The following is a 258,689-nucleotide window of genomic DNA, read 5'->3' as shown; positions in this document are numbered from 1 at the left end:
CTGGGGAGTCGGCTGGTGCAGTCTCCCAGTGTGAAGGCAGCCTTTGTAGCCTTCAATTTAAGTCACTGTTTTTTGACCTTTTTATTTTGTGCAGTACTGACCTCCATGTCAGTCTCTGTATTATAGTGGCATCTAAATAAATCTATGGTGTTGGCCAGTCTCTTTCACCTCTCATTTACTCTCCCTACTCTTCTAAAGGGAGGCTTTTTCTCTCTTTAGAGGGTTGTTATAAAGATTACTTTGTGTTTAAAAGTACTTCACTAATGTTAAGTGCTGTATTGTATAGACTTTAAATGGTTTTGAATATGGTAACAGCTAGCACTAAGTGTATATTGCTGAATAATTGCATTTAGCGGATTGCCATGTAATTATCATGCTCTGACTGACATAGAGGATAAGTGATGGGTCCTAGAAAGACTGATTATTTTGCCACTCTAATTATGATGTCGTTAATAAGTAAGAGTAATTACATATCACTTTTGCTTGCACTATCCTATGAAGTGCTGTCTTGATACATTTTCAGATAGCTGAGTATCTGACAGCTAGCGGTAAGGAGTATTTCACAATTAGAATGGTTATATTTGCTTAATGTTAATTAAGCATATTTGCTTGATTTTGCTTAATGTTAGTGAGCTGAAGATACAAAGAACAACAATACTTATACTTGAATTCTTCAGAAAGTTTTAAAGGGAAAGTGTTAGTGTTTTCCAGGAATTATTTTATGCCAATATTTTGCCATAATTAAGATGCACACAAGTTACAAAAGTGGAGACGACATGACCAAGTTTTCTCACATGTGAGTTAACAGAAGTAAAATAGTTTTCTCAACCTGACACTCATGGTAAGCAGGGGAAAGAAAATAACAAGAATAGTATAAGCCTTTTTTTAACCTTTAAAATAATCAATTGTAAATAAAGCTTCATCTAGTCTTCAGCTTATTTTTCTCTACTTGCTTCTGACTAATTGGGCAATAGAAGGGGATACTGAAACACCTAAGGGTTGCCTATAAATTTCACTACTGTGTGGTCATCTAGTCATCTAGTCTAGTTGCTGTTTAGAAATGCACTAAAATGTTTGTGCTCTATTCTTCCTCCTCCTCACTCTGAATCCTCTAGCACTCTTAGAGTTCACTTAGACCTGGAAAGACTTTAGTGATGAACTGATCTATGCACAAGGAAGCAAACAGAAAAGCATTGTTAGAGCTATGTATAAGGAAATGGAGAGAGGAAAAAAAAAAAAGCCATTGAAGTATGCCAAGTATAGCTTAACCACACAGGAACAGGAGTGGGCAGTGAAAGAAATCTCATTTTCAAGCTGCTAACAGGTAGGTAAGCAATGGAAATAAATCTAAAAACAAACTGTAAAGTGTAGTTGGGTATTCCTTCAAATATGTTTTTAAATTTAAAATTAGGAGGTAAACAGTGCAAGTCAAAATGTTTTAACTTGAAATAAGGTAAGGTCTAATTTCACTGTGTCCCAGTGGAAAAGATGAAGTTGTGCCTGTGACTTATAGACAAGAAGGCTAATGTATTAGTTTTGTAATTAAGTCCTGTAAATTGTGCATAACAGAGCAATTAACTACTTTAACTAAGCTTTGGAGGGGGAAGAAGAAAAACCTGTGTGCACTGGGAATGAGGGCATGGAACATATTCCCTAACTCAAACCTGAAAAACCTGGTGTTAGTCTTGGGTTATTTCCAGTGACCCCTTGACTCCCATCTTCCTGCCCCCTGCACAGATTTGGAACTGGTCAGCCATTTTTGTTTTTGGAAGGGAGAGGAGACAGATATAATGAATGGCTTTTATTGTGCAATATTTCAAAACCTTTTTGACTGCATTCGGATGGGATGGAAAATGTTCTACCCTGCGCTGCAGCCAAAATAAACAAAACATATTCCCTAAACCTGGATGTGTGTTTCACTCAAACTGGCAGTAGTTAGAGCTCTACTCTTGAACAAGAATTTAGTTTGACAATTTTTAGGCCTTGTTCAGCTGAATATAACAGCCAAAGAAAATACTTGGGAAAAAATTAAATAATACACATATTTACAGCTTGCAGGTGGCATTAATTTTTGTGGTTCATAGTGTTTAGTTTTAAGAATCCCTGTTAGTTGGGCTATATTGTAGATTAAAAAAAATATTCTTAATTGTCTTTTTTTTTTTTAAAATTAGGGTTTTTATGAGAATAGTCATTCTGAAGGAAAATACATTTTATGTAGCTCCCTGATGGGTGATAAATAGTTGTGATTCAAGGCTTTAAAAGTTTAGGGTCTACCAAGAAACTGAAAATTCTACAAACAAGACCCAGCTAACTAGCAGTAAAACCTCTTGACAGAAGCCTGCTATGGACTGGCTTCCAACTCCACTAAAGTTTAGTTTAAATACCCTCTTTATGGTGCAGGCTTACTGCTGTTTTTTAGCATTGCCAATCAGTTCAGTGAAGACCTTGCAGTGTGTAACTGAGATATTTCATGTTGTGCAACATGTTTTATACTCTGAACAACCATATTTAATAATAATAATAACAACTTTAAATTAAGTCACCTATGCCCAGAGGCCTCTGAGTATTGTAACAATGAAGGACCAAACCTAAATTATCAAAACAGACACCATGCCTGGACAACCCCCACCCTGCAAACAAATCTTTTATTCCTCACAATCCCACCCTACAAGCAAAAATCCCTTTGAACAAATAACATGCAAAACTCTTAAATGTTTTAAGTAGATAAATGAGCCTCAATTTTTAAATCATTATGATTAAATCATTAAAGATTACGAACAAGGTATCTCAAAAGTCTGAAGAGAAGTTGCGAGAACAAATAGTGATCATTCCTCAAAAGCCCTAATGATGTAGTGAACTAAACAAGCTAGGAATCAGAAAACTGGGCTTTTTGTTCCCTCTGTGGTCTGGGTTTGGTTTTGTGCTGTTCTTGAATTAAGTTGTTACTCAGTTTCCTTGTTCTTTGTCTTTCATTTGTTTGCCAGCACTTGTAACATCAGGGTGAAAAATACGGATCTAATATCACCATCCATTAAATCAACTGAGTTATACTGAAGATACTTTTGAAGCCACGCTTCACTCTGTCATAAATAACCTGCCTATGTCATGCAAATGTTTGGACAAACAAATGCACTTAGTTCCATGGTTAGAAGGTCAGTAATGCTGAGTTTTGGTAGTAAATAATATTCACTAATGCAAACCTATTAAGGTTGTAAGGGAATTCATGTTTGAACTGTGACTTGGATATGTCGAGTATCCTCGTGTGTGCAATTGAGGAAAAAGTAATTGTGTGGGTACAAATATTAATGATGAATAAAAAGGTCATTTTACTCTCCCCTCAAGAAGAAAATCTAAGTACCCATAGTATGTTTTGCAAGGAAAGCTTTGTAAGGTTTATATAAGGAGTAGGTAATGTACATGTAGCTTATCTTAATGCTGAGCATTACATAATACAAGCTATGGAATATAAGCCTCAAATGTTCACTTTACATTTGTTTTTTGCATCTCTCCCACTGCTTGCTTCTCTCAGTAGATAGAGGTCTATCGTACCTTGCTGAGTTTTCCTGCATTGCTGTGTTCCACTGCCTCGGGTTTGGAGTGTGCTGCCTTCTGGTCTGCCTCGCTTATCTTGCTTCTGTCTTCCCAATGCTTCCTGCTGTTGCTTAATACACTGATGTCTGGCTCTTGCCAGTCACAAAAATGACAAGTAGGTTCACAGAGTGATGATCCAAAAAGGGAAGCAAAGCAGTTGGTAGCACAGAGAATGTATGCATATGCAAGATATTGGGAGTTAAGCAAATTAAAGCATTGCTGCCAGGAACTCTTTCTAATGCTTGGCATAGTGCCTCTTAATAGAGCCACAAAAAGCCTTAGTCACAGCCAGATCTGTGGTGTTAAGTGCCTTGGAACTGCACCTTTATGTAAGAGTTAAAGAGAATGATAAGGCTATAGGCAGAATTAAATATGTGGTTTCATACTGACACGCGGAATAGCCAAAGCCTTAAATTGTTCCTCTTTTATTAGCAAAGAAAATCTCTGCTTCTGAAAATTTCTTTTTTCTCATTCCACTAAGGATCAGCAAGGGCTAGGGACTTGGGGTGGTAGTTGAGGAGAAGTCTTAAACTAAATCCTAAAACTTTCCGTTTCCATATTTCTAGCCTGCCTTTCTTCTGCTTTCAGTATTGAACGCAGCGCAACGAGTATGACCGTGCCAAAAGCTGTTTAAACAATATTAAGATGTTTTCTTCAAACTTCTCCCTAGGAAGATACTCTTTTTCGAGAGGAATGTTTTCCCTGGAGCATTACATCATGAATTGGTTCAGTTCTTGGAGTAAGAAATTGGACCAAATGGTGGAGAAGGTCTCCAGGGGAAACATACTTATGCTGTTAAGTATTCCCACCAGAAAGCTTAGAAACCGCTTACATATTACCATTCTGTCCACATTTAGCCTTTCACCTTACTGCAGCTGAACAGAGGGAAGGGGGGTGGTTAGACTTTTTTAAGGAAACTTGAACCTTCTTTGTTTTTGTCATTACATTTTTCCCCGCTCTTATTTTATCTTGTGAACTGAACTCTGGTAATGGAATGTCTCATTTTTGACAGTAATGCTGCATAAAGATGCATTTGTTTTGTATGCAAACTGTTAATGAAATCTTAATTATGAAAGCTTCCTTGGAAACTCTGAATTTAGAGGTTTTTTGAGGATTAAAATGAGAGGAACCTCTGAGAAGACCAGAGGATGGAGGGATTTGGGTGGATTAATGGGACAGCAGCCATATGAACAATGTCTGAGCTCTAACAGTATTGTGTTTCCTCTTGTGTACGGACTGGTTCCCCGTCAAAGATGGAGGCACTTGATATGGTTTCCTATATCAAATGAAAATCTCAGAACAAGGAGAAGTATACTCCTGTAAATTTAGTAGTGCAGATAAACAGATTTTTTTTTTTTAATATAGCAGTTCCACTCTGTAGAATTAATCTTTGAAAGCTGATAAACTTGCAATTTCACAAAGGTCTGCATTTTGTTTTGCAGACAGTTAAGTACCTAAAAGCATATTCCAGGTGCAAGTTGGATTTGGAAAGTTTTGAATTGTTCATCTTCAGTTCACATAATTACCTTACAGGATATAAAATGAAAATACATACCAGTGTAATAAAACTTGGAAGAATAACTTCCTGGACAAACATGTCCCAGGGCAGCACGGTTAGTGGTTCACGAGTGGCTTGAATTGGACCATGGAGCTGAAGTAGAAAGGAGCCTCCTGTGGTACTTCTGAGTCACGTTCCTATCGGTATTTTGGGCAAACCGTGTTCTACTGCCCCAGATTTGGTTGATGGGCAAAGAGAGGATTTTTGTATCCCAAATCTTTTGTTTGGCACCTTCAATCACTCCTTAGAAAAACAAAAACAAGCAAAAGCTTAATTGAATTTGTTTTTCTCACTCAAAGGGTATGATACTCTACAATCGTGAGAGGCTGAAGAGAAGGTCAAGCCCTACAGATGCTTTCTCTATTCCTATTTGATATCTAATCTTTCTAAAAAGTGGGTTTGTTTTGTTTTGTTTTTAAAGAGAAAAATCACAGGCAGGCTTTAAGTGTTCATAACAAGAAGGACCAGCTTAATGGGAGGTCCTTAATGGGAGACCAGCTGCTGAGGGACTGGCACTAAAATTGGTGACTGGAAATTGGCACAGGATTGTAAAAGACTTCTGCCAAAACATATTTAAATTATGTAATCATATTAAATACACACCAGTTACACTATGCATATTATTGCTACATTCAGGTTATGAAATCATTCAATAACAAAGTGTATAGTAGATAATGCAAGATTGTAAGAAGAGAGACTGTTCTGAAGCATGCTGAAATCAGTGGAAATACTCGTGTTGGCTGCAGTGGGTTCTAGATGAGAGCATGTAAGTGGTACTATATTATTCCAGTAGGGGGAAAAGGCATGATTGTAAGATCAGCACTTGGACCTGTTGTCCAGAACCCTGATGCAACCAGCTCTTTAGATGTTTCATTTCTGCCATAGAACAAATGCAGCAAAGTCGGTAATGGTACAGACTTCTGACATTGGCAATTCCCAGTGCTTCTGAAGCCCCGAATGCAGCAGATGGGCTGTTTGGTCTGCAATACTTATGCCATCTCCAGAGCAAGTGGCAAGTCATGTTAGTGTTCTTTATCATTGGTGCTTCGCTGAAAATAAAGCTCAGTCACCTGCACAGCATAATCAGCTATGAGGTGGGACCAGAACTTCTCCTGGAGTTCCCTGTATACTCCATGCAAAATAGTAGTCCTGCAAAGGTTTCCACTTGGAAATTACCTGGGTTTGGAGAATTTGTGTTCTTAGGAGTTTGAGAGACATTATCACCAGCAATTAAATTTAGATTCTACCGACACTTTAATTCACAAACTTGTTCCAATTCAAAAATTGTCTTTTGCAGCAGCCCTTTTTTTTCCCCCCATGCCTCCCAGAATATGTGGCTCATAATACACTTCTGCTTAAAAATTCTGAACTCTTATGAATATTTAGTAGAATGGCCACTTAATCTTCCTGCTGCTGTTAACAAAATGTAAAGAGATATATTTACTTTTGCCTCCTTTCTCAGCCATTTTTTCACTGCAGAACAAACTTTTAAAACTGATTACACGAGATGATTTAGCGGTATGGCCAAATAGTCCCTGCTTGATTAAGATGGATGGTAGCAGTATTTGGAGCAATAGTAATTAAGACTCCCATGGCAAGCAAGGAAAAATAACAAATTAATCTAATAAGAGCTTATGGGGAAACTCTTAAATTGAAAAGTGTTCTTAAAATCCAAAATTCCGTAACACTAGTAAAATCTTAGTTTATTAAAGCTCTCAGAATTATTAAAATCAAAATTATTTTTATTGTATTTGTTTTAATATTTTGGTATTTGTATACTTCTAATTTTAAAAATTATTTCAAATGTAGCAGAAACTTAGGACCTGAATTTTTCAACACAGAATAGACACTTCCAGTTAAATCACAAGATTTCTTTAAAATGAAATGAACTATGGTCATAGTCTATTTTTAATAGTCTTTTTAGCTGATACATGCAGATGACAAAACGTCTTTCTATCACAAGAACATTTCATTTCTAGATTGCATCATCTATCTTGGTCAGGAATACCTTCTCAAAATGCACTGGAAATAAAGACTGCACGGTCTAATAAAGGTTGCGAGGACTCCTAGTCCTGAGCTTGTTTTGCTCATGACATCCTAGGGCTTTCTTGATGTTGCACAAATCCTTTCATAGTTTGGTGCCTCAGTTTCTACATGTGTGAAATGAGATGTCCACCTCCAGAAGGCAGTGGAAAGTATATTTACAGTGTGCAAAACCTTTGACACAATCACTGAGCTATTACAGTTTTTAACTATTTCTATGCCAATTCTATCTCAGTGTATGGAGGTGAAGCATTTAATGTCTGCTGATCAACAGCATTGATGTTATTGCTGTTCAGGTGCAACTGACAGAAAAAGCCCAAATGATTTAAGGGTGGTACTACTTTTAGAACTAAGAGAGGTGGTTTGTTCAGCTTTTTAAAGTCCTTAAGATAATGTCTTTTATATCTATGATTGATTTATTTGATATTTATGCAGTTGGCAGTGGGATTTGAAATATAACATAAGCACTTCCTGAGATGTCAGTACTCCGATGTTAGTGGTCTGAACAAGGATGTAATTCATATCTGCAGGTGCTTACTCTGGTATCAAACACTTCAATAACATCATGCTTGTGGAATCCGGCACTCCCCAGTGTCCCATTTGTATCCTGATATGCCCACGTCTTTCCTATGTGTGTTTTTCTTTCTTAAGGAGCTCTCATTTCCTTCAATAGGATATGTTTTATTTCATCCTTTTTCCTGCATTTACTCATATTAATGTCACCGCATTCACTGGTAATAGCTCGGCTTGGAAATAACCCGTATATCCCTGAAAACACTGGGCCTGAAATTCAATGCCTGGGATACTTTATTAAGAAAGAATAGATGTTTAAGTGAAGGGAGGTAATAATTTCTTTTTGGATTCTTAATTTGATCTAACTCGTTTAAAGGCGCATCAAGCATGCTCAACCACAGCCTGATGGCCCTCTGCATTGTTCTGTTAGGCAGCACTTGAGAGTCCTGGGATGAAAGTTTTCTGGGGCTTTTCTGCTAAATGGCCATACAATTTGAAACGGGATGCTGTCAGAGGAATTTACACCTTTTCTAAGATAAAGAGACTGTAGACACCTTTCAGGCTTCTCTTACGAGAATTTCTTCAGAATGAAAAGGACCGAAGTCAGGTGATGGGTTCTTGATCGTGACCAAGTTCTGGGAAGGGACTCCATCATGGTGGTTGGATCAGCTGACACTCTTGGGATGGTATTTTCAGCTACACAGCTGATAGGGAGTTTTGCTTGCACTTTTTGTGCCATGAAACATTATCTTTTTGTCACTCCGTTCCTTCGTCCCTTTCTCCCATTTTGCTCTATTTATGAGAAGTGTGAGTTTAGCTTACAATCTGTTTAAGTGATAGTAGTCTCTTCACTTGCTTTGCAAAGCACATTTGCACATTTTATGGGATCTAAGGATAAAGTCTTGTGAAAAGAAGTGATAGGTTGCACTTCTCTGAAACTGCATTGTCCCTTTTCCAATTGCTTTGTAGACATGAGTCTTAATAAGCCTCCTGTAGACCTGGAAAAAGTATCTGACGTGGAAGGACTTCACACTTATGTAGGTGATAGGGTTGATTACCAAATAGGACAGTGACAGGAGGGATCTCAGAAGCTCCAAAATGCCAGAGCAAGTTTTTAGTTAGGAGGCCACTTTGGAGAAGCATTTTGATTAAATATACTAGAGTGCTCAGTGCATGAAATCTTTTTATTTCCTGTCATTATCTTGGTACAATCACGAGTGCCTTTTTTATTATTTTTATGGATGTGCTCATCAGCTGTAGCTTTTCCTGTCCCTGTGAGAATTTCCCTGCCCTGAAAAGCTGAACTTCACAGTATCTAGTAGAAACTAAATTTTTTTCCCAGCTGGTAAGTAGTGCAGCACCGGAGTCTCTAGTTAACAGTGCTCTACTTGGGGAAATTTTACAAGCCGTAATCTGTTTGAACAACTCACTTGGGTAAGTTAGTGCTTTGTTGCAAGCTCTCATAGGTGACTCATCTGGGAAATTGCAATGAGCAGAAATGCTACAGAATAAAGAGTCTTGCTTGCAACTTGAGCTACCCCCTTTACAAGGTATAGGATCTGTATGTATACATTTTACTGTAATGCCAGCCTAAGTTTAATGTTTGTTTGCAGCATGAAGTGATATGTGTTACTAATCTTTAGCTGGTGGAGTAACCCCATATTTACAGTGGAAGAAGACCCATTCATGTTTATTGCCGCAACATTTACATTGCAGTGTCACATAGATTTTCTTTCTGAGACGTGTGCATTAGGCTACATACAAACTGGATTGATTTAGAGAGAATCCTTGGCGTGTTAGGCTGACTTTGCCTGAGACTGTATGCTTTGTTCTTATGTTGTGTTTTTGATATACATGAAGGTACAAAGCGTAAGTCCAGGAGAAAATAAGCCCTGTAAACAAGTTTGTAGCCCTCTTGGGATTTTATGACTGTCGTTCAACGAGCCATGTGGTAGCAAAGTCAATGCAGATAAAGCAGCCATCTTGTTCTGAAAGCAGTGGCTCCTACTACTTGAATTAAAGAGAACCACTTTAGCTTGAGCTGTACAGGAGCTGTGACCCAAAAGGTAATTTCTCCAACTTAATATAATGGAAGACAATGGTGCAATTACGCTGAACCATGTTATGGGTCGGTATGATGAGAATGCCCTTATAAGATCTGAGAAGCACAACCTATTGGGGCTTATAAGATACTTAAAACCCCACAGGTGGGGATCAGGAGAGGCATACAGTATTCATGTTATTTCACTCTCACAGTTTATAAATAGCGAAAATGCAATTTCCTGCTTTCATTCAGGGCAGCTGCAAGTCACACTGGCCTGTGGAAAATGGCCCGTTTGACTCACGATTAAGCCCAAGTGCCACATGCATCTTACCTGCTTCAGCCAAAGCTGTACTTCAGCAAAGTGCTTAATATCTCTGTCTTTCTCAAATGTCTTCCTTCTTCCCATCTCCATACAACTTGGTTTTTCATTTTAAGCATTTTCTTCTATGATCCAGCCTAGAAAATAGGTAATTCTCTGCTACCAGCAGGTGGGGACAGGGAATACAAGACATTAGCTCTACTATAAAGGAGGAATTAATTTCATTTCCTCTCTTCAGCAGGTGGAACAAGTCTGCCTGCCTGAATAAAGTGTATGTTCCTATCCTCCCCTCCGTGTAGCCTCTTCTTACTCCTTAGGTTTTTTTCTTTTAGCTGGCAGGACTTCAGTTAATCTCTCCAGAGGAGTAAGCAAATGCGATTTTTTGTTTTGTCTTTATAGTGTTTCAAATATCCTAGAGCTTCTAATTTCTGGGAGAGGACAAGTTTTCCCTTCACAATTAGTTACTGACTGTGCTGAAGGGAAGCAAAGAAATAAACAAGTACAGAAATCAAACTTTCATGATTGCCAAGGGTGTGCACTTCCTCTGTGATGTGCTGCATGAAAGCCACACCTCAAAACAGTAAATCTCTGCAGACAAAAGCTTCTTAAAGATTTAGCAGTTACTATGCATAGAGAAAAAGAACGTTGGGACATCTTTGACTTCGTCCCTTTCAGACAGATTTAACCAAGTAAGAGAGTAATGCATGCAGAGAGATGTATACACGTGCATATAAATCAATAATGTAATGATCAAATGACTGTGAGGAACCCAAAACAAATTCAAAAAATTCATAAGTTTTTAACTCCCCCTTTCACAACAGAGGTGGCTGTAACTCCAGATACACTAAAATTCAGAAAGCAAACTACTGTATTCTCATTTTCTCCTTTTTTCTGCTTGAATTTTGGGGCTATATGGCCTTGCGGATGCTTTTCGTGGCCAAAGCCCACCCTTTTCACAAAGGAGGGGAATGGCTAGGCCAGAAGGGACTGCAAGAGGCGGCAGTTGTGCCGTGACCTGATGAGTCACCTGTGGAGCAGGCTGGGCTCAGGTGCCTTTGGTTAGCCCTAACGGCAGTCTCCTCCTCAGCACGGGGTCTGGTGACACTGGGCTTTGCAGAGGGTAAGTTCTGAGAGGATTTTCCCCTCAAATTACTTTTTATATTTACCTTTCCCCATTTCTGTGACTTAATGAACGTAGTTTTGATACCTGAAAGCAGGAGGGGAGAAGCTGTAAGCTTCCTGTTGTTGGGGGTGCTGTATGGGGGACAAATTGTCACCCCACAGCTGGCTCAGAGCAAATCCTGCTTTGCGCTTGGTGAATGGGATATGGTGTTGCTTTGTGTGTGAAGAAAGCTGTAGTTTTAGATAATAGTGATAATGCTTGTCTTCTTCCCCACAATGGTTCTGCTCTGTGGGTGCTGCAAGTTGTCTGAATGGCGTGGTTCTTTGGCTTTTCATGAAATCTGTTCCTTGAAGTGATTTTCCTGACTAAATAATGCCCGAAATGAAAACAGACCCCAGCTCTGATAGCAGGGTTACCCTTATCCTGCTTTGAGTTTCATTTGGTTTTACTAGGCTGCCTAGGCTTATTTCCTTCTTGGAAGGTTGTAGAGGAACTATGAAGTTTTGCTGGTCGTGCAGTGGAAAAACTCCAATGCGAAATGCTCTTAGCTACTACCCACAGCCACGATAAGCTATGGGGTGTCTCTCAGTAGTACCTTGACTCATCTCCAGTGATTTTGCTTCAGTTGTAGTTCTGGTTTAATTTCCCTTGGGTTCACAGTCTCTTCTGCTGGAAGCTTCCAGAGCAAGCCATGAAGTCCACTTTCAGATTCTCCCCAAATTTCAGTCTGAGGCCTCATTTCAGTCTGCTTGCAATTAGGACAGCAGGGTATTGGGGTGTATGGGCAGTGAAGATACAAGCCAAACATGACATTGGACTTTGAATGAAGTCCAAACATGAATTTGAGCTTTGAAGGCCTTAGAGGGCATATTTTTGCTTCTGTGGTGCATGTTGTCTGTAGAAGAGCAAAAGGAGAGGCCTGATTTTGGTTTGGGTTTTAGCATAAGACCTAGGAAAATTAGGTAATGTTACTTTCTCTGTACACTGCTGGGTTTGAGGTAAGCTAAATTCAGGCAACCATCTTGTTTTTCCATCCCCTTCTCCACCTTTTGTGCTGTAAATCACCAGCTGCAAAAGGGGTGTATTACTTCAGATTTAAGACACCTGGGTACTTGGTATTTTGAGGGGGAGGGAAGCAAGCAGATACACATCTTATGAAGAACAACTTTTCACAAAAAAATTGCCATAACTAAGCAATTATATATATCTGGGAAGTCTAATGAAATAGAAGGTTAAGCACTAAGCTGATCCAATGTTACGCAATTGTTAACTCCAAATATAGCCTGTAAACAGTTGGTAGCGTGTACCTGTCCTTAATCCTCTGCGTATGCAGGAGCTAGATACTAATAAACAGGAACTGCCTTTTGTGGAAAGAGGATGATTTAACTATGTCACTGTACAATATTGATGAAACTGCTAAAAGCCTATAGATATCAAAGGAGAGACAGCAGGGAAGGCTTTATTTCCCATGTTGATTTGTTATGAAATGGAGACTCAGAAGTATCTAATGGATCAACTTCGAAGGCCTCAGTGTTGCTCCCAGATCTGTAGGGAAGGACTTCTGTGGGTATTTTGGCTCTTCTACATGGGCCTAGAGAACTCATGAGGACACATTTTCTTGTCTTGTTTGCAGCACCACACCCTGACTAAGGTGCGAAGTTGTGTTGCATTTTCTTACAGTTGTCCACTTCTTACCTTTGTTTCTCTCTACATCAAAATGTTTTGAATAAAGTTGGTAGGTACTTCCCTTTGGTTCATTTTCTTGCAATGCACTAAGGTACAGACACACTCCTGCAGTGGATTTCAGCAGAATGGCTTCCCCCCCAGTTGTACTGATGTAGCAAAATAGCCAAAAAATAAAACACTAAGTAGTAGTGCTGAAGGTATAGTTCTGTCCCTACTGTCTTTCTCTGGGAACTCTTAAAAAACATAATGTGATGCTGTTCAGTGGTAAGTGTTTTAGCTTAGCTTCTAAAAGCTGAAGAGCTGTATTGGCATGATGCTTTGCTCAGACTAATTAGCCCTTCTGCCTAGCAGGTATATTAGCCTGAGCAGAGTGGCTTGCTGGTGGGACTAAACTGCTTCCTGTAACAGCAAGGTTTTTAGAACTAGTTCAGGTATCTCTGGACAGTTGTTGCATTGTGCCGTGTGGACGTGACTACCATGACGTAGGGCAAGTTAATTCACCTTTCTGTCCATCTATTTTCCCTTTCACCCTTTGCATGTTTTGTTCCTAGTCTCATAATGACTTAAACACGTGCTTAACTTTATGTACTGTGCGTAACCCTATTGATGTGCATAAATCTTGTGAGAATAGGGCTTACACATGTGCTTCAGTAAATTTATTCAGTGTATAAACTCAAGCACATGGGTACGTTTTCACAGGATCAGGGCCTCGGATGCAGGGCAGGATGGTCTTTTACTGTGTGCCTGGACAGTGCAATTTATCATAGCAGGGAACAAAACACATACATAAATGAGTGCAAGGTGTCTGCCAGCACAAATCCAGTTGCCTTAAATTGCAAAGGTGGAAGTAATCTTTGAGGATGGGGAGGGGTGGAGGGGAATGAAAAGTTATTAAAAGCAGAAGAGATCTCAAGGAGCCCAACTTCGTTTCATTCTTATGAAGAAGCTTTGAATACAATAGGGAAAAAGCATTGGGAGTAATTATCCAAAATGGGTGGCATAAATCCGAGCAGAAAGTAATACATCAGTTTTAAAGCTACTCATTTCAAACTGTGAGTTAGATTTATTTGACCTGCATTTGGGAGCAAATATTAATGAAAGGGCGAAGGCAGCTTATGGCTCTTTCAGTTCTTTCATTTCCCACTAGATGTCTCCGGTGTAAAAACTAATTATGAATGTTCTTGATTTAATTTGGAAAAAAAATTGGATGAAGCTTTTTTTTATTATTTCTTTTAAAGTCTTGTTCTATTGTGCAGTGTGCAGCTTAACCCTTGATCTTTCTTCAGTAACTACTTCAGCCTCAAGTATGACAAGAGGCCACTTAGAAATGATGTAGTTAATGGAATAGTTTGTTGTTTGTTTTTTTTTAAAATAAAGAGTTGTCCAAGTATTATGAGAATCAAATCTTTATTCCCACTAAGTCTTTGGCTGTTATCTGTAACATGTAACTTATTTTCCAGCTCTGATGACACATGTTCAATAGTCTGTGAAACTTCCCTGGTTTTTTATTTATCACTATGTTGGCATGCTGTATTTGAACTTGGACCTCCTTTTGGAGTTATTCTTTTCAGGAGCAGCTTTATAAGAAAAAAGTTCTGGGTGAATCTACAGAAGAGGTTTCTTTTGTCTCACTGTTTGTTAAAATTAATGGGGCTCTAAATAGATACAAGGATCCGCCCATGTGGATCTCGCTGCGGAGTTGAGGCTTTATCCTAGAAAAAAGCAGAATTCCTGTTGGCGTTTTTCTGTTGCCTGCAGATGAGAAGCCATTAGAAATGCACAAAGTGGGGTAGCACTTTGCGTAACAGTGGTTTGGTACTGTAGCGTCATTTACCTGTTCACACTTCATTTAAAACAAGTTTGGTTGATTTTTCTTTCTTTTTTTTTTTTTTTTAAAGCATGGATCTTGGTACTATCTGCATGATATTTTTAGCCCACTGCTATCTGCTGAATATCTAGCTACAGAGGACTGGACAGTTTATGTTTGGAACAAGCAAAAAATCCATCTCCACACTGTTTTGAGGTAAGGAACAAAATCAAAACGTCAAGCTTGGACTAAAGCGTAGTTAGTTCCATTGTTGTAGACCTGCAGTTATGTATTTGCTTTACCGTTGTGCATGTCTTTTCCTAGTCCAAGTTGACAGATTGTCAGAGTCTGCGATCAGGTGTGAAATTTGTCCATTGAGTTTGGCCTGTACTGATGATTTGCATTTTTAGGGAAGATCTTCAAGGTGTGTTTTGGAAACTCATTGTTGAAACGTTTCCATTAGCACTGATGGTGCTATTATTACTGGAGTTTCATTGTCCTCATGTCCATTATTATCTTCAGCAGAAGAAAAATTAGGCCAGTACAAGACACTTCTGAAAAACTTTCTATTTGTTTCTTTCCTGCACTTCTCAGCGTTTAGCTACAAGCCTGCTTGATAGTTACAGGTTTGAGCAAGACCACTGCGGCTAACTGTTAGTGTCAGAACCATGGCTGAAGCTCAGATATTACCAAGGCCCTTGCCAGGCCCTACCAGGTTGGTGACAGCTCCTCAAATGGAATGTAGGGATGTACAAATTCAACAGCTGTTTTACTGTCCTTTCCAGTCCCCTCTTATACTTGGCTATGCTCTCTCAGGATAGACATGCCATTAAACACAGTGTAATCACTGGCACAGCAGGTGTATTGAGATACAGACATCTAGCAATGTTTTAAATAAAAGGCATGAGTAATAATAATAATAATATAAAAAAGCAAACAAAAAACCCACTGCCAGTCACCATAAGAAAAGGTATCCACTGGGAAATTAATAATTGCCCTCTGTGGACTACATAGCATATGCTGGCTGCATCCTGCTGCCATTTTCATTTAAAAACATTGAAGTTAAGTTATAGCATTATAAAGAAACACACTTCAAAACCTATGCTTAAAGGTACAAAGGCAACAACAATCCAAACTGAAATGTCTTCATAGCTATTACATAAATATAAGACTTATGATGGATAGCAGGAAAAAAGTGAACAAATGATTCTTCTCTCCAAAGAACCACAAATATTTTTTTCCAATTAATGACAATTGGAAAATTGTCCACAAACAAACATTTCAAAAGAGCTGGTGACATTTTTCTGATCGCTTTATTTTACTCTGCTCTTCATATTACTGGGTGCTGGGATGCAATTTGTAGCGAATGAATGTTCTGTGGTCAGATCTGTGTTAAACATCTCAAAGATAATTTCCCAAAATGGTCAGGAAGAAGACTTGCTGTCCCATCTAATTCCATGCTCCTAAATTTCATCTCTCTGAATTTAAGCCGTGTAATATTTGTGAGCAGTTGACTTCATTGAATATGCTAGAAAAGATATTTCAAACTTCTTACGCATTTTTCCATTTGTTTGCTTGGGTTTTAAAATCTGGCTGCTTAAATGGGAATGGAGTTCCTAAACAGTCTAGTCTTTCCCCTTCAATGGCTTCACTACTGTTTGCTTGTGCAAATACGTAATGAGGAAAGGTGATTCCTTCCAATCCACCTCCCCTTCACTCCAGAAATCAAAGGCTTCATAATTCAGTGAAGCACCTAGGCATATAGTTACGTTCACATGGTGTTAAGACAAATGTGATATATCCTGCCTCTTGGCAACACTTCCTAGCTTGAACTCGGAACTGTATTAACGGTGCTTGGCATATGGTCTGTTTGAAGCATAGGCAAAGCAAGCTCCTATCTGCTTGTAAAAGGCATAGTCTCAGCTATATGAAGTGTGTGGAGTACAGATTACACCATGCAATTACAGCTGAATCAAAAGCAGTGTATCTGTGATTTATAGCCAGCATGGATACTCCACTTACAGGACGGACCTGTTACATGATGAAACTTTGGGCGGCTCTTCCAGCATGCGTGGTGCTAGCTGGGACATTCCTGTACAGTGCTTTGTTTAACAGTATCGATGTACACTAAGCAGCTTTGTTTTCAGCTACTGCGGGGGGTGGTACTGATTAAATAGCACACAGTCAGCCTAAAACACCTCCATCAGGGACCTGTCCTTCTTTTGCTTTCTTTCTTAAGCTTACATATTTCTTTCACTTCTCTTTCTTATACTAATTCACTGTATTGTAGTTCAAAATGAACCCTGTTCTTCAGTCTGGCCTTTCAGAGTCATGGCGAGGTAGTCACAGGTCTCAACACTTGCACAGTATGCTGCTGGGAAACCAGAGGACTGCGTATGCATCTGTTCTCCCTATAGCACCTCACAGAATCCCTAAGCTTGACAGGAATCTGTGGGCACTATTATAATTAGATAATAGAATAATTTCATATGCAATTGAAAGTGCTGCAGGGAAAGAAGAGGGGTGTTTGGGAAAGTGGATTGTAATTACTGGAGCTGGAATTTGGCCAGGATACAGAGGTTAGTCTTGCGAAAAGTACCGAGGGACCTTCAATGAACACAACTAGTTAGGATCTCAGTTAGACTCCTGATTTAAAAGATGCAGCCATCACAGCCTGGTGCCCCCACAGTGTACTCGTTCAGGACTGAACAGAGCTACCAGAAAAAGTCACAAGCAATTTTCCATGATAAAGGTAAAAAGGAAATAGAGGGAGGTGACTGGGAATGATTTTTATTCTGCCCCAAATTGTCCTTGGCATTTTCTCCAACACTTTCCACATGAAACAAAAAATTTGATTCAATGTAAAATGATGTGGGGAGGGAAGCACGTCTCTGCTGAAGGGAGCTGAAATTTTAAGTCTAGTGGCTAAAGTGATTTTATGTTCACGTGAGAGACCTCAAAAAATTGGGAATTTGACACCATTTTCAGTGGAAGATGAGCACAAACCCTGTGTGACCTAATAGAAAATCCCAGCATAAAATTTGAGCCTTAATCAGACTGAGCAGTCCAGTAATGAATGGTTCAGTTTTCAATCATGGAAAAGATGCTGGTGTCATTAAGGGAGACTCTGACTTTTACTCTCTGAAAAGGACCCTTCGTATTTTCATCTTTACTGCTAGTCAGAAAGATATATACTCTCCAAATAATAGCAGTTTCCTTGTGCTGGAGTTATAGTGGCTTTGTGATACAATAAACAGCACCCTGTCATAAGTCTTGTATAAAAAATGGCCTGACATTTCTTTAAAAGTAAAGAGAAACACTACTGCAGTGATGACCTCTGTGCAAGGTCACAGATGTTTTGCATGGTAGGGGAAACTATGGTTACATACTTATACACTAGGATATATTGCTTACTTTTCACAAAGCGTTTTCCTGAGAAATTACAGTACATTAAAAAAACGTCGGGTGAGCTCCACTCAGCCTTTTAGTGCTCATTTTTTTAAATGATACAAAACAGAATAAATATGGTGGGGTGGGTTGCTAAGTTTTTGTTCCCCCTTCCTTTCACTCACTTTGCACTTTTAAAAAAAGTCTTAAACGCCTAACCGTAGAATAGAATCATAGAATCGTTTAGGTTGGAAAAGACCTCGAAGATCATCAAGTCCAACCGTTAACCTAGCACTGCCAAGTCCACCACTAAACCATGGCCCTAAGCACCACATCTACACGTCTTTCAAATACCTCCAGGGATGGGGACTCCACCACTTCCCTGGGCAGCCTGTTCCAATGCTTGACAACCCTTTTGGTGAAGAAATTTTTCCCAATACCCAATCTAAACCTCCCCTGGTGCAACTTGAGGCCATTTCCTCTTGTCCTATCGCTTGTTACTTGGGAGAAGAGACCGACCCCCACCTCGCTACAATCTCCTTTCAGGTAGTTGTGGAGAGCGATCAGGTCTCCCCTGAGCCTCCTTTTCTCCAGGCTAAACAACCCCAGTTCCCTCAGCCGCTCCTCATAGGACTTGTGCTCTAGACCCTTCACCAGCTTCGTTGCCCTTCTCTGGACACGCTCCAGCACCTCAACATCCTTCTTGTAGTGAGGGGCCCAAAACTGAACACAGTATTTGAGGTGCGGCCTCACCAGTGCCGAGTACAGGGGGACGATCGCTTCCCTACTCCTGCTGGCCACACTATTTCTGATACAAGCCAGGATGCCATTGGCCTTCTTGGCCACCTGGGCACACTGCCGGCTCATGTTCATCTGGCTGTCGACCAACACCCCCAGGTCCTTTTCTGCTGGGCAGCTTTCCAGCCCCTCTTCCCCAAGCCTGTAGCGTTGCATGGGGTTGTTGTGACCCAAGCGCAGGACCCAGCACTTGGCCTTGTTGAACCTCATACAACTGGTCTTGGCCCATCGATCCAGCCTGGCCAGATCCCTCTGTAGAGCCTTCCCACTCTCAAGCAGATCAACACTCCCGCCCAGCTTGGTGTCATCTGCATACTTACTGAGGGTGCACTCGATCCCCTCGTCCAGATCATTGATAAAGATATTAAACAGAACTGGCCGTAATACTGAGCCCTGGGGAACATCACTTGTTGCCGGCCACCAACTGGATTTAACTCTATTCACCACAACTCTTTGGGCCTGGCCATCCAGCCAGTTTTTTACCCAGCGAAGAGTACGCCCGTCCAAGCCATGGGCAGCCAGTTTCTCCAGGAGAATGCTGTGGGAAACGGTATCAAAGGCCTGTCCAAATTGCATGGAATTTTGAAGAATAACAGTGGAGCAGGTCTTGAGAAGGTTTGTAATTCAGCATAACTTTGGAGAACTGCCTAAATGTTTGGATATTTATCAGGACATCTGCAGAAATTGAATTGGAGATCTTGCCATAGTAGTTCACTTATTAAATTTCTTGTACTTCCGAGCATGTAGGCAGTCAGTTGGTGGAACTCACTGCCACCATCCACTGCTGAAGTGCTGTGTTTGGTGTGTGCAAATCCTGGTTATACCCTGCAGTGGTGTAAATGGAGCTACCTGATTAGAGAGGGCTGTTTCATTTGATGCTGATGGATCCAGTTGTGCATTTGACCCCTGTATATACATCTATTGAATGCATCATCAACGAAGAACTCGCTAGGGTCACCAAAAAACATTTCCCTTAGGACGTTTTACTTTACTGATCCATTCCCTTGAGATGCTGTGCAGCTGGGTTCCTACTCCTGTGTCAGCTTAGGCTGAGGGTAACAGAACTCCCTGAGCTCTGGGGGAATAGTGAAAACCTTGCTGATTTACCAACTGAAAATGTTCCTGGACACTTAAATCACATGGAAATAAGTGTGCCAGGAACTCCGTCCATTCTGGCAAAGTAAGGATTCTGACTGATGAATTTAAATTGAAATAGCTGTGACAATTCCCTTTTCAAACTGTCTAATCTTAGGTATTAGGGTAATCCAAAATCAGTGCCGGTTTATCTTAATACGGTGAGTTGAAAACTACATCGGTTCAACAGCTGCTCCGTGAATATTTGGAGATCCCTACAGTAAAACCAAGAACTAGATCTGAGGTCAGGAGCCCTCTTCAGAAGTTAGAGCCTAGGTTGCCACACAAATAGTACCAGCTGAAAGACAAATGGGCATGAATGAAGATTTTAGTTATTTATCCAGGTTATCGCAGCAAGTTCATCTGAGCTATTAGCCCAAGTTTCTCCATGGAACACATTAACTGTCATACAGCAAGGCCATTTTTCCATTTCCAGTTCTACAGTTGGCTTCTTCAGGGTAGTTCACTGCCTCTAAATGAGTCTGCATTGGAAGAAGTGTTGGTTTGTACGTACCATAAGAAGCATTTCTTCCCCAAACAGCGTAGCATCTTAAGAAATGTTATGAAGGACACAGGAAACACATAGAATGTTGTATTTCTTTTTTTCCTAAGATCATACAGCAAAACCAAGAAAAGAACACAGTTCCATAGACTTTTGCTCTGGTGTTTTATCTGTTGGATGAGGCTTTTTCAGATGCTTTCAGCTAGTTGAAAGGCCAGGTAGCAAAGGAAGGTGAATAAAAACCAGATTCTGCTGAATAGCATGTTCTTTGGCAAGTACTCCCTTTGAACTTGATGGCATATTTGCAGTGTAAGGCACCAAGGTAAGCAAGGATGTTCTTGTGTAAGCCATTTTGAGGCTTGATTCTGGTCCAGCAATGAGCAAGGAGTAATCACCGTTCTCTGAGTCTGTCCCACTGTATACTCGGAACCGTTTCTGATTTGTTTTGCAGTCAGATAATGTAGAAGTTTTAGGTACCTTGTGGGACTAGTAAAGCACATAACCCAAAACTAAATTTGTCACAATTTAATGGTATGATGCTCTTCCTAGTAGGGTAGAAAATTATCATCTCCATTGCCTGAGGACATAATATAATGAGGAAACATTTTCCCTGCTCCTTAAATACTGTCCATTGGACATTAATTTACTTAACTGACATTCTGTTTAAAGGACAAGCAGTGTTAAACATCAATACGCTTATTCTCGGAGATCTGTGGGTGTTCGATATTTGGCTAATAGGTAGTGGTGGTGATCTGGTCATTTCAAATGAAGATTTTTCTTTAAATGATATTGTATTGTGTGTTCCCAGCATGTCAACTGAGGGTAGCGATGCCCTTAGGAAGGACTTCCCCTGGTTTTGTGCCAGAAGTGCTTTAGAAGTACCAAATAAACCATTATGAGCAAGCCCTAGTTAGTACTGCCAGGTAAGATGTAGGAGTTCTGTGCGTTTGTATTCTGAGCATGGGTATGTGGACAGATATTCCCAGCCAGTGAAGATCCCACTAACTTTAGTATATTATTACATCTATATGGTAATGTTCCAGACTTGGGCATGGAACTGTGTTAGCCCCCCTGGTTTTTAGAGTGTTAAATTTCTGCTTAGAGCTATGCCATGTATGGATACCAGCTTGATTTGACATTAACTTGGATAATCCCCTTGTTCTCCCTTGCATGCACTTTAAAGCATACCCGTTGCAGCTGGGTTTCTGTGTGATTGACCCAAGTGGTCAAAAATGGCCTATGGCTTTGGGGGGGGATCCCTTCTTTGACTGCCTAAGTATGAACGAGTCTCTGTTGGATTTTTATCAGTGCCTGACTTGTGGCATATTCCTTATATCTTTCTCTTTCCTTATTTTTCTAATTTGGATACTATCATTGATATTATCATCATCTTGACCTCATGTTGGCACCAAAGTTTAGAGGGTCTTTACAAAAGAGAGCATGTTAATAATAGTTAACTTTTAGTAGGACTCTGCACTTACAAAGTTCAAAGGGTTTAATAAGTCAAGGTATCAGTTGCAATTTCTTCTGTGGGGAAACTGAGGCAGTTTTATTTTCTGGATTATATGGCAAGTGATGTAAATGTATTAGCTGTTTTTATTGGCAGACTGCTGAGACAGTCTGATCTTCTGATGATGCATAATATGCATAAATCTCAAAGGGTGGGATTAGGAATAACAACTCTTACAAGCAGAGTTCGCTCTTGTGAACTGGTGACTTGAAAAGGGCTGCCAGGCATAAAAAGCTCCTATTTTACAGAATTAGTCAACATAGTCCCATGGCTTGGCATTGCATAAATTACACTAAACACTTACATCCCTGGGTAAACTGTAACAGGAGAGGAAGAGCCAGGAGGTAACTTGAATCACAACTGTTAATGACAAAAGAAAACTTTTAGCCGGCTTTCCAGTGTATGTTAATTTAGTGCCATTTAAAATTTTTCAGTTAGGGTTTTCACCCCTTGACCACTGCTTGATCCGTGAAATTGCAAAGCAAACCCTTTGTTTGCCATTTGGTGCAAGAGTTTCATCCGCTTTTCCTTTCTCTTTCATCCCTCCCCCTTCTTCCTCTCAGCCTGTCTTTCAAACTAATTAAAGGAACTCTAGAGTTGATCCAAGCTGTTCTTTCACTGGATTTTTCAGTCAACAAGAAAAAATTCTCTTTATCTGAAAAGTAAACAACAAGCAGCTGATAACATAGTGGAACAGGAGTTCAGAGATAATCCAGAAGGAAAGATACTGAATTTTCTTGAGAAGGGGACTCCGGACCCTTACTTACTGCTCTGATTTTGGCATATATTTTTTTGTCCACTAGATGGCAACAGACAGCTACCTACAGAGCCCTCTCTCATCACAACTGGCAGTCTCTAGTTTAGGTTTCTCCCCTTTATCTCGGTTACTTTATTTAAAGGTATAGTATACAGTGACCTTTGCTGCCTTGGACTCTATGGAGAAATGTCTGAGACATGTACAATGTGCTTCCTTTGTTTAAATAGACACTGTCAGGGTGTCGTACGCTCTGTCATTCAAAACCCCCTGGGAAGCTCACCAGTAGAACAAATTTTCTTATAGGTATTTTATCCCCTTTGCACATGTAGAATTGTTTGGAAAGGACTGTCATTTCATGTGTTGAGGGAAAGGATGCATTTCCAACTCATCAGTAATTTAAGATATGACCTTGGGGGATGTCTCTTTGTTCATGTGTCTCTTTGCCCAGCCTCAATCTCCCACCTGTAAAATGGGGATGCTCATGACTCATTTTCGTGAAAATGTGTAGAAAACCTGGACCGTAATGTTGCTATATGAGTAAGATGACTGAGCATATCCTGGGGGGTTGGTTTGTTTGTTTGCTTGGTTTTTTAGAAGGTCGTGTGTGAAGGGAGTTTAAAAGCATGGCTTGCTGAAAGATGCTGTGGAATGGCAAAATACCATAGTGTATATTTGAGAATCAAAAGCATGAACAATATGAGAAATACCTTTCCTGCAACTACCCTGGAAGGAATATCTCTACTGAGGCACATACATTTTCCAAGCTGTTCTATCACGAGAGCCAACAGGGTATACCCAATTTTGTCTTCAGGTGGACTTCAGCACTGTCCGCTAGAGAGCAAAAGCTGTCTGTGTGATACATCTTCTGTGTAGGCCTGAGGCCATTATCTCTTATCCCCTGATCTACAGAAGTGCAGGCTAGAAATGGAAAATTCTGCCTATTTCCGCAATTATTTGCAACTGAGATAATCTTGTGATTTTTCTTTATTTAGATTGAGCTGTATGCTATCACTTTAAAAACAATAGGCTCTTGGGTGGGGAGGGGGGGATGTATAGCCTTCAATAATTAGACTAGAAAGTGCCAAGGGACATGGCAAATGAATCTTCACTGAAAGATTGGCTGAATATTTAAACTGAATGCACACAGCTGGTGATCTTGTTCTTCACCATGAGGCCAAAACCTGCTCACCTTGTTCAGAAGAGTCCTACTGACTGGCAGATGAGCAAGCTGTAGAGGGTTTGGCCCACATAGTGGTCTTAACCGTATATCTGCTTACATATGAATCATCTTGATATCAGAATGTCAGTTACTTGATTAAATCTGTCCAGTTTGGGGGACTGTAGCAGAGATTTTGTGAGGGACTCTCAAGTCTTTTAGTAGCAATAGTTATAGTCTAGCCAGAGACCATAGGCCAAGCTTTTCAACAGTAACCTTGATTACCGGTACTGAATCTGAGACCCTTAAAAAGGCTTGATATCCAAAACAAGGAAAGAAGGCAGCCTTAAAATCAGGCAGATCTGTTTATGTCAGGCCACTGATGTATGAGGCACTGAGAATCTTTAGCTGTGTTTTCAATCTCTAAACATAGTGTGCAGAGGTTGCTGTGCTTGTGTAGGAGATGCTTTGGTAGGGCTCAGTCCAGACCTATGTGGATGGCACATCTGCTTCAGTGTTAATCTCTACAGAGCTCCTGCTGGAGATCTGGGAATGGATGGACATGGTTTCTTTGGCTTTTCTGCCTTAGATACAATGCCTTCAGAAAAAAATAAGAGTTCTGTTCACAGGCTGAGTAAGGGAAGCTACCTCCTCTGTGCCTAAAGAGAAATACTGTGCCTTCAGGGCTCTTAACAGATGGTTTCCACCATTACAATTATGCTGTCCATGCAGTGTTTGTACATATGCTGAAATGAGTGGAGGTTCATGGTAACTATACACTCTGAAACTGTATAGTTACACTAACTTGATGAGTGAGCGTGATCTTAACATAAATATACGTGTCCTTTTGTTGGGGTTCTCATAACGTGTGTTAGGTGTGAGATCAAGGGTATAATAGTATCTTGTTTTCTAATATAGTTTACCTTCCAGTTATATGAACTAGTGGTAATTATTGAATAAGAAATCTAGCTGCCATGTAATTGCACAGTTTTTCATTGAGATGCTATTCACTATTAACCACTATACCCCAATGTGTTCTGTGAAATCAATAAAATAAAATTTCTATCTTGTTTGAAGCCAGTTAGATTTCTTTACTATGTAAGCATTGACAGTGTGCTCCTGGGCAAATAGCAGAGCTAGGCAAATGATTTGCCAGGGTGTATTATTTCACTCTCCAAATTCTGCAGTGTGTTTACTTGTCAAAGTTTGAGGGTTGTTTTTTGTTTGGTTTTTTTTAAGAAAAAATTTTGGTTCTCAGGCTCTTCTTGCTGCATTCAGTGTGTGTTTGTAATCTGTGCCCTCCATAAGTACCACAGGCATTACGCTCCAAGAGAGGAGCAACTCCTTTCGTGGTTGATAAATGCAGTGATAGTACCAGTGCAGTACAAATGATGCAATATTGACTTCATAATTGAAGTGTTCTGTTTCACTATTATGATGAAACTGCGCCCAGTGCAAAGAACTGCCCTGAGAGCTATGCACTAATTAAATTCCATTTAAGGGTTTCTTTCTGTAAAGTATATTTTATATCTAATATCTGACAAGCTGACCATCAGGCACAAGAATTTCTGCCAGAAAAATGTGAATATCATAAAAATCCACAAAAAATATGATAAGCTTTAGTTACGTTTTGTTTCTTTTACTCCAAATGCATACACTTCCATTGAATAAAAGAAAAAGAAAAAAAAAAGGACATTTCCTCATTAGGACCTGATTTTTCTGTCCTATTAATATGAGAAGAAATTCAGTATTTTTTCAGTTTTTGGCTTTTGAATCTAACGTGCTTTGATTTTCCTTTTTGGTTGTATTCTGGTCTGTTGCCTTCTGCCGCAACTGCCATTGCACTGACTCCGAGAGTAAGTCAGCATAAATGAGCACAACCGTGCACGCTACTTTAGTGTAGTTCCAGGTGTTGTTGGTATTTTAAACAATTGTTGGAGAGACCTCAAAGCTGAAGACAGGGCTTCACAGAGGGGACGCATGTTCAAACCACTTTTAAATAATTAAAAAGTACAAAGCAAGTGAGCAAAGGTATCAAAAGCAAACCCTTTCAATGTGGTGAACTCTCCGTAGCACTTGGTGTGAATGTGAGAACCTTAACTTGGCCCCCTGCACTGCCACACATATGGTCTCACACATAATAATGTGACATGCTGCACACTGAGAAAATATTTTGTTGAAAATATGAGTAAAGCAGCATCTTTCCTTGTCCTGGATAATTAGTGGTGGAATATGTTTGCTTTTCTTGGAGAGGTTTTGCATAAAAACTACCTCTGTTTAATATGGCGAATACAGATGTAATCTGGTCATTTGCTTTATCTTGTCCATGCAATTACCGCATTCTTTGGGACATGGATTGTCGTCTTCATATTTAAACAGCTTGGTTACTTGACTAGTAGTTGTCCTTTATATTTATATTCACCACTAGGCTTTGTATTACCACTAGGCATCAGCAAGCTTGCCTAGTGGTAATGCCTATTTCTAGGAAAAGAAAAAGAATAATAAAAACTAAGAAACATACAGTTGAATTCTATGGTCCTTTCTTATGTTTGACATCATGTTTTTTTCCTTTGGGCCTCAGATTCTTGTCTTGAAAAACTGGGATTATTTTCTTTTCCCTCCCCTTTTAAAGTTCTCTGGGATTTGCAGGTGAAGTGTCATAAGTTTATCTCTGATGATCTCAGATCTGAATGTTCCTTTTGAGAAGGAGGAAGAAATTGACATCTGGCCTGGATACCTATTGCGCTGTAAAGATGTTTGGACTCTGAATTAAAAAATGTCAGGCTCTTGGAAATGTGCGTTAGAATCTGGATTTTGCAGCTGGAGTCTGGGGGGGGGGGTTTGGAATCATGGGAAAGGTCTGGATTGAATATTTGGTCTTGGTCTTTAACTGGTAGAGGTTAAGGATGGTGTTTTAAGGTTCAGTAGCTCAGGGAATGCTTTAGTTGCTCAGTAGTGTAGCAGTGCAGTGTTCTGACAGCATTTTCATTTGAATATTCTGATGCTAAAATGTGGCCGTGACTGGAGGCCTGAAACAGTGTTTTGGGGTAGCGAGCAAGAGAGAAACTTACAGTGGATAAGGTGTCTTCACCTATGCAAAACACCTTAAGATATGGAAAGTAAACTCTGTCAATTGGGTCCAGATTTATCACCCACATGCTGCATTGTCTACATGCACAGAAGGGGATTTGTTAGCATTATCATTTACCTAGGTAGTGCTGAGAAGTGTGATATTGTGGAACATATGGGCTGCAATATCATGGCAGAGTAGCCTGTGTGAATGATGCAGCAGCTCAGAAAATATTCTTGGTTTTGTCTGTTTAAATACATGCTGTTTAAAACTGAATTGAAGCAAAACATTTGGAGTACTATGGTTTGAAGAAAATGCTTTACAGTGCCTGTCTTGAATAGATTCCTCCCTCCTTCCTAACTCGTTACATTTCAGTGGCTACAGTTAAGAACGAAAAATCCAAGGCAAACCCAGAAAAGTTTGTTACTCTAAAAAACATTGTTCTAGTGCAAGAAAGTAACAATGGTGATGAAGATCTTAGCAAAGTGAAGTCGATGAGAGTCTTCGTTGCCTGACATGAATGAACTCCAAAGAACAAACAAAGGGTCTGGTTCTGAAAGATGATGAGCCCTGTCTTTACTGTCAGTAACACTCGAACGAGTGCAAGTGTACCTTGCATGTAGAGGTTTGGATTCAAAACCTGTTATTTGGAGGATATTCCATTTATGTCAGTATGGGTTAAATTGTTGCTTTCTGAGTAACTAGCAAGAAATTTTATGATTTTAAGAGATGTTGTGTTTTCAACTGTTTAAGGGTCTGATCCTGTGTCACTGAAATCAGTGGGAAGCATGTAGTTCCAGTACTCTTCTGCCACTTGTTCTCTGTGCATTAGCAAAGCCACGATGTAGCTGAACCAAACTCTAGCTATTGTCACTTCTTTGGAGAATTTGTCTTCACATGCCTTTTGCATTATTGTAACCGACAAGTCTAAGACACTGTCTAATGTTAATTCTGCTCATTGCTGCCAATTATAATCAGAGCTAGTCAAAATAAACAAATTAAACAAATAAACATGTCAAAACATCTCAGCCGTAGAGAAAATAAGCCAAGTCTGAACTCTATCAGTGCTGCAGTATAACCGATGTGCTGCATATTGTAAAATGTTCTATCACATTTTTCACCTTTTGCCGAGGAAAGGAAAGAAAAGGTGGGTCAGTTTAGAATTACAGTTTAGTTCTACCCTGCTAAGGAGTCTGCAACTGAAACCAAATGAAACCCAAATGTTCCTTTAGCTCCTTCACCCAACCTAATGATCATCTGCTGTATGTTTTAAATGTTTTTTTAGGGTTTGGGGTTGGGTTTTTTTGAGTTGATTCTTTGCTGTCGGAGTGCCAAGATGCTAAATCATTGTAGGATTCGGACAAGATGCAGGTGAAAATATACCAAATGCAGATATACACTTCAATATAAAACATGCTGCTGCTGTGACATAACACCGTCCAAAATTGTAAAATACTATGCAATTTAAATTAGAAAGTACCCCAGGTTTAAAAGAGAAATACATAAAACATGCTTTTACTACATGGAGGGGACATCATAGCCTGGATTTGCTAAGAATCAGTGGTAATGGGAGGAGGGGGCAATTTTTTTTTTTTTTTTTAGTGGTATGTTAACCTTAAAAATATGTTCTGAGGTTAAAGGAAAAAGCTGTCGCTTTAGACAGGTGGTTCTTGTAAAGAGGTGATCTTTTAAAGTGCAGTCTTACAATGTCAAAAACAACGTCTCGGCAGAGATAAAGCTATAATGCAGGTGATTGCTGGGACTCTTCTGTTGTCTGTCACATAGCTTCAAAATCTGTTTCAAAACTTGCATTTGGAAAGGGACTTGCTTTTTTAATATAAGACACATGCACCAAATACCTGTTTCAAATAGTTAGCGAGTTAGAAATGGATCCTTGAAATGTAATGCATAGAAACTATGGCCTTGCTTTTACAAATCTTAGAATATCCCTTGTTATTGTGTGTAATCAAAAGACTAACTCCATGCTGGTAACTGCTCGTGGGATTGTGCCTGAATTTCTTGGGTATAAACAATTGTCTGTTGTAAATTGGTGTGATCCCACTGAGCTCAGGTATGCCAAGTTCTCCAAGGGTATGGGAGGCATGAGATGGAAAGAGAGACATCCTTAACATAAAATTAAGGGGAATGCCTCAACAAATGACCACAGAGATTGACAGAGCTGTTTAACAAATAGTTGCTTGCTCATCCTGAAATAATTTTGGAAAAAATGTAGCAGTATTTTGCTCAGCCCTGAAGGAAAATCCAAGCAACTTCCTTGAGGTGCGTTGGATTTTGCAAGGCAGTTTGAAGAGAGTGTGAACTCACCACAAAAATACACAGGACTCTTAACTGCCGAGGTTCTTCCTTCTCTCCCTCCCTTCCTTTTTCTCCCCCCACAATGTTTTTAATGTACATAGGGTCTGGGGAGAAAAGGAACACTGTGCCTTTGAAATGTTGTTTGCTGAAGACAGTATATAGAATCTTGGTTATTAACAGCCTCTCACAAGACAGTTATTTTTGGAGTGGCCTCTGAGGAGGCAACCTCTTGGAATCGAACTCATTTATTCTGCGTTTCACTGTCCTGCCATTTCCTGCAGAGAGAGGGGAAAAGTGAAACCACATGTTTTGAGGAGCGAGCGTAGGAAACCCCACTGAAGACAAATGACTGCTCCTCTCCCCTGGCAATTAGTCAAACCCGGGCTGCGTGCCAGCCCAGGTGTTCCCGACTGTGTATAAATTTGCCAAAGAACAATGAAAATAGCAGCTGATTGTGCTGACAGATTCTTCTGGTAATTTCCTGTTGTTTGGCATCTTCAGGTTACTTTCCCACAATTATGGATCCTGATGAAGTCCGGGGCCTTCAAATCCACTTTTTAACTGGAAACAAAGTAATTGTGTGTGTGTGTGTGTGTGTATGCACATGCATAGCCCTGTTCTCCTCTCAAGCCCCTAGCCTTTTCCCCTAGTTCCCAGATGTTTTAATTTAATTCGTTTTGCAAAATACATATTTTAATGAGTCTGAATTTAAAAAACTATTTGCACCTGCATCATATAGAATTTCTTGGCAGTCCCACCATGGCTTTTGCCAGGATTCATGCTTATTCTATCACTGAAACCTACCACTTGGAAGGCTTTCCTCTTGTGCCTTCCATTATCTTCTAAATCAGGGCTGCTCAAGAAACACTTGCTAATGGAACGGAGCCTTGAGCTGGCCACGGGAGGGGGAGAGAGTGATTTGACAGCTTGAGATGCTGACAACAAGGTGGTGTTAAAAGTGAGGGGTGTCTTCAGATGCCAGGCATTGATTCTGGATCTGGGGGAGAAACGGCTGTCCCTGAAGAGTTACAAGTTTTATCGTCTAGAAGGAGAGAGGGAGAGAAAGGAGGGAAGGCAGACTTTACAGTGATCTTAAAGCTTCATGCAATCCAGTCTGTCAGGAAGTTATAAATACTCGTTTGGGTTTCTTGAGCAACTCAAATTCTTTGAGTTGGAACAGAGCTGGATGGGCACCAAGGGACATTAGCCCCAGGTCCGTTGTCTCGTTTCTTCTCGGTGTGCATTCCAAACAGAGGGAGAACGGAGCACATGGGAGTGTGTGTTGCTGCAGTATGTATAAAAGGGAGGGGGAGAATTCTGTCCAGCCTTTCCTCTGTGCATTTCCTGCTAGTTTAGTTATTCCTAGAAGATCAATTCTAAGAGTAACTCTGAGTTTTGAAATATTTTGCAAACCTTCAGTGATTTCTTTTTGGGTTGGGTTTTTTTTTTGGTAGTTTAAATCTGCATTCCAGAGAGGTCTGACGTTTGTGATTTAAAATGAATAAACGTCCTGCCTTGGCTAGATAATTTTCTACCTTTTTGTTTTCCTTGAAGGGAGGAAATTTCTCATTATTTGTGGGGCAGGTGAATTAGAACTAAGGTTGATCAAATCCACCCTGCTTTTTAACTCTCTTTCACAGAAAATTGCATTTTTGACTAAGTGAAAATTTCTGCCAAGTATCTGCCTTCCATTAAAAAAATCAAACCAAACAAAACAAAACCCCAGCCAGAAATCTCAGGTAGATTCTCTTAGTCTTGTTCCTTTGGAGGAGAGGAAGGATACATATTTCAGCAGGTTGAGGACCTTTTCTTTTTGCCTCAGGTTAAGGCAACAGCAACTCCCAGCTGCACTGTGCTGGGCTACTCACAGATATGAAGGGAATTGTTGAGGTGCTAAGGTTGTGTTCAGTATCCCAAAGAGTCCCCTTCTTTGAGGCTACCATGTTGATCCACTCATGTAAACAACTCTCAAAGTGTCTTCTGTCTCACTGTACCGTCTAGCCCACTAGATTCCTTTTAAACTCCCTGGTAGAGATCTCTATTTGTTCCAGAAGGTCTCTGGTTCAGATTCTGCTGACAGCCTTTGCAGGAACCATCACAGTTCCCTCAGTGATAATGGCTGTTACCAATGAGTGTCCCATGTGTATTTCACTGAGCAGGTTAGGAAAAGGAGGGAAATAATGTTGTGAAATTCCCCCCTCACCCTCTGGTTTTCATCAAAAAATTCTTTTTGGTGGAAATCTTCTCCCAGCTGGAGTGTCGCCTTCTGTTCAAATCCCTAAAATTAGACTGAGAATCTTCTCTCACTTAAACAAATCCATGCTGTCTGCTTTACGGTAATTATCCTTCTGTAGCAGTGGCAGAGATGCAGGTTTGCAAAATTCTTTGAAGATGAAAAGCCCTGTGCGGCTCGTCTTGGTCCTCACGCACATTGGTAAACAGGTAGACCACATGGGAAATGCAGGAGGGTTTGAAATGCTTCTCCCCGTAAGCAGAAATGTACTACCCATGCTGTGAATCCACCTTACAGTGACTATTTCGGATTTTTGGCTCTGGGGAACTGCCAGCTATCTACCCACTCAGCCTGATTCAAAGCCTACTAAAGGCAATTAGAACTTTGTCGCTAATTACCAATGAGATCTAAAGTGTCTTGTGTTACCCAAGTATTCCTGTCTGCAGGTCCCACCTTGGTGTGCATCTCTTCCATGTGTCCCATCCCCCTATTCAGGAGTTGTGACTCCATTGCACGGGGGGCTTCTTGTCCCTGGGAAGGCTGATCCCAATTAATGGTCTCTCTGCGTGCTTGTGTGAGATCAGGCAATAAATATTGCATGAATATGACATCTCTCTAATAGGACCTCGCTGTCTCCTAATCGATTTACAGTGAGTGAGTGACATGGAATCATCCAGCCTCCATAAATCAAGGCTTGTGTTCTAATTTCATACTGTTAATGGCATGTCGGGGGGCTTACTCCTGTCGGGCTAAGCATTGCTGGCATCATGATTTGCAGTCTCTTGATAGCCTTGTGGAGCATTTGTAAGCTCTGCAACACATCAGGTGTGGGAGGTCTACCCTGTTGCTGGGACAGATACACTGTTCACACCATCCCTAGTGAGGGCTCTTGTTTAGAGGGTTTTTTGATGGGTTTTTTTGAGCTGTCTATCGTTTCAGAGAGTTTTGTGGGGTTTTTTTTCTTTTTTTCTTTCTTTTTTGACTTACCCTTAGTGAGTCAGACAGGCCTCAGACTGGATTGCTTCCATTTTGATGAAGCAGTGAATAGAGGAGGTTCATTTCTGTTCCGTATCTCCTGTTGACCAATTCTCCCTCCCCGCCCTCCCCATTTTATCTGCCTCTGTTTTCCTCTTTCCTCTCTGTTTGTTTGGAGCCTTGCTTTCCAGGACAAGGACACTCTCCCAGTGCTTGTTCAGTTCTTAATGCAATGAGATCACCATTTCATTTGTGTATTTATGATATTCCAAAGACTTCAAACACTGTTGGATTCTGCCTGAGCTGGTGGAGAGAACTGGAATGTGGATCTGTCAGGATCTACTTTTGCTTCTTTTACAAACTTCCTATATGGCTTTGGACAGGTCATTGTGCAGCTCGCTGCCTCCATTTCCCTCTCTATGACACAGAGACAGGACCTCTGTCCTACACACTGCTTTAAAAGCTACAGAAGAAAGAGATTTTTGCCAGAGCTGAGCATTGTTTTATTCAAATCGAATGAAAACATAAATGTTTAGGACTTTATCCTAGTCTGTCTTGTGGTTCAATTCTTTGACTATTATCTTTAACCTTAAAAAAAGAAACTTGATGAACAGTGGTGCATAATGAAGGCCCTGGGTCATAAATTTGCCCCTAGACTAACAAACCTAACAATCAGAGAGTTCTTGTGAAACGAAACCACTCTAGCAGGTGGTTGGCAGAAGTCGAACCATAGACTTCAGCACCAACACAGACTTCTGTGAATCGTGTGCTGAAGGTGTCGTTTTGTTAACTGCTGTGGAAGCAAGCTTTTAAAGACTATTTCAACCAACCACTGCAGCTGAGGAGGTGACATGTTCTTTACAAGTATTTTACTTTCACCAACTGGGATTTTTATTCTCGTTATAATTCAGTGAAAATGTTGCTTTCAGAATGTCCCACGCTGCCCAAGGAATTTGATCACCCAGTTCCTAATAAAATGAATGCAACTGGAAGTCTAAACCCTGGTGGTTGCAGTAAAAATTAGTATTGGTGTTTTGTTCTTTTTAGGTAACAGCCCTGCTTAACTGGGAGATAGGGCTAAAGGAGCTAAGTGGGGCCCTTTGTCCAAATAAACTTGCTGTTTCTGAGCAGTTTTCTGGTTTTAAATCATGCTTACCGTGTAATTCTGAAAAACACACAGGACTTCCCCAACAAACAGCAGGCTGGGTAGCTAAAGAGAGTTTCTCTTCAGAAAAATATCTTAAAATAACCTTCATATTAAAAAAAGAAAAAAAACCTCTTTTTATTAGACTTTGTATAAAATGCAGCATTCTGGCAGATAGTTAACTTTTGTTTCTAGAAAGAAAAGGGAAAGATGCGCATACTTTCTATTATCTAAGTAGGACAATACAGCAGATTCTACAACATACTTCCTGTTTATGACTATGAAAAAAAAGAGGGGATGATCTCTACTCTTTCTTTTCCATATAGAATCATAGAATCATAGAATCATTGAGGTTGGAAAAGACCTCTAAGATCATCGAGTCCAACCGTCAACCCAACACCACCAGGCCCACTAAACCATGTCCCTAAGCGCCTCATCTACACGTCTTTTAAATACCTCCAGGGATGGGGACTCCACCACTTCCCTGGGCAGCCTGTTCCAATGTTTCACCACTCTTTCAGTAAAGAAATTTTTCCTTACATCCAATCTAAACCTCCCCTGCCGCAACTTGAGGCCATTTCCTCTCGTCCTATCGCTTGTTACTTCGGAGAAAAGACCAACACCCACCTCGCTACAACCTCCTCTCAGGTAGTTGTAGAGAGCGATGAGGTCTCCCCTCAGCCTCCTTTTCTCCAGGCTGAACAGTCCCAGTTCCCTCAGCCGCTCCTCATAAGACTTGTGCTCCAGACCCCTCACCAGCCTCGTTGCCCTTCTCTGGACACGCTCCAGCACCTCAACGTCCTTCTTGTAGTGAGGGGCCCAAAACTGAACACAGTATTCGAGGTGCGGCCTCACCAGGGCCGAGTACAGGGGCACAATCACTTCCCTACTCCTACTGGCCACACTATTTCTGATACAGGCCAGGATGCCATTGGCCTTCTTGGCCGCCTGGGCACACTGCCGGCTCATGTTCAGCCGGCTGTCGACCAACACCCCCAGGTCCTTTTCCGCCAGGCAGCTTTCCAGCCACTCTTCCCCAAGCCTGTAGCGCTGCATGGGGTTGTTGTGGCCGAAGTGCAGGACCCGGCACTTGGCCTTGTTGAACCTCATACAGTTGGCCTGGGCCCATCCATCCAGCCTGTCCAGGTCCCTCTGCAGAGCCTTCCTACCCTCGAGCAGATCAACACTCCCACCCAACTTGGTGTCGTCTGCAAACTTACTGAGGGTGCACTCAATCCCCTCATATAATATACTATATATATAATATATATATATATACTATATATATATATATACTATATATAATATATATATATATACTATATATATAATATACTATTATCTTTGGATCAAGCAAAGAATGTTGGAATACCTGGGAAAGCATTATCCTGGCAAAAGCAGAGTTGGCATAGGCAGGGGAAGGAAGATCACTGGGGCACTGTGTAATGCCAGACATAAAATGATACTCCATAAGTCTGTCGTTTCATCTGGCTGTTCAAGATTGTGGAAAAGCTGCCCAGCTTTTTTGTATGGGTACATCAGGCTATCCCCAGCCATTGACCTCGCTTAAGTATCTGTCTTCCCTTGAATTACTGCCTTTGCTCTAAGAATGCATTGACGGGATTTGATTTTTTTCTTGCTGTTGCTGAGCATTCTCACCGTGGATCTTGTGAATGGGAATAGTGGGGATGGGAGAACTAACTGGAAAGTTACATTCCTGTATAGAAAAGCTGACTGCGATAAAATGTAAAATCTTAAATGATGTCTAGGTTCCGCTTTTTTGTAGGCATTTGCAAATAAGCTGCTGGACTCCTTGTAGTCTAATCCACTTCTATGGACGTTCCAGGTTTATGTTAACAATCTCCTTTAAAAGAGGACGTGGTAGTATGTTATTGATGTACTTTTCCCATACTTACCCTCTCCACACAAGAGTGAATTTATAGGATTTGATTTAATTAAACTTTTCTGCTAGAAAGTTTTTACCACTACAACTAGACAAGTGCAATTTCTTCGCATGTACACTCCTAGAAGATCCATAAAAGAGTCATACTGGAAGAATAGATTCCATGGGGAAATTTATATTAGTGTAATTATTAAGAGTCATCCATTGGCTTATGCTAGCACAGCTTTTCCATGTAAAAAAGTTACTAATGATTAGGCTTGTAAAATAGGTAGGAATGCTAATAAAGATTTTAAAGAAGTGCTGATTTTGGTGTCATTTTGAAAACTGTAGTCTACTGAAAATCAGTGTTATTTAGGTCCTGAAGTAACTGCAATTTTGAAGCACAGATTTTCAAAACAAATGAACTTGTTAAGAAAAAAGGGAAACTTGTAAGTGAAACTGAGTTATTTAGTAGAAGGTAATCTCTCACAGTAACGGGGCACGTGTCTAATAGGAGGTGCCATATGCTGCTACTGCTGTAGCATAAAAGGCTCGGAGGTGCAGACTACACTGCAAGTTGATTGTGCTTAGGTGACGTAGTCGATTTTTGGTGGAATTGTTTTCTGTTTAGAAGAAGCAATTCTGTTGAAATCTAAACTTCTGTTGCGGACAGGTCAGGTACTAAAAATTTTTAAAGGAAGACTTCAATGCAAAAACAATTGCAGAAACTCAGGTTCATTTTGGATTTGATACTAGCCTATTAATGTCTTTCAACCTTAATAAGACAGACTCTTTTCTCTACTGCAAATGAAACATCCTTAAAAAATTACGAAAACGATCATTTTCCCCTCTCAAACTAGTAGGAATTTCCATTCCAGATCTGCTTCTTTCAGCTGTAGAATTGGCTGCATAATTTTCACTGGTGTCTTGGAGGGGGGGAATTCCAGTGTCCTGTGAACGAGATGTATTCAAGGTGTGGTTGTCAGAGATCCTAGCTGAGGCCTGCAACTTTGAATTTTTTGAAACAACTTTCATAAACAGATCCATGTGCAATATATTACTTACTGCTAAATTATCAGAGGAATCATTCTAGCTTTATATCGCTGTAAGAAAGATCAGAATCTTTCCCTCCCTGTCTGCGTGTGTTAATGTTCTTCCACTACCTTTCAACCTCAGGCTTATGACCTCTGAACACAAGCTCAGAAATTAATGATTTTTTTTATTATTTTTTTTTTAGCCAGTGCCTGCATTTCTTCAAGTCTGTTATCATGTGTTGCATGACAAATGAGCTTCTAGAGCACTGAAACTTCTAATAATATTATTTTTCTTTTTTACTCTATGCTGTCTGAAAAACAACTTGCTGCCTCTTAGTCTTGGACAGAAACCTCATGTACAGAAAATCCTTCAGGCTGTAGCTCAGTGAATTTCTTTAACTGTGCTTTTAGGTGTGTTCTCCAGATTTTGTCGTTTCTCGCCTCTGATAGATGTATTTAGCTCCTGGTTAAGAAGGTGAATATTCCTGTAAACCTGAATGGAAAAAAAATGCTTAGGTTTGGTTTGATCTTCTTGTACTGCCTGCGCTGATTTCCTCAAATATAGCTGTAGTCAGCCTTTCATTAGCAGGGCAGCTGATAATAGTTTTATATCATGTGTTGAAGAGCTCAGTACAGGGGTAAAAGATGGTAGGCAAGCAGCAGTTGGAGTGCAGGAGGTTCATTTCAGTGCTTGTGTCTACTGACAGAAGCTAGCTCTTGCAGATCACTGAAGCGTGGGTCTCCCAGTAGCGTTTGCAGCATGTACCGTGTCAATGCATCTCTAGAAAGTCTGTTGAACTGGTGCTGGCTACTCAAGTGTGGCTATGGGTGGGAGGCTTAGGCAGGCGTTACTTTAATTGAGGAAAGCGTGAACCATGTGGTCATTGAAAAACTTATAAACCTTTTCATGGGTGTGGATACTGGACCTGTCACGCTGGTGAAACTTTATGCTAGTTAACGGTATTCTACGTTCTTAGTTTTTCTCTGCACTTCCACTTGGCTGAAATACTCTGATCTGCTAAATGGGCTGAGCAGCATTGCTGTGTGTTGTTTAACAGCTGCTGCTTGTCACCCAAGTGGCAGCTGGACTTCACTTGAGCATAGAGGTTCCCTTGTGCACTGGTTCTGAAACACTTTATGGCTCCGTTAGGGATAAAAAAGATTGATGTTATTTTAATGGAAAATCTGGGAGCTAAGATTTTTTTCAAAGTGAAAAATTTCACTGTAGGTGAATCTGTTCCAGGCAGTCCAGTTTGACATATCTTAAAGGGAATCAGTTATTAGTAAGGCAGGTGTTTTTCAGTGTATTTCAGTCTGGGTCCCTGAAAATCATTACTCATGGCTGGAAATCTTGTTCCTGTGTTTTAAATTTTCCTTTTTCCTTCCCCCCCCCCCTCAATTTTTGAAGCTAAGCAGCCAAATGTTGGGAATTACTAGTCTCTTGGAGACACAGAAGATTTTCAAATGGTTTTCATGTTTTTTGGAACAGTTTAAATTTGGCTGATCTCTTTTAGTAGGAATTCCTGGATTCCCCCCCCCCCCCCCTTTCTCTTTGCAGTTATGAAAAACAGGTTTGCTGCCTTGGGGGAAGGGAGCGGGATGAGGAAAGTGAGGCTGGGAAGCAGAAGATGAATTTATTCTGACTTTATCTTTATTTCATTCTCCCAAGTTAAATTCTATGCTGTTTCACTGAGGCCAGCTGGTTTTAATCATTTCAAGAGAACACTATTTATTAAGTGTCTGTTTCAGGCAGTGTCAAATCCTTCAGCTCCTTCTCTATTCTCCATTGTAAGCAAGAACATCAGTAGCCCAGGTGGGCTTTGAATAGCTTCAGAAAGTAGGTAGGTGAGAATCTATTTATTACTTACTGTAGATCTCAGTAGACAGAGACTCCAATTAAGGCAGGAAACTGACATACTTAGCCAACTCTTTCCAAGCAGAGGATGCAAAATGAGTGAATAAAAAATTAAATAAAATAACCCAAACTTCTCTGCATTTTCTTATACAGTCTGGAACCGTAATTCCTCTGTGCTTTTCTTTTCATTCTTTCTTTTCTGCACGTATGAATGCAGAAAGCAGTGAGGAAGCATGTTTTGTTAAGCTTCACCAAAGCACAGGTGATACTAACTAGTGTAGAAGCCCATGATCCAGTGGATAACCTTCAAATTCATTTGCTATAGGACTTTGTCCCCCTTTGTCCTTGTGCCTGAAGTAAATGAATTTATACTACTGAAACTGCTACAATTGACACCATTGTAACTTAAGATCTAAACCAGGTTTACAGTATCTCAATTTTAGAACCTAAAATAACATTTTGTATTCTTATTTGGTCAATATCTGCATTCAAATCCACAAAAGAAGCCTAAAATATTGAAAGACAGATCATTTATTGTAGTAACAAATGTGCAGATCGTAAATATACTGAATAGCATAAATAAAAAAAAAAAATTGTGGGTCGAATTTACATCCCTCCCCTAACATCTAATCCAGAGACGACAGAACCTGCTGCAGCTCTGATAACTCCTGCTTTCATTCTGAAGAACTCTAATTCAGTAATAGGAGTATCAGCCCAAGGTAGTTACTGTAATCTCATTTAAAACAACTTGACTGGTAGAAGTAAGCTTTTGTTAAAATATATTATTGTTTTGTGTAACAGCAGATATAATTGGAATTTCAACATTTAGCATATCTGCTTTCAAGCTAAGACTGGTTAAATATAGGAGAATTTTTTTTTCATGCTCATTTCTATTGAAACTTTGATTTTCTGTAGCATTTCAACCTCTTTTAAATTGCTTTGAAAACAAAGCAGAAACAAACAGGGGAAAAAAAAACAGAGGAAAAAAACCCACCCATCATCAAAATTTCAAACTCTGGATGCTTTCCAGCAAACTGTTCTTGAATGAAAACAGTATTCTGTCTTCAGTTTAACATTGGCTCTAACACAGATAAATCAGTGCATTCAGTTACACTGCAAAAATCTTTAACTGTAAGGGAGAGGGGAAAAACCAAAGAAAAGAATGAATATAATCATTAGGATTTATATAGTAGCTCAGTAGGAATTTGTGTTTGTTAAAGCATAAAATGCAGCTGCTGGTACTTGAGGAGGAAGCAAACGCTAAAGGTACTTTCTGATTCTCTTTTTCTGGAAAACTTGCAGGACTAAATTACTTGCATTAAGCCCTAATCTTGGCCAATAGTGCAATACAAGATGGTCTATATGTCTTCCTCCTTCCTCCCTCCAGCTCCTCCAAAAGGCTATTTTTTCAGTTAAAAATAAATCTAAAGATATTGCATTAAAAGATTTCTTGAAGTGCTTTCCCAGACCTACATTTTGGTGGTTTCTTTCTGCATGTGTTGTTCAAACATAAATTCCCTGTTTTGAAGATAAGTCCTTGACTCAGGATTTGAATGCTTTCCCAAGCTTTGAAATGCTTAAAATTCAGCTCCAAATTTTCTGCCATTAGCACTCTGCTTCAATCTGTGAAATAAATACATAAAAATAGGGAAAGCTGTAGAAAAAGCAGCATAAAATAAGAGAATAATTTTCAAACAAATTCACAGAAAGACTATTTCAAGGACTGAGGAAAACATGCTCATTTTTTTTGAGGCATTTAAGTAACATTTGATTCTTCAAATTGGTGTTGATAATATTGGGGATAACTATCTTTAAAAACACATTGGAGACAATTTTTTAATTGTAGAGGTGAACTGCGTTGAAGTCATTTGAGCTACAGCCACTGGGTTTATACTCCAGCCACTTTGCTTTCCAGAGTCAGGTGTAACCTGATTTTCAGGAATTTAAAGTACTCAGAATGCCCAGCAACTTCTGCAAGAGTTGAAAATGAGCCCAACAATTCTTGCTGGAAAGTCTCCCTCTGACAGATCCCCAGCTGGTATCCGTTTGAGCATCGTCTACCAGCTGAGAATCTCCTGGAGCCCCTGTGTTAGGGCCTGACGTTTTTATGCAACTTACTTTGTTTTGTTTTGTTTTGTTTTTTTTGTTAAGGGAGAGCTGGTGTGGTCCAGAAACACAACAATATATAAATTATTGAAACACATCAGCAAGTTGAGAGGACTTCATTGTTCACACACATCTCCTCCGCTTGACATTTCTGCAACCTTGTGTCATTCTGTAGCATATCCTCTTCATATTAATAGCAATTTATCATTAATCCATTTGAATAATACGTTTTTTTTTTCCCAACGGAAAGAGACAGAAAACATCTGCATATTGAGTAATATTAGCTACAGTTTGTGTCTCAAGTGAGACTAACTGACAACCCTCATTTATTATGACTGTGTAGGCTTAATTGGGTTGACGTAGGATTTGGACTTTGTGAAAGGAGAAGCAGTTTGAAGATCTTTTCAGAAAAAAAAGGACACTTTTAGAGAGGCAGAGGGTAGGGAGAGGAGTGGGGGAGGAGGGTATAAAAGAATAAATATGTAAAATAATGATGCTGAGATGTTCTGTTAAGGCCCAAACATTTAGGAGGTGTTTTAATAACGATGCTTAAATGAGAGATTAGTTATTAAGCCATATGGTTTGTATTACAGCTCTCATCTTTTGTTTCCTGCTTATGCTGTCAAGCATTAATGTGATTGTTTTGATTCTTAATGTCTTAATGCATCATTCCTCCCGATGCATTAGGCTAATAACTTTGGTCCTCTTAAGGGCAGTGTCGCCATTCATTACTCTTCCTGTTTTGGCTGACCATAGAAGTTGAAATGAGGGACTTAAAAATATCTACATGTTCCAACATTTCTGAAGCCAGCACATTGAGATCATTGAGGAAATCTGAAGTGCATTAAAGGCTGCTGACTTCCGCTATGCTGATGACATGCATGTAATGCCTAAGTTAGTCTTCCCCCAAGGCAGTTTACAAGCTCTTCTGTTATAAGTGAATGTGATTTGAGTTTGTCGTCTTAACTCTGGACTAGGTTTCAGGTAGTTCTTTGTAAAACTTCAGGAAAATAGCATATTAAATTAATTGTAATTTCTTACTGTTTGGGCAAGTGACTGCATCTGTGTATACGTAGTGCATGATTTTATATTAAAAGATGCATTTTATACATTGATACAGGTCACCTTTTGGGTGAAGCATAGTAGTGACAACCCAACATTAGAAGATGATTCTGGTCTGCTTTTCCAGTGCTGCCATTGTTGAGAAGCTCTGAAGTCAATGTGCTTGATTAAGCTTGATTTTAAAGAGCATGTACAAAGCTTTGTGTTCAAACGTTTTCCCCAGATGACAGCTGGGATTTCCAGTAGAATGGTCATCTCTGAGGCTGGTAATAGTCCACGTTGCTTACCCTTCACAGCATAAGAATTTCAGTGTATCCAAGCAGAGTAAATTGGGAGCTTTGGTGGAGCCGATTTCTTGAGGAAGAGTTTATTTTTTTTATATTCTAATAAATTAGAACAGTAGTGAAACAGGTAGCTTTATTTTGCAGGGTCTGCTGTGAAGGCTTGACCTTGAAATGATAAAGTTTTGATAAATGATAAAAGTTTTGATTAAATTATTAAGTTTGAATGCCTGTGTATATGTATACATAGACAGAATATATAGACAAAACAGACACACACAAAATATTTTGGCTGTTTGTATATACATTTCATTATCTGCCTCTACCTCTTGACAGCTCAAATGCTTTGTCCTCCTTGTCTGATGCCCAGAGCATGGTTTGCTTGAGCATGAATCATAAACTGTCCTTAGCAGTTGGGATTTTAAAAAAAACCCATGCATTTTCTTCAGGGGCATTTTGACTGGCTTATTTTTCTGATGGGGTTATTCACATTCTTTCTTTCTGAAACCTATCTTGCAATTTCAAATGGTGATAGCTTCACCTAATATGAGCATTGGTTCAGCCTATGTTCTGTCACAGAAATGATGCAGTGAATCATATGTGAAATCTGTAAATCACTTAGGAATCCAGTGGGATGAAAAGTGGTGCATCAATGTGAGATTATTGTCATTCTATGGTCACCCCAATTTATACAGTAGAAATAGCAAATGCAGCAAGGTGGAAGGAGGATGAAAGGTGTGACGAGCTGTTCACAACATTAAAATGACCAGTGTCCGCTAGGGAGTCTGTTATATATTCAACATGTCACTGAAGCACTTGTGTGATGGGATTGCATTTGAGAAAGTGTCAATATGAAAGACAAGTAAATGATTTAAGTACAGGATATACCCAGTAGTATTGTCACAGAGACTGAAATTTAAATATACAACAGTTCACACAATAGGAAGAGTCAGGATAGAAGCTTTAGGGAGGTGTAGCAAGTGCGTGGGATAAATGTTTTGCCAGGAGAATTATCCAGATGGTTGGGTGCTGGGTTTGGGTGTTTTGGGGGTGGGGGTGGTTTGGTTGTGGGGTTTCTTTTCTTTTCTTTTTTTTTTTGTGTTTTTTTTTCTCTCCAGGGAAAGTTTCTAGTGTATCCATAAACAAATTGGGTGTGTTAGATGCAGGAATGCAACAGACTTACATATAGAGACTTTAAGGAACTGAAGCTGAAGTATTCAACCTGTTGAACAGAAGATGAACCTCAGACAGATAATACAACATGTTGTTGGGCCCAACAGTTGTGTGTGCTCAGTTCAAAGAAAAGTGGGTTCCTGTACTTTGATTTTGTTGTATCAGTGTTGACATTTCCTGTTGCTTGGCAGAACAATACAGGGGCAGTGGAGGTGAAAATGCTTGTAAGATGGAGAAATATAGAACGCAGTGAGTACAATCAGCACTGCCTCTCTCCCCTTGAGCCTGACTTACAACCCAGCATTCCTTTCCCAGTGAATGATGTTTCTGTTGATCAGGTCCTAGGTGTAGTTATTAAAAATCTGTGATGTGTGAGGGGGAAGAAAAAAAAAAGGTTTCACCATAAGTGAAAAAGTCTCTCCTTTCTATTTTTTTTCCCCTAATGGAAATAATTCTGCGAATTCTAATGCAATACAAAAGTGGCCCCCTGTTATTGCCAAAGGAGAGAAAGGTAGATCGGAAAGTATCTATCAGGCAGGATTCACCTGAAATCTCTTCAGGCCGCTCAGTATTGCGGGAGGAGGAGGGGAGGATCAGATTCGAGAGAGGAGAGGGTTAAGACAGCCCCAGAAGCACAAGCTGAAGTGATAGTTTTCCAGTTGGGGATAAGGGCTTGATCTTCTCACCAGCCATCTTCACACAGTTCATCAGTTCTGCAGAGCGTGTCATTTCCCTAAAGCTCTGCACTCCTTTTCACCCACAAAATTGAATCTTGCACAGGTGTGGGCAGCATGTAGAGGATTAAAGGCTTGTTTCCCCTAAAATCTAGACCTGTCTGTTTAAATGAGCGCCTTCATCCTGTGAGTCCTTGCTGTGTGTGAGAGTTTGAGATAGTTTGCTCAAGACAATAGCATTAAGTCATCTCCCACACTGACTCTACATGGCTGAGACCCTGGAGAGAAATGCTTCAGACTCTAGTGGCTGACGAATTAAACATTGAGGAATATATGCCAGCTCTTTCCATTTGCTTATTAATAGGTTCTGCGTCTCACGCTCCAAGGGGATTGTCCTTTCTTTTGAATTGCTAGCGGGGAAGCATTCAAGCATTCAGTCACTGTAAATGGAGAAAAATGGAGAAGGAAGGAAGAATGTTTCAGGAAAGATCGGCGCATGTCTTCAAACATGTAAGACTACGGACCTGACTTTGCAGAAATGCCGATACTCTTGTTTCCAGTAACTTGGTTCAAGTACTCGGGGTCTTCGAATATCAAGCACTGCAAATTCTGTAATTTCCTGATACCCCAGTACGGTAGCAATTGCTTGAGCTAGAAGATGATTCCAAATCTGTGTATTCATGGGATGCTACACTGAAATCCCTGCAATGTAATAGTGCTTGCTTAGGTGAGCAAGTTGAGTAGGACATATTGTATGAAGACAGGACTGTAGAGCTCCGAAATATTTTATCCTCTTCCTGAATTTTCAGTGATTTGTGAATATGGTTAATATTCTTTGTGGCTGATACTTGTGGATACGTACACGAGTTTTGAGCTCCTTACTCACTTTAAATCCTTGGTTTTCAGTAAATCCTTTAGGTAGTTTTGAAGATCTGGGCTTTGTGGTGTTTGTTCCCCCGAAATTCCTAGTGATTTAACAAACAATTGTGTGTTCATGTTGAGATCACTCCAATTTCAGTGTTTAAAAGGCTTATTTCTGGCTATCTTAACCCTTTTCTAATAGAGTTATAGGATAATTTAGGTTGGAAAGGATGTCTGAAGGTCATCTGCTCCAATCCCCCACTCAAAGCAGGGCCACTTTAAAGTTAGATCATGTTGTTCACAGCCTATAAACAGATTTATACCAAATGAAAATAAAGCAGGCATAATCCTAAATAAACACAGGATAAAAATTTGAAGTGCTTATGTGTTCCTTTTTCAATAGACATTTCAGAGATTAAATTCCATTGGCTCTCAATTTCTTTTTTTACCCTGATTTTAAATAACATTGTTAACACAACCATTTTGGAACCCAAAAATTCATTTTCTCTGGGAAATGGAACACAGGCTCACAGTCTACACACAGACTTTAGCTCTACATTAATGAGGTCATTTCCTTAAGTTAAATTGTTGGAATTCTTCACAATGGCCACAAGTCTCTAGATGATTGTTCTAAATTATTAGATAAATAGATAAACTTTCAGGTGATGTTAGTTTTAGGTGCAAAACAGTGTTTTTAAATCTTGAATGAAAATTGGTAAGAGGTGACGTGGCAAGTCCAGGGCTAGCTTCATAGTTTTCCAATGTGTTCTTGCGCAATATGCTTTTGACAAAATGTGTATAAGAAACCCTATGCAGATCTAGCAGTAATTTCATTTACTCTGGTCTTGTGTAAATGACAGCAGGGTCATGCATGGAATTGAGCTCAGAATATTGGAAGTGAAGTTTTTATGAATGGGTGGTGTGATTTACGCTGGGCACTCAAACATCGCTGTAGCTTTACTGTACTCTCTGCTCTCTTTGTACCGCTTGGTACCAGGGGGTTGTTCGCATCTACTTTTATTTGCTGTGTTGGGCATCCATGGGCTAAGAGAACACAAACTGGACAAACCATGCATATTGTTCTTGATATTCCATTGGTGAAATAGTGACATCTAACAAAGCAGGAAATCCAGTGAGTTAATTAAGGAAGAATTGTCTATGATTTCATCTTACCTTTTATTTCCACCCCCACCTCGTGAAAGTCTATGCAGTGGAGCTGCCTCTTGCCCCTTGTGCCAGAATGATTAATGGTGGGACCACAATGAGGTCAATTAGCTGGGGTCGGCTTGAAGCTGAAAGGTGGAGTGTGTTTCTTTATTGAACGCTGCATTCACACTCCAAACCGTGACCTGGACTACAGTGATTTATTACAGGGGCAGTGTTTTGATCACTTACCTTCAGTACCTTACCGTGGCTTCAGAAATCAGGTTTTCACTGTCAATTAAAATCCAGAAAGAGAGATCCATTCAAAATCTGAAGTGTGAACCCCAAGAAAAGGATGGGGAGCCTGATGATGGTTTTCAAAACTGTCTTTTAAGTGACAAAGAAATTAGATTACGTTCTTTCTCAGAGAGGAAAAATTTCATCACTAGCTGAACTTTTACAGCCTTTTTCCTAACTGAGTTGAAACAGAGGAACCAAATCTGTCCTAACAAATTTTGAAGAGGTGCTAGGGAAAAAACTCTGCACCTAATATCTACATGGGTGTGTGGTGGAAGAAGCAGGAAAACAACCTCCTATTATTTTTGAAGGGTTAAAAAATTCTTGTGTATATATAAGGTATTTATTAATGAATAATGTTTAGCAGTTATGAGGCATCTTTCAACAGAGGATGTTGAACTGTGCTACATATGTTAATGAAGCCTCTTGATGATGAAACAAATCACTGCTTGTGCTTGTTGTAGTGGTCCAACTAAGATATAGAAAGACTACATGGTAGGCTGGGTTGTTTTGGATCCTGAAAGTTGCTGAGCCCCCAGGTTGCCTTGGATAGAGGCTGTTTGTGACTTAATCCAAGGACTTGCAGGACTAGTCCAAAAGTATGAATTGTTTGGAATTCGTTCATCGTGATAATGAATTGTATCTTCCACTTGGTACTTTTAATCTTGTTGGCTGCAAAGCACTTCACAAAGGAGGTCAGGAATATCACTTATTTTGAGAAAGGAGGAATTGAGGCACTAGGCGCAGTGTTTGGTTTTTTGTTTGGGTTTTTTGGGGGGGTTGGTTTGTTTTTTGGGTTGTGGGTTTTGGGATTTTTTTGTAGCCTCAGTTTCCACTTCCGTTTGCTTATGATTGTCCAAACACTTGTTCTCTTAAAGCTTAAATATATTATCTTTCAAAATGTCCTTAATGCAAACACTGTAGGAATCACTAAGTAGCAAATTGTCAGAGAGGACTAGCAAGAGGAAAAACATTGTTAGCTGTATCTGGGGGGAGGAATTGGGGAAGAGGTCATTTTGTTTGCCTGAAAATGCTGCATTTTCCACTGTTTATTCTCCCCCCTCCTTTCCCCTTGGTTTGAAGAACATTTCAGTCACGTTAATTTCATCCCATCTATTAAAAATAATTGTGAACAAAAAATCTACTGGCAGATGTTTTGAAAGAGTTTATTTGACAGCATGACTATGGCTTAAATTATTTCTAAAATCAAGATTCTGTTATGTTAGCCCCTGTATGCAAAAGAAGAGAGTCCCGTACCCAAATGGCTTTCAGTCAGAGGATGGAATTTTGTAGTGTGTAGAAAGGAGATACCCAGTTATTTTTGCCTTTGAAAGTCCAAGGTTATCTTGACAGAGGCTGTGAGAGGTAAAACCATGCAGTGAGGGAAGTGTGGCTAGCCTAAAATTTCCAAGTGACTGACAGTAGATGTGGGGGTTCAGTCAGGGTCCCCTTTGCTGGACCACGGAACATCTTGGAATCATGGGCAGGCGGAAAGCACAGTATTTAATGCTGGTCTAGACAGAAACCTGCTTTGTAAAGATCAAGAAAGTCTTGTGTAATAGTATAGAAAAATGCTTTGATAGTATCTTCCAAAATGTTTTTGGTTTGTTCCTGTGTTCCTCTCATCCCCTCCTATCCCCTGCCCAAGCCTAATGATTAGAGACAGAAAATGCCTATTAGATAATTGGGTCCATCCCTCCCTCTGATGCAGCATTACTCCCAGCAGATTACTTTTCCAGTGCATCATCCAGAGAGTTTTTAAATGACTCTTGTGATAGACAACTAGCTCTCATGGGGTGCGTATTCCATATAATACTGCTGTCTATTTGCATGGCACGGCAGCTTTCTTACAATACACCATATTCTTTTTTTTTAAACTTCTAGTAGAAAAGGATGTGGGCATCTATTGCCGTGCATTAGTTTTATTTTATTGTCAATATCTGTGTTACCCTTATGGGAACAGAATACCTTCAGTGAAAACAAAGCAGGAGTTATCGATATGTGGTGTCGTACCCAGGCATATATTTGATCTACATCTATTCTAATATTCACTATCCTTTCGGGCAATTGTCACACCTTGTCTGCTTTATGTTACAAAACGGGTTCATATGAGACAGGCTGCATAGCTTTGCAGTGCATTAATCTATCCTGTCTCATGGTGGTGGGGTGGGGGTGTTTGTTTACCTACATCTCTTTACTGTTTGAAAAATTGTGGCAAGCATCTGATTTGCCATAGAGGACAGGCTGTTGATCCAGGAGGCCCATTGCCTCTGGCAATGTTCAATACCATATCTTCCAGAGGAAGATGAAATACCCACAGTGCACCTGGAGGGCTGCGTAATACTGTGTGTTGTTACACGAGGCTGGACTTGGCGTTTGGAGACTTTAGTGTATCAATATAGAACAGGTAACGTTATTGACAAAGCAGCATAAATGCACATAGTGCTGTACAGGTTATAAAAGATAGCATAGCAGCATTTCTGTCTTCAAATAGCTTGGGCCTTGTTTCAGTGGGACTGCGGATAGATATAATACTGGTTTTCAGATCAAGTTCTAAATATCAACTGTCCAGTGGTAATCAGGTTATGCCCTGAAATTTAAGGTTTAACTTTATTTTAGCTTGAAGAGATGTAAGTATTGCTTGCTTATGAATCAGTTTAATTTATGCAGCAGATTCTGTTTTCTTGCAGAATTTAATCTCTGTCTATGGTCATGTGTAAACCAAATGACTCGCAGTGTTTGCTGTGTTTATCTTCACAACGCCTCTGTAATACAGTGATATGAATCATGGCAGGGTGTGGCCTTGAACTAAGGCTTCCTATCATCCCGGTAAGCATCTTGGCCATTTGTCTCACAGTCTCATTCCCTAACTTATGAAGCATTAGCTTTTTCTTGGGTCTGAGGTACCTATTGTTAAATGTGTGCAGAACCTCTTCTGTATCACAGAACAAAATAAAGAAGATAACGCTAATAGATTAAAGATGCCATTTAAGTGATTTTCTTCTAGGGTTTATCAAGAACAGTAGGATACCATTCAGATTCATCTGAGATGTAACTCAGGAGTAAAATTCTACTAGCTATGGGCAAGTAATTTTTTTTCAAGGCAAGTACAATAGCGTTTTCCCCCCTGTATCTTAATGAGATTTAATTGTAAATTATTTCCTCTTCTAGACTTCTCTTAGGCTTTTATTTCTATTGCAGAATTTAGAATACGAGCATTTAAAAAAAGAAAACATATTTAAAACTTCACCTATCCTTGTAGATTTTGGAGTAATTTCTGTGGCACCCTGTTTTATTCTTATAGACTGCTATTGACTCAGTGCCTATTAATTTTTATAAGACTTTCTCCGTGAGGCTTTGTAAGGGAGAGACATATATTTAGTCCCTGGCCTGGTAAATTTTAATGACAATTTTGCATGCTTGACTTAATTCCTATTTTTCATGTCCCAGTCGTTCGTGTCCCTCACCTTGTTCTTTTAGGGCTTGATTCTTGTCTTTTGAGTCTGATCCAATAACACACATAAGCATCAAACTAGTCCCACAGATGTTAACAGAGAGGATTTTTCCAAGGCAAGTTAGTCCCCAAATCTCACTGACTTCCAGTGGGAGTTTCCAAGCTGCCCTCTTTGCCTTACATGTCAGTAGTATTCTGACACAATGACTAAAAGAGCTATAAAACTGAGGATGAGAGAGAGATCTCTTAGTGCTAGTCGAAACCTTCTGGAGTCCTGTATTAAATCCTACAGAATGGATGTGAAATAGTGTAAAAGGAAATAATTTTCCACTACTTTCTGTACAGACAAAAATATAATGAAAAGACAATTTTTTTTCACCTGCTCACTGAAAACAGTCCTACCTCACTGAGGTTACTGATGCTTAAATGCAAGTTGCTGTTCTGCAATGGGGCCACCATACTTGGCATCTTTCAAGATCTTGCTGTCAATGGCAGTCTGATTGCCAAAGGGGTTTCAACTGTCTTGAAGAGATGCGCCAGCTCAGTCTGTCTCCTATCTATCCATTAATCATACATAACAAAACCTTTGCAGTGTGAGTATATTTGAACTTATGGGAAAACCTCCCATATAGAGATATTAGAATGGCATCACTTCCAGTGCTGAATTAAAATAAGCCGAGCACAGCCATATATTTTAGCAGCAGAATTATTTTTTCTTTTGTCTGTGAGATGATATCTTTGTCTTAAAAAATACTATCGCACATGTGAAGAATGATTTTTCATGAGTTGCAATCTCTCTTTGAAAGACAATCTTTTAATAAGCTGATTTATTAGGCAGAAACTTCACTTCTGGGGAGAACAAGTTGTGAAGGAAGTTAGTTATGCCCTAACTGGCGTTCAGATCTTCCCATGTACAAACCAGTAGGTATGTTACCCGCAATGTCTAGTTCTTGATATGCACTGTAATAACAGTTAAACATGCCTCATCAATGCCTTATGGCAATGTGATTCAGCTCTTCCCCTAGAGTATGGCTGGGAAGTTTTATATTGATAATATGCTTGGTATGCTTAGTTAATCCAGTCAATAGGCCACTTGGCTGAGAGCCGGGAATCTTGAATTCCAGGTTTGGTTCTGTAACTAATTTCCTTATGACTCTGAGAAAGTTATTTTCCCCCTCTGTATTTCATTCATCTTTCTTGCCATTTGTTTGTTTCACGTGGCCTGACGTGATGTTACCTAATCAGAGCCTCAGAATACTACTGCAGTGGAAGAATTAATTCCTAGTAGGACGTTAGGGATGGAGTTGAAGTAAAGCCCAAGTTGTTTTCATCTCTCTAGTGTTATTTACTGCTTGAGTATTAAAACACAGACCTGGGGTTCCAGATAGTCTCCTGTAATTGTTCTGCAAAGAATACTACCAGTTTCCATTTCCAAAGAGTGTTCCGCAGCTTGCAAGCCAAAATTTCAAATTATTAACCCATTGTTTTCCACTGTAGCAAAGACTAGCTTGATAGAATGCTACTGAAACACCTGTATGCTTTTAGGACCTGACCCTACGTGTTTTCCTCATGTGAATATTTACTTGGAAATGGTACTGTAAATATCAACAGTTCATGTGGTTATATGTCATTACATCTTGTGATATTGGGAATTAAAACAGCATCCTGCTGTTGGAAGTAAACAAAAAGAAGCCCGAATAGTAAATAATACCGTAATGAATTTTCCAGTTTGTGACATTCTGATAGAATTTCATTGAGGATTGTATCCAAACCATTAAATTCCATAGGATAGCCTGCAAGCCCCATACTTGAAATAACCCATGGAAATGATCTAATTCAAATCCTGTAGGTTTTGGAGGTATATTTATGTAGGTCCCTTTAGGGTTTCTCCCCAGTAATCACTATAAAACTTTCCCTAAAGGAGACATGAATGTATGTAAACCTTAGTAGGAGCAGAAAAATAAAAATAGAGTTATGAACCAAATTTTGAGCAAATATAAACTGTTTTAAATCTCTTGAAGACAAATAAACCTGCTGAAGATCTGCTTCTCAGTTCATGAAAAAAAGGGTTCTCCCTCTTGCACAGATAAATGTTGCTTTTGCATTGCTGCAAATGAATTTTGGTTTTATTCCTTGTTTTCTGAACAGGCTCGGTGTGCCGATGAACGTGTCTTCTGCCTTTGTGTGGGCATAGAAGCATACTTAGGATAGCTTCTAGCAATCTCTGCACATATATAGTGGTCTTGTTTTAATATTTAATCGCTAATTGGTGTGATGATCAAGGGACAGACGAGGGAGCACTCTGACATCTGATCTCTTGAACTGATTACACGCACTTTGCACTACATGTTGTTTATCATGGTCAGGCTAATTTCCTTCACTGAGTGCCGATTTCGTTCTGTGGAGAAATCTCAATTTGGGGCTTGTGAAGAGACACTTTCCATTTTTGGGAAAGGATTCCAGTGTGCATTGGGCTCCTGTTACTGACCAGACTTCCCAGTAAAAGCAGGGCAAATTCTGTTGGATGAATGGAATCAAATATTCCATGCCTGCGTGCGCTCTCTCTGTGTTAAGGCTTCTTCTGTATTCACTCTCTCTGTGCTTTTATTCATTCCCTTTCTCCCTCTATTAGCTTTCATCTTCTATTTTTCAGCAGAAATTTTAGATTTCAAAGCTCCTTTCAGTCTTAAAGAAAAAATAATTCCACAACCAAATGCAAACTGCTAATCCTAACATGAAAAGAAGGTTTTCTTTCTTTCATTATGATGTTGATGATGATTATTATTATTATTTGGAAGAAGGTGGTGAAAAAAAGAGAATTTGTCATTACTGTATAATTTAAAATTGCACAGCCTACAGCCCACAAAACAGAGCATGTAATTACACACTTACTAGAGGTAACAGCAGTGCTGATAATTATTCTTTACACAGGAGAATCTCGCTGATATCCCAGAGTCGGAAAGTGGGAACTACAATATCTTTAATACCATCCTTAGAGACCCTCATAAGCAGAGGAGAAGTATGAGGAGGCACACAGGGTCCAGAGCAATATCTTCATCGCGCCAGAATGTCAGGGGCTTTAGTACAGCAGAAATCAATAGATTCAAGTACATTTTTTTTTTTTTTTAAGGTACAATATTTTTTTTATGACCCTACCTAGAGAAAGTACAGCAAAGCCAGAGGAACAGCAGTGGTATGAAACAAACATTTTGAATGGAAGCCATGTCGGTTTAGAAGAATAGTGAACTAGGATTTATTCATTTATTTATTTATTTTTAAGACATGTTCTGCTGCAAGAACGTGTTAACCGTTTCTGGGCTGTAACCCTAAAATTTCTTTGGCATGAAATACTCAATTACTTCTCTACCCATTTTTTTGTTTATATTGCGCTCTCTAGCTGTTCTCTCTCAGCCTTTTTTTTAGCATGTTGTCCCCTTGATTTAAATAATTACAATAATTCAGATTTCATCTTACCTTTGGCATTTCTCTTGCTGATTCTTAGTCTGAGCTAGAAAACAATCTGATGGAGAATTTTCCCCATCCCTAATTTTTTTTAGTAGTTCATTTAAATCAGAGTGTGATTTATGGGCCAAATATCGTTCCCTCTATTTATGCTAAGTGGTATTTTATTTTGCAAGTAATTAATTTGATTTTTAAGGAATAAAATGCTATTTACTATGGAAGCAAACAGAGCAAGGCTTTCCCATGTTTTACCATTTTACTTCGCCCAGATGGCGCAAAGTGATGGGACTTGACCTGTCAATGGCAATTATTCATGGAGGGAGGTTCTAAATTAATGTGTTCTTATACAGGTGTACATTATAGAACAGACAGAAGATCTGGTGGCACCTAATTTTCATGTGCTGTTGGGTCCAATCAGACTGAGTGTCTTATTGTGCATGTTAGAGTATTCTCTGGGTTACTCTAACTTAAGCCATCAAGTTAGGTCTGGTGTGGCTGCCCGATGTGAATCAGGGAGTCTTACCCTGCTTCTTGATGGTCTCAGTTCTGCCTGATCAAATCTCTGTGTTGGTGAGAATCTGGGTCATGGTCACAGGGAGGCAACGTGAATAATAATGTACAAGAAGCAGTTGGGGAGGAGTCAGGGGACATAAAGTTAATTAAAAAAAAAATCTGTTCTTAATATCCCTAATAACAAACTTAAAATGGCATAAAGATCTCAGCAGTTGGTTTAAAAGGGAAATCAAACTGTTCACTCTCCACCTTTAGCATAGACTGCTAGCTATTGTCACCTGAGTGTGTGAGAGCAGGGCTGATTTTTTGTAAGGAACTTTCTATTATCCTATGTATTTCTCTTATAGTCTGTCTGTATAGGGGGGAGAGAGAATTCAGGTGAAAAACCATGCATGCCACCCTTGTACAGTGTTGTTTCTGTTCCAACTGTGTCCTCTGCTTTGGGATTCTGAGTGAGCAGCAGAAGGAGGTAGTGGAAAGGTCTCAATTGCTGGCATTCAGGCGCTCTCGGTTCGAGTCCTGGTTCCGGCTCAGGATGCTCATGTGCCAATGCTAAGTCACTTCGCTGCTTGTGTCTCAGCTTCTCCTGTGTGAAGGTCAGTAACTTAGGCGGTGTTCAGCATGAAGGGGTTAGATTTTTTTCTTTTAAGAAAAGCAAAATATATCAGATGCAAAGTGTCTTGAACCAGATCTGAATTAGTAAATGATTTAAAAGAGCAAAACAACAGAGGAAGCCCAGCCTTGTAGCAATCAAGACACAAATGACACTAATTTTTACTTGTTCCAAATCCTTGATGTGGATAAAAAATAGTTGAAAATTCGATAAAGTAGTTGAAAACTTCGACTCTTTACACTTAACAAAGTAGGATAAATGGTCCTCTGGTAACTGTAAAAGAGCAACTAATGTCTTGCAAGTTTTTAGGACTCTTCTTGAGGTTTATTAATAGTGACAGATCTGAAATGAATAAGAGTCTTGGAAGCTGGAGCAATATATATATATTTTATATATGAGTTAAAAATCCACTGGAGTCACTCAGAAATCTTATGTTTACTTGGTAGTTGCTTATGTTCCTTCATTTTGTGATTTGCAGGATAGGTCATAGATGAAAAGGTATTGAATATGAGAGGTCTGGATTCAGCTTGTGACTTTGCTGGAGATTCCCAGGGTGACCTTGAGTAAATCACAAAACCTCTTTGTGCCTAAATTCTCCATTTTCAGAACTTAGTAATTGTATTTGCTTTGATTTTTTTAATGTAAGTTTTTTAAAATATTTTTGGGCTGTGTACGTGTTTAATTTAACCTATGCCTGTGTAGTGCCTAGCACAAAGGGAGAATAATTAGTAGCAGCTCACAGGTAATAATAATGGATTATTTCTCCCTCATCCTTCTGTAGTCTTCTAAAAACAACAGCTGAATTTTCATGCGTCTATTTGTTAGGCAGGGGCCAAACTATTATTAGGGAAATAAAGTATCATGGAATAACATGGGATTGGGTTATGTAGTGTGTAGGTCTGTGCAAGTGCCTTCATTTCCATTTGCTTAAAATACAAATGCAACTTCTAGTAACTTTTGAATTGTTGTGGTTTGGTTTTGATTGGCGAAATACTAGAGAACCCTCCCAGGAGGAGGTCTGCATGGGAAAGAGTAGCAAGTATTTTTCATTAAAATGTTCCTCAGAAGTCATCTTGGGATTTTTGCAAAAAATCAAGGGATCCGCAGTTCTGCTCTCAACTTTCTGTTCAGCTGATACTAAGGCGTCTGGTGGCATATGAGAAGGTTGATGTCCAGTTGTTTGATGGTATGCTCAGGATCAGGTGGTGGGCACGTGCCTGTGAACAGGTTACGTGAAAGGTATGTTCAGTCATGTGATGGGAAGCACCATTCTCGTTACTGCGGTGTGGAACTGCTACCTTGCTCCTATTTTGCATCTCCTGGTGCTGGAGCAAGAGATAAAGGCCAAAAGAGTAAGTATCGTGCTGAGGGCAGGAGCTGTGACAGGTCTTTTGTCTTCACTTCTTTGCATTTCAGAGTCAGATAAGCAGTTCCACTTTTGGTCTGTCCCTTGATATTTATACCCTCGTCATCTTGGACTATGTGAAATCCCCCTGCAGTTCCATGGCTAAAGCTGATCCTTTTTTCTGAGACTTCCATTGAAGTCTGGTGCCAAAAGTAAGGTGCTATTAACATATTAATGCATGCATACATCAATTGTGATAGTTGCTCTGATATCTGTCTTTGCTTTTTCAGCTGGATTATATCTTTGTGTTTTGTGATTCCCATGTTATATTCCTAATTATTATTATTTCACACTTCATAACATTTTGGTAACTAAAATGCTCTAGGGTTCAAAACTTGTCTATTACATTTTAGCCCAGAGGAAACTTTGCATCCAGTTCCAACTTCTATCCCCAAATATGAATTTATATTGGAAATTCTGATGGATCCTGCCTGGGATTGGTGCAGCTCTGATAGAATATTGTAAAACACTGACTTTGTTACACATTGAGATGGGGTATTTTCTCCCCCCCCCCCCCCCCCTTCCTTTCTTTTGTGTAAATCTGTTTTCACCACAGGAGCACATGCTGTCTCTTCTGGCTACAACACTACTTACTAATTCATCGATTCATCTTTAATGAGGCCCCCTGCCAATGTTTAAATAGCATTCGGAACAAAGAAAAAGGCAACATTTCCAAAACAGCTGCTTCTCTCCAATCTTGACATATCAACCTTTCTGAATTTTAAGTAAATTTTTTCCCCCTAAAGTTGGTAATTTATAATTTAGGTGTAGCTTTATAATTAATTGTTTGCAGGATGGAGGAAAAATAGGAAGAGATAGGAATGAAATAAAAAAAGAGTAAAGTTTCCCTCAGGCTGTTACGGTTTCTGTGGATTGCACTAGCATTGCAGATACAACGGTGGGAGAATTCTCCTTTGCAGCCAAATCATTTGTTGTACATTGCAAGTTGGTACAAGGACATGACAGAGCAAAGTTTCTCTGCCCCTGTTACATACAGCTTTACTATGTTGAATAGCTTAACCCTTGTCATATTTGAGTTGGCTTCATAAACTACTCTTATCAGGAACGTGTGTTACCTTGGTCACTACTATCGTTATGCTGGTTTCTATTTTCTCAGAGGACCGGCTGAAAATGCTGCGTAATTGTTTAAGATCAGGAGTCTGCTATCATGACCACTTGTATCACACTGAATTTTGAAATTCTGCTAAATCCATGTGCTAAGGCCCGTTTTTAGAATTAACTTGGAATTTCTGGATGATGCCTGTAACAGGAGCACTTCTTACATTCAGGTGCTGCACGTTCTTGGAGAATTACATTCAGCATGTACCCCACAGAGTTAACTTTAAATAGGTGGAAAGGTGAACAGTAGAAGACAGGAGAGGATTATTACTCATGTCATGCATGAGATATATGGAGGATGAATGCCCCGGCCTTCACAAAGAGTCTCTTGCAGAGTTATCCCAATGCCTTGAGTCAGTTTGGTGTAATCGCCACCAGAATACTGCCTTTCGCTACAATGCTCCCTGTTAACTATCACCTTTTTAAGGGCTTCTTATGGTTGTCATTTACTAGAGACTGAAGTACTGGCAGTAGCTCAGACTTCCTCTACTGCTCTGTCTTCCTTCCTAAAAGGAGAAGCCTGAATAGTGGGTTTGGTCCCCTGAATCGATACGTAAACTCTCTGAAAATCACCACTGTGGCTATCAAGTGTACATTGTGTTTTTCGTGCACCCAGTGGGATAAAAGCACACTGGCCTGCTTAAAGCGACCCTGTAAGCAGCCATCACCTGGTGGCAGCTTTTTCTTTTACCTGCTGGGCTGCATTCAGATCTCTGACCCAGAGGTTAAGGGCTCCTACTTTAATTCTTCAGCCCCTTCAAACCAGTTTATTTTCCTGCACCTTAGTGGTAAATGAAAAGGTTTTATTCTTGTTTCCTCTCTCATGTTGAATAGCAGAGGAAAATTGAGCCAAAGCACTTGAATTATAGTTGGTTGTTATGACTTGGTCCCGGCTAAAAGTTTTTGAATAAATTATCTTTTAGGGAGAAAGCGAAGGATGCCAATGGACTGGCTAAATGTAAAACTAAAGAAAAAGACCTCTTGACTTTGAGTGGAGGCTTCATTTTCTGAAAAAGCAAAAAAAATTGGCAATTTTTATTTTAAGCTATTTGGCTAAAATGAAATAGTTTTCATTTTGCATTTTACATGTATTAGAAGTTAAACTGAAGTAAATATGGTAGCAAAATATAATTTCAATATGAAAACTGAAAATATATTCACTTCTAAGGAATATTTTTAAATATTTTGTCTGAAACTAAATTTTGGAAATTTATGACAAGTTTTAGTTGAACCTGCATTTTTCACGTACAAAAAATTGTCAGTTATAGTAATAACAATGGGTATACAGCAAAATATGCATATATTTCTCCCTTGTTCAGAGTAAATCATGAGAGAACCAGTAGAGAATAGATGAGGCAGAATTTAAGATGACCATATACAAGCAGTAGTGCTATGTGGTGTTCCACTTATTCTGCAATGAACTCCTGAGGAGCAGAGTTCAAGATTTCCGTAGTCCCGTACTCTATTTCTGGTTGCTGTCCTGTAAACCCGGTACGTAAATCATGGCTCAGAGCTGGCAGCTTTGCATAGTGGTATGGATGGAGAGAAACCTGTATTGGATGGGTTAAGCTGATCGTTATCTCTGCAACAGTGTGACTCGATATGCTCTGCAGTCTTTTCTATGGACTTCTTTCCTCTTAAATTTCTCCTCAGGTATAAGAGGACCTGCCTGGCTGTAAATCACTGTCAGTGTGCATTATATTGCCTCTTCTGGGCTTGATTCAGTATGTGATGCTGATCTTTCCCAACTTCAAGCGCTAGGATCTGGCTTGGCAGCCCAGGCTGTAGACTGTCAAGTCTTCTGTTCCAGTCCAATCCCCAGCATTGACCAAGGTGGTGGAAAGCGCGTGCCATGTTAATGTGAGAGTTTAGAGGGAACTGCATAGTTGTAACCGGACCTGGTGTGGTAGAGATGCCCCTTCTCTTTCATTGCAACAGAACTGTCTTTCCTTGACCACGACAGATGCAGATAAATCGGTGAATATTTTAATACCCACATGCCATCCAAACTGCAAGACCAATGTTGGCAAAGAAGTCCCAGGCAGAAGAAGGGAAATCCTTTGAAAAAAGAGAGAATATTTTACATTTGTGTTGCACCTAATTTGGTTTCCAAAAGGTTGTTTCTACGTTAAATAGCAGCAAAAGTCCTACAGCCTTAGCATGTACTTGCGCACACAGACTTGCCTAGAAACAACAACAAAATGAAATGAAGGCAGTTTGGAGGCATTTCCTGGGAAAAAGATTCATGATTCTGTTTCCATGGAAGCGACAGCACATCCCAAGTGGCAGTGAGAGCTGACAGAGCGCAGCTAGGAGAGTTAAAGTGCCATCTACTTCTTCCTAGCAGAGTAGGGGGGCAGAGGTGGGGGGAATCGCTTTTAAAAAGAATACAGAAAAATTTAAAAGGACAGATGGACATATGGTTAAATGGAAAGTCTGGAGATCTGGGTTGGTTCTCAGCTCTGCCATAAACTTCCTGTGTCCCTTTGGGCAACTCGCATAAGACATCTTCTAACTCCTGCTGAAATCAATAATTGATTTCATTGGGCACTAAATCAGAGCCTTAAGCATTCTGGACAGTGTTCCGACTGTCTCCTCTGGCACCCAAGCGGTCTATGATGTTTCAAGTTCAAGTCCAACTTAGTTTGCCTGTTGATCTTTTACTCTCTCCTTAGGAATAAAATACCCTCTTCATTTTGTATGGTTTCTGAGCTCCTCAAGACTAGGGCTTTTAATATGCCTGTTCAGATCTTTATACAAAATATGTTTGTTAAATCCAGTACTAGCAACTTCACAGAACTAAAGATACGGCACCTTCAGAGAAGTCTTTCATTGTCTTTGGATCAGATACTTAAATTTGTCACTGCGTATTTTTTTAATTTTAGATATGACATGATGAGTAGAAGTGTTAAGGAATGAGAAAGGGGTGAGAAGGGGTAAGGATTTTGGGAAGAAAATCACTCTAGAGTGTGTGCAAATATTAGTGATTGCATTGAAAATTCCTTCTCGGTGCCTGTGACAAGCCGCATCCAGACACAGAAGAACAAACTGAATGGACTGCTGTTCTCACGTGATAGGATCTGAGGTTAATTGACTTTAGAAATAAAAGGACAGGAGAATATCAAACTACAGCTTATTACAAATATCATGTATGTTTTTGTTGCGATCTCCCATGTTCTGCTTTCTAATTGTTCACTTCTTTCAACCTGAAAAAGCACAGTTGGCTCAGAAAAGCTTTTCTTTGTAATGTTTTAGGGGCACAGAGAGCAGATTGCAACAAAATTCTTTCTTTTACAAAATTACTTTGTTATCATTTTGGCTGAAGCTTAGTTTGTCTGCTGTTTAAAGTTAGCCTTTGACCACTGGGACAAAGTGTATGATCGAATCTCCACCTTTCCTCTTCTCCACAGTTTGACTGAGTGCCTTTTTAGAAGATGTACTTTGATGGAGCAGGAGTAGGTGAGCTGAGTGCAAGGGCAGTTGGTGAAATTCTCTAGTCTGTGCTGTACAGGAGATTGGGCTAAATGATCTAATGGTACTTGCTGACCTTAAAATCCACGAAATAATTCTACAGGCTCCTGGGCCCATGCAAGGACTTTTGCAGATCCCCACTAATAACAGTGGGCTTGCACAATGTCTGGCTACAAGGACTTCCTTACGTAATAAGAATCAAACCCAGTCTGTTGGCAGTGCACATACTATTGAATGCATTAATACGACTGTTGAATGTCAGTCCTCTTTCAAAGAGGTTTAACTACTGCTACAAAGACATAACTGGAGTGCAGGGCCATATGCAGCAGGCAGGGCAAATAGTTGTAGTGCTCTGGGTTGCTGGTTGTTTTGGGGTTTTTTTAAATGGTTTCTGGCAATGCATTACACTGAGGTAAGTGCTTTGTTCCTCCCTCAAGTGGCACTCGGCTCCCTAGGGTTTCCTTATGAATGCTTGAGGAGAATGTCCACTCGGGTTTATTTTTGTTAAGTACGTACTATACAAGCGTTTGGCTGTCTTTGCCAAAGGAAAAGACAGGTTACTGCTACTTAAAAGAAATATTTTTAATTGCATAGTATTGATTTTATTTTTTCTTGGTGGAGCGTATGTTCTGTTGTTGATGGATGTAGTAGGATACGGGGCTGGTTTATGTGGATAGATAGCACTGAAATAACAATACAATTGAATGGGCTTTAAACCCGTTCAGTTATTTTGGTGCAAGTCTCTGTATGTCAGCCACCTAGAATTTGGCTTTCTTTTTGATTGATTTAATGAAATACACGTAAGTGAGCATTTTCCTCTTTCTCTAGCATACTTTCTGCATTAAAGTAACACCATAGCCAGGTAACACAGCCATTAGTATCTGTGAACTGATACGATGTCTACATTTGTGGCCACTGTAGTTTACGTGTTAGATTCCTCCTCCTGTTGCGCTCTGTGACTTTGGAGGGAGGGCAGGGCTAGGGACATGGTCCTAGATTTTTACATTGCTATGCCTTGCAAAATAAAACAAGCTGTAGAGCCCTCAGCATCCCCATATGCACCTCCAGGGAAAAAGAGTAGTTTTGCAAATGCTTGGATATAAACAGGTTAACATAGAACTGTGGAGTATAACCCTTTCCTTTATCATTGCTTGTATGTGTTATGATAATGTGTAGTTCAGAGCTGGTAAAAGACATATGCATGTTGATACAGGACCAGGGAGTTCTAAAATTGTTTTCACATTTATATGTAAAGCAATTACTGATTATTTTTTTTCTCTGCCTCATAACCTGAGAAGTGGAGCAGACATACAGGAAGTCTTACTTTTTATTTCACTCTGGTAGACTTGTAAAGCATGCAGCTCTGCTGTACAGTGCAACAAGAGTCAAATGAAACTTGAAATTTTTTTTTATTGCATTACTTGTAGCCCCATAATGCAGGCAGATACCTTTAGAGTAGGGAAGGGGGTAAGTGGAAGAACAGCATGTTCTGACAGCTGACTGTACAATCATTTCAAATAGACGTGCGTTCATGATGATCAGTGTATCAGCCCTAACACATGTATGTTTCTCTCTACCCTGGCTGTTATAATCTGTCATATTTAGGGCACAGGGGAATGCAATTTAATTTTTTTCACCAATTGTTACTTTGGAAACTGCTCGGTAAGACACTCCTCCAAGCCTACGTGTTCTTTCATGGAGTCTAATTAATTCATTTGCAGAGTGTGTGTTCCTCTTCGTGCTCATTCTGCAAAGGTGCTAAGTCTTGCAATCAGAGGGAAAGAACCAGAACAGGTTTGTTTTCACATTCTACATTTCAAAGCTGATTAAATGAGACCCAGCAGCTCTGTGCTGGAAAAAGAGATGTTCTTGTAGACTCACCACAGTGCTTAGGTCAGAACTATACAGAGTCAAGCCTCGTGCCTCGCTTTTCCACCCAGCCCCTGCAACATGTGCTCCGTAGTGTCAGCATAGGTGGGCAGTACTTAACAAGTAAAATCTGGATCTGTTTGTGCTCAGCTTTGTCTGTAGCAAAAGGCAGGCCGTGCCACAGCCACTTGGTTTGCTCAAGGAAAGTGTGCAGTTTGCCACCCAGAAGTGGAAACTGAGGGAAAGCCACTGAGTACATCTATCACCAGTAATTAATAATCCACTACCTGATGCCAGTCTGTGGCTCATATTTATGCACAGGCATTTGGCAAATGAATGTGATAGTTTATAGCTTCCATAAAGGGAAGGGACAGAGGTGAAGGTGAGCAGTGATGTCTGGCTGCATCTCCCATCTATCTTTGGGCTTTATACTTCGGGTTCTACAGCCTGTCGTAGCAATTTTGCATGAGAAAGAGAATCCTAGATGGCTGTATGGAATCTCTGGAGCATCTGCTTTTATTGGATCTGAACTCTATTTCTGTAGGGGTGACTGCCCAAAGATTTTCAGGGGTGGATGGGACTGAGGATGGGTTGTTTGACCATCATTTTTAAGGGCTAGGAGGACTCTATGAAGATTTCATCTTCTGAAAGATATTGGTTTGACATGGTATCTCTGAGATGTAGTTTCATAGCTGGATCCACATCCTTTAGCATTCCTTCATTTGGGGACAGCAGTTATTTTTAAGATTTTAAAGTCATAAATGCTGCTATACTGAAGAAATAAAGCTGCTGGTGAGGGGTTTATTCTAGGGTCAAGGCCGAAGATATTTGTTTATTTTCTGCAGAAGCTGAATGTGCTGTACCCTAAAGCACTTTGTTAGTCTCTGTAAGCTGTATGATATCCTAAATAAATGTATTTAAGTGTGCTGAAAGGCACCTAATGAAACAAATTAGATGGCAAAATACCTCTGAGTATTTCAACTTTTCAGGCACCTTCTGACATATGGACATGACTAGTTCAAGTTTGACTGTGTATGCTTATTTATACTCTAACACATATAAAGGCATTGCTACAAAAGTACATAATCTGGGGTGCCTTTCTGGGGGAGGAGGAGGCAGGGAGAGGAAATGGCGGGGAAGCGTGAGGCTGTACAGTAGCTCTAGAAAGAGAGTCCACATTGTCAGGGTTATGGGTTTTAGAGATCTTCCTGACCAAGCAATTTTTAATTTTTAAAGCTCAAGGCTTTAAAAAAATAAGGGAAAAGGCTGTTACTAACAATAATTTATTGTGGAAAAATATTTACATAGATAAAAACATTTCACTCGGCATGTTAGGACCAGGAATAAAACCCATCTCTTGTCCTGTAGCTCTCATATATTATTCATGCTTGCTGTTTGGCTCTTTTCATGTAGAGATCTCAAAGCATTTTGCAAATGAAGATTTAAATTGTTATTCTTATTTTATCTAGGAATGGCTTAGAGAGAGAAATGACTGCGCTGTAGGACCACCAGAGACCTGGAACTAAAGCCTGGGTCCCTGCTGTCCCAGTCCAGTGCCTTATTGACTGGATTCTGTAGATGCCATTTTTGTCAGGGGTGAAAAACATGATAGGATTAATTAGCTCAGAGGAAAAAGCAAGGTGGAGAGGTTACTGGCAGGGAAAGAAAAGAGAAACACAATACCAAACTTTGAGGGGGTTTAGAAGAGACAGAGAAAGCAGATGTTGGGTAAGGAGCGAGGAGATTTTTCTCCATGGTTGGAGTGGACTAAAATGATAGAAGCTGACAGTAACAGCAATATAAGATGCGTGTGCTCTGATTCTCAGTACTGTCAGGTAGTGTTCAGGGAGCTGGACAGAAGTTCCAGAAGCAACTGTGTCCATTGCTTTTTCGAAAACATTGTAGAAATTTAACCTGCAGCCCTTTAATATGCCAAGGGGCAGAGGCACCTAACTTGTTTTTGTACTTTTGTAATTAACAACAAATATCTAACTAACTTTGCAAGTGGGAGAATTCACACTTCAATGCCTTAAGAGTCTGCTGTTAAAATATGATCCCTTGTCCTTGTGCTCATTTGCAAATCGCCTGACATATACCCTAATGATGCTAATGGTTCTGCTTCTGAGTATTCATAATATGCCCATCCAGGTGACAACATATCTTAAGTTTCTGAGACTAAAAATGTCACTCTGGGCCTGGAAGAATGTTTGATTTCATTCCAGGCATAAAGTAACAAATTGCCTTTAATGGCAGCATCACCAGAAATAGGCCTCCATCGCTTTTTCATGTCACTTTCAAGTGCCTCGTTGATATTTTTATGGATTTTTATTATACAGCTTGTTATGCAGCAAGAACAACGATGCCAGGTTCTTGGGGATCAGCATGCAGGGAGGGCTAAGCTATAATAAGAACTCGTACACTCATGCTTTTAATACCTTTTACTTCAAAGCAAGGAATTGATGTGATCTTTCATCATCTCAGCTGTTGTTTACCAGCTTCCTACAGATGCTGTTTGAACTAACAAACCCCACATTTCCTGGTTGGAGTGAGTAATTCCCTCGGTAGTTGCAATCCGTTCACTTGGAGGCTTAGTAGTCCTGATTGAATGATGCCACTAACAAGATGGGGATAAACCATTTAAACGTTCGGTATCACCTTTCAGTCAAATAATAACTGGCCAAATTAGTTTGGCTTAGCTTCTCAGCCCTGCTCCTTATTTACTGCTTCGAGGGAAAACGACCAACAAGTCCAGGGCTGTATTTGGGGTCAATTTACTCCATGTATCAGAAACAGACGGACGTGTTCCTGATACAAGGGCTTCTCTTTGGCACTGATCTATGAACAGTGTTTTGTTTCCTAGCAGTCTTTTAAATCAGCTGAAATCTAGAAATTACAGATGAGGAAAGAGCTGCGAGGTCATCTGTTCTGAGATCAGAGCAAGTTCTTTAGCGCCCGTGATTATAGTGTGTGAGTGTCTGTAATGGAGAAACTAGCAGCAGTCGCAGACAGGTTCCCTTTTTTTCCCCCTCTACCGCCTCCTTTTTTTTTTCCCCTTTTCCTCAGCCCATCAGCAGAGTGGTCCTGCTGCAGAAGTTGATGAAACTTTCAAATATACTGAAATAAGTATATTGTAATAAAAATGGGCTGAGGCATTTGTGTGCCAGATTGGCTCTTCAAACAGATGCTTTTCCTTTCAGTGAACAGGATAGTAGCCAACCAGGACTTCTTTCCCTGTTATTTATGTCTGAAGGCCCATTCCAATCTCTTTGTGTGCTTGTATGTATGTTTATGGTAACAATATATTATTTAGCTGCGGAGACATCAGAGCGTTAAGCCTGTGTCTCTCTCACATACAGTGTCCCTGTCCCAAGTAGCTGATGGTCTGAGCAAGGAAGTGTTGGGAAGAAAAGCGGATTTGGGAAGTGACTTGCTCAAGGTTATTTGGCAAGCCAGTGGCAGCGATGGGAAACAGAACGTGATTCTATGGGCCACTTTTTGTTCTATTGTGCTCTAACACATGCTGTTTGATGGAGTTTTATTGGTGAAGAAATGCTCCTTAAAGTTGAGATTTGTGATAGACCTAGACAGTATGCTGCAGGAATCAATGCTGCATTGAAAATTGTCTGCTCCTGTAAAGGATGATCTTGCTGTGATGAGTTCCACAGTGCTAAAGAGTAGTGGTGGACAGTAATCATCGTTTTAGAATTATAGGCATTTTTTTATATATATATATGTATATATATCTGAGTTTAGATAACATGAATCCCATGAAGATGTGATTCAGGAACTGTGTGATAGTCTATGGAGGGTAACTGTGCTGAAGGGCCGTAATTCCCTTTGGTTGTTCTGAGCATACTTCTGGAGCCTCTGCAGGCTCCCCTCCTTTTCCGAGCATTTATGTGGAAAATTGTAGGCTCAGAAACCACTTAGGCACAGCCAGCTGAAAATGCCCCTTTTTGGGTGCTAGCAGGTTACAATCAATACCTCATGTTCTTAGACTCTTGTCTCCAGTGCGATTTTGCTGAACAAAAGTTTAATTGACCTAAAAGAGAAACTTAACTGATTTTCAAAGCCATCAGTGCACCTAGCAAAATAAACATTCTGTAAGGCAACTTCCATGTTATTTCTATGTTGACTTTCTGTTTTTTTCCCCTGCCAAACAGCCACCTCTTAGAGCAGAAGGCAAAACCACCGTGTTGGAGTCTACTCTGCTCTTAATATTTCCTAATAAAACAGCATTCTAAAATTAAAAGGAATTTTTCTAAGAAGTGTGTGTGGGTAAATGATGGAGAGTCTTGTTTCGTGCAGATCCAAGAATAATTTTTCCACTGTTCAGGATGCTTGGCTATTTAGTCTGCATCATAGGCATGGGACCTTTATCAATCAAAGAGCCACTTTGTCATTAAATGGAATCTGTGAGTCGCAGTGAGATTAAACTCCATGTAGAATCTGTGGAATAAGGGTCTGATTCTCAGTTACACTAAGGCTCCTTTGTGCACCTACAGTGGCATAAGGCCCCCAAGACTTTATTTTGTATCAGATCTTTCATAAAATCTATTCACCCAAAGTGCTTTAGGGTTAAAATTAATTCAGTTAATGAGTTAAATAACTGCCAAGGGAGAGAGAAATTAAGAGTCATGGGCAAGGGGGAAAAGAGATGCTTCCAGCTGAGTTTAGAAGAGAGTGTGAATGAGTTGAAGGGGAAAAGAGATGCAAAGAAGATGCACTGATGGGCAAGAGCTGCAGAGGAGAAAGCTCTTATGCCCTGGGGGTCAAATTATATGAAGGAAGGAGGAAGGGCCCTCTTTCTGCAGGAGAATTGCTACCAATGGAAGTTGATTTAACACACATTACAGAAGTAGCAATATAACCTAAGGTTTTCACTTACTGTAGCTAGTTGCTATAAAGTCTGCACAGGCTGTACAAACATTCATCTTTTATCGTTTGTTTATAATGCAATAGAAATTACTCATGGAGTAGATTCCTATTGCATCAGGCATTTTAGGAAAAAAAGGCAGCCTCTGGCTAGGTCTTTTGACTCCCGGGATCATTTGGGCCAGACAGAACTGTAGCTGTTCAGCTCCAGTAAAGAGAGTATCCTATCATTAAGTTCTCCCCTGATCTCATCAAAGCAAGGCCTGTGGTAGGGCTGTGTGGATAATCTGCCTCTGGCACGCTATTGCAAACAGCTGAGGAGAGGCTCTTTTCTGAACCCCTGGATTACTTGCCTACCACCTTCAGGATTGGATAGAGCTCTAGTCTCTCTCCAGGTATGATCTGCAAGTATTCTTTCCTGTTCAGCTGGATCTACAGGTAGGGGCGAGGACCATTGTGCTAAAAGGTGCTTCCCTTTATCGGTAGCAATGTACAGCTTGAAATTATGCTTATAAGACAGATTTTGTAGCCAATCTAAACCAAATGGTAACCGGTGTTTGTGTTCTCTCCACATCCACAGACTGGCTCGCATCTGTAAAACCTGGAAGAGCGTAGGGTAGTGCACTTTCAGAGCTTGCTATCTTGTATTACTTGACATAAGTGCAGATATTTATTTTCTTCTATTTAAATGTTCTTTTTCTCCTCTCTTTTATCTTCTGACAGTGATTTCTGCAGATAAACTACTTCTTGCAAACTAGAAAGAATCAAATTGAGCATATGTATGTTTTCCATTCCTCTTAATTTTTAAGAAAGAAAATTTCACAATCCCCACGGTAGCAATAGTTTTATTTATAGTTCTTATTAACCAGAACCAGAAGAACAAAGCTTAGTTGGGCCCAGAAATATGTGGACAGGCACCTAGAAGAAGCTACAAGATATTTTAATCATGCTTAGCACCACACCTTAAAATTCTACTGGAGGCGGCGGAGTTTATGTATCTCTCTAATCTTACTAATTCGTTGAAACCTTGGAAGTAACTGCTAGGTAGTGTGGCACTGGAAGCGCTGTACCAATGGCAACCCAGAACTTGGAATGGACTTATTTAGCTTTTTTCAGAGAGGTGGATAAATTAACTTCTCCTGCATCTACATTCCTCTCTGTCTTTAACAAGCCTGTAATTAATGGTTGTTGGACTCCTCTGGATCTGAATCTATCAATGGCCTAGGCGACAAAGAATATTTCAGCAGATGTTTTTCAAGTGAGCCATTCTTTCCCAATTTTAATAGAACGTCTAACTGCATGCGAGGCAGGACTTTATCTTAAGTGGCTCTGAACCTAAAAGAAACTGTGCTAAACCAAGCTTTAAACAACTCACAGTTCCTAGCATGGTTAGATTGATGACATTCCTTACACTTTAAGAAGCCTCTGAGGCTCACAAACAGAAGTTTTACATTTAATAGTTTGGATACTAACAGCCTTGATTCATTTCCCTCAATTTTATATCATTGCTCTATCACGGTGCAATTATAGCGCAAGAAGGTGCCGTGGAAGCTTGGAGAATAGTAAATGCAGACCTGGCTTTGCTCAGTAGAACTTGTTCAGGGCTTTACAAGAAATTTTCAGACAAACTCATCTGACAAAAGTTGGTTTAAAAAAAAAAAAAACACAAAACCCCAAAACCCCAAGTGCCTTATTTGAGGAATGTAAATAAAACACGTCCTGGATATTCTCTTAACTGGGATATAGTCAGCCTTTGGGTGATGTAAGAGGGAATTTGCCCTCACTTAATGTTCACCCTGTGTGAAGTTTGCTCTTATGTCCCAAGTTATTGGGAGCTCTTTAAATCAAGGCAGTGAGAATGGATAGTGAGAGAGTGAACTGTGAGCTTTATTGATTGTATCTACACAGCATAGAGCTGAAAAAGACCTCCCTTTACATGTGGGTGGGTTCAGTGTAAAAGACGAGGAAGATTCTCCTGAGACACATTTCTTCCAAAGTCCCGCTTAGAAATTTGGGGGAAGGACTCCCAGGACATCGTGTGTTGCAAGTTCTGCTTGAGAAGGTCCTATAAAACAGCTCTGGCTAAGAGAGACATCCACAAGGGTTTTCCTGCAGGCCCTGGAGCTCGAAAAGGCTCATATTTCCATAAATCCTGTTGTGAACCCAGAGGCAGGATTTTGGATTCAACGTGTTGAGTTTGTGCCAGTTTGCCAGGTCTAAAACTAGAACTGGGTGCCTGTTTTGAGGGGAAAGAACAATTAAGATAATTTTTCTAGACTTTATATATTCAGTGCTGATGCACTCCTCTCTCCCATATGCTCGTTTCTTCTCATGCGTGCAAGTCTGGTCTCTGTAGCACGGGGATGAAAATATAAAAGTCTTTAAAACAGGGTCTGCCTCTGGTCTGTTGTTTTTGGATTCTTGTGCATCCCCCTGTTTGATTTGGACATACCTAGAATCACAAAGTGTAAGTCTATGTGAGTTTCTCTGCAAGCCTCATTTTCTTCTCATCTGTGAAACAGGATAGATAATTTCTGCCTTACAGGCATGTAAATTTTAATAGTTTAGTCCCCAGTTCAGCAAAGCACTTGAGCACATTCAGTTGGAGTAAATGGGATTTTAATTCTGTGATTACATTGTTTGGTGAACTAGGGCCACAATAAAATACTTTGAGATCATTGGAATGAGAGATGTGACAGAAATGTAAGGTGTCATTATCAGTATTTTGCAGTAAAATAAACCACGGTGATATTTTTTCCCTACCTCCAACAAGTAATAGATGGGGTTTGGCTCATCTTAAACCTCTATTTTAGATTTGACAAATAGCCTGAGATGCTAGGGAATAATGGTTTGGCTGGTTTGTTTGTTTTGTTTTTTTTTTTAATGCAGTAACTTGGTGGCCTGATGTGCTTTTCTGGACTTTGGGAATGCAGTTTCAGTTCCTTTCTCTAAGTGGTTGAATCCACAGTTCTTCGATACGTGTGTCTGTCAGAGAGTGGCTGTTAGTTTAGGATTAGGAGTTCTTAATCTGTCCTGTTACTGATGCTGTATTTGGCATAAATAATGTTATAATATAAATAATATCTGTAAATGGCCAAACCCTAAGCATAGAGAATTACACTAGTCTAGCTCTTTGTCTCAGTGGCTAAAGTATTTTCTGTGTTCTCCAACTGTAATGTCCACAGCTGGCATGTTTCTAACACCAGAGCCGCCAGATGCAGAGAAGGAGAGTTGTAGGGAGCGGCACACACAGAGGAAGAATACAAGAGATCCCCAGAAAAGGGAAGGAGGAGGCTGAAAAGGAAAACGCAGTGGCTAGGCAGCTTGTTTATATCACCTCAGAGAGTTGATTGCATGCTTATCACACACAGCACAAGGCTCAGTTGTCTAGACAATCGTCTAATTGTCTTTACTCAGTAAGTAGCAGCCCTGGTGACATTCCAGACCTTGACCTCTGCCCTGTCCAGCGCCAAAAAAGTGCCGTTAGGAATCATGTAACACTGGGTATTAAAGATTGTTGGAAAAGGCCATGAGGTCAACCTACTGAGGAGTTTTAGCAACAATGCTGAATATCGCCGACTCTCTCTCCTTCCTCTCTTCCTCTTGAGACCTGGGCTTATTGTATGAGAGTGTTAGTATCGTTCCTGTGCTTAAACTAAGAGACAAGGCTGTGCTAGAACCACTGGGGGCTGTGCTGGGAAGGAAGAACGTACAAAGTCTAAGACTGCTGAGGCATACCATCCTTCTTCTTTATAAAGAGCTTGGGCAATCCTTGGTCAAGAAATGTGCTTCTAAATATTCTAATTGGACACTGTGGCTTGGGATGTCAGAGACTAAGTCTGCCAAGAGGCTGCTAGCTAGAGCAACGGGGTTATATGCATTATAGCACTATAAATAACAACAATGGTTCAGGGATTTAGGAGGCAGGAATCAGAGTGCCAGCCACTGCTGAAAATCTGTACAAACCTGCTCAGGGGATGGTGAGGCAAAAGGCTAAAAAAGTTTGTGATTGCACTAGGAAATGTCTGGGCTTTCAGAACATTCTCTGTATTCAAATCCCTTGTCTCCAAAAGGCACCCTGTGTATAACCTATCCTATATGAGAATCCCTTCTGCACACCCTAGTCCACGTAGCTGCCATTGGAAATGCAGTTTCTTGGCACGTTGGAAGATGAGGCCCTGAGCTTATAAATTGAGGGTCCAGTTCAGGGAGATAATTAAGCATATTGACAGTTTCAACTAGACCTCACATTAGAGATGTCCTGAAATACATTCTCAAGTTAGACTGAAAATCTGTTGTTTAATAACAGCTATTCTTATCTTGATTTTCTATGAAGTATTCAAGTTAAGTCTTTTTTTTTTTTTTTAAATAATGAGAAATGAGTTTGTTTGGGCTTTTAAAGGAAGTAAATGTATAGAAATTCTTAGTGAACTCTTCAACTGGTGTAAACTGAGGTAACTATTAAAATCAGTGGAGCTATGCCAGTTTACATCAGTTAAAGATCTGACTTTCTATTCCCAGGCATGTTAAAGGTGTTACTGCGCAAATGACTGCAAAAATTATTGCTGAAAGGTTTTACGCTCAAAGGCAGATCAGGTATCTGGTCCAGGGAGGGTACATCCATTGCTGCAGAAGGAAATAAAGGAGAGAAAATTGTGAAGTGTTAACTGATATTTTTAGAAGCTTTATAATGACAGGTCACATTCCCAAGGACTATAAAGTGGCAAATCTAACACCAATTATTCAAGAGGGGCAAAAAGATACAGCAAGCAATTACGGTTTAACACCGGTTGTGGGAAAAATATTAGAAACCATTTTATGGGGTTTGGGGAGTGAACAGCTTGAAAAGTGTAATTTGATTAGAGATGGCCAACGTGGGTTTTTGATGTGGGTTTTAACTAACTTAGGATTCTTCAAAGGTATTGCTGCCATGGGAGGTAATGGATCTTGATTGGATGGTGTGTACTTGCGCTACGTTTTTGAAGTGGCAAACTGGGATGCAACTACAGAGCTCCTCTTAATTTCATTGAGCTGTGCTGCTGAACCTATTTGAAATGTGTTTAAATGAGGGGAATGATGAATCCTCTTAGCCAGGCAGGGGGGTGAAAGCCAGATTTTGTTTGAAGAAGCAAAATGAAGTGCATTTCTTTTTGCCTTCTCCTTCCTGAAAGTCTTAAAAGACCATCACACGGGAAAAAAATGGAAATCGGACCAGCTGGACTCCCATGCCAAGCTCTGTCACCTCGGGGAAGCTACTCCAGGGAAGGTTCTCTCAAATGGACTTTTCTAGGTGCCTGACTGCAATTCAGATGCTTTCTTGAGGTCATACATAGATCAGAGCAGTATAGCTGTATCAGTGGGGCTTTGCCTGGGCACACAAATCCTCTGTGTGAATCCGTTTGAAAATAAAATGCTGATGTTCCTTGTGTTGCCTTTTTAAATTGCAGGCTGCAGCTCAGGGAATGTCTCGTGTGGATTCCACTCTTGCCTTGGCCACTGAGCCTGTGAATCTGGCCAGGTCTCTTTCCTCTGCACTCTTGTTCCCTCTCAAACCTTCTCTGTAATAAACAGGGGGTTGGAACAGCCTCCTGCCACGTGATGTACAGGAGCTAGCACAAGGTGTCCCTGGTCTCAAAGTCCCCAAGGCTTCTTGATGCTATTGGATAAACCCCCTAATATTAATGATAAAAATAGCTTTCAACAAAGAAACAGAGATAGGATTATACTCCTGAACTACCAAAAAGCAACTTCGGATCTGGTACAAGATTTATTTGCCTTTTTTTAAAAAAAATATATATTTCAGAAGAGATTTGCTGATAATTACAGGGATAAGGCCAGAAGTTAGGTTACTAAACTGTGTCTTGGGCTAAATAATTAACTGGAATTTTTTTTCTTTTCCCAAAGTATCAAACATCGTAACTACCATTTGTTTAGCACTTCTGAATTCAGGCTTTTTGGGCACGATGCTTCAAAAGTACTTGCAGGATTTTAAGTTTTGTAGGTGCTCTTGAGAATTTCTCTTTCCAGTATTGTCTTGTGTATTTATGGGAATTGTCTATATTTTAGCTTATTTTTTCTGAAAGCAGAGGATGTACTGAGCAAGGAGGTAGCAGTGCCACCCCCTTTAGAAGGGCTTGAGTCTGTTTGAGGCCAGTAAATGGGGAATATACTTTTAATGCAGACAAATATAAAATGCTAAGCCTTGGGGGCAATGCACCAAATGTGAGAGAACACGTTAAATGGATGAGCCATGCAGCATACTATCAGGAAGGGGATTTAGGGGCTGTGGTAGAACAGTCCTTCAAGCCACCATGCCGTCGTATTGCTGCAGACGAAAAAGAAGTAGCATAGTGTAAAGCATCAATAGGAAGGAGAAAAATTAAATGGACGATCATTTCATTGTTCCATTTCTTTGGTGAGGCTTCAAAAATATGCTTGCTTCCTCCTAGGGAGCAAAGCATTTGCTCTATTTGGGGGACTCGGATAGGCAACAGAGTGCTGATTCCTTGGCTTTTCCTGGTATTTGTAACCGAGGACAGCCTGGTGCAGGTGACGTTATTTCCCCTCAGGAAACAGAGGCCAGAGGCCTTCTGTAGACAAATGGAAGTGTTCAGAATTACTAAAGGGCCTGAAATGGTGGAAGTAATAAGAAAAGTGGAACTGAATGCTTGAGGGTCGGGCTTCAGCTGGAGTCAGCTGGCACGGTGCCACCGCCGGCACTGACCGAGAGCCAGGACCCGAACCGACAGTCAGAAACGGCCTTTGGTCCTTTGCTCCCAGCCCCCATACCACAGTAACACCTTGGTGTGCAAAGACTTTCAACTGCTGTAAAATGGGTTATGGACGAAGTAACACGGCTCCTGTGTCTACTAGCCAGTAATTAACATACTGTTAACATCTCTTAACATGCGACTCTGCAATTTCGCTTAGGGACATGGTTTAGTGGGCATGGTGGTGTGGGGTTGACGGTTGGACTCGATGATCTTAGAGGTCTTTTCCAACCTTAATGATTCTATGATTCAGATTTCCCATTGAAATGTAATGAATGTATTTCCTGCAACGCCAGAAAGCGCCCTGCCTATTGTGCATGGTAGACATCCAATACGTGTCCTAAGAAAGGGATGGCACTAGTGTGTAATGAGAGTCTGTAGGACTTGTCCCACTTAATGAGGTTATTCCAAGATAAAGGTCTTTAAATTTCAAGTGATGAAAGAGGAATCCTAATTCCTGAAAACAAAAGAGCTAACACAAAATGGAGGGAAAGCTGGAGAAAGCAATGGGGAATCAATACAACTGCTATGGACTTGATCGCTTCTGTGGGTCAAGTCAGTTAACCTTGGTTTTTTTCTTTATGCTGCTATCTGTTCACAAGGAATAATAAGTAGTCATCTTTTTACAAAAATGCCTTGTGGTGCTTCAGTGATAGATGCCACGTTAGGTATGGAACTATTAATGAGGTTCAGAACAAATAGGGAAACGGAATTAAGCCTTGGCTCTCCTCTCTGTGCATGCAAACTGATTTTTGCCTCCACGGCTAATCAGCCTGCCCTTAAGTATCTCCAATGATAGGTGGTGCTTTCGAGTTCAAAAATTGAATTCTAGTATTTGAAATGTGTTTATTATTTCTAAAATAGGTTAATGTTGTCTGGGTGGATTCTAATGTAAGATTTGTTGCTTGTATATATTCTACTCTCCTTAAGGTAAGGTCTTTGCCTGGACGTGATTTAGCCAATCCCTACACCAAGGAATTTGTAATGGAACAGATGGGATGGTTACAAGGGGACAAAGGGAAACTGAGGCACGCAGAGCAGGGAGCGTTATTAACCTGTCACATGGAACAGGTCTTTTGGCGGGGGCCAGCAAACAGTCTTGATCCCACACTGACAGTGTGTTAGGCTGTATGCTATCTGCTGGATCAAAAATTTAATTCTTTGTTATGCAGAGATACCCATTTTGGGAGGGAATAACTGGAATATTGGAACCAGAATCCACAGATTCCATCTTCTAACTCAAGAGGCTTCTTCAGCTCAGTTGTAAACTCTTTGGGGCCAGTGACTGCCTTCTGATTTTTGTGATTGTAAACGCCTTAACACAATGGAGTCATGGTCCGTGACTGGCTTCCCTAGGTGCTGCTTCAGTACAAATAATAATAATTACACTAAATTGCCCTGTCCTGCAAGGAAATGGTTGGGAAATGTTGAGCGACCGTGTGCTTATGTTATTGTAAAAACAGAAATGTTTACTCATTATATTTAAATAGGTTTGGATCATTGTGGATGAAAGTGAAACAAGATACAAGCCTGCAATGACATGCATAAATACATAGTTAAGTATATTTCCTTTCCATATGGAGAGGATTAGCTTCCTTGCCTCAGCAGGGAGTTGCTTTATTTGGTGTCTGCTTTGGTGTCCCTTTCTTTTTGACAGCTTACAGAGGTACACTGAAAGGGAATTTCACTCACTGGCTAATGAATGTTGGAATAAGGACTTTGAGGGCATGTGGAAAAGAATAAGTGATTACCTCAGAAAACAGAAGTTTCGGAACCTTAAGGGCTGTCCTATTATCCTGACTTCTCTTTTTGACCTTAAGTGGGCCCTATGGGATGATATTGCCCACCTTACCAAGACTTATTGCTTAGTCATAAAAGGAGACAGAGGGAGAGAGAGAGATGTGTCTAGTAAATGCTGAAGTGTCAGCAAAAGCTCCTTAACTCGGGTTTCATAACTTGAGAAATATTTTATCACCCTTGTGAGCCAAACCTCTGAAAAATCAATAGAACTGGAGAGTTGCCTGTATTGATCTGAAAGGCTGAGTTGTATTGAAATATTCATGGCAGTATGTGTGTGTGTTTGTCTGTGTGGTTCGGGGACTAAGACGTAGGTAGCTTTCAGAGAGGGAAACATTCTCATTTTTCATTTAAACTAGATTAAGACTATTAGGTGACTTGCAAAGCATATACTTAAAAGGGAATGAATTTGTTTGTCTTACAACAAGGCTTCTGACAGTTAGAGAGAAATGCATTCTCATTATTATTATTTTTCTTAAATGACAAACTGTTGGGAGGAAGAAGTCAAGGAGATCTGATAAAATTAGCACCACATCCTCTTGGGGATCTCTGGGCCTGCTTTGTTTGCAAAGCCAATTTGGACACTGCGTCTTTGATCTTCACTCTCAGTATTTGAGCAGGCATGTTTAGTATCACTCATTTCACAGGAGATTTGGGATTCAAGTTTCTTCAACAATCTAAAAAGCAGTACATTAGAAGGGGAATTGTCTGCCAGTCATCTTAGAATCTCAATACCCTTGATGCTAATTTGATGTGATGAATTTCACCAGATGTGTCTACCTGAACGATGTTTTATGCCCAAGAGGTTTGTGCTACTGTAGAGTATTAAACTTGGCTCTTCCCCCGTCCCTCCCCTCCCTTTTTCTTCCAAGAGCAATTGAATGAAAAGCATCCATAATTTTGATCTGCATATAGGTGTGACACGTTACAAATATTTGGAAGGAAGAGAGTGTGTCAGGCAGGATTCATGCAAAGAGTAGAACGGAACCGTGAAGAAAAGCACTGCCAATAATGCTTCAAAAATATTTTAAGAAGCTGATGCTTCTATATAGGCTAATAGATGAATATATTCACTCAAATTCTAAGACCTGCCTTTTTACTTTTTACTGCTTTCCTACAGTACCTTTGTCACTTCTAGGGCATAGGTTCAAGACTCTGCTCATCCCACAGACTGGGATCTACTGGGCTTTAGGCGAATCACTTAGGGGCATCATACTTCAAGGCATTCAGGTGTTCAAATGTCATCGATTTTTGTGTGTGTCTTAGTGCATCAGAGCCATTTCTGTAAAACCACAGCAAGCAAACACCACCACGCTGCCCTGCCTTGCTGAACCTGAACGCTTGTGAGGATTCAACAACTGGGAGATATTCAGTGGCTCTGGTCATGTAAGTTCTTCAGACAGATCCATAATTATGGATGTAAAGGGAAAGGCTGAGTAAAGAAAGAAGAAATGGAGAAAAGGTAACAATTATTCTTTAAGAAAAAGTACTGGCCATATAGGCTGCCAGTGGGCTGAAAATACTATTATGGGAATAGGCACCTCCATAATCTTTACAACAAGAGACATGTAATGCAGACTATCGAGGGTTTGTGCTGTGTGGTTATGGACTCCAGATCTTACACGACAGGGAAAATAAGGGCAATTAGGACTGACTTCTCTCGCAACTCTCCGTCATGTGTAAATTCACCCACGGTTAAAAATAGGTATATGAAATAAACACAACCACCCTTGAGAGGCATTACTTCAATCAGCGGCTCAAACTGAGCAGAAAACCAGGCTTTGTGCATCTGAGATTTGCTATTATTGCTGAAGAGAAAGGGAGCGGCCCGTTCCCTCAGTCCATGGAAGTTGCATGTCCCCAGGGAATGGACTGTGAAGCTACCTGGTGTTGGGTTAGGATCTATATTACCAGCATTTGCTTCCCTCACCCCCTTTAAAAAATAATAATTAAAAAAAAATAAATCAGAAATGTTGCTGCTGAATGGAGCTTACTAGGAAAGGGAACCTCTAAACTGTATGGCCAAATATCTCGGAGGCAACGATTGCAGAACTTGGCATATGGTTACAAACGGCACAGCGCCTTGTGTGCCAGTTGTATGTAAATACCAACTGCTGTTTGAACCATAGTCAGCGACGCTGCGTGCGTGCAGGCACGCTGGCGTTCTTGAGAACTGGCCCATGTGACACAAGGTTCCATTTAGTTAGCCTGGGAGGGCATCATTGTGTTGCATGAATCTCGTTTTTACCCATGTTACTTTTATAAAGCTTTCCTGTAGTAAGTAAAATGAAAGGAGGAAAACCCCATCCTTGCCATCCTTTATTTATTTGCATTCCTCAGTGGCAAAGTAAACTGAATGTTTAAGCAACTGACATCAAAGATTTGGTTTCTCTGAAGCTAAAAAGCCTATTAATCACAATTTTAAAGTGTTCTTTAATTACCCTGTAATAAAATGACACGCGCAGAGCGGGAGGAAAAATTGTATACTTTTAGAGTTCCTCATGCTTGTTTGTGTTTCAAATCTCACCGGAAATCCTTGTTGATCCCTCTTGCTTCTGCTGCTTAATTCTATTCTACCGCAGCTATTGTTTATCGTTTAGCTATGTTAACGGCATACGGTGCAATTCTGAGGCAGGGAAAAAGTGTGCAGGGAGAGCAGGCCTGGTTTCTAAGCTGGTTTCTGGGGGATATCATAGCAATGGAAACTTCCTCGTCTGAGAGGATTAGGAGGCTCTGAAGTGCAGAGGTTATTTGGGGGTTGAAGGCAGTGGTGGTGCTGAACCCTTTGCTCAGCAAGTGTTGTGTTTAAGCGACGGGAACCATTCCCATGTTGTAAGTTTGGTGTGGGCCTTGGTGCATCAGGACTTTGAGTCTGTGTTGTGTCCTGGGAGAAGAGGACCTTGAATCCCTCTCCAAATAGCAAACTGGGAGAGGAGGAACCAGTAGATGGTGCTCACGATTACACAGCACCGGCCTGAGTTGGGGAGGACCAAGGCAGCTCCTTCCAGTCTTCACATGTCTGGGTTTCACCCTTGAAAATGGCCTCTTGATATAAGCATTGAAACAAGGAAATAAGCAAGAGACACAAAAGTGGTTTTGGTTAACACTTCAAGGGATGTGAGCTGTCAAAACAAGAGAGCTATAAGGAAAAAGACAAGGTAGCTCCTTGTTAAAAACCTCTTTGTAAAACTATCGCTTTTGTAAAGGAAGGAGAATGAAAAATAAAATCAGGGTGGACACCCAGCTCCTCCTTTTACATTACGAGATGGGTGTTCGGGGCCGTGGTGGTAGAGAAAAGCTTGGAAACAGGAAGCAAATCCAAAGGACAACAAAATCATAGGCCTTACCAAAAATAAAAGTCCCACAATGTTTAATAAAACTTTCCAGGTCCTTGAAACCCTCTGCGAGTTGTTAATACTGGGGATTATTCATAAAACTGGGACCATCAATTGCCAGCATGGAAGAAGACTACACAGATGTGAACCCTGTCTCTTTGAGCAGTATTAATGACGACTCCTCTCACTGGAAGGAGAAATGACTGGTAGCTGTAGGTGGAGGATGCCACAACCCCATCTTCTGCACACAGCTGATCTAGGCTGGTACGTTTTGGGTCTGAATTCGCTGCTATTGCGAAACTCAGCCAAGTGGGTAACGTTGGGAGTTGATCTGTTTTCAGACCCAGACAGTTGTTAATGAAACAGTTGCTGTTTTGTTGACAGAACATTAATTACTTGATCTTAGGACTTGGTAATTGCACGGGCCCCCTCTGTATACATCACTAATTACATTAGCAATTATATGGCATTTTAAAGACAAAGAAATGACTACAGCAATTGCAGTGTCAGAGGGACCCTGCTGGTAAATTTCAATCAAGTTCCTGCAATCTCAGTGAAGTGTTGAGAAAGTCCTTCTCCATCTGAATCCTCCAGAAATGTCAGTCTGTTACCGTATATTGCTGCAGCCGCTTAAAGCAAACAGTCTTGAGAAAAGTAGGGGTGCTTGAATTTCTCATCAAGGTCAGTTACAGTCTCAAAATTGATTTGAAGCATTCTCAAAAGCCTACTTGCTACTGGAAATATTTCTTTATACTGTCAGCTCTATTAATCCTAGAAATAATTGAGTCCTATCTTAGAAAACCATGACTTAGATTAAAAATAATCACAATTGTAAACATCCTCGTCAATGCCTCTCTGAAAAGCTGCATTGTATTTTTAAGGATCTTCCTTTGCAAATTAATAGGCCAGAAAGCTACTTAAGAAGCTAAAATTCCTCCAGAAGTTTGGAGATTTGCAAGAGACCTTCAAAATCGGAGTAACTGCAGGCATGAGAACTGGCAATAAAGCGCGTTTGTAAAGTCACCGTTATTTTGAAATATGACAGAATGTCTAGAGGGTCTTTTGTTCCGACAAAAAGCTGTAAAACCCCTTAATTTAAGTAAGCAGCACCCTTACAGTAGGCAAATAATGTACAGAAGGACATACTTCAGTTACCGCTGCCGCTTCCTTTTCCTGTCCCACCTCCCTGTGCTTTCTGTCTTCTAATACAACTAGAGCGCCTTAACTTGGAAAGCGACTGTAACTTCTTTGGGTCAGCTGTCTCCACTACTTGTTTATACGTCGCCCTCCGTGGTGGGTACAGATTTTGAAGCCCTCACGCCATTGTAGTGTAAGTGAAGTGATCTGTGCACGTCTGGGTGCTGTGCTAGGATGAACGTGAGCGTAAAAGAAATCCAATGCTTGTATTTTTTTTTTTCATTTATTTTGTAGCTGTGCTTCTGGTTTGCAGGCCAGAGGGCAAAGTAATCTTATGGCCAGATCTATAGATGGCATAAATTGGTACACCTCCACTGACTCAGGTTTACAATAGCTGAGGATCTGGCCCATGTCTTGCCAAGTTTAGAGCTTGTGAACAGGCAGAGATGGTAGCATTACCAACAGACAATCACTTGCGCTTGTGCTAGCTAGTTATTCCCCCGTCGCACTCTCCCCTCCCTTTTCACTGTTCCTCAAGTGCTGTTGCTATATGCAGTTTCTGACCAATTCTACCCAGAATCACACTCATTAAAACCTTGATCCGGTATTAAGTAAGGTAGGTTTGAAGCTGCCACTGATTTTAGTGGTGCCAAGATCGCAGCTAACGCCTTGTTGCAGAGACGGTTACTAACTTGCATTCAAAACTGGGTAGCGACAGCCTCTACGTCCACACTGGATGGAGTTTGAGAATAGAGACGAAAATGAACCAGGGTGAGCTTCCCCAGGTACACGTGCTATAAATCTTGCAGAAAACTAACAAGAAAAGAGCGTGTTCCATCCACGGCCCCCCCCAGGAAAAGGAACTGGCAATGGACAGGCTTGTGTTTTGTCATTCCCGTGTCTTTTTCTGTTATTGTTGTAACCACGCAAACACAAAGGAAGCAGGACAGCAGATCTGATTTCCCCTGCCCCCCTTCCCTCGTAGTGCTTCCCCCAGCCACCTTCTGTTGCCTCCATGGGACAGTATTTTGGTGCCTTCCACTTCGGGAGGGAGAAGTGTTGGGTTTCCTACTTCCCCTTATCTACACCGATTTTGCTCAACGCTGTCTCTGTCATGGCTGCTCTGTCTGCACCCTCTGCTACGGCCACCAGCTGTCTGTTTAATCCAGTCCTGCAAGCCGAGTTAATGAGACATTCCTCCTTAAATAACCTGGTACGATTAAAGCCTCAGATCTTTGCACCTCAACAGCTGTGTGTTGTCACCGAGATAAATATTTTAACTGGTCTGGCAATTCCCTAGCTGCCCTGTGTAAGTGGTTGAATGAGTGGCTATTGTTTCACCATCTATTAAAGTGAAATTCAAGTTCTTGCAAAACAGCCATCTAGAAAAGACCTGTAAAGTAAAGAAGGATGCTGGGAGAGAATCTGCTTTTCTAGAAGGCCTTTCTTAACCAGGGCATCGTGCAGATGGCAACGTGGCCGTGCCCGACTGTAATTGTCTGCTCCCTAGGCGAAGACTAACGGGGCTTTCACTGAACACTCATAGGAGATGTTCCGTTTATCGCTACTATTAAGAGAAATGTTCCTTCGGTGTTCTTGATCCTGTACGAGTTAACGGCTATGCGAATACCCTGCATCTGGAAAAGGACCGCTTTCTATGTTTGATGTGACAAATGTCATTAAATTCTTCCCAGAGCATGGCAGCAATCTTACAAAGGAAGGCTGAACAATTTGATCTTCGTGTAAAACTTGGCAAATTAAGGATTTAAGAAGGTCGTAGATTTCTAGCCTTTATTGGTCTTAACGTGGGCCAAGAAAAATCTTTTCACACTGGCTTTTAAGAATTGGGCAAGACTGAGAATAAAATAGGTTCAGCATGACAATGTAACTGACCCTAGAGATTTTTCTGTTTTTTAATAGCGATTCCCTTTCAGTACAGATAGTCTTTGATGATACCATCTAAGCTACTTGGGGTTGGAGGGAGCTGTTTGCATGCTTTTTTTGAATTTAGGAGTTAATGTTTTTTCTGAAACTCTCTTGCTGGGGTACTTCATGCATCTCCTTCCCTCAGCATTTTATTTGGAATTTGCTCAGACTACAGGACAGCGCTGAAGGTGAGGGTGATAACGTATCACAGGCACGTGCTGTATTTGTACATCGTCAAGTCCTTAACAGAGGTAACAAATCAGTAGTGGAACACACTACTAGATCTCCCTCCAGGCTTTCATCTGCACAATAAACTTCCTCGTTGAATATAACAGTAGGTCACTGTTAAAGACTAAGAATCTCTTTCAAAGTAACTGTTAGTTTTATCACTAAAATTGTCACTTAATACACTGCTGGGATTTCTTAAGGGGAAAAAAAAGCTGAATCAGGTTTTAAGTAGAATGGGCCTCTGTTCAAGATGAGACGAAGGGTATTTCATTAGGACAGTGGACAACTTTGGTTTCACTGTTGGGAAGAAGGTCATCTACTAATTGTGTGTTATCCCTGAATGAGTCATTTTAGCAGATTACCAAAAAAACCTGTTTTCTTCTCAGCTTTTGGTTGCTAGTGCCTGTGTTTTCAGATGGTTTCACTGACATCTGGCAGCAGGTTAAACGCTGACTCATATTCTGTCTTCTGTTAGTCAAAAAATGTCAGTAAAAATGGCTTTCATCATCAAAGAAAAGTTTCATTTGTTTGAACCTTTCCAGTGATTTTCACACAAGAAAACGGAATATTCCTGGCTTAGATAGTCAGTTACCATTTTCCGAGACACTTTTCAGCACTCCGGTTTATTTTTTTCTGATAAAATAAAACTAATTTCCCTTTGTGATCAATGCTCTTACAAAGAGAACAGAAATTCCCCATCTTACATATGCTTGACCTGGGCTTTGGCAGCCAGCGTATCTTACTCTTCCTGAAGAACAGGCAGAATGGAGTGCGGGTGGAGCAAGGTCTCCGCCACTCAGACTCGTTTACTGGTCAGAGCACTGGAGCTGCGAAGAAGCCTATTTATGCATCCCAGTGACTAAAACGTGCTCTCTGCTGCAAGAGGGACTAGACATACTTCAGACTTTTTTCTTTAGGAGCCAATGTGACTCATCTCTGCAGCGTAAGCGCCGTCATGTGCTCAGAGTTGTGCACAAAGACAGTGCCTAAGACAGGAGCAAGGAACAACCCCAAATTTAGTTCAGCAGTCAGAGTCCAAGAACAGGCCAGTGTCAGTCAGTCCGAGTTTTGGTTTTTGATTTTGTGCTTTGACCAATTGTACACTACTAACAAAAAGGGGAGGTTTCCAAAACGGAAGCTACAGCTACCCTACCTTTTGACTCCTTTCCTCCCCCAAAAAGGACAAAATTCTCACAAAGGTGTTGTCCACTTTGTTAATTGGCCATAATAAAGGAACGGTCGGTCAGAAGAGACCGTTACTGTCCTATTCTGTGACCCGCATAACCTCCGTCTGGCTCTACCAAATTGTGGATGGACATCTTACAGACAAACGTGAAGGCTTGATTTGAAAAACTGTCACATAGCATATAATTACCCCTTTTTGAAAGTGTTATTGCTGTAACAGTACCTTGAGTGACCCATAAAGATGATGAAAAATAAAGCAAATTGAATACTCTGAAATTAAGATAATTCCCCCCCTTGTTTACAGTACAAAAATTTTATTTTTTTGTTAGGATAATTTAAAGTTTAAAACTGAAGTAGACATATTCATTTTACAAACAAGATATTCTTCCATAAGTAGGACCATTAAAAACAGTAAACAAAAAAAGCTATCTTTACAAAAGCTCTGTGCATAGCAACTTCATACCGTATATAACTGACAAAGCAAAAACCCAAAAAAACAACCAGCCAACCCCAAACCAACCCCAAAACTATACAGTAGAGAGAAATGAGGCCTTAATTTACAGAAGGGAGAAAACGGTCTTCAAAAACCATGCATATTGGAAGTGTGCAAAGAAATAGGGAGAGTAAGATGCTATACCGAGATAAATAATGAAATAAAACATACTCTTTCAAAGTTATGATAAAATTTGTAGTTACCTATCGCAACACTTTCATCTTTCTAGTGGCAAAAAGGAAAGCTGTTGGGGAATATTGAACAGCATAACTAAAAGAGGACAGATTTGCTTATTACATTGAAAAAATCCTCACACATAAATTTTTACATGACTTCTTTTCCTTTTTGTTGGGTGTTTTGCCACTGCCAAAGTCCTTCTTTCATGTTCAAGGATTTCTGGTTATATTTATTTACACACATTTTTCTTTGTCAAGCTACCAGTAAGTTCTACACTCATCTTGAGTATGATGATTTCCATGCATGAGCAAAATCCATGTTCTAAATCATTCCCATGTTTAATTTTTTTTCATTTGTTTGGCTCAAATCAAACGAGAAAAAATCGTTTTCCATTTTTACATCAACATAGGCAGCTACGTTTGTTTCTCCTCCTATAAGTACTTGAAGGAGCTTTCTAGGGAGGTTTTCTTTTTCATTTGGACTCATGGCTTTCCCACTTGAGCAACTGGATGGAGCTAATAAAAATAACTGAAGCGTGAAAGGAATGTCGAGCATTTTGGAACCTTTTCTCTTTTTAGCCAGTCATTTTTTTCCCTGCATCTTCCCGAGACTTTGGTTGTCCTTTTTATGTGCCTCTGCTGACTAAGCAGTAATAAAAAAGAAGGGTGGACAAGTAACAGACTATTTTTTTCCATGAAATGTCTCAATTTTTTAAATTGGAAACCTTTCTGACTGAGATTTTGTAATGAAAATCTTACTTGTTGAAGAATGTGAGAGGAGTTAAGGTAGCAAGCTGCTGCTCTTCTGCACGTGGTCTAGAAATTCCTATCTATCTGGAATATTTGCTGGGCATAGAATTTTGAGTCTAAGCAGAGATGATAAAATTTAAAAAGTAAGCCTGTACAGAGAAGGGTGGGGGGGTGTGGGGAAATCCACCGTCTTTATGCTTTGGAGCTGTTTGGGGTTTTTTAGCAGTTCAAAATGGGGGAAAGGAGATAATAATATATCAGAAATGAGCCTGGTCCATCAAGATTTTTTTTTTTTTTTAATCTAGGACTCAACATAGTATTCACTGAAATTTATGGAAGTCTCAATCCCAACTCTAATAACCCTCAATCTACTTTTTTTCCTGTACGCGTGCAGAATTCCGAACGTGAATTTGTACCTCCCGCTCTTAGCCTTGCTGGGATATCGGTACCCATGACTGCATGAAATGCTTTTTTGTTGTTTTTTTGTTCTGAGTAACAACGACCAGGTTAGACGGTGCGCCCTGTTGTGTTCTCAAAGGTGAGTGTACAGCAGTACACGGTTACAACTCCAGACTTCTCAACACCTGTGATTCTTTCCTGTTTCAGAGATCACTCGGCTTCAAGGTTGGCTGCCTCGCTGACCTCCAGTGATTGCTACTTCCTTGACGGCACGAAGGGCACGCAAAGACCCTGCGGTGTCAATGAACTCACAACCATAATTAATGGTGAGTTATTTTATTTCATCTTTTCTGGAATGTAGACACAGTCAGTAACCTGACTGTAAGACGCTGATTAACTATATTCATGCTTCTTAAAAACACATTATTCCCATCAAATCTCTCTTTAAAGCTGCTTCTAATTGCCATTTTTCCTGATGTGATAAGTTGGGCCTTGAGTTTTAGAAGATGGTAAACCCCCTCCACCTTTTAAAAAATGAATTCAATAGCATTGAAAAGTCACCTAATGAAGCCCCTACCAAAACCTCACAGCACAGTCAGGAGTACACAGCTGCTTCCCACCACGTGTATCGCCTGTAGGAATGACAGGAGTAGCCCAGTGTCTTTGTCTTTCCAGTCCCCTGGCCTCTCTGCTGTGCTGCGTTCTGGTTACGAAACACATCCTGTAAATCTTCATGTATATTAAATACATTTCTCTCATAAGCCGAACGGTACGCTACACTATGAAAATGGAGCGTCAAGGAGGACCTACTCTCATGCAGCCTGCGCCAGAAGCAGGCGCGCAGGCAGGCGCAGCTTTCCTGCACTGGGCTGTTTAAAGGAATGATTCTACGTGTTTGCAAAATGCAGTCCTGTGCCAAAAGCCTGTTCATTAGGTGAGGGTCTATCGAGTCACGTACCACACACACCACCGAGCCTCTTAGGCACCGATCATTGCAGCTGGGTTTGACCCATGGATCTAGATAGAGGCTTTCTAGTCTATTACTAATCCAGATTAGCTCCACAATAGCTCCAATTAAGCTCCAAATTGCCTCAGCCATGCAAGCCGTCACAGTTGTTCACCATCCTGAGTCTAGTGCTGAACTGAACGTCTTCTACCATATATAAGGATCACCAAGAACACTATTTTACTTACCCATCGATAAAACTACTGGGCAAATGGACAAGTACAGTTTCAGGGGCTGTATATTAAGGGTTTATTTATTAACATAAAGATGTTGTCATAGGAACAACTGTTCGTGCAGCTATGAATCGTGTGTATTTTAGTGGGGTGTAAGTAGTGTAGCTGATTTTTTTTCTCTAAAAATGGCTTTCCAACAATCACGTTCTTTTGAGTGCTCTCTGGTGTAGTCAGATAACTAGTGATTTTTTTTATCAGACTTGTTCTCACCTTCCAATTTCAGGAGAGGAGATGCAAAGGAGAACTAAACTTTTTTTTATGCTAAAATGCAGAAAAATTCAAAGCAATTGATTACTTCTATGAACTTCAATATATAAATGGAAAATACTTACCATTTTTAATGACTCAGGATAAAAGTGCATAAATTATTCAAATACATATTTACCCTTTATAAATGCACCCTTAATATGAAGTATAACTGAACTTAAGGTGGTCTAACTACATGGAAAAACAGTATGTTAGAGAACCCTTTCCCTCCGAATTCATACATTGAATCTAGAAAATAAACTCAGTACCTTATGAAAAATCTGATTTGTTCAAATCCCTAAGTGCCGCTCATTTGCCAGCAGGGTCTTTGAAACTTACCAGTTCATCTTAGTACCTGAATAGTTTAACTGAAACAAAAGATGGAAGGGGGAAAGATGAGGAGGATGAAAATTCCTACATGAATTAGTCACCTGTATACCACAACGTATGTAAAAGTTTCTGATGATTTCGTTAATCAGAAAGAATCCTATACATCCTTGCACATGAATTGAGTAAGAGGGAAGAAGTGAGGAGCAATTGCAGCAGTAATAATATATCTCAAACTTATCACTACATTTTTGCATCATTTTTCTTCATTGTACAACTGGAGGAAAAAATCCAAAAAAGGGTTTAATTTCTACTTCTACATACAATAAGTTACAAGTTTATTTATTTAAATAATTGTAAAACATCTTACATTTTTTAAAGAGGTTAAACTATAAGCAAATACACACATACACCAAAGTTCCATCATTCATGTCAGTTTGTCCTAGAAATTCTTTCATGCTGGTACCCTGTTTTGTTGAATTTTTTTTCTGCATAAACTAAATCGATATCTGAAAGGCTCCATAGAAAATAGAAACTTCAACTTTTTTCCCCTACAAAGTAAAACAAATTGTATCCAAAATATCAAGCTTGAATCATTTTGCCAATTTCTTTCTCCTTTTAATATTTTACAAATCTTAGGAAGATTTCATGTCTTTCAAGAAAGACTTTGCATTTCTGGTTCCGTTCTGCCAACCGTTGTTCATCCTGGCTCTTGGCTGATTCTTCATTCACAATGTTTTAGGAGTTGACGTGGTTGTGTCAGAAATATGAAACAGGTAAAAGATGCAGACTTCTATCTCGTCCAATCCATAAAAAATGTTCCTTTTTTTTCCTGGGCCTGGCTTTCCCCCAAAAAAGAGCTTGTAGTGCTATTTTTTTCTTTTTAGTGGTCCATCACAATAAGTAGTTTTGTGCTGTAAAAGAAAAATGAAAAAAAAAAGAGGAAAAAAGGGAAGAGGGAGAGGAGCAAAGCTGCCTCTCCCTTACATCGGGGGAACGACAAGACCAGTCATGGCTGAAAAAGAAAATTGACAAAGATGAAGTTCTGGCAAATTCTTACGGAACAAAATACATTTGAGCCCTTCACCCTTCTGTCTGCAGTCGTGTATTGCAGCAATGGCCTTATTTGCAGGTTAAACTAGACCTTCAGTTTCTTTTAATGATTTATGCTTTAGTGAGAACTAAGACGGTGAGACTGACAATGACCACAGACAATGGACAATGTCCTATTTCATAGTAAATTCACCAAAAGCCAAGGCCCATTGTGGTTCTTAAATGGATAAAGGAGATAGAGGATTAATTCAAGTCTCAGTAAGTGAATTTTCAGAACTGCCTGACCATTTTTGGGTGCTTGTCTCCCGAGAGATGTCCTTGGAGATGGACATTGCTCAGAACTGTCCCAAAAAATTCAGACTTCTCATGCTTTCTCAGGTTGAACACTCAAAATCATTCTTGAAAACCAGAATGGAGCAGGGTCTTCGCTTCCCACTCAGCCTGCTCGTTTGCTTGCAGAAAGGGTTATGTTGTGAGGGAGGAAAGATGTGAAAGCAAACGGGAATTCGCCCGTGCACTGCTTACGGGACCTAGCCAGAGAATTACAAGTCCCGATTCATTGGACAATGACCAGAGAGCTAGAGTTTGCTAATTTAGTTTCGGTGGAAATAATGGACCAGCCTCTCTTTCTCGCTTGGTTTACCCCATATGTCTGAATCACTGTAGTCTTACCTGGCACATTCCCAGAACACTGGGCTTATGTAAATTATTTATTAGTCACTCTCACTGCCTTTAATTGCAGCTATATTCTTCATAACTGACAACAGCAACATTTGAAGCTGCCTGGAACTGGTGCTGTTCCCAAAGGTTTTGAGGGGTAAGTTAAGTTTATACGTATTTATATAACAAATGAGTGAGTCATATTTTCAAAGGGGCCTCAGTGCAGTGCACGGTCCTAATCCTGCAAAGATTTATGTTCACTGAAGTTTGTGGGATTATTCATGTGTTTAAAGCCCTGTCCTCTGAGAATTAATTTCACCCTTATGTTCATAGTGTTTAAAAAAATGCTTAGGGCAAGATCCTCAGCTAACATGACTCTTTTATTGGAGCTGTGTTGACTTTAAACAACTGCGGATATGGTCTATGATTTAATACATAGGAAAATAAATATTTTCATATTTTGTAACTGACTAGGCCTGGAAGTCCCTGCCAATTTTGGCAGATAGCTGAAAGAGAAAGTGAAACCGAACAGTCTGAAGTCAAATATCTACTTTTTTTAATTGCTTGGGAATTTGCTATTATTTTTCAAACAGATTTTCAAACAGGCAATTTACCTAACCCTATATAAAGTAGGTAAATATTTGTATGCCTGTTTCTTGGGGGGGCGGGGCAGGGCACGGCGCATTAGAAGAGAGATTTTCTGATAACACTAAGGAGGCTGCTCCTTTCCTTCTCCTCACCCCCAAACGCAAAAAATGATCCTAACGGTAGTGTCCCAGCCTGACACCGGAGAGCCTTCTCCCTGTGTATTAACCACACGCCTGCCTTTCTGTCCTCTAGAAAAGAAAACTGGATTTGTGTCTTGGATTGATGCCCTGCTCTAGACGCTGCTGGGCTGGCAGAAGAGGTAAAAGCGTGTGCCCTCAGCTGCTCACCGCCATCCCACAGGTATCCCAATGGAGCAGTCTGTGTGAGCGCTTCCTAATCTGCTTCAGGCAAAATCATCCAGGTTAGCTCAAAGAATTTAAACTGTTTGTCTAAGGTAACCCAGCTGGGTCTTTTGCCCGAAGCAAATAAAGGAGCGTTTACGCAGACTGCACCCGGCCGGGCCGTACCTGCGGTGCTCTTTTCTCCTGGCATAGCCAGAGCCAGACTCTCTCTGTGGCTGTTTAGATTGTCTGTGCAGAGAGGCAGCAGACCCTGGTATAGCTAGCGTGGTTTAATTTGAGACATGCAGGCTCTGTTGCCAGTGTAGTTTGCACGCTGTTCCCAAGGGGGATAGGCCATATTGGCATAAATGCTTTTTTCTGGTACTATTGTTATCAACGTTATTTTCATTTTTTTTAATCAAGGAAAACTTCTTCCAGCAGACCAAAGCAAAGACAAGCCGGAGTTTCTGCCATGTCTCTTCAAAAATATTTTAAGAATACTTGTAGATGCAGCATTTTGGAAAGTTCCTTAAATTGAAGAGAAAGTACATTTTTACTGTATAATTGAAGATAGATATTATGTTATCAAGCAGTCCTGGACTCAAACTAGTGATGGCAAGAGCAAAACTGCCATCTGCAATCAGGAGGAGTATGTTGTTACCCCTGGGGTTCTGGTGATCCCTCCTGTGCCTCCTTTCCTTTCCTCCTGAGCAAGTAGCAAGTCCCTGCTTTCCTCTCCTTCCTTTTGCCCCCCCCCCCGCCCAAGTCTGTTTTGTCATTCCAGGCTGTAAGTGCTCCAGAGCAGAGATACTCCTCAGAAGTTGTTAGGATGGAGCCTGCCAGTGGACAAATTCAGGTAAAACTAGAACATAACATAGGAAGGGCGAGCAAAGCCTAATTAATTGTTTCACTGGCATTTCATCCTAATGTTGCAACTTCACCTCCTTCTGCTACAAAGAACAAGTAGGCTGAGGAATATTGGCTGGCATCCTCTCCTCCTGGTTTTCCACAGCGCATCTAAATGGCTTTGCTCTGTGGTTCTCTCTCTCTTTTTACATACCCTCATCTGTCCATTTCCACCCCACCTCCACTCCCCTTTGGGGCTGCACTGTCAAAAGCCTATTCCCAGCCTGTATCGCTTTTTATTGAATGTTTGTGAGGTTTGGATTAAGGTCTTACACTGCTAGCAAAGCTGTAATTATTTTTGCCTGTATTACTATATATTGAATCGATGTAACTTTTCAATAAAGGTGGTTCAATGCAGGACACTCCCTGATGAGCTGGGAATATAGAAACCACAGTCATTATCCCAGAGGGTCTTTGTTTTTTTCTTGGAGGGAAATGGAAAAAGAATTAGAGATGAGCCTTATTGTATTAACCTTGACAGCTTGCAATTATCAACTGAAACACTTGATTAAAATTGTCACAAGGTTGGAGAATTTTTTTGTAAATAAATAATCAAACATGGATAGTACCCAGATGCTATGGTGATAGGCACCTTTAATGGGTGTAATTAATAATGATCATAAGCCCAGTGTATACAAGTGGCCCCTGAAAACGCTGCCTTGCTTTGTAGGGGAAAAGAACTCCCTGCAATTCAAACAGCCATTTGGTAAGAACCGGAAAGGGGCTCGGTGCTGTATGAATGTACGCATGTGTGCACACACACTGATCTAGTTCTTCAGATACCACAGGTGCTTTGTTGGTGTCTCAGTCATGACCTGGTTTAAAAACTGTGCTTTCTAGAGAAGATGGGTGTGGAGCACTTTCAGTTGCTGTTGTGTAAAACGTCTTGCGCTCTCATTTGTTTTTCCTCTTTTGCCACTAAGTTCCCAGCAAACTCCAATCTTACGGTTCTGCAGCTCTCTGAAGAGGCAAGCGAAGTGCTCCAGTGGTGCTACTCTGAGCATCTTAAGTGAATGTTCCTACCCTGCAATGCCGGAAACATCTCTCTGCGTGAGCTGTCCTGTATATAAAGGTAGGTTTGCACATTGCAAGCCACCGAGCTGTTGGTAGCAGAGCTAGCTTCTGTGTAATTTGGCCTAATAAAGGTGCAACTTATACCTGCAGGCTTCATCTCATTGATATCTCTGACTCCCATCATGGCTACCACTAGAAAATGTGCAGTTTTACTTTCAATATTAAGACCATGGAGACATTTGTAAAACAATGCACCCGTTTATTACCTATCATTTATTATGTAACTCGTAACTGAAAATGATAGAGAAAAGAAAGGGTTTTCAGAGGAAAACACAGCTGGCTTTCATTTAGCAGAAAACATCAGTGGCTTGGATGAAGGGCACCATCATCCTTTATACTAGAATGTGAGAGTGACCTAAATTACAGCTTCTGCAAAGAACCTGTGAAGGATGGTTCCAACTAACATACTAAAACATAGCGAAAAGCTTCAAGTTTTTCCTAAAGAATTTCTTGTTACTTTTTCCTCCATAGGAAATTAACACTTTTTTTTTTTTTTTTTTTAGAAATCCTTCTGTATTTGGATGGAAGATTTTCATTTATCCATTCATGATCATCTAACCACAGACAGGTGAGATATTTATAACTAAGTGTCTTTGTCTCTTTTAGATGATAAGCAGGTCAAACCATATTTTATGTAACATGTTTTTAAAAAAATCTAGACAAAACCATTGATAGCTAAGAGACAGAGAAGTTATTTTGGCCTCATCTATTGAGTTGCGTTGATGTAGTTACTATCTCACCGTGGTGCTAAGCTGTATATGCCCAAAAGGCTGCTTGAACAATTATTCTGATTTAGTTCAAATTAATTAGGAACACCCTTAAAATCAAAATATGTGTTTGCAAAGTCACATATGCATTAGTTTAATTATTAAAGAGCACAGGAATGTATAGCCACTCTGCAGTTATATATTTTTCCAGTTATACTAGAAAGTGGCTAAGTTTTCACCTGCAAAGGAGAAGACAATATTGAACCTTACCCAATATCTTCTTTTTTGCGTGTGACACCTAACAGTCTTGAATATTTTCTTCCATTAAAAAAGGCAGATTTTTGTTTTCTCCCATTAAAAGTGGAGCTCTTGTCTAGCCTGAATAAGTCTGTGATATATGATGAGCTACTAAAATTAACATCCCATCAAATGAAAGATAAGTAATTCATAGTAACAGGAGATATTTTTGTTTAGTAGTTAGCAAGAAGGTTTAAACCTCTCTCAAGGTTTTCTTTATTTTGAAGCAGTCTGTGCCGCTTACATCTCTGCCAATAAACCGGGGAGAAAAATGTACTTGATCTTTCCAATATATCAAATTTAATCAGATGACAGATACATATTTTTCGTATACATTGACATCATGTAGATATCATTTGCGGCCTTTGGCATACTTAAATCACTGTCTAGGCTCTGGAATCATTCTGATTCAGGCAGAAGCATATTGCTGATCATTCCTAGCATGGAAAGGGCCCAGTTATTTTTACCTGGTTAGAATCTCTGTTAAGAGTTATTTTAAAATGCTGTGTCTTAAGTGTTGACTGGAGCTAGGCTTCAACATGGAACAGCAGGTCAGGCACTGGACTGGTAACAATCAGGAACCGTTGCTTTGTAAATGTGAGCCAGCCATTTCATCTGAATCCCACCCCTTACAAACTTTTCAGAGCAACTATTTTTCTCGTTACCTGTTTGCACAGCCTTTTAATGCAAGGGGACTGGAATCTCCAGAGCTGTTGACACCCCTAAGTTTGTCAAGACAAGATACTAATAATTAGGGCCTTCAACTCAAATACCTGTATTTCTTTAGGGAATAGTGCAGATGTCCCCTTTGCTAAATTGAGGCTGTTCCTAAGGGTGTCAGACTTCGATACCTTTTAGATTGGCTAGGATCCTGATGGTTAATGGAACATCTGACCTTCTGGGGCTTGCCTGCTATTCCTTGTAACTGAGCTTGCATTTTTATGTTGAGATGTGCTGAGCTGGCCAAAGGTAATCTGGGCAGTCAGCGGTCCATGCTGTTCCAGCAGTTTCCAATTTGCTTGCTTTTCCCATCAGCTGCCTTCCATCTGAGATGAGTTGATTAGGCATTTGTGTACTTATCACGCCGTGTTGCGTCACGTCACATTGTATCTTCCCGGTGCCTTTTTTAAACTGCCTTGACATATGACATGAATGGAGCACACAATTGTTCTGATCAGGATCACCTGCTCTCAATTTGGAGAGCATATAGAAGTGAGTGGTGTCCAGTATGGATTGCTGCTTGTTCTCTACCTATCATGTCCTGTTACACTGTAAGAATGTATAGCAGATGGCAGGTGAAAGAGGTAAGCAAGAACACATGGCATGGGGGGTTATCTGAGGGTATTCCGCATGTCTTGGCTGTGTTGTGCAGCCCAAAGCTGAAAGCCAGTAGATATGCAAGTTTCATGCTTAGCTAATACTTTTCAGTTACAATATATTTTCTAGCAGCTGTCCTCCTGTCTCCAGCAGCTTTTAAGCATCACCAAGACTTTCTTCCCAAAATACATTTTTGGAAAAAAATTTCCAGCGGTACTGTAAACTGCCTGGAATAATGGGAATGCTGATCTGAGGATGAAGCTTGTACAGCTCCTTCTGTTTAGACTAGTTTTAATCCAGGCTTAAACACTGCTGTGGTTAACGTACGCGGAAGCTATATTCTAGATTTTCATCGCTGCTTGTAAGCAGAGTGGCATGCCCTGAGGCGCTGGTAGTATTTCTAATATTCTCATTGCAACAGGAGGCAGTAAGTAGGATGGAGACTGTATCACCAGGAAACTTTTGCCTTCGAACAAAAGATGTAGCCAAAGTACATTGCAAGCATTACATTAAAGCTCAAAAAATCCCCGTTGGGGAGATGTTTTCCCCATATTATGGGTGGGGAAATTGAGAGGTAATGTCAAAACACTTGCCTGATGTGCTTTGGGAAGGAGCCTGCCTATACTTACTGCTTGCTCTGTGCTTTTGCTATTCTACCTCCATCAGTATTTACTGATGCCTAAGTTTGGTAAGTAAATAAATAAATAAATTGCATTACCAGCACGTCTAATTCTTAGTTTATAGTACAGGGCGATGGCATAGCAGAGGAGATTAACAATCTCCCATTGCTGCAGCACAGTAAGTCCATTCAAGAAGCCTCTTTGGGACCCTCCTGTTGACTTTCTGGCCACATCTGTCTGTCAGCACTGTGGGAACGTTAATTTGGATATCAGGCTGTGTGTATCTGGATCCTTTCCAAAGCATGTGCTCCCCAGCTTGCATCAATTTAAATATTTCAGTTGGAAAGAATTTGCATCTACAGCTGAAATAGTTAAATAGTTACAAAGACCTGGCCTAACAAACCTTGGGCAGACATGTTCATCTCTGCGAAGCACCTACTACCTTTGCTGGGAGTCACATCTGTTGTTGCTTGTTGTTGCAGTCTGACTGACAAGTCCCGTTGTACTAGGTACTGTATCTGCTGAAAACTTACTTACTTAAATAACACTTGTAGCGTATTACTATATTTATGTATCAGGGTGTTGATGTACAAAGGAGCTATCCCACAAAGAAATGGATATAGTTAATAACTTTTGTATCGGTTTACCCATGCCCAAGTCTCTGTATCTCTATATGCATAAGCTATTTCAGTAAGTAAATCATAACCTTAATTGATAGATTAATCCTGAACGCCTCAGGGGTGGACTTCTGTCAGTAAAAATGCATGGATGTGAGGACTGGGTTTTTAGCTTTGAGATTTTATGTTATACTTAATATTAAAGTTCCATTTTTAGAATCTGTTCTTGATTACTAATTTATGGGTTGGATAAAATATGTTGTAAACACTAAATGGCACCAAATTGTCACTAGGACTTTACCTGTTTACGAAAGGGTTAAAAAAGAGATAAACTCTTGCTAAGCAGAGTCTTGAGCAGACAGGACAGACATGGTAGGTTAAGGAAAAGTATTAACTTAAATAAAAAGTAAGTGTTTTTTCCAAACTGTCCTTTTTCTGTCTCCCAGAAACAATCCGAGTCATTTTCTCACTGAACTGATTTGTGGTTAGCACTACCTTAGGTAACTTCTTAACAATTAGGCCTTCTCAACACAGCAGTTAGACAAGTTTAACTTTAAAGCAGACTTAAATCTATTCTGAACGCACTGATTTGTCTCTAGATTATAGCACTGTCCAACCAGCTTATGCTAAACAAGCAAACTGTTCTTAAGTTGATAGGCCTTCCTCGTTAAATGTTTAACTAAATCAGTTTAAAATTACATTACCTTGGAACAGTTCCTTAAAACAGCTAAACCCTCTCATTTTTTATAAAAAGGCAGTGAAATCAATACATCCCTTCATTAGCTGATACAAAGAACACACCCTTCCCCCCAGCCAAAAAAAAAAAAAGAAGGAAAGAAGTTAACTGCAGACCAGGTAGTGATGATGACTCTTTAGACACCATAAGCATACAACAGTTAACAAAGATAAACCCATTTCTAAACAGTTTGGGTAAATAGCTACAATTTTTGGGCCAACAAAACCTTCTATACCTAGAGTTTAAAAAATTGCTTCAAATCCTTCTTTTCATCTTCTTTAAACAGAGCGGAAGAGAAATTATATTCCCTGCCAACGTGATACCTGTGCATTTACATGGGTAGATTCAATGTCTTTCATTAACGGGGAGAAGATGATCTTAGAGAAGCACAGAGTTTCGTTTAATTGGGGCAGGGGAAGAAGCTGTTTCAGATATATAGCAGAATTCTGTAAGTTAGCTTTTAAAAATGTAATTGCTTTTGTTCAACACGCTTAGAATTTCCTTATTGTATAAAATAATCGCAGTTTATGTAAGTCCCTGTGGCCTAGCTAAGGATTTATAATGCACCCAAATCAACAGGTGCGGTTTGTAGGGCTCATTTCAGAATTACCACTGGCTCTTGGCATGGCTGAATTCCCAGAGTTGTGTTTTCTATGGTATCTCTAGTGAAGTCTGAAGGAGCCAGATGACTTCTCAGGCCCTATAAAGGTGTTTTTTATGGAGACTTGGAGCGTATTTATGTGCCGCATGCACCCCCCCAGCCTGTTAAAAGAAAGAATTTAGTACAGGTTTCCATTCTTATCTTAATACTCACATTTGTTTTGCAGATCACCTTTAAAAAGGCTGTAAATGTACTATAGGGCTCAATTCCCGGTATGAGCCTAAACCTTGCAGCAGGTTTCAAGACACTGGCTGTTATGTACAGAGCTGTGTGTTAACTCTGCAGGGCAGACGTTTGTTTTACAAGTCCCTGAAGCCTAAGGAGAAGTCATTCCTCACAAAAGAGCTGGTACTGAAATGCAGCCTGGGTCAAATCCTTCTTGGTATAAATGAGTGTCTGTCCCCTGTTGTTTTAGAACCAAATAGACAAAGCTTGGAGCATTGCTTTAATCCAGTTGGATTGGGTCAGATTTTCACTGCTGAGTCCTGTAATATCGGTGTAATGGTATTCAGATGATTACTGTATTTACCTAGACTAACACAGTGTTCTTTACATGTCCAGGCTGAATATTAATTGTACGTTTCTTACCTCTAAATCCATTTCCATTGCCACTAGAGCAGGCAGGAGAAGGAGACCCTTGGGGTCTGATGACAGGAGCAAAGGCACTCTTCTGTTTGACAGCAGGAAAGACGGAAGAGGAGAATGGAAGGATGGAAGAAGTGCTGGAGGAGCCAACTGTTGGACTTGAAGACATTACTGCAAAAGAAAAAAGTGACTCCTCATCAGAAATGCAACTATAGAAGTTTGGTAAAACTGCTTAAAACGTCTACCTTCTGATTACTCATTTTACGTCTTAAGATCTCATTCTCACATTGACTTGGCTGTTTACAATACATCTAAAGTAGAGGTAGTTATATTGAATAGTTCAAAAAAGAGTGCTTAATTCTTTTAAAATGAAGGGTGAGGATGTCAGAAAATGGTAAGTCATCAGGGGAGAGAGAGTCAATATGAACAAACAGTAGACAGTAATGGCCTCTCCACTTACAGTTGGTGCTTTGGAAATTGGGAAGGCCGGTAATTCCTGTGCCCTCCCCAGCTGTTTAAAAATGAAGATTTCCTTGGTTGGAGTTGAGGGGGGATGTTTTAAGCTGTTGCTTAGATTTGAATCTAAACTGGCTTCTTTTTAAAGAAGTATCTTGCAAGAAAAAGTCCCATTGTATGTCCAGTAGCTTGTTAAGCAACTGTTTGCTCGCTTTCCAGAAAAATATCAGCTATTTCTCAGCAAAACAAGGAACAAATAACCATATTTCATGTGGGTTCAAGTGAATCCCCGAGTCTCATGGAAGCATTAGTTTGAAATCAGAATAACAATATGCTGCAAGACCCGGTCCTTCCCTTATTGAAGTCAATGGCAAAGCTCCAGAATAGGGGAAGTATCAAAAGTACCCAAACATCCTTTGAGTTGCACCTTAGCCTTAAGTTACAGCTCAAACTGTGAGGATGTTGTTTAGCGGGTTTCAGACCAGCAAGGAGCCTTCATCATCACTGCAAAGTGGGTCAGTCCTTATGCAGGTGATGTGAATGTAAATAAAATAAAATAATATTTTGCGGGATACCAGGTGTCTTCTGGAAAGGCATGGTCCTGACGTTATTGGGAGCTATACCCTCTGTAACCTACAGTGTAGGTAAACAATTAAATAATAAGTCAATAAGTAAGTAGCTGTTTAACTGTTCATCCTCTTTTATATATATATATATATATAAAAAAAAATATATATATATATTCTACACACACACTCTCTTGCCAGAGGGAAATCAAGCCATGAAAGGAAGAGTGACTTGCTCACGGTAAAACTAGTAACTAGAAACGCAGTCATACTAACTTCCAGAACTTAACTCCATCGTTGTTGTATTTCTGATTAACAAGGGAATATAGTTTCACAGGAAATTAATCCACGATTCAGCTCTCAGTTATTGTTCATGCAGGTCAAAAACATAAAAATTATTTTAGGGTGGCTTTTAGATAGGATTCGGAGTAGTCTCTAGGCTAAAAGTGATGGCTGCTTGCTTAATCATCTAAAGTTGTAAATTGTACCTCATTTCTCATTGTGGCCTTTGCCACTTAGGAATAATAAGGATAAAAAATGAAGGAAACACAAGTAGGATTCAATATTCCTCTATTCTTGTTGAAAAACGGGAACATTTTTCTAGTTCCTACTAAAAAATACCAGAACACAAATCAGAACCTTTTACAAAAATCTTCACTAAATCTTGAGAACTTCTCTTGAAACATCACTTGCTGCATTTTTTTGATGTGGTAAATTAAATTAAGCAGGAGCAAGAATCAAATATAAAAGAAGCAAAGCACATACATCCATAGGGGGATCCTGTTGGAGAGCCGTTAATGAATCCAGGTGAGCCTGGAACGCCCAGGTTTGACATGGGGACGTTGCTGTAGCCATTCATACTATTGCTGGAAGTGCTGTAATTGGACTGTTGAGGTGTGGAACTGGATGAGTAACCTCGGGGTGAGATGCTGCTTGTATTACGAATGTAACCTTAAAAAACCACATTTCAAAGCATGTCAATGGATTTGGCTTAAAACTTTCTCCTGTATATTCCCTGCTTAAATAAATTACTTATTTACATCCAGATTGATTAAAACATTTAGGCAAGTACCATTACATTCAGTGGGTTTTATGCACATGCTTTCAAGTTAAGCAATATTAAGTTTTAAAACAGTGTGGTAAACTAACTTTTTGAAGTGAACTGATGTATATTTTTCTAATCAGATTTGATTTGTTAAAAGTTGAAGTTTGTTCTAAGACCTGGAAAAAAATGTGTATTCTCATCTTCTTCTGAGGTAGAATTTATAATATATGTGGGATTTTCTACAATCTTAGGGGGGAGGCTATACTTTTCAAATTATTGATGAATTACAAATAAAGCAAGTGCATTACTAAGGGAAAATTATAACCCATATATAGTTTGCAGGTTGACTTTGAAGATACTCTACTTGGGGGAAAGAGTAAACCATTTTTTGTCTTAAAAAACAACCCCACAAATATTTGAGAACCAAAATTTAGCCTCTTTTTTCTCCAAAAAGAGACTGGAAGAACACTATAGCTATCAGCATTAAAGTACAAGGCTATTATCACAACTGCAAAAGGATTTTCCACAGAAAAGCTTTCATTAGAAAGATGTGATCCAATAGCTACTTTAAAAGTGGTTACCATTTAGATATCAAGTCAGGTTATTTCTGCCCATTTATATGATGAAGTTTTAATTGAGGGCTGGTAAGACCTTATGAAAAAAAACTAGCAAAATTATCTACATGATGACTTTTGACATGGCATATGTAATATTAACTTCATATGACATGGTTTTACTGCCTTAGAGTGTTAAACACAGCTATTCATGCAGTCAACCACAGACTGTACGTTACTGGAATCGAGTGCTAAAAATCAAAATATTCAAGAGCCAGAAAAGGCCCAAAGTTGATATTGCTCCCATGATGTATTACTGTTGGTATGTCATTTTATGGCACGTTTTCCTAAACAATCAATAATATATCTGGAGTAAATGTAATACATACAACATATGCAAGTTGGTAAAATTAACACTGAAGAAGCCGCCTTAAAAAAAAAAAGAAGAAAATTCCCCACCTCTCTAACTGTGAGAGGTTTTGTTCAGTTGCTGTCCTTGTCTTTTATAAAAACAGATACACAACAACAACAAAAAAAAGATACTGAGGGGAGCAGGGAGAGAATTCAGGGTTAAGCTGGCATCAAAAAATACTCAAAAATTATTTCAGCCATAGCTAATCTGGTGACTGGAACCTGGTGCAGATACAGTATCATCCAAAACGGCAGCGCACATCCATTTCGAATGCTGACAGTTTAAAGCCATCTTTCTGTTCATAAGCTGAGCAGGTAGAGAAGTTGAGAAACTACTATGGAAGCAACTGTGACTCAATTTTCCGTTGTTTAAATTAACACTATACTACGCGCAATGTTTACCTTGGTTGTTCCCCTGTGTTGACTCTGAAATGCTGACTCCTAACTGGCTACCATAGGAATTAATTCCCATCATACTGCTGTGAGCAGGAGAGCTAGACAGCGCGGGGATCTGTGCGGGATTCCTTGGTACACTGTAGAGAGCTTCTGCGATGTCTGCGGCTCGTTTCAGAATGATGTCCTGCAGAATGAAAGGGACAAGTTCAGAAACGTGCTTGGAGAAATTTTCTAGTGTTTATTACTAAACCTGAATGTATACCACTCCCCTGTTGAGAGTAGTCATTCTGACCTGGTTGTTATGTGGCGTTCCGTACAGTGCTTCAACTAGGTCAGCAGCTCGTTTCAACAGCATTTCCTGGAGGATGAGCAGATGCATAAAATTGACTTTTTAACAGAAAAGGATTTCAGTGCAAATAAAACCATGGGCTAGTATTTTCTGAAGTGACTAGTGTTTGTGTGTGGTCATTCCGAAAACTGGGTTCCTTAAAGAGCTGTTATTTGCCACTTATCTGAAAAATTGAACCCCTTACAGTATCTCAAACTAGACATGCAAAATCATCAGTCACTTTGGAAAGCGTTGACGTGCGTGCGAGCGAAACATCAACCGGCAGCGACTGTGTTGCGTGCCCAGTGCTCCATCTTGATCTTGGAGCTCTCCATAGTCCTGAAGCTGCTTTAAGCACACGAGCTTCAAAAATGGAGACAATCTTCACACATACCCAATTTAAATAGGAACTCCGTTCCCTACTGAATTTCAATATATTCTTTTGCATAGACACATAAAAATCTGATTAATCTCTGTGTCCGTTTATTTTTTTCTCAATAATGGTAACCAAACAAATAAAACACTTTAGCTATCTTATGTTACCTCTGGTTGTAGGAAAAAAATTACAGAGTATACTATCTGAATACAATAGTCTTTCATCATGCAAAGATGATATTAGGTACTTTTGGTACTGCACTAAAATCTAGGAATATAGTCATCAATGCCACTCTCATTGTGCTAGGCGCCACATCAACACAGTGTGCAGTGTTACGTATACCTAAAATCCTGAGTTGTTTCAACACATTCATACTGCAGTTGTTGCTACAGAAAAAGCTGAGCTTTAAATGTTTTTTACTAAAAGATTCCCTTAAGGTTAGACCTCTGTGACAAATCCTTTACGTCCATCATGTATCATTTAGGTTCAGAGATTTGCCAATACAGACAAACACAGAGGACCATGAATATGAGCTGGGAAGATATCTGCACTGGACTCTCATTTCGGCAGCAAAAGAAGTTCACAGTGTTTGAGCTTTAACAGATAAAAATTACTGGTGGCTGTGGGTTCTACAAGACCAAATTCTTGTTTGGACCTACAATTAATTGGTGAACTTATGTTCAGATGTAGTTGTCATTTAAGATACAATTTTGTCTCTTTTGTGAGTTAGAACATATTTAGTGGGCTCAGTGAAATGCTGAAAAATATTTTACCTTAGCTAGTCTTTCAGGGTCACCAGGATGTCTTGGGATGACCTTTTGCAGTCTTTGGAAACCATAATCTATGGTAGGTTCATTTAAAGCTGAAAGGAAAACAGAAAAAAACCCCCACATATTCTATGAGTATATATCTTTGTATGACTCTCAAGTTTCATTACCTAAGAAAGATGGATTTCACAGCTTTGCCACAGAAAACCTCTCCTTGCCTGGGTTCCTAGAAGGTGTACATTGCCCACTGCTCAGGCGAGCTCTGATCACTGTGTATAAGACAGGCTGAGTAGTAAGCTAAGCTTTACAAGAACTTCTGCATGAGGATCCCTAATCTCTTTTCAGAGGTAATACTTACTCGACAGCTCAGAAAGCTGGGACACACAAGCTATTAATGTTGGACCGTGTTATACAGACCAGGTCCCCTGACTCCTGGTACCCCGACTCCACCCATTTAATTGTACAGATGTTTCTGCCATTAGCTGTATAATGGCATATAATGGCATGTCCAGGAGCATGGTGCTCCTGGACAATCCCTCAGTGTGTCTCTAATTTGTTAAATAAAGAATTAGTGGTATCTTTCTGCTTACAGCTATGCCTTGAAAGAATTCTGTGCATTCATGCGTATACACACGTGTGCACACGCACCCTATGCCTGCTCATTCTGGTGGGCACAAGCTGAACTGAATGTACATGCTCATTTTATGCCAGTGTTCCAGAAAATGCATTCAGAGGCAGGTATGTTGAAGCAAATGACAAAATCTATGTGAATGCTGCATGGTATTTGCAAAACCTCTAACTGAAAGTATTCCAGAGGGTTACCCTAGTGAGTCTGGCTTACGCAATAAGGGAGAAAAAACAGCATGACTTCTGCACTTAAAACTGCTCCAGTTTCCAATGCTGACTTCTCACCGTCTATCAAAGGCTGAGTGAATAATTTGACAGATACAGCAGGGAAGCATTGTCACAAAATACTCCTTTTAAGGATGAATGTATTTAACTCTGGACAAAACTGACAATGGCAGTAATATAGCAAGTTATGGTACAAATGCAAATTAGAACAGGTCTTCTATGTTTGTTATACAGTCGGAAATCAAGAGTACCGTATTTGCTCATCTAACACACACATGACACACACACCCCCAACATTTTGCCGTCACAAACTAGGGCACAGCTATTCATTAGACACATTAACTTCTTCAACTGTGTGTGGCTATTATGCATACATAGCCACTTCACTGTAATGATGTTAATCTCTAGTGGATAAGCCAAGATATTTTGTCCCAGATCCTCAGTTAGTAATAGCTGGTAGAGCCCTACTGGCATCGCTGATGATTTCATAAAACTTCAGACACTTTAATACTCTCTACTATGAAATCGTGGCAATAATAATCTAATTTCTGATTATTCAAAATTAAACTCCAAATCAATACAGAAACCAAAAGTCAGTTCTGTAGCATTCTGCATACTCATAGGCTTTGACTGCCTCTAATACTTTAGGATTACCAGTGTTTACTAATACAGTTACAGGTATGGTTTTTTAGAATTTCCTTATACTTCAGAATGTGCATTATAATTCAAACGACACATTCATGCTGAGAATCTTGCTAAGAATTCCATGACGCATTTAGTAAGTAACGTATGTAAGTCCTTTAGCACTGTCCTCATTCAGTGCTAGCTTCTTCTAGCCTCTTGTACCATTTGTGGTTCTTTTGAAAAAAAAAATTTTTTTAAATAACTGGTGACATCAGCACAGCTGAAAACACCTGATTGCAAGAGACACTGATGGCACTTACCAAATCTTCCAAAATATACTTAGCACCTTACAGGATAACCACCTCCAACACCAGAAGAATGAAATTTTCAAGTGAGACAGACTTTTATACTGATCCAGATTCTCTGGTTATCTGTGTCCGTCTTTGGTATAACAACACGAAGGTAAAAGGTCATATTCCCCACTGAGATACATTTTATATTTACTTTTTATTAAATAATTATGACATGGCATGAAGTTTAAATATTACAGGAGATAATCAAGTGGGAATTGAGTAGAGAAAACCCAGACCTGAGAATTTAGTCTTGGCTATACTTAGAATGTCTGTGCTCTCCACTGGGAGCCATTCTGGCTTGCTTAAGGAGTTTAATAATACACATTTCAACTGCCACAGAATCTACATCCCATTTGGGAAGAGGGGTTTTTTTTGGGGGGTGGGTTTTTTTGCCAATAATCCTGAGAATTATAGGCCAATTCTCTCAAGGGCCTATACATCATTATGTGCCATTTCTCTTCTTGATTACAAGTCTAATCAGTTAAGTTATATATCTTAAGCTAAGCAAAAGCAATGTAAAATATATAGGAATTTAAATATACATGTATACATAGTTCACTAAAAATAGCTAATGGGAATATACAAAATGCTAATTCAGGAAGAAGAAATTGGCTATTATTCAACAAACATTTTTCCAATGGATTGACATGGACATTTTCATTCTGATAGATAAATAGCAGCAAATAATTTCTCAACAATGTTGACTTGTTCCAAGAACTCAGCCATTTTGAATCAATGTACATATTATGTCTTTCAGCACAAAAGGTTTTCTGTACAGCTTGCAACAAAATTGCCTACTACTAGTTTTACTCATTAATGAAACAAAAATATCTCTGTCATGAAATCCTGTTAAAAACCAACATCCAACATTTGTAGAAGAAAATGGGACCTTTTCAACTGAAGGGCAAGACGTAGAATCCACCAGCCAGTTTAAACAGCTTCACCACAATACCACTTCCACTGAGAAAAGAGCTACTGGATCAGTAGTGATTTATCTATGTGTTCCATAGAAATATGCCAAAATTATATCCAAATGCTTTTCGGTTCATGGATTCAGAGACCATACAGGGGTCTGACACAGAAGCAGGCCGCTCATCATTTCCTACAAATCTGACATCTGAAATGAAACCCCCAAGAAAACCAATTCAGGTACGGAAAAAGCCCTTTGGCAACTCTCAAATCCAGTGTTTCAGGCACAAGAAATTTCCCAGAGCATAGTTTAAAAAATTGTGCATGACATGATATAATGTATACAAAAAAAGAGCAACCATCTAGTGAATAGACTAAATTGTCGGTTAGTCTATAAACTTCACTCTAGCGTAACTGGTTTAACAACAGAATTGTTAGTCAGCAGTAGGGAGAGGTCTAAATGCCCCACAGCCTGCCTGACTTTATTTACGAGAAGGCTCAAATAGAGTACAGTGCAGTGCTGCTGCTTTTATGTTGTTCCTTACCCTCCAAAATCCATGCTTTCATTTTAAATACAAGTCTCCAGCTATTATGACTCACTGGAATAGGAGAAAAAAAAATTCTCACACTTGAGCAACTGATGCCACGACATCTGTCTGCATTTGCAAAACCTGAAACAACGGCTCAGTCCCATTCATCTCAACGGGGACTAACTCAGATATCGAATGATAACAGTGCTGACATTTAAAGTATTAATTATTTCACCACACATCAAAGCACGTAAGACTGTTGAAGGAAGATGATGTTATGAAGATCTGCACAATTTACCATGAGTGACAACTCATTCTGATATTGCCAGTGTACGCCTTGGGAGATGCGCACTCTCCCTCTCCGCCAATCAAAAAAGGGCCACATTCAAGGACCTTAGCAAAGTTCTGCAGCTCATCTTTGCTTTACTCCATGAAGCAGACCAAAGGGCAGCAAGTCCTCTGTTTGCAAAGTATGAATGAGAAGAAACAAAGTAGGCATACCTCTAGAAATATTCTGAACCCAGAAAACTGAGCCAGAGGGAGCGTAGTATTTGCAGCGTGATGCCTAACCTTCTTAAGGATGTTAACATAGAGAAAAAGGCACCAGCGGCCTTAAAGGCTTGAATTCCAACTTTGCGCTAGCAACTACCTTCACTCAAGCCAACAGCAGAGAGATGCTTGGTATTCATCCTACAGAATAAAACATTTCCATGTGGCTGGTTACAGAAGCTCGCTTGCTATAATCATGCTAATCCTGGGTTTGGGAGGTACGTACATACTGGTCAGCCTACTCTGAGGGGTACACTGTGGTCCAGAGATGGAAGAATGCTGCTAGAAGTGTACTGCCAGTGGTCCTGTGTTATATTTGCTGTGTTGGTAACAGCTGTTCCAAACACCCTACTCCCAACACAGCGTTGCCTCCTATTGCATGTGTCTTTCATAGGCTAAAGCAGCGTTAGGAGCTGTTCTCTGCAAATGCTTTCTGTCACATCAGTTGTGTTCTGGCCAAGTGACCTCGCTCTTCCCATTTGTAGAGCTCACTGCATCCTTGTAAGTGTTGTTTCCCACAAACAGATAACAAGACCTTCTCAAATCTACTTACAAGCTTTGGCAAACCAGTACGCTCCTCCTATCCTTGGTACCTGGCATAGAGACTGATACAGTACAACCCAGGAGGCCAACATACCCTACAGATTATTTTATATTGCATTGCTCTGACAAGTTAACCTAAGGATTTCTGCTCAGCAAGGAAAATTATGTTCAAAATCTCCCTGATATACACATTTCCAGGTTAGCATCTCTATGACAAAGTAAATGCAGAGCTGTGATCAAACTTAAGATATGGAAGCCTACGAGACACATCCTCAGCTGGCGTAAACTGATGTAAGCGTTATTAAAGTCAAGGGAACTATAATAGAACTACTTACAGCAGCAGAGAATTTGAATTCGTGTAGTATTAAAAGCAGAATATGAGGCTACCGCTAGATTAGCGGCAGAGAACAAATGTCTTATTATTCTAGGAACAGCTAATGAAAGAAAAGTAATTCAGAACACGGAGATGTATGTGTAACCTGTATTCTCACCAGATTAAGGTATACACGGGGACTAAATGTTTAGTTGTGGTGATTTAAAAATAGACATTTTATCTCTCGCTTTAAGTATATACTTAACTACTAAAGTATGTAAGTTGGCTCAGCAACTGCCATTAACATATAACAAGCCATTTCTCTAGATTTTTGCTGTACTCTGTAGCACACCGTTAGATGTCCATAGAATCCTGTTGGCTTCACTCTTATAAAAGTTTTCCATCTGGGAACCTTATGGAAAAGTCCACACATCACATTTTGGCGATGAGAGGAATTTGATGGCTGAGTTGCAGCACCCTGAATGATAGCACTTAAGAGTGGAAACGCTGACAGAACCATAACTACAGCAATGCTAGCACAGCACACTTCGCAAGGAGCCTATTATAAATACACATTACAGGACGCATATGAGCTCCCATAACAGCTCCACTGTGGCATTTAGATTTACCCTTGAAATTTATATCTAATTTTTATATTCATCTTTTCAACAGTTCATCATGTTCTTCTTCAAACAACCTGTCTTGTTGTGACTCTTTAAAAAAAATGAAAAAAGCTCAAGTATAATCAGGTCAAACATTAATATTTGATTGAATACTACATATTGAGGGCATAGGCAGATACACACAATACTAACCAAGATCACTGCTTTTCTGTTTCCGTGTTTTAGAAGAGCATTGGTGTTCCGGTGATTGAAAGATATGACTAGAACCTGAGAGATCCATTTCCTTGTCTATCTTCAGCTTTCCTGTATAACCACAGGCAAGTGGTTAATCTTTCTTCGTCCTTCTGTGGCAACGTCTCGTGTAAAATGGAAGCACGTGTCTTTCTGTAAAACTGGTTGCCCATGTCTGATGCAGTGCGGCCCCGATGAACCCTCTGAGGTCTGGTTTTATAGGAATAACTATTTTCGTTATACCTGTGAAGTACCTATAGCCAGCTACTCAGTATTTTTCATATGACTTGACCCTTTGTCCTTTTCATCTGAGGTTGTATCTCAGCACTTAATAATTACGAAGGACTTAATACAACATGACCCTGATAGTACTGGGGCTGCTAGTTGTTGCTGCTGTTACTAGTTCTGACAGAACTACATCTTCCCATGCTTTTAGTTTGCAGAATTTCACACTTTTTGGTCTCCTGGGCTTGATGTTAATGTCTCTGCATTTCTTAGGTTTTTGCCAAGCGCAAGCTGAATGTAAAGGGAAGGTATTTAGGGGAGCAATTCTCATTTACAGAAGCAACTACAATTCAAGAGGGAAGTGGTCTTATTTGTGTCTCCAAGCCTACTGCATTCTCTGGTATGTTCTCTATAAACTTTGTGACAGCGCGGAGGAATATGTTGCAATAGAAAGTACTAAAAGTATCAAGAAAATAATAAACTTCAATTATCACGAAAAAAAACCCAGATTTTCGTTATGATGCACAGGGCTACCTTACCAATAATTATAAAATCTATTGAACTTTCCTCTTCAGTATTTTATATGATATTTGTCTGCTACACTCTACCCAACAAATAGCTACTTCTGTGCTGCTACTGAGTATATTTGACAGAGTGCTATGGATACACACATGCATCGTGGGCAGTGGCATTTAAACAACCTGGTTTCCTGAGGCTGGTAGCTTCTCTGCTGCCTAATAATGTGGTTGAGCTCTTCACCCTTTCTTTCAGTGGAGGATTAATTCAGATCTCTCTTACCATTTTCCATTTTCACAAAAATGTGCTGGAACTGTGCATCTTTGATGCTCCTACCTTTCTGACAAAATCTGATAGAAATTGGTCAAGAGGTTCAAAAGTTGTTGTGGAAGTTCTGAAGGCAACTTACAGGCAGAAGGACCTTGACTGCCTGAATATGGCTTGCCTAGGTTAAAAATCAATGCGTTTGTTCACAGCAGGATCACAGCAGTTTTCTGATAGCACAGCCACAGAAAGAAAAAAAAAATGCCACCATGTTATTTTCATAGCTTAGAAGTTGTTTTTACTGCTATTAGCAGCAACAACCGGGGGGAATTGATTACACAGGTGAGCCTCTACCTAATAGCTGTGTTTATCATTTTGCCTGCCATGGTGGGAGAACTGCAGGTTCTTGAATAGACAGATTGAAAAGTTGTCTGTTCTACCCTCGCTCTAACAGCTCGGCATCTTCTGTGAAATGCTGTTTTGTAACATATGGCAGTAAGCACCCACTCACTCCTCAGAGAATGCTAACAGATATCCCTGTGCCAGTAACAGCAGTAAAACAGGGATAGTATTTTTAACTTTCTTCTCTTCTGCTGGCTCCTGCATACATCTTCATGTCCTTTTTTGTGGAAGCACTCTAATTAACATGTCAAAGAACTGCACTGCAGTCTGACTCAAGTCCCCCCTAGATGGTACAAGTAAGTCTTGCACTTAAAACAGCTTTACAATAATAAGACGACTTTTCTTCATAGAGGAATGCACATTTCTATTACTCATCTCTTATCACTCCATTCCTAAACCTCTTTCAGCACAGGTACCAACAGCACACAGATGGTGACCCTCAGTAATGCTTGTGTTGAAGACACTGTGAGAGCAAGGCCTCAAGAAGCAGAAAATGGCATAGAAGAACTTTACATTTAAATCTGTAATAATAACTCAAGAATTAACAGTCTCTCTTTCTCTGAGGGTAAAAGCATCGGGCCTAGCGCAACCCCCACAAGCCCTATACCGCACGTGAATCAATGACACTGTCCCTTTGCTTAAGGAGTGCCAGACTCCGGTAAGTTAACCTGTCCCACCTCTTTAGAAACATGGTTGTATTTGCATGCAGATTTGAATCTGTAACCTGTTTGACGGTTTTGCTGGTTATCTCTCAGGAAAAGGAGATAGGTTTAACCTGCTCAGACATCAGATTCATCTTTTCCCAGAGACCAGTGAATCAATGCACTGCCTTAGAATAAAATGTATTTCAAAAGCTTTTGGCCAGATCCTGATCTCACAAGCCCAGGAATAATTCCAGAACGACTTTGCACTGCACTGGAGTTATTCTGGTGCAAAATCAGAAAAAAGTCCTAATCTCTTTCAGCTTGATTCAAGGTCAGTTTCAGTCAATGGATATCATTTCAGTATCTTCAATTAACTGTGGATCAGACCTCTATCATAACAAAAATAATCCTTTGTCAGTTAAGCTTTTATTTCATTAGAGTACCTAGTATAATTGAAGACTTAATACTTGCTGCAGGTTTCTAGGTGTGGCAGTTGTATGAATAAATACGTTTCCACATACATAACTAAACACTAATTTAGCATGTGTGCTAATAAAGGGTATATAGAATGGCATAAGACAGTGACAGGATCTCCACAAATCATCGGTTCTTTCTCAAGTCCTGAAGTGTCAGATTTTCATTCAGATTTTTCCACTTCTGGAAAAATTCTAACTAATTCACTCAACAGGTGGTTAAATTATTACCTTAAATTTTTTAATAAAAAATTTCTTGGACCTTCATTATTATTTTTGAGTTAAATTATGATTTAAAATTTGACAATTATAATACACAAAGATTACTTAATGAGGATTGTTAGTAGTAAAAGGCTTTAAAAAATCAAATAAATCCTTCCATTTTGAGAAATCTGAATATGATTTGGTGGGAGCAAGCCATTCAACTTTAATATAAATCCACCCTTTAGAGCTTGGTGCACCATTACGCTCCAGCCATGCTTAACAGGGTATACATTGTATGCCATCATTGTTACTACTGGGACTGACAGTTCAATGAGATGGTCATCTTGTCCCATCTGTTTTTTTTTCTTTCAGATCTATAGATAATGTTCTCCTGCTAGCAGAGGTGAATATAGGGCACTAAATAAGTTGATAATCCATTTAAGAATAAAAACACCCCAACAGATTTATTTTCCACTCAGCTTATTGGCTTCTCTCAATACAAGATGTTCTCCTTGTCCTCTGGGATTATCTTGAAAACGAAAGGTTACCCCCAGCCAGAGGGAAATGTAAAATAAATACTGTTATAAATAAAACATCTTCCAGTATGTAGAACAATGCTATCATGTTCCTAAACACTCAGTGTATCTATAGGCAGACCCATAAAATAACAGCATGAGCTCTAATTTGGAAAAAATATTAACATGTATAGTAACAGTGCCTTAACACCTCTGCACAACAATGAAGCTATCTCCTTACGTGTCCAAATGTCACAACTAGCAGAGTGGCCTTCAGACAGCAAGAGGATAAAGAAAGAAAGTAAAGCAAGCAGAGAGTTGTCAATACTGATTACCAAAACAAAGAGGCTCTGAGCTCGAGCTCCTCTAGCATAAATGACAATCACCTACCTGTGTAAATAAACCTGCCTGGTGCGCCTTTGCAAAACTGTTTGGATTTGTATGATAATGTCACTTCAACCACTCCGGGAATGTGACGTGGAGGTGTCTGAACTCGAATGGCATGAGGCGTGATAAGCTAGGAAATAACAAAAGGAGAGGCACGATTATGACATGCCTGTGTTATTCCCCCCGCTTTCACTTTTCACCCTCCAAACATGCTTTATGAGTAAATGCATTGGTTATTCCTATATAGGAGACACTATAGATCAGGCAAGTGATATATCTGGTCTAGTTTCTTGCCTCCAGGAGAGGAAGACACATTTTAGGATAAATTGTCATCAGGAAAATTGTACTGCTTATGCCCATTGGTTAATTGCTGGCTTATTTCTGGACCCAGCGGGAATGCTTTCTCCTTCCCAAACTCTAACCTTTTCTTTACTTCTTTACGTTTACCTGTCTCCAGACGCCTAGGAATTATTCAATTCCATTCTGGATATTACTGAGCATTTGGCCTCAATAATATCACATAGCAAGGAGTTCCACAGAGAAAACATGTTCCATGAATTTCCTTCACACAGGTTTATATGGCCCGCCTTACATGCCACTGTTTTTGTACCATTATTGGAATAGGAATTAACACTGTTCCCCCTCCACTTTCCTCAGAAAAGGAGAATTTCTTTGGTTTAGCAATAGGGAGGTGCCTCTACCTACCTCACTCCATACAAGCATGGTTCCAAATACAACTTGCAGCCCATCAAAGAAGTTGTCTCCAATAATGATCACCATTGCTCCCCCTGTAGTCCAACCTTCACTTGGGCTGATTGCTTTGATGCATGGTGTGGCTAAACAAAGCAAAAAGGACATCAGAGCATCAGGTTATGGGGTTTTTTTTCCCCACGCAGCTTTAAGACTATTTGCAACACTGGGTATAAACCCTTGCAGCAAATGGGTGCAAACAACTTCTGTGCACATTAAACAGTCCTAAGTCATATTGATGCAAACTGTAGCTTAGAGCAGCTTCACCTGTCCACTCCCGGGAGTTTCTCCACTGCCGCAGCTTCATGGCTGGCATGAATTCCCTAGTGCCGACAAAGGCCTAGGACAAGTCCCCTCCAGCCATTCACCCATGAAGGCTGCTTTACCATTCCACGAAGCCCAATAAATAAATAAATAAATAAATAAATAAATAAATGCATGTTTTCTGCCTTGCTAGTGTTAATTACTTGCCTATTCATTACTGGCACTTAACATCATATCATTAAAGCCTAACAGGCCAACTGTAGTGGGTGTAAAAATGAAACGCTTAAATGATTGTGCAGAGGCTGTTTAAAAAAAACCCCACTCATTTAGCATACGATCACACAAATGCTAAACCCTGTGGAAAGAGAGGTAGATTAAGATGTGTTAAGTTTATCAATGGGTAAAAAAGATACAGCAATATCAAATGTTTCCTCCAATTCCTATCAGGAGACAATTTCTAACAATTTTCTTGATTTTATAGAGTAGATTTTTTTTCTCCTCTCTTCCATATGTTCAAGGCCTCTGGACTATACATCCCATCAGGAACCCAATATGGTTTCCAGGCCATAACCAAAGTCAATCCATCACTCCATTCCCAATGTTGACAGGGTCAGAGGTGGAGGGGAACTTTGGCAGTGCTCCAAAAACATGAGACTCCTTTGAACAGCCAGTCAATCACATCCAATCAGTCAAGGAAAAACTGGATGGCTTCCTAGGCTAGGAATCCTGGGATTTTCCTTCTACCATTTCACTGCCCGCTGGGGGAGAATTAACACCACTCTGAATTCTTTACTGATTCAATCATTTTCTTCCAGTTCATTAATTCTTCTTTTAGGTTGATATAGGGCACAGTTAAGAAGTGGGGCAGCAAAACATTATAATGAAATAATATCCTTGCTTGTCTTTTCTACTAACATCACTAGCTCTTCTCACTTTCACTAGCTGCAGGGGAGGGAAAAGTACGCACAGATAGCATTTTCTAGTAATTTTGAGTACTGTCTGCACGAGAGAGGTGGAATGCGTTGGTAATGAATGTATGGGAAGAGGGAGAGGAGGGGCCAGCATTTTGAAGCTTAACAGATACAAGTATTTGTAATTGCTTTAATATAGTCCAAAACCCATCCTGTAGACGGCCATGAGCCTTGCTTAGCCAAACAAACTAAAATCAATTAGTGTCAGTTTCCTTCTGTGCATTGTTATGCTTTGCGCACAGTTTGTTTAAGGGAACTAGTGACACTTTTTCATACACATCTTGTGCTGTAACAGTTCTGTTTAACTAAGATGTCATGTTGCCTAATTTGCCTGAAATCAAATCTATCCCAGCTGAATGAGAAGTCTGAAATTTAGATAATACTTAGTGTTTCTATGTTTTTCATCTTTGCAGTACAAACTAATTAATAAATTGGGGGGGGAGGGGGAGCAGTCTCTTAGATGTAAAGAGGATCATATTTTGCATGCAGTAGACACTGTTTTTCTGCCTCTTCCTTCTCTAAACCCCCTGAGGTTCTATAGTTCCCCCTTAGCTCTCCTTCCCTCCTGAAAACAAATAGAAATTGAAGAATGGGTAATATGCTTTTGCATTCATTTGCATACCGTTCTTCACACAAATATCCCACCTTCTGAAGGGTCAAGTCTCCTTGCTCTCCGTCCATGCTTGGAGTTGTTGTGAACAAACATGTTGTCAGACACTGCCAGTACGTGCCCATCAACGTTCACTGTTGTTGATAGCACAACCTAGATATTTAGAAATGGAAGAAAAAGGAGTCAGGTAAACAATTTATTTTGAAATTTAACTTGTTAAGTATTAATTATTCAGTTTAGTTAAAACCCTGTTCTGTTTGTAAAATGGGGTCATGTCCTGCAAGGTTTACTCCCTAACAAGAAGGGAAGAAAATATTTTCAGCCTTCATTCTATGCATTAATTCCATTTAACATAGCATCCTAAGGGCTGTATAAAGTCCTTACTGTATAATGAAGCAGCTACTGCAGATGGCCCTAAATTTAGTTTCCTATGACGCAGCGTAGCAAAGATGGCAAAGAGGTCTATATATACCAACCAGGAGGGCAGGCTGCAGAGCACCACAGCAATTTGCCCTCTGATACATACATGCAGATTCAGAGCCATCTGCTGTACTGCGCACACATGCAAATGTATCTGCATCTGCTCCAAAAATACAGGCCTCCATTGACTGAGCAAAATGGAAACTCCTACTGTGTGAAAACAGTACCTAATATCATGTCTGGTTTTTGACCTGTGCATGCTCAGTGCCTCTTGAAAACCATCTGAGCCTGAGGACCCCGGAATCAAGCAGCAGTTTTTAAACCTTAGCCTCCATGACACATGTTGCTGGGCTCCAATAGCATATGAATTCTTAAAGGAAGTAACTGTACATGTTAATTAATCCCACTTAGTTTTCCCTTTACGATACAATATCCAAAGCTGTAAGTCCTATAAATGCAGAAATATATGTGCCTTTAAACCACAAGCTTTTAGGAAAAAATGAACAAACTGCGTTTTAACTACTGAGAGAAGATGCAGCTTACTGAAACTTTTGGGTTTCAACCATCAGTTGGTGTAAATCAGCTTAACTCCATTCAGCTGCTCCACAGCTACAGTAATTCACAGCTATTGAGAATCTGACCCTGGATGCATTCATGAATTTTCACAGATATAACTGCCATAGTCTAGGTAAGAGAATGTTGAGCTCTAATTGTTGATAAAACTATATTTGGCATATAGCAGGAGAAACCTTGCCCTCCTACAGGATTATGCTAGCTTAAAGAATACTTTCTTTCTTGAGACAAGTTTAATTCATTCCAAAAGGCTCTTGTCATACTGTACTCTTATACTTCTCAAGCATTCTTGTCACAAAATGTGTTGCTTTTGTATGCCAACTGATTTCATCATTGCACATTTGGGTGGAGTGAGACTCCTATCCAAAGTGAACATTTCCCGCATGACATAGCTGAACCCACTCAGATGCACTTCATTATTTTCCATTAAACAATGGAAATAAATTTTAATCTCTCACTGGCCAGCACAGAGCACACTATGGTAACAGGGGAATAGACCTGAATTATTCCAGTGTCTGAAATATTTACGACAAGTGTTTAAATTGTAACCAAATGTAAATAAAAAGTATATCATATATACAGTTACACTATATAATATATACATATCTGACCTCACATACACAAGGTATGTATGCGATAAACACACACCCACATGCTCTCAGTATGAGATCTTTATAATACATGCAGACTTCAAGTATACACACGTTCCCTGTTTGAATAACCATTTGGGTGTAAATGTTGCGCACAATACAAGAGCTTATTTCAGTAAGAGTTGTAAAGATGCTGTAGCATGAGTAATAGCAAGAAACAGTCCACTGTTGAGAAGATAAGTGCTGAGCATCCTCTATTCCCTGAGCCAGCAGGAATGGAAGATACACTTTTAGACCTCTCTCCATGAGGGGTTTCATTTTTATTCACCTCTCCCATTCATCACAGGAGGGTCAAAGCCACTTGGCATTTCACAGTCTGGGACCTAGGGTAAATAAATACAGCAATCTCAGGGACAGGACAAAATGCAAAGCTCAGATCTGGACCAGAACCTTCTCACAGTTTTGGACCTTATTTGCAGTAATCTCTAAGGTACTGTTGAAACGCAGCAGAGACCTTTGTCATCTTTGCTACGACACTGCTAGCCAACTCATTATCAATGACATGGAGTAAGAACATGTGAGATTACGAACATAAAAATTACTGAACTTCTTCACTTTCCTGCAGTCATACACTCTTGCCTGACGAAGATGACAATCCAATTGTTTTATACTGAAGATTAAAAAACAATGTTTTACGGATAAAAGGAAGAAGAATGTGCATTCCACTATGGTCTCTAACTCCCAGGCCCTTCCCTTTCACAAGCCAACTGCTTTCCCCCAGTGAGTATTTCCTGGGTCATGAAGGGTGACCCTTTCCATCTGGAATCAATCAGTCAACTCCTGACAACTTCCTGAAACACCTCACTCCATTTCCTGTTCTCTCCCCCTTCTCTCTTTCCCCCTGGTTTGCTTCACTCTTCAAAACTGCAGGCCACAGCAGCTTAATGTTAGAGGGTCAGACACAGTTAGACTCCAAAACACTACACAAGAACACCTTTGACCTTCAAAAATCTTTACATCTTAGCTAAACAAATCAAGGTCAACATTTCTTACCATTACCTTGTTAACCATTTCTATGCATTTTTGCCAATACCCTTCTGAGCATGTATTTATCAATAACACTTGTTCTCCTAACATCGTAAAACATTCCAGGCCTTTTTTTTTTTTTTTTTTTTTAAACCTGTATTTAGTGCCGATGAAAGGTGATGTGCAAATTTCCCTGGAGATTTAAATTCTCAGATTTGTCCACAGCACTGGCAAATTACTGGCAAATGGTTTTGGTGCATTTTTATTTTCCTGATCTGATGGCACTGCTTCTTGTGCATGATAAATTGGCTTCTATGCCTATTCAGTTGATGGTCTTTTACCTAAAATCAGTAGTTAATGCAAAATGTAATCTTAAGGGAATGATCCGAGAACATCAAAATATATCAGGTAGGCCATGGATTCTGGTAATTGTAGTTGAGGGCCAAATTTGACACAGACAGCATAAAGACTAAAGGTTTTGTGCCGCCCAACGGCTGGATCAACCCGTCATCACTGTTGGAGTTTCAGAGGACAACCGATCAAGCAAGAAATAGACACAGCAACGTGTTACTCCTTCACCCATCCAAATGTAGGTTCCATCTCTAAGAACAGCGAGGGAGTTACAGGCTTCTACATGGTGTTTTCAGCAGTTCTTAAGATTCTCTCTGCAAATCTGCAAGGGTCTTGTTGTTAGCTATGAAGCCACAGACATAAAACAACGATTCCCCAGCAGTACTGAAGAAATGCATGTGCTGTATCTCCACATTATTTTTGTTTCCCGGGTGCATTTCTGTAATGTAATCCCTGCTCAAAAACCACAATGAGGGTTCACCTACCATGACATTCAGTCAAACCGTCTTTAGCATGTTAAACTCAGGTTCTCTGAGCTGCACTGCCCCTCTTTCACTTCCATGCGCAGTTCAAAGTGTTATATTTCTTTACAAACCTTTACCTGGGTACTACAATCTTTCCTCCCCCATCTATCCATTATATCAGTATTTCTATATTCTAAAGTATGCTCCTCTTCAAATCACATATATGCAAGTAAATACACATCATCATATATATAAAAGCTGTATCACTCACAGACACCTATTTAGACATATGGTACAAACATTCCAGGCATACAGGCATTTACTTACATGTAACATATCTGATCGCTGTGTAAATGATCTCTCTCAAAAAATTCCTGTTACCATTCCAAGTGTGGAAAAAATTCTTTATGACATTGTACATCTGGAAACAATATTACATTCCTGATGCACTTTCCCTTATAACTCTCTAGTCACAGCACCATGTTATTTTAACTTTTCAAAAGAATAACTACTATGAGGATTTAAAAAATTATCATCATTATTATTATTTTCCAGCTGGGTGGAAGAAAAGATGTCAGGCCTCATCCTGCTGTCTTCACTTGGACAGGGCTCCCATTGATGTCAATAGGCGTTTTGGTTAAGCGAGTAATACAGGAGTAGATGCTAGAATATAATGTGTTTGCTTCATAGTTGGATTAGGAATAAGATAAACAATGTGAAAAATGCCAGCAGCCTCTCTCTGCTCAAAACTTCCATTGAATTCTTTGGGAAATCCTCCCTGAGACCCCGAGCCTGCTGCAAACTCTAGGCTAACAGAAAAAACTATGCACATGGCCTTCATTTCAGGAATGGGGCCTCCTAAGATTATAGGGGCACAGGGGTAGGAGATAACGCCTGGGTCACTGACATCTAGTCTCCTGCTATTACAGACAACCAAACCATGTAGCTACTTTTATAAAATTCTCTTCAACCTTTTCAAGCTTTTGCCTTTGGAACTCCTCTTGTTTTAAAGCCTACTTGTCCTGATGGTTAGGGAATTTATGGTTTAATGCCTAAATTTATTCCCAGTCAGTTTATACTTAACTCTAGCTTTAAAATTATTATTTCCCATTCTGATCTACCTTAGGATATTTTTAGACAGCAGTTACATCCCTTCTCAGTGCATGTCACTAAGTATTTGAGCCGATCTCTTGTCCACTCCCCAGTCACCTTAATGACCCATTCCTGCACCTGTTCCAATTTCATTTTCATTCTCCTTTGAAGATGGTTAAACCAGTATATTGTATTCCAAACAAGAAATCAGTAGGGTACAATCATACAAATGCATCCTTCTTTCTGCTGGCAAAGCTCACCTGAGACATAGCAGAATCTCATCTGTGGTTTGTTTTTAATAGACGATACACAACTCTGGCAACTCACTGTCACAATGGTTATTTGGTCTTCAGATCTGAGCACATTAAGCTCCTTGAGTGTTTTTTTCTTTTGCGGTTGCAGTCAGTCCCTCCCTTACTCATACAGAATCTAAAATAACATCACCTTTTGTTGGGTCAGTCACTATCTGATGAAGAAATCTGCCACCAGTAATAGCTCTAGGACTCTGCTGATACTAGTTGCATTTGTTTCACAATTTATACCTGGGAAATTAGTCTCCCATAACGACATTAGTCTGTGTAGCATTCATCTCTCTAACAACAGTTCAGCAATCTCTATCCATATCCAAATCTGACCATGAGGGTCTCTGGCACATTCTTTCACCATCAGTCTGAAAAGGATTTTGATTTAGAGCAGTTATGTTTTATTCTTGCTATCTCTTTTTGTTTCTTTACAGTCTACAACATTCCTAACTCACAATATTATCCCACCACTCTTACCCATTTTTCTTTTTCCTGAATGACACAGATCCTTCAGTGCTTCGTATTAGAAGCTAGCTGGGTGAATTCTCAAACACAGCCAGCTTTGCTCACATGCCTGATGATGAACTGATCCAACCACTCTGAGGTCAGGAAAGAAATCTCCCCTGGGATACACCTTGTTATTTTTCCTTTCTCTTTCTCCCTAGAGCACCTAGAGGGGGATACCTGCCAGGAAACATTCCATGTCATGATTTCTGCTGAAAACAGGGGGCAATTGCTGACCTTTCTCTTTCTGTTTCTAAAAAAGCATGTTGGTTCAAAGATGACCATTGTTAGTACTGATGTTCTGTTGCCTTGTACCATTCTCTCGACCATGGCACTGTAGGATCTGTTTAATCAGTATGTTACTGGATGAAGCAGAATTCCCAATCAACAGGAGTCTAATGCGTTAGCACCAGGTCTCAGCTGAAGCATTTTAGCTGAAGTGCCTCATCTTAATTCCACAGAATTGTTTTTCCCAATTACACACCGGTTGTTACCATTAAGTATCACTGGGCTTCAATCAAGTTCTCTAGGAGAAGTCCTCATTAAATGGAGGGCATCTTTTTTTTTTTTGTATTCTGTTCCTGGGAGAATCACTCACTGAGAATACAGCAATGACAGTAATGACAATACCTATGTAAACTTAGATTTGCAGATTAGCTGAACTCAAATAGTCAGCACTATGGTTTGAATAGGCGATTTTAGCATGCTTTTTGTTTCAGTTTTCCACTGACAATCTTCATTCAGAAATATTTTCATTGATAAATAATCAATATTTGCTTCAGTTAAATTCACAACGACATACTATTCGATCTGCATACGTATTTGGGCAGCCATCAAGTAACCATGAAAATATGCATTAGTTCTAGAAAGATTCTCTTTCCCTGCTTTAGCCACTGACAGCCATTGAAGTAGTGAGTGATTCAGAATAAAACTATGTTACTACTGGGGGAAAAAAACTCACTAAAATAATGATCACACAGCCTTTAACTTCTGAGGTATAACATTTTTTTTCAACAATAGAAAACCTTTGTATTTGAGTAAAAAAAAAGGAAGTTAAGAGATTTTCATTGTATCTTTGAAGCTCTACTTAATATCAAAGCAAATTTCAAATAGTTAATGTGATCACAAAGCAGCTGGTGTTGCTCTCCAAACTAAAGAATTATACTTAAAAAAAAAACCTCTTCAGGCATCTGGAGCTGTATTAAATTCACAATGCAGTGTTAATGTAACCTTTCCACACCTTTTTCTCCCCACCCCCCTTTTTTTAAATGAGTGATATAAGTGAAATCTAACATTTAATTTAGTTTAATATATCGTAACTATACTATAAAATATCTAAATCTTATAACATATCTAGAAGTGAGGCTGAGGCCAGGCTCAGAGACTGGATCCCAACGCCCTGGAACTTTGGTTATCAGCCAAACCAAGCCCAAACTGTGTAGCTTCACACCCATCTCTAATCAGAAGCATTAACTTGACACTTTTCCAGACATGAGTAACCATTCTTCCATGCTGGAAGAACTCAATAAGATGCATTGTACAGCACTATTTCCATGTCTCTTATTTATTTTTGTGTCTTAACAACAAAGCCTGAGTTTTGGGCTTTCATTCAATTTCCATTAAAGAGCAAATATGTTTTTTGATGAGACCCTTTCAGTTCCAGGTTTCAGTAGTAATTTAAATGAGAACTTTGATATAGGGACTGTCTCTTCTGGGTTTTTTTATAAGCATAAAAAAGAGTATCTTAATGTCTCCTGGAGATCTGACAAGCACTACTCCATTGAAAATGAATATATTTGGTTCTGCAGAAAAACATAGGTACAAATTAAAAGATACTCAACTGAGCATCGCTGCAGAAGTCTATTTGCATAAGGAAAGTTAAATGCGTGGAAATGTTTGAAAGAGGAGGGCCTTAATAACAACAGCTGTACAAATAATTTATTAGGAAAAAACAATAAAGGTTTTAGATGTGGCCCAAGAATAAAACATAATGAATTAAATCATAAAATGAATAAAGTATCCTACTGCACTGTGCTTTTTGACCCTGCTTTTACTCTGCTCACATGTTCCTGTACTGGTAGGACCAACAACTGTCCTTTCAAACCTAATAAACAATTCTGCACATTAATTACTTTGTCTGATGTAAATCTTAACAATTGAAATGAAAATGAACATGTTCACAGTGTGCAAGCACACCACTAATATCTGAAGTTATCTTTTTTCCCCACTTCTGACTTTAAGGGTAGCTGACAGACCATGTTCAATAAGCAGCAGGCAAAGTAGTGTTTGCCCAAATTTAAAAACAAAAAACAAAACACAAAACAAAACAAAAAACCCCAAAAATCAACAAAAAAAAAGGAGGATCCAGAAGACAGAAACAGTGGAGCATTCAAGAACTCTTAACTTTCGTTATATTCAGGGAAGTCATGCTCCTATCCTTAGAAACACAAGGCAGACAGAAAACAAGCTGTCTTTGCTTATTGTCTTTACAGTTCATCATGGCTAATTTCCTTTGGAGCACAGAGCTCTTTTACTCCCAGTGTGTAAAATTTTAGCAACTGAACTACTTTTTGTGTCGTTTTTTTATACATACTGACCTCTGTAGCCCAGACTAAAGCTCATCAACCGATGCGTCCAGTTTTGAACAAGCCTGAAAGAAGATCCTGCCTTCACTCAAAACCTCAAGCATTTTGCAATTTGTCTCAAAGGGTTCACTTTTGTAACTCTGAAACAAAGTCTTGTCAACATTTTTGGTTTCGACAAAAAGTAAGCTAAACCTAGTGGTTTTGCCTGATCTTGATTAATTTGAGGGTTTGAACTTAAATCTCACAATGAAGCTCAAAGGGTATGAACTCACATGGACTGAAAGTGCAAAAGGAGTTTAAGTAAAGCCCTGCAAAACAGAACCAGAGAGTTTCACTTGGCTCTATTTTTCCGGCTTGGCATGTTGTAAGGCTGAAAACCCAGATGAAGAGTCTATCCCAGCTCATTTTCTTCTCCAATAAACTGCTGATCTTGGTACAAAGATCAAAAGCGAGGCCATACTTTCTTATATACAAGAGGCATGCCAGGTGGATGGGCTGAAGGAATGAAGGCATTCCATCAGTAACCATGTGTGTGCTGTAAGACTCATTTCAGTTTCCCTGTTCAATGTTTCACTGGAAATTTGAAGCTGTTTAGGCTCTATAACATCACCATTTTGGGTGTGGAGATACAGAGGTGAAACAAAGAATAAGGCTGATACTAGAAATAGATTTCTGCCAAAAAAACCCAGATCCAAAATCCTCCTGCAGTTCAGCACCTGATCGAAATCTAGGATTTTAGTTTCACTCGCCGTAGCAAAGGGGCAGCTAGCATGAGATTGAAATCAGATCTGAATTTCTTCAGTGTTCAGGTGTGTTTGGATCCAGAGTTTATCTTTTCGCTGTTGCAACCAATAGTATTTCTAATATGGCAGTGCCTAGAATCCCCAGGTGCTAATCAGGATACTCTTGTGCAAGATTTTTTACAAACTCATAACAAAACAAAAAAAAGAGACTCTGTATTTATGTTTCATTACATTCCACAATCAGCTATTCTAGCTGGCTCTAAGAGCTAACAAGATCTGTTTACATGCTATCAATTGAGTTTTCCTTTACTTTCAGATTTTTTTTGCATTCTTGGCAGATGATATCTAATTGGTGGGGTTTTTTTATGGAAATTGCCACTTGAAAAACAAAAATCAGTATAAATTTCCTAATAATGCACACCTCTTTTTTCTCATGTCTTATCATCTCTAAAAATACAGAATGAAGAAGTCACTGCAGTCTCTTTAAACCACTAGCGAAAAAAATTAAGTTGGTCATGAATTTTTCTTTAAATTTATTTCCACTCAAGACAAAAAATTAGTAACTTTTGTATTTTTTGCCTGCATGTCTTTAAAATTTTTGGAGCTTTCAGAAGCTTTCATTTTGCAGTATTTCTCTTAAAAGTTAAACTTTTTTTTTTTTTTGATAAAAATATACCTCCTGTGAATTTTTCATTGCTAGTAAAAAAAAAAAAAAAAAATCATTTGTTTGTGAAAACATGTTTGGGTGGAAAGTTTTAAACAACTCTCTAAACTCCTGTGTATAAATGAGGAAACTGATGCAAGTGCCCAAGCAATGGAACATGAATTGCCAAACCTAAGGATGTCACCTTCCCTCTACAAGTCTTGTGGGTCTACAAGAAAATCACACGTTCCCCAGTAAGCTAAAATCCTTTGTATCACAGATGTGACACAGTGAAGGTACAATAATAATGGTAACAAGCAGTAACAGCATTTGCAAGTATAGTCCTTTCCAGGAGCAGATTTCAAAGGCTCTGGCTGGCAAAGCATGCATGCACTTTCTCAAACGCTCTCCTGAATCAAGACAACAAAGTTTTACCAAGGTGAGCAACCCCATTTGGAGAGGTGGAAATACATACTAAAAGAAATGAAAAATGTCTCATCAAAGGTCACCCAGCAAATTAGCGATACGGTCCAACCATCTGACTTGCAATCCTGTATCCCTTTCGCTAGAGCATGCTGCCTCACTCTCAGTCGCACGAGTTAGTTCTAGCACCACTTTTCTACAGCGTTCTCTGCCGTGCCACCTTTCACACCGCAGAGACGTGACAGTGCATCCAGGACGTAAAAGGCCTGAGCATTCCGTTTACATTTTTGTGAGGGCTAAGTTACAGGTAAAATACTTATTTGTTAAACGTAGTCGCTTAGAAGGTTAGGGTATGAAAGACAGGAGACTGTGTCTGCCTTTCTCGTCACCAGTGACACACTTCACCTCCTTCTGTGTTTTTATTAGCTGGTATTCACAATACATCAGCGACAGCTATGATGAAACCAGTGGCAGATTTCACTGCAAAGCAGCTGGGTCATTGTCCCATGGGTCTTGTTGCTTTGCTGCGTGAGATCTTAAAGTGACCATCACTATTTTGGCTTCTTTTTTTAAAGAAGCTGAAAGGGAGGGCATGAGAGAGTTAAAAGGCAAAAGAGATAGAAGGAGATAGGGAGTGGAGGGAAATGAGGAGACTGCTTGTGTACTATGTACAGAGCTACTTTGAAAAATTCTGAGGCATCTAAGTATCACAAACATGATCCCTGCTGTGGGCAGCTGTATGTGCGAGTGCTTTGCCTGAGGGTGTCAAATCAAATATCCACTGCTGGTTGGTACAGTACATCACTTCCCCTTGGGGATTCAGAGTGGAAAAAGAGGAAAAAAGGGGAAAAAAAGGTTTAAACACAACAAATGGAGAAAAACTTTAACAATATCTGATACAGCTTATCATATACTGTCATCATATTTATTATGAACAATGTAGGAGAGACGAGAAAGGAGAGGGAAAAGGAAAAGGAGAAAAAAAGCAGACAGGCTAATGCCGAGGCTTGTAAGACTTACCTGGAACCGTCTCATATCTCTTGGGTTTCCTGCTGTTTTCAAACAATTCTGATTGCACTTGAGAAAAAATTTTAAGAAGAATCTGGAAAGATAAAGAACCATGTCACTTCTATTAACCATAATAAAACATGTGTTGTTATATTCTGTTTTAAAGTATACATCGTAGTGATTTACATGATGGTGTATCAGTAGACCAGGACTGTAAGAACTTACCAAAACAGAAACAAAACAAAAACAAACCATTACAAACAGAAGTTTAAAAAAAAAAAATATATATATATATATATATCAGGTAAACTACAACCAATGTGACTGTAATCCGCTTGGAGCTGGGCTGCTAGCTGGTATAAGTCAACATATCGACTCTGATTTATGCCAGTTTCCTCACTGCATGTTTGACCACACGATTTTAGTCTCTTTCTTTATCTCTCCCTTGCATACAAGGTCTTTATTTTGCTGTCTGAAGGGATTTTCCGTGAAACAATATAGAAGGATAATGTTATTGTAAAAACTACAAAAACCAACAGGGCAACTCTGAGGCAGATAAGCCTTGAAACTACTTAGAATGTATTAAAAAACATAGAAACAAATACAGGTCCCAGAAGAAGCTGATGAGATTTCATCATGATGATGTTTTTGGTTATTAAGATTTCAGTAACTAAAGCAGAGAAGCAGAACTGCCAAGAGTCCAGATTATAATCTTACATAGATTTTGAGAGAGGATAACAAAAACACAACCTGAAGTAATACATGACAGCTCACGCTGTCCAAGCAGATAAACCTATTAACATTGTACAAAGTTCTCGTGCCAATTATTTTTGCCCTGCCACATATGCCTGTCTTTATATGTTATTATTCTGTAGAGTTTAGCTTGTCATGTACAAGTTGAATCTTCAGCATGCTTGATTGGCTTACCCAACACTATGCACTACAGCATATAGATTTTACAGTTTAGAAATACTAGGCAGGTGTTTTTCTATAAGCTTTTCCACAAAATTTTCTGTCAAATCCAGGGAGGAGAGGATTAATCCCTTTGTTATCCGATTCATCTGTTTAAATTTGTTCATTTCAGAGGTAAAGATACTATATGAAAAATCATAGCTGTTGGATTAAAAACAAAACAAGCATGTATTTAAAATTCAGACATAATAGGCAAGAAATTTTTTTGGCATTCCCTATCGCAAGTGAAAATATTTTCTGTGATTCTTTTAATTTCCATTTGTCAGACAAAACAGGTTTAACTGCAACAATTAAAATAAAATAAAAAAATCAGAGACTTTAAGATAGATTTAGAAGGAAAAAGACTTGGATATAAGAAAAAATAAATAGTTGAAGAATTGATTTAGAATACAAAGAACAATTTATTTATTTATTTCTCTTGCTGAGTGCTTTCCTTAAAAAAAAAAAATCCGCTTTTGCAGTAAGTTAAAGTCCCAGGTGAGCCAGGCCTATTTCCCTTTCTGTTACTATGACAACGATTTTTTACCGCAGTCCCTAAGTCCCTTCAGAACTCACACATTCATGCCTTGAATTAGAACTTTAAAGGAGAAAGATGTATATTTCCTAGGGTTTACCAACAACAACAACCAAAATAGTCCTAACACAAGACAATAAAGCAGAAATCCACTCTCCCTTGTTATTGCTACTTTCTTTGCACCACTTACATTGCGGTATTTCTCTTCCATCTGCCCCAAACATACAAAGAAATATCGAAGGATCTGATCCATTTATATGTTGCTTGAACAAACAAAACCCTTCGAAAACCTCATGACAATTGAACCCACAAAAAAGACCCAGATAACGTCATATAAAATTACTGTCACAAAATACATCCTTCCAGTGAGCTTTTTAAATTAAAATGTTCCTTTTTCCTTAAATCTCTCAGAAACATTTAAAAAATATCTAAAGTACTTATTTTCTCTGTGTGTGCATTTTGCAGACTGTTATTTTTATCTCCATCGTTCCTTCTCATTTACGACTTAAAGAGCTCACTGGTTCTTCCTGTGGCACAGATTAGGGTAAAAGTACAGCGTCCTGCTGCAGTCTCTCTTCACATTGGCATTCAGGTTCAGCGGGAGTGATCGGTCGGTGCTCGGCTGTCAGAGGGCAACTTCTGTGTACAGAGCCCTGGTCACCTCCTTGTATTCGGAACTAAAAATCCTACAGAACTTCACACCTCAGGAGCAGCACTGAGTGAATATATGCTATCAAATAAGTCTTATTGACTCCTCATGCTAAAACCTGTGACCTCTTTTATTTGAATGATTCGGTAAGCAAGATTTCATCTCTAAGAATGTTTTCAGAAGGAAAAATGCTATGCATGCCGGCACACTCAAAGATTCACAGGAGAATTTGAGCCAGAAATGTTACTCACAAACACTCTTTTTTATCCTGCCTTCTTCTTACAGATAGAAAAAAATATTTGCAGATACATAAACTGCTTATGTTACTGAGACCTATCTATGGAAGGAAAAACTGCAGAACGTAACCAAACTATATAATGAAAGCAAGGCAAGTAACTTTTACATGAAAATCAATGAGCCGGTGGCTAACTGATTGTTTTGGAGGATAACTGCAAACAAAAATCCACAAGAAGTTGTTAGTTTCAAGGAAAAATAAAAGATCAAATTTATCAGGAAAATGTCCAGTTTCCTTTATAAATTTTTTAAATGCTTGCATCCCTATTCATCTAGATGAGAAAAAGGCTCAACACGAACTAAAGAACGAAGAAAATCAGAGCAAAGAAAGGTGTCTGTAAGAGAACTCGCTGTGTCAGCTGGTCTGACTTTGGGAAGAGATAAGATACTGCGGTACTGTATGTTACACAAATCCCTAAAAGGCAGATGCTAAAAGGTAAAAATTCTAAATGTATGTTTGACAGTATCCGTGACTGAACCCTGCAACATTGCATGGCAATGAACTAAATTTATATTTTCTGCTAAACGTGTCCAGAAAATTGGGGTTCAGATCCCCAGCAAACATAAATCAGCAGCGTATGTGAAAATTAACTTGGATTTCAATTAGATCTGTGCCAAGTCATACCAAGATGTATTGTCCATTAAAAATACACAGAAAACAAAACTCTCCTTTCTCTCCGAGCCGTCCACCTCCTACAAGATGCAGAGCATTCTCATCCCTTACCAACTGCTTTGCAATAAACAGTACTCAGCATGCAAACACACTGAGCTTTAGGATATTTAGCCAGGATATTTAACCAACAGCAATTTTGGGAGTCCACTTGAGACAACTTAAAGATACCTGACTTTCTGGAATTGCTGAGCACCAGAGCTGCTGAAAATTGTGCACCTTTAAGTAGTGAAAGTGCTGGCTTTGGGTTTTAGTACTTAAGCATTGTGGCAGTATTCATCTATATTGCCTGTGCTAAGACGTTTGTAGTTTCTTTGGAGCTCACTGGATATGCTGCATTAAGACACTGTTCCCTCCCATCAGCCCAAATTTATATTCAGTTTTATTTAGATGCACACACAAGAATTTTTTATCTTTCCTCTAGTTGAACCACGTCTCTCTTTTTCTCCTTTCAGAGTTTCTCCAGTCAAATTTTAGCTGCAACCGGGCATCTGCATGAAGTATTTGGTAGGTTGTTATATATACATATATATTTTAAGTGGTTGCATCTGGGAAAGGCATTAATATTTATTGCAGCATTAGAATAAAAATGACTCGGGGGGAGCAAAGAGGAGGGAAGGTTTAGCACTAAATGAAGCTGATTTAGGGGTAACAGGAGAATTGCAGAAAGGCTTTATTAATTTTTTTAAATGAGAACCTTTAGCCAGTTTTTGGCCTTAACCTATCCATACGTCAAAAAATAAAAAAACAGAATTTAAAAAAATAGCTCATTTTCATGTTTCTTAGCTGGCCTTTGTTCCTTCCTAAGGATGGCATTAGCTATGAGTTTAGCAGATAACTCTGATTCCAGCCAAGCAGAGAGAGCATAGCCCAGTCATCTCATAGATCAACATCTAAGGGCGCTGGGGGAAAACCTAAATACTTTTGAGTGACTACCACTAAAAATTCTGGCATTGCTATAAAAAACCTGACTAACAATGCAGAGACATAAAATTAATTAAGATCTAACTATAGACTTATCCTTTTTTTCCTATTGTCTCTCTCATATAGTCAAGCTTTCTATCTACAGACTGATACACTTGCAGAGGTCTCCAAAATGCCACCTTAAATATAACTCCCTCTTTTAGGATTTAGAGGGAGCTATTTTGAAAGTTACTGCTCCTCCTACTGGGAGTTACCATCATGCTGAGGAGTTAGGTTGATGAATCATTTAAGGGCCCCTTTTTCACTTCAGTACAAAGACAGCTGTGTTATCTCAACTATTTTTCAGCAATACTATGAGCAGTCCTATCCGACTTTGTGGGAAAGCAGACCGGGAGCACTCATACAATCCATAATGCAGTTGAGAGGCGGCAGGACAAATTCCCCTGCAGAGGGCTGTCAACAGACAGGGAGAAAGTGTAAGGGCAAAGTAGGTAAGGTCTTGCATCTCTCAAGCTCTTTCCAAAGCAACTGTTGATCCACGCTCCCACCTTGTCTATGTATGCCTATATTATTAGGGTCTGTACCTACCTGAGGCAACTTAAAAACGTGGCTAGAACTAGAAAGCATGTTCCACACGTTTGAGAATGTTTATCTTCCATCTCGGATGATTGAGAAGGACCTTAATCAAATCCTGTTGGAGTCAAAAAAAAAAAAAAAAAAAAAATCTTTCTTGTGACTTCAACAGGACTAGACAGAAGCCCTAAAGAGCAGTCCCACATGCAACAGAAGGTGTAGGTTTTTTTAAAAAAAAAATCCATTAATGTTTTTTTAAAACCCTGCCACAAGACCTGGGACTGATTAGTCTCACCACATGGAACGACAGAAATAGATAATATGCTTTGCGCTTTTATAGCGCCATTCTATGGGACTTAAACTTCAATTAATTCTGCCTCACAAAACCCCTCTGCAGCAGGTGGTGTAACTCACCATTTTACAGGCAAAGATGCCAGGGCCTGGAAACTGGGAGGGAATTGCTCCCCATCACATCACAGGTCTGCCGCAGAGCTGGGACTAGGAATCAGATCTCCTGACTCCTGGTTCTACATCTTAACTAACCTTCCTATCCACCTTTAGTGCTTTCTTAAAATACAGGTACAGAATCAAGAGAGATAGCTTTTTTATTATCTTGTGAGCAGCCTCTGGATACACTTCAAAAATATCCCTTGTAAAGCAGATACTGAGATAATCCTGTCTTGTTTGGGTTACTGTAGAATTTGAATTCCTGGCCTCAGCCATTTTTTGGCATGAGAACATGCCTACCATCTAGTACGATTATGTTTATCAGCAAATCCTATGATGCTACAATCTAGTAAGAATATAAAGATATGGTGGCATTCTGCTTAAATAATTAAAGTGCTTCCAAAAAGTCACAAAGTGAACAAAGAAAAAACTAGAAGCTATTATGAATATCTTTGCCTTAGTTAAACAATATTAAGATTAAATATACTATGAACTGAAAACCTATCATTACAGTGAGGGCCTGACTCCAACTCCATCAAAGCTAGGAAATTCTGAGATCAGGGTCTCCCATCCTCCTCCCTCAACTCACTCATGTGTGTCTTGGCATTGCAAACTCTGAGATAAGTGTGACAAGTAACCCTACCCGATGCCACAATAGGACAAAGTAGAAGGCTTTACTTGAAATTTCTTCCTTTCAAAGGGACTAGGTCAGATTTTGCACATACATTTGAAGGTCAGTATTTAAAATCATTTAATTGCATTTATTTGATATCATCATCTTGATTTTAATGAATATCACAGTAAAAGACTTCTTTATAATCTGAATATTTATCTCTAGAGTAATTGCGTTCTATTATGTCAATGTGTATTATTAGGGAGCTGATGAGAAAAATTCCTACTCTTTTCCAGCAGTTATAGTCAATGTGGGATCAGGCATCGCACAAAGGCATTCTAAATGAATATACACCTTATACTGTGTGAGAAATGAGTGAGGTTATTACAATAATCCAGAGTATTTATATGATACTCCACAAACAGCAGCTAATTAATCTTCACAAAACTCCTGTGCATAAAGTGTGAACCCAGTTTAACAAATGCGAAAACCAACATATGTAGGTCAAAAGACTTTTCTGAGTTTGTCAGAGATTGACTGTGAGAGAAGGGAGCAGGAGTCAGATGATATGAGGTCCCAAGCCTGGGCCAGGAGGAGTTGGCTGTTCATTTGTCACTTGTTTTTTAATAGAAAGACTCCAGTTGCACCAAAAACTGCCCATGAACATTACACCTGCTACTCCTGTCCCCAAAAATGTCCTCATTTCCTGATGGGAAAAATGAGAAACACTTCTCTACCTTCTTGCCTTAATTCAAAGTAATTTCTTCAGTTATGGGACCACCAATCTAGTTAGACTGTTCTCCAGCTCCACACTTGTGTGTGCAGAGGACAACCAGACTATGCAAGAGAATTCCTCAGCCTTGTGTGAGAGATGATAGGTGTATGCAAACCTAAGGGAGATGGGAGTACGCAATCCTTTGAGGTTCCTTCCTCATAAATTTCTATGATTCTTATTTTTACATTTCCATCTATACTTTCTGCCACATACAGCCCCTTACATTGCCATTACATCTTTCTCCTCACCTCACCTCTCAGATTGTCTCTCAGCTTCTAGGCGCTGATCCTGACCCCTTTCTACAGCAACTTTTTCCTGTGCTCTACACTTCTTTTCCAGCTTTGAAATAGATGCTTGCCAAGGTCAAGTCCGCTTCTGCAGAGGTCTAAAGAGTGTGGTTCAAGAGTAACTGCACTGATGTTAGCAAAATTGTAATGGCAAGAGTGAAGGCTGGCTTCAAGATGTGAGGCTTTTGTGTATTTGTACTTGCATTATTAAATCAAGGTGGTTTGGACCAAAATCTACATGACACAAAGACCCTTTGCACCGAGGAAAGTCTAGATCAGAAGTTTTCTGTTTAGGCCCATCTTCATTATTGAATTAATATTTAATCAATCAATAACAGCATGCTCATTCCAAGACGCTCGCAATGCAAAGCATATGAAGACACGCAGATCAGATAAGTGTAATAGGGAACAGGTGGAATTAGTGCTTTTATTTTAAAAAAGGAGAAAAGCTCAAAAAGGACTTTAAAATGCCACAAGGCATTGTATCCCTCAAATAAATTGGAAACATCAGATAATTTTAAGTATCAAAACAATTGAGTTTTCCAAGGCTGACAGTCCAATGTCATTTACCAACGTCTACTGTTTAACATACTGCTTTCTTTCTCCCACATTTAGTCAATCACTCCAATTTAGATTTTAAGTTTAAAGTTTATGTTTTGATGTACGACCATTATTTAGGGCCTCTTTTTCTGTGTCTAGTATTCAGACCTGGAAACACCATGGGAAGGCAGAAGACTATTACTAGTAAGCACCTGATTTGTACAGTCTCTGGCCCCTTGTAACACTGAGCTCAGAAAAGCTAACACTAGAGACGGATGTGAAAATGGAACAAAAAAAGGTTAGCGATTCAGCTAAGGTAGGCCTACAGATCAGACTACCTTAAAAGTCAACCTTAAAATTACAGGATGGCGGTACCCATCTTAAAACTGCTTCTAATTATGATTTGTTTGTTATGCCAAGAGGTCCTAATCACACTTGGGTAAGTAATACTCTATGCAATGTATTAAAGAAGATTCAGGATGAAAGTGCTGGTATCCTGTATTTCAGATGGATCAAGAAAGGACATTGCACCTTGAGTCCATAGCAACGGTTGGACTTGAATTCATGTCCAACTCCCAGTCTCGTGCCTTAACCAAACAACAATTCCTTCTCAAATATCCCGTCTCTCTGCAGCCTAGAACATCGTATTTCTCTCTGCCCTCTATCTAGTGGCTTTTTTTTTTAAGAGCTTCATTTCCAAACTAATAGTAACTGAATGTAAACCTGCAATATGTCATCCAAACCCAAAACATGTCAGTAAACTTGATATTTATATTCTGTACATTTTCCACCTTCTGCACAATTTTCATCTCTAAAGTAGATCCTGTTCCACACTTTCCGAGCAGCAGCAGGCACACACATCCACAACTGCAATTCACACTCATTTGGTAAATGCTTATTCTGTCTTGCAAAGTGATCCCATTTTCAAGAAACAAGGGTTGGGGTAGAGTGCACTGCCGGTTATACAGACAGTCATTTCTCGGTGCTGAATGTAGTTATTTGGCATGGCCACATTTGCTAGGAAAAAAATCTCCAAGGAAAACCTCCTTGTTTGTGCACTCTGATGAAAACCTGACACCATTAATGAAAATAATAATTGAACTCTATGGGTTCGAATTGAAAATGAAACACAACACTAACAGCGTGTTTGTAATTGCAATTGTTCTCCAAAAAGTCTTTGGAGGACTCTTTGCAATCTGAGCAGTTTCCCTTTTCCTTCGGGCTTTCCTCCTTCCTCCCACACCAAAACTTTCCAGTAACTTACAAGACAATGGCTAAAAGCTTATTTATACTGTAAGATCCGTATCATTCATGCCATTTGGCACACGACCAAATGCCATAGCATAATCAAAAGTCAATAGGCAGGGAGGTAATAGAGTAGAGGATTGGGCTGACGGGCTGTTGAAAGGGACATTCAGATAATATTCCCTGGTTTATTACAGTATCTATGGGCTCCAACTGTGCTAAGCATTGCACAGTCACGTTGTGAAATTGTTATTGGAGAAAAGATACACAAAGGACAGGAGAAAAGAAAGGCTTTTAAACTCATTTCACTGATGGGGAAGTCAAGGCACCTAGAAATTAAGTGACTTACCCTATAGCATAGATCAAGTTGCTTTTCCACCCAAGAACCACATACCATTCCTGCAAGCCCATGCTTGTGATTTTACTGGTTCTTTTTAACAGTGACAAAAATTTCATAAAGCTCACTGCCTCAGAACATAACACCCAGCAGGATTTTGAAAACACGTCCAAATTCTTCATTAGACTTATGTCAGCCTCAGCAGCACACACATGGTTTGGTGCTGGACTGTATGTATCACGCAAACATAGGCCTGATGATGCTCTGCAGTACTGGTTATATCTATTCATTCTTTGGTATCTCTTTGTCCTTCTAGCTCTACACAGGTGCAAATTTAACTCAAGTTCTACTTTGCAAACCCCATGGACCCCAGAAAAGGCTTACACACACATTAAATGAGCACAGAATCTGGTCCCCACTCATTTTTTTCCATACCCAGAGAAACCTATGATTCCTTTATCTTTTGACTCTTCTATCCTCTTACCCCATTGCTCTCAAAAAATGTCTGTCTATTGAGCCATGCTAGGCTGAACAGTGATCACCAATTACACCGATAGCCTTTTGCTGCTGATGGGTCTGCTGGTTTTTACTATTTCTGCCAGATGGCAGAGGCCAGCACATAAAAACTCTCTACCCTGCAGTTAATGCAGAACTTGGTAATAACTTTCCAGTGACTCCAAGAGATCAGAAAGTTGCACTGATGTGAATGTTAGAGATGGAACCAAGGTTAGGCACCTATTTTACACCTGCCAGAGTGGATATCGCTCAGCCGAAAGCTCTCACTCATTTATGAAGGCAAGAGTATTGCCTGTCCCTAAACTGCTTTTTGTATAGAATAAACATGCATTCATTTGCTAAAGAGGCAAATTTACATCCCAGCAACTTGGGTCCATACACATTTTGCCTCCTCCCTCTTCTGAGGTCTATTCAGTTGGTAGATTTGCACCTATTGTACTTCTGGGTCTAGCCACAGATGACCTTGAATCTGAACATTGGTGTAACATTATATTCCTATGACAGATTTATAGATTGGCAGATAGGGGTGCATTCAGTGCATTCCTTCCCTAAGACAGGACAGCATCCAATGTTTGTTAGCATCATTAAACTAAAACTGACTTTTCACCTGCTCCCATACCATATGCAGCTGCAAATTTTTAAATTAAACTATGAAGCCATGCATAAATTTACATATATTACAGACTAGCCTCTCCATTTAACATGCAAATGTACTCCAATGTTTCAGAACACCTTCTGTCGCTAATTAATTTGCTGAATTATAATTAGACTAATCCTGCATAATTAATAAGCACAGATTTTTTTTTAATTTCTAAGCAGCTTGATGAGATCATTCACTTCCTTCTATAAACTGCTAAGTAACTGTTAAAAAAAATCTGGAAAGAACATATGTGAAAAAGTATGTTTGATGTCGCATACAAATTTAAACTAGCGGGCAAGCTTCAAGAAAGTCAAGATTAATATAGGTATATGGTTGAAGCAAAGAGACCGTCGGCGCATTATTTTCAGGGGCAAGGACCAAGGTTTTCTGTGTCTATTTTATTGCTTTTGCTTTTACCCATCGGACCTTCCAAGATCATAGACTGAGACAGAAAAGGATTACAGAACCGTATGTAGTGTTAGGAGATGTTATGATATTAACACACCATTGTATATCAAAATACTCTCCCTGTACATGCTGTGTATGGATAAGCTCCTTTGATGGTATTTGGAATTGTTTTCATTTCAGCTGCCAAAACCAACGGAGATCATTCTAGTGAAACAATTAAGTGCTATTAGCACTAGATTCATTCTCTAATGATTAAAATGAAGGGTCTTGCTTTAATGTTGAAGAGCTTGGATTCAGAGAAATATGCATGCCAATATGTTTTTTAAAATGTGCAATGTTACAGGGAGTCTACTCCTGATGCACAAAGCAACGCTTGTGCATAAAACAGCCAAGTCCTAAGATCTCATCCAGCAATTTAATAGTGCAGAGAAAGACGGAAAGAGCATCCAAAATATCATAGGATATTTTGCAAACAAGAATGTAAACAATAATACAAGTGTATTATATTTATAAACATATACACACATTGTCTGTAATCTTATTTGCTAATTACTGTATTTATATACTTTTTGATGTATATTTCAGCTCTATTGCTAACATCCTTGTTTAGTCTTCACTTCAATCTTTCTCAAATGCAGCACTCACCAAGATCACCAGGTGTTTGCTTCAATTGTGAGTAAGAAAAATCTGAAACAAGACCTCAGGATTCAACCCAAACAAAGGAAGCAAGAAGAATAAAATGAATTCCTGTACTAGGAGATTGCTGAACCACTTAAAGCCTTCAAGTGTGGCTTGTCTACTACAAATGATATACATAAAATACTTATCAGACACTTATGTCTGAAGTCTCTGTTGTTGGTTTTTTATTAATTTGGACAAGTACCCTTCTTCAGATAAGTATCTTTTAAATTGACTTGGGTTCTGCAAATCCATGCATAAATAGAAAACGTAAAAGGGACCCAGCTTACACAGGACAAGTTCTTGGCATTGTGTGCCAACCAAGCCGCTTTCTAGTATTTCCTACTGGACAGTCAATGGGAAATCACTTTTTTTTAAAAAAACCAAAACCAACAACTTTTTTGCCCAAGGAAAATCAGAAATTATCCTGCTGTGTTTTAACTCATGGTAGACCTCCTCAGAAAAGACAGGTGCTTGTGAATGGCACGTGTTTAACAAAGACCTCTCTTTAGGAGAAGAAACACCATCTCAAAATTAAAAATATAGAAGAATTGCATACTTGGAATCCCAACAACTCACGAAGCATAGCAATACCACGAGACCTATTCATTGTGGCAAACTACCATGGGACTAAAGGACTCCAAACATGGAATAGCCTCTCTAACAATTCTGTGTTATATATTTATAGACAGCCCCAATATACACTATTTTCCTAGTAGCCACTGAACACATCACCAGATGACAAGGGAAGCTGAAGAGGAATGAAATGAGTAATATAAACAGAAAACATCTTTCTGTCCCATACATCTCCACTTCTTATCTTCCCATACCCCAGCTCAGCAGACAGAAAAGATGCAATGAGTTAAAAAAAAAAAAACAAACCAGGATTAGGTCTGTATTTTTCACTCCTCATTTCTGCCTGCACCTCATTTTAAACCATGGATGAATTGGCCCAAAGATATATAGGTCACATGGCTGAGGCAAAAATAGAATCCGTATCTCCAGAGCCACAGTGCCGGGTACATGAGCAAGTCACTGAAATTCTTTAAAGCTATTCTTGTTTTGTCAGAGTAAGATATTTTACAGCCACAGCATATGGCCAAAACCAAACGTCAGCATCCACATCTTTCAGAAGTTTTCTGATATCCAGGGTTTCCTACCATTTTCCAATTCTTTGACCATGGAATTTGCCACAGCTGATATGCTTTTGCAGTTTGTTATTGTTTCAACTCCTGAAAAAACATTGTGTGGGTGTGTGTGCATATACCTACATAGAGATAATTTTGCTTTAAAGAGAAAAATTCTGAACTCTGAAGCCCACCTTTTTCATGTTTTAGCATATTTCCTCAGAAATCGACTAATTTTCCAATGGAAAAGAGTTAATATTTTAGACATATATGCACCGTCTTGTATTTATGAGGAATATGAAAATTTCTAGCGTGCAGTAAATAAATTAATACATTAAAGTGATTCCACCTTTTACTACAAACATTTAATTCATCTTTGCTTACTAGCCTCCAAATTTAATTAACCTTTTCAGTACCCTTTGATGTAGCACGTACGTGCCAGAGGCCAAAAATGCAGCAGCATTTTGGGGTAGGAACTCATATCAGATGAGAGAACACCAGTGTGAACTCTTAATTAGCAATGGGTGAGCCTTGAATGAGACAGCAGTTTAATTTGAAGAAACACCCCACAGTTAATATGCCTTTTCAGAACCTTAATACGGGGCTGCAGTGAAAGGGCAGGGGTGGGTGGTGGGCAGAACAAGGGCAAATCTACTTCCCTTCACTTGAGTATCTGCTGGTGTTGGCACTCAGGAAGACTTGACTTTGCCTGTTTTGACTCCTCAGTTATTTCAGGGCAACTGTCCTCCCCTAAGAAGTTATGAAGATTATGAAGGTACACAGCAAGATAAGCTATGTTTTCAGTGGGCTCAGTACGAGGCCCTTTAGAAATAACACTGTACTAAGTCACGTTCCCAGAAGACGCACATCTCCAGAATCCAATGGGTCCAAACACCGGCATGCAATTTCTCTGGGCTCACGATTCAAAACCGTCAATCCACACCCGACACACAAGCTCAAAGCACAGGCTTCATGCAAGAAGAGACACTTGGTGCAACTACACACAGCATCAAGTCTCAGTGCCCAAAAGCAGCCTGGATTTTCATGAAATATATCACGAAAGTCATGCTCCTTTAAAGCGTGTTAGATTGGGCACCCAGAAATCAAGACGAGGTAAAATTCAAACACTTGGGCAATCAGTTTGCTATAAGCTCATGGCTGCAGCAAGTTATTTTGCCTCTGGCAAATACTTCATGCTACAGGAGAAATTGCTTCTCTTCACTCCATCCCTCCCTCTCTCACATGTGCACACACACACGCACCCCAAGTTGACTGTGCAGTGATGTTAACAGGAGAGGAAAATTGCTTCCTGACCTTTCCAGTGATCAATTTACACCCTGAAGCATGAGATTGGTTTCATTTTAGTGTGTATATGTAATACCTATTCCCACATCACTTTAGACAATGCAAAATTTGCCATTCACTTGAATGGGTGCACATGTTCAGATCTGTTTTTAGCAGTGGCCTCCTTCAAGACATCTATCTGGTAAGTGTAGCACAGCAATCGGTACCCGTGCTTTTGTGGTGAAGGTCATAGTTTTGATTTCCCCCTTGATCACTACAGCATATCTATGCGTATATTCATAAAGTTGTTACAGAGCTTTGTGTTTGGCTACAGCGCCTTACCCTCTGGCTAGAGCAAAACACATTCCTGGGGCTTCTGTGAGAGATCCTAAGTTAACACTTCGTAATTTCAGCTCCTGACCTTCCACCTACTGAAAGCAAATGAGGCCTGAGAAACGTACCAAATGCAAAAAGCAAATATCTGATTACTGGGCCTCTTTACGTGGCAGATACAGGCCTGGCTTTGGACTACATGCCCTTGAGGGGAATTGCAGGAGGCTGCAGAACGTGGACAGTCTGGGAACAGGTCTTGATTGACCAAACTTTCTATCCGCCCCCCTCAGATTCTGATCACACAACTGAAGCCAATAATTAATACCCTGTGTAACCAATAGCTTCCTATGCCAGACTGGAGCGGTCATTCACGCGCTGGGTTGTTTGTACTTGTTTTTAGTCTCAGTAAAGTAAGACTTCTGCAATGCTCTGCTTTCTGACTAGACTAATGAGCCTGTGAGAGGGCTCCAGATGTTTCCAAATGCAGCAACTAAGATCTGTATTCTTCATTCACTTGAAATTCCAATATTCTTCCCTCATTTGTGGAGATCGTAGGGACAGATTCAACTTGATGCTTAAGTAGATATTGCAAAAGCCAGAGATGAGGCTCTTTCAAGAGTTTGGCAGTGTTAAAGCTAGATAGAAACCCCATACTTAACTGACTTTGAAAGACTTCTCAGGGAGAATATCCAATCCACTTTATCTCTTGAAGATGTACAACATATTTTTATGCGTACGTATTACGTTTTATATACTCCAACTGCAGGCATACACACATTCATGCAGAGCATAGATTTTAAGCCGACAGTTGGCTCATTGAATGGAAAATATTCATGTTTTGATGCTTTAAATAACAAGGTATTGTTCCAGATGCATCATCATAATATGCTCTCTACTGAAAAAGGTCTCTTGGCAGTTCCCAACTTTAGGACTTCCTGCCCATGTCCCTGGTGCACCAAGAGGCTAATGCGTGCAGTGAATTTTGATTTTTTTCCTTCTCAAGTTCTACTGCAGTCATAATTTCTGGAGAAAAGTTTTAGAGTGCATGCAACATTTGCTGAATGTTTTCTTCATTTATTTAATCCAGATGTTTGCATTTTAAATAATTGAAAAACTGCTATGGTAAATAGACATCAAGGGAGGCTAATGGGAGTAGTACTGTCATTAGAAAGAACTTGTACAAGGAGACATTAGACTAAGGAGTCAGTCCCTACAATGTCAGGACAGGTTACAGGAATGAAGGCATGTCGCTTGTTGAAAAACGTTACACATCAATGAAAGAGCATCCATGACACTTAAAGAGACCGCTGAGCAAGTCTTAACACAAATTGCCCAGAACTTGTAATGAAAAGTATATTGTGAGCTTTTCCGTTATAAAAGCTTGTATTTCTTAATATGGTTTGATTTAGTTGCACACAAAAATTTAAAAAAAAAAAAAAGGAATTATTTCCATTTCTCCACTTTGTAGACCCGTTCACTAAGCTCATTTAACAGAAAGGGTGGTTTCTGAAGCTCCCAAATGAAATACCGGAGTTGCTGCATAACCTTATCATAAGTAGGGTTGTTTTGATTTAAGATTTTGAGACCGACAGTGCAATTTTCAGTCTGAGGGTACCTGGGTTCTACTCAAAGCACTGTGAATTTGCAGCTTGACTCTTCAGCTGTCCTAATTTTTGTCTCCTTTGTTAAACTCTTGTTCCATTTTAATTTGAACCTCCTAAAAATCACTCTTAACCTCAATGAAGTCAAGTCACCTTAAATGGAAGTAAGATGCAGGTTTGCAGTAGTTTTGTTAAATTGATTTTTAAAAATCAGTTCTTAAATTACACCGCTGTAACTGAGGATGGTGACCAGCCTTGTGATCGCTGAACTTCCTAGGATTTCTTAGTTATTTTCCCTGAATTTTTTTTAAATAATTGCAGCCATATCTCAGCTATGTAAACTGACACAGAAGTTGTTACAGTTGTAATGATTTGAACCAGGTAAAGACTTGCTCCCTGGAAGTCAGCTACTGTATATTCCCTCCCCCCTCCATGACACAACTGTGTTTTCCCCCCAATATGCAAAAAGGTCTTAATTGCTCCACATCATGATGTAATTCCTTGTAAAGGCTCCTTTGGAGCTGTTAAGAAGTATCTACTCAAATATCTACAGAACAGCTATTTTACAGGGGTTATGGTCCACTGGGCCCAAAATCCATCTTTCATAAGAAGCCAGCAGGAGAGAATAAAGTGCTCCATAAAAGACCAGAAGATTTCCAAATATATTTTTCTCTACCAAGAAAATTAACTCTGCGAAGTTTCTTCATGCATAAATGTATAATTACATCTCTGATGAATGCTGTGAAGTTGAATAGCATCCGATAATCCGTTCTGACTTGGGTTTCCACTGTGACTGCCAGCATATGCTTCTTAAAGGGCCTGTATATGAAACTGTGCATCATTTCAGTAAGACAATTACAGTAACATTTGCTGTGTGAATTCTTACAGCCAAAAATTAAGTTTAATATAGGATTTTAAGGTTAAGTGGCTTTACATAGTTCACAGACACTAATTTCAGCAAAATGTGTTTTCCTGGGGACCCAGAAGAAAAATGTTGCATCTCTTTCTAGAAGATCTGCATTTACTATAGAGATCAGCTAGAAGACTTGCACATCTTAATATACATGCTAAAAAGATGTGCCATAGGTTTTAAGCTCTTGGGGTTTAAATCTACTAATCACACTCATAAGGAATCATCAAACCAATGAATGTCAAGGCAGAAGCTCTGATCTCTGCCAGGACACTTAGAGATTTTTAGAAGATTAATCAGTTGCTCTAATAATAGATCCCTCCCTTCTCTAGTCCTCCTTTCCCTCTCCACCTTCAAAAAAAAAAAAAAGAATTAGTCAACAGTTTCAGTCTAAATTCTGTTTTTGCAATAATTCAGTGAATGCCAACATAATTTTTTGTTGCTTAATTAGACTACCAATTTGGAGGACAGCTTAGGAAAACATTCACTATAATTCTCAAAGTGAGGCATTCAAAACCATTTAATCTGTCCTATGTAATTACTTTGTACTTATCTATTAGCAAGTAAAATATTAGGGGGAAAGTGTCTTTTACACACAACAGAGGGTTTCTTTCTAATAAAAAAAAGCCTGCTCATTTTTTTTACTTGTTGAGTAAGCTCATATTCCTGAGCACCTGAACAAAAACAATAGTGCGGCTATTATGTTTGGCAATGTTTTTACTTTAGCTTAGAAAATGACAAAACTTTGAAAAAAGTGAAATTGTTTTTTCTAAAGGGCTCTTCCTCTACCATTCACTGCCACGGTTTGGTTTGGCTCACCATGACTATGAATACCACTGTGGGAGGCTAGACTGGCAAAAGCTGAGCTGGCTAACAGTTGGGCACTTGTGAACATCTTTCCCTCTTAATGACAGAAGTTATTTTTACTAAGAGACTATCCAAAACGTTTAAAGAGGGATCAGGGCCTCACTGTCCCGGCAGTTATAAAAGAGCAGGAGACAGAACAGTCCCTTTCCCAAGCCTCTACGGATCTAACAATAAGGGGAATTGGTTCCAATACCTTGCTTAGATCCAACAAAAGCTTTTCTTTTACAAATAAACGTTTCCATCTCAGAGCATTTGCAGCTCTGTCATTACAGCCTTCAGCTGAAATCATAAGTAGAAAGCAAAGCTGACTGTAAGTTGTTATTCAAAAACATAACTCTCCTGTTTAATAAACTCTCCTGGTTTCTTAGAACCAATCCTCTCACCACGAGCATTTTGTCCCTTTTTGGGGTCGGAGGGTGGTTTTCGTTTTCCTACATCATCCTGTAGGGAACTCCGTTTGGTCTAAACTTTGGGCTAAATGTTGCAAACTCTGCCTGTCACAGCCTTAATGTGAATCTACCCATTTAATTAGCATCCCCAGTGGTAGTTAATATTGTTTTTGTAATAGCTGTTTACAAGAACAAATCCAACTCTGACAAACACTACCACTCCAGCTTAATTTCAAGCAGTCTTACTTAAAGTTGGTAAGAATTCTTTGATGATTAAAGTAAGACTTAATATTCTACTGTAGCTAGGGTTGCGTGAGTTCTTGTATCTGTGAGCTCCAGTGCATACGTCCTGCAAACATAACGATCACCCCAAACTTTGCTCTGCATTAGGTTATCCCCTATTAATAACAGGAAAATAATAGATCTGACCATAAAACAGTAGCGCTCAGAAGCAAACAGAATGGCATTTACGATTCAGAGATTTTGTAATACGAATTTGTTTGATAATGCTGGAGATCAAGGATTTGTAAACATCCTAAAAATCATCACAGCACAGTTCAACACTATGTGCACTCCCCAGACTTACACGGTCCAGCAATCCTCAGTACTTCCTTGGGGACAGTCAAGAGCACGTCCAGTCATTTATCCTTTCATATGCATTCTTATGGTCAAACAGATACTACCCACTGATATGCACCAAGCCTTGCCTTCTTTGGCCTAGTTAAACTTCTCAACAAACAGAAAATGGTCATACAATGGGGGAAGCCTGAGACAAAACTCAGGCAAAAGGTACTTGAAAAGAGACAAGTAACAACAATTGCATTCACTAGAGACTGAGAATTGCTATCTAAAGGGTGAAACGTTCCAGTCTGCAGAATACTCTTGATTATATAACACCAATATATGCATGTGAGAGTGTATTTTTTTTTTTAGGTCATATGACAGAAGACTACACACGCACGGGAGCAAGAAAGTGGTAACCGCTCATACAAGCGCTGAACCACACTCCGCTTGCAACTGTTTATCGTGAGTGTAATGAGCTCAGAACTTCCCTTTAACTTACAGTTCAAGCTCAAGACTTGAGGAAGTTAGGCTTCCAGGAGAGCTCAGCGTACCTGAAATCTCACAACTAAGTAATAGTAAGGATTTCTTCAAAAAAATACTCCCACTGCCATTAACACACACAAAAAAAGCTGCTGTAGTACTTAGCATCCACCAACATTTCACATGTACCTCAGAGCTAAGCTCTGGCTAGCCAAGGTTTGCAGAAGTGCCCAGTTCGAGACATCTTTCAGATGAGCCTAATTTTTTCCAAGTGCTGATCACCAGCCTCTTCAGTGTCTTAAATTTAAGATCCAACATTTCCAGACACTTTTACCCCATAGTTTTGTGTCTGTTACCAGAAGATTTCATTTTATTACTCAAAGACACTGAATTTTTGTGTGTGTGCCTGCATATGTGTGTCTATGCAAAGAGAGAGGCTTAGAGGGGTAAGAGGCATAAATCACTTCAAATTGCTACCGTAATAAATGTGGACAAAAGAATAAAATTTGTCACCAACCTAATATTACCATCAATGTTTTGTCTAGCTACATTCCTTCCAATTTAAAAACAGTTCAATACCCCTTTTACCTTCAAGTAGCAGCACTTAATAAACAGTGATGGATGCTTTTTATTCCCTTTCCCCCCTTCCTCCTATTCCAGGCTTTCCTATGTCTGTTACAAGGGGATTGTTTAGCTTGGGGGAAATGTAGATCCTCCATCTTTCTTGCATTGACATGCATCCCTCAAGGAATGACGACCATATTTAATTCATAACCCCCGTTGGCTACACAAACATACAACTTCCCATCAATTAGGCAACACAGAGATGCTGTTAAAAATCAATGAGCTTATTATTAAATATATTTTCTTTTCATGTAACAATAATAGTTATTGCTGCTCCATTGTTATAGCTGTAATATCAACTGGTTAAGCAGCTCTAAAAAAAAGGGGGCTGATTGCTTTTTGATCAGTCGGTGTAATATCAGAGAGTATCAGAACAACATTGTCCTTGCTGTACTGCTTGACACAGACACTGAAGGATAAAGGTGATAAAAAGTGACCAAATGGATGCTTCTTGAATAAAATCATCTATTGTGACTGGAACACAGCAGTTACTGAGTATTTTATACCTGATTTTCATAGCCATACACAGAGATTCATAGAAGTACAAAGCACTGAACATCCATCGCACACCAGACCCATCCAAACACAGATAGGCTCATATTTGTGTTTTCACTGTGGTGTGTTTATTAGAAATTATTTGGATATTTTGACACATGCCACTACTGAGGGAGCTCCCTGCCTACAACAGAGATGTAAAGTCTGTGCCAGCTCATGCAAAGGTTAAAAAAAATTCCACACACACACACAAAAACCCACAGTGCACAGATTTTGGCAAGTACATCATATGCTGTCTGGCCACAGCTGATCTGAAGCGAGTCCCCTGTAATTATGGGAGAAGGTGGAACAGGTTTCCTGCTAATTGGAAAATTCTGCAAATGGCACCACTGAAGTAAATTGACAGTCGTTAGAATATTAGCAAAATGAGGGAACTGATTAGGAAAAAGCTCAGATGTGGACTCTTTTTTTTTTTTTAAATAGAGCCTGAATCTACCAACAAATTGATAATAAAAGCTGAACTTAATAATAACAGCTGTTATTTGACCTGGATGCAAATATATTTGTGCACATATGCACACACAGATACTATATATGTATTCCCACACACATGCATATAAATGTATTAAGTGCATAAACACATCCATACACATATTATTCCTGTCACTCTTCTCACATTAAGACAAATACACGGAATGTTTGCTAACTTTTCAGAAAATATGTATTTTCCCAAAACATATACACACAGTAGGGGAGAAAAGCTGCACTTACGAACGCCATCAAGAGGCATGTTCTAATGAAACTGTACTCACTTTATGCTTCAAACAAATCTTGCAAGATATTTGTTTACCTCCTTAAAGCTTTAAGTGATTTGTTCCTAGGGGAAGCTGGATTTCTATTGTAAATTTGTTCTTGATTGACTGCTGTCGAGACTTCTAGTAGCAACTTCTCTTTGTGTTTTAGTTTAAACTGCACAGGAAGCACAAAGTGGGATTTGGCCACGACTTTGGCCATCCATCAACACTTTGGTATTTGTATTCATTATTTTTCAGCTACTAGGAGCAAGGGAAAAGCAGATGTGAGGGGAAAAATAAGACATTCTAATTAGAGACACTCCTACAAATACCATCCAATCCACCTCTCCATAACTTCATTATGAGTCTCTCATTTCTTTTCCTGCAATCCTCTGTTTAGTCTCAAAATAATCTCTGAGGGTCTGATCCTACCGAATTGTCTTTATTGGGAGCTCTAACTCTCATAATGCTAACAACTTGTTTCGACACAGAAAGATCTCTCTCTGGTCGCTGAGGCCTCTCATTCCCTATCAGCTTCACTAGTACAAAAAGATGTTCAGTTGGCCATTGGCTTTGAGGGGGTCAATGTTGCTTGATTTTTTTTTTTTTTTCTTTTAAACAAGCTTGGGTATTTACTCCCCTTCTCAGAGAGAAGTCCAAAAGATGCTGATATAATTTAGCCAAAAGAAATTCCTTCAAAATCCTGTAAAATTTATTAAAAAATGAGATGCTATCAGTAGATTAGCGGCTTTTTTAAGCAATCCAATGGAATTATAGAATAAATATACAACTGACTATGAAATCCTATAGACAGTCCAATAAAACTTTAAGTTATCGTTTCAATAAGACCTTTCCTTGTAACAGCTACCACAGAAATTTTTATTACGTCTAAACCAATGCAGACTATGGCATGTTCACTATGATTTTGAGATTACTTTATTCATCCCAGTGATACCATAAACCTAATAAAAACTCTAGCCTGGATGATTATATCACACTAAGAACCAAAATAACTACATAGTATTCTCCATGCCTAACACAGTCTAACCCCAAATTGATTTTAAGTATAACATTTTCAGACTTAAGAGATTTCTCTGTAATGTAGCACTTGTTCCTCTTACTTATACATTTATAACATTTTATTTCCTTCTGTGTAATTTTTATTGTAGGTTTGGTGTCTCTTTTATTGTACTTTACTATTTGGGGGGACATTCTTATACCTATATCTTATCCAATAACAGAAAAATTTATACCTAACAATTTTACTTAGAAGAATAAAGAACACAGACAGAACTTTAACAAAGAATGAGGGCTTATATGCCGGATCCTTAGTTAATTTAAATAAGCATGTGTTTGTGGGCATGGGAGAACCTCAGCTGTACCTCCAGCATCAGACACAATGTCTTTATAGAGCAATTTCAACAGAATAATAATAGCTTATATCCTGTTAAAATTCTATGGGACTTTTGTAGCATGATTTTTTCTGTATATTTTTGGTTGATCTGATTAGCAGACAGCCTACTGTTTGCATTTCAAGTATCCACGTTTATTTTCACATATTTATTTAAACAAATCAGGGAGTCAAAATAATGCCAGATCTAGTCTCTTCATACACAGCAATTCCCAGTCCTCATGCTATTTTGGCCACTTCAGCATCTAATATCCTGCCCCAAAGCCAATTCAAATCAATGGACTGATTCTCATCAGCTGCTATGGATTTTGGATCAGGTCTTTTGGTGCCAAAACTCAGCTAAATATTTTCTACAGGAGCAGATCTGCATGCTCATGGAGGTAGCTTGAAAACCCACACAGAGCAGCATGCGGAATGCAAGCAGATAGGATTCCTTTTTTAAAAAATACTAAGAGAGAAAGGACACGAATAAAAAGGCATTATGGTTCAGTACGTTATTTTCCTTCCCATTGCTGTGGATGTTAAACATACTGTCCCAGTTTTCAGCCCCCTCAGAAGGAATTCTCCCTAGGTTCAAGAGATACAAAGATCTTCAAGACATTTCCTGTCAGTCCTAAGAGAAGGTAGGCTTTGACAGCTTTTGCAGGAGTAACTAGACTCCACTACACACAAACCAGCTTTTTCTCTCCACCTTTCCCGGGTTTTTTCAAGTTTTTGCTTCATTTTCCATTTTTGGTGTGCTCCATTTCCTAGTTTTCATTCATCCTGACAATTCCGCTTCATGAAAACAAAAGAAGGGAGGAGGGGGAGAAAGGAAGAGGAGGAGGAGAAATCCTACCTAAAATTAAAAAAAAAAAAAAAATCATCCAACCCAGACAGTTTGTGCCAAATACAGTTAAGGGTGGTTGGGGGGGGGGGGGGAAGAGAGAATCAAGTCACTTTCAATCAAGTGTCACACCTTTAAATAGTGGTTAAATCTTTGCATTATGCAGCTCATCCCTTTTACAACATGGGGTTCCCGTAGAGAATTCCCTGTTTACACTGGGAATTCCTCCAGGAGAGCATCAATAAAGCTGAACAGATGTCAGGGTGGAATGCCAGCGGCAGTGGCTGTTGTCAGGGGTGGTGGGGAGAGAGTCAGGAAACAATAAGAGGCGGCATCTGCTGCACAAAGCCCTTGCGTGTGGGTCAGGTTTTGCCAGTGTGTTGAGATTCCACCCTCTCCTTTGTCTGGGCACATTGCCTCTCTTGTTCCTGGATGACAGGGGTTGACACATGTCACCCAACCCTATCAGAAAGGCTATTTGTTTGGCTCTTGCATATGCACCAGTGTTTTTAACCTCCTCTGCTTGGAATACATTGAACGACCCTGGAAGGGGGAGGCGGGGGAACCTGGAGGCTGGAAAAAAAACCACAACACAGCAAAAAACCCAACCTCACAGGTCCTCCCTGATACACAGTTTCATTATGCACTTTGTGGCCAAAGTGAGGATGGAGATGCCCTTCTTTTAATTAAAAGCGTGATTGATGAAACTTAACTAACAGGAAAACCCAGGGTCTGAAATACTTCTCAAATAGATGTCCACACCAATACTTGAATCAAATTTTGTTTTGTAATGAATGTATAAAAAAAATGAAAGTTATCAGCCTATAAAGAAAAAAAAAATGAAGCTAAGCTTCAGGAGCAAATGACAATATTCAGCTGAAGGAGCTGAGTTCCAGTTTGACTGCAAATTTCATCACGACCTTAAAGGCTTGCAATAATACAGACTTTTGAAAGTCCATGCCAAAGCTTATACAGGATTTGAACCTCAGCATGACTTAGTATTCAGATCTTCTGGTGGCTTATATGATAAAAAAAATTAAAGAATTAAACTAGTGTAAAAGCAAAAAATCTTAGGTAAATAAGGAGAGCTCATACTAGTACTACATAAGAAAACAGGAGGTTGTTGTATGGTAGACAAGCAGTTTGCATACTGAGGTGTCTTCCCCCAAAACTGGTTAATTGTGTATATTTAAAGATCCATAATGGAATTCTGACAAAGTCTATGTACTTACTCTTCAGAAATAACAAGAAGAAAACAAGGACAATTTGGTTAACTTTTCCCCTTTATGAAGAACTTCTTGTTACTGTACTATCCTTCCCCCCAATTAACCTTTAAAAGATTTACTCTAAAATAATCTCTACTAAAAATTAAAAGCTGCCCAAAACAATGTTTCACATTTTGATTGCCTCTAAAACTGCAACTTCCCTCAAAATAATAAAATACAATTCGTAAGTAAAAATTGATTTGTTTTAAGAAGTGCAGTAAGTCTTCGCTGAAAAGCAACCCCTAAGTAGTAATACTTGGTTTTAATTTTAAATTGTCAGGTTAGGAGCTGCAAACAAAGCCCGAAGGCCAGCTTCTCAGCTGACAGAATTCACTCCATTACTGCTATGAAGATCTGCCACTTATGGTCCAAATGGGAACACTGCAGGCCGTGAAACTAGTTGCAATAAGGTATAGCGCGATAACGAATGTCGGCTAGTCGAGGTTTTTAGCTAAAATGAAATGGTTTGAGCTGAGATTTTCACATCATCTTTTGTTTCCTACTAATATCCTAGCTGTGAAAGGGAGATTTTTTAGAAAACAGAATCTCGAGTTACAGGGAAGGAAAGCCCGATCTTTCATCTGAAGGGATTTAGAGATACGTTACAGGCTGGCACTCTGCAACTGTGCAGAGTCAAACCTTTGAACTTTCTTCTCTCCAAATTTCTTCATTACTTTCAGAAGTCCAACAAAGAAATGCACACATGCAGAGTTTAGAATTTCTCTCTGATTAAATGCTTGCAAAACAAAAAAGAAATCCCACTTTTTATCTTTATATGCTTCAGAGGTTCAGTGTTTGGGGTGGGGTTTTTTTTCCCTATTTGACAATTAGAAATTATTTTTGGCTGCTATGTAGCTAGCAAAGGTTAATTGGTCTTGCTGCTGTAAAATACTGAATTCTGATCACTTGATTAATGAGGTGTCAGAAGCCACAAGTAACCAACACTTTCTTGAAGGAAAAACACTGAAATAAAATGTACTTTTAAGGATTTAATGTTTCTCCAACTCCTCTTCCCACCATAGAAAAGGCAGCTGTTTCAAAGGCAGTTTTAGTTTTCAGCATGGTCACAAAAAAATTAAAAAAAAACCAAAACAAACAAAAAAAACCCCCCAACACTACTCCAAATCAACTAAGCTTAGAGAGAGAACCCAGAAATTTTTTCTGTGGGGTGTAACCCCTTTAATCTCAGAGAGCATGAAATGCGAAATTCTTGGGGCCAGGTGTCCGGCTGGCACAAGAGAGTAAAGCAATGCAGTCTTACACGAGCTGGGAGTCAGACCAATCAAGCATGCAGTGCACACTTCCTAAATTCCCTACCTGCTTCCTTCACTTCTATTTCTATCATCAATAACACCACAGAATACATATAATGGGATGAATCCTCAGCTAAAAAAAAAAAAAAATTTTGTTTGGGGAATTTAAATAGACTCCATGCAATTTTAAGGACCATAAGTTTCATGTATATTTGTCTTATGTCTGCAATGAAAAAAAAATGTGGTAAATAGTATTATGCTCCCATTTGACTCCACTCAAGAGCAAACGGATCTTTCTCTATTCGTGGTATAGATGCACTTTGTCACAATAAACCACTGTATATTATGTTTATATATGTCCTTCAGGCATGTCACAACAGTTTGGCATTCTGAGTTGCTCTACCACTGTGTACATTAAATAGTCATGTAGTTACATTAAACAGTGGGGAGTTCACACTTCACAACCACTCAGTGTTTTAAAACAGATGTGGGCTGTCTGCTGTCAGATTGTAATAGAAAGACTTAGGAGGATCTTGGTGGGAATGTAATCTCCAGATGATTGAACGCTCCCCAGTCTCTTTCCACTAGAGCTCCCCTCCTCCTGGAACCCCAATTTTGAAGGAGGAGGATGTAAATAAATAAATAACTGGGACCTACAACTTTGGTACCACCGAGAGCAGAGCTGGGAAGGGAGGGGGGAGAGGGGGCGATTCAGAATTCGGAGTACTTTGTGGCTCAGAATATTTTTGAGTGGGGTGGGCAAGAAAGAGTACCCAGGGATTTACTGACAGGAGAATTTTTGACAGTTGATGGACAGATGAATTCCGTCATGGAAGCGTTAGTCGAAAGCGGCAAGGCCAGATGGAAACTCACAGCTTGTCTTTAATATTAATTTTCTCCCCCCCTCCTCTTTTTTTTTTTTTCTTTTGCAGGAGATCAGAATTCCCTAATTCCCTAAAATGTTTCAATGCATCTTGAGGTATTATTTTTCCAATGCCTTTACCCACCTACTCTTAATAAGAAGTGCTCCTTTGTGTTAATGTTATTTTTTTCTCTTTCCTCTCTGCTTATTCCCCTGCCCCCCCAAGAGTCAAAAGAAATCAAGAAGAAAGAAAAAAAATAAATCAGTATAGCTACACAGCTGTTAAAAAGTCTGCCTGGGTTAAAATACACATAGATGAGTAATATCTTAACCTTGTACAATATTTTAAAGATACAGATGAATGTGGTATACTTAGTGAGTTTTAGCTGAAAAGAAAGAGAACCAAATAAACACCCGAAAGAAAGGAAAAATCAGGAAGGAAGCCCTAATGACATCATCTATTTTTTAATACAGGAAAAAGCCACAGAAGTGGGAATGCAACTATGTCGCCTACCAGAGAAGATTCTTCAGCAGTTGCGCAGGGAGGTCTCTTTTGATTAAAACAATTTAATATGACAGAGAATCAACTATCAGCTAAGAAAAAATTCACAAATTTCTAGATTTTTCTTCATACTTGTTCACAAGCTTGACTGTCAGAACATCTTTCTTAAAATCAAAATCGACTCCCAACATCCCACAGTGGCCCTTCAAAAAAAAAAAAAAGAAAAAAGAAAAAACAATCTTTTAACAGTTTCATTTCCCTAATATATACTTGTGAAACTGATGTAAATAGACAATGATGGTTATACTGAAAAAATTAATGCCACCATCCTCCTTTTCAAAAGTCCTATATTCAGCTGGGAATAAACCATATGGTTCTATCATAATTTAGCATGTAGGATCCTATGGATATTTACTCAGCAAAATTCCAAGAGGGAAGCAATAAGTATTTTTTCCAGCTACCCTAGTGAATTAAATCACGTAGATACAAAATCAAGAGATATGTATACAGAAGTGTCAAAATACTTGTAGAAAGGATCTCCTTCTCCAGCAACCTCACTGGACTAATCTTAAATGTTCCTAACAAAAGGACACTCATTCTAGCTTTGCAATCTCAGTGAGCAAGTTCAGAGAGATTCTCTGGTAACAGCGTTGCTCCACTCTAGCTGCATATTAACAGGCTTGAAGATTATTATTTCACATTGAAAGTAGAACATATGCACATCTTGTATATTTGTTTTCTTCTCAATCTTGGTTATGTGCAAACATTTGCAACGTATGATGATTGATGTGCAGTATGATGCCCTTTTGTAATTGCAGTAATTAAACATTTGGCCAAACTGCTAAAATCAGGGGTATATGATGGAACTGTAGTTTGGGGGAAGAACAAAATACCACTTTACTGCTGCAGGCACACTCATTTCCAGAGATCTGTTTGAAGCACTACTCAAACAGAAGTAATTGCTTGCACAGAACTTCAACTTCAGCAGAGGTTCCCTGTAACCGGAATTGCAATTTGCGCATTACAATCCAAAATTTGGGAAACGTGCAAGGATCACGCATAGATGATGCAAGAAACAATTATTCAAATTTAATGTAAGCACCATGCCTAGTTAAAGCATTCTTGCACATATGACCTATGATTGTTTCAACATGGATGCAATATCTTTGCATTTTTGCTAGTGAGACCCCTCCTCATAAGAACAGTTACATTTACTTGCTGCTTCACTCCAGCGTGATTCTGCCCTCACTGAAAACAGATTCCAAATCCAAGAGTTTTGCAAACCTTCACGAACTTATGCTGTGAATTTGAGTTTAAGGGAACAAAACAAGCTAGAAAAGAAAACACAACAATCTAAACTGGATCTGAACCAAGGAGCAGCTCAGACTGTAATATCACATCCCAACGCCCATGACCGTGAATCTGGAAATGAATCCAAACCTTGTGGCTCAGACACATCCTTATTCACAGCTGCAGTTTTCACATAGTTTCAACACAAAAACAGCAACATTAGCCACCCACGCAGGTCAGGAAGTCCTCTCAACCTTATTAGCAAATCTGGTCCTATTTTTGAGTCTGGAAGTGTACCATCTTCCTTCCCCAGTCATCACCCTATCAGTCTCCCCGATTTATACAAACTTAAAGATTAAAAGATTTTTGCATGTACCTTCATGCGAAGGTTGTGAATTTTGACCTTCCTCCATTGTTAATAGAATGCAACTGCCAAGAACCTTAATTAGAGATGAGTCCCACCGTGTTACAACACTTATCCTGTGGGCTACAATCTCACAGATACATTTAAATCAGTAAACTGGGATATCCCCAGAAACAAGGTACCCACCAAACCAATGAATGATCCACAGTTAAATGGGAATCACATCACATACTGTCTTTCAACAAGAGACATCTCAGAGTGACAACTGCCCAAACTCAATCAGTTCATTTTAAGCACACATGCAAAGTTCTGCAATTTTAAAACTGAGACCAGTTTTGTCACAGTCAGAATTGCACATGTCTTGGATGACAGAGCAAGGATCTCAGCTGTGGAAACATTTCTGATTCCAGTCAACGATATAACCTTTCAGTCGCTGATCTAGATACCATTCAGCATTAATAGATCATCCTAAATTAAGAGACCGCTTCTTGACAAACCACTGCTTCTTTGTCAACGGAGGATTTTTTAATCATAAAATGGGTGATTAAGAAAAGGTGTCTGACCCATCTTCGGCAAGGGATACAGTCTGTGAAAGAGAGAATGAATCAGGAATTATTCCCCTAGAGCATGGCTATTAGACGGGTAACATAACCAAACCTTCATCACCCCTGGTGCAGTGGGCATAACAAGGCAGAACAGAATCGTCAAGCACTGGGAGATGGCCAAGGGGGGGATTCACAGAAGAGGTGCACAAAGAATCTTCCCCTAAATAGGCCATCTGATCACATAAGGATCAGCAACAAAGTCAGCACTTTGTTCAGATTTCAGCTTAAACTGCTGGGTAAGCCACGTAGACATAGACAGCTTCATGGAGTCTCTATGTAGCTAAACCTCTCATCTTGTGAATCACAGCAATAACTCCTTGCATAGCAAAGACAAATTAAGCAGAATACAATCAGTGTACACGGGGCTCTGAGGTAAAACCCTCACAGTTGCAAAAGTTTTCATGGACAGGAGGCACATACCATCTCTTAGGGGAAGTGACTCAGTCCTTTTATGCTGCCTTTTTGAATTCTTTCTGTGGGTGCAAAGGACAATGCATCCAATTCCTGTGCTTCATCACAGAGATCGCTGCATTTCAGTACTGCTATACATGCAGGAATTGAAAGATGACTTTGCAATTAAAAGGTGTTATATGCAGCAACAAACATCATTAATGTACATCTCTTCCCTTGAAGGATCCCAAATTGTTTTTAAACTTCAATAATTTGAAGTTTAGATCAACCCTCCTCATAAAAAGGTAGCAAAATAATTTATTTGCATGGAAGAAAAAAAAAATCCCTATTATCTTTTTCAGTGACAACACCTAAACTGAACTTTCAGGTCTTAGGCTTTAAGGACCAGTAAAAGAATCTGGACAGAGAGCTAGTGACAGACAGGAGGAGGACAGACAAAAAACCCAAACCATTAATTCTCACCCTCACATTATGTAAATTCCAAAGCAAGACATCCAAACAAGTACAAATCTTCTGCATTTAATCCTTCCAGAGCACAAGGTATGCAGCTGCACGGATCTTTCCCTAATTCCACCACTGGTCACAGCCACACGGCAGTGGCTACACCCTTGCTGAACCTCTTTTTCTCCCAGGCATGTGACTGAGCTTAGCCCCAGGCTGGTCATTGCCTTCCTGCTCCCAAAAGCATGAGCAACAGCAAGACAGTCGGAAATGTCCAAAAGGCAAGACACAGCCAGCAGTTTCCTTGTGGACCAAGAAAACAGCCCAGTCCTAGTCTCACATCAGTGTTTCCTCTCACCTTTCTCCATCATCATAGCTCAGTTCCCACAGCTTCCCCAATCGCTGCCCACTCTCCAAAATTATCCCTTTGCACACTGCAGCATGACTCGGAAGGTACATCTTTTCCAAGCCTATTCTATTTTCAAAGACTATTTCTATTTCCTTTTTATTTTATTTTTAAATAAATTGCTGCTTCTCTTCATTCTCAATCCCCTTTCTTTAACCTGTACTCATGTGCTCTATACAGGGTGTGGACATTGCAAGCAGAGATTGAAAGGCAGTTTTCCGTCTGCCCAGCGTTAACATTGGTATTCATCGGGTGATTTTTTGGTGGAGGTGGGAAGGGTTTGGTGCTCTCCTGAGGACTTATTTTTGCCCTCACATTAACACCACGTGACAGCTCTTGCCTGCCTGATTGCTGTCCTCCACCCTAGAGCTGGATGCATTTCAACAGGCTCGTGTCTCTCTTGCAAAACACTTTTGGGATGACATGCCAAATACTATAAAGCTATACATTATTATTAGATGTGGTTATATATTATTAGCAACAGGAACATGTCTTCAGAGGCAGTCTTTCAAAGCATTTGATAAACAGCCACTAAATATCAACCCTCTACACCTCTGCAAGGTAAACAAGAACATTTCCTTCCAGACCCTGATGTGGTTGTTAGTGGAAAGCAGAATTGCGGCACTGATTTTCTTCTCCATTTTGCTGGTTACCTTAGCGAAAACCAGGTCTCTCAAGTCCTGCTCTCCGACTGTCACCACCCCCGTAGTAAGGAAAAGGTCCTGTGAAGCAGTAAGAGCTTAAAGCTCCTTCAGGAGCTCCTTGACTCCTGAAGTCAAGGTCACTGCTCATTGCTGCACTGAGCAAGCAGGGATGAAAAAAAAAAAAAAAAGAAAAAAAATCAGTGTTACAAGTTCAGGCATAAGCTGAAGCAAACAAACACAAGGTGATTGACCATCACCAAATTACTGACAGAAGCATCATTAGAAACAGATATTTACTTGAGAAAGGAGAGAGTAGGAACAACAAGAAAGCAATTGACTTTGGGTCACAAAAAAATTCTCTTAATTGTGCTGTAACATACTCTGCTTTTGGTTTCAGGCCCTGTAGCATTATCTTACTTTTTTTTTTTTTAATAACCGTGAAGCGATATCTTAATGTATCTACCTGCAAAGCCTTGATGAAAATGTGCTCTTTATAAAGGTGGTATTTACAGCGCTCTCGCTGGCAACACAGTCAGTCAGCTACTCTATTAAAAGCTTCAGTTTGCCCACTAAATCCCGCCCTAGTCAAGAGCAGATCAGCAACCGCTGTTTACAAACTTCTCATCAGCTAACTTGTCTTTTTTTGTTCAATTCTGCAAATCAAAAAATCTAGTCCTATTTTCCACCTGTTTATGTTCTGCTTTGTTGGGCTTTTTTTTTTTTTTAAATGATGTTTCTATACTGCAAGACCATCTCATCAAGCCCAGTCTCAGGGTTTGAGGGGGTTTAAGCATTTATTTTACATGTTCTGACATCTCTGCCTTGCGTTTACACAGAGTTTGTCATTCATAATCCTCTAAGACTGCTTTCTCCTATGTTACTTTTGTCTGGTCCAAAGTTTTAATCCAGGATGTAGGACCAGACCTGTTCTCTAACACCACCTTAAACCCTCAGGCCTGGGTCATTGATAAATATTTGGCCATATTGTCCTTTCCAACTCCGGGGACAGGACCATTCTGGACACCCAAAGACTGTGAACATAAGTTAGTGGGAGAATATCCTGAATCCCAAGTTATTAATGCAGAAAACGATGTATACAAAGGCACTGACCAAGTTAGTCCTGTTGAAGTGCTGTAAGAAGAACTTCTCCCTTTTTGGTCTCACTTCTAACTTCACACAAGCCAGCAATCAATCTCTTTGATGCCAATGCTCCCAGATATTTGGGAGAGCTCAGATCAAAATCTCAGTCTCTATTTTTTTTTTTTTAAACTGAAGTAAATAAACAAATTATGTTAAATAATTGTATAAACATTCCTTAGCTATGATAAGGAGGTTATGGAAAAGGGTGGGGGTGAGTAAAGAAGAGAAACTTGAGAGTTCACCTGAGAAAGGAGAAGTGAGAGGCTAGCTTCAAAATTAGAAGTCCTGTGCCAAATGCATTACAAAGAATCCACAGATGCATGCATTACAGAAAGCTGAAATCCAGAGTCCGATAAGCCAGATGTCTGGGCATGCAGTAAGTAGTAAGGAATTAACATTACCCACAGTTATGGCTAACCATCCGCAGTTCCTAGGTATGTGAAAGATGCTTACTGTTAAATATCAACAGGTTGTACTTCCCAGCCTGTGATAGAAGATTCCACACGCAAACCTCTGATCTAACTGTCAGAAATTCCCCACTCCTACCTCCTACTGTAATCCTCTCTGCTTCCAGCGCGGACAGGGCAGCAAAGTTTCACAAAACCCCTTTGCTAGAGAAACACATCTTATTTGTCTAAATGAAAACAGTTCATGGACAAGACACAACAGGATGATCATCAAAACTATCCAGCACGCTGCTTGCTTTTTGCAGTATTTGTTGCTGCACATCCTGTTGGTTTCATAAAGCCACTGTGCTGCAGTGAGGCATTCCCAGTCCTGCCATGCAGGCTGGCAACCTCCAAGATGCATGATGCCAGCAGAACTCCCAATGTGACAGGCTGCTCATTGAGGACCCCTGACTCCGAGATGTACGTTCTACCTTTTTAAAGAAGGGAGGCAAGATTTACACCACTGCCACTCCCCCCAGTGACAATGGGACACTTATGTAAGGCAACAAATAATGGAGAAGGGCAAGTTAAAGGATTTGGTGAAAGGACTGTGAAAGCCCTGTGTTTGTGAAACCGAGCCTGCATCCTCAGTGTAGGGTGAAAGCTAGACTTGGAAGGAACGTCAGAATGTGACCCAGTTTGTCATCTTGCGCCACCACAGTATTTGTAAGTTTCTCTATTATTCTCTTTAAAGAAAACAAAACAAATCCAAACTCAAAATGAGGAAGACTATACTCCCTTCCCAGGAGTCAAAGGCTTCAGCATTACCTTTCCTGCTCTAACAAAAGGAGCTAAACATTGCTGCAGAGTTCTCCTTTATACTGCCCTCTCAGTAAGAGAAGAAGGTGAAGAGTCCAGGCTTCCAATGTGGTGACAGTGCTGTCCATATGCACATCTCACCACTGTGCATCTGTTCGGCATTTACAGGGGGTTTGCACTGGTAGTTTTACAGCTGTTTAGGCATGTAAGTAGCATCTGTACTTAAAAGACTCCATAAAGGGAAGGGTGGGGGGAGAGGGGAAGAGATATGAAACAGAAATGGAGAAGTAGAAAAAGGAAGGTGGCCAGATGCTGCTTTAAAAGCAGGGATAACAACCCTTTTAATGACCAGGGTTTGTGTCCCTTAAAAACGCATTTGATTTTGCGAGTTTATTTCCTTATTTATTAACATCATCCAGGAACTGACATAGGAAAAGGCAAGTGTTCTCAGCTAATATTTAGTCCACTTAATGATTTCACAAAGGAGTTTAACAGAGTTCAACTCTGAAATCCTTAGCACTGACATCCACTTTTGCTTGTATTTGTGCAGCACCTTTCTCAGCTGGCCAGCTTTGGGGACTCTAGCTCTTCAGAGCTGCTCAAGTACCAGTGATGGGTGTCCAGCTCCCACACGAACATGACCTGTGTATCATTCTTTTAGGAAATCCCTTAAAATCTGGGAGTAAGGGCAGAGAATACACAGTATTTCACAGGACTGGCTGTATGCAAAGGAATCTAATTAATATAACTTCTTGTTCTAAATTCAGGGAATTCAGAGTGTAGTATTTTGCAGGATACAGCCTTTAGTTAAAATTATTACATACAAGAATGTGTAGAAGAGATTTTTGAATGTGCTAACACTAAGAAGTTCATTTTAGCTGATCAGAGACTGATCCTGCAAACTTAAATTAGGCAGCACTTCCAAGGAGGGCAGTCGGAATAATGGCTGAAATATTACATCTGTGCATCCAGATCCTGGAGATGTGCCAAGGACCTTCAAATTTACACAGGAGTTAGGCATACAAAAGTCGCTGGGTACCCCCATGATAAATTCCATAACATCCATTAATTGATCAAAATATCAATATCAAAACTATCTAAACGTTAAGGGTTGAGAAGCGGTTGTTACTGCAGGATGGAGAAGCCTTCCCCACCTGCCAGTTCTTAGTTTTAGGGTTTGCGAATGATGGTTCTGGCAGAGCAGAGTGGCAAAATTCATAATAGATAACAATGTAAGACAAATATTTTGATTAATTTTTTTAACAATACCCTGAATATAAAGGTTGTGCCACAACCACTCATAGTTAAGAGCAAAACAACAGCTGTGAAAAAACACTACAAATTCCTGCTAGAGCTCAAAGGACAATAAAGACTCTCTGGAGTCAAGACATTTTATACTTGAGCAAAATATTAAATGATGCTTAGACACCAAAATATCCCTTATTTTCTGTCTTAATGGAAAAAAATCCAGAGTCAGATGGTCAAGTCCTAAACTGCAGCAATTGGAAATAAAATAGCAAACCAACCTACAATGATTTAGTTAATAGCTAATATTTCATTTCTTATAAGTAATATGAAGGTTTGAGCTGTTATTGTTGCTTTAGTTTGCCTAAGGTGTCACTTCCTTTAAAAACAGCCTGCTTAACTGCCATGATTACATGAGATCTAAGCTCTCTTGAAGTCTCAGCTAAAAATATCTATTAGAATAGTTTGCACAAACTGATACCACAAAGCATAAAGGTCTAGTAAAGAGCTCAGAGACAATCAAATTGTCCATACTTTGGCTTCAGTTCACCTGATCCAAGCTTTTGAGGCTAACAGCAGCTGCCACAGTTTTCATTAGTATCATTAGTACAATCTAGCCACAGATACTCAACTGTCTGTCCAAAAAAATCTAGGAAGGCTGGACTGCTTTCACTGAATACCAACAAAATACCAGATATACCCAGGTTTTTTTAATCAGCAAATTGTCTAGTGGTTACATAAAAACACAGATAACTAGAAAGCACAAGGATTGGCACACCAAATCAAATTTTACGTTGTTCCATATTCTAAAATAGTTGGTTCCAAGTGCCTCCAGAAGGAAGTATAAAGACAGACAACTATTGCAAAATCTGCTCAAAGAGAATTTCTGCTTATTCTGAAGGCTATTAGCAGTCAGTTTGGGCACTAAAACACATGGATTTCTTTCTCTTAAAAACTACATGTCTAACATAGCACTGACTAGCCCCATCGTCCACATCAGTGCCACAGTGCTGTAGTAGAAAGTTGCCAGCTTTTATCGTAGCATTGGGCCATTTAACCTAGTACCTGGTCTCTGACCTGAGCCAGCATCAGGCACCATTACAGCCAGATGCAAGAAAGTCAGCAGCAGTTAGTCACAAGATAGCGCATCGTAAAGCCATATAGAAGTTGGTTTTAGCCCTGAAATGGGAGCTTTAATGTCTCTTCATAGTTTTTCTTTTAATAATCAGTATAACGTTGATGAATTTCATCTTGAAGGTTGTTGGTGGAAGGGCTGGGGGGAGGGAACAGATTAAAATCCATATAAGTATTTCTCTTACTAAATCCCTGTTTTGTCCATTAAACTCACTGTCATCTTTGTCGAGATGGTTGTTCAACCTCTCCATGTCTTGTTTTCCTCATCTGTGTTGCAAGTGTCACAAGAATACATGGAGTTCTGTTTGTGAGCTTTAAACTGAACTTAAAAGTCAAATAACAAGTCCTTTGCAGGCAAAAAGGGTTACCCACCTTTACATGTGTGAACGCCTAACACATCAGTAAGTATGGTTCTTTGCAACTGCCTTGGGTTAGGTCCCAGTGTAGTGAAACAATTTTCCTGGACAGGCTCTTAAAAAAGTCAACAGGGCACAGTACAGATTAAGTTACAAGATGAGGGCCTAACACCATGAATCCATAAACCACAGTATAATTCGGTCAAACACAACTCAAAGACTGCCATTCATTTTTGCTGCTGCTTTCGGAGAGCTGCGGTCTTGCGCAGCACTGCACTTCATTTATTAGTATCAACTGTCAAGTAGACAGAAAATGCTAACTTTCCTGCTGAGTAAATGACACACAAGACAGGGGTCAATAGAGAATCAGGCCCTTCAGAAACCTACCGTGACATTTATAACACACATATTTAAATACATAAGCTAAAGACAAGATGTCAATTAAAAGTAATTAAGTCTGTAGGATCTCTAGGGTGAATGCAGTTACACTGCTAGGAGGACACTGCTTAATCTCTGGACTGTTGATTCCCTAAGCTACAGCTCTATAAGCACAACATTGAAGGAGTGTGGTTCAATAGTTGAAGTCCTAGCCTAGATTTAGAAGGCCCAGATACTACTCTGAGCTCTGCTACAGGCTACGTGATTATTTGGCAAGTCACTGAGGCCGTATTTCTTATGTGTTCAAATCAACAGAAGACAAATGGCTAAATGCCTTCAAAGCTCACAGCATTTAGGTCTACCAAGTGCACAGCAGTACAACAGGAGTGACAGGACTTCCCTCTGTCACTGGGGAAATCTGAAGCCAGATATACAGAGAAGTACTCAGAAGCAACTATAATGTGGGCCATAAAAGGACTTTAGGGAAAGAATACAACAGCGTTACTCATCAGATGAACTGCAGAAACGGAAACAAAACTGTAATTAGTCTGCCCAACTGCAGGGAAAAATGGGTTCATATTCACAACAGTTTAAGCAAATAAGCCTACTTTGTAATTAGGAAGAACATACCCACTGTCAATTGCAACAATGTGGGCTTATTTAAGTAATACATGATAAATTTTGATTGTGCAACCATATGCCTAGACTTAGGCATAAATACCCTCTCTACACTGTAGAGAGGTAGAAAGGAACAAAAACAATTGAGAAAACGATAATAACAAGAAAAACCTGTAAACAAGACTTTTACATCCTAGCCTCTTTATAAGGAGTCCAGAAACATAAACCCTGTAGTCCCTGAAATGACATCACCTCCTCTTCCTGAAGAGATATTGTCAGATGATAAATGAGCAAATCCCTAACCCCACCTCACACCTAGATGTTGAATACAGCGTGATCCAAAAGAACCTGGGGCCGAAACACACGAGGGGCAAGATCAAGCTATACGCAAAAATATGCTCCCTGTAGAATGCAACAATCTGAACTAAGCCTAGACCTGTCGTTCTCTACAGACTTACAGAGAAAAATTGTTTCAAAAAAACCATTAAACATGAATGCACCTACTTTCAGCGTTACTTCCCCTTATTTTTCTCTTTTTTCTTTTTTCTCCTTTTCTTTATTCCTCTCTCCCCCTGTCAGCCCCCCCCCTTCCACTTTCTACATCTGTACTTTATTCAATGAATACATCTGCATTCTTTCTTTCTGTTTTTGGCCAGAAACTCTATCCAACCTTTATCACTGACACCTCTCTGCAGTTTCAAATTCCAACCTTGTGCCAAATCCCCATTTCCTGCTGCTTAATTTCCATTCATTTACTCTTGTTTTTGCTTCTTCTGCCATTCCCAGCATGGACCAGCTCCAACCCAGCTTCTTCTAATTTTTTAAGGAAGGCTCCCTATTGAGTGCTATTGGAACTTGATCCTCTGCTCCAAGCCAATGGCTGGCTATTGTTTATACTACCTAACAACAGTTGCCAATATTACTGCTTTTTTCCTTTTCTTTATTTCACTCTTTAAGTGTATATCCTAAGACCCAAGAGAACTCCTCTCCACATATGGTGACCCATTAGGTCTGGTTTTATTATTACTTCTGCAGAATCTGAAGTAGCCTCTTTATATATACAAAAAAAGTTTAAAAAAAAAAATCAAGAAGAAAGTCTGTGGCGTCTTGTTTACACAGGTCTGTTGATCTGGCTCTGTTCCTACCTGTGGAATAAACTGGTATTAGGATTGTGGTCTTTAAAGAAAAATCATCCTCTTAGTGGTTCAATAAAAGATATGTTTCATGCAGGTGAAACCCAAAAGCTGAGCTGCAGCAGAACTTAAGTCCTCACTGTAACTGTCAAGAGTGCAGGAACTTTCCAAGTTCTAAATTACACAGAACTATTCTGGTGGGTTTGCAAAATGTCTCTCCCCTTTTCACACATAAAGGAAATACTTTTAATAAATAGGAACCAGAGCCTCAGTGCTCTCACTCACCCTAAGCAGATGTCATCTACCAATAGATAATCAGAGGATCGGGTAAAGGACTAAGATACTAAGGCCGAAGTAGCCCTAAACAAATACTAGGGTTACACGTGAAATGATGTTTCCCTAAGTTGCAAACGGAAAGGGATGCATCTCTCCTTCATGACTACTGGGTTTGGCGCCTTTTGGCTCTTCTTCTAAATCAACTTCTCCTTAAGACCTCCTTCCTCTAGGTCAGCTTATTCCAGTAATCCCTATACAATTTTCTTGGACTTCCACTTCAAAGTAGTCTGTCTCATCTGCTGGGAAAGCTCACAAACTTCTCCAGCTCTCCCTAAGCATTCTTTTCTACTCTTGTAGGAGCTGACCACTTCATAAACATTTTTATTCAAGGACTTTTTAAACTCAAATAAATATTCCTGGCATCACTGTTTGTAGCACCCATGTCTTCTTCCCCTCTCCAAAATAAGTCCTGCAAACAATGAGTAATAGTAGCATTAAGGCCTTCTGCTCTTTCCTCTCTGGTATAATTCACAGCTTCAACTTCTCTCTTCTTGCAGCTTTCAGCGCCTTCACCCTTCTTAGATTTGGGCCTTTCTCCTTTAACCTAAGGACTGTAGATCTCAAATTTGGTGTCAGCTAATCGTTATTATTCAAACACCTCTGCTTCATTTCAGACACTAGAGAACCTAATTCTGAGGACACTCAGGGTGGAATACCATGTATTACACTTTGGTGAGAGCTGACTGTTTTGCAGCTGGCAAAACTAGATCCCACTGTCTCCCTTAAGCTTCTCACTTGACCTCACTGTGAGAGAGTAAGCAAAAGCTATGATAAAAACATGTCCAGACACAGATGAAAATGTCAGGCCCACAGAGTGCAAGGGGAGCTGAAATGTGCTCCAACACATTTTCCTGTCCCTGGCTTGCGTAGCACTGGTGTCGTATCTCAGACTTCCAAAGGGAGTTTGCCTCCCTGTAAGGTTTTATGACACAGATGTGTCATAATGCTGAGCTACATTCTCTTTTTATTTATTTATTCTATTTGATATAATAATAGTAAATTTTAAAAGCAACATGCTTCCTTCACAGTTTTGGTCCTGTTTCCACATTTGCTAGCAGCATTGTGGGCTAACATACTGCATCTCACAGCTCTTTCACATGCTCTACCCAAAAGCAATAATCGTCTGTCCAAGTCCACCTGCCAGAGTCAAGATCTAACAATGAGGAAAACAAAGTGAAGTTTCAACTTCTAGACAGGGAGTAACACAGCCTAGCAGGTAAGGGCTGAGGTTACAATTTGGAAAAACTGTTTTCTAGATGTAGTTCTGAACAAGACAGTTAAGTAAGATATCAAGGGCAATGTGCCTTTGATGAAGTCGGAGTAATGCTACAGGACTGTGTTCAGTTCTTCTGTTGATCTATCCTGCCACTCTTTCTCCCAGGTCAATAGGTGTTTGTCTCTTATTTGGACTAGGAGCTCATCATAGCAAGTACTGTCTTTTCCTAAATTCCTAAAAACAGGATTCTTCATCCTTATTGGTGTGTCAAAGACATTACAACCTAGTGCTTCAAACTCTACATTCCAGACAAACTCAGCCAAGATCAGTGAAAGGCTTCCACTGACATCAATGGCCTTTGGACTGTATCTTTTGAAACAGATGTTAAGTGGCATACTTTGGAATCAAATGCTACATGGTCACAATAAACCAATGCTAAGCAGTTGACAAAGTGGAAATGATACCTCAAGATTTCATCGTCTTTCAGCCCTGATCATCTGAAGAATGTCACATTAGAGAAAGAAAAATTGCCCACTCAAAATGGAGTGGCAATAATGGAACATGCTCTGAGGCCCCAGGTTTTGACTGGCTCAGATTAAACCACTCCTTCTCCTGAAGATGATGGGAGTTTAGCTTTCTTTTTGGAGAAGTAACAAAAACAGCTAAGTGCATTCTGACCCCATATTAATTAAGACCAGGACAGACACAGGCAGCTATCAAAAGTTAAGATCCTAGTAAAGACAACGCAGTTTTACTATGAATGAGTTTTAGCAAGTCTAAGTAAAGCTTTGTCTTCTCTAGTGTTACCTTGACCTGCTAACATGTGTGAATATTAAAAACAAGCTTTCTCTTAACTCAGAATTTATCCTGCCACTTGAAATTCATGCATCTGTCTCCCATTTATTGTTCTGAAGATATTCTCCTCAGTTTAGAACATTCCACTAACATGAGGGATTTTCTCTAAATCCATGCTTAATATTTCTTTACGCATGCTTCATCTGTTACATAGTATGGCCTGATTCTGGCTGAACCCCACCCCGGAAGCAGATGCATTTCCCTGGTGCAGAGCATGCACACTCTTTTGAGATGTGGGGTGCAAACAAAAATATTCTTTTACTGCCTTCTTTCACTGACTGCCAACATTTTAATGGCACAGAAAGCAGGCGGAGCTAATGACTGCCGTCAAACTATAACAGCAGCAAGACAGTGGTAACAAAAATGTGTATACACATCCACATGACTGAAGCTAAAATGATCTACTGGTGATCAATATCATATGTAAACTGGTGCCTACTACAACAACCAGCAACCTTAAAAAAAAAAAAAAAAAAAGGTGGGGGTTATTAGTCTGAACCAGGGCGTTATACCAGTTTTTCCTCATCAGAGGATTCTACCTGACCCAGAAGTAGGGATCACAAAAGTGATACATATTTATTCTCAAATATTTTGTAGTTCTAACCTTTGTTATGGTCCAAATGGCTTATAAAAAAATTAAAAAGTCATCATAATGATTAATAGCATTTTAACAAATACAGAAACATATATGAAGCTTTAATGTGCAAAACAAAAGAAAAAGCAAAAACGTAGCTAGGCTAAAGATATTTACAATTTGTTACATTTTTCCTAGCAGGCAGAGGTATCAAAAATACAAAAGTATTTTATTATCACTTTTTTTTTTAAATAAGGGCTTTGATTTTAAAACAAATTTGTTTTGAAACTCAAAACCAAACAAAAATTCTAGTCTAAATCAACTTGAAATTTCCTAATTTTAGTATTCCATTTTGTTGAAAATTTTTCATTTTGGATCTCTCAAATATTTTAACTGATAAACTGAAAAGTCAATTAACAACATAGCTCTATTCAAAACACTTAAGTTCTGCTTAATGTAATACCCGTACACCAAAGTCAGAAAACTTTGTTGTCAGATAGGAAACAGACTGAGAAGGACGAGACTTGCACAAGAGAATCTGTAGCAGATTTAACAAATGACTCAGACCTTCCACACCCTTTTGTTGAGAACCTTTACCCACAAAACCAGCCATTCCCTGTAAACCTTGTACAGGATGACATATGAAGACCAAAACAGCAGGTATCAAGATTCTGGCAAAGATTCTGCAAGTTTAATGCTAGCCAGTTCTAGAAACCGTCATTGTTGGCTATAAAGCTTTGTAATTACAAATGTAAGATTATTCACTTGGAGACAGATAGCTGATACATCCTGAAGTTAACACTGAACCCAAATACAAGCTGAGGGACTGGTTTTTGTCCTCAACACAGAGCTGCTTCAAAAAAGCCAGCTGACTACTTCATACCTTAGTTTCCCCACCAAAAAAAAAAAAAAAAAAAAAATCCATGGAGTAATGCTATCATAACTGAGACTGGGATTTAGGGAATATGCTCTAATCCTAGCGCTGCCACTACCCTGCTGTGAAATCCTAAGGAAGTTGTTTCACATGCCTATGTGGTTTCTGTGCTCAACACCCTGTGTTTATACAATCTGTTTTGAATGCAAGTTCTCTTTGGCAGGAACTGTCTTCTGATGATGGTGAACAGTACCTAACACAGACAGACCTGATCCCAACTTAGTCTCTGAGCACTATTGTAACACAAACAACAGAAGTTCTGTAAATTTTGATGTAAAATTTGTAAATTACTGTGGATCATAAGGGGGGGGGGGGGGGAGAAGGTACAATCCAAATACTAAGTGTAATAACATTAATAAACCCAGACAAATAGATGTCACATATTTTGTTGATGACTTGTGTGTCAGTACAAATTCCATTTTGTAAGAACCCTCTAACTTATGACATCATTTAAAAAGTATTTTTGTGTTTCTTTCCCCTCCCAGATCCTACGGCAGGCCTGCTACTCTCTTGGTAGCTTTGCACCCCTGGTGGCCTGTAAATCTTGCTAAGGATAAAAAATAGGGGTATCAGTACAAGGCACATATTCCCCCCTGTGCATTTAAGCCCTTCTTAAACCTCCAAAAGGAAACAGCTTTCAGCTCACTACAGCGCACAACTGCAACACAGGATATTTTTCCAGCTCACTGATATTTCATAAATACCATTTGTTGTCATGTGGTTAAATTAAAAACTCAGGATATCAAACATCAAACAGTATGTTAATGTCAAGTATGCTTGAATAAATACTAAAGAGTTCAACTGACTGAAATATGTGGACTACTAGCTAATTAAGAAAGAAGCAGGTGTGAAAAAAAACTAATTTAAGCAATTTTTTTTTTATAATTAATAATGTTTACTTGTAGTTCCCCTTATAATAAGGCTCCAGTTTAACCTCCAGAGAATTCATAGCTGTAATCCAGCATTTTAAAAATAATAATTGAACACAGCATTTTTAAAAGGAGATCAGTTTTCAAACCTGGATAATCTGCCTGGCATATATTCAGGGAAGATTTTTATTTTAAGTAATGATGAAGCTTTGTATCAATTGGATCAGTTACCAAATTATTCCAGCAAATTTAAAAAACAACCCAGTCCAATGTCCATCATGCTAATACCTGCAGGGATTACAGAAGTAACAAGGAGAAAAATGTTTGGTGTGATTGCTGCAAAAGCCATCCACTTAACAAACCAAACAAAAGAAGGCAGGTAATTTGGAGCCTGAGTTTTCTGGTGGGTCTGAAACTTCTCAGAGGAACAGTGTCTCTATGACATTATAGTCTAGTTTTACATAGGCAAAAAATAAAAAACAACATTAAGATTTTTATTTGAACTGTTTTGGCAGCATACACACAGCCAATCAACTAATCCAAGACTGTATTTAATGTAGAATTTCTTTCCAAGAAGGCAAATGGAAGTAGAGGAGAAAATGGCTACAGATGTAAAAACAGACCTGGAATATTTCATTGACATGACATATCTACTGCATTTAATTAAAAGAAGAATGTATGGGAACAATGCATCCTACTCAATCTGGGTCGGGAGAACAAAATAGGACTGGATTAGATAGGACAACTCTAATCCCCAGAGAGATTCCCATATTTAATGGGAGCGCCACATGTTTGATATGTAGGGAAGCAAGTGGGTGTTCCTGGACTTGATCCACTATTCATCATAATACCACAGCCTTGTTCATCCCCAGTGAGGAGGCTTAAAACCATGAAACCATATGTAGAATATTAAAAATCATTTAAAGTTAAAACGAACATTATGAAACCATGCACTCCGGTTGAGGCTTCAGTCCAACAGCCCTCCGAGTGCTCCCTGTTCCTGTTGATATTGGTTAAGGGAGTAAACGAAATCACACACACACACGCGCATGCACACACACACCCCTTCATAGCTGCAATGTTTCAGTGCAGATGATGGTTCCTTACTAATACTGTAGCGAGCTCATTATCAATAATTGATGCGACTTTAATACCTACAGCATCAATGGTTTAATTTATAATTGAAGATCAGAAACTCCAGTTCTATTTTTCCACTCCTACTATCTAGTGTTTAAACTTTTTTCTTTTTTTCTGACATTAAATTGTTTCTCAGACACAGTCAATAACTTCACTATATTCTCATTGCCGTTGAATTAATCATAGCTCTGCCCTAACCACATGGAATTTAATTTCCCATAAGAGAAATGTTTACTTTGGTTTACTTTGTTGGAACTCAACGTACTTATACAGTCTATAAAGATTTACTGTAACATATTTTGTTAAGCAACATTAAAGCCTGTGCTGACAGATCTTGTCTTACATTACTTCACTTACATTCAGATCCTTAATGCTCTTGCTATACACCGTTGCACCAATAAGGCATCAGGACTAGCTTAGATACGCATGTTTCAAAAGTACACGAAATGCAGGAATCTTGGGGCCATATTCTGTCTCAAGTTTATTCATAGCCAACTGCTCCTTACTTTGCATGAATTTTTATTACAGTCATTATAGCCATCGGGATGAATGAACAGAAGACAAGAACTTTGCTATCTAATTCCTTGTTACACATTAATTTGATCTCAGTTGGTTGCATCTGAAAAGCTAAAGGAAGTTTAAACTAAAGATAAGGTAACGCCAAACAAAATAGTCCAGGGACGGGACTCGGAAGATTTGAGAATTGTAGCCTAATGGTGCGGCAAGTCAGTTCATTCCTCCAAGCATCTCTTTCCCTATTCTCCCCTTTTATCAATTTAGCCCATTTATACTAAACCATCTCGATGTGCAGCTCTTGCACTTTGCATGTGTGGATGGCCTCAGCAGGAGTTTTAACATGGAGCTGACAGCACTACCACCAGCACCAAAAAGCACAGGCATCGCTAGATGGAAGAGCCAGCATTGTGGCTAGTATCACACAAGCACGGCCTACCGCAGAACATAAATCCCTGCCCTCTAATGCACAAGTTAAGTATTCAGAGATTCTGTGTCGTAAGTGCCACTGAAGTCCATGGGAATCGTGATAGATCAGTGCCAATGAAAATTGAATTTCAGATCTCAGCAGCAGAAAATTCCCATAAATATCCAAGCACTGGAAAGCAGAGCTACACATACACATTAGGCAATCCCATTACACAAACTGCATTCAAACATCAAGCTTTTGAATGTTAAGCAACAAGAACTAAAATATTTACTGTAGCACTGAGAAAACATAGTTAGAGAATTCTATTTGGTGCCGACAGGCTTTGTCAAAAGCTTCAGCATACTATCTGGTGGTAACTGTGACCTGGTTATTCTGATCTTGCCTTTCTCAGCTCATGGACTGTCTCTACGGTACATATTTCGTTCATATTCTCGCTGTGAGATGGACTTTTACCCCAGGATCCAAAAAGGACATAGGCAGTGGGAGAATTAAAAAAAAAAAAAGGAACTAGGGGAAAAAAAAGTCATGATTGTATTAAATTCTGGTGAAATCAGACCCATCATTGACAGCGGATGTGAATTCAGTTCACATGCATGCATGTGCATACGCACATTATGGGGGTGGGAGTTGGCAGCTGGGTGGAAGAGAAAGGAAAAAGTGATTTTTAAATATATTTATTAAATCACTGCTGAGAACAGAGGGGAAAAGAGGAGCCTGGGAATCTGCAGCTGAGGCTCAGCTGGTGAGAAGACAAAGAGAGACCACAGTGTTTGCACTATAGCAAAGTCATTTAAAAAAAGAAAAAGAAAGAAATCCCCCCAAATTTTCACACACACCCCCCAAGAAACAGCAACATTTGCCTTAAAGAGACAGTACAGGAATCAGCTATACAATTTCATATTAGGACACCTGCCTTGCAAATAGTTTGCATAAAGCCAGCTTTTGGTATGTCCCCACCAGTTTTAAATGGAACTACTCATGTTAATAAGCTTTTATAGTAATTAAATGTTTATTGCAGGGCATGCTAATGCAACCACTTGCTACAGATAAGGGGACTTCATCAAAGTCAATGCAGCTGCTCCCCGGGCACTGGTATGGCAGATTACCAACCCTCTCACTTAAGGAACTATGCCCAGTGTGATTGAACTATGCCTCCAAGACTGTCCCAAACGAGTTTCTCCTCACCTGCAGGTCCTCTGGGAAACCAGGCAGTTCTAATCCTTTTCCTGACACAACCTTTTTCCTTTCTGGTGTCAACCAGGACCCTGGGGAGCGAAACCAAAACTTTATTCCTTGTCCCACCCATCTACCCACACAAGCAAGGAATGGGAAGAGCAGACCAACAGCAGTCCTTTCCTCGAGCCCTCAAATAGCATTTCAGCTGAAAAAGCATGTTTTCCTGATGGTCACCTGGGTGCTAACGATTAGGATCACATCAGTGCAATACCTCAGCATCACACCAGGTGGCTTCAATAATCTACTCCAAATACTCACTAGACCAGATCACACTGTTTTGTGCCTTCTTTCAGTTTTAGCTTCTATCTGAAGAGTGTGCAAATGCTCATAAACCAGAAGAGTACTGGTTCTCGCTACCTGGAGCGCTTGCGAGACGTGTACAGTAAGGGGAAGCTGAGTGTTAAACCCCCTGCCTCTTCAGCTGGCTTGTACATAAAGTTGAACAGAAACAAGAATCCTACAGAAAACCCTGTTTAATCAAAACTGCAGTGTTTCATGGACAGCAACTAATTTTAAGGGCAATATTTCAACATTCCAATTTTCTCATTTAATTTCATTCATTTGTCATTATATTAATTTTATTACAGGTGGAATGTAAACATAACATACAGTCATGCATAGTATACAATTTACTTATTATTCAGTGCTTATTATGTTGCAACACAACAGTGAAATTCAGCCAGAAGATTGGGCTGGACAAGGAACACCTTCTTGAAAAATCAGAGCTGATGAAAAAAATTTTAAACGTACTTGCTTAAATAAAGAATACCCATGATGAAACTTTTCATTAAGAGTGCTTTCTCTCCCAAATTTTTCCCATGTTTGGACAAGAGTGAGAAAGACAGTATTTTGTTCCTTTTTTATTACTTGTCCTGTCTTCTTCTCTAACCTCAATTTTCTATCTAAAAATTCCAGAATAGGAAAAATAGGAAGCAAAAAGTATTCTTTAAAGACTATTTTAAAAAGCTGTGAATAACCAAATTATAAACATTGTATTTTGAAAATTTCTAAAGTTTTTTTTGACGAAAAAATTAATTTTTTTAAGCATATGCAGAATTTGCCACTATTTGGGAATTCTCCCCCATGAAAGTCACCTAAATTCCTTTTTTCTTTCCACCATGCATACATTTAAATCCAAACGTACAAGCCCAATATTCACAAGCCTGGATGAAAAAAACAATTGCAATATGACTCTCCTCTCGTTTCCCCCCATCTGCCCCGGCCTTCTGGGAACAGGAGCCTCTCAAAGCACCACAGAAGCAGGTGTAGGCATATTTTAAGTAACAGAAAAATCAGTTTAATTAAGCTCTCCTCAGGCTTGCAAACTGAGAGAGTTGCTTTTCTTTCCCTAATAAAATAGCCCACAACAAACAGAACTGCTCATGGGTCAGTTCTCCCCAGTTTCACACCTCTGGTAGGAAGGACACAGTGCTCAAATAGGGAATGCTTTTGAAGCACTTCTATGGTCATTAAAGGTTGTGGGGGAAATTTTTTTGGCCCATCTGAGTTTGTGGCTTGAAAAATCCGAAGACCCATCATCACAGGCCAGGATCCCGATGTGCCGTGCATCCTGAAAACTCAGGAGAAAACAGTCCCCACTGACACAACCCTGCCAACCAGAATTGAGCATTGAAAGTGCTGCAGGGGAAAGAATACCATTAATTCTTTCAAAAAAGAAAAAGAGTCATTTGTCCATTTCTCTTCAGTATTTAACTGCAGCAAACTTTTAATTTCTCCATTATAAGTAGAGAAGTGCTATTACTCTTATCTGTATGTGGGAAACTGAGGTGCAGCAAGGCAAAGGCTTGGCTTTTCTAACCCAGCTTATTTAATTGTTTTTAAAAAACTTTCTAGACTCTACATGCATTCTTAGATATTGCTGATATCCACAGTCACAAATATAGCCTACGACAAAACACAACTGAACCCAGAACTGTTTCCTTATTTCATGTTGTTCTAATGGCTGGCCTTCCCTTTCTTTATTCAGAGAGCTGCTAACAGTTGCAGTACACATATAATTAAGCATTCTGTTTCACGAACAGATACTGGCCCTCATCAGCAAAAGCAAGCTCTAATGGTATAAAAGCCGCTCCATGGCCACAACAGATTCAACTTACGGTATTTCTGAGGGCTAACCATCTCTACAGCTTTAACGATATATTTGAAAGCTGATAGGAAGCTCTCCCCAAATACTTCAGCTAAACTGTACTCATAATGATGATCTATAAAGGTTTAGAACCACTGACTTGCTGGTTGCATCCATTTGGGGTGTTTGTAAGGCAGGAAGGGGGGGGGGGGAACAACCCTCACTCGCATACACACAATGAATGGGTTCTCAACAGAAAAGCTCTAGGAACATCCAGGGGCAAGATGCAAGCAACACACTAGTGGTTCTGGATATTGATTTATGAACCCTGAATGATATTGTAGGAAAGTCCAGAAGGAGCAGTTTACAAGAAAAATTATTGCAGGCAAATGGTAGTTGGCATTTTAAATCACTCACGAAAATTGGTAAGTTAATGTATGTCACACTTGCTGAAGGTTCATGAACCAAAAAACCCCTCATCTTCTATTTGTTACTACCTCTAAGCCAACAGATATATACACTTCATGCTGGTGAAATCTGCTGTAATATTTACAGTTTTCTGAGTCGCTGACTTTAATTATACATCTGGATTTTAGAATTATGTTTGCAAAGTCATTAACAGAGACAAGCCATTTTCCTTTCCCAACCTCCCCTTTTTCTCTGGGGGAGTAGTGGTAAAAATTCAGCATTTTTCAACTTCGCTTTGTTTCAAGAAACTGAAAAATAACTTTGGTCTTCAATATTGTTTGAGCCAAGTCTTTTTTTCAATTTTTCATAACATTTCTGCCTCAACAAAACCTGAAAAAAAGTTAAATAAAGAAAAACGTTTTTGAATAAGGTTAAGTGTCTGGCTTAAGCTGACAAAACCCAGGAAATTGAAAGTTAAGGCTGATACTAACAAATTCTGGCTCTTATGAAAAATAAAAGGCAAAGACAAAAATGGTATGAGCTATAAATAATGCCTGCCAGAACTTTTCACCTTTAGGATCAAGCCCACTTGTACACAGATGGACGTGCAAGTACACACACATAACCCTACTTATATTATTTAAATGTTGGTTTGTGTACTTAATTCTTACCAGCTTCATGAAACATAATTTACGCCAGGGACCAATACTGTATCTAGGGTAAGCATGTTAACTACGCAGTTCTGTAAAAGGTTCATTATTTACCTGAAAGACCAGAAAACCACCGATGGAGATGTTTGGTCTCTCAGGTAAATAAGGATTTAGTCTGCAGGAATGAAGAATTCTAATACCTTTTTTAAGACTCCTTTGATAAAATACCGAATATATACGATGTTATTTTTATAATGGAGCACAATAAGCCACATTTTTCTTTATGTTAGGGCCTCATTACATTGTTTTGATGATACTGAAGTGGCTGAAAAACAGAAGCAGTTGTGATTTAAACTTTCAGAATGGTATAAAGTGACCACGGTAAAGAGAGAAGCCCTTTGCCTTTCCTGTGTACCTTAAAGGTGTTACTCCTTTGGCATCCTTCTAATATTTTTATTTTCAAGTAGCAGACTTTACATAGTAAGAATCGTTCCTGTATCAAGAGTAAAAGAACAGGATCTTGTGTATACAGTGCATATATTTGTTTAACTGTATTAATTACGTCTGTTGATTTCTTCAGTTAATTAAGAATTTTTTGGCATGTCTAAATGATTACACCTCATTAAGAATAGCATCTTAAAAAAAACAAAAAAACCCCATCATCCATGTCAAAATTATTCAAATTAAAAAACTATTGTACCTCCTCTATAAGATGCTCCGAGATCCACTAATGAAATCACATCAAGAACTAGGGAATGTTAATAATAGTTTAGCAAATACACTACAATGACTAGACTACGCTGCTATCTCAGCATCTATGCTGAGATAAGGTTCTCCTTTGCAACAGCAAATCATTTAGACTCCTTAAGAATCCAGTGTCAGTTCCTCTTAAAAGTCTGGGTTTTTTTCCTTCATGATACAGAAACCAAGGCATACGCAATGAAAAAATAATTTATTCAGCCAGCCTAAGATGAACTTTTATTACTTTTATTCTCAACTCCTAAGTCCATACACAGCATTACACATCACGTTTGAAAACAGGAGAGAATACACGTGCAGTGCACGCAGAGAAAGGGCAGGTGTGTTGGGCGTATGAAGGGCTATCAGGAAAAAAACCCAAACCCCGAAGAGGCGCACTGTATAAACTTTAAATCGAATACACCCTTCTGTCCTCAAAAGAGGAGGAAGAAGAAGAAAAAAAAAAAATCTTGGCTCACTAACTGAAATCTTAAACTGTTGACTAAACTTTCTGCAAGCTGTATGCTCACCATACACATTTCTGGATATTGGCAAAAAATCTGGAAATACTTATAAATCCTAAATTGCAACATCAGTCACAAACAGCTAGTCTGCAATCAGATTTGTTATTATACAGTCTCAGGCTGTGCTCTACTACACTGAACAATACTTGGGAATTCAGAGAAGCAAGTGTATGATCCATAACCTTATATGCGTCCAAATGAAAAAACTGTTGCCAAGGAAACACCCAAATATCAAAATTGAAATATAGCTTGGCCCTTAATGAGTCCAAAAGGAGCTGTAGGAAGTTTACTCAAGTTCAGCAGAGATTTTGGCTAAATGTGGGGAAGACATTATTAAAAGAGATCCCAGCTCCATGGCGGAGGCAGAAGAAGAAACAGAATACAATTTTGCAATGTAACTGTGTTTAAAATCCTCTATTACATTTTTCTTCTCTTGGGACAATTGCGAACACACTAAACGCAATAAAAATGTGAACATTACTGAAGGGATGACAAAAAGGAAAACATGCATTTGGGGACATAACAAAACAAAAAGAAGGAAAAACTTGTAATGTTAGCACAACAATGCAACCTTAAAAAAAGGCACAGTTTTCCAAGAACTGCATTTTTCTGACATCTTGCGCATATTGAGGTCCATGGAGATTTCACATTTTCCACACTCAGCACTTTGAGGGTCAGAGAGGTCAAGGTACCAGTATTCCCTATGGATCGCTGATAGTTCATCCAGAACAATCAAGCTACTGGCTGTGCCTCCCCCCTCGTTACCAAGCTGACACTGAGGTAGAGAAATAGCCACTGCCACTAGGAACGGGAAATCCAGAGGCAAAAGATTAATTTGAGAGAGTCTGTTTCTTTTAGATTTTAGTAGTTTAATTCTTTTAAGTCATGACCCACATCTACCCCAAAAAAATACAAATAAAAGATGCTACCAATCTCCAGCTGAAAGTAACTCCATCCCAAACCGCTCCGTGGCACCTATGAAAGCTGAGTATGGGAAGAATTTCTGAATTTCTTATAGCCTTATATCATGTAAAATTAGAAAGTCTTGTAAGTACTTTGGGACAGGAACTGCCTTTTTTCAGGACCATTCAGAAAGCACCTAGAACAAAGAAGCTAATGTTTTGAAAATTCGGCAATAGCTAAATTAGTCTATGATTCTATGAAAAATACATACCACCAAAACCAACATTATTATTCATGTTGAGTCTCTTATTTCCAGCTAAAAACTAACAGTGTTTGCTTGACAAATTAGGCAGGAAAATTATTTGCTGCAAAAGAAATAATGATTCAAGCAAATAGCTAGAAAAGCGATCTTTCCTCCTTTTTTCACAAGAAATTGTTTGCATACCTTAACTAAGAATCTATATTAGAATCACTGTTTCCATTCTCTAACACGTGTATTTGTGTGTTCATTCAATATGTTCACTTACTAATTAAATCACACATTTTAAATATTCCATCCAACCTATCTCTATCTGAAAGAACTTTAAACTTTTTATGCCAAATAACTAAGAGGCACCCAATGCACGTGCATGTTTTTATATTTACCTAAATAGTAATTTTCAGAATATGTTGCTAGTTTTGTTCCAAAATAATTTCCAAAGAATTAAAAAGAACCCAAAGCATTTGCTAACTACCTTACATCAATGTTATTTTTCAAAACAAAAAAAATAGGCACCATACAAAAATATATGTATATTTTTTAAAAATACCAGCAAGCCATGGATTTGTATTTAAATAATAATGGTTTCTCATAAATGTTTTTCAGAGTTTACATAGCTACCAATGAAAGTAAAAATTTAAATCAAAAAAATGAATTGATGCTTCTGGCTTAAATCTTTACAAGATTCTTAAATAATATTTGAACCAATATCCAATTTAAAAAATAGACAACCATGCACACATATATAAATAATATGTATTATGAGTCAGTTCTGACTTGTTCTTTGATTTTAATGAATAAACTCCTCATAAGATAAATCACATTGCATCACGTGTTTCATAAAAATAAATTAATTTTTTAAATCGGATGTGGTTAAAAATTGTTAAATCATTATTGACTATAGTTCTTAAAAACCACATGCAGCTTTTCCATGTTATTCCCCCACTTCAGAAGCAAAATCAGCATAATTTAGCCAATTTGGCAATCTCCCATCATAGACTGCTATTAAACACTATTCAAGTGCTAAGCTTTCTGACTTCCATAAAGGTTTGTAGGCCCCAATAGATGCTGAATGGCTATTTGACATCTTTAGAAGCACTCATAATATTCTGGGCAAGAGACTTAGGAAAATGACATAAAGTGGGAGTTAGCTGCAAAAATATACAGTCTACTTCAGCTGAACACGGCTATTATTTGGGTATGATTCCCCACGTTTTTCTTCCATTTATTAGTTATTCTTATATAGTTTCCAGTGCTTGAAATTCCCAGGCTTTGTATATTTTAAAAAAAAAAAAAAGAAAAAAAGAAAAAAAAGAAGAGAGAGAAGTTTACAGGAGGGGAAAAAAAAAATTTCTCCTTGGAAGTGTCTTTGCTAAAAACGTAAAGCCTGATTTTTATTCTTACAATTCTACAGTAATAAGAATCATGGTTCTAAGAAGAGAGAAGAAAAAGAAAGGAACAAAAAACCAAAAATGGTTGTTGCATTCTCTGCAGCTACTGTAAATATTTTATGAATGGATACCTCAGAGCAAAGTATCAAGATAAAAATTCTTTATAATTATTTGTCTAACATACTGAGTAAGGATTTGGACTTTGCCGTAAGTCCTTAATGCAAAGAACTTGTCAACATCAGCTTGTTGAGACATTAAGAGGATTTCTTTGGGTGCCACCTTTTAAACTACAGTATTAAGCCACAGCTTCTAGTAAATTTACCCTGTGGTAAGCAATTCCAGATGAGTTCTAGTGACAGGCTTCAGTCTCAAGGTACTTATTCATTGCACATTAAAATCTCATGTTCCCAAGACTGGGTTGTTTTCTGACTGATATCCAATTAGGGAATAGAGAAGAGAGGCATTTACAAAGCTGCAGTTGAACAAAATAACCCAGAGCAGTAACTCACTGATAACCACCATCAGCAGTTGGTACTTTCTGTTTACTAACAATAAGGTAAGCTGGAAAAAGCTCAGATTGAAAACAGTAATAGCTCCTCAGAAATAATTGCCCAATAGAGCAGGATCAGCATTTCAGCCACATAACCATCTTCAAAACAAACTATGGAAAATATTTGTACATACTAAACAATCAACTTTCAGTCCATTTAAGATCTTTCTTGCCAACCCATACATGAAACACTATCAGCACTGAATCTCAGCAACCCACACATTTACTAGTTGTAAGAAAAGTACAGTAATAACCATTTCATAGACAGGAAAACTAAGGCTCGTGGAAGTGAACTGAGTAACCCCAAGTCACTGAGGAAGCTTATGACACAGTACAAAATTGAAAGCAGGCCACTTAAGCATTAAATTTTAACCTCAGATGATCACTCTTCTTTTCCTCTTCCACATCAGATAAAAGTATCGGTCCCACTAGAACAAGTATTAGCCTCTAACAAAACACTAGATTCCAATGCCTTTCTGCAATGAATTAATACAATACATAGATACTAGTATAACAATACGTGGGGGCACTTTCCTGTCTTCCTACCAGCATTTTTAACAACAAAGAGCTTATCAACTTAAGCAAATATAGTAGGTTATTATTCATATAGAACAAAAGGCTGTACATGCTACACAAATCCTCTATCAATGGCTAGAGAATCAGGCTTGGCTTTGCTGCAGTAACACACACATCATGCCTCCTTGCCACTAAATCAAATGGGAGCTATAGCTGGGTAGCAAGGATCAGAGCCTGGCATCAAAAACACAAAAATTAGCTGTCTTCCTGCTGAATTTGATGAGTACTTTGCTATCAGCTTTGCTAAGAATACAAAGGGTTTTCTAAGTGCCAGGACAGGAATAAGAAATTTTAGTTCACATCTTGCTTTGGAAACTGAGTATCATGTCCATTTGGGAGTTGTCAAGGCCTAGCCTCAGTGAGCATCTCTGCATGAGAAACACTTGTGGCACTTCACCCGCAGGAGCTCCATGAATAGGTTAAGGAGAAAGCAATACTGGTATAATGACCAGAAGAGAAGAACCAGGAGTTAATCTGCCTCTCTCCTCTCATCCCCATTTACTTGTCCTTTTCCTAGTCACTTCAGAAAAATGACTTTGACCCATTGTCACTTTGAAGTAGTAGGTAAAGCACCACAAACCCCATCCAGCAGAAAAGTCAGTCGTCACAGGCTAGTGGGCAGGTCAGCCTCAGCCCCAGAGTCATGAGAAGTGTCTGTCACTGAACTCTTTGTCACACCGTGGAAACCAGAGTGAAGAGTTACACATGCACGAATCTTATCTCTCTCTATGAAGGGAACATTCGACAGAGAGACAGACAGACGTGCCAGAAAAACTGAGACACGTTTGCCTGAAGCTAAACAAGAGTCAGGTCTGCAGGCCTGCTGCAGAAGCATTGAAATAAAACGTACAAAGCAGCAATCCTTTCAAGCAGCAGCAGCAGGCAGCCTTTCCTTTTATGACTGCTAAATGCCTGGCTTTTTCCCTAAGCAATTTACAGTGCAGCCGCATGTCAAGGTGGCTAGTGGGAACCAAGATGCTCCAAGTTACTCAAAATAGATCAGGGATTCTACTGACAGATGCCTGTGGTATTTGCCTGGCTAATTTGCTTTTATTATGGTGAACAAGGCTTCTGTTAAATGTTTGCTGTCTACTTCATGTTTATTATGATGGGGAGGTTTATATAGGTGTTTGTAGAACTGTGTCTACTTTTGTAATGGTGTGGGGTTTATCAATGTTTGTATTAGCCTACTTTCATCATGATGGGAATGTATGTTTTTAATAGCCTACTTCACTTTAATTATATTGGATGCTTTATTTAAGAGGTCCTAACAGCCTCCTTTTAACACATTTGTGTGAAGCCTTTTATATTCAGCTGTTTTTATTAGGTAGGAAAGTTGTTGTCCCTATCTCTGCTAATACTAAAAGCTTTCTACATCCATAGACTGTTCCCAACAAGATTTCAATGTAAAGCAACGCTTTGCAAATATTTGCAAAGCACTGGTAGAAATTTAAGCATGCTTGGCAATATACTGCACAAACACTGATGGTCCGTAGGGTTTACTATGCAAACTCATAAACTAACATACTAAAGAAGAAAAAAGGAAGACGAAGTCAACCAATACAGTATCAAGATGGCAAGGTGGCTCATCACGAAAGTTATCGTGTTAAAGGTTATTTTGATAGAAAAGACTGGGAGATCTTTTCTGTGTTCCCAAAGGTGTTTAACAAGTTGGGAACAGGAAACAAGGAAAAAAAAAAAACTCATGAAGACTGCTGGAATCGACAACAACAGTGAAGAGAAATAGGTCTCAGTGCAGCAAAAGGGCATGATGAAATGGAAGAGGAACTGCACAAGAGTCATATGAAACCAGGAACAGTTTTCAAACCCAGAGGGATGCAGAGTAAAGGTCTAATGATGTGAATGGTTTTTACTTAATTGGGGAGGACAGGAAGTTGTAGTAACCCATGTACGAAATGACCAAGTCTCAAACTGGAGAAGAAAGAGGTCTGCTTTAAAGAGGGATCTACAAAGACAGTGAGACAGCAGCAGGAAAAGGCAAAACAAAAACAAAGACAAATGAAAAGAGAAAAGCTGAAGCTGGTATCAAGGGCTTGGGCACAAACTACCAGGTGAAGGATGCTGCCCACAATTATTAAGAAACAAGAAATTAAGATTGACCTTGAGCCTGTGATTCTTAAAGGTAATGGAGCACTAAAACTTCTTGGAAAACAATCTGACATCATCATCAGAAAGAGAGTTAGACAGTCAAATTTACCTTGCAAGGCTATTGCTATAGGCGTACAAAGCTACGATAGTAAGTGTTGACCATGCAGGGAAACAGTGAGCATAAGTAAGAGACAGGACAAAGGAGGAATATTTGAGGATTGGGTAATGTTGGAACAAAGTCAAATTCTGGAAGACCAGTCTGAGAAGAGAAAACAAACTCAAAAAAAGTTTGACTGACTTTGCAAAAAGCAATGAGGATAAAGATTATACAGAAAGGAGCTGCTGGAGAACATAGCATCTAACAAGCTTAGTAATATAGCACCTAACAGGTGGAATCAAAAAGCAGCCAATCTAATCCATTAAGTCTTACACCCTGACGGGAGGCAGAGAAAGTATCTTAATCCTTATTGAACAGATGGGAAAATGTAAGGCAAAGATCCAGACCTCTTTTTTTTTTTCTCCTCCTCTCAAGTCACAAACAGAGCAGACCTCATCTATTCCCTGATGTCCTTTCCTTCATCTCACTACTAGACAATACACACCCCTCAGAGCAATGCAAAACACCGAGAGTCCTGATTTCCAGTTTCCTGATCTACCAGTTCAGCAGCAAGACCCCAAAGCTACAGGCACTGGCTTACTTCCCAGGACTACTCACGAGAGCAAAGTTAAGCATGTGTTTTAAGTGTCTCCAGGATCAAGGCTAAGTAAGTAATTGCCTCTGTTTTCACAAATATTGTTTTACGAGTCAATCGATAGGAAAAGCACAACGCATTACAGATGTTAGATTTATTACCTCCCCCATCCAAAGTAAAAAGCCCTTAATAGTCTCAAAATCTCAATCCCCTACTGGCATTTGAAGTTATTCGACCACTCATAGCAATGCCTGCATCACCTTGCACTGAAAAGGAGGCTCAACTCACCATACGCAAAGCTTTTGACAGAGGGCTTTGCAACATCATTTTACATCATCTTAGAGGCTTCACGGCTCATAGAGAGCAAGTCTTATTCTCATTAAAGGAGGAAACAAGTGGATAAGGTTTCTGGGGACAGATCCAGATGAGCATATTCAAATAGGACTTTAAAGCAAGCACAAAACCCTACCTAAAGGTAGGAAGAGGCGGAACATGAGTGAAAGCAGAACACTAATCAAATCAGAATGACCAGCCAGCTACATCAGTAGCCCTGTCCAAAGAGATAGGCGAGGGTTTATTTTTTCCTTTTATTTGATCTAACATCTGAATTCTGCCATGAAGAGCAGAATTTTGTTTTGTGTAATACAAAGTACTTAGCCCCAATAAAACCACATAGCAATGAGCTTCACAGGTTAACTATGTTGTTCAGCTAAGAAAACAGGTCTACCTACCAACATGCTGCATCCAAAAAGCATCATACAAACTGCCCTCTCTGACACCCTCCCCTCAGAACATGCAGGGAGAGAGGGAAACATTACCTACAGAGCACAAACGGCCCTCAGAGCTAAAAAAACCTGACTTCTGAACATGGAGCAAACCCAGGTCTTATAGCCCAAGCTCAAATGACTGAAGGAGATTTGTGACAGAGGCATAGCCTCACACAGAGCGCAAAAGAGATGCTGGTGTGTCTGCAGGAGGTTACTAAAACTTGGGCCTGGCCCTGTATCTCGCATTGCCATATATCATGGATACTTATTTTCACAGTAGTAAAAGGAGTGCATCAATATTTGGCCTGAAGGTTATAGTCCAAAGACCACTGACTTCACCTAACAACAGGACACCCTGTGGCTATATTATTACTGTTTGTAATGCATAAGCAGCAGGAGGTCCCAGTCAAAGCCAGGAAGCTTACTGGACTGGGCACTTAACCACAGACACTCTGAAAATCTCAATAGGTGAGAGAGAGATGAAAGGGTGAAAGGTGTCCTGGCCAGTCAGTCGAGCAGGCTGGTCACAGAGTCAGGAATACAACATTTATTTCATCAGCTCCCTGCCCAAACAAGAACATGCCACCTATGAAAAATCATATCAAACCATCTCTCCGATACACACGCTTTTCATCATGTCTTTTCTTCTAAAAATCAAAGATACTCTACCCCCCAAAAAATCACCATCTGAGCACTTGTATTACCATTTCCCTTCTTTCACCAGATCTAACCCTGGCTTTTCTTACTGATGAAAGCTTGGGTAATATTTGCCCTGTACGACCCTTGACTGATGCTCTCTTACAAAAATTAAACATCAGTGGTTCCTCTTACTTTACTACAAGATGGACCATACATCACCCAAAGCAAAAGAAAACTATAATTAAATCCAAAACCAAAACCACTAGAAAAGGGCACAAAATCAGATTTACTTATGCAAAGCTTTGTTTAAATTACGTTAAAAAAAAAAACAACCCACCCCCCAAAACAAAACCAAAACACCCTCTGTGATGAAGACTGTGGTTAAAGTCACAGTGGTGAACATTTCACCTGCAAAAAGAAGGCAGGGGTGTACATTTGTTTGTGTGTACGATGGGAAGAAGAAAAATTACAACTATGAGTAATGTGCACTCATACACGCTAAGTAAAAGCAAACCCCTCATTTCCTCCTCTGCACTGAAATACAGTCAGACACTCCCAGTCCCAAGAGTGCCACCCCCATGGACCACCAAAACAAAGCAGAACAAAGGAGGCTCATTTAGACCATATTCAAGGAAAATATCTTGTTTACTGATCATCTTGATTTTTGGAGGAGGACGGCAGCTGAAAAATCTGTGCATTACTGAAGTTGTGGAGTGGGAGATGTTTGTTTCCTTTTTGTTGCTTTGCAGGCGAGAATGGGGCAAGGGAGGAGAAGGAAGATTCAGACAACTTTATCCTAGCAAACTCAATCAGCGGAGCTGTTCGTAACATTGCTAAAAAGAAAAAAATATTAACATTTCACAAGTTCCCCTTGTGGCCTCCCTTGCTCCTCCTCCCCCATCAAAAATTCATAAAGGGAATCAGCATTCTTTACCGAATGGGTCCCTGAGGTGCCATAGACCTTGTTGGAGAGAAAGGCTATAAATATCGAATTATACACCTCATGGGAAGAAAGGGCTGAAGATTCAGCTTCAAACCCACTGCACTGTCCCCAGGGGAACTCACTCCAGACTCAAGGTCCAGCGTGGCAAGGAAATGGGTCAAGTGTGTCAATTTTGAGATCGCCGACCTTTGACACCTTTAATGATGCCCGGAGTCCACCTCCTTGACGTCCTGCTGCCCCCTGTGCACCACAAACTTTCCAAAGTCCCTTCAAGCAAAAAATAAATAACTGAGTCAAGCAGCATTGAGAAGCTGTGCTAAAGGCTACTTCACAGACATTTCTGGCCCATTAAGGCAAGTGTAGTGCTCAGATTTTCAGGCCGCCTTCACTTATCTCTATACCACTGCAGTACAGTGGAATTAAGGGAAACCGCACTTTTACCGTCAAGTCCTCTATGTAGGTTTTGTTCTAGGTAAAATGTAAACTCCACATTATTAGACTGCACAAGGCTCAAAACCAAGCACCCGATCTTTTTTCTTTCTTTTAAAAATATTTCCAATTCAAGTTGCAATAAAAGATAACAGGTGTTAAACAGTTAAAAAGCTAAACAAGCACCTTTTAAAAAAAAAAAAAACAAACAATAAAAATCCTGTCTGCAGGCACAATCCAGCATATGTTTACTATTGAGACATGAGGTCAGAAGAGCTGCCTACAGCTCAGCAATAAGCATCTCCAGGATCTGGCCCATCCCCACATTTTTCTCATCTTTGGCTTAGGCTGGTGGTAGAAAAAGCCACCCATCTCCAACAGCAGAAAACAGAAAGAAAAACATACTCCTCTACACAAGCCAACCTCAGTGCATAATAGCTTGCATCACTGCAGTATATTTCATCTCCACAAATTTTTAAGAAAATATGGGTGAAGGAATATCTTCAAGTAGGTGCAGGCAGAAGTAGGAGTTACTTGCCTCCTACAGAAATGCAATCACATATGGGGTAGAATGTATTTAAACCCAATTAGGTCATAGCACAGAGGACAGATGTTATTCAATAACCTCATAAGGAATCATAGGTAGGAAAATGCAATGACCCAGTTCCTAAACTGGGATCTGGCTAGGACATCAGGGCCAACAATTCCTCTTCCAAAACAAACCATGACAATATTGTAATGCCACAATGTATTTTCAGCTTAAAATAAAAATAAAATAGGGCTTAAAACACTGTGGTTCCCTGGAAACATATATTAAAAAAACAAACAAACAAACCCAAACAATCTACTTGAAACCTGTCTTCCACCAAGCCAGCCACCACCACCCCATTAGGCACTGGGGTGTGAGCTGGTGGTTTGTTTTTTTTTTTTTTCTTTTGCAGTACAAATTCAACAGGCAAGTGATGCATGCAAACCCTGGAAATGTCCCAGGCATAATTGTTTCTGATCTCTGATCCTGGAATTTACTGAAGAAAAGATCCAAGATTCAGCTTCTAGGGCTGTGTAAAGACACCACTAATAATTTGGCTTACAGTTCCCCAGCAACACAGTTCTACTGTAGGAAATAGGCTTAGACAACATCATTCTAATTTACAGCTGCTATCATTAGGATAAATTACAAGGGAAAAGATGCCACAGTGAGATGGTTAAGACAAAATATCACAACTCAGAAATGCAAGGTTCCATTCTCAACTCTGCTACAGAATCCTAGCATGGCCAAGTGAATCAAACCCATAGCTCTGCTTCAGATCCTCAAAAGCCTAATAGTTATCACAGCTGGCTTTCTCAATGCTAATGTAACACAAGTAATCAAGAGTAACAAGCAACAATATTTTGTTGTTGTAATATATAAATATATGCATATGTATTTTTTAAAAATGAATGAAAGTCTGTGCTTGCTTTTCTTTAACATCTTCCGCAGTCCAGCTCTCCTCATGTGAATTGGTTTGTTCCTTAGGCAAGAAAATTTCTGAGCCCCCAACCAAAGTACTCCTGTGCTGCAGAAAGGAAACTCACCTTTGTATTGGGTTATGTTGGGTTGCAGGAGGACAGACTTGACTCCCCGATCAGACAAATTACAATTGTAAAGGTAAAAAAAAAAAATCATTTGAAACCCTAAGAAATACACTGAGCTAGAAAGGGTTTCTTCCTCACACAGCCCTCCATCCGCAACTTGGACAGACTCTCTCATCATATTCCATCGAAAACTCTCTGCCAGGCCAGCTCATATAAAAGTATAAATCCCACTTATCCACCATCTCAGGGGAAACCAGGTTCCTTTGGATAAGCAGGGTTAGAGATGATGGGAACTGTAAGCCTCCCAGCACAGAAAAGGCCATGCTCCAGGTCCCCACCCCTGAGGCACAAATGAAGACCAAGACTTTGCTGACTGGCCAGATTTTTAAGGGATCGTGCTCCAAATAAGTAAAAAATTTAGTGGGTGTACATATACACACACACACACTCACTCTGCAATCCCAAGGATATAGATAAATGTCTGTTAACCCTCTTGCTCCCAACCTTAGTGAAGTGAATGTAATGCTGAGAAAAATCAGATGATCATTGGTCCTTGTTTATTCCCAAGTCGGTACAAGAGAGGCCACAGCCAGACAAATATACTGTCTCACATCAAGGCTACCTCTATTGACCTCTTGTCATTCTGAGACTACCAGCAATATGTTACTTAGTTCTAATACAACCGTTACTGCATTTATGCATACCAATTAATGTTTTATATGTAATTTCTGTGGTCTCTTACAGTTTATTTTTTTGCAGGGTAGCAGGGGAGAGGAGAAGGGGAATGTGTGCCATTGCAAGCATCAAATTATTAGCATGTCTGAGAGGGAATTGTTCTCTCAACACCAGAGGGGAAATGCCCTCCAAACTCATCACCATCATCTCTCCTGCCATCTTCCAGTCTGAAAGCACTGAAATTTTTAGCCCACATCAACATTTACATCCAGGTCCCATGTAACACTACACCTTTACACACAACCTTCCACCCAAACAGAGAACGTTCAGAGGTCAAAAGCAGCTCCCATGCACTCATCTGCATTGGACCTATTACATGTGCAGATGTGATCCAAATCGGATGTGTCCCACGTGCATCAGCCTGCACATCGCATACACAGGGAGTAAGGTGCATTTTGGATACTTTGACTCACTCTGCTTGCAACATGAAGCCACACACCCCATGCCTGCTTATTCAGAACTGCTAGACATCTTTGCAGAAATCCAGAAAACTGGTATAGTTATTGCTCGATGTGGGAGAGTAGACAGCCATGCTTTAAAATGAAAAGATTTCACAGTCACCTATAAAGGAGATCATTTTCTCCCCGTGTGTTGGTGAAAGAACAGAACAGAAAAAGGAAAGTAGCCTCACCAATTGTCAACACTGCAGAGTAGTTGTGGATACAGCAAGGTCTCCTGCCTCTACATCTTATCATCCTTGCAAGATTATTATGTGATGTGTGCTATACGCAGTACAAAATTTATCTGCAGATAAACATTAAAAAGACCTTATCTAGGCAACATTTGTCTAAAGATTATAATCAAAGAAGTGTTTTAACATCACAGATGAGAACTCTAATGAGATACTTTGGCACAAAGCCCCATCTTCCTCCTTTCTCCTCCATGAGTTCCAGCCACCACAAATCCATAGCCCCTGTGTCTAGTCAGAACCACAGGACTTGGCTATACCCCTGTCTGCTTCTAACCTTGTTATCTCTCACAGATAATGTGAATACAGTGCACTTAGGTCACATATTGCGAGGTTTAGAATACCAAACCACATCACATTTTTACTAAAAACAACAAAAACACACAATGCGAGTTTTGTCTAAGAAATTCAAGGCCTGTAGCAAATTATTTGACCGCATGCTGGTTTGGTTATACATGTACAGTGAGCTGAAAACAAAGAATACAATATATAATTAACAAAGTTTTATCAGGAAAGCAGGTTGACAGGACAGAAGCTATTTATGAAAGGTACCAGGAGTAAATCCAGTCAGCCCTATTTTGGTAAAAATTTAGCAAATCTTGCTGAGCTTAACAAAATCAATTCCCCATATAAATGTTTCCTATCTTTGTATCTTCTAAATATGACAAGATGAGATTTGGGCCTCTAAACAGTCTTCTCAGCTTCTGAGTTCTTCCCATACATAATGGAAAGGTGCCACCTAAATTAGTACTTCTCACAAGACATCTACCATATCAGAGAGAAGCAGAAGTGGGGCAATAAGATAGATATCAACCAGAATTCTGAGTCTGAGTATCCAGATCAAAAGAAGGACATTATAGCCCAATCTGAATTTTATGGCTTAAGCCATCCTTTTAATTACAGCCCTAAATGGTTCATGCGTGGATAGAAATGAAGTACACAGAAAGGATCCTTTACAAATCCGTTGATTAATAACTAATATTTGCAGTCTCCTGCATTCACCTATAAAGCAGCTCACAGATAATTCATTTATCATTCACAACAATAGATACAGGTTTACCAAATATAGGCCTCATTATACACATGAACAAATGGAGGTACACAAAGTTAGACATGAAACTCCAAAGTTCTATAGCTAGAGAATTTAAGAAGCTTGTCTGCTAGTTAGGATTAATATGGGAATCCACATTCAAAACCCCAAAATCCTCTCTTTTATTTGTTTGAAGGCCATACATGAGAATTCACTAGGGTGACCCAATGGGGAAATGAGAAGCAATTAACAACAATTCCCCGCTCGCTTTCTCTGGGTCATTCATAATTTCACATACCGCTACTCAATCCTTCATCAGCTTTGTAATTACCAAGTTAGAGTCTTTATTTAGTCTCTCCTCATATGAATGCTGTATCGTATCCTGATCAAGTAAGGAAAGGATGTATAACAAATACCTCAAACTGCATGGGATATTTCTACATGCAATAGAAATAATTTTTCTGATATCCCTTCATCTATAATTCTTAATTTTCTCCCCCACTATGCTAAAAGCAGGGGTTGCCAAAATGCTGCATGTAACAGGCAGCTTCAGAACCAAAGCATCACCCTTGGAAAACAAAAGCTGGCTATATCGAACCAAAGGTGCAGGTAGCAGAGAGGAATAAATATTCCTAATAGAGAATAGATCAAAATTTCAAATCTCTCATGTCAATGCTATTTCTCTCATGCCAATGTTACTTGCAGAACACAGAGTGATTTTGTTGAAAATTTTACTATAGGCCTTCAATTTTGCTGAGTCAAAGCAATTTAGAGCACTGGAACCATGTTATTTGACTGCAATTTGGTAAGAAAAGCTCTCCATTTTGATCAGAGACACATTTTAAGAACACTGTCATTTATGCAAACTCATCTTTCCATGGACAATTCATAACTGCCCTGTTTTCTTCTCTTTTGCTTATAACACTTCCCATGTTGCATTTCAGAGTGTCATTAAATGCCCTTTTATTGCTCCCTTGTTGTAAGTACCTGAGTATTAACCAGGGCTTCAAGATTTACAGCCTATTTTAAACTCAGATAATGATGTTTAATTTGTTATTGGCTGTGTAAAGGTTAACAAAGAAATAACTCAAACTATTAGCAAAGGAATAACGCATTACGACAGGGCAATTAAGAGCTATATCTGGCACTGCACGAAAAGATTGATCTCATTTCAAAAGGAGCTCGATGATCCACATTCACAACCCATGAAACGCAAGGGTAGCACGCAAGTTCATCCTTTACGTACTTCATGTATTGTTGAGTTGGTTTACATCAAGAAACTTGCACGAGTAACATGCTGACAGACAAGCTCTCACAAATCTACCTATGACGCTTAAAAGAAGTTTCTGCCCTTAGCAGTTCATACTGCTCCTTTTCTGGGGGTTACCTCTCTCAGAGCAGAGTTGGCAGAATGCAATAAGCAGCATGTACCTGGGGCTGCCTGCCTGTAAAAGCCCCAATTTTTGGGGGGGCTTAGTTTAAGCTTAGCTTAAACACACCTTCAGTGGCATGTTGAGCTATGTCTTTGTCCATAACTTGAATAAGATGCAGGCACACTTCATTCCACCAGCTCTGCAGTGAAAAAGAGGCACCATCTGAAACTAATGTACTGTAAATAAACACAAATCAAAGCCCTAAGTGAGAAGATTTCAAGCTGATTTTATAGTATTGCTGCAACTGTACCCCAAGGCCTTGCTTTTAAACTTCATTGCTGTGGACTCCACTGATCACATGTTTTGCTGGGCGGGGGGGGCTTATTTTGTTCAAAATTCATTGCACTGTTAGAATCGTTCTCATGCAGATAAGTCCCTTTTTTCTCATCCTTATTCGGGCTGTTGGGCAACTGCCGGAAACACTTTTTGGAAGAGTTGGGGAGAGGTTATTGGATGTAGGCCCAATGGCTTTTGGAAAAACAGAGTAGAAAATATGCAGAATTCATGGAAGAAAGACAAGCAGATGCTGCTTGAAAAGATGGTTATGTTCTTATGTCAACAAATGAGTACATGAGCAGCCAAAAAGCCCACACAGAGGGTAACACAAGCAAATGTGTCCTCAAGACATTCAAGGGAAAACACAAACTTTCCCTGTAGGATCTACACTAGTAAGCATACCAGTAAGACCCTACTTAGCAATGCACTCGAGACCAATTCCCATAAACATTGGATCAAGGCAGTGAAAAGTCTGGGTACAAGGTAAACCCAGGCCTGAAACTTCTGCAGCTGAGCTATATTTTTGAACAAATCCTTGCATTTAGAAATAATTCCGAACCATCTTCCATGGGGCTGAAAAATATGGATGGGATTGAAAAAACATGGATTCTGCAACTTTGGCTTGAATAACAACCATTTTATTTCCTTAAACACTTACCCAACATTGCAGCCAAGTGCTAGTTCAATCAATCTTCCCAACCACTGTTTGGGAGAGGAATAGACCTCCAGCTGGTATAAAACGGAATGTGACTCAACAGCTTCAAGACTATTTCCACCAAGCCCAGGGCCTAACTTTGTATTCTTTTTAACACCCCTTTCTTCATTTTTTCTACCTGCAAGCCCTACCTCCATATCTTTTCTGACACCTCCACCCAAATTTTACATTTCTTGGCTCTAAACTTGCAAAAACATTGGGGGGGGGAGGGGAAGGGGAGGAGAGTATACTTTCCCTGTAGGATTTTAGCATAAATTCTAAGCAGTCTTATTAAATTCTGTGGAACCTTCCCATCCTACCCTTCCCCCACCATTTTTTGCTTTTTTTCCCTCCTCCTAACTCTTACCACATGTTGTAAAGGCCAGACATGAGTCAGACCAAGCTCCTTAAGCAGTAGGGAGGGGGAGGGAGGAGGTAAGCAGAGCAGAGGGTTCCTTTATCAGCTAAGAGAGGGGCCATTTCCCAGACTGCCCATTCCACACTCCAGCGCTACCTCGCACAGCACCAGAGCCTGGCAGCAACACAGATACACCCATTAAAAACAGTCCTGCCAAGAGGCTGAAAATTGAGGACCAACAAGAAATTCATAAAAGCAGTAGGAAAATTGTGGAATTCATTCTTTTATTGGCCAGTAAATTTCTAGTGGGTCAACATGTCCTAAATGACAATCAGCTGACAGGGTTAGGTGCATAGGTTCCTGGCTGCTCTCAGATCAGTGCCATAAATAGAGACTGAGGGTGAAATAAACCTTATGAACTATGTCACACTTGCATACTGAAAGAAGGTGAAATCTAAGGCTCATAGCTGTAGGATTGGCTTATCTGTTCTCTCCCATTGCATTTGTGCTTTATTTGCTCAACTTGGTCTTGCAATCTGTTGGTAAGAGGACTTTTTCAGCAGCTCTGCCAAACACACAGGCTCTGATGATGGATGCTGCCACATCAGACACAACATGTGACCCTTCAAATCCTGTGATGAGCCCTTCTAGAAAATCCTGCAATGCATGATTACAGAGTTATTGATTAGTATCAGAACTCACCAAGCAGTTAGCTACGTCCTTCCTAAAATAAAATTCTCTATTCTCAATACCACATCCATACAGAATATTTATAAACCCTGATAATCATGAAGTCTGTAATATTGACAGGGAACGAATGCCAGAGGCCAACTATACCTCAAAATAACACTATTTCTTTCTGTCTGCAGTCTTTCCATTTCATTGAATATTATCTTTGCTTAACTTACAATAAACTATGCCCCTGTTCCATGCCATGTACTATTTTATATCTTCATGTTACCTTTTTATCCATTTCCACTTTTACAGTGTTCCTCTAGGATGAAACATTGTGCCATAGGAGTCTCATCAGAAGTTTCAGGCTAGACAAAATTTTTATCCCACATTCTTCTATTTCTCCCTATGTCAAACTGTTCCAGCTTCCAAAAGCATTTTTCAGTTACGTTTATTGTTGTTGTTGTTAAGTCATCAGTCTTATTTCAACAAATTTCTAATGCATTCCCATCAGTCCCACTGAGGCAAATGGGCAGCTTAAAGGTCCATGGATAAGTAAGTGCAAGTGATGATTTTCGGATTATAAAGTGCAATTCAGTTGACATTAGGTATTGCAGTGGTAGGAAAATCCCCAGCAAATAGAATCATCCAGATGGATTTCCTGCAGATCCAGCTCAAATATCTCTGCATCATATTTGCAAGTGCTTCTGGATCTGTGAAGACTTGCTAACTTAGTTGTGTACACAGCACAGAAGACACAGAACAGGCTTAGGCCTGAAAGCTGGACTGTCATGTCCACATAGCCCTGCATCCAAGGCAGTATGTCCTTCCAAATCTAGAAGTGCTGGAAAATATGATGCAGAAGTACAAGTAGCTCTGTCTGGAACCCATGCAGACGTACATGCAATGCATTTAATACTGCTTCCAGATCAGCGCAATCCTTGGCCCAGCAGGATTTCCGAGCTCTGTGCTAATGGAATAGCTTACCAACAATCCAGATAATCTCACTCACAGATACGAGAACGAACCACAGACAGTGCTATATTAAAAGACAAACTGCCAATTTCTTGATTAAAGGAGCACAGGGTTTCAGTATCCAGCAGAAGAAGCTCTATTACCTACTGCCTTTCTCCCTAAGGCTACAGGAGAGAAGGATGCATAGGAACAGCGCACAAGATTTTTGCTGCTTCTAGGATATTGGTGTTAAAAAAAAAAAAAAAATATTGATGAACTACTTTGTCATTGTTAACAGCATTGCTGACAAACTCACAGCAGGCCCACTGAGAGGAAGACAGCAGCGTGTCTACTGAATGCCTGTTGTAGCTGAGACATGTGCTCTGAATTAGGCAAGGTGTGTAAATTATGACAGCCAGAGCTCTTTAGAGAATGCCCAGGTCTGAAGGATTCTGGTGCACTTTTGTTGTTGCTGCTGCATTTCCCCGTAGTTCTTCTCTCAAAAGAAACCTTACTCCTTGGAGAGAGCATTAACAGGCTCCAGCTCCTGAAGTGTCATTTGACAGAAATAAAATTGAAATGCTAAAAAGAAACTCCAGTTTCCTTTCTTTATTGCATTCATTATTTTATTCTCTCTAACTGTAGCTTAACCTCAGAGGAGAAACAACAACCACACTAGGCTGGGGGAGATGGGGGAGGAGAGAAAGGATGAGACAGACAACCAAAAAAACATGGTTTCCTTTACAGAAAATCATGCATGAAACTAGCACCCTGGTAACATCTGGGAAGACCTTGCCTGCAACGCAGACTGCCAGATGGATCCCAGAAAGCTTCATTTCCAGGAATGCCCTACCAGGGCAGTAACGCTCAATGCTGCATCATCATTATTGTTATTTGAAGGAAATTAGGCTACACTGCACTCAGTCATTAAAAATAACAACACTGAAAGAGACCTTGAAAGGACATCAGTTCATTCTCCTGCCTTCAGGTCTATACTCAGAGAACGATAACATTTGAGAAGATGTACTAGTCCATACAGAACAGAAGCAGCAGCAAAGGGAGCGAGATACCAAACTCGTAGGCTGCCTAGCATCTGCATAAAACAAAATCTAGAGGAAGAACTACATCTTTCTGCTGAGAACGCAGAACAGACAAATGCAGTGAGCAAATAAGCAGGCTAATTGTTATAAGAAAGGTAAATTTTTCTCTGAGTGAACCTGCAGGCATTTGCTTTGTTGACCTGTTTCAGTCCCTGGGCTACACACATTTTCTGTCAAGATGAAGAGATTGGCAGTCTAGAAAAGCAACACAAACTGTAACAGAGCTGTGAGGAACCAGGGTTAAAACCAAACTTCCTATCACAAAGAATTACGTAACCCTTTCACGATGAGATTATTGACCTTTCCTTGAATGTCAGCCTTAGCATATAGTCTCATATTCTACAGACATACATTCCAAATGCACAGATCAAAGTCCTAATCATAGATTAATTTTGGCACTGTGAAGCTGGCTATTTTACACTTTCAAAAGCAAAATCCATAACTCAATTCAAAAGTTGTAAAGAAGGTGATTCTTAATTAAGAAAGATGTCCTGAAATTAGCACAAAACCATCAAAATGGTAAGCTGGTAATGTAAAAATTAACTGAAAAGTATTTTTAATACTACAAAAGATACTAATTAAATTCATTGGAGAAATACTGCTAATCAATCCTACTCCTTCATGTCCTGCAATTTTATCTTTGTTTTTATCTCCGGATCACCAAACCCTTTCAAATACTCTACCAAAAAGATCTGAAACAGTCGTAAGACACTTATTTCCATTGTTAGTTATGCTCCTTCCAGGAAATGTTTTGACCTCAAGAAGTATTGCAGTGCAACCGTACGTCTTCTTCTAGGCATTTATTGGCAGGAAAAAGTGTTGGGTTTTTTCCTTCTAATAATTGAAAATACATTTCCAAGTTTCAAGAGCTTTTTGCTAAGAGAGGAAAACTTTGCATAAAAGTCTAAAAATTAATAGTTACAAACACGAAGTACCAACCAACTTCCAATGATTTCTAATTACCACCATTATCATGCTTTTGAGTCGAAGTTTCCTTATATCAGCCTAAGTATGCTTTTCACTGAAAACAAAAAGATTCAATGAAAGATTTAACCATCAAAAAACACCACTTCCTCTTTCTGTTGAACTAGACTTCATACTTCGGCTCTGAAAACATTGTGCCTCTGTTCCGTTCAGCGTGGCAGTGTGTGGGAGGACTGGGTGGGTTTGCACTCAGCACAATCACTGTCATTTCAATCCCATTCTGCTGCAACGCTCAGAAATGTTCTCATTTTGATATAATTAGTGTTTTATTGCAGGGAAAATTAACCAAATGAAACTTTATCAGCTGTTTAATTAATACTCAGTTTGCCAGTGCTTTTTGCCAGATATGACTGTGTTGGACTTGTTCATTCAACTGCTACTACAGGGAATGAGCTCAAAATGCCAACTCGCCACTGGTGCCTCCAGTGAAGTACACATTAACTCACATCTTCGCCAGTCAGCCAAGATGCCCCTCGTGGAAGAGCAAAGGAGGACACAAAAGTGAGGCGCTATCGTGATAGATAAATAATGTGAATGATTTCTGGTGTCAGTTCTACAGTGTTCCAGGAGTCACAGCTACAGCATCGGATACGAACCCACCTCCCCTTAGGACCTAAGCAAGAGCAAATAAAGAGACACAGGGACAGCAAGGGAAGCCGTATCTTCTGTTTGGTAAGGAATAGCCACCACTACCCTATTCTCCTAACCAACTTGACGCCGTATTAAAAATTTTTTTTAAACTTATTTACAGTTATGTTACTCTGGTAAAAGAAATTTAGACATCAGTTGCCTTTAAGTCCTATTTGGAATATTTCCCGTATAGAGATGCACCAGCTGGACAAATTTCAGGCTGAGATCCAAAGCTGGGAAAGTATTTTGATCAAGAAAAATTAAGACTCGTATTAGCTCAATTCAGGGGTTTTCCCTGTGCAGGATTTTCCTCCATGCTCAAAAGGCACAGAAGGCACCACTGAATTTCCAACACTGTAACCTTCTACCTAAACAGATATTTACCTCTAGTTCCCCCCCAGTTCTCTTTAATGCTTCAGTATCTAAACATCTTCCAGTCATGAATATGCATAGTCAGTAAGCTAGGTGAGTGTAACTGTCCTCCACTTCACCAGTGAGACACAAAACACCTAAAAGGGAAAGAAAAGGTAGAGGCTTATTGTGCTGCAGTCAGCAGAGACAGACAGGCTTCTGGGGGAGGTGATGCAGCAGCAGGGAGCTAACTAAATTAGCTGTATTGACTCACCCGCTGAAAGATTCTTACCTACCACTAGTCAGCTTTCTTGAATACCACCTTAGTGACGGGGACCTGAATGAGGTCTCCCAAGCTCCAGACTTGTGACTCACTCACAGGACACTCCTTCCAATATGGGCCCCTGTTATTTCCAACTTTCCTCTCTCTAGTCCAGGCCTAAACATATCAGGTGTCACTATCTGGGAACAATAGGTAGATTGAGTCATTTCTCCTTTGGAATGGAACTACAGAGCACCAAGGTCTGACAGCAGACACTGCTGAAGTACATGGTCTGAACCGGCCCCAATATACATCCTCTGCTTCCCAGTCACAGCCTAGTATTGGGTGATGACATTTTACAGTGGGAGGTCACAGTGCATTCATATCCTTCCTTCTAAAATCATATCCTGCCTTCCCTGTCACAACAGATGGGCTACAGCATTCCTACCTGCTCACCAAAGTAGCTTGCAAGTCCAAAATATGATCACACAACACATTTCCACACACTTTCTTTACTGCTCGCTCCAACTTTAAGCCCCGATACTACTGTTCTTGTTTAACAATCAGAAATGTCATACGATAACAAGACAGGCTAAGAAGGGTCTGTTTATTAGTACCTAAATCAGGCTGGAAAGCTGCAAAGTCAAATTTTCCATAAATTAAAGTTGTAATAGAAAAAGATGAACTTTTGCATTATTTTTCTTTCACAATTTTCTTCCTCTTAGTTATTGAAGCCGAAGGCTTCCAATTGAAAATAGTCAAAACTCACTACTGAAATTGAAGCAAAGACATTAAATGACTTGGTTAAGGCCAGAAAGGGAAACTGTATCAGATATTAAGATTACAAGTCCAGAGTTCCTGGCTTACGCTCCTCTGGTTATTCTGTGTCTTGTCCTGCATTGGAGTTACCAGGACTGTCTCATCTCTTCAGAGAGCGTGGCCGCATCCTACAGAATGGATTTTACTAATGGCTGGAGTGATAGTGTAGTATTTCCCTGTAAGGATTCCTATAAAATACCTCTGTGCTTGCAGCCACCTTAGCGCTAAGAGCAAAAGACAGAAGCTGACACTAGAAACATTTTAAGGCAGAACAACTGGTCAAGTAAACTTTTGCAAAAAGAGGCCAAGCAGCAGCTTCACAGGGGGAACTAAAAAAGAGCTCAGCTCAGCAGTTCTTACTGGCACTGTTTCATGAATCACAAGAAGGCTGCTGGGAACCAAAATGGTATATTATTGGCACTACACAGCTGCGTGGGAGTGGGGCATAGAGAAAGGTTCAGAAGGAGAAATGTGAATGAGAACCCATTCAACATAGTCAGTTATTGGTGCAAAGGGGAAGAAGAAAAAAGTCAGACAGGACATCCTTCTGAGTGAGTGTTCAAAATAGAAGGCCAAGCCCCGATTCTGAGAAGGTACAAAGAATTTGGCAATTCTACACAAACTCCTTATAAGATAGCGCACTATGGGGAAAAGCTGGGGCACAGCATGCAGGAATAACCACCAAATGGGAAAGCTAGTCCCTGTGAAAAAAACATGTACCATCCAACTCACCATGCCATTACAACAGGTAAAGGGAGATGTGATATTATTATTGTCTAGCCATAACTCTATAAACACAGTCCGACTTGACAAATTCTTGAAGAAAAAAAAAAATTGAGTGTCTGCTGTTATTGGTCTAATGAGCTAACTCTGAAATATGAGCTAAAGACAGCTCCCTAGCGGCTGCTGACTACTCCACAAACTGAGAGGAAACCTCTTTCAGAGTCCATCAGTGCAAACCGTTGCTGACAGCTTGGGACTACACAACACACAGATTTATTTCACAGACAGCCACAGACAGGAATTTAGCACCCCAAGCTGGCCTCCTGCTTAGCAGAGAAGGTGTTAAAATGCAACCACGCAGAGCCTGGCCCCCCTCCCCACACACATTTTCTTCCCAGACCCCTCCTTGAACAAAACACAGTAGCAACTAATCAATTTGCTCACCTGCTCCAGGCAGCAAAACGCTCACCAGGTTCCCCCTTTTCCATCCAAGTCCCCCCCCATACACCCCAAAAAATTATACAGCAACCACCTAGTGGAGGAAATCCAACAAGCTGAACAGGCGCTCCCAGTGCCAAGCAAGTTCAGCTGCAGTGCCTCCAAAATTCCCAAATATTTTGCATGACCTTTCATCTTACAAATTAATTTATTTCCACACAGCAGCCAACTCCTTTTGTACCTGGCAGCTTGCAATCACTGAACTCATCCAAAAAGATTTAAAGGAGGAGAAACTGAGAACTCATATGCCCTGCTGATATTACCTAACCTGAAGGATTTCTGTCTTTTTTTAAACTTTGGTTTCAACTTTTAAAACGTAAGCCTTTATTGTTATTGTTTCCCCCAAAATTTGCTTTTAAAGATTAAAAAAGGATTTGCAGAGTTTTACATCATTTCAGTTTAATAACATGTTGATAAATTGGGGGTTAAAAAAACAGGTCAAACTGATCACTGCAGGTTCTCTCACATACAAATATTTATACATATATACAGAGAAACTTTGTTTCTATTAACACAACTGCAAAAGCTCTGAGAGATCCCCCAAAACTAGAGGAAAATTGATAACAGTTGGCAGTGTAGCTAGTAGTGATTGGGTATACAAATCTTGCCTGCTCACACATCATGTCCTATTTTTAGATTTTTAGGAAACAAAGAGCCCTTATTAATGGCTATCTTCTTGTTTGGGAAAAAGGGAGCGGAATCATTTTGTTTATATTTCTCAATCAGCCTGCTGGCTTTCACACAAAGCACTGAAGCAATTACACTGGCTAGTGCACTAGATGAGAGATTTAGCAAACATCATTAATATTATTATTCATTTATTTAATTCATTTCTTTCTTCTTCCATTCGTAGCGACAGCACACCGAGGATCTAATACGTCCCTCTGCTAGTGAATGTAACTCCCATTAATGTTGGACACCTGCCTTGGGGGAAGCAATGCACCAAGTTACAGCAGGGGAATATATTAATAAAATACAGCAAGAGATTGCTTAGCAGGGCCACACTAGGGAGAGCACTGGATGACCTAATCGAGATGGAAAAGACCTAACTTTTATAAGTCTGATTCCATTGACAAAGCAGCCCAAAAACTAAAGATTCAAAGAGAAATACACCGTAAGCACATTCTGAACACTACAGGTTAAATTTTCTCTTTGGACGCTGACAAAAGATTCTTCAAACTGACTCCATTCTCTCTCCTGAAAAGAGGTCACTAGTGTTATGTACCATTAGATAAGATGATGATTTAGAGCACAATTCTTAAATTCAAAAGCAACAGGCTAGAAATAGCTTCATTTTGAAAAGTTCTTAAGAGCCAGCAATTTCCGTAAGGTCAACTGCTGTCTTTAGGCAAATCTTTCCAAGCCCGCTATTAGATTTGGATTATAATTTCCATTATAAACTCCTAAGCAACACAGAAGATTTCAGTCTAAATAGTGACAGGGGAGCTAAAGCTTAAGTTTTTAACGTTCAAGACCTTGGTCCATAAGCAGGCCAGCTTCAGAGAAAGTTTTCATGTGCTGGTTAAGAAACAGTCTGCTACCAGCAACAGCAAGATTCAGCCCTTCACAATGCTGTCACACACACACAAATCAAAACTTTTCCTGATGTCACTATGAACAGCTTGAGATTATCTCCTTGCCATTCAATTAGAAGCTGCTAGCCTTTTACCACTCTAAGAGATTTCTGATGCATGTTAAGAAACTCTCTTCCTGGTCCAGAGTAACCAGGCACTATATTAACCAGATTGCTCAACAGTGACAAAGTGTATTTGCATTCCAAGGTGAAATCTATTAAGGGGAAAAGATTAAGTGTGAGATTTCAGTGCAGACAAGGTGATCAGATAATGACATTATCCTACACAATACAGGATATGGTTACCATTTTAAACTGAACTATTTGTTTACTCTCTCCCCCACACACCTACCAAGTACATGAGGCTCCAGATTTTAACACGAGATACAGAGGTGAACATCAGGGGTAAAGCTTCACGCTGCTCAGGGTTTAGCTTAGGTAAGCATCCAGCTGAAGCCATGAGTTTGAAAAATCAGATAGGAAATCTCCTTGATATAGACTCTTCCCCCTTTTTAATCAGGTTTATACAAATTGTCCTTTCCCATTTCTCTAAGCACATTTACAGCCATTTAGGTATAGTACTTAATTTATCAAGAGGCTTTTTCTCATCGAGAGAGCTCGGCCAAAGAACCAGGTTACTGGCCGAGGCAAAAGCTTGAAAATAAGACACACCATAGTTCCTGCCACCACAGGTGAGCATTTGCTTTGCCTGCTCACAGCAGAAGGCAGTGAAGTCTGCTGGGCAGAGCAGTTCACCGAGATGGCTTCTGTTGACGCTGTTCTTCTCCCCAAGTTGAGTTTTGACCCTCACAAAACTCCATTCCTTTCCTTTTCTACTCTCCTCCATTGTAGCTCTAGTACTTTTAGGAGGTAAATTCTACTAGTACAGCCTGATACAATGTTCAGAGCAATAAAAGGGAATACTTTGCTACCTTGATTTTTAGATCAGATTCTATTCTCAAATATAGACTGAGAACAACACTGAACTAAGGCAATTGGCAAAAGCTGGTTCCATTGCACCGGTAGAGGGAGTGAATTACAGCATCTCGGTGTTCAGCTTTGCCTTCTTTATATGTAACCCTTTCCTCCCACCCCATAAAACAACCTCTCAGCATTTCCCCCCTTCCTCCCCCCCAGCAAATCCTAACACAGACAAACTTGGAAATGTAACTGAAGCCCAACACAGGCTTCAGGAGAGGGGAAAGGTTCACAAGCCAGAGGTTCAGTTTTCCCCCTTCCTGTTGTCTCATGTCACCAAAATGAAAAAAGCACCACTGCTTTTTCAGTCCTGCACAGTTTAGATCTCTGCCCAGTGCTTTCCCCAGAGTCAGGATACTTCAATCTGAGAGCCTTTATTTGATTGGTATATTTACTAGTTCCACCTGTACTTCAGGCCTTTCCTTCTTATCTATGGTTTAAGAAAGAATTTCAAATGGGAATGCTTTAGTGCAATTATTCTGACTCCTTATTGACTTCTTCAGCCTCATTTTCCCCACTTTCTGGTTTAGAAACATCAACAAGCTGCCACAGTAAAAAACAAAGGCTAAAAGTTTTGATTTTTCAGCCCAAATCAAATATTACCAGATTTAAAATTTTCTAGTGTGGGGGTTTGATTTGTGTATTTTGCACACACACATGCACAACGTGCAAGGGAAGCAAACACTCTTAACTCTTCTTTGAATGGGGGCGGGGAGGGATAAAAAGCACTTGCACAGAATTTTGGGGGGGTTGAGCAGCCCTATGGAAACCGTCTTAGAGGCTTAGGAATTTAATTTCCTACCAATAGGTCATGGAAACTCATTCCTAAGGATCTGATATCATGAAAAGCAGTAAGACTGAGCTAAGACTGAGATCCCACCCACAAAAATGGGATTTTATGTTCAAAACTCTTGCTTGCCTGATCACTGGTCTTGTTTTCTTATTCTGGATCTGATCATTCCCATTGATCAACCTCATCTCCCCAGGTTTCTTCTCCATCCCCAGCCTTCTTTCCCATTCCACTTCTTCTCTGTTGCCCCAATTTCCCAGGACATTTCCACCCTGTATCTTTCTAAGCCTGTTCAGCTACCCATATAAAGCAATTGGAGATTAAAAAAAAAAAAAAAAAAAGACACAATAGGGAGAGATGAAGCTCATTACAATATATAACATTAAATTGAACAAGGGTAAATCTATTGTATACTTGAAAACATTAGAACTGCTTGTAGCTCTGGCTGTACCAATACAGCACACGAGATCTGTGCTTCTCTCCAGCTTTTCCAGGCTGGGGAATTTGAGTGGGCTGATTCCTCCTTTGGGCTCCCAGTATCCCTCCCCACCAAGGGCTAGAGAGCATCATTAAGATATATTGCAGAAAGGCTCAGAATAACAACCAGATACAGGAGCAATACACCAGACATGAAGTGCGGTAGTTTGTTTGGGGTTTGGGGGTTTTTTTATCCACCTCTTCACTTTACCCAGCGAGATGTGATCTTCCTACAATTGCATACTTTTCTTCACTGCCATCTCACCAAAGGCAATATCGCCTCTTGATAATATAGTCTTTGTATGCCCCTACAGAATTAAGAGAGATGCAGGGGAATGGGGGGGTTGGAGGGAGATAATTTCAAACCAAATGCAAGAAAGAAGTACCATGCAGAGCCAGGTGGTGCGAGGTCAGAAAACACTTCTCCCCTCTGATCCATACTATAGATCTCACCTCCTAGTGTCCCACTTCCCCTGCATACACGTCTCCCTTATGTCAGCACTGTATATTGATGGGGGGCAGGGGGGAACCACCAAAAAAACCAGCAAGGAGCTGTCTCTTTTACTGTTGGCAGTGCAGTAGGATTAGGAAGGCCCTGTGCTAGACACTCTGTATACATTGGCTGCAAGACAATTTTTGACTTGGAGAGCCTACAACCCAAACCAATCACAGCTCAACAGCAAGACCTTCCTCCTGTGAAATTTAAATTAAAAGGTGTTAAGAATAGTCATTTCACTCCTATAGTCTTTACCAATTAAGCTAAGTGTTCAATATGGTCAGGTTGCCCTCTAATTTTGATTTGTCTCCCACCCACGTTAACTCCAAAAATTGATTTTAAAAATTAAAATCATTGTTGCAATTTGCTTAGCTTAATATAAAGCAAGAGCATAATGTCCCCTCATGAATGGTACTACAAGTGGCTACATAGCCTGACCCTTATTTATAATCCCCTGTAAATTCACCAAAAAAGTCATGAACTACATAATATTAGTTCTTACAGACTGACATATTTCCCTGATCTTTCATGAGCCACATGGGGAAACAGTTTTCGCCTGATCTGAATGAAGAAGAAAAACAGTGATCCTAATCAACCGTTTACCCTTAGTGGCTTCCCTAAACAAATCTGGGAAAGAGCTTAAAGGCTTGGGAATATCCTCGACCCTGCTTGATGCACTGTAATAACCCTACCTAATTATACTGATATAAAAACTAATTGGAAAGATAGCAAATGTCAGGGTAAGATGCAAATTGTAGGGTGTTAATTGCTGAACAGGTGCTGGAATAGAATTAAATGAGCATCTTGATTAGGAGAGTGGAAAAAACAAATGTGGACCCCGAAATCAAGTTGGCCACGTGAATTATTTAGCAGCCTCCTTGTACCAGCAAAAGGTCATGTTGATGTGACCTCTGCTTTGTGATGGGTGGGCTGACAAAACAATAGTGAACTCCAGGAGAAAACATGGCTTAGGAGAGAGACGAGACTATACAACATATGAAATTTGCAATGGGATAAGGGAGGAGCTTTTTTTTTTTTATGGTGGACTTCTAGGTGGATAATATGCTAGTAGAAAGTTTTCCATACGGATCACTGCAGTAGTACAAAGCCACCAGCCCTAAAGCTAGAGGAGTCCCTGACTGCAGGAGACCATACAGCTATACCACCTGGTCCTCTTCTGACCTTGAAAGCACAGAAACAAGTTTACTGCCATTTACAGCAAATATTTTGGGATACGAATGTTGGTCCAAACAAAAATGGACTAAAAGCCAGTTTTTGTGTTTGCACAGAACTTAACAGGATTTTCATCCACAGCCAGAAGTTCTTCAGTGACACTACTGTGGTAGTAAATTATTTTTCACACAGGCCCTCAGAAAGCCATCTCATGTTTCAGTTGCCACTGAATGACGAGCAAACAGATTAGATCAAATAACATCAATTAGAACCAGCAGTCTAGAAATAAGAGACCCTATCATTAGCAGTTATTATTTGGGGCATACAAGTAGAGTAATTTTCATGAAGGATTTAATGCAGCTTCAGTTATTCCTAATTTTGAATCTGAGACTACTTTTTTGTGGTGAAAAAATTAGAATTTTGCAAGAGCATGCTGGGGGTAGAACAAGGTTTTATAAAGAAAACCTTTTCACTTTTAAAGACAGTTTCGGCAAGTGACAGAACCTACTGAAATGTTTTGCCAATTAGGAGAAAAGTTATGAAGAATTCTGGAAACCAATTTTTGAAAAATTACTGAAAAAAATTAAACAGTTATTCCGTTAGTTCTATGAATTACTTTACGATATATCACACTGGTTCAAACAACTGTGGCATGGGGAGAAAGGAGACCTTTTCCATTAAGTTCACTTAATAAACAAACACATCTCAATGGATGGTAGCAATCATTATTAGGTGCTAGCTGAAATGATCACATTATTTTAGGAGCAGCTGGAGACTCAGTCTAGAGCAGGACTCCAATCCATTAGGCACTGTACAAAGTCATAGTACAAAAATCCCTGCATTGCAGAGCTTCCAATCTAAACAGAAAGGATAGAGAGAAATGACTGAAACACAAGAAAACAGGTCAGTTGTCCTGGACAGACTTAAATTATCAGAAGCCTAAAAAGGATCTTAAAATTAACATAAGAGCCCAATTTAAGGCTTTTAATACTGCCAATGAGCTGCAAAGGACTCGCAACATAAAAGGTGGATCTTAATTTTTTGCCACATACTAACAAACTACGCTCTCTCCTCTGAAGCATTGCATTCCCAAATGTTCATGCAACGCAGTGCACTGCAGTTGTCTCTAGACTAATTCTCCATTAAATAAGTTTCTACATATTGGACCCTTTTTGCAGAACACAAAACTAAGCACAGAATTCATACAGACAATAAGACATTGTTTCCAGTATCATTCTGGCACCACGTAATGGATGATGTTAAGGCAGCAGCGAGAATATGACCACCTGTGCTTTTGACAATTCCTCAAGAGGAAAACTAACTTGCACGAGATGACAGCCTAAGTCAGTGACAAAGAGAGACACTGAGCATAAGAGAGCCAGCTCCCTTTTCCCCACCCAAATGCTAAGAAATTCAATGAAGATATCTGCAACAGTGCCAAGTCATAAGAGAGGCATGTTTCTGCTCTAAGAAATGCAAGAAAGGGACAACGCTTACAGCGTGTGCTCTAAGGTGGGTCTGCACACAGATAAAGGACGTGCTGCTAACACACTAGTCAGAAAGGAACAGATACCATTTCAGAGGAAGATGAAACATTTTACACAGATCTTCAGGGGCAAGGGGAGAAGCATGCTTAAGACTGAAAACTTAGATTTATGACACTAAGACCTGAAGTTCCCTTTGTATCTGGGGGATATGATACACCATGGGTGACAGGAGAATAGAGTGGGTACCGCATTGCAATGCTCAGTCTCCTGGGATAAAGACACCAATTCATTATCTGCACACCATCCTTCTTGGGGCCTCCACTGCTAGAGGAGGTAGCTGCCAATCATGTTCCATTCTGCAGACTTCTATTTAGTGCTTGCAGTGTGGGCTAGAAGCAGCTGCAGGGAGAAACAGACTCAGTTAATTTTTCAAGTTCAGATCTATGTCTTAGAGGGGAAGGGCTGCAACTCAAAACAAGTTGTCTCTCCGATGACTTCAGCTTTAACTTTACTGTCCAGGGCCACTACAGATAGGCAGGGTGTACCTGAAACCTTGTATCTGGGAGCAGCGGGGAGGAGATGACAAAGAGACTCAATTCGTGTAGGGTTAAGCTGAGCATAATCTTGGTAGTCTGGTAAAATCCTGTAGGTATTGTACATGGGTATGATCACGACTGTGCTGCAGGCTATTTTATACAGCTATGTAGAACTACTACGTTAACAACTATCCTGGACTGCTCTTTGACAATGCTGACACTGTCCCAAAACAGCTCATCAAACAGCTCTAGATTTCTTATATATAGAAAAATAATGTACATGAAAGATACAGGGGATTTTTTTTTTTATTATTTTAAACACTTACATTAAAGCTTGCAGGAAGATAAAACTTCACCCACACCTGCAGCTTACAGTAATGTTAATGGGAAGTCTTTCACATGCCAAAGATCTGAAGTACAGGAACATTACTGAGCTCATAAAAACTCATTCAGAAGCTAGAAAATGCTAGAATTAAGATTAAAGAAGTAACTCTAATTTAAATCCTTCTTAACATATACAGTACAATCCTTAATTATATTGTGATGTAATGCCTCCGCAACGTGTCAGCATGTACCTCTCTGCCATCCCCATTTTTACCTGCTCGTTCTAGCTGCTTCTTGCCTCTTCCCCAGCCTCCAGCTGAGCCTGACCTATTATCAGGTCCTAATCTTCCAGTCAAGACTCCTAGTCCAGTATGGAATTCCTCACCAAACCTTAAAGCCTAGTTCTCTTGACCAGAAGTACCATTTCCCCACATTGCAAGCAGGGGGATGCTCCCAAACTATGCACAATATACATCCACAAGTGTTACGGGCAAGCCTTAGCTGATATAAACTATCTTAGCTGCATGACAATTCACATTAGCCAAGGAATCACAATCCATGCTGCTCTAAAATCAGCTTTGATCTGTGCAAATAGAGAGCATTTATATGTTGTCTGCTTTTCTCTTGCTAAAGCAGTGCTCTCAAGTGGAGCAAAATAGCCATCCAATGTATGACTACAGAAAAAGACAGAACTTCACAGATCTTCGTATATAACACAAAGATAAACTTTGCCTGTAAAATAAACCCTGAAGCTACATAAGAAAATAAAGGGGAACACAGTCACATTACCCATCACAAAAATGGTTAAGGTCACTGCTTCTGAAGGGCAACTATATTTTAGGCAAGTTATCAGGCAGGGCTACTATCCTGCTTGTGTTGTTTGGCTAAATAGAAAGAAACTGACAGTGATACTTTTTGAAGGCACCGAAGTAAAACTAGAAAATGACAGAACCAGATGTCCCTGAAGGAATGCTGGGAAATGCTTGAGATACAGGGGAAGGGGGGGAGGGCAAAAAAACCCCCACCACTTTAACCAAAACGTCCCAGAGGATATTTTTTTTTTTTAGGTTCTATGTCAACAAGTGACACTGACACAACACTGTATACTTTTTCTCCCCTCTTTAGCAGAGGAATTTTGACTGACCAGATATTTTGTCAACATCAAGTAGAATGATTTATACTGGCATGAATTCAACCCTAAAAGTTGTCATTATTTTTCTTCAAGGTACTGAGCACCCATGTTCCTAATGAGAGTAGAGATCTGGAAAAGCATCACTATTCAAGTATTCACTCATACTCCAAATTAGTATCTAGCACAATCTAGTTTGAAGACCCAGTGAAGTTTCTAGTAGCTGTAAATTCAAGGATCATTTAAAAGCTGTCCAAAATAAAAACTTAAGATAGATCCATAAGATAAGCGGCATGTATGAAGGAGGTAGACCTCTTCAGCTTTACCGATCATCCAAAACAGCACTTTGTTTTAGATTCACGTGAACATGAGAATCCTAAGTTTCATCTTTTCAAAAAAGGAAATTTCAAGAACTGTTGTTTCTTAAGGAAAGTTTGCAAATGTGAAACAAACCAGAAGCCCAGATGGGAATCTTTGCAGTTTCTTTTTTCTTTTCAGGACTTTGTTTCAACAAAATATTTATGTACATGCTTCTTAATGTTGATGCTAAATAATATCAAGTGCTAATTGCTTTGCTGAATCGGGACCCATTTGCTGAAATAGCTTTTTATCAACGTTGCATAAGAAAACCTAACTACATCTCTTCAAACATAATTAAATCCAATTTGTATTGGCATCAACACTCTCGGCTTCAAGTCTAATTTCTTTATGCCATCAGCTAATTTCAGCTGTTCACTGTGTACTGGCTTTCAACTGCTTTAAACGCCTCTGTAATTACGCTCCCTATGCCGCCTCTTTTCAAACACTCAATGATCTTCCTCTAAGGTTTGGCGTTTTGAGAAAGAATGTGTGTGTATCTGGCTAATGCAAACGTACCTTGTGCAGTCATGCTTGTGCAGCATAGCTCTCAGGTACAGAGCCATAACAGCAAGGCAATTATTTCTTTCCTTTCTGATACAAGCCTCTTGCACACAGCTGCAAAGATCAAGACAAGGACCCAGCGGGAAAATATGGTAGTGGAAAACTTTTCCCCTGGAGCAAAGGAACAGACCTAACTAGAGCAAGTGAACACCTACAATAATCAGGCTAAAAAAACAGCTTGGTGGTGCAGTCAGCAGCAACAATGGAAAGCATAAGAAGCGTGCAGAACTGATGGCACATCCCGTGGAGAAAGTTGACTAGTTCTTTGAGGGAAGCACTGGGAATAAAAGGGAAACACTGTCAGAGGAGCAACTTCCTATCAGGCTACAGAGCCTGAATCCTGAAAGGATTTGTGGTAATTGACGATATCATTTTAGTTTGCTTGGGATTCACGTTTCCAATGAGAATAGTTACTCTACTCTTTTTTTCTTTAAAGGGATGAAAAATCCATGGAGCAGAATTTTCTCCCTTAATGCAAAAAAACTGAGCAGAGGGAAAAGGGCTCAACATTCCACAGGCTGCAAAGCTAGAGTCACTTCACTCACTAATCACCCCAGGCCATGTGGGTATGAAGTTACGACGCTTTGAGCTGCAAAGCTTCCATAACCCAGACTCTTCCAGCTCAATCACTGGGCTACTTTTTCAAAAATAAATTAATGGGTGCTTAACTGTGTGTATTAAACTGACATCACGGTGTCCAAACATGTGAGCAAGAATGTTCTTTTCAGAGAGGTCAGCCTATGTGGACTGACTCTGCTCCGCCTCAACTAGCTGTCAGCATACTCAAAACATCTTCTATTGTTGACAGACACCATTGATGTCGTTTAAATTGCCATCACAATTAGTACTACAGAATCACCTAGCGCTCCTAGCCAAGACAAAACTCTCCTCCCTCCCTTATCCCATCTTGCTTGCCAAACAGTCCCCATTTCAAAGGTCTTGCAATTAAACAAGGCACATCAAGGTAGGTTAAGGGAGAAATGATTTGTCCAAGTTCCTCTGCAGGCCACAGGAAGGGAAGTGCTAGAAATGGACTTCAAACATCCTAATTTCCATCCCTTCCACTAAAGCATACTTTGTTAATACAAAGTGTTAGGTTTATAACAGTTGTATGCCTCTGAGGTAGGACCACAGAAGGCCAGCTCCCCAGTCCAGTCTGTGAACACTGAAGGCCACAGCTTTATAAATTCAGAGTCTGATTTTGTATAGCCTGTTGCCCCAAATTTACAGTTTCCTCTATGTGACCTCTTTCTTATCGATGCAGGCTTAGGGGAAGAGCTGAAAAGGAGGAGCTGTACATACTGATTTCACTGATCATTATGGGCTTCCTCTAACTCAAGTCTTTTCATTTCATCTTGCTTCATTGGGAAACCTAAGATAGGAATGGGTTAGGACAATTCCTAGAGTTTGCTAAAGGATCTTGAATAAACAGAGCAACAAGAAGCTTAAAAAACACAGGCCAAAAAGAGGCCATCGGACTACAGATTTTCTAAAGTCAGTTAAAATTTCTCATCCTAGTCTATTTCTCTTCCCCTTGGAGAAATACTCATCTTACAAAAAAACTTACCTTGGAGTTCTGCTTACTGATTGGTAAGACACTATGCCCTGAATAAAACTCCCTCCAAACTGCATTCATTTCCCTGGGAACAACTGCTCACGGGCAGTGAAATGACTTTCATACATAGTTGTAAGAGTCTAAGCTGATGGACACATTTGTATTGTCACCAACAGCTTTACTCCTCTTCCCAGCTGCAGGCTACCCTATTTTGGTAACTTGGGTGCAGTGCAACAGTGGAAGAAGAATCTGTGTAAACTACCGCACTGCCATTTCCTACAGCCCACAGAAAGCTTCCTGCTGGAACAAGTAAGAAAAACAGGGTGTCTGTCAGGCTGATGCTGGACTGACAGTCCTAGATGGTGTTTCTACTCTACACATCTCCTGAAAGGTACTAAGGAAAAATGCAACACTGTTGGACAACACTTGGTTCAAAAACAATAGACTGGTTAAATGTGGGACAAAGCTCAGTTTTAAACACTCAAGGAATAAAAGTGCATATGTACTTGGAGAATTATCAAGTGGCTTTAGACCCCCAATTTAAAATAATAATATAGCTTGATCTTCAAAGAGCAAGGGTAAGGGCTGTAAAGAAACCGGTTGAAAAATGTAAAGTTTTCTTTCCCAAATTGCAAGTCTTTTCTGGAAAAGACAACTGTTTTTCCAGTCCTTGGTTGTGGGTTTTTGGGGTTTTTTTGGGGGGAGGGGGGTGTCCCACCATGAAAATACATTTTAAGTGCAGATTAAAAATCTGATTTTCATTTTTTTAATTATCTCAATGAAAATGTTTTTGCTAGATGTAGTGCCATCTGGACATGGAACCTTTTGAAAATGGCTCATAGTTGGACCTCAGAAAAAATTTGGAGGCACACAAATTTGTTAGTTGCTTTTGAATTGTTTTCTGCTAAAATATATATAACTGCTTCCAGAATACTTGAATAAAACTTTGCTCTTGCTTCCACTGAAACTAAAGGAAGTTTTGATGTGGATTTGCACAAGATAAATCCCTAAACCCATAACATACCATACAAATAGGAGCCTGGGTGGTTGTTCTCTGCTGGAATAAATAAAAAAAAAAATCCTTTCAGCATAAGAAATGCCATCATCTGGTGATATCAGCTTTATGCCATCTCCTGTCAGGTGTGACAGCGCTTGGGAGTTCATGAGAGGGGCAAGTGATTAAAAGCCACTATAGGGCAATCAGTTGCCACTTTATTTTATTTTCTTGAAATAGCCTTCGTAGGAAAGATACAAACCCATGTAGGAAAGAGCAACTCCTTTTGCCTAATGGGTTCACAGTCACTGAGACTCAAATAAGCTGACTGCTTAAAAACAACTCGGGAGCCACAGTAAAAGATAGAAAATTATTGCTTCCTGTCATGACCAAATATTAAACACAGCACACACCTAATGGCTCTATCACTCCCCAGGGAAGAAGCTTTATGAACAATAAAATCCCAGCAGACTTGCACTGTTTGGACTTAGAAGCCTCATTATAGGCTCACTGATCCAATACAATTTACAAGCTCAATGGACTCCACTTGAAGGAAAAGCCACCAAACATGGAGTCATAAATGGAATGCCCATGGAGAAATAAGCATTTATTTGTGAAGAAAATTAGCAGAGAAGAGGAGATGGAGAGGAAAGGAAAGGGGGGGAGGGGGGGAGAGAAAGACGGGTTGGATGACAGCAGCACATTAGAGATCCAAATCAGAGAGAAAGACGGGAATATGAATTACATTTGCAGAGAGTAAATGCTGTTCCAGGACCTGCTTACATGATCCAGCCTGGAACACACAAGATTTGGATTCCAGCCCTCACTGTGTCAAACTGTCTCTCCTATGTGATCTTGGGCATGTCGTGTAAGCTCTTAAAAATCTTAAAAATTACGAGCCTATCTCCAACTGACTTAAGGAAGTTTCAGATATATGTTCTATACTTTCGATCTCAACCTTGTCTTCATTTTACAGGGACTTTGGGTGATGTTCTAAGCAGGACAAATTATTTCATACCCTATCTGAAAGCAGGAAACACTACACATCAATTGGGAGGCCTTCTTCAGATGTGAAGCACTCGCTTCGGAGAGGCTGAAATCCTGGGATGTTTACAGGGTAGAAAATATATGAGATCCCACCAGAAACAGATGGTGAAAGAAACACACAAGGAAGGGATGGATAGAAACAAAAGGTTCAAAAAGAAAGCAAGAGGCAGTAACAAAAAAGGTTAGGGCAGATGAAGTGACAAGTCCATAAAACCAGGTCTAGACAGAGGCCGAGAGGAGTGCAAAAGTGATAAGGAAGAGTACTTTAGGTCATAAATACACAGAGGATGCTTTCATTAGGATGCAAATACTCTGAAATATTGGCATTTTCAATGATGAGTGCAGACGGATCAGGCAAACACAGACCCATTTTCAAAAAGTTGAGTTGTAGAGATCCCATGTCACACACTACTGCTCTATGTGCCCGGAATTTCTTTTGTGCTGGTTGCATAGTGAATTTACCCTCAGCTTCTATTCCCAGAGGTGCTTTAGTTCATGGGAAACTTTTATTCTAGTCCCCTCTCCACTACTACCAAACTCATTGATTCTAATGGCTCCTTACACTGCTATCTCATCTGTCCTTCTGAGACCCCTTATTATCAGCTGGCTGCGCAGCCATTTAACCTCCTCACTTGCTGTTTATGAGAACACAACACAAACTGGATCAAATTCTCCTTATTGCAGGGGCAAAGCTTCAATTTAGAAGGGGACAAGGATTCTTCCACACTAGGTTTGAACTTTGCTCAAAACTTTGCATTGCTCAGTCAGGATTCAGCCAGCCAGCACCATCAGTGTTTTTTATCTCAGCTAAAGCACAACTAACCTAACAAGATTGGAATTCATCCATGCTTGCTGTCCAAACAGCACTAAAGCATCATGGAAGCTTATCTGATTTATGCAGAATTGCTAAAATCCTTTGGGTCTTGTCTTCATTGTACTTATTTTCTTAAGGCTTCCAGGCAGTAGTAGCAATAGTCAGATTTTATTTCTTTAAATTATATAATACATCCTTGCTCGGACTTAACCATGCTCCCCTTGCAGTTCTGAAACCAGAACATGTGCTAACTATTCCAGTTACAGACTTAGTGGAACTAAAGCAATCAATATTGGTTAATATTCCCACCCATTACGTTTTTCCCTCCAACATAACCAAAAGGGCAAGCACTCCATTCAGAGGGCTTAGGTGAGGTGCTCAGGACAAAATGGCTGCACAGTCACACAATGACAGCACGTGGCTAAGAGCACACATGTACAAAAAGTTAGTGGAAATGAGGTTCAAGTTCTGTTAGCTTCCTAATAAATCTGTGCTTGAAATCAGCAGTGATTGAGACTAATTTATTTTTTGCTTCGTTTCAGAAGCGGTAACACCTTCAGCCCAGGCAGCAGCAGCTAACAGTCTGGGGGGAGAATAACTTTTTAAATCACTCTAAAACAATCTCCACCCTAATGGCAACAGTTTGCCACATCACCATAGTATTTCCAGACATCAGTTTTCAGCATATGTATCTTTGTGTTATCAGTGAAAGCTAGAAAAGCACACACTTATACTTGGTTTACTGTTAAACAGAGACTATGTGAATGGCTAGAAAAATACAGGGAGTCTGCAATGGAGAGAAAGGAGCAGAACCCAGGACTTCCCAGTTCAAACTAGTTCCTTAACCACCAGTCCATTCTTCCTTTTTCTAGCACACTCAAAGAGATCTTTAAGCTTCTTTTGACTCACCAGCTTGCTGGAAAATCTGTTGTCTGTCGACATTAAAAAAAGAAAGATTAAGTGACACAAGCTAGTCTTCAGTTTACTCCATTTACAAGCTTTAAGTGATTGTACGCATCAAAGATTTCAAGATGCTTTGGACAGCAAACTAGTAAAGAAATTTTCTTTTTGTCTAAGGGGGGGGGAACAAACAAACAAATTACGCACTAAGAGAACCACTTGTCAAATGGCTAGGATAGTGCACTTTAAGTTACTGACTCCCCACAAACATCCAGTCTACTAAAAAATTCATAAAGAGACAGATGGCACAACAGCAGCTCTTTGCGGGAGAGCAGGGTTTAGCAGTGAACAAAGGACTTTGACTCCCTAGGACAAGAGAAGAGATCATTGTGGGTTTTGGAGGCTTGGAAGGGGGGATTGGAGCATGCAGGGAGCTGAGAAGGGCTGCATCTATCTGTGGCTCCTAGTTTCACCCCACAGCAGCAACAGATTTGAGACATTTATTCTACCTTGGCAGGCTTACAAGGAGTATGGAGAACAGAGTAGAACAAGAACAATTCAACTCTGCCATGTAGACTAAATCCTCCTTGCAGTAGAAACATGAAAAAACAAACACTCCTATTCAAGGATCTGAAACCACTTTCCACAGCTAGGTAATTGCTAACACTTTGCGTTAAGAGGGAAACTGAGGCATGGAGTTATGTGACTTGTTTAAAGCGACAGGGCAACTCAGTATCAGTGGGAATTTGATCCAGGCCTCTCCGTTCATGCTGTTCTGCCTCTAAGTGTTAGGAAATATCCTTGTGTTACCCAGTGGTTTTTGGGATCAGCCTGGAAGGGAGACTGAAGGGATAAAGTCCTTTTTTTAGATAGCTGAGATTAAGAGAAAAGAAGAAGAAAAAGGAAAAAAAAAACCAACAAAAAACCAACCAAACCAGGATAGCCAGAAGTCTGCACTTATTTCAAGCTAGATCCTTCAGAATGAAAGGTAATCTATGCCCTTTTGTCTTTTTTAGGGAGAGGGAACTGGGGGGGGAGGGGGGGGGGAGCGAACCACAAGACGACATAAAGCCCAGTCCTATTAATGTGGACATCTCACACAGAGCACTTTAACACACAGCATGGACACTATAGGGGCATAGTCAGAATGTTTAAGCCTGGCAACAGCTGTCTTTCCTGAAGAGAGTTTTAGTGCTTGTGAAATGTGCCAGCCAGCCAGCCTGGAAGAGTTCAGTCCTCTGTTTATCTATACAGCAGGTAGGGCATGAGTAACAGCAGGGAAGAAAATCTCTATCCGTGCCGCCCCATTTCTGCATTGAAGGGATGGACCCCTATGGCACAAGAATGTAATCCAGTCTCTTCTGCTTCTTTATAGAGATGCTAACAAGTGTGCCAGCTGCGTTCATGCTTTGGGGTTTTTCTTTAAAAATAATAATAATAATAAAAGCTTAAACATTTACAGCATGTGTCAGCTGACCAGTATTGTAGTTCACTACCTACTGAAACCACTGTGCCAAGTGCTCAGCTGGTGCAAGTCAATGTAGCACTGCTGACCCAGCTGCAGATCTGGCCCCATGCCTCCACCCACTGGTTAGTGCATGTCTCAACCCAAGGTAATATTCCACACAACCCAGCAGTTCACTCAAATCCCATTCATCACTACAGCCACCGCCCCAGTAACAACTGCAATAAATACAAAGTGGTAACAAAACACATTAGATTCTTTACAGGACAATTAGGAAGAGTTTAGGTTAACAGTAGGAGGAATTGAACCCAGGATCTCAGATTCTTAAAGCATCTGAGCTAAATGACCTCATTCCATCAGCTCAAAGACAGCAGAGGACTCAAGAGCCTCCACACAGCAAAACCATAAAGACAGCCAGCTACACACAGCACAGAGCTTATGCTCACATTTTGCAGCGGTGTTCCAAGCAATTTCCCCCGTAGTAACAAAAGTCTGTCCCATGCCAGTTGCATTGCATTGTTTAATTGAATTAAGATGTTTCATTTAAATTACATAGAAATTTCTTTTGACTATTTACCTCTTATTAGAAGGAAAAAAAAAAAGCAAATAAACTGTTCAACTGAAAAAGTCACTCAGTTCTTCCCCAGTACCCTGGAGGCTTCAATTAGATGACAGCTTTAGTAAACTAGGTAAAGCACTAAGAGTAACAAGTGCACAAAATAACCTGCTCTAAAGAGCTTAAATCTTCAAGAAACACAAAGAATTTAAAAAAAAATAAATAAAAAGATCATTCCCACTTGATGAATGGGCAATTTATATCCAAAACTATACAACTCACCTAAAATGAGAGAGAAAATCTGCAGTAAAATGAGGAATTAAATTCATTTGCAGAATCCACAACATCTTAATCATAAGACCAAGTTTCTTTTTATTTGCATAACTGGGGTGGGAAAGATAGCAAACTAAATAATTGTAATATAGGCATGACAAAATACAGCTTTCATTTGGGAAGTATCATCTTCAAAAGGACAAGCTTCCACCCTTCCATCTGAAAGCCACCCCAACCCATCCACTTCATATCCCTGTCTACGATTTCAACAAAGAAGGAAATGTTAGTATGCAAAGTTCACACTAATTTCTAGGAACTACAAGGAATGTTAAGAACCACCACTTCAGCCATGAGAAAAAGAAACAAAAAACATTTACATTTCTGAAGCCTCATAAACCTACCAATTCCACAGGTACTAACTTCAAAACTATGCAGGAAGACAGGATAAAAAGAAATTAAGATCACTGGGAATCCACCAGTGCTATGATCCACCATGGGAACACACTAGAACCAATTCAGCTCTGATGAATTTTGATCTTTTAAGCAAAGTCAAAGCTTGCTCTAGCATTTTGAGAAGTGACCGTGGCTTGTGTTGTCTAAAAAACTTGGAGTGCATATTTTGCAAATGCTTCTGGACTAAACATCTATCATGTAATCTCCCGTATATGTTCAGGTGGTCCTTTCAGTCCTATGCTCCAGCGGAGTTGTCTGTTTCTGCTTTTTGATGCCTTCAATAGCAGCATTGCAGGATTTGAGCTCTATCATTACTGTTACAACAGAGGCAGCATTCTGAAGTCAGATTCTGATCTGAGTTACAGTGGAATTCTGACTCAGAACATTGCAGGAACCTAAATATTCTAATGTATCCTACAGATATTTGTCGGTGGGAGAGGGTACACAGTAAATTTCAGCAAAGAAGCTGCCTTTCACATAGAAAAGTGCTAGTTTCCAAGAGTGAACGGAAAAATAACTACAAGATCCTTAGGATCTAAATCTAGTCCCCAGAGCAAAGGTCACAGCAGAAATGTTTTATTCAGCGTAAGAACTTTTGGAATTCATTCAAGAAGAAGAAAAAACCCAACAACAACAACATGGCTGACATTTTTTTCCCACTGAACTATTTCTTCCTTTTTAAACAGGGATACAAGTTTCCATGATTTGGCAACCACCAATGAATTGTGCCTCCCTACAGCAATAAATAGGTAAACCAACACAATAGTCTAAGCATCAGTCTCTGGAAGCATAAAAAGCAAGGAAGCAGGGAGAGAAACAAATAAAGGGGAAAACACTGCTGATGGAGTTATGTTCATTTGCAGCAAGTTAGTAGTCCCTGAACTCAGCTAAATTTGGTGCATGTTTAAGCTCAGTGCAACATTGGATGGCAGGTTATAACCTGAACCAATGTGAATGCTTCATTAGTCTCGTGAGGTTTGTAGGATGCATCTATAGCATGGTCAGAAGTGTGCAGTCATAGCACAGACAGGCATACCAGATGCAGCCACTTAGTTAGCTCAGGCAAAAAAGAAAAACAATAAACAATAAAGTTGCAGTAGCACAGATATCAGTGTGTATCTCTACCCAGCAGCAATGCCTCTCCTTGCTTTTTCACCACCCTTAGAGGTACCCAAAGTAATTAATTTAACCTGTGCCCACTCACGATAAGAGTATTCCTCTGAGTACCATACAGAGCTTGCTTCATCTTGGACTCTAAACCCCTCTACCTTGCAGCTCTTTTGCTGTTGAGGGAACCTGCTTGCCATGCACGGGTTGCTCGTACAGTAAAGCGGTTTAGAGATTAGTAACATGGTGCCCTCCCGAATCCTTTCTACTTGAGTAGGCCACTGCCTTTGTGGGAATTGCAAATCAAACACAGAACTTGCTAGACCTAAGCCATACACAGCTCAACCTAAAACTGGGTTCCATCTCTGCTCTCACACCTTATGACAGTCACCTACTACAGCTTTGAAAGATGTTGGTCTTTTCTATGCTGTACAATCAAACCATGTTTTAACCATGTAGGTCCACACACACAGCTGGCATTACAATGCAGCTGGCAGCTCCTGAGTGCCAGCCACAATTGTCTCACACACTTTTGTGGCAGGAGCAATGCATATTAATTAACCTAGGCTCAAAGGGAGAACCTAGCACCTTCAGACAACAAAGTTCTTCTCTGGCCTCCATTTTCCTTCTATTCTAAATGCAAAGCTCTAGTCCTGTTTCACTTCACATGCACTGTTTAGACATGGCTCTGCATAACACAAATGTATTTTTGTAATCCCTTCTCTTTCTGTTTTACTTCCCCCCCCCAACTTCTCTAGAGACATGCTAGAATGTAGCATGTCATTGTCACGTGAAAATTTTTTACATTTACCTATCATTTCAAGCCATGAAAACACACCTTCATTCCAATTATTATTTGTTTTTAAAGAAAACCTGTAGTTCATTTTGAACTGAGAAAAAAACCACCATGAAGCCAACACTGAACCGAAAATCTTACCATATTTATTGTCCTGCATTATTGCAGATGGTTACAAGCTGCATTTCAGAAATTATATTCCACTTGCTACCAAGTTCTTAAGCATAGATGTTTTCTTCTAAAGAAGCCATATAAAGACCCCCTAAATAAATAAGAACACTGCTGCCCAGATTCCCAAGCTAGTTCAGAACAGACATGACTCTCCAGCAGAGTTTTCTGCTTGTTTGAAAGACAGAAAGATTAGCCCCATTGAATGTAGCTTGGGAGAGCGGACTGTTTAGTTAAACTCCTAAGTAGTTGTACTTACTGCTGTGGAAATGTCTGAGGATGACAGACTAGACAATGAATTCTTCTGTGCACAGACATGTACAGCATAACTTTGTTGTTATATTTGCATTACATGTTGTTGATTAAGATGTAGTACAAAGGATTATTCCTTACTCCTCAAACCTTGTTTAACTGGGTAAAATGGTGGAATAGAAATAACTGCACAGAAGAGGGAGTCATTTGCTAGATGCTGCACTACTAATTAGCGGTAGAACAAGAAAAAAGATTTAGCTTCAAGTTTAGCTTCTATTCACCACGCTGTTCATTAAACCATGCCACCTCCAGACAGCAGTGCAGATTGGTAATCATTTCTTTCCTCTGTGGCCTAAATCTGATTTAGTGACTGCCTTTAAAAACCAAGTGACAACAGCTTTATCGGGCTGTACCCCTTATTTCTCTCATCTGCCTTATTATTACCCCTACTGAACTCCAGATTTCACTTGCAATTTTGAGACACACACACACAGATGAAAGGGAAGAACTGACACTCAACAAGAAACTGCCAGACTGAACCTAGAGGATGCTTCTACACAAACAGAATACCTATAGGCAGAATGCCTATTGCTGTTAGCAGGGGAGTTACGAATAGAAGTTCTAGGCTTAGAGCAAGTTAGGAAAGCTTAGGACTCCTTGACCATGCAGATGACTTGTGAGGCGTATTTTACACACAGTTGTTAAAAAGAATAACCCTGTTCTTTCTAATAGTTTCACTTCCACTGCATTTTACATCAACAAATCTCAAATCCCCACAGCAAGCATCAGAATCTTCATTTTGCGTAAGAATGGACAGCTTGCTCAAGATGACAAATACAGTTAGTGGTAGGAACTACCCCCTTCATGGTCTTGACTCATAGGCTAATACACTGCCTTATGTCATGCTGCTTCTCCATCAGTCAGGCAAGTTTCAGAAAATTCAGACTTCAGATTGGAAAGCTCCCAAATGCAGATTCATACCAAACATCAACACAGCCAAAAATAAGCTAGAATTTTCATAGAAAAGGTCAAGATGGCATATCTAGGACCTCTGCTTCTAGTCAGGAAACTGCCCCTCACACCCACACAAACAGCCAGTTTGCTGGAATTTCCAACTTCGGCCCCAACCACAACTGTAAGTACAATATTAAAAGGGAAAACCATGGGGTAAAGGGAGTGGAAGAATCCCATCACATCGTCGAAGTTCCAAAATTATTTAGATTAACTCTGTGATGAAAAAAATGAAGGAAATAATTGTAGATCTTTATTCAAACCAGCTTGACCATTCTGAATGCCAAAACAAAATTCACAAGAAATACTATGACAAATATTGCTTATTAGAATGTAAATAGAACATGCCAGACACAGAGACATAAAAACTGAATCCACAATCAATCCACTTCAGCATCAGCTCTCCACTGGGCCCTTGTACCAGCTGCTTCAGGGAAAAGAAACTCTTTAAACAGTTACTATAGAATAATGGGGGGCGGGGGGGAAGGTTTCTTCCTGACTTTTCCTTATTTACTGTTCTCCTTCTGGAGATCTTGGTTGTGTACTTCTTTTTGAAACAGCTCTGTCTTCTTATTTTTCGTTTTTGAATCTTGCTGAACTCCACATCTCAAACAACACTCCGAGTCAGTGAGTTCCACACGCTAGTTTTCGAAGTCTCCACAAATACTCACAATTTTTAATGTGCCAGTTCATGATTTAACGAACTGCTGCTGTCCCCACTTATGTTATTTACCTAGAAACTGGCAAGCAGAACCTAGACCTAGATCTGGAACTGAGTAATATATGAAGCTGCTGTTTTACATAAAATTGCTCACAATCCACAAACTGTCAGTTTTAATCCTACCTAGCATGTTGCACTTCTGCTTTTACCCTTTCCTTCCTCCCCACATTTCTACAAAAATACTGTTATTTTGTTAAAGAATATTATTGAAGCTGCCAGGTTGCTCAAAGCTTTATCTGTCTCAGTAATCCAGTTGGATCATATCCCGCGTGAACAGAAAATATTCCAGATACATACATGGAATATTTGGTCACAATGAAAATGATACACAGAGAACTTAATTTACAAAATAAACATCAACAATTTTGTCAATGCAAGCCCAGATGGACTAAAGCTAACCAGCTCTTAGGCTGGCATTTTTCTAAAGAATCACGAAGCACAGACATCCCCAACTGGCAGACACTGACAGATAACCATCAAGAAAGATCATCAGCCACCTCAAAGCATACACAACAATTTGGCGTTGCTTTTGTGGGAAAATGAGGATTTGCTTCCTACCTGTCAATGATCACGGGGTCAGACGGAGTCTCATTTCTGTTGCCGCAACTTTTCTTCTCACAGCACCGACTAGAAAGAGAAAGAAAACCAAAATTAAAGAATTACTGGGACAGTTGATAGCAAAGCAACCAGCTAAAAGTCTTGTCTGCAAACCTTCAGGACTCAATATATGCCTAGAAAAGTGACTGAGAAAATTTTGGCTAGGCTTTCCGGAAGGGAGAAGAACTAAGGGAATTGGGTGCCCAAATCCTGGTTGATTCCAGCTGGAGTTTCCACTTGGCTCCCCGCAGCCTTTTTTGAAATTCCCAGCCAAAAGTGAACAGCAATATGGTCACACTTTAGACTAAGGCGCTATTTATAAAGGCTTAATAAATGATTAGCAGATGTCATAATGACATTACAGGCATGAGTATCATGTGTTATGTATGGTTAAAAGTCCATCAAAAGGTGTTAGAACTGACTATAAGCAACCTATTGATTTGTTATATTCTAATAACTGATTTGTTGATTATTAAATATCTAGCAACCCCTATGTTTCACACATCCACAGAAAACTTCAATGCTATAGTAGCACCAATGAAAAAAACAGAAACTGAACATACTTAAATCCTACTAAGGATCTGAAGAGATATTTTCTCAGGTTGGCATTTCATCTGTAAATTCCTTTGCAATTGTTTTAGTGACGATAAGCCGTTAAGATTAAGCATGTATTTATACACATTTTATATTGTGTGGCCACCAACATGATTGTATGGAAATCAGAACTCTCTCTGATGAGCTCACAACACAAAATAAATATATTTATCTGACTTGGTAAGAAAATGTGAGATAATGCTGTTGCCCTCAGGAGCTTGCAGTAAGGTTCATATTGCAGAATGATATCCGTGTTATGTCCACATCTATGCATGTGTGCACGCACACATACGCAAAGACGACTCTGTGTGTGTATATATGTATGTGTGCACGCATGCACGGATGTATACATATATATACAGGTATATCAGGAGATGATACAGAAGAACACAACCTACACTCAGGAACTACTTGATGTTCTTCACTCCCAGCAAATTAAACTTTCTTCAGGAAAGAAGAACAGAACCACTGCATTTCCTTTTCCCATTTTTAATAATAATTTAAAAAAAAAAGAAAAAAGAATCGACAGGTCGTTATTTGATTTCCACTGATATACTCATTGACATGGGTGATGCCCCTTGCATATACGCCAGCTGAGTACCAAAAGCTTAACAGACTTTAAACAGTCCTTGTTCTGAAATTCTCAATTTTAAAAATTGGTAGCAACACAGAAGTCTGTTAGAAGATTTAAGCTGTCTTGATGCTCAGATAGTTTGTTCCAACCAAAGCTAACATGGAGGGGGAGGATGGAGGCATCCAAAACTTTAAGTAGACTATATCAGAAGTCCCATATGCCTCAGAAGTCACCAGATCAGATTCTGCCTTAAGTTACACAAATGCCTTTCCAAGTTATGTTTTTCACATTCTGCTGAGGTTGTTCAAATTTATACATAGGGAATCAAGAAATCATTTAGGTTTTTGCACAGTGGTATAATAGGTGCTGAAGACATTTGCAAAATTCTCAAGTCAGTCTGAATTCCATGGTTTTCCAACTGGGGAGCAATTCCAAGCAGAGGAATTTAAAAAAATTAAATAAAATGCTGAATTCACTGAAGGCAGTACAAAATATGAAAGAGTAGCTTTTTTTCTTGCACTGCCTAATATTCAATTATAAATACCTAAAATAAGCATTTAGACAAAAAACCTCTTTCAGATATGAAAAATTTCAAATGCATGCGTTTTCTCCTTAAGTTACAGTGTGTGCCAGGAACTTCCCACTTGCAAGCTGAAATTGCCCAGCAAGATGAGATACAACTAGCAGATCTATTTGAATAGCAGCTCTAACTGTTTCAACGTTTCTACATTCCCTTTTCCTCAAACCTGCACTTATTCATCGATGCTAGTCCTTTTAAAATAAAAGGATACACTAAATATTTAAAAATCCCTGGGGCAGACCCTCTAGTTGCTGTAAATTGTCATAGCTCCATCGACTTCAGTGAAGCTATGGTAATTCACGCTAGCTAAGAATATCCTCACTCCCTCCTTCTCCCAACTTTGTTTTAAGTGCATCTTTTATGCATTTCACTGCCTAATGATTGTTTATAAAGAATTGCATATTTTTGTACTAAAAGCCAAGATGCGAGATATTTTCTAAAGGAAAAAAAAAAAGCCAAAACCCCTCACTCAACAGAATATAAATTTGGCATGTATTTCTGACATGTCCAATATAACAATGCATTGGAAATAACACTAGGAATAAATGGTTTACATTGCTGGTTTACATGCCGCTATAATAAAACAACAAAAGGAACTCAATTTTTAAAATAGTTTTGTAGTGTTTTGTTGTTGGGTTGCTTTTTTTTTTTTTACATCTAGCTAAAACAGCAGTCATTTCCTCTCTTTGCAATAATACTAAATGAGATATCCTTTAGTTGTGTAACTTATGCAGATGGTCATAAAAAATATTTCTGATTGCGCTACACAACAGTAACGTTCAAGCAGAACACACTAGCAGCACCTCCATCACACCTCATCAGCTCGTATACTCCTCCCAGAGAGGTTGCCATTTCTTGGCATAGTAAGTATTTTAGAATGAATTATGCGAGATTGGAGTACAACGTGGCTAGGTTCTGAAATAAGCGCATCTTGTTTTATTTTAGTTTGTACAATTATCACAGTAAAGAACTTTACCTTTGTAATACTTAAAAATTTTCCTCCTAAAACTTCGGGTTACAGCTGAAGTTCTCCAAATATTTTACAAATATCACACTCGGGTAACAGATTTTTGTTACAGCGCTAGATTTTTTTCCCTTTGACCATAATACTTTTTGAGCCCAAACATATATGAAAAAATGTCGATTAGGGAAAACAGTCACTCACTTCCAGTGAATGACTAGTTCACTAGTAAATCGGAGTGCTTTTAAAGACTGAGAATGTTTCAGCCCAGCGTTTTAGCAAAAGTACCTCTCAAATCTTTAAATCCCTGTCTCCAGGTATTTCTTCACAGTATCCAAACACTAACATTTCCACTGGGTTTGTTTTACAAGTGCTGTCTGTAATAGAATTGACTTGTTCCAATTTATGTCAATGGCAAAAATCCCAAACTCTGGTGGCCCAGGATCAAGCCTACAATATTCTCTTAAAGCAAATTATTGGCATGACTTCACCAACATTTACACTTCTGCTACAATGTTGTGCTAGGAACATACCTTTAGAGATGCTCATTTGCTTAAAACAAGAATACCAAGGCCTAAGACTTCTATTTTCTACACCTTTTCTTATTATACTTTCCCCTCTAACTAGATCTACATGGGAAAAATAATGGTTTACATTATGAACAGTTCTGAAAAAAAAACTAAAAACAAACAGAAAACAAAAAGCTACCACAGACAACACCAGATCTACAAACTGAATACTCCAGAAGGCTCATGTCAAAGGCAAACTTGCATCCTTTCCCTCCTCACACTTGACTAAAATGGTTTTAAAATTCAGCCCTCAACTTCCCTCCCCTCACCCCCCCACCAAAAAAAAAAAAAAAAAAAATCTGTCTCTAATTTCAAACTCAAATAAGCTCACAGCATGGTGGCCTTTGTTTTGTTTTCTTCTCTCCAACTCCTCCCTGCAATTGCATAACAAAAGTGTCTAAATTCACACCATCTGGCCGATAAAGACACAGGCCCCAGTGGCCGCCTGGCCCAGCTGATTAGAGCTCCTGTCTAGTCTGAGCCTTGTGGCGAAAGTCACAGCTGTGGGGCTTGCTTGCACTCAATACAACTCTGTTATTAGCCAGCTGTAGGCCCTGAGACTACTTCTGTTCAAATTATACCACCTTTTAACCCTCTGAGCATTGAGGGCATGGGGGGTTGCTGGCAGCAGCATAACAACTAGTTTCCTCTTAGTCGATAATTGGAAGAAAAAGAGGAGAAAAAAGTTATTCCAGGAGAGGAGACTGTTTACCTTGATTTCCAACCACTGGGGGGAAAGACTATGTATTTAAGATAGACCCACCTAATAGGAACAGTTCCCATTAGGCCGCAATAACCCAAATGAAAAATTTCAGATCTGCTAATAAATAAACAGAGCCTCTCACTGAAAGCACTAATTATTGAGAGTTGAGAGTTAACTTTCAATTGGTATGACAGATTGTTGTAGCCGTATCAATATTTAGACAACTTTCCTGCTAAGTATGCATCTGTCACTGTCTGAGTGGAAGATGCGGAGTTTTGGATGCACTTGTCTCTACACAGCAAGAATATCTGCGTGTGTGATTACATACAAAAAAATACCAAAAAAGCACCTACTTTCAACTAGCAAGAATCGGAAGAAGAGGAGCAGAAAGACAGGCAGACCCTTCTTTTTAAAAACAGTAAGCATCAATTTGGACAGCAGAGTGGGTACAGTGCATTAAATTTTTATATACTGTTACTAATGCAAACTAAACTAGGGGCTTTAAAAATTGATGCTGCCACTTAAGCAGCACACAATGAGGAAGATTTGATTATTGTACTTAAAAGAAATAAAATAAAATGTCAAGTTTAACTAGAGTTGGATCCGTTCCCTTGGCATTATTCAAAGTGATATGTGTAATGCCTCTTCAGAATACGCAGCATCCTGTTCAGAGATACTTTAGAAAAACACGACATTTAAAATCAAATGTCTTGATTAGGTTACAGAGTGCTTTTGATTTCATTCACTAATCTGTGTTTTACATGGAAAGGACGTCCCTGAGTTGTAATTCTTCCTTGGCTAATCTATGAAGCAGGAGAGCTCAGTATAATCGGAGTAACGGTTTACATTTGTAGAACGCTACCTTAAATCAAGCACAAAATATGTTTACAGGCATCAGTGGAGGCCAGGTATATAAAAGCTGAACAGAGCATCTGATACTATAAAGGCATGGAGAGGAAGCAGGGGAAAAAGCCAAATTAATTTTATTTTAAAGAAGTACATTTGGATGGGAAGGTGCTGGTGTTTGTGGAAATATTTTAACTTCTAAAATAGAACTGCACTCTATAAAGGAAGAGTGGAGAAAGATTAAGTACGCTGTTATTTTGTTACCACAAACCAGGACCCAACTGCATAGCAACACAAAGATTTTTCTTCTCTAATGTTCACCTAGTTATAGTGAAGACTTTCAACAATATGGTTAGCATATATATTTAAATATGTATGCAAGTTCTAGATGTGCCAGAAAGTAACATATATACCTTTGATCTTTGCTACTACATCTACAGGTCCTCGTAAAGCGCACCATATGCGTCTCTCATACATGATATACGCTGTGTTTGTGCATACGTATGTGGATGTTGGTCAAAAGTAACAGTGCTCATTTTCTTAATGAGAGCAAAGCACAACAGATAAACGCTATACATTTACTTGATTCTCATTATATTTAAAAAGTAATGGAATAGTTGATGTAATTGTTAAGTACTGAAACTGAGACTTTCCCTTGACAAGAAATCTGTCCAAATAAGCTGCTTACTACTATATTAACTTAAAAGGCTACTTTAAAAAAAAAAAAAAAAATCAAGTAGCAAACTGCAACATAGAATCTTAGAGGTCTTTTCCAACCTCAATGATTCTATGATTAAAAGAAGCAACGTTCAGTCCAACAGCTTAACCCCCTCCCACTAATACAATAAATCACAAACTGCGTTTAATAAAGGTCAAGATTGGTTTTGCCTTTCATTTTATGAAAGAACATTCTATGCACAATTTAACACATTTTAATATAAGAACATTGACTGTTTGCATTGCTATATGTATTGAAAAAAATTTAGTTACACGAGAACAGGAAAAGTAATAATGTACCATGGAAGCATGATGTACATACATACGGTACATGTAACTTCAGACTTACACAAATGTTATTAAAAACATCCTCAACTCATTTTACCCTCTAATTTATAACTTTACATGCTAAAAATAGTGTCTTTTTTAATTAAAAGGTGGAAGTCCCCTAAATATTACTTACATGGTATAGAAAAGAAGGATTTGTGTTTTGGTTTGAGGGGTTTCTTTTTTGGTTGGGGTAGAAATAAGCAAAATTAAAGAACATTAATGATGATAATTTAATTAAGAAAATTAAAATGTTTCACCAGAGAAAATTACATGAAGAACGCCTTTTAGTTTCCAGGTAAAAATCTGTAAGTTAAACTGCTCATTCTCAAGAGGTGAACAGGGATTTTGTAAGAAATAAGCATATGAAAAGTCTTGATTTAAACACCACATACAAAGGCCTAGTCTAAACAAAAATAGCGCAGCTCAGACTGTGGACCTGGGGTTGCTAAATCTCTTGCAGTAAAAAAAAAAAACCCAACCAAAACCAACAACAACAAAACAAAAAACACCAAAAAAATCCAAATATCTGTATGGAACTCAAATATTATCTACATGTAAAAAGAAAGTCTTCCTACACAAAGAATCTGACTCAACAACAAAACAAACAAACAAAATCAAACTCTTCCTACCTACAACTTCATTGGAAAGACCATTTTGGCATCTATGGAAACAAACTTAAAAAATGATATGCCGTTAATAAAGTCATCTTACCTGCACATGACTTCATGGGTAAGCAAAACTCTGCACATTTCAGGATTCTTGTTCTGTCCTTCGTAAGTTATGGGCTACAAAAATTAAGAAAAGGCGTAAGCCAGTAGTGTCAAGGGGTTACTTATTTGTCATAATATTCAGATCTGAGGTGAAGGCCTTTTACCATTGCTCACCATTGCTTGCAAATAAATACCTTCCCCCAAAGCCTTTATGAGCAGGGAAAGCAGCTTATACATAAATATTGATAAAAAGTGGATAAAAACCTACAATCCGTAGAGGAAGAAAGAGACTTAAGAGCATTACTTTTCAATTGCCCTCAAAAATAAGGTCTGCAATACAGATGAAGAAGAGACAAAAATGAACCAGAGAAGAAAAAACATGCAGGGCAACATTAAGAAAAAAGGAAGGATGAGGCAGGACAGGATAGCACGGCACATGTTAGCTATGCTCACCTGCTTAGTGACTGAATCGATGAGTCTAACATACAGATCCTGTTCAGTCCTGACACCTAGAGCAAGAGAGAAGAGTAATAAGTAATGCTGTTACATGCATCTTTCCCTAAACATCAGAACAAAACCATTTAGTGGTTTTGTTATTATTAAACATCCTCAGAAAGACCATTTAGTTTTGTTTCCTCCAGCGTGTTTCCCAAGCCCATCCACACCAGGTAAACTTCAGAGCCCATCCCTACACTGAAGGGGCATCATGCAAGGGAATTTCTGTGTATTTTAGAAGTGACAGTGACAGCACCTACAAACCTTGCCTCACTGTACAACCTACAGAAGGTGACTGGAAAGGGGACTCACCATTGCTATAAAGGAGTTGGAGTTTGTAATGCGTGCCGTTGTTCGTCTTTTCATTGCCTTGCTCCTGAAAGAGAGAATTTAAAAAAAAAAAAAAAATCTTCCAGAACTTACACTTGGCACATTTAAAATGCAAAAGCTGATAATCATGATGGAAGTGACAACAAAAGTTCATTAAAATTCTGAGAGGTGAATCCACTGATTGGGATATATTAACCTTCCGAATGACCCAGGACAAACTACAAAATACTGCTGACATCTTTTCCTGTAGGAGTTCAAGAACTTCTTTTCCTCTCTTATTTGCTATTATGCTCTCAACTTTTTCAAGGCAATACACTGAGATGAATTTTTACATCTCAAGTCAGTTAATATAAAGCAGATTGATCATGGGAAAGCTCAGTGGGTTTTGTTTTTAATGTGTTCATTACTTTGCAGTAGTGTTATTTTGAGTCACATATAGCAAATAAATTGATATTTACTTCCTGAAGGTTGTGTTACGGGGATGTTTCTTGCATGTTTTTTTACTGTAATATCCTAGAAGATAATTATTTATGAGCATCCTTCATAATTTAAAAAAATCTTGTCCATGACTAAGAAAATAATAATTCTAAAAACAACGTGAAGTGGTCAACACATAGATTTAAAATCCAAAAGCAAATGCTTTTCAAGTCCTGCCATGGACTTTAGAGTGTTAAGATAATACATATAATCAAGCTCAACAGATAATATGACATATTACAGGTCAGATTCCGCTTCTGTTAGGGTACTAATAAAACTTGGCAGATCTGGTAGGTACAAAAAAAAAAAAAAAGCACACTTGTCCCCCATTAATTTTTTTATTCTATTTTTAGTGGGTGTATGAAATTCCCATTGTATTCCCGATACAGCAGAGGCTCGCAAGCCTTTTTAACTACAGCAGCACGCAGGGGACAACAGCTCTACCAAAGCACCTGAACCCTTGACCAAGAGCTGGTTGTATTTTGTTAGGGACAACAGATATTAAAAGTTAGCAGCTCAACGGGGCAGAAGAAAAGATCAAATTTGGAGAGGAAAAGAGGAAGAAGAAAGATAACAAGCCTTACTTTATCATTTTCTACAAAGTCCACAAAAGCTGTCCTCTCTATTTCCACGGGCTGCCCCTGTCTGTCGTAGAGAGCCAGAACAAAGTGAAAGAAATTGGATTTCCTCAAGTTGGAGGGTGGCTGCTTTTCAAAGTGAGCTCTGGACAAAGCTACTCCGCTGTGGAGGAAACATACAGGATAGGGTGTGGGGGGAGAGACAAAGACATTACCAGGTTGTGCAGTAGTAACAGCAAAACAACAACAGAAAAGGCAGAACACATTCGGAGAAGCGCCGGGAATCGTCCACCTTGTGCGAGTGCCGCACTAGGTTACGAGCGGTCACTTGTCATCACCGACTCCGACCTTGGCGCTTTCCCATCGCCGCGGGCACGCACAGCGGCTCCGCTCTCAGAGCGGGACGGCAGGGAGGGCTGGAAGCGGCTGCGGCCGAACACGGCGCCGGGGCGGGGGGGGAAGGGGCGATGCCGAAGTTTGAAGCTGTCACTGTAACGCTCGTTTCGGCTTGGCCCCGGTGTCTTTATAGTTAGGCTCTAAGGACAAGAATAATTTACAGACCCCGGATGTTAAGAGATCGGTTCTTGCTAAATGCAGTAAGCGTTTTACTTCCTCCTCTACCTATTTTCTTCTCTCCTGTCACACTCATTTCTGGGATGCAACACGGAGGGTGGGAAGTAGATGCAACATATCAGAGAGTCTGGAAGTGCTATCTGTACATCATCCCAGCACCGCTCACTTTTCCTGTAGGAGAAGACAAGCGACCTTAAAACATTTCCTACAAGCGGACTGTCAACTTCAGGGCACCTACGTTTTAGGTAAAAGACAACTAGGTTCAAGCACAGCATCCACTTTCCTCAGTGGCGAAGTTTGTCAATGTAGTCTTTAGTCACTGACCTATTTGAACCGATGCCTGCATTTTCAATTTCTGATCTAAATTGAAAGAGTTTAGATACAGGTTAACTAGCTCTAGCCCAAATCTTGTCTCTGACTGCAGAAAACGTGGTGATGTTTCCCACACATTTCCCGGCTTGGAACGATTCAAACGCTCTTGCGTATCCACAAAAACTGCAGCTACATTTCTTAATGAAATTAGTTGTAGCTCCCTCTCCCTAATGCTGATTTCTACCTACTGCAGAGAAAATAAGTGCACATGAGCACCTCCATATTACTTAATAGACAGATTAAGTCTATCTGTCAGACAAATTAGGAGTCAGAACAGCTTCGGTTTTCAGTCCCCAAAATAGCTCCACTGCACTGGCCAAAGTATTTGACTCCCTCGGAGAACTACAGATGTTTCCCTGCGTTTTCCATTGCCAAATAGGTACAGTGTGAACTCACCGCATCTGCCACAACTGCACCTAGTTTGGGGCTTCCTCTCACTCTGCATGCAAGAACTCGGATTTCTTGGTTTGTTACGGATCTCTGAAAAAACCTGGCGATGCCACCACCTAGCACAATGCGACTGCATCTCCACCGCTCCCGCGAATTAGAGGCTTCTTAGGAGCCCTTTCCTTTTACTTTCGGTTTCCCCAGGAATAAACCTCTCCCCCCCCCCCCCATCGTATTTATTAAACCGTCTATCGACATTCATAAAACTCTGGTAACTCCTCCCATAGTGCTTGGAAAACCTTGCTCACGGATCAGGCCGTGGGTGGGGGCATAGATGTACTTATTTCTATAACGTCCCTGTTTCATTTGAAGTCCCATCTGCCCTTCACCTTGTCTCTATATTAAATAAACCCCAACTTATTCCCGGGACCAATTTAGCCTTCCCGAACGCTACTACTTTTTTTTTCTTTTTTTTAAAAAGTTATCCAGAGAGCGGGGGGGGGGGGGGGGGGGGAGTATTTTACCTAAAAGGCTTTTTCATCGTCTTACCCCTAACGGGAAGACACTGGAATAACGGTCCTGTGCCGACTTGGCTGGGAAGAGAAAATAAATGGGGGGGAAGCTACCCTGCCCAAACAAGTATAAAACAAACAGACAAGCCCCCAGTTCGGTGTGTTTACTAGCGTTTCCCATCAGCAGAGACCTTTCGCACACGCAGGCAGGTGCTACACACGAGCAAGCGTGAGGTTTGAAGGTGGGCAGCGCAGGAAGCCTGCGGGCTCCGGGCTCCGCGCTGCAGCCGCGGCACTGCCAAACCGCCGGCACGTCTTCCCTTCCTGCAAACTCCCCTTCCTACTCGAAACCACGCTTTGCTCACTGCTTGCTTGTTTTAGTCAGCTAACAGCCTTGAATCCACGGGTTAAGATTTCCCCAATGCCTACGGTAGCTACACAGCCACTTGAATTAAGTAAAACAAAATGGGCCGGGGGGGGGGGGGGGGGGGGGGGGGGAGATCTACATTTAAGTTAATTCTAACTTGGTCCACTCCTATTCGGTTGTCTGGCCCAGAAAGCGGGAAGGAGTAGTTTGTATCGCTAGGTACGACCAGTCCACCCCCCGTCCACCCCCCCACCTCCCTTGCAGAAAAAGAAAGAATGATCCGATCTCTCTGTCATCTGATCCCCGCACTGGATTTTAGGACTCTTGATGCTCTCCGATTTTGGAGCCCTTCTCCCTAACTCTAGCTGTACTACCTTGAATTTTCACTGACTAGAGGAGACCGGGAGGAGGGAGGGGGACAGAAAGGGAGAAAATAAATTTAGTATCAAATGCGAACAACAACAGGGAGTAAAGAAAAGGCTTGCTTTAAAAAAAAAAAAAAAAAAAGCGGGGGAAGAGTGGGGGAGAAATAGCCACGGTTACCTTTGTGCTGCTACGTTTGCATCCACAACCCCAACGTTTCTGACCCAGGACCTGACGGAATCCATTTCAGAACCTAGAGATTTATCTTTCAGAATTGGTCCTCTTCCTAAAGTATCTTGAATCCCAAACATTTAAAAAGTCTATTCCAACTAGCAACAGTTTCCTTTTGGGGGATAAGGGAGGAGAAAAGAAGAAAAAAAAAAAAAAAAAAAGACGCAGCCTTTGAAATTGACACACACAAATCCCAGGAAAGTGGAGAAGTTCAGCTTTAAAACCAACTTCTGCTTTTAAACGCTACGTGTTTTTAATGCCTTCAAATAGGGAAAAAAGTTTTTCCTCTTGCAAAGTAAAAGTTACGCTGATTCAGTCTTGCCTGGTATCATCATCCTTCAAACGCAGGAGAGGAAACGGCATCCAGAAACTGATCGCTGTTAACAAGGATCACCTGTTTCTCAACAGACACAGGGAGAAGGATTGATTGCTGCCTAATCCAGGGGAGGAAAAAAAAAAAAAAAAAAAAAAGAAGCGGGGTAAATTGTAAAAGAAAGGAAGAAATGGAGCTAAAGAGAGTCTGATTACACACTACGCCCGGGAAGAGACGATCCTTCCCAAACTGGTCACCATGAATGGGTTACAGCAACGGGAGGAAACATACCGGGAAGGGGGAGGCGCCTGCTCCCAAATAAGGGGTTCTATTTGCATAGCCTCACCCGATTGGAGGGCTGCGGGCAACCCTGCAGCCCCTGTGCGTTTGCCTCAGCTCCCGGCTCCAAACCACCACCCGCGGGGCGGGGGCGGCGAAGCCGCGGTTAGCCGACTGCTGGCGGGGAGAAGGCACGGACCGGCGTCCGGCCCCGGCACCGCGCTAACCCCGCTCCAGCGGGAGCCCAGGCAGGCTAGCTTTTAATTTAACGTCATAGCCTGTCAGCCCCACACCAAACGGTCCTGCCACATAACAATTAAACTGTGCTAAAAGCCGCAATCTCTGTAAGTCTGTCCCACACCGTCATAACAAAGCAATCGCACAGGTAGTTGGCTGGTTTGCTTTCAGGCGCGGTATTTAAAAAACAAGCGCTCAGAAGGAACGAAATGGGTCGCGGTCGCAATGCCTGCGGGGGCTTTGTGTGCAGAGGCTGCCTGCACGAGCAAGAGCGAGTGAGACTCCAACGCACCCAGAAGACCCCGAAGTTCTCACTACAGGCGGGCTGTCAGGTCTAGCCTTAAAACTTTTTATTACAGCCTATGTAGGCAAAATTTCCCGTTGAAGGAAGTCGGAGCTCTCCCCAGCCCAGCCCGCTGTGAACCAGGACGATACCTGCGTCTGCACTTTTATTTTTTTTTTTTTAAAACCATTCTGCCTTGGTGATACTTTCCTCCTGGCCCTTTTGTATTCTGATCTGTGTATAGATCTGCCTCTGAAATCTATATAACACCAACGCGAAAACAGATTTCAAGACAATGAATGCAAATCTGTGCTCAGAGACCATCTGCCAGATGAGGGAATCAGATGTTCGGTAGTTAAAGGGACAGCGCAAGGATTTCCTTGACTCATTATGTGCAGCTCCTCTCTTTAACCTGCTTTATTTTTTTTTTTTTTTTAAATCGGGAGAGAAATATAATTTCCATTTCAGAATAAATCCTAACTCCTTCCATCCACGTTCAGCTGCATTTCAAAAAGCCACCTTTCTATTAAATGCTAGATTATTTTCATGGAGTTTCGTACAGTTCTCTCGGAAAAAAAAAAAATCGCGAATTAAAATATTCCCATAAAACTTTCATAAAAATGCATCCTTAATTCAGGCACGATTGAGGGCAAAGCCGGGACTCCGAATTATTCTGTCTACGTAAGTGACAGACATGGTATCAGATGAACTAATACATCTCACACAATCTTTGTTCAAGGAAATTTACCATGCTAACCCACCTCCCCCAGTTGATAAATATGCAGTAAGTGATTTCGCCAGGTTAGCAAAAGGCGAGGCTGGCGTTATTTTAACGTTAAAGAAAAGCAACAGCAGTTTGATGGCGTTGTAGAGTGGAGGCCAACCTTTCAAGATATGATCTAGCATCACTGAGATGCAATTTCTCAATCTAAAAAACCCCAATCCAACCAAACAGGGTAAGATATTCAAACAAACAAAAAAAAAAAAGTGAGAAAACAAGATCGTACGATGTAAATGTACAGGTGATGGTAAGGCGTATTATGGTGATTTTTTTTTGACCATTTCGCAATAGGCATGGGTACATTTCCTCGAATAAAAGCCCTCTCATTGTACTAAGATAATTTTTGGCAATGCCACTCTGACCGTTTCTGCATTTATTCTTAAACCTGGGGCAGGGACGGAAGGGGAGGGGGTGGAATTCCCACTTGATCTAACCTTGGCCGATGTATTCATAAGGGGAAAGTGTTTCCTAATAACCGAAGTCTCTCGCTTCTAGCGATAAAGCCCAGTCTGTCCCTGTAACGCGTTAAAGGGAGTCCGGTCGGATCCAACCCAGATGCTTATTCGGTTCCAGCCTAGTGGCTTAAGAAACCCCCGTGCGCGGCCGGGCGCGCACGGCGGGACCGTGCCAGCTTCAGGAACAATGGGGACTCGTGTGCCGTGGCCCCCGGGGAGCCTTGCTTTTAGGGATTCATAGCGGGTCAGAGGGCAGCGGCGCAGGTCAGAGGAGATGCACTCTTTTCGCCCCAAACAGCTGCCACCAGAATTTTGCACTTCAGGGACAAATGCACGGAGCCTTCCCCTCTTGCCCCAGCGGGGGCTGCTCGCCGTGGGGCGCCCTCCCCACGCCGCGCCCGCGGGGGGGAGAGCTTTGTGAGCGCTGGGGAAGCGCTGCGCCGCAGGTCCGCCGCGGGCGGCACAGCCCCGCGCCTGGCCGTCTCATCGACTCCTGGAAGAGGAAGCGCTTTCAGGGGGAGAATTTTCTCCCCCCAGCTAAGTTTCCCTCCTTCGCAGTGTATCTTAAAAGGACAGGAGTTCTTAAATACTTCTGGAATTACAAACTCCTGATGTGGAGCACTTGGTTTAAGTACAGTTTGAGAAAAGCCCATCTCTCACACTCTTCTGATGTAAATTCACTGAGTAAAAGCAGCATTTATACTAGCGCAACCGCCGCTTAATTTTGGTTTGCACTTCAGAGGTTTCTGCGGTTCGGCTAGGAGAGTCGGTTCCACCGGCAGGTAAATGGCACCATGTAACTCCGAGAGGGATGAGCGCGTTGGCTTGGGAAAATACCCTGCAAGGTGACCTGACGAGGACACCTCGGTAAAGAGAAGGAAGCCCCCAGCAGCTTATCTTCCATATCGCACTTGCACCCAGTTCTAATTACAATTTAGAGGCATAAATAAGAGCACGCCAACGGCTTGGGGAAACGGTTCCGCAGAGCCAAGCGGCGCTGAGAGTGAAAACGACTCGAAATCAGCAGCGGCGAAGAGTCGCGGGGCGGCTGCCGCGCACGAACCGAGCGCGCCGCGGAGCCGCCCCGGGGCGGGGAAGGGCGTCGGGCCGCGCACCCCCTGCGCCTCCCGGGGGCCGGGGCTCCCGCCCGCCCCAGCGCCGCTCTGCGCACAGCCCCGCGCCCCCACAACTTTCACACGCGACGCGACGCGCGGCTTTCATTCTCGGGAACCGCTTGAAGCGATTTTCTTTCTCGTGCTAAAAAGAAGAAAAAAAAAAAAGCAACCGGTTCGGTGAGCGCTGATGATTTCCTTCTGGAGGAAGAGCTATTCCCCTCAGGACTGCCACACTCGTTCCCACATGCCGGGGTCAAAATGACAGGTGAGGCAGTTTTGACGTGGTAAAGCGAGATGCTCGTCTTTGTTAGCAGGTTTTTAACAACGTCGTTTTATACACCAGAGTCAACTTTCACGACTCGACACATCTCAGAAACTCCCAGCAGGAAGAACCATATATATTGAAGATAATACTTACGTCCTTTAAAAGCATAACCTTAAAACTACTATTGTTTCCTCTCACGTTTAAGGAGAAAATGCCAATAAGAAAGTTAAACTACGCCTAAAGACGACGCTTCGCAGGAAGCATTTCATTCTTGTTCCTATTAATTTGTGAGAATTCACCATCCTTCAGGTGTCTCAAGGGAACGAATCGTAGGTTAAAATTATCAATGTCAGAACGGAGAAGGATAACTAATCTTTCCCTCTTTATCCAACAATCTCACTAGAAGGTTCGTTTTTCTGGTACACCTGTACCAGAAAAATAAATGTGCCTGTTACAAATGTTCCTTTAAGCTGTTAACAGCTTAAAGTTTTAAGTCATTCGCAATGCAAGTGATTCGCGTTCAAGCACACATCAATCACGTTTTTGGCAATATAACGGTATTTGACAAACAAAGAAGTCCCCGAAAATAACTTTCAAGAGCCTAACATAAGCATAAACAAAGTATTTACTTGCACTGGATACCCTGCAACAGAAACGTAGCTACAAGAAACAGGACCAGGCTGTGTTCAGGCTCGTGTAATGAGAAGTGTGTGGAGGGTAGTCGCAGCACTACGCACAGAACTGGATGGGAAGTCTACTCCGACTGATGCAAGACTACTCTTGATTTACAAGACCTCCGATTTAACGGAAATAAGAACGTACATAGCTTAAGGGGAAAAAAGCTTCTTAAAACGTTTTTAAATGAGAGGTTTTAAGCAGTTCAGGTGCATGCAACTAAATCATGAAAGCAAATCAAGCTCTTAAATGTGAATGGAAAATGCAAAACAAGGACTTAAGCACTAAAGTGCTTTTGATTATATTTATTATAAGCCCGGTTTTATATAATCAACATACAGGTTCTCTCAGAAAAGAACTCCCCCATTTGACTGCTGGAAAAAGTTTAACCCCCAAGTAGAAAATAATCGATCCTCTTCACACACACACCCCCCGCCCCTCCCATGCCATTAGCAAATAACCAGAAACATGGTTTTATAGCTGTAAAGCCATGAGCTATATCTGGTCTCTCCCTCTTTCTCTCCCCCTTCCCTCTTGCATCACAAAGGCACTATTTACTGGAGGCAACTCTCCACACTGATCAGCGCTTACAAAATGTGCAAGTTTCAGAGATTCTACTGATCACATTTATAAGCAGTGAACAAAGGAATGCTTTCAAACTTACAAATGCATAAGTAAACATTTAATAACTTCTTCTCCACCTCATCTTTCCCAAAAGAGAGAAAATACTGTATCCATCAGATCCTCTTCTCAGTCTCCCATTCATTCCGATAAGTAGGTGCTTTTTTTCACTAGAACAGAAAAAACACATCTGCTAGGTTTGATATCCAACCTCTTTTTTTTTTTTTTAAAGATACTTTTACTGCCTTTTGCCTAGCATGGTTTTTGGAACATGTTAGCAAATAATATTTTACCATCGGGAGCGTATGTTCCATTTTATTTTATAATGCAGATTTTGAGAAGTCTTAGTGCTGAAGTTTGTTTTTCTAACCACATGGAGGTTTGAAGCAACAAGCACATTCAGGAAAAATACTTTAAGTGGGTGTATATTTGTGCTGGGATCCTCTCTCTCATTTTGCAGTTTATGGAAAGCAATCAAGGTCAGCTTTTCAATATGTCTTTGTATATAAACTATCTAAAATATTCACCAGGAAGAGAAGTTTAGGTTATCATAGCCTTTCTAGTTCCAGGTACACACTTATGACCCAACTCCAGCTGTCAGAGTCTCCACAAGCAAGTGGATAAGTGCAGACATACTAGAGAGCAGAATTAATTTCATTCATTAACATATGAACCAAATAAAAAGTGATCCTCAGTATTACAAACATTCTTATACTGGCACTTAACCTATATTAGTCACTAGAGTGGTCTTACAAGAATTACTTGACAATATACACATGCTTAAGCTCATGCTTAAACATCTGTACAGTGAGGGCCTAATTTTTATTTCTTGACTCAACTCAAAGCAGCTCTGTCATAAACAGGTGTCTAACTTTAATTACATGAACAGTCACTCTGACATGATGCCACAGGGACACTTTGTCTGCTTAAAGGTCAGCAAACCTTAAGCATCTTGCTAGATAAAAACTTGATTTTTAAAGTGTTTAAAAATGTAAGAATTGTGAATACCTGTAAGTTTTAGTTCTTTCATTTAGCACAGCCTAACATTTAAATTTGGACACTTAAGTTACGGTAATACAAAACTGATGCAAACTAGTATTGTAGCAGGAATATGCAAATTGCATTTAATTCCAAATTTGCCAGTTTTGCCTCTGATTAATGGGGGGGGCACATACCTAATGTATATCTTGTCGCACTGTTTTGATTGGCTGAAAGAACAGCCTCCAGCTAGGGCTAGCTACCTAGGAAAGCTTCAGCTTCCAAAGTTCTGTCATTTTCCAGGCATATACATACATATATATGCATATATACACACACACCCCCCAGAGTCTTCTCAAAGAAGTATTTGTTTCGATAAAGAAAGTATACTGATTTTCATCCTCACATAACTCAGATAATCGAGTAAGTAGACCCACCTCAGGCTTTCCACTAATCTTTCAGTGTCAGGATAAATCCAGAACTTCACCACATACAAAAATATAGAAAGTTACAGGGTTTGGTTCAAAGCCTAGTACATTGTTGGAAACATTGTGACTTCAACAGGGGTTGGATCAGACCAATTTTATGGTATTGAGGGGTCATTATAAGCTCGATTATAGCATTTGGTTTTCTTATTTTAAGATTTTTTCTAGTTAAGTCTCAGTGTTCGTAGAACTTTCAAGGTACTTGCAGAGACAAACTCACCTAATACATGCAGTATTATTGTATGATAGGCTGAGAAGCTGAAGCACCAAAAAAGTCACAGTACACAAGAATAAGGGTCCAACATGCTCATCACCTACAAGGCCGTCTTTCACTTACTGGACCATTTTTCCAATACACAGGAGTCCATAACAACTAGAAGAGTGCCCAGGTCACGTAACACATGCACTAAGAACCTTGGTTAGTATGGGCTCAGGGAAGACTATGGAGACAGCCTACTTTATGCTGCTCAAGGACACGGATATATTGCTGATGCAGGCTATTTTCAACCTAGAGTTACATAAATTAGTGCAAACCAATTCTGAAAGTGGCACTGAGCTCTGTGGTTTAAAAATAAAAACAGGTTATATTACTAAGGGCTGCAATTACAGGCTTCTTCAAGGAGGAACTAGCTTTAATCATTCTGTATAACACAGAAGCTCACTTATCAAGATTCTGAATCCCTGACTGGAGTTTATTGGTGCAACCATAATACAAATTATTAGGATTAGGAAAACATCTCTTGGGGATGGTCAATAATCAAAACATCTGCCTCCTGCAAAGTTTCCTGTGCCTTCTTTTAAAGCATCGGGTGCTGGAAGCTAAGATATAATACACAACAAGCCTAATCTAATCTGACTATTCCTACGTTCTTTCCATAAGGCAAGAAAGAGGTGGTTAAAAGCTCCGTATATCATAATTAGAGCTTTACAACCTTGGAGAGACAGTTCTGTTCTTCTCTGAAGTACATTAAATAACCTGAAGAAGTTGGGGTTTGTTGGTTTTTTGGGGTTTTTTTGGTGGAACAGAACAATTAACACACCTAACTTCATAAAGCCAACTGGACTTTTACCTCAGCACATGGCATTTCAAAAGCTGCCAAATTACACAACCAGATTCTGATCCTGCAAACATTTGCGCTTGTATTACAAGCAGTGAAGCTGATAGTATGTAACACCAACTGCTCTCAACAGATCTTTCCAAGGTTAGGGTCCCATAACTAGTAAAATCCTGAGCTTTTGTCTTTGAGAGTTTAAGTCATTAGGATCTAGTTTAGTCTAAACATTATCTTCTAGGAGGTGAGAAATCCACCCAGAGTTTTATGCCTTCTGTGCTATTTAATTATAGCTTACCATTTGAACTGTTTCTTTCATCACTGATTTTAAGTATTCATAGGCAGGCTAAACATCAATGCTTTGAAATTTACACACACCTAAATGGTTCTGCTACTTAAAAGGGTTTGATCACCCTGGTTGTAACAGCATCACATTTCTATCAGCAGTATCAGTTAGGTAGGGAAAAGTAATATATTTTACTAAATAACCTGATACTATTGCAATATTTCAAGAGCATTGCTACTAATTTTTTTTTAATTAAAAAAGCTGTACCATGTGCCCGCCCAACCCAGCTAAGCTACTACAACAGAAAGATAAAGAAAAAAACCCAGTTTGCTAGCTTTGTGCCTCTGACAGACATAGTGTAAATTCATTTATTTAGTAGGTTTTACAGTAAATCTGTACATAACAATCTTAGATGTGGCTCCTCAAGCACATTTTCTGTAACCAGAAACTAGGAGCAGCAAAACTGGAACCTGAGGATGGAGAAAGAAATCTGTACACACCTGTAGAAGATGATGGGCCCAAGACTGATTGGCAGTATTATGCCTGGGCAAGCAGTTAAGTCTCTTCTAATAGTGTTCAGGAGAAAATTCCAAACTCCATTAATATATGGCATGAGAAGTAGATCTCTTTCTACAAGCTTTAGGATTTAAGTTGGTTTAATTTAAGAAATCAAGCTAAGGGCATCAAATTAGAATTAGCTGATAACAGACAAGTACAGAAGTCAGGTTAGACTCACGCTTGTGAAGAACTGTTAACACAACACAAAAAGGCACCTCTATGATGCCCAGCCAGAGCCAGGCTGTGCAGTGGGTAGATTTACCCAGTGTAAAATTCACTACAAACCATGAGGTATTTTAAATTGTAGCAAGAGCTACAGTAAACCATTATATCAGCTCAGATACATTTCTCTTTACTTTGTGTTTCTCTGGTAGATGGAAGAATTGCCACCTTAGCTGCGATTCATCAGAAGATGCCTCTATTCAGGATGGTCCTTTCATGAGAGGCAGCACTAGCTTTATAGATTCATTGTGTACCAGTTGACTAATATGGGTGGGTGGGTGGGTGGGTGTGTGTGTGTGTGTGAAAGGGAGTGGAAGAAAACTAGTTCTTCATGTGCACCCTCCCCTTTAGCTACTCGCTAAAGACAAAAAAATAAGCCTTTGCTGATTCGGAGTCCACAGGACACCAATGACAACAAAACAGATGAGCAGGTTCAGAGGGTTTCAAAACACCACCCTGAGCAGACACAGCTTTGTGGTCCACATGCATTCTTTGGCATTCTTTGGCTTTAGGGAAGGAAAACACCCTCTGTTGTTTTCAAAAGCATGTGTTCAGAGCATCTGAAGACTAGAATATGTTGAAGCATATGGCATATAATTTCCTTTCTTCCATTCATAATCTGCAGCAAGATCAGTTCTAGTAAGAACAAGCTCCAGCTTTCTTTGAAAACATTTCCATAGCCATGTCCTTCTAGCAAGCCTATTTAGGGATCATCTTGATGCAAGTGAGTATCAGAAAAGTATTAAGTTACCATTGCTATGGATGGGCTAAGCAATTTGCTTACAGCAAGTACATGCCATACATCTTTAAGACTTTCCATCTGCTTGCTACCTCCACTGACATCTCATGTTGGAAGTACAAACACCATATGATGGTGCTATCAACTTACTTTGTGCTTTTATGACATCCTAGTAACTAATGTCTAATCCAGATGAGATAAAACTACTGCACTGCTCATGATCCAAACATTAGAAGAAACAATGAGGGGAAAGAGGATAAAGCAGAGGCACAGACAGGGAAGCCAGGAGGAAAAAATATAACTTCAACTCGGAACACGTAAGACCACACAGTATAACTATTAAGTAACTGAAGGACAGCCACTTGCTTTCAAAGACTTTCTATTTACTTTCCCCTTCACTACAGTCCCCTATTTGGTCAAAGCATTCTCCAAGTACCCATAGGACAGAGGGAAAGAGAAGAACATCAACCTACAGGAGTGACAGCATCCTCAAATATGGGCCCTGCCTTACACTTAGCCAAGAACTAGAAAGCATCTGATGCCCTACAGGTTTGTGCCCCAATGGCTATAAGATTTGAGACTCTCTTGAATATCTGACATACGGTGGTCCAGGTTGTCACTTAAGATAAAACCTTCCAGCAAAGGCCTAACACTAGCTTTTGCCCCAAGCTGTGCGCAGGCACCCTTACACCCAGGATTTGCTACGCGGACCTTGACTTGACTGTGCTGAGAGTGCTGGGCAGGGGGCCGGGTAGCTAGAACACACACTGTGTGGAAGGCCAAACTGCAAAGCAGCACAGCATGTACAACCTCCAGAGGGGAAAACCATTTTACAAAATGGTTTATGGCATCTTATTTTTCCCCATGTAGAATATGAATAACGTTAATGGTGACAGAGCCTACAGGCAATAAAAGGCCTTTGCAGGTATCAAACAGCTTCAAACTTTGCTTTGGCTTTCTGCCAGCTGCTGCAGTCAGCCAGCCCTTCCTACTTAAGGCTAGGACCAGTGTCCATTAAGTAATTACACAGCCTTACTGGTTTCCAGTCAGAAAACAGATAGAAAACCTATTATATTTTGATTTGGGAAAAAAAAAAAAAAAAAAATCACATGAAAACCAGAAAGGAAGAAATTTGTGTTTCATGCACACCTGCCACATATTCTAATGGATAAGGAAATTCTTACTATTCTCACATTCAGCTGCTGAGGGTCTAAACAAGAACATAGGCTGGGAAGCCAGACAATGAAAAATCCCTACTTTTATTATTATCCCTTGTTCAAGCAGCACGTGAAGCCTCAAACCAAGAGTCCAGGGCTCCCCTGTCCTAAGTTGTTCATAGTGATTGGTAAAGGAGTTCCAAAAAGAACTTGAGTGTGGCAAGAGGTAAGTCTACAAGATGAAATAAGAAAGAAACAAGAATTTTTCTGGGCATTATTAGTCTTGCATAGCATGCAGCTTAAGCAGACTTGGCCAAGTGGTAAGGACGTACACTTCAAAGCCAAAAAAACACATTCCACTGTTTCCACTACTCTTCAATTTTTTTTATCAGGCAGGGTAATCAGCATACGACACCATCAATTAGGCAAAATACTTTGTATAAACTAATAAGTCATCTTAATAAACACTTATCATTTCACATCTCCAAATCATAAAAGCAAGAATCAAATTTTCTTCAGTGATTAGTCCAATTTGGAAGAGTGCTTTTTGAAGAACTGACCCAGTTAATTTCTTCATGTTTTCCCCTAAGTTTTCATGTTTTCATTTCTTGATTTTTTTTTCCTGTTTTTGTTGACCACTGCGAGCTAGTTTCCATAAAAGTACAATTCAGCAATAGTCAAATGGGTTGTTTCTTCATTATTCATACACAAGTTGACAAAACCCATTTCAATGAATACCCAAGCATAACACACACTTATGCAACACCCCCACAAGTTTTTCTTAGAGTCAGGTTAGCATGCATGTCAAATGCCTTTGGTTACAAAGTATCAAGAAGCCCTACAAACTGGGTTGTTTGATGTGCTTTTCCTTGTCTCTTTTTCCCTTTTTAATACAAGCACCAAAGCAAGTTTCTCAGCACCTGCATTAGGTAAATGCTGTCGTATCAACCCTATTCAGTAAGAGGGGAAGTGGGAGCACACGGAAGTCAAAGTTGGAGCAGGTCAGCTGCAGAGACGGGATTGGATCTCGGGAGCTCCTGGATTCTGGGACAATGCTATCCACTAATATGTGAAAATATTTCCCCAAGGCTCAATTATTGGCACATTTGCCATATACCCTGCAAAATAATAACATTTAAGAAGTAAACCATCAACAGCCAAGACACAAACATCTGTTTTAAGGAACATGCTGTGGGCTGGGAACAAGACAACCTTTGCCTTTCCACCAAGTACTGGTTAAATGAGCCAAGTACATTCACTTGTATTTACAGTATTATCTAAAAACTTGAACCACTGCACTTACACACTCTAACATGTCTACAGTATGCATGAACATATGTACATTTATAACTTACATAAAATTATGTGTTTAGCTTGCCACTACAGATAAAACTTCAGATATTGATAAAATGTTAGAGTTCTACTCAACAGTTGGAAAGTTTCCACTTCCACACTTTTTGTAAAATAAGGAATATAGTTTACAAGTCTTAATAGTTAACAGAACCACTGTTTTACACCTGGCCTTATTATTTTATAAGATGGGAACTAAATGTTTGATCATCTGACATGTTTTAACACCTGCACTGATTTCCTGTCCCCCAGTATCTTAGGTACATTTGTTGTTCATAAGTACAACAGATAGAGAATTAGGGAACCGGACCAGCTGTGAAAGTTTTGCCATCAGTTTCAGCAATAATGAAGCTGCACTTTGACATCTGATCATTGACTTCATAACGCGCACCAGCCTTATACTTTGTCATGCTTTGCCAAGCATAAGACCAGATTTCTCTTGTGCCATGCAGTCAGGTCCAGAAAGAAAGTCCATGTATTCAAGAGTTCAGAATCTGTGTGCCAGTCAGGAAATATGGGTTAGAGGAAATAAAAATGCCTGTAGGTTAACATAAAAGCAGCAGTTAGTAGAAAAGCAGAAGTCCTTACTGACCATTCAGTTGACAGATGCCAAACATAAAAGACTTCAAAAATCACAATTCTATGATTTAATCCATATAACACAGTTTAAAGCTCTTCAAAACAAAGCAGATGAATTCTGACCTGCATTTTCCCCCCGCCCTCCTATGAAGCTCATCTTCTGATCAAGAGAATTCCTAGGAAAGGAAAGGGAAAAGATTACCAATCTTGTTTTAAACTTTCCAAAGCCTGAAGAGTTTGGTAGGCAACTTTCTCCTCAGATACTGATAGATGATCTATAAGGAAGGGCATGTGCAGGGAGGGGGAGAGTTGAACTAAGCCTACACCACTGTCAGGATAAAGGTGATGGTAAACGGGACGATAAGACAGCAGTTCTGATAGCACTGGAGAACAGCCCTTAAAGAGGCCATGGAAAGATCTTGGAAAAGGAGGGCCAATGAAGGAACAGAAGAAGGAGGCGGCAGCGTAGTTGAACTGATGACCTAAATTGATCCCACTAGTAGCACTTTCAACAAGCTAGAAGGAAGCGTGGGGAGCACGGCAGCTGTCAGCATGCCCACAGAGGCAGGAGATCCCAGTCCTAGAGCAAAAGCCTTGGCAGTTCAGGTAGAAAAACAAAAGTCAGATCCTTAAAATACTATTAAGGTGGGAGTATGGAGGCTCATTCATGGTTCAAGTCCACAGGTCAAGGAATAGGGCTCAGCACCATCTCAAGATGGGCTGCCCACTGGTGCGCATCTCCACTGAGCCCCTGTCACTCAACTCATTTGTACAAGTTTATTAACAACAATTAAATGAAAGATGTTTTGGGCCTGTACCTCTTAATTTTGCAAAGATTACAAGAGTACTTTAAATACGCAAGACGAGGCAGGATGCTAGTGAGTTAGGCACTATATGCACATGCCATGCCTGAAGAGGCTGCACAGTAAATAAGGGAAGAACAGAAGGTAGAATGATATATTCCCAATTTACATATCAGAAACAGAGGTCCACGGAAGTTAAGCCACTTGCCTAAAATCACACAGGAAGCCAGGAATTCAACCCTACTCTCCGAATTCCCAGAGCTGTTTTCCAGAGCACAAATGCATTCAGTCCTTTTGTAGGAGAGGTAAATGTTATTCAAATTGCTTAATAACTTAGGGTTGGGGGAAGCAGGAGACTAAAAGTGTTCTAGAAGAGAAAATAAAAACCCCTCCCATCAAGAAGTGTATTTTACACTCCTGATTAATTACACAACAGATTAAAAGTATTAAACATGTGATTTCCTTTCCCAAAACAAAGCTAGCACAAAAGACAAACCTGCAGCTCAAACGAGAAAAAAAAAAAATTAAAATCACGGTATCGCATGTTCTGTTTACCTGGGCAATGCCACCACCTTGTGGTCTGTACAGCCACACCACCACTAGAATCTTAATGTCTTCAATAGTAAATAAACCTAATACTGTCTTGGTGTTCTCTTTTGAGAGAACTTTGCTTAGACTTCACTCATGAACCACTTTAATGGTCTGTCTGGTATGCACTGATGGAATTTAACGATGTACAATTTTTTAGTCATTGTTATTATGAAGTTGATACCCGTTCTCAACAGAGAAAGCTACACTCACTGAACGAACATAACACCTCCTACTCATGTAACCCTGAAAAAAAGGCCTTCCTAGTACTATTATCCTGGCATAAATGCCTTTTCCGTCTTCCGAACCATACTGTACTCCAACAGGCTTTCCCATCTAAACTTTTCTTTTTCCTTTCAGCATCTTAAGGTCAAACTGATTCCTATAAAGTCTTGCCACTCCCCATTTTTGAGTAGTGTAAATATACACTTTGCTTCCCAAGTAACACTTCATAGAAATGTTTGCTCAGTCTTTATGTTCAGAGCAGAGACTCAGTATTCTGCCACTATTTTCCTGCCTGGCATTACTGATGAACAGTGCCGTCTGCTATCCAAGAGGGTAGAACATTTCTTGCCATGTAGCACAGACACACACAGGAGAGCATCTCCATGCATGTGGACTGTGGAATTACTTTAACACTAGTGGCAGAATCAGATAAATAGCATCACAAAAGTTAATCCTCCACAAACTGAAAACATTGCAACTTAAAGCCTGTTTCCTACCTGTCACAGAACACTGGTGCCACCACCTGTTAAGTCAGCCACTACCTGCAGATAGGAAGCACTTGGTTAGCTGCCAGCCTTGGAAAAAAAAACAAAACACCAAAAAAACCCCAACAAAAACCACACACAAATTACTGTCTGTCTTGGGAGTTGCAGTGGCAACCTCTCTGATGAATTTAAGGCACATCTTTTGGCTGTAAGATTATGGACATACTACCTGTTTCACGTACGAGATTATCTACAGCACGCAGTCTCTCTAAGACAGTAACATACTCTGTATAACATGCATGTAAATTCAGCAGGTTGGATGGACTGCTTTTATCACAGCACCAGTGCTGTAGGTCAGTGGGAGCAACTGTGCCAGTCACTAGAGCAGGAGCGCAATTTTACAGCCCTACTCAGGAAAATTTGTTGAGACATGATGACCTCTATCAAAACCAAGTTCCATAGTGTCTGGTATGTAAGAAGCCTTCCTCCACACCAAGGTTCTTTGCCCCTCCAAGCACAAATGGCAGTGCAGACTTGAAGTTATGCTATGTGCAGAAGCAAGAGAAAGCACTATCCCCTGCCACCTCAGAGCAGTTCTGCGTAAAGTGAAATTACCTTCTGGATTAGACCCAGCTTTCGGTGCCTACACAGACCACATCAATAACAAGTTGGAGCAAAAAAATGGAGGATCAACAATCCCAGGCTTTGCTAATGAGGCATTCCACAACCTGAAGCATGCCCATCTCCTTTCCCCTACCTTTTAAATCAGCTTATCATGCCTTTGCAGTGTGACTTAAGATCCTCAAGTGACAGGCAAAAAAACCAAGTAAATATCAAAGTTATCATGTTTGGCCACATAACTATTTATTGCAAAATTCAGTTCTACTCTAACTAGAAAAAGCATATCTGAAACTGCCATAAAGAAATAAAAATACTTTGGATATCTGCTACTGATATAATCAAGACATCCTGTATGATGTAAACCTAGGCTGCTTTCCAGGATACTAGTGCACACAGGTATTTACAGCAATTTTTCCTGCAGTGACCAACACAGAACTGGTTCAGGGTAACATCAGAGCCAGGAATATACCTTCCAAGAAACGGACATCGACAGCCTGCGATATCCTCCTCAGAGGCAGAATTATATCCTCCATTTGGACTACAACTCTTTGATGCAACACATTCTACCTTGCTGGTTTTATACTTGTCTTACCAGTTAATTTTGCAGTTCCACTGCTTAGTTTAGCTTAAACTTGCCAAATAGTCATGGACCTCAGAAAGTTTTACATCATGGTCAAACTCATTCCAAAAGTATCAAAAGCTACTACCTTTTGTCTTCTTTTACCTTGCTGCTTCTTTCAGGTCTATGTGGAACAGCTTCAGAGCTCTGCTAGTGAAACAACAGAGGCTACACTCTATGGAGAAGGATGACTGGAATATTTGAATATGACAGAATCAGCTATTTTACAACAACTGTTCTCATTTTCTCCAAAGCAGATCAAGACAAACCAGGATTTCTGGACTGGAAACATCTGCTTTGGGAGTGCTTAAGAACAGTTATGGAGTCATTCCTGTCACTCTTCTCACTCAGATAAGCTCTAGGGTCCAGTTTCTATAGGCATTTGAGCACGCTATTCCCTTGAGTTCCTTTTGAAAGTTTTAGCCCATAAAGTCTTTCGCCCCAAGCCCACTAGCATTTGCTACATTCACACACTATATTTAAATCTCTTAATCTAAATTACAAACACTATAGTCTCTTTACAGCATTCATAGCACACTTAACACAATAGGATCCTCATCACCAACATGCATTTATGCAGTTATTAACATAAAAAACATTTATGGGGGAAAAAATTAACCTTATGGTATAGGGCTTGAATTTCATTAGCAAACATTGTATATATCTGACAGAATAAGTAGTCAGAAGGAAATGTTTTCCTCGAATACAACACAGATAACAGTATGTCTGGCTTTTGCTATATGCTTACATTTTTAATATTTCCAGGTGTATTCAAAACTCTCGGGGGGGGGGGGGGGGGGGGGGGGAAGACCACATCTTGGACTACGTGTTTGAGGACTTGGCGGTAATAACAATAAAAAAAGCCCAAGTCTCTAGTAGCCTGGAATTCACCAAAGAGGTGTCCAACTCACACAAAACTAAGGGCACAGAAGCATTGGCCTCAGACCCCATTAGATGCAAAAATGGTGCATGAATTCAGATGACAGTCTCTGAAAATTCCTGCTCTACTACTTCACCACACACCACAGCTAAACAAAGTGTACAACCCTCAGGCTGAAAAGACATTGACTTGCTAACATATGTCTTCACATTCACTAATGACTTGCTACATGATAATCCATGAGATAGGTGTCAAGTCTTTTTTGTGAAATAATTCTTGTTGCAATCAACCAGGCTTCATTCCCAGTGTTATTATGGACCATTACAGACACATCATTTGTCCCAGAGGAGGATCATGAACTACCCCACCAAGGCTTTCAGACTGGTGCTTCTATTTTGTTGGGGAGGGAAGTAGAGGTCCCCCTAGAGATCCAGGGCATATGACTTGCTTGCCTCGGACCTGCCCCTGAACCAGAGTTAAAAGGGAAGACACTCAAGAGAGAACATGTTGATTTTAAGTCTTGCCAACGCCCCAGATACCAGGTCAGAAGCAGATGGTCTGGGAATCAGTGCAGAATTCTGTGACAAGCAGTAGGATCATAAATTTTGCACACTACGGAATAAAGTCCAGGCCTCAGCATACAGCTCTATGCAATATATGGTCAATGAGATGTGCTCAGCACATGGTCCAAGTCTACCACTTATGTTCAATGCAGAATGGCACATGCCGCTGCTTCTTACCAAGGTAAGAAAACAGACCCTGTAATCAGAGGGTACCACTCCACCACTCAGTGTTCAAAACATCCAGACCTGTAATACCTCCTCTCCAGAAACACACCGTGCTCCATTCCAGAGAGAAATAGATACATCCCATTCAAAGCCAAAAGAGCCCTAGCCAGCCTCCAACTCCTGCACAGCACTGACTTCCCACTGAGACTAGACAGATTACCTGACAACGCTTGGAAACATCACACTCATCCCTCATGCAGTCCTTGCAGCAAGCATGAAGTAAACATTTTCTTACCTCAACAATAAGGCTAAAACTCATCAAGGTAAGAAGACACTGATGCTCATTGCACCCTTGCTTTTAAGGGGCTACCTTTTTCAACACCCTTCAGAGAAGGGCTGACACCTGCACTCATCTTCAAGTATGCTAGTCAGAACTTAAGAGCTTAATGCAGAAGGAAAGCATCTGTAATTCATAGCAGCCCCAAATTACATCAATATAACAGCTCATTCTGATTTTTTTCAAATCTAGAATCATTACAACATAGTGCCAGGAACCAGAAACCTCTTGTGCTTGGTGCTGTACACACATAACAGGGGAAAATACTGCCAGCAACAAACAACTGTTACCACTTCTTTACTTTTTATTTGGACACTTCTTGCATTCAGCTTGATGCTACACTGAAAATGCAACAAGATACACCCCATCTTTGTTACCTACCTTCATATCCGTTGGCTCAGCAGGGCCCTGATTCTTGTTTGAGAGTCTCAGATGATGCATTAATATAAGGTAGCTTTGATCATTATGTTTTTAACCAGAAACTTCTCAGTCTAGATAAGTTTTTAATGCCTTCCAATGAAAGGCTAAGAAAAAGAGTAATCGCTTTGCAAACCAACTTGTTACACCTCATTATAAGAAGGAGACATCAATTATTGTAACATTTCTGTATAACACAGTAAATTTTTAGATACTTGTCTCAATAAATTTTTAGATACTTGTCTCAATAAACAACTCGCTTAAAATATTTCAGCGTGCAAAAGTGAAACATATGGGGCAACTACCCTCCTTGAAATACACTTAAGAGTCAGACATAATTATGTCACAGCCATACTGCAGCATATTCAATTAAGTACAGTTCAGTCTCCATAGTTTTTATCCTGCATTTTTTACATGTCTACAAAGATTGGAAGTACTTAAGTCTCTTTCCACCCCCCCACAAAGGGATGGAGAGAGGAAAGGAACTAAGTTTGAAAGGATTTGTGCAAGTCACCTAATAAGAGCAAGAATACAAGCCAAGCGTTGCAAGCCCAATCTTACCTGAAGCAACCGAGTGCCAGATTTTAAGCTGACACAAAAGCCCATGATGCTGATTGCTGAACCTTGTCTTACAAGCACCACCTGAGTATTTGAACCTTTGCTCCTTGCTACTAGACAGTGCAACAGCAATGCCCTCATTTACACCAGATTGGACTTTCCTGTGTTCCTCTTCACATTGCCTCCTGTGCTTAAAGTAACAGCACTCCACAGATGAGCCAAACAGCCACCAAAACACAAGCTGTTGAGTATCTAATTCACAAAACATGAAACAGTTTGCAGGATTAAGGCCCCAATAAATATTCCTCCTACAAGAGGATCTCCAAAAGAGGTATCATTACATATGCAAAGTAATAATTTTATACCTCTATTTTCTTCTTTCCCCCCATCACCTACGCATGCTCCACGGGAAGGCAAGAACTGGAGTGCTGAGATTGCTCACAAAAAAAAAAAATCTAGAAATCCCTCCCTGAGGAAATACAGGTAGACCAGATTTTCTTTGAAAAAGTGAGAATTGGGTTAAAACAAAGAACTTCACGCTCTGGCATCCACTGTGTCCACTACATCCCCACAGAGCAGCTGAAATCCTCTACCTGCTGTCAGAGGAAAACATACAACTGTACTAGCTTTATGCTTTAATTCTCTGTGTAATAACACCATTCTTTCTGTTTGGCATGGACATGACCCATTCATGCTAGTCTAAGTCTCAGAACTACTCTAGAACAACATCCTTTCTCCTAACACTATCCCATTAGCTAGAAGTGACAGGGGGGGGAACAAACAAGAAAAAATTGTAGAAGTGATGGTTTATGCACAATGGAATATTAGTTTGGATTTAGATAGATAAGAATGCAAAGTACAGTGGCTACAGCTCTACATGTAGACACTTCTTCTGTAATAAAAGCAGCTTATATTTATCATATTTACTGCAAAAAAGATCAAGCTAAACCAGAACACTTGTCAATATTTATGAACAAACCCCTCTTCTTCTGCAGGCCTTGGTACCTTACCTCAAGATATCTATACCAACACTCTGGAGAAGTTTTCACTACTGATTATTTCACCATTATACCAATAACAGTAAACCCCACCAAATTGGCAATCCTAGTATGCAGAATACCACAAAAAGGGCAAAAGAGCTATTACTACAAAAAAGAAGGGGCAGCCCAGCCCCTAGCACAGCCCTTCCCAAACCATTACAAAAGCCAACAGAAAACATCACCGTTTAGGCAGGATCACAGGCTGCAAACTAGCAAGAGTCAACCACAACCAGAGAAAAAAATATTTCAAGCACCACAAAAGGTGAGCCCCATCCCACTTCCCTGCCACAGCAAACTAAACCATCTCCTACCTGGAAAATATCCTTATACAATTGGTTTTTGACAGAGAAGACCACCCCAGGCAGCCAGGACTGCGCTCCAGGAGGATACTACCTCAGCAGCCAGAGGCTGCCCCGCCCAGTTCTGGAAGGTTCTGCAGCCCCTCAGGGCTCCCCTCAGCAATCAGCAGCTCAGTGGAGGCACCTGAAGCGACTCACACCTGAAGTAACTATTTCCTTCCTCCCCTCACAGCCTTTAAAGCTACTTTTTTCCCCCCTACACAACACAAAGAGTAACTTGAATATATTGCTCGCTTTTTCCTCAAAATTCTGTTCCAAGGTCATGTGCAAGGCAAGGGGCAAGCTGTGCTTTCCTCTGAGGAAGAGGCACTTGCAGACATAGTCCCACCTCAAGCCTTTGGGGTTGGTTCCCACTGCACCCCCTCAGCAGAGAAAGGCTCGTTTTCAGCACCTTGCCTTGCGCGTTGCAGGTCCCAGGGTGGGAAATGGGCAGTAATGCCAAAACATGCTTTTCGACTGCAGAGCCTGCAGCAACAGCCTAGCGCATCCCTCTTACTCCTCACTCCTAAAATGTGGCCTCTTCTGATACCTAATATGCAACATCCCTGTCAGGTTTCTACTTTGACACACAAAATGGCACCAAGTTACAGGGCAAGGCCCCGTCATTGTACATACAAAGCAAACATATTACATACATGCAGGAAGTCAGGTATATCCCTGAAGAAGGAATTTTTCCTGACACCTTCCTCAGCTGTGTCAGGAAAGATGGGGACTGGAAGTGCTGCCCAGCTCTTTCTGGTGTTTTTACAGCACTTAGCATAATGGGGCAGTGATATTTTACATCTGGGCCTTGAGGTGCCACTGTTAAGCAAAAATATTGTCTTAAGGACCAATTTCCGTAACTAATTTCAATTTCAAAACTAATTTGTTTGGAAGGAAGAGAATTTGAGCCACCTCATGTCTAGATTAACGAAGATCCAGTAAAAAATATGGAGTTTTATCAGCAGATCAGAGGTGCATGTTCAAATCCTGTTTTCACAGCTGTAAATGTATTAGCCAGATTGCAAAGGCCAGGTCTGTGAAATTTTCCATAGGTGGCAGCATTACTGCAGAGTTTCAGTGAGAAATACAGATGAGCAGTATGGTTGCTTCAGCATCAACAGAAACCTCCCTTATGGGAAAAACCTAGGAATTACTTCTCTACATTGCTGTCACCCAGCACAGGCAGCCATACAAACCTAGAGGATGAATTAAAAAAAAATCCAGTAGAAAGGCTGTAATTGTGTCCGAACAATTATTACAGGCTTAATAATGAACTGGGTAAGTATATTGCTAATTTATAGCTTTTAATAGGCCTGTTATTACCAATAAAGCCAGCCTTTACTTTCAGAGACTTATTAAAGAGTTATTATGAGAGTGAAAGGGCATATTTTTGCCGTAAGTGTCATCTTTGGGGTGTCTTTGCCTTTGGAAGAATTCAATTCTTTCAAAGGATAGCTATGTTATATGAAATGGCTCACAGGTTGGAAAGAACTTGGTAATTCTCACATACCTTCATTATATGCCTGTGTTGTATTCTGTGGGCTGTTTAACAATTGGTGTAATCCCTGTGAGAAGCTATTAGCAACCACCACCAAATTAGGGTTCATGTAAAGCACTGGCTTAACCACAGCCTGAAGCTCCCTGCTTATATCCATAGCGCATGTAACAACAGAGCAAGCTTCCTCAGATTGCACTGCTAGCACATCCCACACCACGCTCTGAGGAAAAGACAGTATCTTCTGTATGCTTGGGAATCACTTATTCGCAGATGTTGGGGGAAAAGATCAACACAGCCACTTTTTTTTTTTTTTTTTTACAGAGCTGTTTTACATGTAAATAAGCCTTGACTGATCCAAGAAGATTGACATTTCACAACAGTACACCAATACTCTCAAAATACTTGTCCAACAACCAGTAGGTATTCTTAGAGTCAAATAACCCTGTATAGTGGGTTGGATTTGACTTATGAGCAGACCTTTTTGGGGGGGTCATCACCCAGAAAAGATTTCCAGGTCTTGTTCTTTAGCTTTCCTGATGTCCCTATAAATAAAGGGATAGATATGGGACAGATAGAGGTGATGAGGAAGGGAAGGAGCATATAATTTCAATCATCATCTTTCAGCTGCTTGGAAGATAAACAATCAGTGGATATATTTCACTGCATGTCTAATATGAGAGTATAACATAACATCATTTTTATGGGTCAGAAGATCTCTTGGGACAATGGGGGAGCAAAGTAATGTGTCTTTTCCCAGTTGAAAACGTGACATAGCACAGTTATATAAAACATTTCCCACCCAAAATTGAAGGGGTAGCAATAAAACAACAGTGATTCATTAATCTAGCTCTGATTTAGAAGTTAAACCAGCAATTTTATTGAAGACTTCTATAAAGACAAGGAAAAAATGATAAAATGCTTTTTCTACTCTTCAACTCACCTTTTCCAGCCAATTTCATTTCCCATTGTATACGTTAACACAGAAACCTACCTGAAATATAAGAATTTCTGAAGTCAATCTTTTCACAGCACTGGAGAAGAGTAAAGGTGCAAACCTCATTGGAATCAAGACCACCATTTGCAGTATTTTAAACCAGTTAAATACTCATTTTGAGTTTCAGCATTGCAAGCAGCTGCTACATGCCCTTAACATCCACATAATAGGCATTATATTGCTCTGAATTTTATCATCACTGCACAGTTTCACTGGTAAGCATTAAACAGGAGTTACCTGTATTTTAAAAACTGAGTAGCAGCTTTGGAAATGCATACGTCTTCTTCAAAAATCTTGCAAATATGTACCTTTTTCAGGTTAGTGAGTAAATTAGGAGAGGTTCTGGGGTTATAGAGCCCGCTCAGAAAACTCCCTACCAATAATGAATTCTGACCACTCCAAGGGTAGGGCTGCCTTTTTACTGTTACCTGTATAGCTGCTCTCACCAGGCACCCTTAATCAAACTTTTCTGCTTTTTGGCATAGTATTTTCTCTTTCACCACTCATTAGGCTAGCAAAAGCCCCAATACCAATGCAATTAAAGTACACAAAACACACTTTAAACTGGTACAATTTAGTTTTTATGGTAAGACTGGAATTGGTTCTACTGGCATTCACACATCTTTAGTGCTATGGCTGACTACAGATGGAGAGAAGAGGAGAAAACTAGGGGGCTTATCCCCCAACAGAGGCACACTTACAACACAACTTTTAACTGTAGACAAAGCCAGTGTCCCACTGCAATCCACATAGCAGTAGCAGAAGACTCTACAAGCTGATTTTCCTCAGCTACCCAGGCCTCTGCTTAATCAGCTTCATATGTGCATGTGATTCTGAATTCCTGCTCACCCTTTCACATCTTGTTTTTAGGATACTGGTAAAAAATGTCCCAAAGGAAGCTGCCTATTATCTCACTGCTGCTGTTTCACATCTGCCTCATCTGGTTATGCTTTTGCTTCCCTCTCCTGGCTGATTTCATCCTAAAAACTAAGGAGAAAATTGCAAAGTATAAACCAATACTTTTAGAGAAGGCTGAAGAGAAGACATTCCCTGTTCTACAAGCCACGTTGGCTCATCATTTGACAACCGAGACTTAGAATAGAAATTATCCAGAACTTGTGAACTCCCATCTCAAACTTCCTTGCCATCCTGATATAGCTCACACTCTGTCCACACACTAAATGTTAACCTTAGGTACATCAAGGACAAATACCCTGAGATGCTCTGAAGAACTTGGAAGTATTCCTGGATGACAGTATTAACTGAAATGCCACATACCTCTGTAACATATAAATGGGAGAGACCTGACCAAACCTGTCTAGGATTTTTTTGGGGGGCGACCCAAAACAAATTTTCAACAAAGGGGAAAGGGGGGGACACACGTCCACTTAAGTTTTCATTAGAAGCATTTTGAGAACTCTGTCAAACCCCTACCTCAAAAAAAATCAAAACTTAACAAAAATTTAATATGAACTGGAAACCTCACATAAATTCTCATTTTGACAATGAGTATTTTATATTTTTACTATACAGGTCTGAAAGTTAGTTATAACTTCTCTGGGCTTCTCTCCTGTTTCATAGCATTTTAACAAACAGCCCACATTCCCACTAAAAATAAGGGGACATTTGCATTTTTCCTTTAGATATTCCTAAAAATTAAAAAAAAGTTTTTTGTTTGTTTTCATGACTCTCCAATATCTTCCTTCCACTCAAGCTCTTCTCCTTAGTCTCCTCCCCACTTCGACTATTACACTGAAATTCCCTCTTTTAAAAACTGACCTGAAAAAAATTGCCATTCCTATTTTAGTACATTTTCCCAGTCTTTTCTAATACTTTCCCTAAAGCATGGGAATCTCTTCTACCATGACCCATTAATACTATAAAGGGCAGCTAGTATCTGTCACATTGATTAGATCAGTGCTCTGTGAGGTAAGCAAAATACAGGGAATTATGATGAATTGATTTTTGTTTTCTTAAAACAAATTGGAAAATGCAATGAGCCCACAATTAATTGTTCTACCTAGTCCACACACTGAACTTAATTAACTATTTAATTAAACAATGAATTAACGCTGTTAGCAAAATGCGATATGGGTCATGCCATCCAGTCTTCCTCTTCTTGTCCTCCCCTCCTCCGTGCATCCACTCAAGTTTTATCTCCACAACAAAACAGAAGCCTCTCTTTGTTACAGCTGCAACACTAGCGGCATTGACTAAAGTACTCATGTGTCCAAAAATAACCAAGGAAGCGTCCATTCTGTTTGGAGCTATCTAGCATTATGTCCTCCCGCTTGGCATATCCCTCAAAATTCTACACCTTCTCAGATGGGAATTGAAAAACAAGATCCTGACTACTTGTATACATTTAAAGGGACAATAACTTTGTCTTCCTCCACATGTTAAGTATTTCTAAAGAGCTTACGATACCTGCATATCTTAGCAACAATTGTTCAGAGAGTTCTTTTCTTTGTTCTTGGCCAAATTCCACCAAGGGTAATTACTCCCTACCTTGAATTTCCCGGAGAGTTTTATCTGATGATTTCATTTTGTTTTCTTTTACAATTTTTCTGACATCACATAAAATCTTATCCAGCATACGTTTTACACATAGATCCAAAAGAATTCCAGGTCTTACTTAGTAAATAGCAATTACAGAGTCATTCATGTAGCAAAAAGAAGTCAGACTCCTTAACATTAGGTGCAGTAAGATAATCCAAATGCATGAACCTAGCTAAAGAAGCCATTATTGTTCCTGCTTTTAGAAAAAAGGAAGGAAGAAATTAGATGATTTGCTTAGCTCACACAACAATGTGAAACAGAACAGAGAACAAAATCCAGATCCCTTAAGTTCCTTGTCAGTCTTCTAATTAAGAACTTACCCTTGATTTTTGTAAAGAAAAACTATAGGATTGGTCCCTTTTTGATCTGTGCTGTAATCTTTTTCACTAAACAGATTTCAAAATCTACCCCAGAAATGGCTGCATTTCAGTGCTACCTGACGCAGATCCTACAATCAATATAACTTGTAAAGCAAAAAAGGCAGTTTCAGCTTAAAAATCATTATATAATCATTGAGATTGCAGATCACTAGGGAATAAAGTTTGTTTCCAAGACAGGTTAACTTTTTTTACCTTCACATTCAACTCTGGAATGATTTTTGACAAGACACAAGTGGAAACACTAGCCTGGATTATTTTGTTTTGTTGATATATATCAGAACAAAATGAGGAACAACAACAATATTTAACAGTGCATGCAGCTGTACCCGCTTTAGGAGTCCCAGAAACATCAGACACTGGGAAAACAAAGGTTTGATGGTTTATTACTGCTGTCAACAAAAGTCCTAGGCAGGCTGGAATGCTCCTCATGGAGATCTTGGTTTGAATTGTCTCATGGCCAAAACCACGTTTCTAAATGCAGGGAGTAACACTGGATAAACATCATTCTAGTTCATGCAAATTTATGGCTGTCAGGTTGGGCCCTGTGGTTGGTATTTTCCAATCCACTGTTTATTGCTTCCCCAGCCTCCCCCTCAAGACCAACATCACACCAGTTACAGAAGAATTTGGTGATGCATCCAGAATTAATACATTTCAGAATTCACTCATGGTGACGGGGCTTTCCTGGTAAATAAAACACCCATCACAGTCACAACAAAAGCAAGGTACTTATTCCACAGGGGTCCCATTTTATTTAGAGCATGCCGCATCACGTACTCCATGCTGTGTAGATGGCAAACATGACACTGAAATCAGTGGCTTCCTATGACTTAGGAGGGAAGCAGTGGCCAGATTTTGTGGAACTGCAAATTTGGCTACATCGGATGAAACTAGTACTACACCTGGGCTGCTTGCAACAGTTACGGTGATGCTGGCACTAGACAGCTAAGTCAGGAGAAGAAACAGCAAGCAGAGACTGAATCTATTTCAAGCTGCTGCAGAAAACACCTCTGCAAATTAACACTGCAGCTTCATTTTCTGTGACGGCCATTCTAATTTTTTGTGGTAGATCCAAAGTCCAGTTGTCTCATATTCATTAGTGTTCTAAAAGAACAATAGGGATACAGTGCCTTAAGCAAACAATTGCCTCCTTATGCAATGTTCCATCTAATACAAGGAGAGGAACACTGAGCAAAAACATGGCCAAAAAATGACAGAAAAGGAAAATGAAAGTGGGTAAATAGATTACTTAAGAAATAAAAGGATCTTTTTGAGCAAGAGAGCAGAGACAAGGATGCAAAGGAAAGGGGAAAGGAATACACAATTTGTGATCTCTTCTTGCCTCTTCCATGAATTACCAAAGTGATGTGAGTGAC

General features: G+C 39.8%; 1 protein-coding gene across 1 annotated transcript; it reads right to left on the bottom strand.

Annotated features, from left to right (window-relative positions):
- Positions 1 to 87,745: 87,745 nt before the first annotated feature.
- Positions 87,746 to 232,272, bottom strand: EBF2 (EBF transcription factor 2). Its single transcript, XM_076358877.1, has 16 exons — positions 231,760 to 232,272; positions 229,012 to 229,168; positions 227,933 to 227,996; positions 227,579 to 227,634; positions 227,127 to 227,200; positions 220,503 to 220,571; positions 124,373 to 124,454; positions 113,672 to 113,789; positions 111,747 to 111,877; positions 111,045 to 111,171; positions 101,891 to 101,979; positions 100,706 to 100,771; positions 100,420 to 100,597; positions 98,773 to 98,958; positions 96,989 to 97,156; positions 87,746 to 87,838 (listed from the first exon to the last, which is right to left on the bottom strand). Exons 1-16 carry the CDS (start codon positions 231,888 to 231,890, stop codon positions 87,807 to 87,809), a joined length of 1,728 nt encoding a protein of 575 aa, XP_076214992.1. The 5' UTR covers positions 231,891 to 232,272; the 3' UTR covers positions 87,746 to 87,806.
- Positions 232,273 to 258,689: the final 26,417 nt, after the last annotated feature.

Source organism: Aptenodytes patagonicus, chromosome 24, assembly GCF_965638725.1.
Source record: "Aptenodytes patagonicus chromosome 24, bAptPat1.pri.cur, whole genome shotgun sequence".
In the NCBI taxonomy this organism is placed as follows: domain Eukaryota; kingdom Metazoa; phylum Chordata; class Aves; order Sphenisciformes; family Spheniscidae; genus Aptenodytes; species Aptenodytes patagonicus.
This window is presented reverse-complemented; position numbering and strand designations above follow the sequence as displayed.

Excerpts from the sequence above, each read along its gene's own strand:
- EBF2 (XM_076358877.1), bottom strand. The coding sequence starts at position 231,890 with ATGTTTGGGATTCAAGATACTTTAGGAAGAGGACCAATTCTGAAAGAT. Across the intron at positions 227,997-229,011 it reads ACTTTGTAGAAAATGATAAA|GAGCAAGGCAATGAAAAGAC; the intron begins GTAAGGCTTGTT and ends TCTCTCTTTCAG. Across the intron at positions 98,959-100,419 it reads AACACAGGGGAACAACCAAG|GTTACATTCGTAATACAAGC; the intron begins GTAAACATTGCG and ends TGGTTTTTTAAG.